This window comes from Cavia porcellus, unplaced genomic scaffold (genome assembly GCF_034190915.1).
Source record: "Cavia porcellus strain 051 isolate PalLab524CR breed Dunkin Hartley unplaced genomic scaffold, mCavPor4.1 scaffold_1, whole genome shotgun sequence".
In the NCBI taxonomy this organism is placed as follows: domain Eukaryota; kingdom Metazoa; phylum Chordata; class Mammalia; order Rodentia; family Caviidae; genus Cavia; species Cavia porcellus.
Genome location: NW_026947484.1, coordinates 166,343,673 through 166,632,030, shown reverse-complemented (window position 1 = coordinate 166,632,030; position 288,358 = coordinate 166,343,673). Strand labels below are relative to the sequence as shown.

The 288,358-nt window shown below is 38.8% G+C and overlaps 1 protein-coding gene across 1 annotated transcript; it reads right to left on the bottom strand.

Annotated features, from left to right (window-relative positions):
* Positions 1-66,109: 66,109 nt before the first annotated feature.
* CUNH1orf87 (chromosome unknown C1orf87 homolog) lies at positions 66,110-248,074 on the bottom strand. Its single transcript, XM_013142761.1, is given in 16 exon segments — positions 66,110-66,178; positions 66,181-66,280; positions 73,493-73,604; positions 73,607-73,697; positions 74,027-74,030; positions 77,170-77,245; positions 82,422-82,486; positions 89,677-89,774; positions 100,046-100,179; positions 103,746-103,834; positions 106,025-106,284; positions 106,859-106,972; positions 108,019-108,062; positions 115,747-115,955; positions 139,336-139,431; positions 247,917-248,074. Coding segments are annotated over 16 exon segments (1,719 nt in total).
* Between the last annotated feature and the right edge of the window lie 40,284 nt (positions 248,075-288,358).

Sequence of the window (288,358 nt, the reverse complement as noted above, 5' to 3'; positions counted from 1 at the left end):
GCATATCTTTGCATAGTGCAGTGATTTCAGACCTCCTGCCTAGTCCAGCACACAGTGTTCATGTACATCCAACCTTTCTCAGTAACTAATCCTCAAGCCATTCCCATCTTCATGAATTAATAGAAACCAAGTTTGGCCCTGGATCGAGGCCTTTGTTCTGGTTAGCCACTGTTCTAGGTAGACTTAGGACCCTTATTAGATCCCCACAACTATAAAGTGCCTCATTGTCTTTATTCTCACCATGGATTGCTTTGGAAGTGGTAGATTGGAATTACTTATTGGAATTCCAGTAACTTTTCCCTGGGATTACAAATGTGGACTCCTCTAGACTGTAACAAGGTCTCAGAGGGATTCCTATATATGCTAAATTTCACTGAGTTTGTGCAAATTTTCTGATGTTATGAGAATCATAAAATGCTTTATCACATTATTTATATACACTTCCTCTTAAGTGGTAGTTCCTGCGTGTTATTTAAAGTAAGTGGAAAAATGGAAGAGTTTGCTACATTTATTGCATACACATGGCTTCCCTCTCATGTGAATACTTTCACAAACTTTAATTCACCCAGTAAAACCAAAATTTCCCATATTGTTCACATACATTCAGATTTTCTCTTCTATGAATTCTTTCAGGTATGTAATGATCCCTATGTATTCAAAGATTGTTCATGTTGCATATAAAGAAAAGCTTTCCCTACATTGTACTTTCATGTCGGTGCAAGTCACTTTTTATTTTCAAATTTAACATCTTTTTAGTTGTTCAATGTCTATGATGATTATTACAGTAACAAAAGGCTTTTCCATACACCTTACATAGTTTCTACATTTTTTGTGTTCTACTTTGTGTGATTCCTTTCATATCTTAGAAAGTAATGTGCTGAAAATATTTCCACAGTGCTTCCACACAAAGGGTTTCTCTCCACTGTAAGTTCTTTCTTGTACTCAACAATTACCTATGTGCTGAAAGCTTTCCCAAACTGCTTATGTACATATGGTTTTTCACCAGGGTGATTTTTTATGTCTCTGACAATAACTGTGTATAGTGAAAGCTTTCCCACATTGCTTAATTAAAAAAATTATTTTAAAGAGATTAAGACAAAACAGGACATAACAAAGCAGATAAGAATAGAACAATGTAAGCAACACAGTATTTTACCTGAAGACAACCCATAATTAACAGTAACATACCACAATGTCTCTTTGTTTGAAATAGTTGAGTATAACTTCATATACAAAAGTATCAAACATAACAAAATAGTATAAAAACATTCAAGAGAATGAGAGTAATACAGGGCATTCAGAACCAAATAACAGAAAACAAACAATGGCTACAGTATTATCTCATTTTCCATAGAAAATTTGTTTATACTTTCACATGCAATACAATCCAATAGAGTACAACATAATAGAGTCAATGGAAACAGAAGAGCAAAAGCAAGGTAGGACTTCAGAGTAAGATGATATTATATCAGTACTGGCTATTATAATGACTTGTTTCCCACAAATTAGCTGTCCTTACCATCACAGATAATAAAATCAAATAAACAAGGACAAACCCATTTACAACTAATGAATGTGATCATTTATAAGGCTTCAAAACAATGTAATGGGGAATCATGATTACCATAAACTCTTATGTACTCTTACCATTTCTTACACTAGGGAACTATATGGTATCTATACATGTGAGTTTGATTTATTTCGTATGTATGGTCTCAAGTTGTGCCCATTTATTAGTAAATAACTTAATGTGATCATTCTTTAAATCTGAGTAGTACTCCACTGTATAAAAATACCACATTTTTTATCCATTCCACAGTGATGGACACTTAGGTTGTTTCCAAATCTGGCTATTACAAATTGTGCTGCTATAAACATGGGTGCACATATATCACTGTGGTATGATATTTTCAGTTCTTCTGGGAATATGCCTACAAGTAGAATAGCTGGGTCGATGGGTAGATGGGACCTCCAATCCCAGCTTTTTGAGGAATCTCCAGACTGACCTCCACAGTGGTTGCACCAGTCTACACTTCCACCAACAGTGCAGGAGAGTTCATTTTTCCTCACAGCCTCTCTAGCATTTGTTGTTGGTAGTTTTCTTGATGCTGGCTATTCTTTCTGGAGTGAAATGGAATCTCAGTGTTGTTTTAATTTGCATTTCTCTAATGACTAATGATGATGAACATTTTTTCATATATTTATTTGCCATTTGTATTTCTTCATCTGAAAATTGTTTATTCATCTCAGATGCCCATTTTTGGTCTGGGTCTTTGAGTTTCAGGGATCTGATTTTTTTTAATTCTTTATATGTTTTAGACAGAAGTCCTTTGTCTGAGGGGCAGTTCACTAAGATGTTTTTCCCAGATTGTGGGTTTTCTTTTCACTATGCTGGAGATTTCTTTTGACATGCAGAAACTTTTTAATAAGACATGATCCCAGTTATTGATTCTGGGAAGTATTTCCCATGTGGTTTGATTCCGGTTCATGAATTCTCTACCTACCCCTATGTCTTCAAGATGTTTACCTATTTTGTCTTCCAATAGATTGTTTCTGTTTTAATATTAAGATCTTTGATCCATTTAGATTTTAGTTTAGTATATGGTAATAGGCATGGGTCTAGTTTTAGTTTTCAGCACATTGCTTATATACACAGAGTTTATCATTAGTGTGATTCTTTTTGTGTATTTGATATTAAGTGTGTGATGAAAGCATTACCACATTGTTTACATGCATAGGGTTTGTCACCACTGTGAGTTCATTCATGTATTTGACAATGACTTTGTTAGCTGAAAGCTATCTCATATTGCTTACACACATAGAGTTTCTCCCTAGTGTGAGTTGTCTTATATATCTGAAAATGACTGTGTTGGCTGAAAGCTTTTCCACATTGCTTACAAATGTAGGGTTTCTCCCCAGTGTAAGTTCGTTCATGATTACTAAATGAGTTTTTCCTAGTGAAGGACTTCCTACAGTGTTTATATACATAAGCATTCCCCCTACTGTGAGCTTTTTTATATTTCTGAACATCATTGTGAGAATGAAAACCTTTTTCACACTGTGTACATATATAGGTATTCACCCTATTGTGATTTCTTTCCTGGATTTGAACACAGCTGGCTGAACTGCAGACTTTAACATCTTACTTATCAGTGTTTTGTCTTCAGCTCAAACAGGGCAGGATATTCATAGAATTTCTCTCCAGGATTTGTCTTTGCATGATTCTCAAAGGACTGGAGTTCAATAGATTTCACAGTCCATTACAGTTAGACACCTTCTGTTCAAATCCATAATACTCATGTGATTTGAGCCTGCTGTTACCTATGACTGGTATGGTTGGTGATGAATAACAAGTCAGGTACTTTCTTTAGAGAAAACTTTCACTTAGTTTTTACCAAGTAGTTTCATGTTCACATTAGTATCAGGAGTCATAAAAACCATTTCTTTGTGTTGATACCATAATTTATATTGACAGCATTTCTCTACCTCTTCACTTCTATCAACGAAAAAAAAAAAAAAACCAAAATAAAAATTCACATTTAGAAGTGTCTTTAGATTAAAAGTTTACCACATGGAGATCAGATTTGATGTCCTTGCAGAACACTTGATGATGAATTTGCCATACACTCTGGATGATAGCTTGGAAACTGCTTTTGTTAAAACAGCATCAATTTGGAAAGTTGTAATTGACATGTTTGCTATTTGCAATGCATAATATTTGATCTCATTTTGAGGAATCACTACTACATTGATATACCATATGTTATTTTTGTACTCTTTTCCACCATGACTCTAACCTTCCACCTTGCACTGAGCCTCTTCAGCCTATACAAAATGCCTCCTATCTTTTTGTAACACCTCTTTCTCAAATTATAATTTTCATTTCTCATACAAAATATAATGTGATTTTGAAATTTCTGTGTCTACCTTACTTAACATAATACTGGCTCTAGGTCCACCCATTTTTTGCAAATGATATAATTTCGTTTTCTTTATAGCCAAAAACATATTCAGTGATGGACATTGAACCCAGGGTTTTATCCCAGAGTCTCATCAATCATTAAGTAGCCCAGACTGAGCATGAACTTGCCTCAACTTCCCAGAGTGCCAGGATTCCAACTATATAGCATCCTATACAGATTATCCCATTTTCTACTCATCTGTGAGTGGACATCTAGGTCCTTTCCAGTTTCCTTTTCATAAATCATGCTCCAAACATGGATATGCATGGATGATGTCATATGATTACCTTAAATTTGAGGTGAATACATCCAGTAAATATAGCTGTATAAAATGGAATTTTATTTTTACTTTTTTGAGGAACTTCTGCACATATTTTCTATAGATGTTATAGTACAATGACATTCTCACCAATCTTGTGGGAAGGTACTTTTTACTATTTTAGAATATAGATGGACTGAATGCTTTGAAGAATTGCTTAAAAACAGCTATGATCAAAACAGAGACATTCATTTGAATTTTGAATACTGTTTGATATAAAGTAGTGTTTTAAAAATCAATGCACATATAATTATATATCTAACACTTGGCTTTCAATTTGAAGATAATTATATATATATACATATATCAATATATGTATAATCAATACTTAAATACAATTTCATATAACTTATAATCTTCAGCATGAAAAATAATTTGTTCTTATATATTGGATAATGTTACTTGCAGCATAATGTCAGTTGTTACTCTCCACATTTCATGTGTTTTGTTATGTCAAGTATTTGTCAGATTCTAGATATTCAAAGTGTATGCATCTTTGGAAAACTTTTGTGAGATTAAAAAACATGTGAACAAGGTCTCATTTGTGTAGTTTGTGTGGTTCTAGTATTGCTAACCTTTGATGAACATTCATCTTATCAATGAAAATTACTTTAGAATTTTCCTGTAATTTTTATATGCATCTTCAATTTGCTGGTCATTCCAGTTTTTCCCTAAAGTATAGCAAAAGAAATATAATGATAAGCCATTCCATTACACAAAAAAATGTTGCATTTCAGTTAGATTTAAGGTGTAGTGTGACCATGCCTGGAAGATTCATTAAAAATTTTCTGTATTCCTGTAAAGGAAACTGTAGTGATAAGCAACACCTTATGCATAAATGATTGCATAAATGAAAAAGTGATATTTTTCTTACCAATAGTTGCCACATTCCTAAATTTTTCCTGTATCACATTTCTGTGTAGCTTCTTTTGGGATGTATCCAGCAAAGACCACTCCTCTATGTTGAGGTCTCACAGTCACGTCCTCAAAGGTCACTGGCTTCTAAATCAACAGAAATATATTTTCAAGAATAAGAGTGAAAATCACAGCATGAAATATCTCAGAGCTACTATTAAAGAGCTGAAATGAGGCTGAGTCCTACAAATGTTTATTCTCTTTAATGTTTTGTTCTGACAGATCATACAAAATATCTGTATTTTCAATGTTTATTTAGGGAATAGATCCATTCTTTCCCTGGTTCTATATAGGAAGCATTGTGAAACTTGAAACTAGTTTCCCATAATTAAACACAAAGCATATATAATTAAACACAAAGTAAAATTCATGAAGGATAATTTAAAATACTAATTTAAAATTAGCTTTTACTGGGGAATGTAACAATATAGTTAGATTAAGGAAGATATTATAGTTCAATGACATGAAATGCTTACCTGTCACAGAGATATAGAAATTTCTAAAGTGTAATGGAAAGAGAAATGTAAAGATGGATGAACAGAATGCCCTGCACATAGCTAGAAGCTAGGGCTGCACACATAGCTTCAGGAAGATGCTGGGATTTGCCAAGTGTCTACTCCCAGTCATACATAGTGGCCCTAGGTAGAGCCTTGGGACTGACCAACTCAGTAAATCACCTCTAGCTGCATGCTAGAGCTTGTACACCCAGTGCAGGGAGAACCACAGGACTCACTGACCAAGCATCCAGCACACAGCTACACACCTATGTGCGCTACTGGAGTCTCAGCACAAGACAACAGAGGTGTAAACCAATAGCCTCTCCTGATTGAAGAAGACAACAACATTCAGGGGGAGAGTTTTGCTGCAGGACTGAAGTGTTTGCTACCCAACCACAGAGACTTGGTGGAGAGAAAGCTTGGAACATAGAGTTGGAGAATGCAGAACTAAAAAGAGATCTCTTAGGGTCCCTTAGAAGGCTTGGAATTAGACCAAAAAATTGACAGAGTCTGCAGTCCATTGAGGAAAAGTAGGTTTGGAGGATGAAATCATCAGGAGAAATGGTCTTGAAAAAGAAGATAGTTACTCTAACTGTATCTCTGAGCTGTGATTTTTACTATTTGTACCTAGGAAAATAATAAAGAATTATAAACTAATATATGGTTGGTTTCCTATCAGTAAAATCATAGTTCTTTGAGTTATGTTTAAGAGATGTCCGTGAGTCAGTTCATTGGATTTGTTAATATCCACCTGTTATTTGATGCCATTGGTGCCACTGAATTTACTACTATAGCCAAGGTAACATATTAGTGTATAACAACTGTTTTTTTTTTCTCTACACTAATACTTATATTTCCTGGATTTAATAAACAAAATATGGATATAAAAACACATAGGATCCTGGAGAAGCAAGTCAACTGAAGACTCCCAAAGTCTCCCAACTCTCCTTAGGTAGTACAAGGAGGCATACACAGAAAAGAAAGCAAATATCAGGAAGCAGAACTTTATAAAAAGTTTATAGAAGAAATGAAGGACCTAGACAAGTTCAAAGAGGAAATAAATAAAAAATGTGTGACATTATCACTCAATATGCCCAAGGTGCATTCAGGGGAAATAAATACAAAATTGGATAAATTGACCAGAATAAATTAAAATATGAATGATCTATGCAAGAAGGATACAGAATCCTCAAAATGATGTCAAGTAGAAATACTTGAAATTAAAAACAGTATCAAATTCATAAGTTTCAGTAATGAGCAATGTGAAGACAAATTGAAATTGAGAACAAAATAGTATACTATGCAGAAGTAATCAAAGATGCCATAAGGAAAGAAAGAAAAAAGAAAGAGAGAGAGAGAGATGGAATTACTAGTATTTACAGAAGTTATGATAGGAAATTACCCAAAACTGAGAAAAGAGTTAAAAATAGAAGCAAACGAGGCATAGAGAATAAAAAAAAGAACCCCCCAAGACCCCCCATAGCTTGGCAAGCTATGGTCACCCTAGAGTGACAACCACCAGCTTCTCCTGAGATCTGGGCCATTTTGGAACTTAGGGCATTGGGAAACCAAGCAACCAGCTCACCCTCTTGGTAAGTGGCTGTTGCTTGGCAAGCTGCGGCTGCCCCAGGGCGAGAACCATCAGCATCTCCTGAGATTTGAGCCATGTTGGAACTTAGGACAGTGGGAAACCAAGCAAGATCACTTCTCTGGTAAGCAGCTATGGTGTGGCAGGCTGCCACTGCCCCAGGGGGAGAACCACCAGCATGACCCGAGATCTGTGCCATGTTGGAACTTTGGGTGCTGGAGAACCGAGCAACCAGCTTGCCTCCCTGGTAATTGGCTGTGGTGTGGCAGGCTGTGGCCACCCTAGAGGAAGAATCATCAGCAACTCCTGAGATCCACACCATGGTGGAACCTAGGGCGCTGGGAAACCAAGCAAGCAGCTTGCCTTCCTGGTAAGTAGCTGTGGCTCAGCAAGCTGCGGCTGGCCCAGGGTGAGAACCACCAGCGTCTCCTGAGATCCACACCATATTGGAACTAAGGGCACTGGGAAATCAAACAACCACCTCACCTCCCTGGTAAGTGGCTGAGGTGTGGCAGGCTGCCGCCACCACAGGAAAAGAACTGCCAGCAACTCCTGAGATCCACACCATGTTGGAACTTAGAGTGCTGAGAAACCAAGCAACCAGCTTGCCTCCCTACTAAGTGGTAGTGGGCCTACTGGTACCTGGACTGAGAGTCAAACATCCCACCTCACACCTCCCCCACCCCACCATTAGCAAATGGGAACCAGAGATCTGAGCATCTCTTGGGAGGTTGACCATATGCAATAGAGCAAATAAGGAGGATTTCCTTTTACCATCTCTTTGAAGGCCAAATATTGGTTTATTCTGATTAATAGTATTGCTCTATTCAATATTCTGTTTTGATAAGTTCTATAATGTTCTGTATTTCATTTTGTTTTGTTATACCTGATTCAAAGAACAACTATTGTGATGATAACAAGATATACTTTGGTATCAATTACTGTTATCCCAGTAACTTGATGTGACGTTCTGTACCAATTTCACTTGACTATCTAAATTGACTTTGTTCCATCTTGTTCTTTTGTATTTTACTACCTTCAAAATAATAAAAATTTTAAAAATAATTAATAATAATATAAAAAAGAAACATATTCTCTTTGTCACCTATTGTTATATTTGTTATCTATAATAATTACATCCAATGTGGAGAACTGATAAACATACACATGTTAAACATTTTTAGTTTCTTTCCCCTGCCCCCTTTCACTTATTCCCTTCCAACCTCCATACTCTCTACCTTTATGTTTCTTAGAACCTCTCTTTTATTTTGCTCTTTAAATCATTCACATATTCACTTTCTCATGTAAGAGAAAATGCTAGCATATTTGATATTCTGTGTCTGATTTATATCGCTTAACATTACTGGTCTCAAAATGCATCCATTTTCCTACACTTAAATTCATTCTTCTTTAGAATTCAGTAGTGTACATATACCACATTTTCTTTATCTGTTGGCCACTTCCATGATTAACTTTTAGAATTTCACTCTAAAGATGTAAGTATCCATGAATGGCTATAATGTCTTTTATTTAGAAGGAGAATTTGCCCAGATGAGATATCTATGTCAAATGGAATTTCTAGTTTCAGTTTTTGAAGCAATCTCTGTACTGATTTCCATAGTTGTTGTGCTAGATTACACTCCCACCAATATTGTAGCATGATTTCTTGTTTGCCAACAACTTCACCAGCTATTTGTGGTTTTTTTATGTTCTTGATGATAGCCATTCTTTCAGGAGTAAGACAAAATCTCAGTGCTGTCTTGATTTGCATTTCCCTAATGGCCAAATATGCTGAGTGTTTTTCCATGGGTTTACTGGCCATTTGTAATACTTTGAGAAGTATTTATTCATTTTATCTGCCTATTTTTTGATTGAGTCTTTTATTTTGGAGATCTAATTCTTTTATTTCTTCATATATTTTAGAAATTAGTCTTCTATCAAAAAAGTAGCTGGCAATATTTTTTTGCCATTTTGTGGGGTGTCTTATCACTGTTGGGTTTTTTTTGTTGTTGTGTAGAAGTTCTTTTATTCGATATAATCTCATTTTGTTGATTCTTTGTATTATTTCTTATGTGATTGAAGTTCTTTTTGTCAAGTCATTTCCTATACCTTTTATCAAGTACTTTACCTATTTTATCTACCAGCAGACTCAGTATTTCTGTTTTGGTCTGATTCATTTTGGTTTGATTACACTACAGAGCATGAGATGTATGGGTTTGATTCATTGTCCTGCTTGTGAATAACAGGTTTTCTTGGTGCCATTTGCTAAAAGGTATATCTTTCTTCTGATACATGTTAGTGATCCATTTTTCAAGATGTATCATATGCTGGTGAAAATATTTTATAAAACTTATTATTTTTGTTTTTGACAACCAGCAAGTTCTATCCCTAGTTAAGTTCTATCCCTCATTAAATGTAGGCACTAGAATTAAAATTGAACAACAAAGAAAAAAAGAATTTGTATGACAGATGATGCTAGGTACAAATATGGGACAAATTCAGAAAAATCTCATTTTAGTTATTTGGGTCCAACTATATAATTGCATATACAATAGAAGAATGAGGGAGGAAAGGAAGGGAAAAGAGGATTTAAAAGAAAATAATTGAAGGAAAAATGGAAATATAACCTTTGTAAATGAGGAGGGGAAGAAGGCTGAAGGAAGGCAGATGAAGGGGACAGAAAGAATGAAGATGTGTTATGTACATGTATAAATCCCCAATGATGAATGTGACAATTATGTACTGCAAACATCTACTAAGTCTACTGTTCAGTAGCTGGAGGCCAGGGAAACAACTAGAAAATAATGTTTCTCTGTGTGAATAAACAGTACTATACATGACAATTGGAGATTTTGCTGAAAGAGAAGAGAAATTTCTATTAATTGGTAAACATAAAACAATCCTTAGGTTAATGGTAAAGTAGGTTAATTTATTTGTCACTGACTTATATGACTTACTAACAATAAATGTTATCATGAAGATACAAAGTTGTAGTATATGTCTTTAATGAAACTGAAGTATGCCCAAAAGATATACTGTGTAGTACTAAAATTTAGTTCTGTCAATATGAATGTGTCCTATAGGACTCCACACTGGTGTTTCCATTATACTATCTCTTAGTTTTCATGTTTAAATTTCATAGAAATTATATCTCGAAGCTTGGGTGCAGGAGTGGGGGTGGGCGAGGCATGAGGGGCGAGGTCTCCCCAGAGCTCGTGGGGCACAGCGGGTACTTGGGTGGCCAGAGAGAGACGGCAGGACGGGACGGGACCAGAGGCAGCCCCTGCGAGTTATACCAGCAAGAGCTGGAGGACCATCTATCTTCTACAAGATAGAAACAAGCAGAGAGGGAAAGGTCCCACATCCTGTAGAAAGCCAAAAGCATCCATCATATGAGAACAGGCAAGAACTTACTGGTCATTTCTGAAGCTTGAGCTAGTGGAAAAACAAGCAGAAAAAAAGATGGAGAAAATGGCGGCTTGCTAGGGGATTGGGCGGAGAGTCTCTCCGGAGAAATCATATTAGAAGCTAGAATATGACAACATGGAGAGGGCCAGACAAATGGATAATGATTCTTATTAACCAAGACAGTGCGGCTGGAGGATTTAAAGTCGTGCTGAGACTGTGAAGGCTGATAACGGGAGGCTGCAAATCCCGCGCCTTTAAATCAACAAACTGACCCATGGACCCAACAGGAAAAGCTGTGTTGGCTTTTGGTGACTGCTGGAAACTGAGACCTGGGACCCCGAGAAGCAGCCAGTACTGCCCCGCTGCACCAGAGGAGATCGTGAAAGGCTCTGGAGCTCCAAAGCTGAACACTGAGCAGATTTCTGACCGTTCTGCACTGTGCCGGGAGTGCACGCTATGCAGATTTCTTACCGTTCCGCGCTGTGCCGGGAGCGCAGGAAAGGTGGGTGGCGTGGTGTGTGGTGGACCCGGGAGGAGGACCTGCCCTGGACCCTGGTGAGTACTGGGGACCCCGCGGCTGCTGGGGTTGGCCAGAGAACATCTTGGAACTGGGCAGTGCCCACCACCACAGGGACATCAATAACAGAGTCTGGTGGCAGACATCTTAGAGTTGGGCAGAACCTACAGCTCGGTGGCATCACTGAGTCCCCCTGTAGGGAGGGCTGGTGGAAGACATCTTGAAATTGGGCAGAGCCTGAGTACGTGCTGGCTTCAGCATCATATAGAGAACTAGTGGGAGACATCTTGGATTTGCTTTGAAAGAGAAGAGATTTGAAAGAGAAGAGAAATTTCTATTAATTGGTAAACATAAAACAATCCTTAGGTTAATGGTAAAGTAGGTTAATTTATTTGTCACTGACTTATATGACTTACTAACAATAAATGTTATCATGAAGATACAAAGTTGTAGTATATGTCTTTAATGAAACTGAAGTATGCCCAAAAGATATACTGTGTAAAGTAGGTTAAGATCTGCTGTTCTGGTCACAGAGAGGTCTGGAAGAGAACAGCTGGGATTTGGGCAGAACCCTGTGCCATAGTGACATTAGTCAGCTGCTTCTGGTACAAAGAGAACCAGCAGGAGCTACTGGGGCTAAACCAAGCCTCTGCTTGGGGCCCAATAAGCAGATACAAAATAGCCACAACTCAGTGACATCCAGAAAGTACAGCCTAATTTGCGTATTGACTGGCGCAGAGGCTGGAGACTAGCCTGTACTGCCCCTGCATCCCAGCCTACCCCAGATAACAGCAAATTGGGGAGGACAGCAAAAACTCAAGTCAGCACTCTTCTGAAAGGCCCTAAGCAATTCGGAGAGGGCCAGAGAACCCCAGGATGGTCTGAAAGAAACCAGAAACATGACAAGAGATAAAAATTAAAAAAAAATCTCCAGCTGCCCAACATGAGAAAATAAGCCCAGGAGAAGTAAACACTGAAGAGAACAAGAATAGTAACCATCCATTGCTTGACACAGCATCAGCGGAAATTAAAAAGTACCTTCATGATCTCATAGATGAATTTAAAGCTGTACTCCTGATCCAAGTGAGGCAAAATATAAAGAGATTAATTAAAGAAATGACAACCCCTGCCCAGAGAACACAGATGGAAGAACTGAGGAAATCAGAAAAGAAAGAGAAACTTCTGAAGAAGAATTTAAACATAACATAGAATACATGAAACAGATCCAAAGAGAATACCAGGAAACTAAAAACTCCATTGAACACTGGCAAAATGCCTTGACAGAAACTAAAGACAGCCTTCTGAAACTTGAAGAGAGATTTATGGCATATGATTGTGAAAGAAAAAGCCTCTTAAAAATAACAAGGAACCAGAAGGAAGCAATTCAAAAACTAGAAGATGACAAAAAGATACATAACTTAAGAATAAAGAATGTGAGTGAGGAAGCAGGAGCAACCAAAAATAAAATACAAAGAATATTCGCAGATATATTAAAGCAAAATTTCCCATGTATAGCAAAAAGAAATGATATCCAGATAAAAGAGGCATACAGAATACCAGCTACCTACAACCAAAACAGATCTACGCCTAGACATATAATAATCAAGATTCCAGAAATCCACCAAAAGAACAGAATATTAAAAGCAGCCAGAGAAAAGATGCAGATTACCTACAATGGGAAAACTATCAAAATAACAGCAGACTTATCAACACAAACTCGTAAGTCAAGAAGGGAGTGGGAAGAAATATTCCAAGTCCTGAAAGAAAATAATATGCAACCGAAGCTCATATACCCATCAAAACTCTCTCTCAAAATTAATGGAGAAATAAGATACTTCCAAGACAAGGAGGAACTGTGGGAGTTCGTGGCCACCAATCCAACACTACAGAGAATGCTGAAGGATATTACAGAGAAAGAGAGGAAGAGATACCAGGATTCCAGCAACAGTGGCAGAGAGGCCTCAGTGAATGGGGCAGACAGTGGAATGAGGGAATAAGGTGGACAAATTATAGCAGAAAAGTGGAGTAGCAGACATGAGGCAGAGACGGTAAGCTATAGTCTTTAGTATAGACAGCTCTGAAACTCTATAAAAAAAGGCAGAGGTCATTGTTAATGGTGTATAAGGATTTAAAAGACACAGTAGTCTTATTGCCATATTTAGTTTGAATTTAATTTGTTCTGGTCTGTCCACTCATGTCAGATTTGAGGGCACAAACATCTTGACCCAAAAATAGCAGGTTATACCATGGTAACTATCCTTACTTCCCTATTAACTTAAACTGAAATCCTGTATTACTTACATTGTCTTACTATGACTGATCTTAATTGAATCTGAATCATAAGACTATGGGTTGGCCTTGGCTGATTTTATTTGAAACTGGTATGCTTGTTAGTATCAACCCTAAAAGTAGAGGCAACTACTCTGAGGATGACAAGATGTAAAGGATATCCATACTGGTATTAATTAGTAACAGCTCTCAAATCCTACAATGCTGTCAAAGTTAAGTTTTTATAAAAATAGGTGATACTATGTTTAACTATAATAAGCCAGTGTTGTGGACAAATCTATTGAAAATAACAAGAGAAAACATAGTAACTACAGAAGATCATCTATATTGTGGTCTTATATGTCTTACCATTGCATGTTTTTCTAGTAAATTGTTTTGCTGTCTTGCTATGACTTGGTTTTCCCTATAATACAGAGAGGATAGATATATATGTAGAAATTCATGCATGGGGTTTTTTTTTAAAATTATTTACGGGAACAGATTATATAATGCAAGATGTAATGAACAGATACTCTGGGGAAGAGATGCTAAGAAACCTGAGGCTAATTTTGTAGCATTATGATATAAATTCTGTCAATACTATTGTTCGCTGATTAGAATGACATTGGACTGGTTTCTTGAGTTCAATTTCAGCATATGTAGAGATGGGGACAGCTATCACAAAGAGAATGAGAGATGTGATGGTAGTTACTATTGTCTTCCCTAATTTGGAACTTGAGGACCTAAAAAGCCTCCAATGATTTGATTAGTTCTATAATATGCAATAAGTATATAAAGTGGGTGAAGATGGGGACAACTATTTGTAAGAAACTAGAGACAGTTAGATAGACAGTGAAGATCTCCAGTGGACTTGCTTTGAAATCTGTATTTCTTTAAATTGTTTTTTTAAATGTTTTGTTCTGTTTTGATATGTTTAACCTTACCCTCTTTGAGATGTAAAACAAATGTGTAGGACTGATAACCATATTACTGAGCTTTTGTTCGATTATAGAGCAGAACGGTTTGTAGTGTCACTTTTTGAATGTCATTCTAAATACTTTAATTCTATAACATGAACAGCTATTTCTAAGATGACAATGTGTAACTTATCAACCAGCAATTTCTTACCATTTGTTTTTCTGTAAGTTTGTATTATTTTTACCCTTTTTAAAATCTCCATGTATTTTTTTGTTTCTTTTTTTTAAATAAAAAAATAAATTATACATCTTGCATCTTAACATTTTTTGCCCCAAGACTGCTTAGGCCAAATGTACATGATGCACATTTACTATTGTCTCAGTTATTTTTCTCTAACACCTAAAATGAAGGAAGGAAAGGTTTATTTAGCTCACATTTGTGAAGGTTTTTAGTCCATAAGCAAGTGATTCTAAGGCAAGGTGGTGTGGCAGAAGGGCAACACTTGAAGGTGACAAGAGATAGCAAAAGTAGCAAAGAGCAAAATAGGGGAAGACCAAGCCTCTTTTCCTTCCTTATATTGTACACAGACTACCACCCCTTCAGATAGGGTCTAGCAAGCACAAAATTTCCCTGCCTTCCTCTTGCACAAGATGAGTATGTTTGCAAAGTAAGGACCCTGGTTCCTTCCTGAGTCTTTTAGTTAAACTTGTAAATTTCTCAAATTGACAAAATATATCAACTGTAACAACTATAGAATGCAAGTTCAAATTCCAGCACAGCAAACATTGAGTCCTGGAGTTTCATGCCCAGTATTTGAAGCAATCTAGTTTTGAGAGCTCCAAAAGGCTTGAGTGACTGACCCCACAGCATTTGTGGTGATTGTAGTTCTCATGGCTTCTCTCTTGGGCTGGCTCTGCCCCCTTCTTTCAGGTTTCATTAGATGATCTACACTCCTTGATTTTCCAAATCCTATGGTCTCCATGGTATCTTTGGCTTCACACTTGTAACTTCACACATTGCCCTCTGAGGGGAGGATCTTTTTGGCCTCCCAGACCTTCTGAAATTGGAATAGAAGTCTTCAACCTCATAACTCTTGCATTCTCTGTGCACTAGGGTCACACATGGTCTGCTTCCAGCTGGGGCAGTATCCAGGCTTCCCTCTCTCTTGGCAGTAGTAGTTGAGTGCCTGGATCATTGAGCACTCTGCATTTAACTCTGAGGAACAAATTTTCTATGCTGCCACCATTCTGAAACAGGGCTCTGTGACTTTTGACTCAAAGCAAATTATTTCTTTTTTTTCAGTTTTAAAGCTGCAAAATTTTGAGACTTGCTGATTTTTGTGATGCCTTTGGGCCATCTTTTATATTCACTTGTTTCTTCTAAACAATCAAAATTTCCTCAGCTTTATCTTTCCAATCTATGGCTTTATTGGAGTTTTCTTTCTGGACAAACTCACAATGTTTTATATCATCCTGCTGGACTCTTTGCTCTTGATTTCTAACATAAATCTGGCTGTTTCCAACAATAGCCATATCACAGCCTCAATATTTAACTGTCTTGAAATTTCATCTGCCAGTTTAATTAGTCCACTCAGGCAAAGTCTCTGGACATGAGCAAAATACAAACAAACTTTCTGCCAAGCCACAACACACATCATTTGGATTTCAGCACCTGATGCCATCCTTCTTGCCATAGAAACATCCCAAGCCTGGTCTTTACCGGTTCTCTAGTCTTCTAAGCTCTGACCAGAATTTCTCATACTGAGCAACCTCAGCATTCTAGGGCTACTTTTTCAGGTGGTGTCTCCAAAACTTTTCCCACAAGTCATTCCCAAAGGCACTTGAACCACATCCTTAACTATAGTCACAGCAACAACCCCACTCTTCTGGTACCAAATTCTCTCTTGGTTACTTTACTCTTGCTGCTGGAACACAATAGCTGACACCCAAAATGAAGGAAGGAAAGGTTTATTTAGCTCACAGTTTATGGAAGTTTCAGTCTATAATCAGCTGACTCTAAAGCAGGGCAGTAGGGCACAGGGGCAACACTTCAAGGCAGCAGCTAGAAAAAGCATCTAGAGCAAAACTGGGATCGAGGTGGACAAGCCGCCTCTTTTCCTCCCTTGTAGTGTAAGGGTGGGTGTAGCACTTATACCACCTCTGTGTCCTCCTCTTGCACAGGCTGTGAATACTTACAAAGTAAGGATCCTGGTTCCTTGTTGAGTCTCTCAGTTAAAATTCTAAACTTCTCAATTTGACACAATGTATCAACCATAACACTCAGTTTCCTGTCAGTCATTTCATTATCAAAGTTTATTCATGGTAGCTCCACTCCCACCAACTCTAATTGAATAATCTACAGGTAATGTAATGCTAAAATCTTTATTTCAGGCCTGAGGCCATGGAGTGATGACCTTATTACTACAGAATACACATGAGAACATCAAATACAGACATACATGGGTGCAAGAAAAAAAGTGATTTAAGACCAGCACTTTCCATTATACTAAGCAGAACTCACTGTGTAACCCAGGTTGGCCAGAACTCGTAGTGATCTTACCGATTCCTAATTGCTGGGCTTATAGGCATGCACAACTATACTGGTATGAGCCAATTTTTGTTGTGTTGTATCAAAAAGGAAACAGAAATGTGTATCTGCTCTAATCCAATTTGACTTGAACACTTACAAAAGAGATGCTAGTAATGGACATGTGAAGGGCCATGTGAGGATATAGCTAGGATTCAGCCATATTCAGGTCAAAGAAAGACGGCTTAAGATGAAATTATATAGGCAATGAGAAAAAATTTTTAAGCCAAATCTTTAATACATTGTCAGAATTAGCAAAACAATATATCCTTGGACTACGTTTTATTATTTCCTCTAAGGTTTTACAATATAAATCTTTGTTTTATTAATGTTGTTATAGTCAGGAATTGTAAGAAAAACTATTCCATACAGGACACATAATTTATAGTATTATTTACAATGGTCACCCAAGGAGTCAAATACAAAGTGCAGGAAATCTGTCCACACATTAAAGACCTAGAAAATCCTGCTGACAACCTGGATCCCATAGGCAATAACCTGCATGAGTTCAGCTGAAGACCTAGAGCCCATGACAATGTCTTCATAAGTCCAAGTGGAGGCCTAGAAATCACAACAATGACTCAAGCAAGACTGTTTCATGGATATGTGCTGGGGAGGGCCCAATAAAACTAGAAAGTGTGTGCCAGTGGGGTGAAGGATCTGTGCCAGCACGGTGAGGTTTCTGAACTGGAACCAGGAATCAACACTCAAAGTAAGAACCAGGCTCCCTCATAAACTACCACAGCCATCCTCAGTGTCAACAAGGTCTCAGGCTCCTCTGAAGATGAGAACAGCCAAGTTCATATCAGGAAATCATCATGACAAACTTCTCCTGGAGATTAAGCAGCACGCCATCTTTCCCTCTGGAGCCTGGAAGGCTCAATAAATGGACCAGAGTTCCCCCAAAGTGAACCACAGCGATTCTCAGCATCAACAAGATCCTGAGCTCCTCTGATAAGAACAGCCAAGTCATGTCAGGAAAGAAGCTCAGCAAGCTCCTCCAGGAGAACAAATGGCAATAGGAGAACCAACAGCACCAGACAACAACTCTTCCTCTCCAGATCTCTTTTTAAGCTGGCAAAAGTCCTTGGGTAGGGCAGCTACATTCAGTATTACTTTGATTCAATGTGGTATTACAAGACCACCAGGTATGAATCCACCACAAGTGTAAATCTTTAATTTACCACAATACCCTTGAAATAGTATTTAACTGATAAAATATTTAAAAATTTCAGTGTAATGTTTCCAATTACTAACCCTATGACTTTGCTCCTACTCAAATCAAACTTGAATCTCAACCCAAATCATAACTAATCCAAATTCTTATAATTGCACCATAGCCCCTGATCCTCACTCTCAAACTTTAAACCTCTAACATTAACCTTCTCCACAAATATATTGCCTGGGCAATATATTTACTATACTCTCAGCACTCAGAAGGCTGCAGCAGGAGGATGTTTGAATTTGAGGCCAACCTGGGCTAGATAGTGAGTTCAAGATCAGACTGAACTCTGATCTCTAAATGAACTTTAAATGCAGTGAGACTCTGTCACATACACTAAAAAGTAAATACATCAATCATGTTGAGTTTATACAACTGAAATTTCTGCTGTGTGGATAATCTTGCTTAGACATCAAGAAGACAAGCCACAACTGGATATTTTCTAAATAAAACACAAATCTGAGAACAAATTTATATTCAAAATACATGAGTAATTTGCAATGTTGATAACTAAGAATTTAACCAAATGGGTAAATATCCAAATAGATACCAGGCCAAGGAAAACATAATGATGTTCAAGGTACAATGTAATAGTGTTCCTGTACACCAACCATGACCCCACTTGGAGAGAAATCAAGAATTCCACTCATTATACACACATACACACACACACACACACACACACACACACACACACAGACACACACAGACACACACACACACCTGGGAACCGGCCAAAGTAAAAATCCTCTATAATACAAACTATGATGGTTTATAAAAAAAGAGATATTGAAGAAAAATCTATAATCTATAAAGATATTGCCCATTTTTGGATAGGTAGAAATGACACTGTCAAAAATTTAACACTCCATAAATGATAGACATATTTAACATAATTTTAATGCAAATATACAAGATGCATTCCTTTAATTTAAAAGGAATCAGCAGACTAGTTTCACAAAAGCACCCCAGAGCAACAAGAACAAAGAATAAGGCACTACAGTCCCAGATTTAAAGTTGTATGACAAAACTGCAGTGATAAAAATATCAAGGTAGAGGAATAAAAACAAACAAGTTGATCAACACAATAGAATTCAGAACCAAGAAACACGAGTGTGGTGGCACATGCCTGTAATCCCAGCACTCAGGAGGCTGAGGCAGGAGGTTTGTTGAGAGTTCAAGGCCAGCCTGAGCTACACAGTAAATTCAAGGCCAGTCTAAACTACATAGTGAGATCCTATCTCAACAAGCTTAAAAAATCAAGAAACAATTCCATGCACTTTTACTCATTTGATTTGGAGCAAAAAAGGCCAAAGAAATACACTGGAGAAAAGGAAGCCTGTTCAACAAATGATGCTAGGAAAATTGGTAATCCCAATGCAGAAGATTAAATCTAGACCCACATCACACAACCTCTGTAATAAAATCAAGTCAAAATGGATCAGAAAACTAGGAAACATTCATGAAGGAAGTAAAGTGGGCCTAAGAGAGAAGCCATAGGGGCTACAACTACCAAAAGTGCCATGGGGTGGGGTTACTCAAGGCTTTTGCAGCTCAAAACCAGATTGCTTCAGATGCTTAGTGTGGAACTCCAGGACTTAATGTTTGCTGGATTTTGGACATCCTTTGGCCTCATTCTTTTGTATCCCCCTGGTTGTACCCTTTGGAATAGCAATGCTTGTTTTTTACAATGGAATATTGGAAGTGTTTAACTTTGTTTTCATTTCTTCATAGACTTATAGCCAAGAGTGTGCCTTAGATCTTGGAGGAGACTTGGGACTTCAACTTTTCAATAATGCCGAAACTGTTGTCAGCTCCTAGAGATGGGCTAAATGCCTTTTGCATAAAGGATGTGCATGAGTCTTTGTGGGGCCAGGGGTAAAATATTATGGTTTGTGTTTAAATGTCTCCCCAAAACCTCATGAGGTCATGGGGGCAGGCCCTTTGAGTCTAACATTTGTGACTGACTCATTGTCTAGCACTGGGATTGGCAGTGTGAGTGCTGCACCCACCCAGCGGTAGGTATCCAGCATACAATATAAGGGAGGGAAGGAGGCATGCTTCTCCCTTTTATTCTACTTTGACCTTTTGCTTTTGTTGTTTCTGGTATCTGCCACAGCCACCATGTTGCCCCCCAGCCATGCTACCTTAACTTGGAGATTATGGACTGAAACCTCCATAAACTGTGAGATAAATAAATGTTTTCTTCCCTCATTTTAGGGTCAGGTATTTTGTCTCAGCAATGAGAGAAATGTAATTAAGACATAAAGTAACAAGTGCCGGTAAGGATGCAGAGATACTGAGACCCTTATACATTTGGCCTGTACTCAAAACATTGAATATAGATTTACTATCCTGCTCAATGTTTCCTCCTAGGAAGCAATCCAGAAGAACAAAGGCACACACTCAGCGAAAATGGATGTGTTCTTTACATCTATCAAGATCATGGTAGTGATGAACTGTCCCATAGTGAGTTCCAGAAAAAAAAATTTGTTTTCAATAGAATTTTTCTCTCAGGGATGGTAGGTGGTGAAGGCGAAATGGGCCTAAGAGTTGCATTGTCCTACAAAAACTGATTTCTTGACAGAGCATTAACCCAACCTAATAGTCAATGATAAAGCTAAAAATACACTAAATACTATGCAAAACATAACTCAAACTCCAACATTAACACTTAGTTATAAACCTTACACTAACATAAAACTAACCATAATACTATCTTAATTCATAAAGCCTAAGCCAAAGCCCAAACTGTAAACTCTAATCCAATACCTAACACAACTCTAACCCTGCCCATTCACCCTAACTTGACCCTGTTTCCTCACTCTAGGGTGTCATCTCTCCATCAGCCTCCCTGTCCACCCTGATCCCTCTCCACATGTCTGGATACCTCCTTACCTGTAGCACCCTGCAGTTCTTCTGATCAGATCTCAGTGAGACCTAGGGTAGTGTTGACAGGAAGATGAGGCCTGGGGTTGTGAAGCCTAAGGTTGGCAAAGCCAGAGGGTGCTCATGCTTTAACCTGCCTCGTGACTGAGTCCCATATGAGGGTGGAGTATAGGGAGCCATTGGAACTGGAGATTGATCACATGTGTGGTGCTAAATCAAGGCCAGCCCTAAAAACACAGAGAGCCCAAAAGAAACCACATAAACAAGCTGTTCCAGCTTGAAGAAGGCAAGGGGTCCAGGCCAGCCAGGCAGACAAGTCGCTAGGTAGCCAGGTTAAAACTGACATCGTCCTCTTGAGAGTATAAATAAATGTGCTACAGTGTTTGAGTAGTTTCTTTTCTCACATCAGGAGAGTAAGGGCTCCATTTGATCCCAGACTTTGTCTTTTCCTTATTTTCTCATCCTCTCACAGTCCTTCAACCCAGGAACCTCAAGAGCTATGTGGGGCATGGGAGCAGAGGCCATGGAAGGAGGCTCCTCATTTGCTGAGGAGAGATGCAGTCTAGCGCTCTGTGGTAACCTCCCCAGGCAGCTATCTGTCTAGAGAGACAAAAACAAGAAGAAAGTAAAAGAATATAATGAAAGGGAAAAAGGAGAAGGCAGAAGAAAAATAAAAAGTGAAGTCCCCCCAAAGAGAAAGTGAGCAAGAGTGAATAAAAGAATGTAAACATTAGAAAGATGGGGGAAAGAGAAGAACAAGAAAATATAAAAGTGAATAACAACAACAACAACAAAAACTTAGCCAGGTGTGATGGCAGACCACAGTAAACCCAGTACTTGCTGAGGCAAAAAGATTGCCATGAATTCAAGGCCAGCTTGGACTACATAGTAAGTTGAAAGCTAGCCTACATAGTGAGTGCCTATCTCAAAAACCAAAACCAAACCAAAACAAACAACAACAACAAAACACCCCATGCATATAGATATAGATATATCAACCAATCAGAAAATTTTATAAAGTCCTAATAAGAAAAACATGATTGTCTCCCTGTGCTGAGATGGTCAGACAGGCAGACAGTAGTGGGCATCCATGCCCTGTGCCAAACTGCACTTTTCCTTATGCTGTGCTCCTCAGAGAAGAGCAGCATTGGACTCACTTATACTTTTCCTCTCTCATATTGCTGATGAGACTGCCAGCTGGAGATGTTTGGAATCAGAGCCGATTAAAGTGAATCAGCCTCTGTGCTCACCAGTACAGGGCAGCATACAATGGGAGTTTATAGAAAGATTCACTCAACATCCTGGGCCATGTTTAACTACACTGCTCCAAAGAGTCTGTAGTGCCATTTGAGAAGTCAACTCAGAGGGCAGGGCAACAAACTATCCCACTGGAGGATATAAAGCAGGTTCCACAGAACCCACTGCCTGTAACTATGGCTTTCTGAGCCAAGTTCCTACATGCAGTCATGTGTGGCTGCTGAATCTCCAAAACCACTTTATCTGACTGCCTGAGCCTCCAGTCTTAGAAGGAAAGCAAATGTTACTCTCACCTATGATATCTTTGACTTGAGTCCCACTACTTTTTGGTGGTTGTGCTTCAATGGCATCATGTTTGTCCCCTAAGAATACATATAAATTCTTATCCTCTTTTTTTCACAAAATATAGTACATTATGCCTGTTTCACATTTTATGTTTTTGTCATTTATCAATATATTTCACACTATTTTAGGTTTCAAAATATTAACATGTATTCATTTTATAGTAAGATCAAAGAGAAATAATGGACCTTAGGAGGAGAGTTGCAATTACATCTTTCACAAAAATGGAAAAGCCCCTTTCAAAAAGTGGGAAGATAGATTATATTTCAAAACTGACATAAAAATTAATATTCCAGGGGGAGGAGCAAAGATGGTGGACAGATAACAACTGGTTACAGAAGCTCCCTGAGATAGTCAACTTAGAATTCAACATAATACAGAGTGGGGAGCCCCAAACAGAGGGAGATGAATTAGAAATTAAGGCGACTTGCTGACCATCTGAGGTCCCACTGTGACTGGCTGACACTGTGACTTGCCGGGGGCTGCCCCTACTTGCCAAGAGGTCTTGCCGCAACTTGCTAGGGGTCCCACTGCAACTTGCCAAGCCATCTAAGGTCTTGCCACTTCATCTCATTGGAGGCACAGTTGAGTTCGGAGGTCAACCAGCCGAATGGAGAGCTGAGTTGACAGGGAGCCTACATCGACCTATATGTGAAGGGTCATCCAGCTAGCATGTTTCAGAAGAATTGTAACCAACAAAGAAAGAAACTGGGGCCTCCTGGAAGAAGCAAAACAGATAGGAAGAGGAAGTAACAGCAAAAAGTCCTCAGGCCCAAACCCTGAGAATACTGACCAGGACAGGTAAATACAAAGGAGAATGAGAACAGCAAACATATAATATCAGACACAGCATCAGTGGACATAAAGAGATATATTTGGGACCTCATAGATGAGTTCAAAAGTGAGATATTTAGCCAAATAAAGCAAGATATAAGAAGATTAATAAAAGAGATATTAAGCACCCCTCAAGCAGACACAGACAGAAAAAGGGAGGAACTCAAGCACAGGAGAGAACCATTTGGTGAAGAATATAAAAAAAATATAGAATACATGAAGCAGATTCAAAGAGATCACCAGGAAATTAAAAACTCTATGGAAAGATGGCAAGTCAGCTTGAAAGAAACTAAGGATAGATTATCCAAACTGGAGGACAATTTTGCAATGTGGGAATATGAAAGGGAAAACTTTTAAAAAGTAACAAGGAAACAAGCAGTAACAATACAAAGGCTAGAAGATGACAAAAGGATCTATAACTTGAGAATAAAGAATGTAAATGAAGAAGCTGGGATACAAACAAAGGAACTACAAAGGTTATTCACAGAAATAATTAAGGAAAACTTCCCAAACATAGGAAAGGGAAATGATATCCTGATATATGAGGCATACAGAACTCCAGCCACCTACAACCAAAACAGAGCTACACCCAGGCATATAATAATCAAGATCCCAGAAATTCAATATAAGAACAGAATATTAAAAGCTGTTAGAGTCAAGAAAAAGATCACCTACAGAGGAAGGCCCATCAGAATAAGGGCAGACTTCTTGACACAAACCATCAAGTCAAGAAGAGCTTGGAGCAAAATATTCCAAGCCCTGAAAGAAAATAACCTCCATCCCAGATTGATATACCATGCTAAACTGCCTCTAGAAATTAATGGAAAAACAAGATGCTTCCAAGACAAAGAGGAACTTGGGAAATTCACAACCACCAATCTAACTCTGCAGAGAATACTCCAGGGCATTTTAGAGAGAGAGAGAAAAGTACTAGGATTCCAGGAACAGTGGCAGAGAGGCCTCAATGAATGGAGCAGAAAACAGAATGAAGATAAGCAGACAACTGATGGCAAAAAAAGAGCATAACAGAATTGAGGCAGAGAAGATTTTATTCAAAACTGATATGATTGATAGTATTAAGTCTGAGAGTATAGACAACTACACTGAAGATGACAAGACTCAATGATACACATTCTGGTTTGATAACTGCCGGTTTTTGAAGTTCTATACTATATACAAAGTTGTGTTTTTATTAATAATGTTATGTACTGACACATTCAATTATACTATGTCTGATGATATTGCCAATTCTATTAGAGATAACAAGAGACAACACAGGAACTATGGTAGAACTCCTTATACAATGGTCTTATATGTCTTTTTCATTTCAGGTGTTTATAGGAGTATGTTTTGTTTTGCCTTGCTTTGTTTTGTTTCTCCCTCTAATATAGAAAGGATAGAAATACATGTTAAGACTCATACATGTGTAGAATCTATAAACAGTTTACTAGAACTGGTCTTATGACACATGATGAAATTAACAGATACTTTGAAGAAAAAGAGACAGTAAAATACCCAGTGCTGATCCTGGAGTGTCATAATGTGAAACACAGCAATGGTATTATTCTTTGTTCAGGGTGATATTAGCCTGCTTGGGTTTATTCAATCTCAACATAATTGAAGAGATGGATAACTGCATGTATGTTTAAGTGTATAGTATTGATAACTGTATTTCTAAGTTTTTGTTAGATAGTTGAACAGAACTGGTTGCAATCTCACTGTTTGAATCCCTACTTTACAAGCTCCAGTTCAGTATCTTGAATAACTATTTGTAAGAAGACAATCTGTAATCTTCAACTAGTGATTTCCTACTGTTTATTTTTTTCTTTGAAATTATGTATTATTTCTACCTGTTTTCTGTTTTGTTTAATCTTTCTTTAAATTAAAAATTTAAAAAAAAGACACTACAGTACCCATGTCTGAACATGAAGTGTCATGATGTGAAATCCAGCGATACTATTATTCTTTGTTCAGAATAATTTAACCTGCTTTAGTTTGCTTAATCTAAACATAAATGAAGCTATGGATAACTGTATGTATGTTTAAGTATATAAGATTGACAACCATATTACTAAGCTTTTGTTGGACAGTTGAACAGAACTGTTTGTGGTCTCACTGTTCGAATTCCCACTTTACATGTTCCATTTTTGTAACTTGAACAACTATTTGTAAAACAACAATATGTAAACATCAACTAGTGATTTCTTACTGTTTATTTTCGTCTCTGAACATATATATTATTTCTACCTATTTTCTGTTTTGTTTAGTCTTTCTTTAAATAAAATTTTAAAAATTGTATTGTAGAACTGTTATTCGGTTGCTAATGAATATGCCCTCTTGCTCTGATTTGTTCCATAAAGAAACTTAGCTTTATACCTATACATAGTCAGCCACTGAATGTCACTCTGATCCTAACCCTAAGCCTTGGAGAGATAGTATCTCTTGTGAGATTATTGGAAGGCAACTTTTCAGATTTGAAATAGCCTCACTGATATATTTGGTGATTTTGGCTTTTTTTGGCATTCTTTCTCTGGGAAACCCTTCAGAATGTGTAGAATACAATTTAACTGTGATATTTATATCTGTGCTCTCATGAAATCAAAACAGTATCTTTGTGGTGGTGTGTGACTGGAGGTCTTACAATTTGAGGACATAGTTTGCCACAGGCTGGGAACTGAAGGAAATCAAAGCCAACAGGCCCTCTCAGCAACTGGTACAGTCTATCACATGGAGGGTGAGCAGCAGGTGAAGGGCTAGTCAGATAAGTGGCAGCTGGGTTCCAGGACCACCAGTGTCCTGAGGCCTGGGCACTGCAGACAGGGCCTGTGAAGTTGTCTTTATTTTGGATGACCCTTCTGGTAAGCAAAATTTTTGCAGAGGTCTTCAGGATCAGATATGTCTGCTAGCCCTGGGTTAGAGGCTCAGGTAGCTGAACTTCTGCAAGTGGTGCAATGATACCTGTCCTTCCGGAGCCTCTGCATGCATCTTTCTAAAGCTCAAGTGTGTGAGGATAGGGTCTCTGCATGTACCTCACCTGGCATCCCCACACTCCAGGATGCACAGGAAGAGAACTGTGCTGGTCTTCAAGCATACAGTCTCATTAGTTCCTGTGAAGGCATTCAGAAAGGGTTCAACTCAAGAAGGGGCAGATCCAAGACCTTTTTATGTATTTTAGCCAATAAGAATGTGTGGGTGGCTTCCCAATTTTCCTGATATCTGCCCACCTCCTTGGTATTAGACATTCTTGTTAGTGAGGTTTTCATCTGGAGTCCTCAGGATCATCGGTACAATGCCTGGGCCTGTAGATTTCCTGGCTTGCTACTTGTTGCCTAACCTACCTAAAGCTACCTCCCACAGTTTTTAAAATCTAAATTATTTTATACACTGTTTCACTTCATGAAGTTCCAGGAAGGCTGTTTTTTGTTTTTTTCATTTGGTGGTTTGATAAAATAATTTCATTGGGTTTATTTCTTTTCTTTTCTTTTTTTTTGAGTGAAACAACACCTTTAGGGTCTTCGATAGCCCTTAGGAAAATAATTATTTTCCTTCCTTCATGGTGGTAATAATTTGTCAGGAAACAATAAGACAGCTTCTTAGAAGAGTTCATCTAATCTAACACTTCTCTTACTTGGTTTTTTTGAAATATGTATGTTTCATTCTTCCTGCACATACTTTGCTTAGGAATAGCATCAGAAACTTCAAAAACTGATCTTAATTTTGAGTACAGTGGTTCATAGGAAGGCAACACACAGGTGACTATATGGCACAGCTTATGTTACGTGAAATGTCCAGAGAGACATCTGAGAGAATGGTGGCTGCTGTTGAGTGTTCATAACCGAAAAGCAGTTGGAAGAAGCTAGCTCTTACCAGGAAGTAGACTTAATGGCATGCTGTAGAATCTGAGTGTGGAGAACAGCTCCCAGGAGTGAAAATCCAGGCCTTGCTTCCTACTGGCCATGATTCCTTTTCCATTTGCATCTACAAATCCACTTATCAAGCATGAGTTGTAGAAACAAAGTAGAAGTCAAAACAAATAGAAACAAAGATACATGTACCTCTAGAAAGAGAAAAAATGGAGGCGAGCAGTGTGGGAGAAGAACATCAAAATGATTGTGCACGCAATGGGAAATATGGTCAGTGGGAATATACTTTCACCATGGCTGCAATGCATTTGGAGACATAGCGAGTGTGATATGCTTAAATCTGTCCTTCCTCTTCTCACAGCTTTACACAATATCCTCTTGCCCTTTCAAAGTTATATTTGCCTTTTCTTACTAGTAAAAAATTTAGAATGATGATGAATGGCTTTCAAAACCAGATATACAAAAGGGAAAGTGTGTTCCAGTAACAGCTCCTTGCTCAGCTCCCTTTGTCTATGAATAGGAGAGAAATGCAGACTGTGTGGCTCCTGTGAAGTCAGGTATGATGTAATTAGATTCAGTCCTTCAGCCTCTCACAGGAAAGTCCAGAAAGCATTGGTTTCATTGCTATGGTAAACTGGTGTTACATGCAGTTCACTGGGCAGATGAGCTGTTATACAAAATGTTTTGATATTTGATTTGTGGATGATAAGTTTTTTGTTACATTTATAGGATTATGTGATATCTGGTGGGCTTTTAGTATGTTACCCTTGGAGTACATTTATCCTGAAAAACCAGAAAGCTAGTCTCTCTCAGTGCATAGGACCTTGTAAATTGCTTTGATTTGAAAGCAATTAGGGCTACATTGATGACCTGATAGGTTATACTTTCCAGTATGTTAAGGCCAATGGAGGCCTGAACTTAGCACAATCCTGTCCATAAAGCCACGAATAACTACCATCCAGTTCTAATTTTGAAAATGGAACATTTCATTGACTATAAGAACCTTTCTTTTTAGATGATAGATACTATATGTGCAAACTGACAACATTTTCACTATAAACTTTTAGCATTTTTTCAATTAGATGATTAACATATAACTTTTTGTTACATGGAGAATGTATATATGACTTGTACATTTCTTCATCGTGAAGAGACATCAGTTAATTTTGAAATTTCAAAACACTGGCACTTCACTTCCTGGGATATTTTAAACAAAGTTACTGGAATATCTGTAGGCAGCAAAGTGCTTAGTCTTGTGGCCAAAAACTCATATTCCCCAGAAGTCAAACCTCTTCACACTGTTTCTTAAAAAAAGTTTCTGTAAATACAACCCCAGGTATTTATCTGTGTCACTGGCTTCATGAGCAATAGTGAGAAGGAGAAGCCCCTTGGAGACACAGTAAGAATTATGGGGCTCAATGAACTATTAATAAACAAATAAACAATTACTGTACAATTGGAGGCATTGACAGGGAGTTCTGGAGTGTAGTGAGGATGTGGCAGAGAAGCAATGAGGCACGAGACTCAGGAGGGCTTTGCAAAAGAGAAAAGCAAATGCCTTGTGCCTGGTGTCCTGCCTCAGTGGTGGGAACAGTGAGGGACAGAGGACTTCTGCAAGTGGGAAGAGGAAAACGCAGTCCCTTCACCTGCTCAATAATCCCAGGAACTTTTGCTTTCTTTGCTGCTAGAGAATCCTTCAGTACTGCCAGGCCATGAGCCCCATGTGGGCAGCCCCATGTAGGGAGCTCCATGCTCTTGGCTTCTCCAGAACTCTGGGTGATGAGTCCACCCATATGAAACTCAGTGTGGTGCCTGTCCAATGTGGCACCAGGACCTATAACAACTGTGTGTCCCTTCAATACTGACTTCTGTACTCTTCTTCCAAGCTCCAAATTGAACTCCCCACTTTTCACATGTACCAGCATTCCCCCAATCAGCTGTCAATACATCATTCTGCATGCCCCTTCAAATTCACCCCTGTCAAACCTGATAAAATCCTGCTGCTTCTTTGTCTGCCTCAGAGTGATCTTACACTCTTCTGAAGCCCTCCTGTGCCTGCAATGAAGGCCTTTTTCTCTTTTTCCTACCTTTGCCTCTCCTGTGCCAAGAAAACTCTATCACTGGGTCTCCCATACCTTCTTATGAAATCTAGGTGGAAGCCTTCCTGACCTCACAACTCTTCTATGCTGTATGCACCTAAAGCCAGCACAATATGATGCCAAGGTATGCCACTGGATGGAGCAGTAGCCAGTCTTCTCTGTTGGCTATAGTGGTGGAGTGTCTGAATTGCAGAACAGTTTGAACTCAGTACCAAGTTACATATTCTCTAGGCCACCATTATTCAGGACATTGTTCCTGGAACTTCTCAAAGCAAACTTTGCAACCTCTAGGTTGCAAAAGGTAGAGTCTATTGTCTCTTGTGATGATCTCAATCCATCTTTTCCATTTTTTCTCAGTACCCAAGTTCTCTTCTGCTCTATCTTCGTAATCTATAGCTTATTGGAGCTTCTTTTCAGGCCAAACTCACATTTTAAATCATTCTGCCAGAATCTTTGCTATTGATTCTCAACACAGAGCTAGCCAAAAGCAACCACACTAGCCATGCCTCTGTCTCATCTTAAAATTCCTTCAACAAAATTAATTAGTCTGCCACCCTAATCTTTATCTCAGGAAAAGTCTCAGGACATGAGCTAAATTCAGACAAATTTTCTGAAAAGGCATAATAATTCTTTCTTGAGTTCAACAGCCAGTGTAAATTTTCATCCCAGCCAAAACTTCTGAATCTGATGCTCTCTGCCTGCAGTTTTATCAACATTCTGTCTTCTGAGCACGGACCATAATCTCCTGTCAAGTACAATTTAAGGCAAACTGGGGCTACTTTTCAGCCAGCATCTCCAGACTTTTCCAGATTTTTCCCACAAGCCAATTTCAAAGCTTCCTGAAACACATAGTCAGATACAGTCATAGTAATGACTCCGCTCCCTGCACCAATATTCTGACTTATTTTTTCTTATTTCTGAGACAAAATACCCAACATATAAAGACAGAAGAATAAAAGTCTATTTTGCCTAACTGCTTTAGTGATTTTAGTCCTTAATGAATTGGCTTCAAGAGAAAGTATCATGGAAGAAGAGCATCACAGAGGAGAAAAATCAGTTCATGGAATGGAAGGTTGAAGGCAGCAAAAGCAGCAGATAGCAAGCATCAAGCAACATCAGCAGCCCTCTATCTGCCCCTTATGTTCTAGGCAGGATACCCACTCTTTGGGCAAGTAGTACTCATACCTGGGAGGGGGGTACCTTAATCCTAGTGCTGTGCCATGAATCAATCCCAGCACCACATCCTTAATCCTATTCTTAACCAATCTCAGCATTGCACAGTCTAGCTCCAGCCACCTCCAAAATGCCACACCTATGGCCACATGAGGCTCTGTGGTGGCATCTAGATACAAACCATAACACCTGGAGAACTGGATACTGAGCACATTGCAATACACTGCTTCTTTCATATTAACAGAAGCGATCAGCCCTTGGTTTCAAGGTAATCACTCTGAGCTCTGACCAGATTGTTCTATCACACACTGATTGCATCACTGAGAACCACACTAACTAAAAAGATCTCCATACTAACAACACAGTCTTTCCACTATAAGCACCCACTTATCTGGGCAGAACAAAAAAACAAAAACCAATAAAAACATGAGTACAAAAGCAACAAAATTCCTTCCCCAAAACAAAGCCTGGGACTAAAAGTGGTAAAGTAGTTCAGTGTGATGGTCCTGTGTTTAATCCCCAGTATGGTCCTCAAATAATAAAATGATTAAGTAAAAGGGCTTATTTAACTATTAATCAATATGACCAATTCTCCCTGCTAGAGTCTCCACTACCTGTGTACAAAATGTATTTTCTTGGCTTGACAACTCATTAAAGCTTGTGATTATTGAAAAATGAATGCCTCTGGATTTGAATTTTTCAATATTTATGAATTTAAACATTTTATTTTAAAGTTCAACAGCGATGTAACTATTTTAAAATATCTACTCACATTCATTTTTCTTTGCAACTAGATCTTTCATTCAATTTTTTCCACTAGGTAGTTGATCCTTTTTTGTTTATATTGCTGTGATATAATATATTAAGAGAGGTTTAGTTACTAGTATTTTCCAAACCTTTTATTTGGTCTTTTATTTTGAATACATTATTGCTATCATGCAAAAATGTTTGTTTTCTAAATGTGGTCAGAATTTTCCCCAGAACATTTTAGTTTGTGTCATGCTTAGAAATAATGTCCCTACAGCAATAGTGTAATTTTCCTACATTTTCTTTGAATTCTCTTGTTTTAATTTGTCTTCTGTGTTTCTGAACATTTGACGTTTTACTAATGTCAAATGATCTAACTCCATTTCTTCCCCTCACCATACTATCCTACTTGTTAACTAATTTATCTTCTTCCTATTGATGTGAAATATTGTCTTCATCAGCAGGTATTCTTTTTCTGCCTTCCAGCTGTTCATTAGTCACCTGTCTACCTATCATATATCTATCAATCTAATTGATCTATTTGCATTTCATTGGTTTTTATCTTGGTATCTACTTTTTTGAAATTATAGACATTAATTTCCTCAAAAAATTTAGTCTTAGTCCTCCTACTCCTCAATTTTTTTTACTTTCCAGTTTTCTTTTAATTCTAAGTTTCACTATAAACTTGGGAGTCATCTTGTCTAACTAATACTAATAAAAATCCTGGTGGTGGTTCACACCTGTAAACCCAGCACTGTAGGAGAGTGAGGCAGAAGAATGGCAAGTCTGAGCTCATTTGGAACTTAGCTACTTAGTAAGTCCCTTTAACAAAATCAAACATTATCAAAGGGAAGTGATCAAAGAGGTAGCTCAGTGTGATTGTCCAGAGTTCAATCCCATACTGAAAAAAAATACCCTGGTGTGAGTTGTTTAGTACCTCCTCTGGATTACTGCAAAAACCTGGTCTTCCTCTTTCTATGAACATTCATGCACATTCCTTTGCAAGATGTCTCAAATTTACTCATGTAGCTATCTGCTGCTGAGTGGATCTCAGCTCTCTTAAAAGTGAAGTCGTAGTTTTCAGAGTGTCCAGAAAGACCCAAGACCTGACTTTTGCATTTTGACTTGCGTAATGCCCTTGGCCTTTTTCAGTCTTCTGCAGTCTCTCTGATTCCCTGGCACCTGCCAAGAACCCTCCTGACTCAGCCTTGCACCTGGTCTGACTACAAAGTTCTTGCCCAAGACATCTGCAGAGCATTCTCCTTACACTCCTTCTGGCCATTGCTCAGAAATTACCTTCTCAATCGCGGCTCTCTCAGCTCTCTGCACAAGCCTCACCTCCTTTCTTGCTTCTGCTTTTTCTCAGAGCACACCACACATTTCTGGCAGCTTTCTCTGTCCCTTTGCCCCTCCCAGCAACACAGGAGGCCAGCATACCCTTGTTTGTTTTGTTCACTGCAACACCCCAGTGACTACCACAGCATAAATACTCCGCAAATCTGTGGGCAGAATCAATACATTAAAACAAAAGGAAAAATTCTTACTCTAAGAAGTCTAGAAGAGAATGAAGCAATCTGAAAGAGAATTTAAGGCCTGACATGCATTTTAAAAGATGACAAAAAGCTTAGATTTCATAATGCAGTTGTTTACTCACAATAGCACAAATACAATTTCTAAATATGGAAATCTAATCTTTGAAATTAATAATGGTAATGTATCTGTTTACTAATTACTAGCAGCCAATGTAATATTTTAAGAGCATTTAAAAAACTAATTTCACCCAAGGAAGGTGAAGTGGGATGCCAAAGCACAGACATGCAAGGTACTGGACCAAGGTTCAACCCCCTTCCCAGGGTGGATGGGCTGCAGAATCTGTAGGTGCCTGCTCCGCCTCCTTTTGTGCATTGTTACAGATTAGAAGTTGATTTTGGCAATCTCAAGGACTGTGTAGTGAAAACTTATGAAGCACACAATACTTTGTCCTAACAACAGGGGACAAAGGACACCTGCGTGCAGGATTTGGAAGCGCAGAGAACTCCGATGGACGCTCTGCACAGAACCAGTTTCCGGATCGGCTGTGTTACGACTGCCCTCGTGTGGTAATAATTTGAAACTACAGGAGCAAGCGGACTTCTGGCTGCAGGGAGAGCTACTTTGTCCCAGGACTGAGAGCATGTAGAAATCTCTCGCAATCAACCAGAAAGCATTCTTTTCTAGATTGATTTTTAAAAAGTTTTTGCATGTCTGTGATACATAATGACTATATTCGTTGTGATCTGGTAAATGTATGCAACACACCTTAAGTCTTTTTTGTTCCTCTTCTCTTCCTCTTCTTCCCCTCTCCCTTATATTGCCTTCCCATCACAAAAGGTCTTATTCCATGTTTCCTATAATCTTCCATTTTGCTCTTCAAATTACTCATACTTAGGTTTCTCATGTAAGAACACCATGTAACATTTAACCTTCGTATCTAGTCTGTCAGGTCTGGCCCTGGGCTTTCCAAAGCATTTCCAAAGAAATATCATGGTGGAGTGACATAGTGATGCTTCCTTCATGTCTGCTTGGAAATAAACCAGAGAAGGAGTCAGGGGCCAATACAGTGTCAAAAAGTCACAACTGCATGGTCCACTGAAAGGGGTCAGAAATGTGCTTTGATAAGCCCCTCAATCACTCCCAAGATGGTCATTTTGACACTTAACCCTGTCTTTGAAAACTCATCTATACTTTTTTGTGCAATCCTTATGCCCTTATCCCTAAGAATCTGAGTTATTTTGGGAGCAATTCAGTGCTTTCTTTGGCTTTGCATTTCTATAAGACTGTGTGTCGCACTAGACAGGTAGTGACCCTTGCTTTCAAATATAGTGGTGCCTATGTTCACAAAAGCTTTTGTTTGCAAGCACAAACATTTGGCAAAACTTGGTTTTTATTAGCAAATTCTGCATCAGGTGACAAACACTACCATGGCCACACAAACACAAAGTGAATGTCTTTTTCCAAAATCATGGAACAAATTAAATTTGTGAGACAATGTACCTCTGTATTCTTAATTAAGTTCTTAGTTTAACCCAAGAATTTAAACAATTTGAAGCACCCAGCTCAGGCACATTATTTCCCAACATTATTATTGTAACACCCTTTTACATGGTTTTCCTGCCTCCATTCTTTGTCTCCTTCAATAATTCTCCAAGTAAATGTGAGAGCATGATGTCCAGAAACAAATATTATTAGGAAATTATTTTATTTGAAGCACTTTGATTGTTGTTTATCATTATTAGAGTGATATTCAAATGTTTTGATTTTGCACATCTATTAGTAAAATCCTTTTCACACAGCATGGATTTGTGTAAGTCTCTCTACTGCCATAGTAAAAAATTATATGAGATAATATAATAAAATATTGTTAGTAACCTAAAAAGAAACATCATACTAATATAATGTTTTGGTAAGAGTACAATGATTGAATATATTTGATGTTTTTGAAGCTTATTGATCCAAGCTGTGCTAGATGTCCACTTTGAGTATTTAATTACAATGGTTATGAAGCAATATTATTATTTAGAGAAAACTTACAAGGGTCTTGTGCAAATTCAAATCCTCTTTGGAAACTGATTTAAAGAACAGGATCCCAGCTCTCCAGATAGTGTTCAGAATCCTCAAGGGCTGATCCACCACATTATTCTTCTATCCTGTCCCTGAGCATGATCACTTGACACATTTAGTCTCATCCTTACGGAAAAACCTCTGGGTCCATTGAAGCAGAAAACTCTTTCATATTTTTATACGTGTGTGTGTGTGTGTGTGTGTGTGTGTGTGTGTGAGAGAGAGAGAGAGAGAGAGAGAGAGAGAGAGAGAGAGAGAGAGAATGTCCTTGACTCCATTTATCCACTAAGGATTTCTAGTCATCTTTTAAAAGTTTGAATGTACATTTGTCTGTGAGCTTTCCCAAATCTCACCCCAGCCCTAGAATCAATTGCTTTGATGTCTAGTGTTTGGATAATATCTTTATATTACCTTCAAATATAGCTCTTGTTCTTGTATGATAGATTTTTGGTTTAATTATCATTTTTTTCTGAAAATCTTGAGGGAACAAACTGCATATCTTTGACACTGTTCCCATTTCATGTCAGGAGTTCAAAAAATGATTGTGGATTGAAAACATGAACACTTGTAACCATTAATAAATTCACCCTAATCTGTGTAGTGGGAGACCTGGATATCCTGTATCTGGACGTCTCCTTGCCATGGACTTCTCTTAATGATCACAGTGTCCAGAAGTTATTCTGCTTCATGCCTTCTGTTTCCTGCCCAGGATTGTTGCTATTGTCTACCCTGTGACTCTCAAGGACAAAGGAACAAACCACTCCACTGAAAACGGAATACTGGATACTGAGGCTTTATTTACCCTATTACTGATCTCTATCGTGTGACCTGACATTCAGGAATGGAGCTGGCATTCCAACAGCACTAAGCAGCAGTCTTGGGCTCCATTGCTCAGAATCCCACTCCCCCGTGGTTTTGGATTATGAGCACACTAAACAGTTCGAGGAGGAGGAGCTGCTGTTCTTCAGTCAGCTGTAGCCCTAAGTAAGCATGGATGTAGAAGTCTCAGAGGTTTCCCTGAAAACTCTCAAGACTATTTGTATTAATGAGACACGCTGGCGGTAGTGGTGGGAATTTCCCAGAGTTCTTGACAACTGGTCGGTCTTGTTCAGGTCCCCGGGCTGTGTCTTCAGTGTTGGCTCCCCTGACATTTGCTTCCTCTGCTTTTGCGATAGGTGTATCAGTTCTTCACATTTGGAGTATATGGAGTCTTTTCTGTTGTGCCACTTAAACTTGGCACCTTTTGTATTAGTAGGGTTTGTAGGGTGAATGAGGTAGTCAAGATGTTTACTGGTTGCAGCAGGTTTCTAAATAATGCCAGAATATGTTGCTTTAGAACAGCAGGCACTTATGGCTCCCAATTCCGTGGATCAGGACTTTGGACAGAGTCTCCAAGGATGTCCATCGGCTGTGTGTGGCCCTGCTGCTGTGGCCCCTGAGATGGGGTGGGAGGGAAGAAGTCTCATTTGATATCTGACGTACTGATTCAGCTGTCACTTGCTCCGTTTTCCTTCTACAACCTCTATCCACGCGGTCCTCACCACTAGAAGTCTAGCTTGCATTTCATTCCTGGTAACAGCCATCTGCAGGGTGAAAGTGGAAGCTTCAAGGCTCCCTGTGGTCTGACTGTGACCCAGCACAGCATCACTTTTACCGTTTTCGCTTTCTGTTGCTCAGAGCCAGGACCTGCAGAACTGACAGAAGGCAGCAGAGTCTTCTTCTTAAAGGGAGAGTGGAACATCACTGCAAAGGGTACGGGAAAGATTGTGGTGGCTGCTTTTGGGAATAATCTCTATATCAGCAAAGTAAACGGAGTATAGAGAAGTTAAATAACTTCTCAGCTTCTAGTAGTAGGGTCAACACTTGTCCTTCAGCTTTCACAATATGCCCCCCCACACACTATATTGTTTTTTACCATTTACATCCAATATCAGGTTCTCCTACTTTACCTTTTTTTTTTTTCCAGTCCTGGGGAACCAGGAAAGCATACACAACCTCATGCTTGCCAGGTGGGCACCTATGCCATTGAACTAAATCCCCAGCCCACAGTATCAGGTTCTCACTGTTTTGTTGTTCTATTTTATTCATTCATTTTTTTAAAAAAACTATAATTTTTCTGTTCATGTGTTTGTGTATCTATTCCTCCATAGCCTTCTAGGTCTGAAACAATGCCACCTTTTTTTCTATTAGTTTGAGTTTAAAATTAATAATCCTCCAATTCAGTCTTCCCTTCAATTTCTCTTAATCTTTTTTTTTTTTTTTGTACTAGGGATTGGACTCATGACCTTGCACTTACCAGGCAAGCGCTTGGGCCACTGAACTAAATCCCTCGTCTTCTCTTAATCTTTTTAATATTGAGGGGAAAATTAAAATCTTAGGCAACAAAAACAAAGTTGTTCTTCATTGTTTTACTATTTTAATGTGTGTAAGTGCTCCTTACCATTTACAAGTTTTTAGAAACACTGTCTTCTTTATGTCTCTATCTCTTGGACTATATGGCACAAGATCTGGTAAATAACAGTGAATAAAAAATGCTACATAAATGGACATGTGAACAAGCCCACAACATTTATGAAAAACCAAACCGAACAGCTCCTGACAACTCTGGGCACCAGGAAATTGAGTCATTAAAAGAAAGACACCAGAGGTCAGGCCTACCTTTTCAAATCCCCTGGACCTTTCTGGCTTCTACCCTTCCTTGCTTTTTTCCTGTTCTTCGACCACCTTGGCTTAGTACAATAGTTTTGGTTCTGCTTCCTGTGTTGATGCTGACATTTTTTATTTTGGTCTTTGTTGTTCATGGAGAAACACTTTGGATCAGATCTTCTCTGTTTCCTTTCTGCTATCCAAACTGTAGTCTTGGCCACTCCATTATTATCACAATAACCAGAGGAACAGGGACTATTTTCTCATCAGTCACCACCAAATACTATGTTTGATAAATATTTTGTGGTTTGAACTGAACAAATATTCTTAACCAGGATCACCTGATCCCTAACAAGACTAGGGCTCAGCCAGACTGAAAGAAGAATAATGAGGTTCCCTGTGGCTGTCCTCATGCCAGGCAATATCAGGAGGGCAGGCCTTCTCAGAAGGGTTTCCTAATAGCAATAAACTGAGGGTTCCCCAAGGAACTAAGTGTAACATGGCCATAAGGAACCCATGCCAGAGGAGCCTACTGGGTGCCAATTCTCTATGCATATGGTATTTTTTCCCTAAAATTCCCTGGAACTGCTTTGCTTATTTAACTTTCCTTAATAACCAGCAGATGGCTTCTGTCTGGGCAATCATCAGCTGGTGCTTAGCAATGGCAGATTCAAGAGGAGGCAAGGGGCTTATTAGAGAGGGAATCCAGATGCTGACATGTCGATGCCAGGTAAAGTTTTCAGGCATCCTCTAACTGGTGTTGGAAGCATGGGGACAGCTGAAAGGAGGTATTTTGAAGACTCCTTCCTGGAAAAGAGTCTGCTATAAGGCAAAACCAGAGGCGGCAATTACAATGGAAATTAGGTGTAACTCAGGATGGAAAATAGCTCTTTTCGGAGTCCTCAGTATTTCACATGATGTTAGGAGAATGGATTCCCAATCAACATACAGTGAACATAAACTGGTACCTGCCACTTACTCATATATTCATCCGTTCAGCATGTGTTTTGGATACTAGGTCCTATCCAATGCACAAAGGCACTGGGGATATAGCAAGGAACAGACCTAGTCCTTCCTGTTTAAAACAAAAGAGTTTATTTACTTGCTACATTTCACTTTATTTGATTTTTATTTTTAATATTTCTGATTAACAAAGTCATAATTGTATTTGTCAGGTACAATGTGTTGTTTTGATGTGGTTTATGTGCATTTATGCAGTTGAATGAATAAATCAGTGGTTCACTAAGCTTTAAAAGGGGCAATCATGTAAGTAATAGATAAAGATGGAAAGGATCTGTACCTGGAAAGAGCAGACATCAGTCTGTGTAGTTCAAAGAGTGTGAGAAATAAGCGTGCACACAGAGTTAGAGAAGACCTAGGAAGGCCCAGGCCATGCCCTTCTTTGCCTTCCCAGCTCACAGGTAGAGTTGATCAACCTTTCTCCTTAGGCTCGCTGTCTGGCAAGTTCCCTGAGTGCATTTTCACTAAGGCTTTCCAGTGGTCTAGTAATGAGCGTGGCAAGCACTGATCATGTATTGAAAGATAACACTGAGCCTCTGTTCTGTGCTAGATTTTATTACAGGCTCTGTACCTCCTGGATAAACTACACAGGCACTATAAAACAGACTACCTCATTTTGGAGAACTAAACTTAGGAAAATAAAAAAGCAAATGGATATGTGATGTTCTTTTGGGTAGGAATGAGGTATGTGAAATACAGGCCAAGAAAGTGGATTAGGCAGCAGTGTATGTGCATGTATATAGCCGTGTGAACACCCAGGAGCTATGTTCACAGGGATAGGCTTTCTGAGGAAGTGGCCCCTGAATGAAGATCTCAGTAGAGGGAGGCAGTAGGCCATGGAAGGTCTTAGAAGAAGTATTTCGTGTATAAGAAGCCTTGTAAAGTGCTTCTGATGAGCTAACATTTGGCAAGTTTGAAAAGTAGCAAGGAGGCCAGAGTATAGGCCAAAGAGGGAATCGGAGGAATTGAGCCTGGGCAGTAGTCACAGTCATTTTGAGTAGAGATTTTTATACTATAAGGAGTGGGGATTTTATTATAGGCATAACAGGAAGATTTTTTCAAATGTAAGGCTGAGAATATTGCCATAATTAATAATTCTGTTCATAAATGTGCTGGCAGTCTTCCTCTGCTCACATGGAAAGATTACACTTTCCAGCCTACTTTTAAGATAAGCATGGCAAAATAAAACTATGAGAAGTGCCATGTGGCATGCATTAATCAAGGCTTTGAGAACTGATATCTTATTTACCACATTCACTTTCTCCCAGTGTGGTATTTGTGGAAGCCTTTATGGTGCTGGCTCTTCCGCCAGCCTGAATCTCCAAGTGACTGTAATCACCTAGCTGATCTAGACGGCATATGTACAGGAAATAAAAAAAAACCTCTAAGCTAAGTACTCAAATATTGGGACCATTTGTTATTGCAGCACAACTAAAGTTATACTAATAAGTACAAAGTTCATTTGATTTACAAGTGAGTTTAATTTGGTTCATTTAATATGGTAGATGATGTCCATGTCTATGTATCTATGAATCTATGTATCTATCTATCTATCATGTCTATCTATCTATCTATCTATCTATCATCTTTCTTTTTCTAAGTAGTTCCCTTTAAATGCCACTAACATGAGTGCAAAGTTATAAAAATGGACAGGAAAGAGACAAGGGCAGATTATAATGGCAAAATATAAAGAAATAAAGAAGACTGAACAAAAGAATCTATGCTTAATGCTTAATTTAAAATAAAATAACCATTCTGAACAGGAAAAATAACTAAGTGAAAGCAAGATATATGATTATGTATACTTAGTCTTTTTAGGGTTGAATTCATGAAAAGCACTGCAAAACAAATCCTAAACTTGGATTAATAGTTTTGGTTTTTGCACAGGTTTGGACAAAGAAACACTTAAAATATTTTAAATGCATAACAGTGTTAGGCTCATGAGAAATATGTCAATATTTTGTGAAAAGTGAAATGAGAGGAGACATGAAAAAACCCTGTGGATAAGGGTTAGAATTAGAACTATCAGTTTAGCCTCTGATTTCCAACATATACATTTTAAAACATTTTTATATGTATGTATGTATGTGTGTGTCTATATGAGTGTAGTGCATAAAAGCCATTAGGCATATTGGTGTATGAATATGTATATGTGCATGTATAAAATATATATTTTTTCTTAAGAAAGAGTTTTCACTTACAACAGAATGTTATGTGCCAAAAGGTATACGTGAGGGAATGATGGACCTAAAAACCATTTCACAATATCACCATAATAAAAACTGGTCCAGGCATGTACCATTAATGAACCAGGACAGAATATCAGAGTGACTAATTCTAAGGGAACTGACCACCAACTTATTTTTACTTGCAAATTAAAAAATAGCAAACATACAGTAGAATTAGGAAAATACTATGAGTAGGTAATAAAAGTCAGGATTCATCAATAAAGGTTAAATACTAGGTCTCTGCTTCTGGTAACAGACAATGACACAACATCATTCATTTAGTAATGAGAGCTACAACACATAAAGTTAATCTATGAATAAATTTAGATAAACTAAAAATGAGAAATTCCCTATAAAAAGTGAAGATGAATTTGGCTATATTCTTTAAAATATTAGTACTTCAAAAGAAAGAAAATCTGGGATATGTTTCAGTGTAAAGCAAGTGAAAGACACATCATATGAAAAAAATAATATGAAGTAATTGAGTGTTTTCTGAAGCATTTTTATCAGACATCCTGACCTCATGCAACTTTAGCTTCATGTGATTTAGAAAAAAAATATATATGCATATGTATATATATCTGCACGCATATATGGGTATATATACACGCATACACACAAGCATAGTATGTGTCTATCTACACATATGTATAAGAAAAGAAAGGATCAATTAAATAGAATGGAGGATTCAAAAACAACCCCAGAAACAATCAGCTATCTGATGTTTGACAAAGGGGCTAAAAACATACACTGGAGCAAAGATAACCTCTTAATCAAATAGTGCTGGGAAAACTGGCTATCAGTATGCAAAAGATTGCACCTAGAACCATATCTCTCCTCTTGATGTGAATTAAAGTCAAAATGGATCAAATGTCTAAATGTTAAAACAGAAAGAGTTAATGTCCTCAATGGTAAAATAGGTAAAACACTGGAAAACATAGACACAGGCCTGGATTTCCTGAACAGAACTTCAGCTGTGCAAGAAATTGCATCAATAATCAACATGTGGGATCGTGTCAAATTTAAAAGCTTCTATACAACAAAGGAAACAGCCCACAGAGGGAAAAGACAATCTCCACAACAGGAAAAAATTTTGTGGGCTGCACATCATACAAAGGACTAATACTTAAGATATATAAAATACTAAACATCTTTGGACATTCTAAAATAAAAGATTCAATAAAAAATGGTGACTAAAATGAATATACATTTCTCAGAAGAAATACAGACAGCCAAAAATATATGAAAAAAATGTTCAATATTGTTGGCTAATAAAGAAACGAGAATGAAAACAATTCTGAGATTCCATATTACTCAAGAAAGAATGGCTACCATCAAGAAATCAGATAGTAACAAATAGGTCAGGCAAGGCTGCAGAGAAAAAAATGAACCCTTCTACATTGTTGGTGGGAATATCAACTAGTACCACCACTATAACTATCCATATGGAGATTCATCAAAAAATTAAAAACAGAAATTTCATTGGACCTAGTTATTCTTTTTCAAAGTATCATCCTGAATAAGTTGAAGATCTCATATTATAGGGCTATATGCCCTATAATATGGGTATATATAGCAACATAACTCATAATAGGTGAATCTTGTAAACGGCCTATATGTCCATCAACAGATAAATAGATAAAAGGAAATGTGGTATTTATACCCAATGGAATACTCTTATGCCTCAAAGAAGAATCATGGGTCATTTGTAGAAAAATGGGTACACTCTGAGACTATAATGTTAAATGAAATGTCAGACACATGAGCTTAAATACAAGTAATTTCTTTTATATAAAAACTCAAAATATAAATACAATAAAGAGAAAAATAAAAAAACAGTAATATTATAAATGGCTGTTAGTTAGAAATATTATTATAGGGAGTCAGACAAAGCTAGGTCCTCAAGAGAATCAGAGCAGAAGCTGAGAACACACATCGAAATTATGGCTAAAAGTGTATCTGTCAAAGCTCAGGCCTCGAGATAAAGATGGACCGACCAGGCCTACATTTCTCCCGGAAGGATGGCTGTAATTGGTATCACCCGGCCCAGTAAGTCCAGAGAGATATCAGTCATCCAGGTGAGTGACCAGAAACTCTGGATCCATTCCTTTCTAAAAATGTTTTTGTTCTTTCCATATACCTTTGCCACATGACCTACTTTCTTATTATATCAAAATTAGAAAAGCTGCTACAGTGGTGATCTTATTGGTTGATTATAGTTTGACTCATGTTACATTCACCTGGTAATATTTTACCAGTCATGATTTTTCTCTGTGAAACATTCTTAGAGAAGTGACCTCTTTGGCAACTTTTATCTCTTGGGAGTTTTCTCTCAATAAATCTTCCCTATGGTTAGCCTCCATTGTTCCTTGGGTTTCATTCTTTGACTTCAGAGGCAATAAATTTGGCATATCTGACATCTAGCAGATTGGGTGTTATATTTCTCCTATATGAAAGGAAAAGGGAGAGAAATCTTTTGCAAAAGGGAAAAGTACCCAGGAAACAAGGGAGGGTGCAGGAGGGAGGAGACGGAATTATTCAAAAAATTAAGACGTGTTATGTGCCTGTACTAACCCCCCACAATGAATCATTACACATAGCAAACACACACTAATAAAAACTTGAAAGGAGAAAAAAGAAGAGAGTCAGAAAGAGAAAGTGAGAGAACAAATATGCAAATGATAAAACTAATGAAAGTGAGTCAAAATGTTAGCAGTAGTTGGAAGTAAGTAAAGAGTATATGTGTGTTATATGTATCATTTTTATCATTCCAACTTTATTATAGGTTTGAAATGATCTTGAAATACAAAGCAAAAAGAAAAAGAAAGTCATGGGGCAGCACACTTAAGTAGATCAGGGCTAGAGATACTATAAGAACATTTACACTGTATGGTGAATTTGAAGTTGTTGTGTGCTCCTGAACATGACAACCAAAAGACATCAAGTAAGAATGGAAATGTAATCAGAGTAGAGTAATGTGCACTGGAGAGAATGACATTTACATGGTCCTATAGTAACAGGCCCTGAAAAACAGAACTGATTTTCCCTTTAGAGAGAAGTGACTTTCTGAGGCCTTGGGCTTTCAGAGTACCCTCTGGCCCAAAAGATATGACAAGGTATATAGCCCTGGCTTCTTTGCACAAGAAAGAGAAGAAAGAGCTGAAAGCTGCCAAGAATGATAAAACAAGTGTGCAGGTCTGCATTATCTCTCTGTGTACCACTTCCCTCTGTTCCTTAGTATTAAGATCCTTGCCCACCTGTAACTGGAGAGATGGTGATTTGAGGCAAATGGGACACTTCTTCTCCTCAGAACTAACTCCGAAGAAATTCTTTCTCCTCAAATATGTGGCTTCCATTATTTGATCGGTGGTGAGCAGGTGAACTGAATCATGTGAACCTAAATGGCAGGTAATAACAATACAATATCTAAATAGTGATGCAGGGTACAACTCGCGATGCAACCCACCTGAGAAATGACAAAGTTGGGATTGAAAACTCAGCATCTCTGAGAGCAACACAGTTGAGCACCATGTTGCCATGTATTTTACAAGTGTAAATGTGCAGCTGTCCAGCAGTCTGGGAAGCTAAGGCAAGAGGACCACAAGTTGGAGCTCAGCCTGGGCAATTTAGTAGTTTAGTGAGACCTTGTCTCAAAATAAAAAATGGCTAGGAATGTAGATCAGTACAGAGACCTGAGTTCAGTCCCAAGTGTTATCAGCTTCTGGGGATTTAGAGTCTCTGCTAGAGATGGTTTCTAGGTTTTTTTTTTTTTTTTACTTGACCAAAGAATTGAATGAAACAAGTGAAACTGTGTCAAAGTTTCACATTTATTAAAAATAGGAAAAATAAAAGGAAAGGTAAGGAAATAAAACAGAGTGCATAGCCAGAACAAGGGCAACCACTTTGCTGGGAGGTCTTGAGTCGCAGCTTCCCTTTGACAGGCACTGGTGGTGTGGGGTTTGAGAACCCAAGCACAATCACTGCGATGTCTTGGCTGATACCCACAAAAGCTCAGCACCTCAGCTCTTCCCTACCTGTCACTCCAGGAGTGGCCTCAGCCAGGCCTGCACCCTCATGTCTTGTGGTATAAGTAAAAATCTTGCAAAACTGTGACTAGTTCTGAGCATTGGGTAGATACATATTCATATTCTGGTTACAAGACAGACTGGAAAATTGAAACCCAGCTTCTGCTTCCGAAGATAGCATGAAGGTTACTCAAATATATAAAATGTATCTAAAGTTCATGGTCGACCACCAACTGGACAAAGCTTTATTTCAGTAGAAATGTCTTTCCTCTGGAAAATAAGAATGAATATTCCATAGTATAAATTTATCTTTTTAAAATGTGTATACTCTTTATTGAGTCCTTCCATTCTGAATGCCATGGGAAACCAACGAAAGGTTTTTAGTGGAGAAATAACTCTTCATGCTATCTATATCAAGAGAATATATTGGAAGAAAAAAATAAAAAATGTGCACTTCCATATATATTATCACACCAACACTTTTGATGATTTTGTTACATTTGCAGTGGTTGTTTATTCTTTGGAAAGTCACAGGTTTTATGTCTCTGATAGTGGTGGTGTGAGTGGTTGAAGGCACGCATTACTGAGATTAAGAAAGTCTATGCTCTTTGGCAAAACTGCTTCCCACACCAGTCATTTTGCTTAACATTATATATCCAAGGTTCCCTTGTTTTTTTCTACCATTTAATATGGCCTTGGCCTCTATCTCCAAATGAGCTACTCTGAGCAGATGCAATTTATGGCTTAGGTTGAGAGCTCCAGATACAAAAGCTTATGTAAGTTTTAAGAGTGAACCGAGATAACTGTGAAAGAAAGCTCTCATTGGAGGATTCACAAAACCACGAACAAATCTCTGGGCTGTGTAATCACAAGGGGCTTATACAAACCTCTTAGAGGAAGTTTATGCTTATGTACACCCAATTTCCTTTTTGGAAGAGGCTGCTCCTTTCCAATAAGTCAGTGTTTACCAGAGCTTGGCAAAGCATGAGCCTGTTGTCTGGAAGATGATGAGGTTTTAAAACTCAACCTATTCTTTAAAGGAGAAAATAGCCCTTAAGCTGCATTAATGTGGCCTGCCACAAGCAGCAGATGTGGGACTCTTTATCAAGGAGCTGGCCAGCACCTTGTTATCTGCTTCCTGCAGATGACGCTTGCCTCTGTGTGTGCCAGGTCTTAGTGTGTATTTGTGAGCAAGGCAACACCATTCAGGCTCTAATTCTGAATGAGATGGAAAATGTATACCGGGAAGCCTCTGGTGCTTGTGGATAAGTCATGGGGCAAAGTTCCTTTCTTGTTCGGGAAACATCAGAAGAAAGGGGCTATACTGGGTGTGGACACGGTATCATTATGTTTTAAATACAAAATATTGGTCCTTTTAATAAAGATTGGAAAATGATTTATTTGTTTGTCTATAAGTCTGAAATCTAATCATTTGTATCTTGAGATCAAGATCAATGACAAATTGCCAAACAATCTCCCAGGAGTCCAGGCTGCAAGTGTCACGTGTGCCAGAATCTTGAGTGGATCACAAAGCTTCTATTGCTGCTACAGTTCCTCTCTCCTCCCCACAACTCGGGATGTGAGCTAGATATGAGCTGGGCCATCCTGCCCTGGGTTCTCCATCTGTAGGTGACAACCTTAAGGAAAACAGATAAATAAGAAATAGCTTATTTGAACAAATTATGGCTCAAGATAAAAAGTTTGTGGCGCCTGATCCTCTTTACTCTGCCAAAAGTTAGTTCAAAAAAGACCTCTAAGGCTTTCAAAGAGATGGGAGTTATTTGCATGGAATCCAATGAAAATATTTAGGATTATTTTATAACAGTTTTCCACCTTATTGCTTTTTGACTCTCACTTGTTATTTTCTATGTCTTGTTTCTTACTTGTCTAGGAACTACCCCATTCCCTGTTTTTTCTCTCTTGAAGTGACTGGGCCCTCCCAGCAGAGGCAGCTGTTGTAGTGCTTGTGAGCTCAGGGCTCAGGGTGGGGAGCAGGGCAGCAGGCTGCTAGCTCTCTCTCCAGAGCATTTCTTCATGCAGAGTCCCATTGCAGCTAAAGACACCCTGGATCTACTTAAGATGCCTTCAGGGTCGTCCTCCTCTCCCAGTCTTGTAGGTGAGAGGACCCAGGTGCTGGGAGGCGTGGGCTCATGCTCTGTAGCAGTGCTCTCCCTCTCCTTCCTGCTGAACCACCACACAACTGTCCCACAAGTGTCTCTCCTGCCATGGGAGGAGACAGGGAGAGAATAGGGGGAGGATAATTGGATAGGAGGAGGCAGATGGGGTGGGGAAACACAGGAGTGCAGTTCTGGTGTGACACAGCACCTCAGGTTCAGCCTAGCACAGGATCACCTCTGATGAGGCCCAGCCTGGGACCCAGCACTGTCCCAGAAGGAAGAGACCCAGTGTGTATGTGGGGCAATCACTGGGTTATGGTTGGAGGAGAAATGTGGTGCCTTCTCTGGGTTCTGGGGGCTATCCTTGGGTCTCTTGTGTGATGAGATGTGAGGAGGCAGTGATGTCCTTTACAGCCGGGGGCTCAGAGATCAGAAGAAAAGTGTTCATCTTAGGGCCCACCAGATGTTTGTTTCTTGTTTTGTTCTGTTTTTTGACAGCTCAGTTAAAAAGAGAATTATAGTGACTACACTCAGGAGGGGTTACCTGAAGTTATCTGTGTCCTTTCTACATCTCCTCCATTCCTTTAACCCACAATCCTGGGAAAAGACTAAGAGTGTTGGGGACCCCCACACTGACACACTGACACCTGAGGCCAGTGCCCTCCTGAATTCCCTCTTGTGTACCCTTCTGTGTCTCTCTCTGTATCTCTTTGCCTCCTACTATGAACCCTTTCAGACCCCCTCTTAAGTCCTGTCCTAGTCCCCTGCCAGGTATCCTCCTGTGTCCCCTCCTGTATCCTCCTGTGTCTTCTCCTGGGTCTCCTCTTGTATCCCCTGTCAGGTCCCTCCTGTGTCCCTTCCTGGGTCCTCATGTCCCTATGGCGTCCCTTCTATGTCCATGAAGCCAGCACATGCATCCTGGCATCATGGGATGCACTTAATTGATTCACAGGTGGTTGGGGAGTCTATAGCCACTGGAGTCCTACCACTGGGAATCCACCATCTGGTCCATGGGTCCACACAGCAGTAGTGCTCCTTCACCCTCCTGTGTCAACACCATAGTTAGCACAGCAGTTACTAAGGCTCCATGGCAGATGTCTAATAGGAGAGCTCCAGAAGTGGTAGCTATGGATCTGCTGTCTGCAGTGGAAAATAGCATCCTCCCTGTATAGTCCCTTCCTCAACAGACCACAGCTTCTCATGCTGTTCCCTCCCCCAAGATCCACAGTGTCTTGGGGACTGATCATGCAATCCTGGCTTCCTACACTGTTATCTCAACTGTTTGTTCCTTCTCTACCATCCCTAACAGCTGCAGCCTCCCAAGCAAACTGTTCATGGTGCCCTTTGTATGGGTATTGGCTTAAGCTGTCCTCTGTCCAGAACCTGTCCTATATTCTGGGGGCAGCCTTGCCGCATGGCACTGGTTCTCCTGCACCACCCCCACCACAATAGCTCTCACTGTCTCAGCAACAGGACCTCTCTGCTTCTCCATTCTAGAGCATACAACATTGTGCTGCAGTTGCCTGTTAACTGCTCATCTTGCTAACAAGATGAAAGTTTCTTTGAGTGTAGAAACCATGACATGTATAAGGAGAGTCTTGACTTTAATTTACATGGAAGATGATACAGAATCACACTTTTATTCTTGGCCATCAGTGTCACATTTGCTTCAAGCACCTCACACTGGTCCTCACAGGAGGAGGCCAGTCCCCTCTCCAGACGATTATTACCATCCACACACAAGGACCTTCCCTACCTTATGCTTTCCCCTGGAAACTTTATGCCCTGCAGATTCTGTCCTTGGATCTGAGGACTCAGCAGTCTTCTCAGATCACCCTCGAAGAAGTACATGCAGTCATTATCCTCCGCATGCTACCTCCCAGCACACACACACACACACACACACACACACACACACACACACCCCTTCACATATCCCTAACTTCCTGACATGCAGCCAAGAGCCCACATTTACTGAGACCTGGGTGTGTACCCCTTCAGCCACCCTGAATGACCTCTCCCAGCTTCACCTTTTAGTAAAATGGGGAGAAACAATCAGACTCCTCAGAGCAATTGTGTGGCTTGAATAAGATGCTGAGAAGAAAATACACAGCTCGGTGCATAGAGTGTGTAAGGGCTCGTGTATGGTTGCTGTTATTGACTCACAAGTCACACATTTGGCAGATGCCACCAGCAAGACCATGCCACTTGTATTGCAGAAAACAGACCAAATATAGGAAAAATGACATCGAGAAGGTTGAGCTGGTGGGCTTCTGACTAGGATTTCTTCAGAAGAGTCAGAGCCCTGCTCAGAGAGGCTTCAAGGATTTTAAAGGGAAAATGAGCAGAGAGGTACAAGGGAAAATTTGGCGCATGTGATTGGAGGGTGGGGTGACATCTTGGGGGCTTGAAGGAGTTTAAACATTTCAGGTTACATCACAAGGCTATCATTTATAAAAAGCATGGGTTATATGAGGAAGAAATGTTCTATTACATTATAAGTTACATTTCAAGGCCATCAGCACTAGTTACACAAAGGCAGTAAAGATGAGAGTTGTACAAAGTGACATTTGAAGTTACATTGTAAAACCACCTGTTAGAGAAGCTTACACAAAGCAAGGAAGGTTCTGTTTCCAGGTTTGTCCAACTCGGCTTGGTCTTGGTGGGCTTTCTGGCTGGCTTCCAATTAAAATTTTAAATTTCCTTTCACTTGTTCCCTGCAACCTGGTTAGGCGTGGCTCCTCTCAGGGACAACTGGGTAAGTCAGGGAACTCACTCCACCTTACCAAGCTCCAGCTTCCTTGTCTGTAAAGTGAGGGTATGACATAACTGGGAGCATTGCATATCTAAATGCCTTCCCGGAAATTTTTATTGGTCCATGTTTGCAGCATGTAATTATCACTTTCTTTATGGGAGCTGGTATGTGTGCATAACACATCTTCGGGTTTTTTTTTTTTTTTAATGTTCCCTTTTCCACTCTACTCTCTCCTTCTATCTCTTAGCCCCTTTCTCATTTTGAGTGTCTTTCTTTTTTTTTATTTAAAGAAAAGGAAACAAAAAAATACATGGAGATTTTAAAAAAAGGTAGAAATAATACAAAATTACAGACAAACAAATGGTAAGAAATTGCTGGTTGATAAGTTACACATTGTCATCTTAGAAATAGCTGTTCAGGTTATAGAATTAAAGTATTTAGAATGACATTCAAAAAGTGACCCTACAAACCATTCTGCTCTATGATCGAACAAAAGCTCAGTAATATGATTATCAGTCCTACACATTTGTTTTACATCTCAAAGAGGGTAATATTAATCATATCAAAACAGAACATTTAAAAAAAACAATTTAAAGAAATACAGATTTCAAAGCAAGTCCACTGGAGATCTTCATTATCTACCTGTCTCTAGTTTCTTACAAATAGTTGTTCCTATCTTCACCCACTTTATATACTTATTGCATATTATAGAACTAATCAAATCATTACAGGATGATGAAGTCTTTTTAGGTCCTCAAGTTCCAAATTAGGGAAGACAATAGTAACTACCATCACATCTCTCATTCTCTTTGTGATAGCTGTCCCCATCTCTACATATGCTGAAGTTGAACTCAAGAAACCAGTCCAATGTCATTCTAATCAGCGAACAATAGATTGTTAGAATTTATATTATAATGCTACAAAATAAGCCTCGGGTTTCTCAGCGTCTCTTCCTCAGAGTATCTGTTCCTTACATCTTGCATTATATAATCTGTTCCCGTAAATGATTTAAAAAAAAAAAACCCATGTGTGAATTTCTACATATATATCTATCCTCTCTGTATTATAGGGAAAACCAAGTCATAGCAAGACAGCAAAACAATTTCCTAGAAAAACATGCAATGGATAAGACATATAAGACTACAATATAAATGATCTTCCATAGCTACTATGTTTTCTCTTGTTATTTTCAATAGATTTGTCCACAACACTGGCTTATTATAGTTAAACATAGTATCACCTATTTTTATAAAAACTTAACTTTGACAGCATTGTAGGATTTGAGAGCTGTTACTAATTAATACCAGTATGGATATCCTTTACATCTTGTCATGCTCAGAGTAGTTTCCTCTACTTTTAGGGTTGATGCTAACAAGCATACCAGTTTCAAATAAAATCAGCCAAGGCCAACCAATAGTCTTATGATTCAGATTCAATTAAGATCAGTCATAGTAAGACAATGCAAGTAATACAGGATTTCAGTTTAAGTTAATAGGAAAGTAAGGATAGTTACCATGGTATAACCTGCTATTTTTGGTTCAAGAGGTCTGTGCCCTCAAATCTGACATGAGTGGACAGACCAGAACAAATTAAATTCAAACTAAATATGGCACTAGGGCTACTGTGTCTTTTAAATCGTTATACACCATTAACAACGACCTCTGCTTTTTTTTAAATATAGTTTCAGAGCTGTCTATACTAAAGACTATAGCTTACTGTCTTTGCCTCATGTCTGCTACTCCACTTTTCTGCTATAATTTGTCCACCTTATTCCCTCATTCCATTGTCTGCCCCGTTCACTGAGGCCTCTCTGCCACTGTTGCTGGAATCCTGGTATCTCTTCCTCTCTTTCTCTGTAATGTCCTTCAGCGCTCTCTGTAGGGTTGGATTGGTGGCCATGAACTCCCACAGTTCCTCCTTGTCTTGAAAGTATCTTATTTCTTCATTAATTTTGAGAGAGAGTTTTGATGGGTATATGAACTTTGGTTGCATACTTTTTTCTTTCAGGACTTGGAATATTTCTCCCCACTCCCTTCTTGACTTAAGAGTTTGTGTTGATAAGTCTGCTGTTATTTTGATAGTTTTCCCATTGTAGGTAATCTGCATCTTTTCTCTGGCTGCTTTTAATATTCTGTTCTTTTGGTGGATTTCTGGAATCTTGATTATTATATGTCTAGGCGTAGATCTGTTTTGGTTGTAGGTAGCTGGTGTTCTGTATGCCTCTTTTATCTGGATATCATTTCTTTTTGCTATACATGGGAAATTTTGCTTTAATATATCTGTGAATATTTTTTGTATTTCATTTTTGGTTGCTCCTGCTTCCTCACTCACATTCTTTATTCTTAGGTTATGCATCTTTTTGTCATCCTCCAGTTTTTGAATTGCTTTTTTCTGGTTCCTTGTTATTTTTAAGAGGCTTTTTCTTTCACGATCATATGCCATAAATCTCTCTTCAAGTTTCAGAAGGCTGTCTTTAGTTTCTGTCAAGGCATTTTGCCAGTGTTCAACGGAGTTTTTAGTTTCCTGATATTCTCTTTGGATCTGTTTCATGTATTCTAAGTTATGTTTAAATTCTTCTTTATAAGTTTCTCTTTCTTTTCTGATTTCCTCAGTTCTTCCATCTGTGTTCTCTTGGGCGGGGCTTGTCATTTCTTTAATTAATCTCTTTATATCTTGCCTCACTTGGATCAGTAGTACAGCTTTAAATTCCTCTATGAGATCATGTAGGTACTTTTTAATTTCGGCTGATGCTGTGTCGAGCAATGGATGGTTACTGTGCTTGTTCTCTTCAGTGTTTACTTCTCCTGGGCTTATTTTCTCATGTTGAGCAGCTGGAGATTTTTTTAAATTTTTATCTCTTGTCATGTTTCTGGTTTCTTTCAGACTGTCCTGGGGTTCTCTGGCCCTCTCCGAATTGCTTAGGGCCTTTCAGAAGCGTGCTGACTTGAGTTTTTTGCTGTCCTCCCCAGTTTACTGTTATCTGGGGTAGGCTGGGATGCAGGGGCAGTACAGGCTAGTCTCTGGCCTCTGTGCCCATTAATCCATAAATTAGGCTGTACTTTCTGGATGTCACTGAGTTGTGACCATTTTGTATCCGCTTATTGGGCCCCAAGCAGAGGCTTGGTTTAGCCCCAGTGGCTCCTGCCAGTTCTCTTTATACCAGAAGCAGCTGACTAATGTAACTATGGCACAGGGTTCTGCCCAAATCCCAGCTGTTCTCTTCCAGACCTCTCTGTGACAGGAGCACCAGAACAGCAGATCTGCCCAAATCCAAGATGGCTCCCACTAGTTCTCTGAATGGAGCTGAAGCCAGCACATAATCAGGCTCTGCCAAATTTCAAGATGTCTTCCACCAGCCCTCCCTACAGGGGGACCTGGTGATGTCACCAGGCTATAGTTTCTGCCCAACACTAAGATGTCTGCTACCAGACTCTGTGTTATTGATTTCCCCGTGGTGGTGGGCACTGTCCAGTTCCAAAATGTTCTCTGGCCAACCCCAGCAGCCGCGGGGTTCCCAGTACTCACCAGAGTCTGGGACAGGTCCTCATTCCGGGTCCACCGCACACCAAGCTGCCCACCTTTCCCGCACTCCTGGCACAGCGCGGAATGGTGCACAGCGTGCGCTCCCGGCACAGCATGAAACGGTCAGATATCTGCGCACCGTTTAGATTTAGAACTCCAGGGCCTTGTATGATCTCCTCTGGTGCAGCGGTGCAGTCCTGGCTGCTACTTGGAGTCCCGGGTCTCAGTTTCCCGCAGTCACCAAAAGCAACACAGCTTTTCCTGCTAGGTCCACGGGTCAGTTTGTTGATTTAAAGGCGCGGGATTTGCAGCCTCCCGTTATCAGCGTTCACGGTCTCAGCACGACTTTAAATCCTCCAGCTGCACTGTCTTGGTTAATAAGAATCGCTATCAATTTGTCTGGCCCTCTCCATGTTGTCATATTCTAGCTTCTAGTATGATTTCTCCGGAGGGACTCTTCGCTCGATCCCCTAGCAAACCGCCATTTTTTTCCGCCCCTTGAGTGTCTTTCAAACAGTAAAGTTCAAAACAACCTGAGCTGACTTTAAAGACCTATTTGAAGACAATATACACAAGGAGAGGCACTTTTGGTTCCTCCTTCACTTTGGAGATGCTGATGTTGAGATTGGTGTGCCTGTGTTATTGCACAGAGACACTGTGCACTTCATACATACCACCCAGAGTTTCTGAGTCAAGCAAAGGGAGAAGTAAAGCAGAGGCATACACACACACATGTATTTGTGTGGTGAGTGGTACAGAGACCATTTTTCCACCAGTAGAAGCTTGACCTTGATCGGACTTATAAAAAGGGATACTTTGCTTTTGAAGTCATTTTCAGTAGTCACAAATAAAAGTAAATAAATTACTAGCTTGTTAATTATGATCTAGAAGAAATCCAATTACTAAAAAGGGTAAGAAAATGGGAAGCAAATGGGAAATGGGTGGGAAACTGGCAACAGCAAGTCTTTGGGTGCTCTCCACTGAGCCCTAGATGATTGGAGGTGGGAATACTGAGGTTCCTGTCACTTTGGTTACACTCGGGGTCTGTCACCTTTTGTATCCCGCTGTACTGTTGAAAATTATAGAATTAAAAACTGTTTCAAGTCTTTCTCAAACTGTAACGTAAACTTCACCACTTGAACTGTCCGAACCTCCTAGAAAGCTGCAGCAGGGGCACCCATCCCCTTTTCATCTTGGTGCTCCCTGGTGTCCATCTGGCTGAAGCTCAGGGTTTGGGAGGCTTGGAGTGGAGAACTGGGCCGCAACTCTGCCATGGGATGGCGCCACTTGCAGCTCTTCAGTGGGATCTGTGTGTCCCCACTCAGGACGCCAGGAGGTCTGGTCTTCAAGCTTCTCCCCAAGTGTGTTATTAGTGCTAGATGTGGGTGTTCTGTTTGTGCAGGTGATGCTTCCTCTTTAGCTGACTGATACCCAGGCCAGAGAGGCACTCAGAGCTGTGAACAAGGCCTCTTGGTACCCGCTACCTGACCTTGACTGGCCTCTCTCCAGCTCAGACTCAATTTCCAGGGAGAACTTCAGTCCCTGGGGGACAGAAGGAGCCCTGTGGAGTCTGGGCTGTGCAGCTACTCTGCCTCTTTTATGTTCTGTGGCCTCAGCCCAGGTTCTCCTGCCAACACCACAGCCTCAGCTCTACAGCGACAACTGGGCACGGAAAATCTGAGCTCAGAAGGCAGCAGCGAGGATGAGATGAGCTAACACTCACAGGTGCCAGGCACAGCTTTCCTTCTTCCTTCATTTCCTTTCCTTTCTTTTTTTTTTTTTGTTAGTTTTTGGTTTTATTTATGGTACTGGGGATGGAATTTAGGGGCTTCACACAGAGCCACATTTCCAGCCTTTCTGGAAAACTTTTAAGACATGGTCTCACAAAGTAGCTAAATTCCCAGCATTTGCAAGTGGTCAGACTTGCAATCGCCCTGCCTCAGTCTCTCAGAGTGCTAAGATTACAGGCATGCAACACTGCAAACATTGCTTCACACTTTAATGAGGAGTTCTTTCACAATTTTTAAAAAATTTAATTGTCATCTAATTTCATGTATTTATAGGGTACAGCCTGATCATTTCAGACAGGCTATACAATTGTGTAACATTAGATCAGGGTAGGTTATTTTACTTTGGAAGCCTTCAGCCTCCTCTCCATCATCTATTTAGACATACGCAATTAACTGCCCTTAACTGTGTTTACCTTACAAGTGCTGCAGGGTCATTCTGCCACATCTGCAACAGGTACCTAACACTGGAGGTACGATTCCTTTCCTGAAGACAGAGGGTGCCCATTTTACCAGTCTCCAGACCTCTCCTAGTGAAGAGCATGGTGACGCAGCTTGGCATACGGATGGAGATTTCCATAGGAATCAGAGGTGCCAAGGCTTCAACTTTCACCCTCATCCATTCAACAGGACCAGCATGTTAAACTGAAAACAGATCCCTTCTCTGCCCAGCCTCAGAGCCCACTGTGGGTAGGACTCTTCGGAGGACAGCACTGACCTCAGGCTGCAACTTGATCTGCCATCCAGGACACAAGTCCTTAGGCACTTGCAGAGCCCACTGTTCCTGGTACCAGCAGCCAGCAGGGTATGGGTCCACCCAGAGGCAGCAGGGGAGCAGTTGAATCCTGATCCTCAAAATTGGGGGGAAAATTCAGCCTCTGGGCTACTCCACACTTTTGTGATGTCCTCTGGAAAACTGTACTCTACCAGGAAGAAGCAGAGGAGAGAGAGGGTAGACAGTAGTACTATGGCCAGGACTTACTAGGATCAACACCCTGGGCTCAGCGTCCTCCACAACATAGGATGGGTGATAATATCAACATGCCATTTGAGATGAGGAAATTTAGTCACAGTGAGGTCTAGAGTCTTCCCCAAGGCTACACAGTTATTGATTGGAAGAGGTGGGATTTGAACCCAATCTGTGTGGCCCCAAAGTTTGAATTCTAGGCGAGGAGAGACAGCTCACATTTACACTTTTGATTTGTCCTCTTCAATCTAAGAGATAAGTGACTGTATTCGTGTGTTGATTACCAGTGCTTCCTAGTAAAGGGAGAGGGATAAAAAGGAAAGAGGAGGAGAGGGGAGGGGAGGATAGGGCAGAAGAAAGGAGAGGAAAGGAATGGGAGAGGGGGGGAAGAAGGAGGAAGAAAGGGAAGGGTAGAGAAGGGGAGGGGAGGGGAGGGAAATGGAAGGGGAGGAGAGGGCAAGGGAGAGGAGAGGAAGAGGGAATGTGCTATCTTCACAGGTGGTGCTCTGGCACTCATCTTGACTGACATTCAGGGTCCTGTGTTCTCTCTGATGAGCCAGTGCCATGGGCAGTAGAAGGTGTGACTCAGGCTGCTCCTTTTCCTGCAGACTCCTTCCTCCTCATGGCCCTCAAATCCTCCAGGCTGGACCCAGGCATGGGAAAACCACATTGCTGTCACTTGATATCTTGGTGCCCTTGATCCCAGGTGCAGTCAGCCTGGAGTAGGGTACTTTTCAGAGGCAAGATTGAAGGACAGCAGACACATAAAAATCATGTTTACCACTGAATGGGAGCCACTCTGGGCCCTGGGTTTATTTTCAGTGAAACAGATATTTTTGGACCATGTGATCCCAAATCTATCTCTGGAGACTGATGTTGTATGGAATAACAAGCATAAGTGATCCCAAAATCTCAGGTGAGTCTTGATGTGGTGGCCAGGGACTTCAGCCTGAAGGAATGGCTCTCTAGTGCATGTTCTTCCTCTCAGCACTGTTGGCTTTGGACTCCATGATTCTGTGCCACAGCCTGCCCTGGGAATGAAGGATATTTACACATATTCTTGGAGGGCTCTGCTTCGACCAGTGATGGAAGCCCTGGAGTTGTGATGAGATGAGAATATAGGGTATCACACTTGCTCATCATGAGAATATAGACCTTAGCCCATCAGAGGGACATCAATAATGAGGTTGATAGAATAATAACAGGTTCTCTAGGATTGTTATGTCCTGACCCATAGCTTAGAATAGCTTTTTCAAATGCATTATTGTTTCAGGATAACAATGTGAATTTGATGTGTGAACCATTTCATAAAATGAAGAAACAGATTTAGTAACTTTAGCAAAGTGACAAACGTTCATGAGCAGGGAGTGGAGACTGCACCTCAAGTGTCTGGGTTGGGTGCTCACATTGTCCACCTTCTTTAAGGTGACATTGAAGATGTGACAGTTAACTGTGGGGTAAATCCTCTGCTGATTGGCTAACTCAGTTCTGGATGTGTCTGGATGGTAGACTTGCTGGAGAAGGAAGACCTGCCTTGAGTGTGGGGGGTCCCAACCAATAGGCTTGTAGCCTGGATGGGATGAAATGGGAATGATGGAAGCATTCTCACTTTTGTTTCTTTGGAGGAGCCTTCATATTCACCATCTCTTTTTGACGTCTTCTCCAGGCTTCCAGCACAGACCCATCAGCTTTCCACTGTAGAACTTCCGGCTTCCTAACAACAGGACCCTAGAATAGCACCAGGTCTTCCACCCTGGCTGGATCTTGCAGCTTTTCCAGCTTACTGGCAGCCCTTAGCATGCTTCCACACCTGGCTCTATAGGTGGCCATGGTAAGTCTATGTTGTAAATTGACAGATATTGTATTCAAGATGTTATCCTGGTGAACTCTTAACTTACAAGAATGGAAAGACTCAGCATGTGGGCTGCAGCTGGTCCAGGCCCTTACACTGCCTGCTCTATAAGAAATGAAGTAAATCAACCAAAGCATTGAGCACTCCATTATTCAGATAGCAATTTTTGTGGCCAGACTCCCTTAATGAAATTATCACTGGATAGACTTAGACACAAGCTACTTACCTTGTTGCACTGAAGTATAGAAGTGAAAATGATATCTTAGGTTTGTGCAGAATGTCACTGTTGGTAGTCTATCCTCCCGTGCCCACTGCATTTTTTCATCATCCTTCTCAATATTCCTGGCTCACCTTTGTGAGATTCATGGAAAAAATCCAAATCATATAAACTATAATCTTTTAGTTGGGGAAAACAAATTCAGACAGAATTTTGTCATTGCCAGTCTGGTAACAAGTCAGGGTCTGGCACACAAGTCTACAGCTCAGTCTGGGTAGGATTCTTTTCTGATTCCTACAAAAATGGTTCTCTTCATCTGTCTTTCACCAAACCGGTGTAAGGTCTTGATAGGGTATCACACTTATTTAATTGGGTAGGTGATGTTCTTTTGTAATATACCATGGTTATTAAAAGAAACCCAATCACAAATTCTTGGCTGTGTAATTTCCAAACATCCCAGTGGTGCTTTGAATCTGTGGTATTGGGGAAAGAACCTGGATTATGAAAGCAGTTCTAACTCCCCTTTACAAAGTTTATAACCTTAAGCAGGTTTTTAACCCTGTTTGACCTTAATTTCCCTCATCTTCCATGAACACAGCTGCGTGTGCCTATTGGATTGCTGCAGGTATGGATGATCCTTTGTAGTGTGGACAGTACCTAGAAGTTGGGCCCAGGCAGTGTAATTCTCTTTTCCATCCTATGAGATGTACATTCCAATCCACTTCCAGGCTCTGAAACTGCCTTACCACATAGAAACTAATAACAGTGGAAAACAATCTGTCTCCCTAGCTCACAGTCCATCTGGGATGAAGCCATTCCTCTTTAAATCAAGACTAATCAACAGGCCTCACGACCCAGCCCTGTCCTGCCATGAGCTTGTAGGAACAGATGGAAAATGGACTAGGCAGATGGAAAACCTTCATTTTCCTTCAGGAATTATTTATTTGTGAAGTTGGAACCACTTGGAATGAATATTTTGAATTAAGAGGATGAAATATTGTTAAGACTCACAACAGGGCTATGGAATTAACTAATGCATGGTGATTACCTAAGTCATTGTGCGCAGGGAGAAGGAACAATAACGGGGTTTTAAAAAATGTTCTGGACATATAAATTATTCACCTATGTGTCAATGACTCCCTTGGAGCTGTTCTGCTGATGGATTCATCCCCACAAACTCTTCTTGAGTTCTCACTGCAAGCTCCATGTTGGTTTCAGGTTGTCATGAGCATGACTATGGTGACATGCATAGCTGCCACGTGAGACCTGCTCCCTGGTAGACTCTATGTACTGCAGTCATGTCTTCTGTCCAGCACTATGTTAATCCTCAGATGAAGAAGATGAAATTCAGCGACATAAAGTTATTCTGCCAAGTGGCACAAGCAGCATGTAACAAGATTTTCTCTGCCTCTGTCCTTGTGTCACTACCCTGTTTCTCAAATGTGCCTGAGCAAGCAGAACTCTCCTCCAGCCACATCATGACATCTATCCTCTGTCTCTGAAGGGCAAGAAGGGGCTCCAAGATCAGGTCCTGCTTTGCACCATTCTCTTCTGGAACATTGTGAGCATGTGTGGAGCCCTAGTTCACAATTCCCAGAGCATAGTGAATTAGAATCCAAGGAGTTTCACTGTCTTCATTTGTTTCAAAATTCATCTATGCCACCAAATGCTTTCCCTCCCCTATCTGGGCAGTAGTTTTTCTTTTGCCAAGTCATGGCTCAGTCAGGGACAAGAAGCTTTCTCTGACAACTTTTGCACTCACACTTCTCTTGCTGGGCTAAGCTGTATGGCCCTCTGCAGTGGCCTCACATCTTAGTTTTCCCTTCTCAACCTGCAATGCCTGCTTGTGCAGCTGACCTTGAGCTCTGTCCTTCTCATCACTCAGTGAGGGGGACTCAGTACAATACTCACCATAGGGGTGCTTCTGTCTGTTGAACTGATGAGTGAATAAATGGAGGGATAGAGATAACAATGATAAACATGGGACATCTCAGACATTTGTTTGGTATGACTGGAGGGTGAGATATCTAGATTGAAACAAGACACTAGTTCCTCATTCAGATTCATAAAAGGGCTGTGAGAAGCCATGGTGTTGGGTAAGTGGCATTGTTAGGGTAAGGAAAATAGAACAAGGAGAGTTTCAGGGGGGAGGGAGCATATATTTTCACTAGAGAGAGAAGCACCCAACAGCTTGGTTTCAGGAAAGGATCAATATTGGAAGGAAGCTGAGATAATCAGTGGTATTTGGGTTCAACCATTACCATAGACTGGGCATATCTTTAGAAATCCACTGGGCAGATTCGTGGTGAAGCTATAACTATTGCATTCTTTTTCTGAGTTTCACCTTATCTTGTGGATATAATTTCCACCTCTGAGGGTGGTGGGTGCCATTAGATGAGATCACAGAACCTATCTACAAGCTGTGATTGATACTGTTGATTCATTTTTCCTTCCCTTAGATTCAGTGACCTTGGTTAAACGTAATAGGAAACAATCCCAAAAGTTGTACACTGTATGACCACAGATAGGATGAAGCTCCTTGCACTCTGCCTCATGACTCTGGGAAGGGGAAGACTTCTGCTGGAAGCTAAATAGCAAGCCAAGGTACACAGGGACTTTCAGAGATGGCAAGGAATGGCCATAAAAGGTTTAACAGAGTCAGGGTACTGCTCTGAGTGCTAGCATCCTCATGAGCAAAGAGTTAACCTTGCATATAACCTATTTTGGCCATGCTGTGTTGCTCTGAGGGCAGAGAGAATACCTTAGCTAAGGGGGCTGTCACACTGGGCTGGTCACAGATCAAGCCCTCCAGGAAGTACAGGTAGTAAGTAATGAGTCCCATATGCTGCTCCCAGAGGAGTCATGTGGATCAGATCTCAGGCTCTAAAAGATCGCACTGTACACTGGATTTTCTCATGTTCGGCTGAAAAAAATAGTAGGTTTTACTAGACAGGGCCTTCTGGACCTCAATTGAGGAAAGTATTGATATGATTATCAGTATGATTACAGTTACAAAAGTGCAGATAAAATAAATTCAATCTGGAAGTAATGGTGTATTCTACTTATTTTATTCCTTCCCTCCCCTCATCTTCCCTCCATGCCTTTTCTCTTTTTTTCCTAAAAACTTGATCTGTGATGCCCAGAAAGGCTAGGTGCAAGGTTCTTATATTCTAATCATCAATCAAACTTTATTTTCTATGACCACAAGAGAGGGTGTAGAGGAAATAAAAGACAAGTTGATTTTAAAAGAGCCAATTGGAGTTGTATGGAGTGGATGAGCTGACAAGTAGTGAGATTCCAACCCTGAAGGTGCCTATGCACAGGTTATGTCTCGGGGATGTTGAGAATGAGCTTTGCTGGTGCAGTCTGACCAGGGTCTGCATCCCAGTGATGTAGAACTGGTCTATATCTTCCTTCCAGAGTGCAGAAACTCAGCAGACCAGTGCCATGTTTTGAGCAGGTTCTCCTGCCAAGGGCCAATTTTGCTGCACTAGACAAGGCTCATGGCCTTAGTGAGAGCTCAGTTTTCTTGGGAGCTTGTCTGGAGCTCACTCCAGCAGTGGCACCTGCTTATGTTCGTCTTTCTATCTGACCATTTATTTTCCCTGGACTTTTGTCCTATCAGGACCCCGCTGCCAGTCAGAATCTACTCATTTTCCAACCTGGAGAGCCTGAAGAGAGACAGGAAAGGAGAGGGAAAGAGACAGAGATTCCTCCATGCTGAGTATGTGTGGAGTTCCAACTCAGCCTTCTCATAGAATCAGGGGAGAGGACCTGGGCCAGGCCAGAGCCATCTTTGTCCCAGCAGTATTATGGCCTCGAATGTCCTGCTGATGCCTGTTGTTGAGCAGGCTTCCCACTTCCTAGCAAATAGACAAACACTGAACCTCCTCCAGGTCACTTTGCCTTTTGCATGGTCCTGAGGCTTACTTTGCAGACAGTTGAGGATCCCTCAGTCTAATGCAGGGGAGGACTCCTGAGACCCAAACTTGGAACCACTTTGTTGCTGAGCAGCCTTGAAACTGGCTGAGAGGATCTCATAGGCAGTGAGAAGAAAGGCATGCATTTGCTCTCTGAGATTTCCTGGCCAGTTCCAACACTGTCAGTTTCTGATCCCAACTAGAATATCATCCCCATCATTGTTCCCCTTAATGAAAGCCCCTGGCCTGTGCTGGCTCTCCCTTGTGCTCTGGAAGGGTGAGTACCTCTCCAAAGCACCTGGAAACCCTTCTCTCCCAGCCCCTGTGGCTCTGATGGAGTTAGGAATACTGGAAGAGAGCAGAGAGCAGCTGGGATTTCAAAGCCTCACTCAACAGGTACTCCCCAGTACCCACTGGTGAAGAGTCAGGCTCTGTGCTGGAGTCACAGAAGAAGGAAGTCTTGGCTCTGGCTGGAGCTCCCTCCAGATCTGCTGCAAAGATAGCCAGGAACCATGGCGAGAACTCTGTGGGTTATGGGTTTCAGTTGTGACTCAAAGTGGCATACAAGTGGCTTCTAATTGTGCTCTATCACTCACTGGTGGTTGGAGCTGAGATAAGTACATACATCACCCCAAGCCTCAGTTTCTCATTTGTATCATGAGCGTAGCAATGTCAACCTGGTTTGTCTGCTGTGAGGAGGAAATATAAATAAGAAAATGAGGATTGGGAATATGAAAGTTAGTCTTCACCTCAGGACAGCACAGTCAGTAGCCATCTGTGGACTTAGAAAGTGTCTGTGCTCGAAAACCCACCTGATGATCTGACCAAGTAGGACACAGCAAAATACCATACAAGAATAAGATATGCTCATAGCTCTGCAGCCCAGGCACAGTGCTGGCAATCTGAAGTATCATCTCAGTTAAAATGAGTGTCCTATCAGACAGGAAGTAGACTGCTCAAGCCCACCCAAATGGGAGTGTCAGCTCACTGGTCAGACCCTATCTACCTCTCCCTGTATCCTCTCCACCCTCAAAATTGAGCCCAGGGAAATCTGGGGCACACAGAATTGATTCAGAGGCTCCCTGCTGCTGGCCTCAAGTCTGCCTCACATCGACACAACCCAAGAAATTTCTGCTAGAAGAGACTGTGAGGCCACAGTCACCAGGTTTGCCTTAAAGACTTCATCAGAAGCCCACAGTGGCACAGCCACAGGGAGTATGCAAAATGCCATGTATCTGAGGAAAAAGGAGAAAAAATAACAGATTTTTCACAAGTAAACTAGGAAATCCCAGCATTGAGGTCTCTATGTGTTTCTGAAGCATAATGGCTTCATAAAATGTTTCTATTTCTGTCCAGTAGTTTGCTCATGAAACTTCTACTGTCACTTGCCACTTTGCTCCCAAGGTTTTCTCTACAACTTTTGTTAAATTTTCATTCTTTCAATGTCAATGCAGAGAAAAATCAGAGTATTTATATTAGCAGTGTCAAAGTCTTATAAATGACCACACACACACACACACACACACACACACACACACACACACACTCTCACTCACTCACACTCATGTTCTTCTTTAAAAACACTAATTACTTGCCTTCCCTGGATAGTACCTGCTTGCCCTGGGGCCCCTCTGTGCCAGTCTTGTCAGGGAAGGTTAGTGACTGATGGGGTCTGAGTCAGAATCTCCACCTCCATTTTTTTGTAGCAATTTACATCACCAACTCCCCTGCCTTGTTGCTTGCTATATAGCCATCTTCACTTTTCCCTGATTGTATTTGGAATTGAGTTCAATATCTGCTCCCCATTGAGCATCTCCATCGCAGAATTCCTGTACTTTCCATGATAGTTCTGAATAAGGTCTGCCTTACTAATTAAACAAGTATCAGAGTATTTTTTCTTAGCACAAAGACAGCTTGGGGTGAAGCAGTAGAGAATTCTAGACAGTAGATGATTTAAAAGAAATTGTCACTTGAAATAGAGAATCAAAATATATTTCAAAATTTGCTTTAGTTGTAATGATAGCCTGGCTTTTCTGTGCTATTCACACAGACCAATGTTTAATTTTTTATGTTTTCTGAATGTTAAGCAACAAAAAAAGGGACACAAAGCAAGGCATATCTACCCAACATGCAAAGAATTGTCCAATGGAATTTTCTCAGTGGGGAGTAGTATACTCTCAAACAAGTACAATGACTTTCATTTTATGGATGTAGATTTTAAGGGAGGTCAAGCACCTTCCCAACCTACCACCTACCAATACAATGCTAGATTATGACTGCTGGGAAGCCAGTTCTTTTTCTGCTCTGTGTGAGTCTAGTGATGATGGTGACTGTGATTGAAGTCATGATCTGGCCATGGGTACCTACCCACCTTGGAGAAGTATTCACCCAGTCAATACTGTAAGAGAACAGATTACACTCCATCTGTACTTATGGCTCCAGGGAAAGTTTGATGCTACACTCCATCTTAAAGGCATCATCTCCCTCTGTGAAACTTGGTAGCACCAAGGCCAAGAACCAGACACTGTACTGGATGCTATACATGTAGAATCCAGCAGAGGCAAGGTAAAATTGTGATTGAGAACCCTGTGGTTAGCCTGACGGCCCCAACTTCGTGTTTCCTCAGACTGCCTCTCCATCCTGCTTGCCTGCAGGGAAGAAGGTACATGGTCTCTTTTGGCCAGAAGATCTCTTTTCTATGGAAAATCATTAACAAATACAACTCAGTAGCTTTCTTACCTTTCATGTCATACAACCTCAATTCCTCATCTGCAAACTGGAGGTTTAAATCCTGTTCCATGAAACTGTCAAAGAGAAATGAAATAAATTATGTCAAGTTCCTGGCACATACTTGTTGCCCAATGAATTAAGTTCTTTGACCTAATATTTTAATTTTCTTTACTTGGGATTTCAGTATCCATGTCTGTTTGCTTAGTCTTCTAACCTAAAAGGCAGTGAGCAGGTCACTATCCTTTCTAGGATGATAGCAGGCAGTCAGTCTGCTTCAAGATGCATTTTATGGACAACTCAAAGCTTATAAAAGCTAAAGTGTTATTTTAGTGAATAGAAATGGTTTTATTTATGAAGTTTTTCTATAGATTTCACGAGCAAGCCTACTATACAAATGGATAAAGGAGGATGTCCAAGGGCTTTCTGATTGCTTTTCCCCTTGACCTAACTCAGTCATCTTGTCTCCCATTCTGATTTGAATACCATAAATGGTGCAGCAGGGGACACCACCTTGTTATTTAAACTCCAGGCTGGTGTTCCTTCAGTAAGCCTGTGGACAACAGTGTGTGTTATGTGTGTGTAACTGTGTTTTCTAACAAGAGCAGAAAGCAAGTTCTAGACAGAGAACTGTGGGAACTGGTAGAAATTTCCCTTGGTCTTCTTGCTCCAAGATAACAGAGGATATTATCTATTCCCAGAATCCTCAGTCTAAAGAATCATTCATCAAAATTTCTACCCAAGACTCTTGGAAATATTCCTGAAGACAGCGTCATATTGTTTAGTTTAGTATGGGTGAGGATATTGAACTCATTCGGAAGGCCTCACTTGGGATTACTCTTGTTCTTAGTATTAAGACAATGTTAATACATTTACTTGTAAGCTTCCTAGAATAGTGACCAGGGAAAGGGGTTACTTTACAAAGTTAAGTGTTTAGTCCTACTGTGCACAAGGTATTTTTTAGGAGTTGAAAATTTCTAGCATAATTTTTACTATATCGATTCATGGGGTTTGCAAAATAAGATAAACAATATGGAAAAATATCAGGTATATCATATTAATAATAAATTTTATTAGAATAAAAGAAAACTGTAAGTAATTGAAATTTTGCCACATCAGAGAAGAAAACCTGGTTTATTTTGCATTTTGAAAGGTCACGAGTGAGATCATAGCCAAAGTCCAAGTACACCTCAGAAGCATCTTGGATAGCTGCAACACCTCAACCTGCCAGGCCTCTACCACCATGCCCAGGCCAGCAAAAAAAATGCATCTGGGAAGGGGAGGGGGCAGAGAAACATCTGTTCTCACCACAGAGACTGGTATCATAGCTCCTTCAAGTACTGCAGTGCTGGCTCCAACCAAAGACTTTCTCCAGAACAGAATCTTCTCCTTGCAAAGCCTGGTTGATTTTCTGAGGGCTCAGTGACAGGTTGTAAATGAGACTGTAGTTGTAAATGAGGCATCTGGCTCTTTCCTTCTCCAGATTTCCTGTGATTGCATAGAATGGGTAGAAGGATTTTTAGAGAGGAAAGAGGAGAGCCGAGAAAAATACATCTTAGCTTGAATGACTTCTAGGTAGACACTAAATACTAATATTGTGAAACTTCAAGACTTTAAAAACCAAGTGACATCTTCAAAATATTTGTGACCCTAAATATATGTCATAGATTTCAGGAATGCCTTTAAGGTGATTTGATGAGAAACAAGAGGAGATAAAGTTTAACAAAATCTGTTGATAAGTTCTAAAACAATTTTATCTTGGGTTTTTTGTTTGTTGGTTTGTTGATTGGAATTTTTATTGGTTTGATTGTTTTGTTATCGTATAACTTTTAAAGCCAAATTTAAAAAGAGGTGAAGTACATGCTAAAAATAATTTCTGAATATTCTAGCTTATTTTTATCTTTCTAAACTACCCAAATATGTTCCTGAACACTCAGAGTTTGAATAGCTCATTTAAATTTATTTTTGGACATTTATTTACTGTGACTCTCTAGCTTGTTCTGTGACTCACAAATTTAAGCATCTGAACCTGTGTAACAAGGCAAGTAATATAGATCTGGTACCAGTGTGTTTCTATGCCAGTGCCAAAATGTTTATGTCAGTATTCTTTCTGCACTTCCGATAGTTGTCAAACGGGTTTAAGTACAGATCACAGCACCGTTAAAGATCAGTAATCCATGCCTGATCTCCTACTTGTGTGCTTACACATGTGTGAATGTAGAGAATTTAGAGAAGTGTGCTGTTACCTCAGGAAGCTTCCCTGACCCCCACTGGGAAGACAACTCATGCAGAAAACTGACTAGAGTGTAATAATAACAATAGTGATTGATACAATTTAATATGTGCCAAGCATTGTTGCAGATTTCTTGCCAGTATTAACTCAGTTAATTAATCCTCACCCTAACCCATTTCATTCCAGGCCTGGGTTTCTCAGTCACTTGTCCAAGATAGTATAAGATAAACCCCTGCACTGTGTCCTGGAAAGAGCGGGAAGAGAGCACCTCAAATCCAGTCATGTTTCCTGTTTCCTTGATTTATGATAATCTATTTCACAGATGCCAGGGAAACACCTTTGATAACACATATAGAAATGAAATAAATGTGTAGGCATTTTTCCTTCTCCTTCCTTCCTCTAAAAATGTAACCACGAGCTTCGGGAATGTGATTGTAACTGGAAGACTTTAACAAAGTTGCATTAACAACTTAAAATACAGATAATCATATTTGTGAAAATCAATAAGTGAAAAGGTATTCAGTATTATGCCTAGTAGCACTAGGCATTCATAAATGCCAAGTATTATTATTGGGTTATGATAAGGGCATGGTTATTATTTAAAGTTCATAAGGACGTTTTTTAATATAAAGAAATGATTAACATATATAGCACTTAATTTATGTTTTAATTAAAAATGATGAGTAATGTTAAAAAGTCCACCTAGGGATCCTCTGTCTTCCAAGCTTTGCCACTGTAGTGGCTTCTTAATGCACCTGCCCCAGCCAGAGCTGAAATGAAAGAAATAAAATGAAGCTCTTTGACATCATTTTATTTTAATATATTCAAAGAATTTTAAAATTTGGCCCTTCCTCACATCTGGGGGGGGTCTGTTTTATTATTATTAATTTTCATTTCTAGTTGAGGAAACAAACTCAAAGACCTTTAGTGACAAGTTTCAACAGAGAGTCTGGACTTGAATATAAATCTTCTGATTTAAAAAACAAAAAACCCTTCATGTTCTACTTAAGAAAGTCTTGAGAGCTGACTGTGTAGGAAAGCAAATAGATCTGGATTTGAATTATGGCTCAACTTGCTCCTGCAGATGACTTTATTTTTGGGCTTGAGCTATCATTGGAGACAAGTGTGCTAACTTTGCAGTACATGATGATTGTGAGATTTCAGTAAGAAGTGGATACTGGGGCTGGGGATTTAGCTCAGCGGCATAAGCGCCTGCCTTGCAAGCAGGCAGTCGTGAGTTCAATCCCTGGTACCGATAAAAAAAAAAAAAAAAAAAAAAGAAGTGGATGCTGAGTGCAGGCCCTGCAGATGATGTTCTGTAAGGCATTTGCCTCCTAGGTAGTATTTTCTACCTAGTTTTTGGTTTAATGGGTGAATTCCAAGTGCAGCATTTGCTCAGACATTTGTCCCAACTACTCTCCTTTCTTTAAAACACATGCCTGGTTGTTCAGTCATTCCTCACCCCTCCCACTCAAGGCTACTTTCTCAAAAGCCCTCATTAGAAAGTAAGCTCGCTCCCCATTCCCGGCTTCACTTGGAGACCTGCTGAGCTCCCCATAGGTGGGCTGGCCCACACTACCAGCCTAGCCCAGCCTGTTTAGCTGCCGCGCCTGGCCATAGGCCTGCAGAGGAGGAGCTGGGCAGATCTGGGGTGCCCTCACTGGCCTCTCTGCGTGTCTGGAGGACTCTGGATATCTGCACCCAGACTGCTGGAGTTCCCTCAGGCTTCCAGGTACAGTGAAGGAGAGAGGTGGGTTTGAGGCTTCCACATCAGCCTCCCCATTCCGGCTTCATTTGGAGACCTGCTGAGCTCCCGATAGGTGGGCTGGCCCACACTACCAGCCTAGCCCAGCCTGTTTAGCTGCCGCGCCTGGCCATTGGTCTGCAGAGGAGGAGCTGGGCAGATTTGGGGTGCCTGCATCGGCCTCTCCATGTGTCTGGAGGACTGTGGATATCTCTGCAACCAGGGAGGGTCCACAGGTTCCTGAAGCACTGCGGCCTGTGGTGAGTACCCTAACCCGGCTGCGATTGAAGAACTGTGGAGCTTCCAAGGGGCAGGTGGGCGCACAGTGTCCCTGAGGCCCAGCTTGTCTGGAACTGTGGAGTTCTGAGCAGGCAGAGGAGGGCCACTGGTTCTGTAGGCCTAATGGCTTGGGGTAGCGCGGCGCCAGAGTCTCAGTAGCTCCAAACATAGAAGGGGATTTTCAACAGATCCTGAGGAAGCTTTCAAATAACACTTGAAACACAGAAATATAGGAAAATGACAAAACGAAAGACCAAATTACAACCTCAAACCTCCAGCCCATCTCAAGAAACCCTAGGAGCGATGTATATAGAAGAAAATATATCCCATCCACCTCATATATCAGACACAATAGCCACTGAAATTGACAAGCAACTCCAGGAAGCTTTAAAGAAATTCAAACTCGAAATAATCTCCCAGATAAAAGAAGAAATGATAAAAGAAATGAAAGAGATTCTAAATATATCTAAAGAAAACACAGATAAAAAATTGGAGGAACTAAACAAAAAGATAGAATCCCTAGACGAGCAATATAAGAAACAAACAGAATACATAATGCAGATGCACAGAGATATACAGGAAATAAAAAACTCCACTGAAAGTTGTAAAAACTGCCTTAATGAAAGTGAAGATAGAATTTCAGACCTTGAAGACAGGATTGCAGCTAGTGAACAGGAAAGGAAAGATCTTTTGAAAATAACAAGGAACCAGGAAACAACAATTCAACAACTGCAAGACGATGCAAAGAAGAATAACATAAGAATGATAGGGATTAATGAAAGAGAGGGAGACAACATGAAGGATGTCAGGAGGATATTTAGAGAAGTAATAGCTGAAAATTTCCCAAGCATGAGATCAGAAACTGATATCAGGATCAGTGAAGCATATAGAACTCCAAACAGTCATAACCAAAATAAAACTACACCCAGACATATAATAATCACCATCCCAGAAATCCAACACAAGAATAGATTATTAAAAGCTGTCAGAGAGAAAAGACTGATCACTTATAAAGGAAAACCTATCAGAATCACAGCAGACTTCTCAGCACAAACGATAAAGTCAAGAAGAGCATGGAGTGAAGTATTTCAGATCCTAAAGCAAAATGATTTCCAACCAAGACTGATATATCCTGCAAAACTATCATTCAAAATAGATGGTGCAATACGATACTTCCATGACAAAGAACAGCTGAAGAACTTCATGAACACCAAACCAACCCTGCAAAAAATATTGAAAGACAGTTTAGATACACAAAGGAAAAAACCACTAAGCAAAGCAAATAATTAAACAGAACCGAAAGATAAAGATGCAACAGCAGAGAGATAACATTCCTACAATTAACCAGCATTTAACAGTAATAACCATTAATGTAAATGGTCTCAATGCACCAATCAAAAGAAACAGACTAGCAGAATGGATCAAGAAAGAAAGTAAGCTCAGCAGGTTCCCAGAAACACTGATTTGATGATGGAGTCTTCCTTTGCTCTGGATGAACACCACCCTGGCCTACATATTTTCTTGCACATAATAAAGAGTAGTGATTCATCTGCAGGCGGGTATGAGTCCTCTACTCTACATCTAGAAAGGGGTCTTAAACCAACAGATTGACTCAGTTAATCACTCTTCCTCATTAACAACAGCGGTGGATGTTCCCAGATCTGGCTAACAAATTCCTTGGCTGTTGATGAATTAAGGGATTTCATGGAAACAGAGAAAACAGGCATAAATAGTGAAGAGGCCATGAGAAAAGTATTTCAGATCTTGTTGGAATCTGGCTCCAAAGTCAACAAAACTGTTTTTCCTCAGAACCATTCAGTTCCTATGAGAAAGATCACAATCTTTGGGGAATCTCTTAGCAACTAACTTTATGATTCATCACCCATTATTACAACTCAGTATTTGTTTCTCAGGAATGTGTTTTTTCTCCACTCAGCTTTTTTTAGTTTTATTTTACTTTGTACTTCATTGCTACTCTAACAGCCCTGGTATGATACGGAGATTCAGGGTTACTTAGATAAACTTTAAATCTCCTGTGCTCCAGAATCTCCCCTAAACATTCCTCTTAATTTTGTTATGGTTTCCTTTGATTGAGTCTTTGGTGGGCTCTGGGTAAAGGAGCTTGCTCCTAGCCCTGGGAATTCACTGTAGGGTCTGTGCCCATACCATAACTACCAACTCCTAATCTTTGCGAAAAACATTTTAAGTCTCAGAATAGCCTGTCCAACTGCCCAAAGTCTTCTTCAGCTCTAGCCATTGTCTCCCTGGAGATTCTCTGGTATCCTATCTCAAGTAGGATGATGAGCTTCCTTTTACCTGTTTTCTCTTTCATTTAACTCTTAAAACTTTTTTTTTAAAAAATGACACATAAGACCTGCCCATATTTATGGGGTACCATGTGGCATTCTAGTAAACGTATATTTTGTGTAATGTTCAAATCAGGGCAAGTGTATCCATCTATCATTTCTTTGTGATGAAAACATTCAGAACCTTTCCTTGTAGTTCTTCTGAGACATGGCGTGCTATCATCGTCTGTCACCTCCCTGCTGTGCAATTGCACACCAGTGGGGTTGTCCTATTGACCTGCAATACAGCACCCATTATCCTTTTCTGGCTCTCATTTGTGCCTTCAATGCAAGACTTTCCTCTATGCTAGGCTTTTCCTTTTGTTTTCTTTTTTTCTTGTTTTCGAGCTCTTGCCTCTCTCTGCATTTTACCTAAACTGAGATTCTCAAGGCCAGAGACTATTTCTGATTTTCCCCTTGGTCCAGCCTCCAACCAAATGCTGAGCTTGTAACAAATTTTTAATAAATAATTTAAAGTTTCATCTAGTTGAATCTTTCACTTGAAATTTTCAGTTTTTTCTTTCTTTCTTAGGTATAATTATTAGAAATCCTTGAGTATTGTGTGGAGGTTTTATTATAATGCTATGGTCTAGCATTATATTGCTTTGGAAGTTTATGACAAATGGAACACAAAGGTAAGAAGACATTGCTGTTGCTACATAGCCACTTCTGGGAGCCAGGAGAGGCACAGAGCTCTTCGCATGGTGGTTTCTGCTGTGTGCCTTGGCACTTCCTCCCTCTTCTCCACTCCTGAGTTTTGAGCCAAGTTCTAGACTTCACTTCCTCTCTCTTGGACACTTGAAATTACATCCCTTCTATTTTTCCTTCTTTGATTTTCCCTATAATTCTAAACATTGACATCAAGGGTCTTTCTAAAGAAATGATCAAATTTCTCTTGTGCTAAGAAACTCAGTGCTAGTCACCATTTTATTTATTTATTTATTTATTTATTTATTTGTCTTTTTCGTTTTTATTGGTACCAGGGATCGAACTCACGACCGCAACTTGCAATGCAGGTGCTTATGCCGCTGAGCTAAATCCCCAGCCTCTAGTCACCATTTTTTAATGAAGTTTCCATCTCCTGGTTTGGCATTTTAAGCCTTCCAATGTGTAGCCTCTCCTGCATCCTCGTTTTTATTATTCAGCACTCTTGAGAATGGCCCTAGATTCTGTTTTAATGGAACTACTTCTTTGAGCTTCATTTAGCCAACCTTGCATCTTTGCTAGAGAAATATTTTGACTCTATTTTTCTGTGTTAAAATTGTCTTAATCTTTAAAGGTCAAGTTAACAGAGCCTTTCTGGACCACCCATAAAGAGATTCTTCTTTTACAAATGCTCACACAGTACACTGTTTATGGCATTTCCCCCTTCTATCTTAGGCTTAGTTATTTATACATATTCATTTAGTTGTTTCTCAAAAATATTGAACAGAATTTTATAGGTGCCAGAGATAAAAAGCAATATACTCTACTGGCTAGACAGTAATAGATCTTCAAATAAAAAGTACAATGTATCACATATGATAATGGATGTTAAAAGACTCTGAGAAGCCAGAAAAAGGCTGGCCTAAATCTGTCTGGAGACTCTCAGAGGAGTGCTTGAATTTCAATGCAGAAGATGTTTAGGCATTAATTAGCCAGATGGACAGGCTTAGGGGTTGGTATAGAGCTAGGAGAATGAGACCGCTCAGATGGAAGCCTTAGTATTAAGAAAGGCAGAGACTCTTGGCAAAGAGTGGAATACGTGAAGAGAATGACAAGAGAGAGTGGTCGGGTGGTCAGGGACTAGATATCTCCCTACCAAGGAGTCTGCATTTCAGCAGTAGTGCGCCCCTACACTATTTTATAAGATTGAGTTGTGGATAGACTTTGATAGCAGTGTGGAAAAATAGAAGGAGAGAAGAAAACATGAGCAACCTACTGGGGATTCCTTGTCTGGTTCATCCTCATATTTTCTGATTCCACTGAGATTAGTGCCACACACATGGCTTAAGTACAAATTATATTATTTGTTCAAGAAATGAAAGAAAATAAAGTGTTCACATTTGCTTAAGACCATTACTAGAAAGGTACATCAGCTTTGGAGTTCCTACTTCACCTGTGCTTGCTCAGATCACACAAGTAAAGGGCATTTTCCAGCTTCCTAAACCTGGCTATCCAGGCCTCCTCACGTTCACTGGACCCATTCTTCATGGCTGAACTCACATGAGGCTGGAGACTGGTCTGATCTTCAAAGTGCACAGAGGATCTTCCAGGGCTGAAGTCTTAGCAGGAGGGTTTTTTGGCTGTAGCACCTCTTCTGGAGTTTTCTACCAAAATAATGTAAGCATCTCACTGACTGTTCATTCACCACTCAGAGCTTCTCCAGTCTTTTGGCCCGAGAGAGACTCATGCCTGAGGATGATTTACTGGAAGATATGGATTTAGACGGCAAAGATGAGTTTGAAATTTTCAGCACCATAAGGCTGTATCTGCAAAGTTTTTCTGATGCAAACATACTGTGGTATAATTTGTTTGTTCATTGATTTATTTATTTATATTGGAAGTTGAACTCAGGACTTTACATTTGCCAGGCAGGCACCGTGCAACTGAAATATGTCCCCAGCCCTGAGGTATTTTTTTAAAGATAAGTCATCACCATACTTTTAAATGTTATGAAAACTTTCATTCAGTTTTAACTTTTGATTTGCACAAAACAGATGACTTTATAACTAAGAATCTTCCTAATGCCAAAAATTCCAATTGTTCTAGTAGGAGTTGAATGAAATGGGGTCTGACAACATTTCTAACTTTTCAGAAACTCTCTCAAGAAAATTTCTCAGGAAAATCTCATAGGTGTGCAGTTACTGACAAAAAAAAGTGACTGAAACAGTAGTGATATTATTTTAGGCTCCTGGGCCTATTTTAAAGAATATTAAAGTTCCTCTAGGATTCTGGTCCTGTTATTTCAATAGAGAAAATTGAGGCACAAAAAGTACAAATGATTACTAAGGTGCCCAAATCTTGGGGTATGCCCAGGACTACTAGCAGGACAGAGGTGATATCTACTTGTAGTGTCTAAAAACATGCCTAGTTTAAAACAAAAAATGTGTTTAAAATAAAACAAGCAAATGACCCCAACAGTGCCAGGGAAGGATCCCTGCCACCTTCTACTGGAGGGAGTGACATCTGCAGTTTGGCCTGCCTGGGTCCACTTCTCCAAGAATGCCGTTCCTGCTGATCCTGTGGCTTCAGGAGAGTATGCCATGTATTCTGCATGGAAGGCAGAATGGGCCATAGCATAATAAAGCTATGTCCTGGAATTTTGGAGCAATGTGTGAGAAAGACAAAAAGAAAGAGGAAAAAATAATTCTACACGAGATACCGAAACTATCAGGCTTTCTGCCTATACACTGGACATAAGAAAAAGCTGCTCTACTGAGAAATGGAGGGGACGTGGCTGCTGGCAGAGAGGAGGAAAGACAGAAGTCCTGGTGATTCTCGAGTCCCTCAGCATTTCTATCTTTGGGTAACATAATATGTTTCTCTGTCCTTCCTACTTTAAGGTAGCAGAGTTGGCTCTGTTCCTTGCAATACAAATAATCCTAATTCACAGCAGAATTATACTTCTCAGATTTGTATATCAGAGGCGGTGAATCTTTTAGAGACTAAGTGCCCAAACTGCGACCCCAAACCCATTTATTTATCACAAAGTGCCATCACTGCAGTTAAACCTGAATGGTGTACAGGTACAAATTCCTTATGAATATGATCATCATGTATATCTAAAATGTGTCAATTAATTTAGCTAGGTTTTTTAAAAGCCAACAAAAAACCTCTGAATCGTCAGCTGCTGGGGTGATGCTGGGGTAACTTGGCTTGTGTGCCAACAGTTGGGCATCTGCATGCCCACTGTGGAACACCTGCCATACGCTCACCACCACTCTTGCCTACTGTCTGTGCTCCACAACCTTCAAATGTTAAATTTTCCCAATTTTGTTCCTTGTCTCCAACTTCTCACATATAAGCACTGAAAAATCCCAAGGTCCTAAAGAATATTAATTGCAGAGAAACCCAAGTTCTCAATTGGCTACAAACATAGATTCAGCTGCTGCAGGGAAAAGTGAAGGATTCTTTCTTTTGAAATAATAGAATGCAGTAAGTATTGCACCTGCTTAGATGACAAAGCAACTGGTAGGGTGTAAGGAATATAAAATAATTCTCCTTTGATAAAATTGATTTTGGAAAGGGTGTAAAGTCATCATATAGAAGAGTAGTGAATATTAAGTTTTTAGAGTTTTACAAATATAATGAAAGTTTTAGGAAATCTGACCAGGTTAATGTATACTTGCACAGATTTTGGTGACTTGTAGAGACATCAAGGTAGCCAGGGATATGAACAACTGAATTTGAATAGATTTTATTTACTCAAATATTTCAACACGTTCTCTGACCACTAAAGACATGGGAGATTGGAGATACAGAGCTGAATTTAACTGAGGGAAGAAAGGAAGGAAAGAATGAAGGAAGGAGAGAAGTTAGAAAGGAAGGAAGGAGCCAACATGCCCCATGTCAGTTTCTGTCCCACGGCATAAGAAGAAAGTCCAGATCCTCATCATGGCAGTAAGAACATTTATGTTCTCAATGCTGCTCATTTTTCAGCTTACTTCCTTTCCATCATACATACGTATCTTTTCTCCAACCAGATAAAAACTGAAAAGATGAATATATTTTTTGCTTTTGTCACTTTACAATACTGTCTGCCACCTTTTCTTTGAGTGTTAGGCTCTTACATCTTCCCATAGTTCCATCTCATGTTCCCGTTCTCATGTGCATCCTGTGACTGCCCAGGCTGGACAACAGGCAATTCTTCATAGCCATTTCACCCATCAAAACACTTACCATTAGATGCTGTATTTCTCAGAGCATGTCCTACCCCAGGGATGGGAAAGTAGGGCATGTGAGACAGTTACTGGTCTGTCTTCCAGGTCTATTTAGTGACTAGCACAGGCTGTAGTAGGTTCTCAAGACATGCTTGATGAATGAATAAGTGAAGGAATAATTTTCTTTGGGACAGTTTTCTGTTTCAATTCTCATTTTTAAAAAAGGTGGGACAATGAAGACTACTTATGCAGGAATGTGAGAAAAGTCAATTATCGTAAAGAGGTGATAAAATCCTCAAAACGAGTGAAATAAAAGAGCAAAGTATGTTTTATAATCTTATTCACAACAGACTTAACACTGAAAGAGTAAAGCATTTGCTGTTTTTTCTTACATGGCAAGATGCTTGCCAAAATTGGTACTGTTTTCTAAAATATTTCAATGTGTGAACCACAGTAAGAGGCTGCCCATCATTTTAAGATGAATTATGTTCTAATCCAAGCATATAAAAAACGACAACAATGGAAAAACAGGCTGTTTTTCAATTCTACAATATCTCCTGGCTAACTGCGGGGAATATTAAAATGTATTTTAACTGATTTCCAGCTCTCTCTCTCTCTTTTCTCTGTTAAATCAGGGACGCCGTTGCATTTTAAAATGTGATTCCTCGAGGGAAGTCATCCTCAGTTTCTGGAAGCTGGATGTCTCCTGAGCAACCTTTATTTTGACGGTAGTTGGTGGATGGGTCACAAGCTTTATCAGGACACCTGCATACTTCTTTGGGGCAGTGGCACACATTACTGAGTGGTGGGAGGGCTAGGATGGGGCTGACACTCTAAGCATCCTCTTCCTCCCTTTTGCACCTGAACAGGACGGAAACTTGACTACCGTGGGCACCCTCCCATGCTCTGCATGCTCCACAAGTTCGGTCTGGTTTTGAGATAATCAGGGACTTCAGGCTCCTCTGGAGAGGCAGGGGCTTCCTTTTCATTCTTCCCTACGCAGGAAAGAAGACATAGAAGGGTCTAGTTTGTTGTCTTCATTTAACAACAGTCTCATCATCAGAGACACATTAATGAACGAAAACCTTGGCTTCTACCTTTGGAGCAGATGCCAATTAAAAAACTCAATCACCAGCATCATAAGGCCACTAGAGCACAATGTGCAGAAAGAAGAAAGCATTTATATTTATATGAAGGCAAGGGCAAGAGTGTAGCTGGTTAAGAGAGGCACCTGGAGGACCTGAGTGGTGAGGAGTCTGCAGCTGGCCTGCACCAGCTGGCTCTGCACAACTCCTGGAGTAGGGAGAATATCTCCAGGGCCCTGCCTCTTAGCAAGCCAGGGGTCTGTTGCCTTCCACATGGACTGAGGCTAGGAGACCTACATGAGCAGAAGTGAAAGCAGCACCATACCCGGGATGTGCTGCCAACCTGGTGTGACCTGCTGCAGGCTGTGGCTTTGTGAATGAGACCCTTGTGCCCTTTTCTGCAGAACAGACTTGGGCATCCACCATGCTGACTGAGACAACCTTCCTTCACCACTCAGCAGTTCCCTCTGACACAGACTTCTTTATGAGATGTGGCCAAAGATACGATGACTGCTTAAAAGCAAAGAATTATATTATACGAAAATAAACTGCTCTTAAACTCCTTCAAATGCTCCCCCTTGCTTCCAGCATACTCCCCGCATCGTCCTTGCCATTTTCTGCAACAGCTCTAGAGTCCTCTTTCCTAAGTGTCTTTGCATTGTTGTGGTTGCCTCAATGTCCTAAATAGACCCAAAAAATTTTCCCGTCACAGTCATTTTAACTTTGAGGAAGAGCTGGAGTCATGTGTTATCAGGTCTGGTTAACAAAATGAATGAGGACACACAACCATGATTTTACAAGCCTGCCCTTCTGCCTTTCTCAGAAAGACATTCAGGAAAAGGAAACTCCAGAACTGCTTCAGAGAGTCACAAGAAGGAGAGGATAAATTACCTGAAGTGAGGAAGATTAATGACAATATGTCTTTTAGTGCAATAATATTTTAACTTCATCATAGTTTTGATTTTCTGTGTATGTTGCCAATTCCCATAATGACCAAACAACATAGACTTCTGGGGTCTTTGGCTTAAACATTTGTTGCATAATTCAAGTACATTATTAATAAATGCATATACATAAATATTATTTCTGAGATGGTTCTTACTGCTTCAATTTAAAAGATTCAATGAATAAAATCTAAACACAGCAGGAAGTGTAACACAGGCCAGACAACCTGGGTTTGAATTCAGGTCACTTTATTAGCTGAATATTGTTGGGCAAGTTACCCAAGTTCTCTGTGCTTCTTTTTTCTTTAATAAAATGGAGATGACACAGGTTCTTCTCAGGAGAAGAAAATGTAAAGGAAATATATGGAACACAGTAGGTGTCTAATAAATGTTAAGTATCAGTGCTATTAGGTAAGGATGTTTTCATATATTCCCATACCAGATATAAAAGCTTTTTGTCCCACAGTTTTTAGCCCTAAACCTGTGAATCTTTATGAATAGCCTTCCTTAGTTTCTTGATGGAGAAGACAGTGTGATTTTACATTCTTCTGTGAGGTCCCATACCCAGCACCAGAATAAGCATTCATCACATTCTTGCCAAAAAAAATGGCTTGTGCCCTTGTTTACTTGGAATTTGGAAAATAGTCTCTAAGTATACAGGTCATTTCTTGACTTCCTTTTCTAGTACTTGAAGAAGAAAATTTTTTCTCTGTATTTTTTTCCTGCTTCTGTACCTTACAGGCAAGCTAAATCGGTGCTTCCAGGCCAGTCTTCTTTGATGTGCTGAAAATTTGTCATGGAAATATGTTGTTACTAAGCTGCACTGGTTCCTGACTATTTTACCCAGCATGGAAAGAACAGCTTTCTGTTTAGTGCTGGAAAAAAGGTTCAAATTGTTCTAAATTAGAAATGGACAGTTAGAGGGCCTTTAGAAGCTTCACATGGCAAAAGGGCAGGAATATAAACATTGGTGTGAGACTGACCTGACTGCTGATTCTGATTCTTTTCTTTACCAGCCATAAGCTTTTAGATAAAATCTTTCCTTTGTAAAATTACAGCACTCTTCAGTAATCTGGCAAGATAAAGAATACTTATAAAAATACCTAATACAAGGGAGATGCTCATTTTGGGGTAATATTTGTTGTTGTGTTATTGTAAGACCTTAAACAAATCTAGTTTCCCTGGAGAAAACACAAATACTAATTGCAATATGTCAGGCATTTTTGTAGGCACTGGTCAATATATTTTCCCTTTGAGAATAAGATCTAAAATATAGACTTTGTGCTGGTCCAGAGTCTTTTTATTCTCTGCACTTTTCAAGGTTCTATTAGGAGAAAAATACATGCTGTTCTACTTGATTTCTTTTAAGGTTCCTTTTTCCTTCCCAATAGCTTACAGCATATTAAAAGGTAATGGTTTGCATATGTAAACACTGTTTGAAAGACCTAAGGCAGAGCTCTTTTTTTTCTTCCTTCTAACTCAGCAGGAAGGATAAATAATAACCATCTGTCTAGTCTGCCAGTTGAAGATTTATACTGGAGGCAATAAGCCAAGCTGGCTCTAGAGATTTCCAGGTGTGGGAAAGGCCAGGTTTTACAGGGCTTCCAGTGTGTCTGGTGGCTAGGCACCAGCTCTCCAGTCTGCCCCACTAACAACTCAAATCTGTGATCTTCAGCACTGGCTGCATGTTACACTCACTGGGAAGCTTTTAAAATGACCAGTGTTCAGGCGTCAGTAAGAAATTCACCCAAAGCCTCTGAAGAAGGGATAGCCAAATAGAATGTTGAGCAGAGGGGAAACAAGGACCAAGACATGACAGTATCTGGGGGAAACCATTAGAGTTGAGTCAGAACAAAGACAGAACCTGGAGCAGGGGTGCTTAGTGCTTCCAGGCAACAGTGGAGAGGAGAGGCCTGCAGAGGTGGAGCCCAAAACCAAGAGGGGAGGTGTCATGAATTGAACCCTCACTGCCAGGCCAAGGGACAGAGGTGCATTTCCATTTTCTGGCTGTCCAGTGTTCATTGCTTCCCAGTAATGCCCCCTTCACTCTTCCCTTTGGTGACAGCAGCCATCCTTTGCTTTGTGGGCAACCCTACCCCGATCCAAGGACATTATGCTTTGGTAGCACTGACCTCCGGTTTCAGCTCCAAACTTGGTCTTCAATTATCTTAGTATCCCAGTCAAAATCTTTGTTCAAAGATAGGCACCAAACTCAACTTGAACCTCTGATAGAAAGGAGATGCTTGCTATTCATGTTGAAAAATTTTCTTCTTGGGGAGAACTTACAGAGGAGTACCATGCAGATGTGACAACCATAGCTACCTTAGCGGCTTTGCTATTATAGAAGGAAGGTCTGCACTAGTCAGGAGATGTCACATGAAGCCTGATGATGATGCCAATGCCAAGTAAGGAAGAGCAGAGAGTCAGGAAGAAAGCAGTTCTTGTTTTTTGCATCTGAATGGCTAGATCAAACAATGCCTATACCCCTTGCTGCTGCCAGACACTTTCAGCTAAACTAAACTGAACTCTCTTTATGGTCTAAATCAACTGAGTTGGATTTTCTGTTGCTTCAGTGTAAGCAGTTCTAACTAGTAATTAGTATAGATATTTTTCCTTAGTAAAAGAAAGACTGACTCTTCCCGCTTTTTTTCTTTTTTCTTTTTTCCGGTACCGGGGATCGAACTCACGACTGCCTGCTTTCAAGGCAGGTGCTTATGCCGCTGAGCTAAATCCCCAGCCCCATCTTCCCACTTTTTTGTGTCTTCTATAGTGATGTAATGTTTTGAAGGGGATTAACCAGCCTTTGAGGTGACCGTTGATGCCTCCAAACTTCTCCATCTATAGCCATGATCCAGCTTTGCCCCTTGCTTACTGCCACTCCATCCTCCTCTCCTTCATTCACAGTCTCCACGATGCGGAGATTCTCATACAGAATCATTCTTTAGTTATGTAAAACACTAGTTCAGACCTTAGATTGCACCAGGTGACAGGGGCCATGCTCACTAGTATATTTTTTTGATGGGAGTTCGGAGTGTTTCTTGGATCTGTGACTTTAAATCTTTCATCAATTTTGGATTTTCTCTTATTTCTTCCAAATATTTCTTCAGTTCTATTTTCTTTCTCCATCCATCGGCAGCTTCTTTTCTCTTCTTTTCCTCTGTCCTTGGAGATAGGGAAGAAGTCCACACAGAGACACTGCAGAAACTGGAGTTACAGAATACCAAGCAGGAGAGGGTTGGCTACTGAAGTTGCAAGAGGCAAGCCCTCAGAGGAGGTGTGACCCAGAAACACCTTGATTTCATCTCCTAGCCCTCAGAGATCTGACACAAGGGTTGCTGTGGTTTTAAACCACCAAGGTGTGATCATTTGTTACAGCAGCCCTGGGAAGCAGATTTTGTTTTAAGTAAGAGAACAAAAACAATGATGCAGAATTTCAAAACAACATAATGGGAGGATAATAATGATTAATATATTGCATACTGTTATCTTCAAATAGTTGCTCAGATTATAAGATATAGGCATGAAAAATGATCAAGCCATGAAAGCACAAACTGTTCTTTTTGATGAACTAATAGAGGATAGTAGTATAATTATCTATCATATAAATATATAGTCTTTCCCCTTCTTTCTTTTCTCCTTTACCTCATTCCAGTTGTTCGTTCCTTTTGATTAATTACTTCTCCTTTCACTTTCACAATATTTATTGGACATTTTGAATGCTATTATTTTTATTCCTTCAGCCTTTTAATACTTGGTACTATTCTTCTATAGTGAATTCTGTCCATTTGAAATACCTAGTAAGGTTTCGGTTTCTCAGTTTGTATGCAGACTGATCTACATGTCCAATTCACACATGCATGCACGCATAGATTTTCAGCACTGTGCATTCTGATTCAACAAGTACTTATTGATAAATCAATAAGTAGTAGATATAGTAAAGAAACTATAAGTGCAGATTAATATCAACTTTGCTCATCAGACATATAAAACTTGCTAATTGGTAAATATTTGTGTTCAAGTCATCTTTATAATTTTGCCCAACAATACATTTTAGAAGTCTTCCTGTGGCAACTCAGTCATGTTACTATACTATTGCATAGTTTTATCAGTTGTTGTACAGAGCTGTGAAAAAAGGTACTCACCTGTGGGTAAGCCAGAAAATAAGTTCAAAGAAGCTCTGCTTAGCAACTCAACAAAATTTTGCAATCTGTGTAAGAGAAGAAATCACAACATTGGTGACCAGTGTGGTTGCCGTGGAAATACATAGAGGAAACTTCCTGCTGGCTGGGGTGATACTAAAGAGTTTTTCAGTGCCTGTATCATTCTGTAACAAGGTAGTAAAAATTGTATAGTAGCTTCACTAGGAAGAACTTTGATATAGGGCAGCAATGGTGAATGTTTAAGAGACTAGGTGCTGAACTGCAACCTAAAACCAATTTATTTATTGCAAAGTGCAAACATTTCAGTTAAACCTGAATACTGAGGTGTTAGTTTAGGGAAAAAAATCTTCTACATTGTATCTTTTGTCTTCAAAGGAAAACATAGTAATTCTCTTGCCATAGGTTTACCAACACAGATAAGAGAATTTTGTGCCTACAAAGTTGCTGCAAGCCTACTGGGCTGGAGGATGGGGCCTACAGGTTGGTTTAGGGTCATATCTCAAGCAGGTATGGTCTAGAGACTAGGAAACTGCAGGGAAGCCTGATTGCTGTCTCAGTGCCCCCAAGCCTTGAAATTGGTGACCAGGCAGGATCAGATGCACCCTGGAAACCAGAAAAAGTAACAATGAACAGCTTCTGTAGTTGCTACTGCTACAGGAAAATAAATGAATCATTTAACTGTTTCTGTACTCTCATCATTCCAGTCCTTCTGCATCTCCAGTTTGTGCAAATAGAAAAGAAATCAATTCTGAAACTTTGGTGTAATGGAGTTTCATAGTCTCTAGATTTCACAAGAATAGAAGAATTGCAGCACAGAAAAGAACAGAAGGGATAAAGGTGCTGCACACAGGTGATGGTGAATTGTCCAAGAAGACATTGCCCTGAGCAGTTTGTCTGCAAGTGATATTCAGGTCATAGGTAGCTGTTAAAGCTTAAAAGTGCTCATCTAAGCTGAAGGAGCTAAAGTCACTCACACTTGCTTGCCTGGCATGGCCCTTGTTGGGACAGTAACCACTCCATTTCCTTTTGGATACAGTGCATTAGGAATGTCCCAGGGGTACCATGTGTGCTGTTCTAGCCAAAGCTGGAATCCACTTTTTCTATTTAGTCTCTGTCTATCACTGTATCTGCCACTTCTTTTCTCCTTCTCTTTTAATCTTTGTCTCTGTCCCAGTGTGTCAGTAATGTTTGTTGTGGTTCTTCATGAAGTTCTATTTTTTCCAATTTTGTGAGTTGTTTTATATAATTTAAGAATATTTCTTTCTGCTCTTCTTAACAAAACCTGGTGGTAAAAACATATGGTTTGTGTCTAGATATTTTCCCATATCTCATGTGATCACAGGTGGGACTTTTCAGATGTGGCTGGATCTAGAATGTGTGGCTCAGCGATTAAGGATATGTGATTACTAAATTAGTCCACTCATTGGTCTGACATATTTCTGAGTGCAGGTAATAGGCCAACCCACCCCAGATGTGAGTGCTACCTGCCCTGAAGGCATGTACCCTGAAGATAATAAAAGGGACAGAAACAGGGCTATAGTGATTGCTTGTAGCTCACTGCTTTCCTGTCTTCTGCCTGTCATGAACTGTTTCTTCTCTTTGATGCCCATCTGCCAGGCCACCCTGCCTTGGAGCCAGCTGACTGTGAACTGAAACCACGAAAAACTGTGAGTGGAACCTTTTCTCTTTCAACCTTGGGTTTTGGTATTTTGTCTTAGCAACAAGAAAAATAACTAAAACACAGCCAACCTGAAAATGGTAAGAATTTTTATCTATGCTTTGGCCATCAGAAGAAATAGAGAAAAAATAAAGAGCATGTTATGAGATCTATGTCCTGATTTTTCTTGCAGTTCTAATGCTGTGCAATTTTACTCTCTTTAAATAAAAATGGTTTGTCAAATATCTGTCAGTTTGTTTTGTCTATACCGCACATAACTTTTCCTGTAGACATGACATCTTAGGAGGTCTAGAATTGTCTACAGTTTGGTGACTAAGTGCCAAGTTCTTAAAGCCAGAGAGCCTGCAATTGATTTCACCTTATCAGTGAGTTTATTTATGAGCTGCATAGGGGCTTTACCCTTTCTGTGCCTCAGTTTCCTCATTTGAAAATCAAGAGTACCATGAAGCATTTGAAAAAATGAAAAGTTAATATTTGTGAAGCACTTAGAAAATTGATTGGAATAAACACTGTATAAGGGTTGGAAACTTTATTAGCATTATCATCATTGTCATTGTTATTATTATTGACAGTAGTAGGATGATGATGATGATGGTGATGATGATGTGGAAAGAAAAGGCCAGGTGTGATTTCTAAAGTGCAGCCATGGGCAGCATTCCACATTTTTAATAGCTCTCTGCCTAACACATTTCCTATTCCCCTTAAAAAGTAATTGCTGAATCAGACACCTTGCATGCTTCCTTTATCTCCACAAATCCTCTGCTTGTTCCTGGGATTAGTAAACCAGTCCTTTTCAGCCTAATTGCACTCCCAGATGTGCATGATAAGCCCTGCTCCTGACTGTGTCAATTGCTCCCATCTATTCACAGAGCTTTCAGGGTGACTTCATTATTTATTCCCCTTTCCAACACAATATGGCCAGTCTGCTGTGTTTTAAACTGTTTGGAGCATTTAACTTGCCAATACAATTTTAGAATATTAGTCTACCTCCTGTTCTCTCACTGACCTCCTTAATTTCCACATATTACAGTCACACAAAAACATTAAATGTAAATTCTGATTTACATGTTTCCAGCCAAGAACAAGGATAATAATTTCTATCTAACACAATCTGAACTCATTTTACATTAGGGTGATTCAGAGTAGAGATTTGAAATCGTAATCAAGTCTTTCTCAAAATCGCCTTACCCTGGCAGTCATTCACTAATGTCTCTGCTAATTGGTAGGCAAATTGCAAAAAACAAAATCTCAATTAAAAAAAAAACTATGTTACAAGGCTTACAAAATTGCTCCTCTTGTCAGCTCTTGCAGCCTGACAGTTTTAAAAGGGAACACAACTCATTCTGTTTGGTTAGATGCGGCTAATCCCACATCACCATAATCCTTCCTGATGTTTTATTGATTCTGAAGGACATTTAATCAGGAAGCATCTCAGCACTAGAATCCTGCTAATTAGCAAGCAGCCACATTCCAAATGGGTTCCCAATTGAACAGTGGATTAATGGACAATATGCACTAAAATAACGATTTGCACATTCAGCTCCTAAAATGTGTGTTTAAATTGCATCTTTAATCTCCTAAGGATATAGGTTTGCATATAAAGTCCTTAACGGGATGACTTTAATTCAACAGAAGAAGCTTTAACCAATGACTGTTTAAGGACAAAGCAGGTTTATCACTAATAAATTCAACTCTTCTTTAGTTCTCATGGCTTTGATATTCTTGAATATTGGAAAGTGAGAAAAATGTATATTTCTCTGATTTTGATAAAACAGTAGAAACTTGAAAATACTGATAAAACTATAAATAGTTTCTCATTTGCTTCATGTTCTCTTGGTCTCATATTACTGATTCCTGTTTTTCTGGACTCAACTTTTAATCAACAAATATTTACTGGCCCTCTACTAGGTACTAGGTATAATGTGATTTTGCTTCCTTGAAGCTGCAGTTTTGTTTTGTTTTGTTCTTTGCTGGACTGTTTTATTTTTTTGATTGATCCCAGGGCCTGCACAGTGAACTAAGTCCCCATCTATTTAATTTTTATTTTGTTTTATTTTATCTTATTTTCTTTATATTGAGACAAGGTTTTCATAAGTTATAAAATTGCTTGGCTGAGCCCAAACTTGCTATCTTTCCAGTCTCCCAGAGTGCTGGGATTACAGGTATGTGGCACCATGCCTGGCTGAAGCTATGTTATTACATGTATACTTAGGATTGTTATGCTTGATTGACAAAATGACTTTGTGACAACATCTATTGCTTGATACAAACATTATTGCTCTAGTTTCTCTTAGAATCATTATGGTGCATCTTTTTCCTTTACTTTTAGCTTGTCTACGTCATTATATTTTAAATAGGTTATTGTAGACAATGTTTAGTTATTTTCTTTCTTTTAAAATAAAATTTGAAAATCTCTGCCTTTTAATTGGTGCCTATGGATTATTTATATTTAATGTACTTGATTTTTCCTACGCAAAATCTATTATCAAACATTGGAATTCCATATCATATTGTAAATCTCAGAGAGTAGTGTTCCTTTTTTCCCCTTCAATACTGGAGTTTGAATCCAGGGCCTTAGCATTGAGCTATATCCCAAGCAATCTGTTTTTTGAAACAGTCTTGTTAAGTCACCAAGCTACACAGGCTGAGTTTTCAGTCCACCTGGGACAGCTTTGCCCAGGGATGGAATTACAGGCATGGTGGCCAGTATAGTTCTTATTTTTACTTTAATTACCTTGCAAGAGTTTTTTAAAGTGAGAAAAAAATATATTTTTACCCATATATTTACTATCCCAGTACTCTTCATGCTTTTTAATAGACTGAGTTATTGTTTGTCTTAGACATGAAGTAATTTTTAAAAAGTATTTCTCGTAGTGTTTATCTATAGGTTATGAATTTGCTCATCTCTTTTATGCATGAAAAATATTCACTTTACATTTCTTTTTAGAAGATGACTATTCTAGATGTAGAATCTATATGATGGTTTTCTTCCTTTAATGCATTAAAAATGTTACTCTACTTTCTTAACCCTGATGTTTTTCCTTTGAGAATCCGTTGCAATTATTACCTTTGTTTTCTAGTATTTTTTTCCTTCTCTATGCGCTTTTCAGGCTTCTTTATCTTTGGTTTAAGTAATTTGATTATAATAAGCCTTTGGATGATTTATTTCATATTTTTGTTTTTAAGATTCATCGAGCTTCATGGGTCCATGTCTTTACAGTTTTCTAGAAATATGGAAAAACTTCAGTGATCATCATTATTTTTCTATCCTTCTGTTCTCTCTTCCTTTTCTGAGACTTTAATTTCTTTGCATTTGGCTGTTGATGTCATCACAAACTTCAGTGATGTTGTGTTGAATTTTTTTCATTTTTTTACAGTTTCATTATGGAGCATGTTTATTTCTGTGTTCCTGTTGTTTTTTCTTCTATGTCTGATATTATTTTTATTAAGACTATTTTTGTCTTAGTGTTTCTTATGATTAACGACTTTTAAAAATAATTTCATATTTACCCCCAAAATTTAAAAATATGACACAGGATTCTCTCATCCTTTCCAGCCAACTTCCCTTTTTCTCACCATCTTACATTAATGTAGTACAATTTAGGGGCCAATGTTATCACATTAGGATAAACCCAAGTCTAGATTTTATTCCAATATCATTGGCTTTTACCTCATGTCCTTTCTTAATTCCATACTCCATCCTGGTTACTGAATTACATTTAATCTTTATGTATCATTAGATTCTTCTTGGCTATGCAGTTTCTCACTTTTTCCTCATTTTTAATGGCCTCCACAGTTTTGAAGATAATTGGCCAGTCATCTCTAATATGAATCATTCTATATTTTTCTCATCATCATCCAGGAATTATTTGCTTTGAGAAAGACAATATCATATCTTTCCTCTGTAGAAATTTCATTTGTATCTTTATTTCTTCAATATCTCCTATTATATTCATGACTCTTTATACTTTTTTAAATACGTGTGGTATATTTGTAATTATTCTTTTAAAGTACTTGTATGCTTATTTTATTAGATGTATTGTTTTTGAGATTATTTCTATTAATTGAGTTTTCACCTAATAATTGATAATACTTCATTCTTTTCATGCCTAGTAATTTTGCATGTATGCTAGATATTGTGACGTGTATGTTGTTGGTTGAGATTTTTAATTCCTTTGAAAATTTGTGAGATTTCTTGTTGGATGTAGTCAGTTTTGCAAACTGACTATCATTAAGTTTTCTTAAGGTGTCTAAGATTTTTGTCTAGGCTAATTTTGATTTTCTGAGGATCCTCTACATACAATGCACATCTGTTTGGAAGCTTTCTTCACTGGCTGATAGAAACACAAGCTATTTCCAGAAATATGTGAAAACTAAGAAAATTTTATCTCTTCCCCTCAAAATTTTTCTTTCTTGGCTTGGATAGTTTCTCCAGATAGATACAATAGCCAGAACTTACATGAAGTCTTAAAAGCATTTCTTGGAAATCACTAGTAAGTCATTTCTAGGGTTTTCTGTTTTCACTGATCCTCTATAGAGTGCATTCTGTCCTCCTTGTGGTCTTCCTGCTCTCCAAACTATGTCTTTATCTCAGAGAGTATTCTGGCCTCTGTTTGGACTCCTTCCTCCTGTGCAGTGAGTTGAGATGATTGTATTGGTTTTCCAAATGTTTCTTCACAGGGTTTGAACATCTGTCTCCAGGCATCCAGAACACACTCTGCAGTCTTCCAAAACAAACCCTTCAGTTTCTTAATACAGACTCACACGGGAGTATGCAGTGAGCTCCAGACCTTTGACCGGCTCCCCTGGCTCCTCTGAGAACAGATGGCCTTTCTGCATTTCTTCATGCCTGACTCACCTTGTAATATATATTCTGTTCCTCTAGTGAACCCTAACTGAAACAGATTTTGGTTTTGTTTCTCTGAGTATTCACTGCTATATAGTGCTTGATAACCATTCACTGAAAACATTGTTCTATATGTTTGTTCTATTTGTTGTTTGTTTAATGTGTAGTGGCAAATTTAGTCCTTCATGGCTAAGAGAATGTTTCCTGGTTGCCAGGAAGGAGATGTTTTCTGGTTTGTCTTTGTGTGACTGAGGAGACACATTGATCTTAATATGAATGAACATTCCTTAACTCAGTCATAAAACTAGTAAAAACATATGTTTGTTTGGTATTGTAATAGAAGATTGAAGGGCTGACAAATTGCCTTTAGTTTCACAAAGGGGTTCCACTAGGTGCGAATGCTCTTGAACATCAGATATTTGTTTCTTACTGTTCTAGACTAGAAAATCTAGGACCAAAATCCAAGTCTACTTTTCCATGAGGGATTTCTTCCTGGCTTTTAGATGGTCACTGCCTTCTTGCTGTATGTTGACATGGAAGAGATACGTATTCTGATGTCTCCTCTTGTAGATGCACTAATTCCATCACAGGGACTTCCGCTCACAACTTCATTGAAATCCAAGTTACCTGATGACGACCTTCCCTGCTATACACTGAGAGTTAGGAATCCATCTTATCAATTTGGGATTAGTCTATCACCAAAAATAACTTACTTTATTTCATCCTTGTAACCCAGATCTTGGTGGTCAAGCAACGTTTCTAGCAGGCTCAAGGACAGATATAATCCATACTTCCCACAGATAGTCATCACCTAAAAATAAGAAAGGATTTGAAGCTTCATTAGAAGGATATTATTATTCAAATTTCCTTCTCATAATCAGACTGTATATGATTTTGGCAAAGAACTAATTCCTGGGAGCACATTCTACCATTATGATATCATTTGAGAAAAAATATCCAGTTGATTATTTATTAATAGCATATTATTTAGTTGACACATCAGTATAATTTATTACTCAGAAAACACTGGGCTTTCAAATGTTGATATATTTTTGTCAGCCCTTGGATGGGTGGTAAAGTCCTAGGAATTATCTATACTTCACCATAGAGGTAAATCACAAGAAATTTTATATCATCTACTTTGATTTACAAGACAATCAAGTTGTATTAGGAGAGTTAAGGTTTTTATTTATGCATTAATGTACATATGAGATAAACAAGACTTACTATTTCCTTAATGTGATAGCTAAAATATTATAAAAGTTGATATTGAAACCTTATACTTAGTATTTATCAGATAAATAAAGTGTCATTGTAATTTCTCAAGTATTTAATATATTCTAGGTCTAGCTGATAAACCAGTTTAGTTCTCACATTGGAAGGTGAATGATGTTTAGATTCAAGTATGCCATATTCCCAGCAAAGTGAGAGTGCATGCTGTGTGTATATGATAATGGTTACAAAGTGAACTCAACTCAAACAAAACTTACTTAACCTTCCTGTGTACAATTATTTCATTTATTAAATGAGACTATAACTTATTAAATTTCAGGATTGTATGAAGATTACATGAAAAAATAAGTACTTAGAATGGAGTCCAGCTTTGATTACACACTCAAATAATAGATTTTGAAATGAAGAAAGGGAGGAAAGTGCAGGAGAAGAATAGAGGAAAAATACAGAGATGAGAAACGGAAGAAACAGAAAGAAAGGCTAGGATAGGAAAGAGGAAGTGTTTACTTTAGTGTTTGAACTAAATAGAAATCAGTAATATTTTCAATTACTTGATATTTAGTCCATTCAAAACTATCAATAGCTACTATTAATATTCTGAGAGGAAATTGAGTACAGTGATGATGATACTATGGGCTGTCCTTTTTACAGTTAGCCCATTCCTACAGAACAAAGTGCTCAGCTGACTGTGAGACTCTCAGGTACAAACTGAGTTTTCCAAGACTTGTTCGCCACCTAGTCTTTATTGGGTCCTCACAGGTCACTCTGTTTCTCTAATCACCTTGGGGCCACAGCTTTGAGGTTGCTCCAACCTGCCAGCCTAAGCTTGCTTTGCTCACTCCTCCCCAAGAAACTCCTTCCCTTATGGTCTCTGCTCCTGATGGTCCCTGATGCTTCCCAGCATGGTATGGAGTCCTCTTCCTCTCAGGATCCCTGACAAACAAAGCAACTTTTCTGTAGCCATTGTCTTCTGATCTGTTGATCTCATCATACCTAAATAACAATGAGCTTTACATTTTATTTTATTTTATTTTATTTTTTTTAATAATTTTTTATTTAAGGAGAAAAGAAAAGAAAGAAAAAAAACAGTGAAGGGGTACAAGTTGTACAGATTTACAGAATAAAAAATGCGCAGTAGGAAATCACTAGTTAATGGATTACATATTGCCATCTTAGAAATAATTGTTCAAGTCACAAAATTAAAGCTTGTAGAGTGGACATTCCAACAATGGTACTGCAAACAGTTCTGTTCAATGATCCAATAAAACTCTGTGATATTATTTTCTATCTTATACATTTAAATATACATGCAGTTATATAGTTTAGAGCACTTTCTTTTCCTCTCTTTTGTACAGTGACTATTACACATTTTGGGTTTCATTGCTCCCACAGTTCTTATTGCTTTTTTTGGAAGAGAGTAAAACCAAATGTGACATAACAGAACAGAATCGGTCAAGTCAAAAGGGTGGACATAATAGATAATATAAAAACATAATACAAGGTGATCAACAATGGTTACCATAATGCCTCCCGCTATTTCTAATAGAATTGCCTATACCATTAGTTGTACTACAATTGAACAAAACCGTAAAGAATAAAACCGACAAAACCAAAACATTGGAGATATTGTAGGTCTTCAAAAGTAGATAAAAGTCAACGAGAATGGGCGTTATAATGAATCTCATTATCTTCTCAGCTGATGCCTAAACTTTCAAACCTGATACTATCCAGCAAAACAGAATAGAGGAACCTCAGTCAAAAACAAGATGGTGAGAGTAATACAGGGCTTCAAATCGAGATAATATAAAGTCAAAGTGGGTTACTATATTATATCCTGCTATATTTTTCCCTTTAATTAAATGGATAAAAATAAAAAAGTAAATAATGGAGTGGAGATTGAGAAAAAAGAGGGCATAACAGCGAAACAGGGCAGATCAAAACATAACCATTTAAGCAGAATAGTGTTTCACCACCAGATAATCCTGACCCAAAAATAGTTACCATATTGACTCCCTCCCTGAAGTCCTTGAGTACAACTTCATATACTGTAGCATTAAGTATATCAAAACAATGTAAATCCATTTAAGAGAATGACAGCGTTATAGAGTATTTAGAATCGACTAACAGAAAATGAACAATGGTCTCTGTATAATCTCCTTGTCTTTAAAAGGTTTTTTCTTATACTATCGTACATAACAAAATTCAATAAGATACAACCTGTTTAGACCATTGGAGACAGAAAAACAAACGCTAGATGAGACTTCAAACCAAGATGGTACTAAATCAGCATTACCTATTAAGATGTCATTTTCTCCAAAAAAAAGCTGTTCCTATCATCCAATCTTCTCTGTCTCATTTCTGTTGAGCTCTTTTTCTGTCAGTAGCTGTCAGTTTGTCTTCTTCACTTTGTTCTCTGCTCCATTCATTGTGGCCTCCCCGCCCCTATTTCTGGGTTCTTTGTATTTTTCTTTTTTTAGAATATCCTGCAATACTTTCTGTAGGGTTGAATTGGTGGTTGCAAATTCCCCCAGTTCCTCTTTATCCTGGAAGCACCTCGTTTTTCCATCAATTTCCAGGGACAGTTGTGCAGGATATCTCAATCTTGGCTGGAGATTATTATCTTTCAAAGCTTGAATTATTTCTCCCCATGCTCTTCGTGATTTGATGGTTTGTGAAGAGAAATCTGCTGTGATTCTGATGGGTATTCCCTTGTAAGTGATCTGTTTCTTGTCTCTTACAGCTTTTAATATTCTGTTCTTGTATTGAATTTCTGGAATTTTTATTATTATATGCCTGGGTGTTTCTGTTAGGGTTGTAGGTAGCTGGGGTCCTGTATGCCTCATACATTTGAGTATCTTTACCTTTTGCTAAATTAGGAAAATTCTCCTGGATTATTTCTGTGAGTAGCTTTTGTAGTTCACTTGTTTGTGTCCCTACTTCTTCTTTTATGTTCTTAATCCTTAAGTTATGGCTCCTCTTATCATCTTCTTGTCTTTGTATTATTGCTGTGTGTTTCTTTGTTATTTTTAAGAAGTTTTTCATTTCATTCTCCCATGTTTCAAGTCTGCCCTCCAATTCAGATAGTCTGTCCTTAGTTTCTTTCAAGCTGTTATGCCAGTCTTGGGTAGACTTCTTAATTTCTTGATAGTCCCTTTGCACCTGCTTCACATACTCAATGCTTTCTCTGTTTTCTCCATCAAGCAATTCTCCCCTCTTTTCCTGTTCTTCCATTCCACCATCTGCTTTTTCCTGGGTGGTGCTTAGCATTTCTCTAACTATTCTGCATACTTCTAGCTTCAGGTCATTGATAACTTCATTCCTGAATTGGTCTATGAGGCTCTCTAAATGGCGCTTAATGTATATTGGTGCAGTGTCCACTATTGCCTGATTCTCAGGATTGGGGGCCGGGGAGCCTTTTTTGTTGCTTCCCTTCCCCATATTTTCTGTTCCTTATAAAATGCAATCCTACACAGGAGGCCCGGCTTCCCTGCCTGTCAGCCACAGCCTGATCAAATTGCGCTGGGTAGGTGTTCCCGCCCACCGCTGCGCACCAGGGAGTTGCGGAGGAGGCAGCCTACGCGGGAGTCGGTCGCTCCTCCGGGCCACCGTCAGGCTCTGGTATCTGGGCTAGGCCAGCCTAGGGGGTCCACGAGCAGCGTCCCTCCGGCCAGGCACCTTTCACCAATCCCGTCCGAGAGGGAAGTGTGCGGCTGCAGCCGCCACCGCGCCCTGCTCTTACAGGACCGCCTGAGCCCAGAAAAAACCTCCGCTGGAGTCAAACTGAGGCAGGGAGCCAGTTCCTCGCTCACCTCGCCACCAGCCAGCCTTCCTCCCTGTCCGTCGCGCTTCCGACTCCGTTTGCAAACTCCCGTTCCCAGAGCTCGGCGGTCGCGTCTCTTCTTGCTGAGCCGCTATGGAGGCAGCCGGCCGCCGGGTGGGGCGGGAAATCCAAACCGCGGTTTCCAATGGCGCAGAGTCGAGCCTCCACACCGAGATTTTTCTGTTCCTATTTTAGCGCCAGGACTGTATTCCAAGTTGGATTCCCTCAGCCCAGTTTGTTCCCGAGTCAGCAGAGCACATCTCCACTGGTTCGTATCTCCTCAGTCCGCATCATTCCTGGCCTCTGAGCCGAGCCTTTAGAGAGCGTTCAGTAGCTGCTGTTGTCTGTCCGCCATGTTCTCTGGTCTCCCGAGCTTTACATTTTAAAAAAGCAACAAGGGCTAGAAATACAGCTCAGTGGTAGAGCACTTGCCTAGCTTCCACATGCCTGTGGGTTCCATTCCTTGTACCATGCAAACAAACAGCAATAACAATGAATCTCCCTGAGTCAAAAACAAACAAACAAACAAACAAACAAAAAAACAACCCAGTAACAAAGAGATTATATTCACTTATCTTCATGGAAGGAAAGACAAAAAATTTGAATTTGAAATTTTGATGTTAAGGAGTAAAATCAGGAAAATTTTAAAAAGAAAACTGAAAGAGTATTTTGAAAGATGAAGAAATGGATATGGCTCACCAGAAGAATAAGGAATCGGGGAAATGCAGTAAAAGCAAGTGTAAGTAATGGATGAACTATAGTAGTGTGCTTGCGGAGATCTATTCTATTGTTGCTTTACATCCTTTTCTTGTATGGCTGAGCTTCCTTCTGAGACAAGTTCCACCCCAAGTTCAAGCTGAGAGCTGGAACTGTGTTCCATTTGTTTATACTTACTTATTTACTTATTTACTACCATTGCCTACCACAGTCTTGAAAATGAAGGAATCATACACATGGATGAATGAAAGGGTGAATGAATGTGTTAAAGCCACTGAAAAGTGGAGGGCATGCTTGAAGTTCAGCAAAACCAAAGGGGTGGTTATTGATCACCCTAAAAAACCCTGAATTATCCTCATGAGTACAGTGTATTAGCACACTTCTAGACATTCACATTAAAAGGTTATTCTAAAAACAAATTCCTTATTTTTGGCAGCAACTGAGTTTTGCTGTCCATTACAATAAACAGCAGATCATAAATAGTGCACCAGGATTGCTGAATGATGGACAGCACTGAAAGATGTGTCCATAGAGGCAGAACAGCAATGTGCACAAGGGCCGGAGAGCCTTGGGGGCTGCTCAAGAGTGTTTTCAAGATCTTCAAACAGGAAGAATCATAGTGATGACTCTCAGTAAGATAACATTTATTTTTCTTCTGTCTGTAAACAAAATGTCTATATTATTCAAAAGTTACACATGAAATGACTATAAATCTTGCTTGAAAGAGCAACAAGTGACAACATCCTCCTTTCCCTCATATCTGTGTTTCACCCCATCACTTCATGTTCTGGCTACCCCTCCCAAGGCTCTTGGAAGTTCCATGGGTTTATGCCTGTTAAAGACTTTCCAGTCCTGCTTACAGATGGTCTCCACAGAATGGGACTACATACTTGTCTAACTCTTCCCTTTTTGATTTTTTGACCACTATAGCTTCTGATGATTATTTTAGCTTCTTTTAGTGCCTTATCTATGTACTTACTCCTTAACAGTGAATCCCTTCTTCCTTTCTCATTTTCCCTTATGTCCTTGAATAATAGCATGACTTCCACTCCTTCTAGAAGAATTTTATACCACTCCGCAACCCCAATCTCTACCCAAATCAACACATTCAAAATTGTACTCATTAGCCCTTTATCTATACCCCAAATTATTCCTTTTCCATTTTCTGTTTCGGAGAATGGTACCAACACCCGACAGTTGCCAATGCCAGAAACTTGGGAGTCATTCTTGATTCCTCCTCATTCATGTCCCATTTTCAATAAGTTACCAAGTTCTATTTTCTACCTCCTAATGTCTCCACCCCTCCTCTTCGTGCCTTCATTTAAGTCTTCATGATCTCTGGCTGGATTATTGTAACAACTTTTGAAAATTATTTCTCTCACACTAGGTTTTCCTACCTACATCCATTCTCCACATTCTGTTGGGATGTTCTTTAAAATTTCAGACTTGGTATCCCTTATTCTTTTGTATTTTCAGTGATCCCTGTGTACCTTCAGGACAAAATTCACCTTCCTTAGAAGACACTTCATACACTGGCTTCTACTTTCTATTCTAGAGTCAACCTGTGTAGGATTTAACAGCAGTTTCCTGAATTAGCTGTAAGCTTCCCATCCAGTGCTATTTCACACTACGCCTTTACCTAGAACATCTTTTTATTCTCTCCTGCCCATCATCCTTGTTCTCATCCTTTGTCAAACTTGCTTGTTCTCTAAGATTCTGTGTTTAGACGTGCTCCTCTGGAGTTTTCAGGTGAGGTTACATTGATGTCTTTCTCTGTATGTAGTCATTGCATTTAGCACAGACTTGTGAGGATGTGGTGCCTTTTCACTAAGTTCCAAACAGTGAAGCTGAAATAAGAGAGCATGCTGTCCTCAGTGTCTATCATGGTGCTAAGAGCATGCTGAGTGATTTTTTTGGTGACAAATGCAAGAATAAACGTGCCATATTAATCAGAAAGATGGCTATTACCTTGGAAGAGGAGAATGATGCAAGATAAGTAAAAATCTTTTGTCTCAAGGAACAGTTTACATATTATCAGGTTCTGACATAGATTCTCAATCTCCCAAATGAGTGTATTGCAAAAGCTTAAATAAATGAGATAAGCAATATGGTTTCAGAGCTCCATGGGGGTCAAAACCCTTCTGCCATGTTCGAGACTCTGAGGGCTAAGACAAAGAGCTTCTCTGGACTGCCCATATTTGTTAAGTCCAAATAAAGAGTGGAGATACTGAGGAAAGCATGAGAAATGAACAAGACCTTGGGAGTCATTTCAAAGACTTCTCCAAGTAGTAAATTGTGCCAATTCAGGAGAACCATCATATCTCCATGATGACATCTATGGTAGGAGTGAGACTTCAGGAGTGAGATGCCCTGTAGCAGCAGCAGTCTCTATCTACTTAATTGATGTTTGAGCCATGTGTCCTCAGCTGTAGCCATATCTTACCTTTTGAAGTATTTCTGGCATCACAGACTACTACAAGTCAAGCGAGGACCAGTGATACATAGAGGTTCGCTTACTATGAATCAGATCTCATCACCAGGCCAGGGGCCTAGGCCTAGGACAGACTCATAGATAAATATAGAAAGCCAATCAGTTAATTTTAAATCCTATTCAAAACCACTTCATTGTGGTCTCCAACAACAGATATAATACAGTTAAACAAGAGAAAGCATGAAAAATTGTAGAAGGAAGCCTGACCATCAAGTTAGTTCTACTAGCATCCTACCTGGAGTCTGGCTGCAAGAATGAAATTCATATTTACAAACCCTGGTCATCTTAGTAACAAGAATATCTCCTGAAGATAATGAGGAAATTGCATGACAATGAGGCAAAGAGTAATTACATGTGAGCAGTCTATGTGCCAGAGACCTTGCAATGGGTGTGAGGGAGTTCAGGTAGCAGTGTGGGAGATGTCTGTGACATGAGGCAGAGTGGGGATTAGTTCCAAAGATCAGGAATATACATTATATGTAAAAGGATTAAACTGAGCTGATTCCTCCAAAACTTCTCAGGCTGTCCAGTCACATGGATCCCACACTTGACTTGGGTAATGGACACAACAGCTAATAAATCCATGTTTGTGAATCCATACTGCTTCAGCAGCCTTACCAAAAGCTATCACACTGAAGATGAGTGTGAGGATCAGGATAAGAGCACCCACACAATAAAGACATTTAACATTTCTATGCTATTGCTTGTAATTGGTTGAAATACCATTGATTTGAGGAACAAGACCCACAGATTATACTTGAGAACAGTGTTCATTTATTTTGGAACCTACAGATGGGCAGTCAACTCTTTAAATGGTAGCTATGCAGTCTGGATTATTTCTTTCTTTTCCCTTGAGAAAGTATAACTTTTGTGGGATAAACACGAAGGTCACTGATTCTCTCTCCTATACTCCAAAGAGAGAAGAGCGACTGGTCAAAACCAAAAACCCTTCATTGTAGAGCCTTTTCATTCTACTCAGAGTGCTATTTCCAGAAGCAAGGAAGTTGGACAAGACTGCTGTAGCTTCCTATATCCAATGTTCCTTTGGGCAGCAATTTGTCTCACATTTGAAGGAAAAAATTCTATTTTGCACACCTCCCAAAACTGCAATACATTTTGAGTGCATTCCAGATGTCTTAAAGATGACAGATGACTCACAAAAGGCTGAAAAACTTCAAGAAAAATGTACCCTATTTTCCTGGATCTGAACCACAAAATTAAGCTTTCAGGGCCAGCTGTAGGGAATGGTCTGGGTCTCCCTGGCAGCCAGGGCTCCATGGGGGCCTTATTTGACCATGGGAATGATCCTGCTCCCTTCAGCTATTCTGAAGTCAGACTCTAACCAGATGGATTTCTTTGGAAAGTAGGAAACTAATACTTATTTAGGGCCTTGTATATTAGGTAGTAAGCTAAGTACTTTCACATATTTATTTCATTTAATTCACCCAGTAAGTAACCTCCAATGGGTAGCTATTTGAATGCAGGTTTTCCAGCTAAAAATATGAGACTCAAAGAGATTAAGTAAATACATTATAATGTTCAAGTTTTCACTGTTCTATTCTATGAATATCTAGGAACATTCAGGCTTTACCAGTGGTATTTTGTATTTTATAGAAAGAACTGCTGCTCTTTAGTCTCTTTCTATAGTTCTGCTGAAAAGTGCACTAAAGACTACTGAAGATGTACAGGCTCTCTTTAGTGAAACATGCTTGCATGTCTAACTTACACTGAACTTCAACACAAACTTTGCATTGCATGACACACTGTGTAAATGCAGCTTTTGTCCTAGAAAAACAACTCACTTGCAGCATGTTGTATACTTGATTCCATACTAAAATTCCCCAACTCTTTCAATTCTAATATCCTCATACATAGATGAGAAGTATATTCCAGTCTTTCTGGCAGGATTCTTTCCCCCTTGTAATTTCTAGTCTTTCTAATCCAATAGAATTCAAACTCTTGTATTGTAAGTGAGTGGGTTCAATGGAAGCTTCTAGATATCTTATATCTAATGCAGTTCCACTTCAGTTTCCACTTCTAGAACAGTCAGGATGGGAGCCAGAACTCTCCTTGCTGTGCCACTGATACACATGGCCCTCATGTGATAAAACTGGCCCTTTTCAGACTCTATTTTATTTCATTTATAACATGGTATAAGAATACAGTACCTACCTAGATTTCATGGCATTTTGTAAAGCATTAACCTTTTTAAGGAAGCCATGTAAGTAAAGTAGTACAATGCTTAGCATAGAGTAAGAATCTAGCTGTGAGGTAGAGATCAGGTATAGTTAATTCAGTTAATTCAGAGAGCAATAGTGACTATTATCATTTCACCTATATCCAGAGTAGTCTTGGTTACAAAAGACCCATGAATCAGTGTGGTCCTGGATCCTCTTCCACAAAACATGTCTGCATAGTTAATTAATGTTCCAAAGCAGTTTGCTAACCTCTATTAGTAATAAATTACATCAGCCCCTGAAATATGGTGTTTCTAAGAGTGAGATACCATATGTAGTTCTCACTAGGAGCTAAGGGAGGGTACGAGAAATGAATTTGGCCTTGAAATAATATTCATTTTCCATTGTGAAACATTATTGGAATATTGTCATATTTTCTAGTAACACAAAACGGCCCAAATGTGGTTCCTGGGCCAGTTCTGCACATTGCATAATTCTTTCTATTATGTTTTTCTTCTGTCACATACTAACACCAAAAAACTGTATAAGGAATCTCCAGTGGAACACAGACGATAGCCATGCCTTATTAGTATAGACCCAGTGTTCTGAAGGAGCCTGAGCCATCTGAAGATTAATTTTGTTACCTTGTGTGGGGGAAGGCAGCCAAAGAATGAATGATTTTCTCTCCAAAAGGTCCAGTTGGGTTTCTCTATGTTGAGTGGGCTTCTGGCTGTCTCTGATAGCACTTTCAGCATCTCCAGCAAGCTCTGGTCAGTGTCTGATGGTCAAGGAGGGGGACTAGATGGAGGGGCAGGGGACAGGCCATGAAAAGACAGGCCACACAAGGCAGCTGCATGTTTTCCTATTGTGTTTCTCCATCTGCTCTCCTCTGTGCACTCCAGAATCTGGCTGCTCAGCCCTAAACTTGGAATCCTGGTTGGGGCTTGTCACAGAGTGAATTACTCCATGGAGTGAGTGCCATCGCCTCACAGAAGGAAATCGTCTGTGTGACTACATGTAGACCACAATTTTTAATCCACTTTTCTAGCTCTTTCTTCCAAGTTGAGGGGAAACAAGTTAAAAAAAAACTGAGTGCACATTGCCTGTTTAATCTTGCTTTTCTAAAAGTCAGATAATTCTAAATGGAAAGTTGAATTTCTACATTATTCATTGTTACAGTAAAGCAAAGCAGCTCCTGCCAGCCACTCTGACCAGGAAATCTGCATGTCAGGAAACCCTTAACCAGGCAGATGTGCCGTATCCCCTTGGCTCTGGTCTGCTAAAGCTTACAAAAATGTTGGCAGCAATCATTTACTCACAGTATGGCATGCACGTGTATATACTACAGGCATTCCTCATTTCCTGACTGAGCCAGGATCCCGTGAGTAGATTGCGAAATCAATTGGTCTCTAAGTGAGAAATCATAGGCAGTACACATTGCAGCATCTCGAACAAAGACATGGTCAAAGGAAACTCCAACTTGGTGACTTTGCTTTTATTTGCATCACTCTTACTTGCAACACTGTGATGTGTAACAGAACATAAAGGTACAGTAATATACTTCACCATACAATCAACAAAATCTACAGTACTATGTAAACAAAGTGTGCTGTACAAAAAAGACAGTGAGGCTCTACAAACAAGATGTATAGGACTGTATAAAAATAATGGGTTGTTAGTCTGAATGGTGGGTCATAAATCCACACTGCTTGTAAGTGTGAACAGTCTTTAAACAGGTCTGCTGTTAAGGAATATGTGTATTAAGATGGTTCATCTAATTGAGGAGCATTATTTTAACTATTACATGAGAAGCGACACAATGATAAACTGTTGCAATCATTTATTCCATGAAACTGATGTCAGATGTTTACTCATTTAACATTTAAATCCGTTGTCCTGCTCTACACTGTCTTAGTTACTTTTTACTCGTCGCTGAGACAAAATACCTGATGCCCAAGTTGAGAAAAGAAAGGTTTATTTCTTACAGTTTTTGGAGGTTTCAGTCCACACTCAGTTGGCTCCAAGGCAGGCAGCATGGCTGGGCTGCAGTTCATGGCGGCTGCCCACAACAAACTCGAACCAGCAAAGAGAGAAACACACCTTCTTCCTGCCATTACATCACATCCTGGCTCCACCCCTATGTGGGTGGAACACTGACACCATCAATCCAAGCACTATACAATGAACCATCACATATAAACAATGCAAACTCATGAGGCCTGGGGGACACAAACATAAACCATGACATACACTTTCAGCTCAATGCCACTTCCCTAGAGCGACAGAGAGAGCTTGGGACATTTCTCCACCTTCAGCCACCTGGATCAGGTTTTTTCTGGGCCACTGTGGCCCTAAAGTAAAGCCTGAAGAATGCAGCACTGCCTATAATGGTGGGAGATAGGAGAGGGGCTAAGTGACCACAGCCACACAGCTACTCCTGGCAGAGGCAGGAGACAAGCCCAGTGCCTGGCAGTAGACACCCTTCTTCCTAACCACTGTGCCGTATCACTTTCTTGGGGAATGTGGAGATCATACTTTGCTTTATCTCTAAATGTATTTCTCTTTTTTAACCAAATAATTTTATGAATTAATTGGATGATAGTATAATTTTATCCTTCATTTTGCATATGTATCATGTTTATTGATTTGTATATGTTCAACTATCATAGCATCCCTGCAGTGAAACCAACTTGTTCATAGTGAATGATATTTTTGATACGCAGTTGAATTCAATTTTATTATAATTAAGCTTATTGGTATAATTTAGATATGTACAATAATAACATGCATCATAGGGAATTTGTACCTGTACATGTATATTTTAGTGCCTCTTTTTTCACATTTCCCTCCCCTCTCTTCACCCTTTTCCCTTCCTTATTCACAAAGCGTTGTTTCCACTTTATTTTTTTGTTTTTTTCTTTTTCCACCCCCAGATCCCCTTTCCTATTAAACAATTACTTTCTTTTTCACAATATATGTGTTTTAGTTCTTATTTACACTTTCAGTTTCTTATACCAGAAAGACAATGCAATATTTATACATATGTGTCAAATTAATTTTACTTAAGAGTATGGTCTCAAGATCCATTAATTTAGATATAAATATCTCAAGTATATCTTTCTTTATGGCTTGGTACTTCACTGTGTGAAAAAAGCACATCTTTTAAATCCATTCCTCAGCTGATGGACATTTGAGTTCTTCCCAAGATTTAACTAATAGATGAGACTACTGAATCTATTACAGACTACTCCAGAAAGAGTAGCTTTTATCAACAAATCAACCAATAACAAATGCTGGTGAGGTTGTGAGAAAAAGGAAACCTTCTCCATTGTTCCCAGTTGCTGGGAGTGTAGACTGGTGTAACCACTGTGGAAATCAGTGTGGAAATACCTTTACAAATTAGAGCTAGAGATTCCATTTGATCCAGCCATTCCTCTTCCTTGATATCTTCCCAAAAGAATTAAAAGCATCATACCACAGTGATAAATGTGCGTCTAGATGTATTTCTCTTCTTTTTTTAGGTTTTTTTTTTTTTTTTTTTTTGGTGTGTTTGCTTGTTTCTTGAGACACAGTCTCATTACGTAGTCCAGGTTGGTCTTGAATTCACTCTGTAGCCCAAGCTGGACTTCAAATTGTGGCAGCTATCCTGCCTTGGTCTTGCGAGTGCTGGGATTACAGGTGTATGCCACAAGACCTGGCTCCTCCAGTCTTTTCAGCTATTTATTTCCCTTGCTAACATGTGAAGGGATTTTTGGTTTCTGTACTTCATAACTTTTGCTTGTGTCTGTGACAAGGGACTTCACTGAATGACCTATTCTGTATTTGCACTGTGTGGATGAACTCTGTACTCATGTACAATAGATTATCAGTTCATAGGGAGGTATTTCATCTCCACACAACAATTGCATAAAAACACATATTTGCAATTGAGAAAGAGATGCCCTGGCTGCAAATAACTTTCTGTGCAGAGAGAGAGAGAGAGAGAGAGAGAGAGAGAGAGAGAGAGAGAGACCATAGGTATGAGCCTTGTTGGTGAGAGGAAACCCATGTTCTCTCTGCACCAGGTGAGACATTATCTTGATGCCCTCAAGTCCCTGGCATCTCCATTGTGTAAGATCTTGGAGGAGTGTTGGCATTTGCAACCTGGAAGATGGCTTTTGCTCATCCTATCATCTTGGACTCTTAGTTTCTAGGCTTTGAGAAGTAAATGTGTGTCCTTTAGAGACAGCTGGGCTGTGATATTTTATTAGGGAAGCCTGTCTGCTTGGACATCTAGAACAATATGTCCACAAAAAGCGAAACAATATCTTTGGGTAGGATCAGTCCAATTGCGAGCATCCATCTAGTTGATGTCTGCAACTGCTCTGCTTTGCTGTAAATCATCAGAAGTTGCACCATGTAAAAACCAGAGTAGCTTTCCATAATTCACCTGAAAATGAAGTGCAAAATAGAATAGCCCCATTTAATTCACACTTATGGTGAATAGGCTGCTAAGATATAATGTAGTTGGAAAACTTTTATCATCAAAAGTTTTTAAAACTTTTTAAAAATACAGTGTTACTATTATTAGCAGTTTTTGCCAAGTAGTCCTCTTATACCCCCTCTTGAGAAAAGGCAAGTTGTACTTCCTGGTTACGCGTGGGTGGGCGAGGATGTGTCCAAGTCTGGCCATGATCTGTGAGAAGAGACCAGTTCCACATTGGGCTCATGTGACACTCTTCCTCTCCCGCCCCTTCTGCCTTTGTCACTGCTCAAAAGCGCTCCAGGGAGTTTGTATCAGTGTGGGTGCTGCAGTGCTAGAGAGGGCTGTGTACAACTTTAAAGAATGTAACTTAAAAACAAAAGAAGAACCCAAAATTTTGTTTTAAGCTCTGAGAATTTGTGTTGCTACTATGGTACAGTTAGCCTAGTCTCCAAGCTCTCTCCTGCCCTCTCACAGTTCTAATACATAGGAGTAATGGAAAATATAGTAATATTTAAATAAATAAACATTTATCACAGTAAACAACGCATTGCCATTAGTCTCTCTCAAAATACACTTTCTTACTTCAAATACACTCATCTGTCATTGTTGCCACTAATTGAAGCAGCTCTGGAGTCCTCTTTTGTAAGACTCTTTAAGAACTATGATCAAAAACAAGGTAAATCTTGCTGTTGCGTGCCATCTAACAAAAAGTCAGGCTTGTTCAAAATGACTTTGAGGCAGCCAGGACTGTACAACTAAAAACCTGCAGAAAAGAAGGCTCTAAAACTGCTTCTGCAAGTATGAAGAACCACAAGATGAGTCTGTTCGAAGGATTGTGAGGGGGATTTGTGGCAATGTGTTTTTTACTGTAGTCTAATTCTATGAATTTAAACACACATTGTGTTTTCAATGAAACTTTGCAATTTTTATATATGACATGCTTATGTTTAGATGTATTCAACAGATTAATTTATATTTTCTAGGGATAAAATTTTACCTTGACCTAGGTGACAAATTTCAGGCAGATGACCAGAGGAATGTCATTTAGTTCTATGAAGGGATTTGGTAGCACTCTGGAGCTTGAGTGAGCAGACAACTGTAGAGAATGGGGCTGAAGTAGAGGAGGGAGGCCAGGTAGGATCTATGATCTAAGCCAGATCTCAGACTAGGAAGCTAGATTACACTGAAGATTCATGTAGGTTGTAAACAAATTGGCGTTGTATTGCTAAAATGTCTCATAATACACAATGAATTCCATTATGCAGTCACAGGAGAGGAGAGAGCCAACACATATTTGAGCACCTACTAAATGCTAGGCATAGAACAGTAATTTTGCATTTGTCATATCACTAAATCCTGAGACAGCACCTGTGAGCAGGGCCATGACTTGGTTTTGCAGCTGAGATCATTAAGGCATGAGAACAATAAGTAGAGAATGTCCCATGTCACTGTGGGGATGGATAAGGATAAGGGACATGGCCTAGGCCTTCTGTCTTAAGGTCTTCTCTGTCTGTAGCCTTGTAGTAAGTGCGTGCCCATCCAAGATTTTCTCCTTGTTATTACTCTTTCCTGGTTTAGACTATTTTTCCCATGGCTTTGTGAATTTGCCTGTATTTGGATCACACTATAGTCCACTTTGAGTGTGAGTTTGATTGCAATGCTCATAGACAGTACCTAAAGACCTGGATTTGTTGTTGGAGAACTTGTCTCAGTCCCAGATCTGCTATTAATTGCTTGGCTAGCCTGAGCCAGTTTTTTGAGAGCCTCTAGCACTCAGTTTCCCAATCAGTAAAATGCTAGTGGTAAATAATATTTCAAAGACCCTATTCCCTCTAACCCTTCCCCATTCTTACACTGGGGCCCTCAAGCTGTATCAGCTTAATGCAGACTCAAGTGGCTCCATCACCCTGAATTTGTCATCATCCACCCAGGGACAGGAGCAGATAATGAAAGGTCTTCCAAGAAAAATCAAACAGAGCTCAAAGCTCTAAATCCAGACTGTTTTGACTAGAAATTTCTATGCATGAATATAAACTTAAGGATCCAAGGTAAAGGTTAACTTTAAGAAGGAAACAACCTTTCAGATCTATGACTCTAGTGGCACATGTAAGAGCCACTAAAGGGAACCATGCTGAGCCCAGCAAGATGTTGCATCATATCAGGAGAGCCACTTCTGGAGAACCTCTGGAAAAGGAATTGGACTCTGGGCAGCTGTAGGGAGATCTCGGGCCTTGGAATGAGGTGGCTCAGTTGGGACATAAAGAGGAATCCTAAAGAGATAGGGTCTAGGGCTTTCATCTCCTCCTGAAGCTGGTCCAACAAGCTGGAACTCAAGGCATGTGACTTGAATTCTCTCCTGACCAGAGTGAGAAGAAAAACATCTTATCTTGTCATTCTTCTTGCCTTCTGAGCAATGTCCTAGCACAGCAGAGGAAGAGTGAACATGGCTCTAATATGAGACAGGTGAAGGCCCAAGGAAGCATCAGAGCATCCACCTGCAGGCCTGGTGGGAACAAGACTGGAGGAAGGACCTGAGAATGAGGGTTTAGCCTGTAGGTACCTTAGTTTACCTTGCCTCAGATCTGTTCTGCCGTAGAAGACAGGAAGCAAATCATCTCAGGGAACACATGAGCTCTTTAATGCCCCATCTGTCCTTTCCAAAATATTATTTCAATCGTAAGAGAATTTAGAATAAAAGACACAGAGACCCATCAGTCTCTTCTTTGCAGACCAAAAAAGAAGCCAAGATCTTGACTAATTGGAAAAACTATGGCCTTTCTGAGCTTGGGCACCTTTGAACAGTTAGGAGCTCAGTTATGATCTGTAGGGTTTGCCTGTGAACACTTCAGGGAAGCTTCCTGAAATGCTGTCTGACATATGCCTCAGACTGTCTTATTATCTGCTCCACACCAAAACATGCAATCAAGACCACAACCTGTTCATCCACAATATAAAATATCCAGTAGCTCTTGGATCTCTCACCTCAGCTTGCCCTCTGTTCCTTGAACCAACCTCTGAGCATCCTCCTGGGGAGGCCATGCATGTAGGACTGGGACTAGTCTCCAGTGGGTACAGAGCTGCAGTAGACTTTTGCCTAATTAGAAATCTTGGAGAGGCAAGAATAGAAAAAGGGAAAGCATGAGGAAACAAACCGGCCCTTAAACACTCCCATTCTAAAAGGGCTTCTGCCCGTGGAGTCATTGGGTCACTGAGTCCCCCATGAAGAAAACATGCATCAACACTGATTTTGGCAGTATACAATTAACACATGTTTGATAAACATGCTAAAAAGTAGTCCCCCATTTTCAAAAAAAGTCTCCTTATTTCATTTTGTCTATTTTTATTTTGTTCCTGATTTATATTCTAGTTTTCTTATATAAGATAAACCATGTGACATCTAAGCTTGTGTGTCTGATTTATTTCACTTAACATTATTGTCTCAAGGTACATCCATTTTCCTACAAATGACTCAAGTTTATCTTTCTTTATGTAGGATAAACTTCTTTATAGCTGAGTAATACTTCCTTTTGAGTGCGTACATTTTCTTTATCAATTTATCTGTTGATGAACAGACATATAGGATGGTTTCAAGATTTAGCTATTATGAATTGTGCTACTATAAATATTGGTATTCATGGATCACTATAAATGATGATGTCTTTATCTCTTTCAAGAAAATATCTAAAAAGGGAATACCAGGGTTAAATGGAATTTCTATTTTTAGTTTTTTGAGAAATTTCTATACTGATTTTCACAGTAGCTTTACTAGTTTGCATTCTCACCAACAATATAGAAGCGTTCATTTTTCCCTCACCCTTGCTAACATTTGTTGTTTTATTTCTTGATATTCATTTTTTTCTGGAGTAAAATGAAATTGCAATAGTTTTAATTTACATTTCTCTGCTAGCCAGAAATGTTGAAGATTTCTCATTCATTTGTTGGCCATTTATGCTTCTTCTGGGAAGTGTCTACTCACTTCAGTCGCTCTTTTTCTTTAATGGATCTTGTATTTTGAGAGGGTTTAAATTTTTGAGTACTTTATATATTCTAGATAGTGATACTTTGTCCAAGGAACAGCTGGTGATTTTTTTTTCTCATTCTGTAGGTTTTTTCCTTGCTTTTCAAAAGTTTTTTAATTTGATAGGATCTTACTTGCTGGTTCTTGGCATTATTTCTTGTGCCATTGGGGTTCTGTTCTGAAAGGCTTATGTACACCTATGTCTTTAGGGGCTTTACCTATTTTATCTTCCGACAGATTATGTTTCTATTAAATATATGTTTCTGTTTAATATTTAGATATTTGATCCATTTTAGTTTAGTGCATGGCAAAATATATGAGTACAGACTCAACCCTTTACATGTGGATATATACTTTCCCTTGTGCCATTTATTTAAATAGATACTTTTCCTGGGCTGGGGATTTAGCTCAGTGGCATAAGCGCCTACCTGACAAGCGCGTGGTTGTGAGTTCGATGCCTGGTGCCAAAAAAAAAAAAAAAAGATACTTTTCCTCCAGTATATGTTGGCTCTTTCATCAAAAATTAAACACCTGAGTGTGTCTGAGTTTTTTCTGCGTATTCTGTTCTGTTCCACTGATCTATATGTCTGTTTTTGTGTGTGTTCCCTGCTGTTTTTTTAATCACTGTAGCTTTGTAACATAACTCAAAATCTGGGATTATGATGCCTATTGCTTTGTTCTCATTGCTCAGGATTGCTTTTGCTTTTCTGGGTCTCTTCTAGCTCCATATGAATTTTAGGATTGTTTTCTCTAGCTCTGTGAGAAATGCTGTTGTTATTTTGATTAGGATTGCATTAAATTGGTGTGTCAATTTTGGCAGTATAGCATTTTGACCATATTAGTCCTGACTACTCACAACAGGCATGTTTTTCATTTTCTGATGTCTTCTTTGATCTCTCTTTTCAAAGTACTGTAGTTTTGGTTGTAGAGGTCTTTTACTTCTTTAGTTATGTTATGTTATTTATTTATTTATTGTTGCGGTTTATATCTAGGTGTCCCCCAAGAGCCTCATGAGCACATGGGTGGGGCCTTTAGAAAGTGATTGAATTATGGGGATGGTGTAAGTAACTGGCTTGTAGGCTGGGGTCCTAGTGAGTGGTTGGTTACTTAGGGCATGGCCTGGAAAGGTGCATCTTCTTCCTCTGCTTTCTCTTCCCTCTGCTTTGTGTCATGGCACTCCTCTGTCATGCCCATCTGCCTTTCTGTTTCTTCTTTGGAGCTGGACTAAAACATTAGCGAAAATAAGCCTTTTGTCTTTTATGCTGCAGGTGTTGGGTGTTGTATTCCAGTGATGAAGAAAGTGACTAAGATGTTTATTATTTCTTGTGTGTCTCCCTCCATGTAATATGATGTGCATGTGGGCCAGGACTGTCTTACAGCTTGCTAACTCCAGCATCAAAACTCCAAAGATCTATTGAAAGACAGATAACTGGGATAGGCCGCTGGTGAATCACTTCAGACTAAGACGCTTGATAGATATAAATCATCCTGAGCTGGGTTGTTGTTTTCCAAAGCAAGGAATGTTCTAAAAGCATCAAAACAATGAAACTGAAAACTCTGATTGAGATCCTTAGTTTCTCACCTTGGTAGTTTCCAGGGCACCTCTCACTGTCTGGTATATAAATTCTCTACTTTGGTTTCCTTGAATTACAATATCCTACTGAGGTAACAAGATAGCCTGAAGAATCTTTGTCACATGTGACTTCCGGGGTACATTTTTATGATATAAACTGTAGATTTCCTCACAACTTGTCAAATATTTATGCACTTCAATTTCAGGGTTTCTGATCATATACATATAATGAAAATTATCACTCTTTTTCTTATTAAATGGACATTTTGAGTCATATAGATGTTTTTCCATATTCTAGATGATAAAGAAAATTATGTTTGTATACATATACTCTCTGTGTAGTTTTACTCTTTTACACATAAATTTTAGATCCACTTGGAATATATCCCTATCTACACCCTCTATGTGTTTGGTATGTGAAGAATAGATACAATTTAAAATTTCTATATACTTATTTAATAGTTCTAATATTGCTGATTAAAAAGTTAATCTTTTCCCTATTCATTCATGGTACAAATGGTATCATAAATAAAATTGTGATTGTGTATACATGATTTATTTCTGGATTTTTCGCTTCAGATTCACTGGTGTTTTATCTGTATGTACAAGGCACTCTATTTTAAAGATAGAAACTTTATGTGTTAACATTTTGTAGTATTATCTTACCCTATACCTCATTCTTAAAGTTTCTTAACTACTGTTGATCTGGCCTTTTTCCAAACTGTTTTGAATCAATCTGGTTAGTTCTAAAGCAAAATGAAAATCTAATACTTCTTTTGTTGGAATTGCATACAGTTTATAAATTATCTCAGAGAAGAGTGACAGCAAAGTAGTGTTAACTATTTCTAGTAAAAATATGTTTTTTTCTTTTTCTCAAAAAGATTGAGACATTTCTTATTAAGCTTATGCCTTGGTGTTATGGATTAAAAACTAGTAGTCAACTTAACACCAGCTGAATTAAATCAACATGGTGCTGAGTGTAGATGGTCCACCTAAGGAAAGTTGCCAGCATGGAGACATGGAGAAGAAGACTGGGTTTTGTGTGTTTCTCTAAGTGTTGCTGTTTTGAGCCATTTGTTCTCCTGGAGGAGCTTGTCATGACTAGCTTCCCCAGTGCCAGTTCGACCATTTTCATTGGAGGATCTCGGGACCTTGTTGGTGAGGGTGGTTGTGGTTCACTTTGAGGGAGCTCTGGTCCTTTGCATCACTTCCTGGACCTGGAGGGGAAGATAATAACCAGGAGAAACTTGTCATGCTGGCTTTCTGGCATATACTTGACTATTCTTATCATCGGAGGAGCTCAGGATTTCTGTGTCTCTGGGGATGGCTGTGGTGCTTTTCAGGGCAACTCTGGTCCTTGTTTTGAGTGTGACTTTCTTGGCTCCAGTGAAGAACCCTCAACCTTCACCCAGCTGGCATAGACTTTCTAGCTTCCACAGCTGACCTTTGGGCCTTCCCAGTGCAGATCCGTAAAAGAGAGTGGTGTGAGTCCTTCTCCTGAGCTCTAGACCTCCAGTTGGACTCATGGGGGCATTGTCATGGGCTCTAGACTTTGATCTGGACTCATACAGGAGATTGCTGTGGAATCCAGGCCCTTGGCTGAATATTCTTTGTCTTTAGTGTTGTGGGAAGATTTCCTGTACTTTCTTGTTTTTCACTGTGGGTGACCATAGTAAACTAATATCATAAATTCTGTGTCCTGATTCTGTTTGCATCACAGCCCCTTACTACAGCACTTAGATTATGATTTATTTGTTCAGTTAATTTAGTCATGAACTTATGTGCTACATTCTCTTCTATTTTACTCTTTGGTCACATGTAAATAGGTATTGAGTTGTGCTATTGATGTGATAACTTTCTGATTGGCTAAATTGCTTATTTTTTTAGTAGCTCTTCTATTTGTTGAGATTTTGGTTATAGAATCTTATCTGAAGATGACTAAACAGTTTATTTTTTCCTTTCAAAGTATTGTAGATATGGTTTCTTTCTTGTTCAACTGTGTCAGTAATATCTTTAAGCTAAAATTAGAAACTAGTCGATTAATGGATACTCAACTTCTAGATTGCAATGGGAAAGCCTCTAGTATCTCCCCATTAAACAAAATATTGACTCTGGGTTAATACACAGAGAGAGGTATTTTGGAAACCAAACAGATCAAGCCATAATTTTTATTTTTGGATCTGTGGAAAGAGACAGGCAATAAAGCAACCTGTTATAATAGCCTGAAAATATCAACTACAGGGTATTTACATGATCATTTTGAAATACATTAGGAAAGGTACTTATCTGAGTATTAGGAATAAGAAAATAATACTTATTACAGCTGATTTCTATGCTGAGAATTTCATATGATTAGAAATTAGTTAAGTAAAGGTAAAGGAAAGAGAATTTTGTAGAAAAGGAATAGCTCAAGCAATGGACAGGAGGCAAAAGGGAACAGAATTCTACTTGTGGGATGGATGGGAAGGTAAGTCAGAGAGTTTGAATTTTATGCTAGCCTATGGAAATTTAACAATGGATCTTGAGTGTTTTAAGCAGAAGTGATGCACCATCAGTGGTTTCAACAAGTTCTTTGTAAGAGAGGCAAGTGCTGTGTGATCTCTGATGTTCTGGTACTGTGCCTAAACACACAGAATGTTTTAGCCTATGAGAGCTTAGTGAGCATAGCACAGGCAAATGTTTAAAATGTACTCCTATAATTTGTTTCAGTCACCATGAGCAGAACCTGTCATGAGGAGCCAACTGGATTTAGAGTAAGAAAAGCATAGAACAAGCCTCAACCAAAGCTACAGTTCAGAGTCAAGCCAGCCAAAGCCAACTGAAAGCAGCAGAAGCTGCCGTGGCTCCCACCCGTGGACCTGAGCATGCTTGATCGTTGTTATGAACTGCTGAGTACTGGACAATTTTTACACAACAGCTGGCCAATATAGAGAAGGAAGTGGAGAGACAGGAAAGGCAGTTTGAAGATCACTAAAATCTCTATGGTGACGGAATGGAGGTCTGATGAGGGTGAGAACAGAAGAGATGAAAGAAGACAGCTGGAAAGACAAGAAGGAGGAATAATTTAAGGGATTCCATGATTGTTTAGCTATCAGAGTTACAAAGAGAAGAGGAAAGTTTCCAAGTTTCTAGATGATATAATTGGAAGAATGGAGGGATCATTCTGAGACACAGACCTCAGAGAAGAGCAGGATGAAAGGCTCTGCTTTGAACATGTTGCATCTGAGCTGTGAATACATGGCCAAATCGGAGGTCCTTGACATCCTTCTATTCATCTACACAATGAGGACAGCACCATGTGTTTCTTGCTATTGTGAGGACTGAGCAACAAAACACAAGCAAAGGGCTTTGGAAAGCACACCCTACTAACCAGCTCCGATAATTATTAAAATGAAAGCACTTGCGCTTTTATTTTCATGCTGCCAGATGTAAAATGCACTCTAATTTTATTTCTGAAACTGTTACGGAGTGTGTTGCTAGCCACACATTCTTTTGAATTTTTCTGAGAGAAGGCAGAGCTAACATTTCTGAGAAACAATATAACTATGAATTTAGAGGAAAAATTGTAGGGCTTATGGGCAGAAGAACCTATCTCTTTTCTTGTGTGAGATTGGAAACACCATGTACACTCTCTCGGCCTTTCATTCTTTATTTGTGAAATGAAAGTTTGCACTTGTTAATTTGTAAGATGTTTCACTGTTATTATGTATTTGAAATGATGGATTCTCTTAATATTTTCAGCTTTCTTTACCTCCTTCCAGGAACTCTTCTAATTTAATCTTTTATTTAGCACTTTCTGGGCCTAACTCTCTAAGCTCTGTCCTTAGCAGCAACTTTTGTTTTGGAGTGAATTTAGCCAGTCCAGACAGTCTGTTAGGTCCCAGGCAGGGAAACTTATTCTCGACCATGTGTGAGTGATAAGAATCTAGAAGGAGTTCAATTGCTTCACTCCTGTGACTGTAGCAGGAGTCTACTTACCACTTACTCAGGTGGTAATGAGGGGCTTTGGCCCAGGCACTGTGGCTGCCATCTGGCAGGTGGTATTATATGCTTGCCTGGAAGACAGAAACAATTAGCCAAAGCCACTCCTCCACTAAGGCCTTCTTGTGTTTGGTGGCTGAACAGTAACCCTGGTGAGCTTCCACAAAATCCTGATGAGTGTAGGAGCGAAAGGCTCCTCATGTATGTCTGGTTCAAAGAGCCAGCAAAAACTCGGATCTTGAGATTCAAGAAATGTCCCTGGGAACACTGTTCCGATCATAAGAGCAGGTGCAAGGTCAATGGAAGAAAAGGGCAAATGGATATAATAGAAGATATATCAAGAAACAAATTGGTTTAAAGATTCATAATGGATTTATTAAATGAGCCATGTAATACTCATCTGAAGGGACAAGCACATTTGGATGATCAGGATCTAGAACCTAGATTTGAGATGTGGCTTTGCCACTTTTCAGTCTTGTAACTTTGGTGAGTCAATTGACTTCTTTGATTTCTCAGTTTCCTGTTCACGAATTGAACAAAATAAGAGTTTCTCCTCAAGTGGTACTTGGGAATAGTAAATTAGCTAATATATGTAAAGACTGGTGTGTAGTAAATGTTAAGCATTAGTTCTGAATATTGCCTCACAGAGCTATGAAAGATGGGCATAGGATGAATAGTTTTCATGCCAAGGAGAGAATTCTTGACATGCAATGAATCAAGAATGTATACATAATTATTTTCATTGTGTATGCATGGGGGAATGCAGAGAAAGAAGTTTTCTTTAGACAGATGTCTTGTATTTTCTTCTCTTGTATATTCTTTCAGTTTTCCAAAATTTTGACATGATAATGTAATATTTTATAATTAGAAAGGTCTATTAGAATTTAAGTAAGCAAAGAGACAGAGTGAAGAAAACCAAAAAGAAAACCTTGGCAAACGTCTTATCTACACACTTATAAATGACTTTAAATTTTCCAAGTTTTAGTTTTATCATCTGTATTACGGTGATAGAAATTACAGTGGTACCCACCTCATAGGGTTAATTACAAAAAGCAAATAGTAAAATTTACCTGAAATGTATGTCAATAATGATATGTTTTAGAACTGCAATAGTGTTACCAAGGTCATCTTTGGAGAGCAACAAAAACATGAGGAAATACATCAATTCCAGAGTCAAAATTAAGGTAAAATTCAGAGGTTTTTGGAAGTCCATATTAGGTTATTTTAACTCTACAGATTTGTTATCTCCTGCTTGAACTGAAGCAAGCCCTAAATTCAAGCAAGCATCAATGATGGGAAAGCAAAATAAATAAATAATCATTAAATAGGGACTAGGAGAGCTGATTTCTGCCTAGTTTGGAGTAAGTCATTTTTATAAGTGGAGGTCAGTGTTCAATTTGATCTTGCCAAGTGTAATCTGAAGTTCACTAATGGGTAACACCTACTCTAAACTCATAATCCTTTGCATGGTTCTTAGGAGCAAAAGATCACAAGTATATAGGCATTTGTTTTCTCATATGACTGAAGATTAGCTAATATTGCAGTGAATTAAAAAGAGCTATTGACATTGCAAAATAAAAATATTTGTGCTAGGGTTGGCTGCAGACTGTCATCAGAACTCTACTAAAATATCTGGCTGTCACTTAGTGCTTGGCAACATTATGCAATTTCCACTCTGTATATCTATTTGATTACAATTTCAGCAATTTTTGGAAATAGTACTTTGTTATCAATGAATCATTAGTTTTGTCTCGGTTTAGATCCAGTTTTCTGTTGCTGTTATACTTGCTTTTAATTAGAAATCACTAATCATTTAAATTTCTCATTATCAAGTAAATTTGTTGTAAATTGTTAACAGAATACAGCAATACATATGTCTATCAGGACAATTTGGGGCTTGTAATTTTCTTACATTTAGGTGTGGCTGCATTTGATTTTGAAAATAAATGATCTCTTCCTGCAGTACAAAACAGACAGAGTCTCCCCCTGTTATAAGCCCGAACTTTGAGAGGTTAGTGATATCCAGTCACTGTATTTATTACTATCAAATTAACTATGGGCAGCATAGGTTGACAAACCCTGTTAGTGGTCCACAAAGATGCAATTGACAAAATGACCTTAAAATTCATTTTCAGTTTTAAAAGTAATTGTTTCTAATTCCTTTTTCACAAAAATATATTGACTTTCATTTGTATATGTGTGTGCTCATGTGAGCCTGTTTTAATCTATATTTTCCTAACAAGTTATCAAGAAGAGCAGTATATTTTATTATTCATTCTACTATCCACATAGGTGTTACTGAGTGTACCTGCTGGGAGTTGCTGGGTGTCTTCTGGTTGCTGGGCATGGTCTGTGTCCTTGCTGCCTTGCTGTTCACTATCACCCAGGAGGTCACTGGTACTCTGGGCAGAGGCCTCAGGACCAGCTGGTGGATCCCTTTTCACATGCCCTACAGTACCTGTCCTGGCTTTCTTCACTGCAGCTGGAGTGCTCGCCTGTAGGTTCTCCTCTTGCCAGCTGAGAAGAAGCAGGTATTTATTTCCTGACTGTCAGGGCAGAGCACCATGTGCTTGGTTTTGCAAAAGGCAGGAGGCGTTGGTGTGACCCTGTGGACCTGGAGTCTCAGCACTGAGCACTGATGGTTATCTGTCATCTGCTGCAGACGGACCATGGTGTTATGTTTTGGGGTTTATTTTGCCTCTACCCTTCCCAGTATTTATAAATGCAGTTGCTCTTTGCTCCAAAACTCTTACTGTAAGTAGTGGACAGTGTGAAAAAGGAGCTCTCAAGTTTTATCACATTCTATTTATAAATCTAACAGGTATTTTTAGCCATAACATCTGATGAAAAAAGAGACTAAAAAAGTTCACCAGGCCCGGCTGTCCTGTCTCCTCACCTCCCTTAAAAGATACCTTTTGTCCTTAGCATGCCTCCAGCTATGTTTAATATTAAATAAAAGAAATACAGAAATTACTGTAGTAATTACATTAAAATATAGATGATAACATTAAACAAAGATCAGCCTCATTTAATAACTAAGATTTATAAATCAAAACAATGTCAAGGCATCATTTCAAATATAGAAAACTTCTTTGAAAATAAGAAACTCAAATGCTAATTGCCACATGGGACATATAATCAATCCCTGAGGTGAGTAACCTCACAAAATATCCTAAATTTCAGGCAGCTGGAATGTTTTTATGACATGAAACAGCTTTAATAATGTGTATCAAGGAAAAGATGCAAAAAAAAAAAAAAGAAACTGAAAATTTGAAACATTTAGTAACATTTTGATGTAGTGACTATTTCTTTTTTTTTTTTTATCGCTATCAGGAATCGAACTCATGACCGCCTGCTTGCAAGGCAGATGCTTATGCCGCTGAGCTAAACCCCCAGCCCCGAGTGACTATTTCTATATTCATGTGGTAGAATACATAAAACCATTAAAATACTGATGAAAATTCTAATTATAGGAATAAATATACAATTATAAAAATAATTGAAATGTTATTTCAGTTATATAACATGTATGTATTTAATGTGTATGAACATTAAGTCTAGAAAAATGTACCCTAGAAGTTAATACTATCTCAGGCTGGTAGACCTTGGGATATTATATTGTACTCTACTATATTATGTTTTTCATATAATATCTCATAATAGTACTCCAAATGTATGAGAAAATATTATTTTATATCAGAACAAATGAATTTCAAAAAAATTACACATCGAACCTATAAGGCACTATACACATTCTAGTTGCAATTATTGATATATTACTTTGAACATAAAATAATTGCTCCCAAGTTGTTGATTCAAATGAGGTCAAACTATAGCCAATGATTAGACTGCATGTATATTGTATAAATAACCGTTTTGTAATGGTGGCATTAGAAAAAAAGAAGGTCTTTAGAAAGTCTCTGATGGATGCCTACACTTACAGGAAAAAACACAGCCTCGCAGGAGGTCAGGAAGAAACTCCCAGGGAGAAGAAAACCAGGAGTCTGGGACTGGCAGTTAAGAGGCTGCTTTGCCACTGACCCCAATTTCAAAGGCTGCTGAGAAAAGGTATTTGGGAAAGGTCTGTTTGCCTTAGGAAGTTGTCAGGAGTCTTGGTAAGCAGAATTTCAATGAGACCATGAGGCTGAGCACCAGACTGAAGAGGGCTAACAAGGGGACAAGAATGCAAACAGGAACATGGTATACAGTGTGGGGTTTAAGCAGGAATTTGTTTCTATTGTTTAAAGATTGTATAGGACATGTTGAAATGCTAATAGTGAGCCCTGCTTGGTGGCTCACACTTGTAATCCCAGTACACAGGGAGACTGAGGCAGGAGGATCCCAAATTGGAGTCCATTCTTGGAAATTAGTGGGGCTCTGCCTCAAAATAAAATATTTAAAGAAGGCTGGTGATGTAGCTCAGTGTCAAGGCTCTGGGTTAATCCTCAGTAGTGAAGAAAACATGCCAATGGTGAAGAGCAGCTGATCTGGGAAAAAGGAGATCATGGCATCAAAGAAACACTGAAGACACTAAGTGACATGTGAGGTTTCTGAGAAGACAGTAGGACTGGAAACAGTAGTATGGAAATGTTGTGGCATTAGTGAATTCAACGACAGATTAGTGTGTTTAGTGATACAGGCATCAGGTTGCTGACATCTTGGGTGTTTTCCTGGTAATATGGTGCAGTCACCTGTTATGTCTCTGTGGGGAAGGTGAGGCAGGAAGTCTGAATCAAGAACAAGAGCTCTGAGCCAGGTGGCAGGAGGCATGAAAGAGAGTTGGTCAGAAAAACATGACACCTGACCTGCTAAGTTGGTGAGCACAGATTTCTGTCCCTCAGCTCAGGAGGGTAGACATTGTCCCTTAGGAATTGCCCAGGTTTGTCCTGGGGATGCAGAGGCTAAAGCCATGGGCCGCACCCAGAATAGAATTTTGCAGAAAACCACAGTGGTGGACAGATGGGAGGACCAGACATGCAACAAAAGTCCTGAGTCAGTATGTGACAAACAAGGCTTTGAAGTGAGAAGAGCTGTTAGTTCCTTGGCCTCAAGAAACTTAAACTTTAGTTGACTGTCTGCAAAGAGTACCAACAATAAAGTTAACAATATATGTAGGATTGATTCAGGAAGTAGGAATATTGGTCATTCTTCTGGGGAACTACAAAGGGCAGAAGGAATTGTGGGAGGCTGTCAGGTGCTGTTCAACTCTATTTTTTGATCTGGATATGCATGCATTCAATGAGTGACAGACTTCTGATATGTGCAGTTTTACATAAATGAAGCTGTGGTTCTCTAAATTGTTAAAAGAATTGTTCTAAAATTTAAGTAAATAACACAAAACATACCATGCAAATAAGTGTCAAATGAATGTAACAAAGAATTAGTACTACTTCAAGTTCATCAGAAAGAGAAATATCTATGGTATGCAATGGCAACAAAAATAATTGCATTACTGAATGTTAAATTACATGAGAATCACAATATGGCCATTTATACCTTAACTTCATTCTCAAATCAACTATCGGAAGGTACTCATATTCACATTATAGGAAGAAGGAATTAAGGTTCGGAAATTCATATGACTTATTTCTACAGGATTTTATGTAACAGACCTGAGACTTAAACCTAAACCTACTTGATGGTTTAATCTCAGATCTTATAGTTAGTAGAGTTGGGGGATTGTGCAGGTGCAATTTGAGAATTTGTGCAGAGCAGGTCTTCAACTAGCAAATGCACAATTCAAAAGCAAAAATGGTCCTACGACAGTTAACCCTTCTTCCTGTCATAATCACCTTTTCAAAACTTTTTCCAGGTCAGTCTGAGGACTGAATTGCTGAGAAGTTTCTGTCTTTTAAAGCAGTCACAGTATACAACAAAAACAAAAATAACCTGTTAAATCTGTTTCGAGAAAAAGTTATATTAAAAAATGCATAGCACTTTAAAAATTACCATGAAAATGACTCTCCAGTTGAGAAACGGCATGTGTCTGTGGTTAGCACAAACAATTTGTCAATACACATTTGTTGTTATCTTTCTCACAGATGTACAGCTCCTTCTTCCAGGTTTGTGTGTGAGTTACCTACACTACAGGAAATAGAAATTTGCCATTTCAAAAGGAAAAGGGGAAATGCCATCAATAGTATCTTGGAAAGGAGACACAGCTGGCTTCCATGTGTGTACTTCTGACTTATTGGCTGCTCTGGGAGCAATGAGAGCTTAGTGTCATCCAGGAACCAGAGCAATTACAGGATCACTGGGGTGCTGACAATAACTGAGGGAAATCGTCCAGTTGTAAATCACTCACACTAGTCTCTTGCTTCAAGGCGGCTCTCTTGTAGAGCTCAGTGTCAGCATGAGGTAGAATCCTTGGTCCAAGGCCATGGATGGTCCATGTTGCTAACCCCATATGACACTACCTTGCCAGCCCTCTCATTTGATATAGATCGTGCACCTGCCAAGGGCACGCATCTCATATGGAGGACACAGGGGACTTAGCAAAAGGTCACCAGATGCCATTCTAAAGGGCTGCCAGCCTTGGCAGCAACTGGGTGCCATAGATCTCCAAATGTGAGTTTACAGGCCCCAGTCCTCTGAGGCATGCAGCCAGAGAGTGCCCCACTGAGAAGGAGGACTGATTCTAGGCTCTGGAAGCCTGTTCTGATTTGGAAACCATAAGAAATCATCAACACAACCAGGATTTTCCTTGTCCCAAAAAAATACCAAATACAATAGGAAAGGGACGAGGATATGACAAAAATCTCACCAAACTTTGCAGTGGAGGTGAAATGGGAAGCCAGCCATAACGTATGCATCAAATGTTATTGTGACAAAGTATGATGGTTTCTCTTTTGCACCATGGATTCTATGGTCAATCATTACCATAGAAATATGGTCACAGAAAGATTTTAAATGTATGTTAATTTAACTTGCAAACCTAGGTCTTAATAATTTCTTTATCATTTTAATTATACCAGATAATATGTTTTAAATGCTTGGTTGTGTCATCCAACCATCACATCAATTCTTTCAAGTTATCCCAACAGTATGCAAAGTAGGTATTGTTGTCACCATTGCACCGGTGAGGAAAGGGCTTATGTAGTTGTCCAAGGTCAACTTTTAACAAACAAAATTGTAGAACTGGCAACCAGATATGTATGAGACCAAAGCCTTTGCTTCACAATCCCATATCCATACTTTACAAACTGCCTCACATTAAACAACAGGATTTTTATTGGTCTTTTAAAAAACTTTAATCAACTTTTCATGAAAGGAATTTGGTTCATCCTTAACCTCATCTTTGCAGAACAGCTGAGGGGGCCATCCAGTCATTCAGTCCTGTGTAATTTTCCAGAGACAAGGACATTATTACATTCCCCAAATCATTCCAAAAGTAGCTCTTTCTTTCCTCATAACACTAACCACAATTTTAACATCAATAATAAAATTTTATTTTTATGACTTCTCCATTGCAATGTTTTACAGAATAAACAAATTTGTTTCTCAAATTTGGCCTGAAAAATTAGTACCCAATTCTGTGGGCATGTTTTTTTAGTATGATGTACTTTTAATTTACAAAAGAATATCTCAATGTGTCTATTCTGCTGTAATCTGTCTTCACTCCATTCAGTTTTGCAGGGATGGAGATAGTTGTTATTACCCACTGTGGGGGATGCATTGAACATCCAATACACCCATTGTATTCAGACTGTATTCTCTTCAAAGAACTCATAGTTATGTCTGGAACCAGATAATTGAACAGAAAATTATAACTGTGATAATTTAAAGATGAGTTTTGTAAAAAGATACATGAAGCCATAAGGAAGGGTCAAAACCATCTACTTAAAGAAGATAGAAATGACTCCATGAAGAAATTAATATACAGTAACAGTTGTTAGATGAAATAAGAGATGGAAAAATATTCCCTCCAGGAGGAGAACCTGCTCACCAGGAAAGAACCTGGTGAGCAGGTTCTTTGAGAAACAGCACCAACTCCTCATGGAAACCCTAGGACTACTAGTACATGATCATGCAGGGTGCTGAATGACAAAACAGATATTTGCGTCACTCTGAACCTATTGAACTGGAACCTCTGAAACAGGAAAACAAACTTATATTCTTAGAAAATATTTCAGGGATGAAGGTGTAGCTCAGTAGTAGAGTGAATATTTAGCAAGCACTAGAACTTGGATTCAGTGCCCAGTACCACAAAAAACAATAGCACACACTTAGAAAGTATCTCAAATAGTACCTATGTACACTGAAGTTTGAGAAACAATAGTATAGAGAATAAAAAAGGAAGGCATTTTCCAGAATTGTACTGATTTTATTCATAATTTCAGGGAATATTCTACACTGTTCACAGCTATGGACTTTATGCTCAACAGACTTGATTTTGAATCTCATCCCCAAATATAATTATACTTATTTGGATTATAATTAATATAATCATATAATTGTGTAACATCTGAAAACGTATTTCCCATCTTTGATTTATAGCTTTTATCTATGAGATCAGAAAATTATATATATATATATATATATATATATATATATATATATATAAAGATAATATATATAAAGCATAAAATACTGATTACCCATCCTGGTCCTTGGTGAGCCCTCTGTGAATGGTAAGTGTATGATGTTAGTTGTATGCTAAAGTTTGACTCATTACAAATACCTTACTTATCCTCAGGTGCAGCAGAAATGCTCTTTCCTATAACTCCCAAGCTTTTTTTATGGATAGGCAAAACCAAAGTTGAGAAGAACAAAGTGTTGTGGTAGAGGAGTACTAAGAAAAGGCTGGCTCGCTTGCAGGAGAACATGGCAGATAGATAGCAGCAGCTACGAGGCTCTCTGAGATACCCCACTTAGAGTCCAGGAATGGTGTGGTGCGAGGAGTCCTAAGCAGGGGGAGATGTACTATGCCAACCCAGGAATGAACTAAGCTAAGAGAAATCAACTGGAAATGCAATTCCAGTGCTATAACAGGAGCAGATAAGGTCTCAGCATGGAAGCTGGAGCCCGCGCTGCTGGAAGCTGTGATTTGAATTTCCTGCTGCCGATGCTGTGGATGCTGTGTCTGAATTGGCACAGCAGGGAGAGAGATGCGTGAAAATTCTAAGAGTGGGAACCGGCAAACAGAGTTGAGAGTGGGACTGGCAGGGAGCTCTGCATCAACCTGTGGTGAGTGAGCAGAACGGGGACCCTTCCATAGAGTAGGAGGCTTCAGCAAAGGACATACTGGGACCGGGCTGACTTGCCAGAACAGGACACTGCAGTGACTTTAGTTGCATATTCCCCTCTCAAGTGGGATTGGTGGGGAGTGCCTGGCCTGGGTGACGCTGCTGACTAAGACCCAGTAAGCTAGCCCAGGTCCCAGCGCCTGGAGGTGCACCCTAACAGTGAAGCCTTTGGTAGGTTGACCTGGAGGAGCGGGCCCAGCAGAGGCTGCCCAGGTCTGTGTCTCCCTACTACACTGCAGTGGATGGGAACACCTAGCCAGCGCAATTCAAACAAACTGTAACAGACAAAGAGAAAAAAAAACTGGGCCTCCTATACTTACTTGTATGGAAGGAACAAAAAGTATGGGAAGAGGAAGCAACAAGAAAGGGTCCTCAGCCCCCAATTCTGAGTACACTGATCCAGGAAAGGTGAATGCAAAGGAGAATGAGGAAAGAAAACATACAATATCAGACACGGTACCAATAGACATAAAGCAATATCTCCAGAGCCTCATAGATGAGTTCAAAAGCAAAGCATTTAACGAAATAAAGCAAGATATAAGTAGAATAGTTAGAGAAATGCTAAGCACCACCCAAGAAAAAACAGATGGTGGAATGGAAAAACAGAAAAAAAGGGGAGAATTGTTTGATGGAGAAAATAGAGAAAACATAGAATACATGAAACAGGTTCAAAGAGATTACCAGGAAACTAAAAACTCTATCAAAAGCTGGCATAACAGCTTGAAAGAAACTAAGGATAGATTATCTGAACTGGAGGGTGGATTTGTAATGTGGAAGCATGAAATGAAAAACTTCTTAAAAATAACAAGAAAACAAACAGCAATAATACAAAGGCTAGAAGATGATAAGAGGATTTATAACTTAAGAATTAAGAACAAGTAAAAGAAGAAGTAGGGACACAAACAAATGGACTATAAAAGCTATTCACAGAAACAATCCAAGAGAATTTCCCTAATTTAGCAAAAGGTAAAGATACTCATATGTATGAGGTATACAGAATCCCAGCCACCTACAACCCAAACAGAGCTACACGCAGGCATATAATAATCAAAATTACAGAAATCCAATATAAGAACAGAATGTTAAAAGCCATCAGAGAAAAGAAACAGACCACTTACAAGGGAACACCCATCAGAATTACAGCAGATTTCTTGGCACAAACCATCAAATTACGAAGAGCATGGGGGGAAATAATTCAAGCTTTGAAAGATAATAACCTGCAGCCAAGATTGATATATCCTGCACAACTGTCCCTAGAAATTGACAGAAAACCAAGGTGCTTCCAGGATAAAGAGGAACTAGAGGAATTTGCAACCACCGATTCAACTTTACAGAGAATATTGCAGGATATTCTAAAAAAAGGAAAATACCAAGATCCCAGAAACAGTGGCAGAGAGGCCACAATGAATGGAGCAGAAAGCAAAATGAAGAAGACAAACTGACAACAAACGGCAGAAAAAGATCTCAACAGAAATGAGGCAGAGAAGATTGGATGGTAGGAACAGCTATTTTGGAGAAAACAAGACATCATAATAGCTAGGGCTGATTTAATATCATCTTGTTTTGAAGTCCCATCAAGCTTTTATTCTTCTGTTTCCATCGGTCCTAACAGGTTGTATCTTACTGGATTTTATTATGTGTGATAATATAAGCAAAAACTTTTGTAGACAAGGAGATTATACAAAAACCATTGTTCATTTTCTGATAGTTGGTTCTAAATACCCTGTAATACTGTCATTCTCTTGAATGGTTTTACATTGTCTTGATATGTTTGGTGCTACAGTATATGAAGTTATACTCAAAGATTTTAAGGAAAGAGACACTATGCTAACTACTTTTGTGTCAGGATATCTTGTGGTGAAACACTATTTTGCTTAAATGGTTATGCTTTGACATGCACTGTTTTGTTTTATGCCCTCTTTTATCTCAATCTCCTTTTTTAATTATTTACTTTTTTATTTTTATCTTAATTAAGAGAAAAATAAAAAAATATCAGGATACATTATAGTAACCCACTTTGATTTCCTATTAACTTGATTTGAAACCCTGTATTGCCCTCACCATCTTGTTTTGACTGATTTTCCTCTATTCTGTTATGCTAGATAGTACCAAGTTTGAAAGTATAGGCAACAACTATGAAGACAATAGGATCCATTGTGACGCCCATTCTGGTTGACTATTATCTTCTTTTGAAGTCCTATAATGTCTCCAGTGTTTTGGTTTTATTTTTTACTCTTTTGTTCAATTTTATTATAACTGGTGATATAGGCAATTCTTTTTAAGATAACAAGAGGCATTATGGTAACCATTGTTGATCACCTTGTATTTTATTTTTACATTATGTAAAGTATAGGCAACAACTGTGAAGACAATAAGATTCATTATGACACCCATTCTGGTTGACTATTATCTTCTTTTAAAGTCCTGTAATGTCTCCAATGTTTTGGTTTTATTCTTTACTGTTTTGTTCAATTTAATTGTAACTGATGATATAGGCAATTCTTTTTAAGATAACAGGAGGCAGTATGGTAACCACTGCTGATCACCTTATATTTTGTTTTTACATTATCTATTATGTCCATTCTTTTGATTTGACTGACTCTGTTCTGTTATGTCACATTTGGTTTTACTCTCTTCAAAAAAAAAGTAGTAAGAACTGTGGGAGTAATAAAACCCAAAATGTGTAATTGTCATTGTACAAAAGAGAGGAAAAGAAAGTGCTCTAAAGGATATAACTGCATATATATTTAAGTGTATAAGATAGATAGCCATACTACTGAGTTTTTTGGATCATTGAACAAAACTGTTTACAGTTTCACTATTTGAAAGTTCACTTTATATGCTTTAATTTTGTAACTTGAACAACTGTTTCTAAGATAACAATATGTAATCTATTAACTAGTGATTCCTTATTGTTTATTCTTCCTGAAATTCTGTATAATTTGTACCCTTTTCTGTTTTTTTTCTTTTTCTCCTTAAATAAAATTTAAAAAAGAAAAGGTTGGCTCAGAGCTCTTGTTAATTCAGACTTGCTGCTTCTCCTTTCTTTCAGAGACCTAAAAGAAACAAATAGTGAATTATTCTGGTTACTTTTTAAACTAATAACAGTAAATATAAATTCTAAATTTCCTCATTTTAAAAAAGCAAAAGTTAGTATTAAAATCAGCACTTGTGAATCAGGATTCCTAATTTTACAATAAAATCCCAAAAACTGTAGCATCACAGTATCCAACAGGCATTATTCTCAGGAATTTCCCAACCAACCATGTAGCTTCTAGGTCTTTGAGACAAATTCTACTGATCTAAAATTCAGTAACTTTTGTACTTGAATTCTATCCTATTTGCTTTCTAAACAAAGCAACTCTGGAACTGCATGACCCCATCATCAATAAGCTTAGTGCTTATAGGCACAGTTTCTTATCCAGAATATTGTATGAAATTCTCCCTCTGCACAACCTCTGAATGCATATTCCTGTTCTTTGGAAATGGCAACATACTTCTATGCTATTTTGTCCATTGGGGTTGAACTAGGGGATACATATAGCAATCATGGATTAAAAATTGTAAAAATCATGAATTAAAACTTGTAGCAATCATGGATTAAAATTGAACTATACAAATGTAAACCTATGTTATCTCAAAACTGTAATGGGCTAAATTAAATGTGGCAAAGTATTACAACTTTTCTTTATTAAAATTTCCATACACATATACAGGAACTTTTATTTTAACTTTTATTATCTTCCCAAAGGAAGATTATAAAACTTTGAAATTTAAAAAAAAAACCTTTCCCACTTGGCAATACAATGCAGATATCTTTGTGCATCAACAATTGTGTGTGATTCTTTTAGGGGACAGGGGCAGAATATTATGTCTTGTGTCTAGATGTTCCTCCAAAGACTCATGTGGTCATTGGTGAGGCTTTTTCAGACGTGGCTGGATCTAGTGTGTGTGATGCTGGGATTAGAGTTGTGTAATTACTAAAGCAGTCCACTGATTGGCTTGGCATAGTTCTGAGTGCAGATAATGGGGAGGCCCATCCTGAGTGTGAATACCACCTGCTTTAATAATGTGTAGCCTGGATAGAGTATAAGGGACAAAAAGAGGGCATCTGTGGCCACTTGCTGCTTTGTTATTTTCTTGCTTTTCGCCTTGCTGCTTATCATGTACTGTTCCTCCTGTGCCATGCCACCTTGCCTTGAAAGCAGCCAACTATGAACTGAAACATCCATAATTGTGAACTACAAACCCTTCCTCCTTTAACTTTAGGTGTCAGATGTTCTTTCTCAGCAATGAGAAAAAGTAACTAAGACACTACTCTATGGGATATGTTCTTTTCACTCTTAGGTTCTCATCATCATTCCTCACCCCAGAAACTGAACAATGGGGTCTCTGGCCATTGCTCCCATCTCCTTTGATTCTGGGTGTCTTGGCCAATGATTTGACCAATGCGCAGCCCTGGAAGGGGATGGTTCCAATTCAACATAGCTGGCTGTACTACCTGTATCTCTTGATCAAAGGCTACACCTGTTCACAAGGTGCTGTGAGCTGCAGAATGCAGTTTCATTGCGTTTCAGTCACATTCTTCTCTCTTTAGCTTTTTCAGATAAGGCCAAGTAATAATATGCTAGACCTTGAATCTGGCAACATATCTCATAGTTCTCTTAATGTCAACCTGCATCTTTGTAATTTGACACTTCCTTAGATCATACTACTAGATGTGTAATCTGTTTCTTACTGGGATCCAAACTTACGTATTCTTATGTAAATCTTTGGAACAGATTCATTGCATCCACTTATAATTGATTCTATAGTATTGAATTATAGATATGAATTTTATGTCAAAATATGTATATTTCTAAGGCTTTTGACAATTGTACTTAGAAAAACCAGTACAATGTGAATATTCTCTTCCTAAATCCTACCAATGCATAGTATTCCCATTGTAAAAACATCAACAAACCATCAACAAACAACTGGGTGAATAATATGTGATATCTGTTCATATGCAATCCTACTTGACTAGAAAGGATAAATTTGAGGCCTTTGTAGGAAAATAAATGCATCTGGAAAAATATAGTGTTTACTAAAGTAAACCAGACACACAAGCAGCTTAAATATCATATAGTATCTACCATTTGAGTAAGACAAAGTACAAACAAAAAATGCAATAATAGATAACTAAGAGGAGATAAGGGCATGAATCTTTCACAAATGGGAAGGGTCTAAGAAATCACAGTCAAGAGATGAAGAGGTAGGGGAGGAGAAATAAGTAGAATAAAACTATGCTACATACAAGAACCTAATAACCTCAGTGAATGTAAACATTATAAGTTATAAACATGAGATAAGATTCATAATATCTTCAAGAACAAAAATAAGGAAAGAGAATTAGAGGAAAAGGAAGGGAAGGAGAAGGGGACTAAAGAAAAATACCCAGCCATAGTATATACTTCCCTAAATGGCTGTAAACTGCATGCACTATAAGCAAGTACTAACAAAAAGTAATGTAAATCATTGTCATTTTACAACTCAGCAAAAGATTTTTTTTTCAAAAAATTCTACTTTGATTTGTAAAAATAATACCTTGTTTGCTTATGCTTCTTTTATTATCATGCAGGTCAAATTCTCCTCTGTATCTGTTGTTCAATTTCATTTCTTCTCTTGTGTACTATCTGTGTAGGTCTATTGTATTTTTGAAATTAGTCTGCTCATATTTTTTCTATTGCTTTGTAAGAGCTCTTTACATGTTAAGAATTTTAATTTTTCTATCATAGACATTGTAAATCATATTTTGTTTTTTACTTTGACTGTTTTCAAATACAGAATTTAAAATGGTAGCATAACAAATTTTACCTCAAAGTCTCAATGTTTATTTCTCACAGTGCTCTAGAATGAGCATAAAAGCAAACAAAAATAACAAAAAAGCTATCAGGTAGTTAGTGAAGAAGTAGTTTAATGCAGTGGAAAGAATGGAGAAGTATCATTTGAAATACTACTTCATCATTTTGAACTTTTTAAAATGGAGATAATAACATCAGAACTGATATTGTTGCTTCATTTTAAGGAGAGATTGAATTCATGGATACAAAGATATTATGTAAGTATACAGTGTGAAAAGCAAAAAAATATAAGGTATTCTGATTAAGTATTTCTTAAAATTAATGAGTCTTGGATGCTTATTTCTTGTGTTTTAGAGTCTGATTATATGTAATAGTTGTTCCCTTTAATGAGATACAGTATCATACTTCTGCATATGTGCATTAAATGCACTATCTTGAATTTTTATGTTTCCCCACTCTCATTAGTGTCATTCATCACGGGGGATTGGTACATATACCCAGGATATCTTGATTCTTTTCACTTCACTTTCCACACTCATCTCTCCCCATTGCTAGACTTTTGTTCTTGACTGTTTAAAACACAAAGTTACCCAGTTTGTTTAAGAACTGTAATTGATCATTGCTACATCCTTTGCCTGGGCTACATACCAGCACCCTACATGGTCTCTTTTCACTCTTGTCACTACTAGTTTATCTCTCACTGAGAACATGGAATCACCCTTTAGAAAGGGTAAATATGCTATTTTCTCTACTGCACTTAGTTTTCCAGGAGTTTCGCATTCTAAGTAGAGTACAATCTAAAGTTCCTACCCTGACACATATGGCCTCTTCCTAAGGCTCACAGGACTCTTTGGCCCCATACTTTTTATGGGGAAATCTTGTATTTAAAAAAAAACTATTTGCATTTCACACCGTCTATTTAGGTGCCATCTGTCCATGGCAGCTGCTGGGAAAGCCAGATGCCAAGATTCAGAGCACTCGTGACTGTGGGAGGCTGTAGTCTCTTCTTCTGAAACAGAGGAGAAGTACCCACCATTCCTGTGAGAAGTTCGTGCCTAATGAGCCATACCTCCTGGAGCACAGAGTGGGCTGGTCAGAGCCAGCTCACTGCTAGCCAACCTTTGATTGTTCTTGTGGGTAGCACTGTTTCCATGGCTCCCCATAGTTTCAGTTCAAATGTCATCTGCTCATACTTGTCTCCCAGGAATTCCCTTTGTGATTCCATGTACCATGAAATTTTTTTCTCCTTTTCTCGATTGCAGTCTTCATTCAAATGACAGTTGTTTATCTGGCTGTTTTGTGTCACCTGTCCCTAGAACTTTAGGGACACTACCATGCACCTAATGGCTTGGAACTCAGTATACATGCATCAGTGTTTATGAAAAGGAAGCTGACAGAATTCCATGTATGCATGAATATTTAAAACTGTTAACATTAACCCTTTATCATTTAAGACAAATCACAGAGAATTTACTATTTGAATTACTTTGAGTGATTAAAATAATACCACACTATGTGTTCCAGGAAAAATCCTGTAGGAAAACATTAGAGATTTCTTGATTATAAACACCACGGTAAGCTATCACAATTACTCATTATCCCTCCCTATAAAGACTTGCAGTCGGCTTCTGTCATGGTTACTTTTCTCTCATTGCTGAGACACAATATGTAATGCCCAAAATGAAGGAGAGAAGGGTGTATTTCTTACAGTTTTTGGAGGTTTAAGTCCATATGCAGCTGGCTCCAAGGCAGGGTGGTATGGCTGCCAGAGACAAGAGCAGAAAGGGTAAAAGAGGAAGCCACACTTCCTTCCTTCCTTTATATTGTATGTTTCACGCTGGGTGGGTGAAGCACTCATATCATCAATCCAAGTGTTGGACAAAAAACCAATCACAAATGTTAGATTCAGCTGCCTCCATGACTGCATGAGGTTGGGGAGCCACCCACACACAAACCATAACAGCCTTCTACTGTGCTAATAATGCTCCACCCATTGCAGTGCAACTGTGGAATGTAGGAAGAACCTGGGATACTAGTTCCAGGAATGATTAAGCCAACTTTATTGATTGTAAGCCTCTCACAGCAATTCCTTGAAATGGATATGCTTCTCTTCTCTTTAAGTCAATGATCATATTCTCTAAATGTCATCCTGGGCCACAGTTCAGACTGTGGATCTAAACTAATAAAACTTGAATCTGCCCTTGCTGCCTATTGTTGTTTTGATGGGTCCTTGATGATTGAGAGTTCTGAGTATCCCTGATACACACTATGCTCAAATACAGACAGAACACACATTTTAATGTGTGTGCACTGATGTCAAGACACGACTTAGTGTGTATTTCTATTGATTTGACCTTGTTGGTTTTAATCAGCATCCTGCAACCTATATGTTTATTATGTGAATCTGTGTGTCTTCTTTGATTGTGGATTTAAAAATTTTGACTAAGAGCATTGTCACAAAAGCAGAACACAAAAATCCTTTCCCATCTCCAGCAGATTGCATTTACAGTAGTTTTTCAGTCTCTACCAGTTGGCACGTGCCATAATTTCACAGTGGATCCTTAACTTATGAACTTAATTCATTCCCAAAGGCTGGTTGTAAGTAAAACTGTCAATTAGTGGATCCTTAACTTATGAACTTAATTCATTCCCAAAGGCTGGTTGTAAGTAAAACTGTCAATTGAAGACTCAGGCTTCTCTATATGTCGTTCAAAGTCTCTCTCCTGTACACAGGCGGATCTCAGTGACCCAGGATTTCTCAATTAATACCATACATAAAAATATGTTGTAATGTTCTTTCCAGAATTCTTTAAGGGTTAAACATGCATCTGAGGTCATCTAAAGCACAAGTAGCTGGCATTCAATTTATAACTCAAGACTTTGCTGGTAAGTTAAAATTAAAATTCTGGTCATAACTCAAGTTATTCATAAGTCAGATCAATTGTAACTGAAAAGTCCACTGTAACATTTGTTACAGTTAGTTAGGTTCCCTATAAACTTGTGCTGGATTCTAGTCACTGTGTGAGGCACCAGCAAAAATTAATCTGAGTGTGGTTTTGAGAGGTAGTCCTTTGGAAGGTGTTTTTGGTTCTCAAGGTCATCATAGAGCCCCATAATCAAATTCTGGTGGCTTTATTAGTTTATGTGCACACACACACACACACACACACACATACACACACACACACACACAGAGGCACACACATGCAAATACCCTGCAGCCTCGGGACTCTGCTCTGCAGCAGGAAGACCATCGCCAGATATGGGCCCCTTAAATTTGAGCTTCTAGAACCATGATCCATAATAAATCTTTTACTTAATAACTTTTCTATTGTGTGAGATTATATTCATAGCAACAGAAAATTATCTACTGTAAGATTTCACCTACCTTAATAGTGTTCCATCTCCAACTCTCTATTTTATTTCTGGATTTTGTGAGAATCACTAACTGACATTGAAATCAACAAATACTATATCTTTATTACTCCTTTTGTTTATCATGCCATTGGTTAAAAGAATGGGCACAATCTGTCATCATGTTTTGTTAACATGCACTAATCTTTGGTGATCATCATCTTGATGTTTTGTTTTCACAGATAATTAATTCTTTGGTCTACAATTTTGCCAGGCGTTGTCCACCAGGCTCTAGTTCTGTTGTTTTATTCTTCACTTTTTCCACATTTTAGAAATAAGAAAATGTGTCTCCTGTCACTTGGCCTATCCTCCTTCAATGAGCTACCAAGGTCACTTACTCAACACTATTACAGAGCAGTGTCTGCCTTCTGTTCTATCAGCTTGGAACTTTAGACTTGGCTTTATTTAAAGCACCTGAGTACTGTCTTTCTAACCTAAATCATGCTCTAATTGATTAATAGGCTTTCAACAAGTGTGAGATACATCTTATATGCTGATGACATGGCTGTGCTCATGGATATTATAGCCAGATGAGGGACAGGAATGCAAGGGTCAAGTCCCATGGAGATGATAGGGCTCCTTGTGGCAACTGGTGAAGCAGGAGCTGCATCTGTATTTAGGATTGTAATCTGTCAGTATTTGAAAATAGGGCTTCCAGAAGGGAATGTGCCAAGGAGTCCCCTGGGAATTTGATCAAAGGCAAATTCTGAACTAAGATAACTGGAGAGGCACTAAAGTTCTGTTTGCAACAAGACTCCAGGTGTGAAGAACACATTAAGGAACAGGCTCAGGGGGATTTTAGAACAAGGACACTGGAGGCAAGGAAATGGTTTGGAAGAGTGTGGTAGTGATCTGCAAGGAGAAAAAGCACAAGTCCGAGACATACATGTACTTCTTGGAGCCTGCAGATTGATTTTATTTGTGAAAAATAGAACTATAGACCGATCTCCCTAATGAACACAGATGCAAAAATCCTCAATAAAATATTGCCAAAGAGGATGCAGCAAATCATCAAGAAGATTATACACCATGACCAAGTGGGATTCATCCCAGGAATGAAAGGATGGTTCAACTTACGTAATCCACCATATCAATAAAGCCAAAAGTAAGAATCACATGATCATTTCTATAGATGCATAAAAAGCCTTCGATAAGGTCCAACATTTATTCATGATAAGAACTTTACAGAAAATTGGAATAGATGGTCTTTACCTCAATATAATAAAGGCCATTTATGACAAACCAACAGCCAGCATCATACTAAATGGCCAAAAATTGAAAGCCTGTACTTTAAAATCAGGCACAAGACAAGGATGTCCTTTATCACCACTCCTATTTAATATAGTACTGGAAGCAATTAGGCAAGAGAGAGAAATAAAAGGGGTAAAGATAGGAAAAGAAGAAGTTAAGTTATCATTGTTTGCAGATGACATGATACTCTACATAGAAGACCCCCTAAACTGCATTGAAAGACTCTTAGATACAATAAATGAATTCAGTAATGTGGCTGGATACAAAATCAATAATCAGAAATCAATAGCATTCCTATACACGAACAACAAAATCACAGAGAGGGAAATAAGAGAAACTGCACTCTTCACATTAGCAAGCAAAAAAATGAAATATTTAGAAATTACTCTTACAAAAGAAGTGAAAGATTTATACAGTGAAAATTATAATACACTGAAAAAAGAAATTGAAGATGATCTCAGAAAATGGAAAGACATCCCTTGCTCATGGATAGGAAGAACAAACATTGTGAAAATGGCCATTCTCCCAAAACTGTTACACAGATTCAATGCAATCTCAATAAAAATACCATCAACATACCTCATCTAGATCTAGAGAAATCACTCCTAAATTTCATCTGGAACCAGAAGAGACCTAGAATAGCAAAGGCAATTCTAAGCAGCAAAGACAAAGCAGGAGGCATCACAATCCCTGACTTGAAGTTATACTACAAAGCAACAGTAGTAAAATCAACATGGTATTGGAATCAAAACAGAGCCGAAGATCAATGGAATAGATTAGAAGATACAACCACAACTACAAACACACTCAATCACCTTATCTTTGATAAAGGAGCCAAGCAGGTTCCCTGGAAGAATGAGAGTCTCTTTAATAAATGGTGCTGGAAAAACTGGTTCTCCATTTGCCGAAAACTAAAGCTAGACCCATGTCTATCACCATGTACTAAATTAAAATCTAAATGGGTCAAAGATCTGAATATTAAAACAGAAACACTAAATCTATTGGAAGACAAATTGGGTAGAAACCTTGAAGACATAGGAGTAGGTAGAGAATTCATGAACAGGACTCAAATCGCACGGGAAATACTTCCCAGAATCAATAGCTGGGACCACTTCTTATTAAGAAGTTTCTGCATGTCAAAAGAAATCTCCAGCATAGTAAAAGGAAAACCCACAAACTGGGAAAAGATTTTAGTGAACTCTCTCTCAGACAAGGGACTCTTGTCTAAAACATATAAAGAATTAAAAAAAACTCAGACCCCCAAAATTCAAAGATCCAATCCAAAAATGGGCATCTGAGATGAATACACACTTCTCAGATGAAGAAATGCAAATGGCAAATAAATACATGAAAAAATGTTCATCATCATTAGTCATTAGAGAAATGCAAATTAAAATGACACTGAGATATCATCTCACTCCTGAAAGAATGGCCAGGATCAAGAAAACCAACAACAACAAATGCTGGAGAGGCTGTGGGTAAAAAGGAACTCTCCTACACTGTTGGTGGGAGTGTAGACTGGTGCAGCCTTTGTGGAGGTCAGTCTGGAGATTTCTCAAAAAGCTGCGATTGGAAGTCCCATTTATTCCAGCTATTCCACTTCTAGGCATATTCCCAGAAGAACTGAAAGCATCATACCACAGTGATATATGTGCACCTATGTTTATAGCAGCACAATTTGTAATCACCAGATCTTGGAAACAACCCAAGTGTCCATCAACTGAGGAATGGATAAAAAAGTTGTGGTATTTCTATACAATGGAGTATTATTCAGCTATAAGGAAGGATCACATTGAGATATTTATCAATAAATGGGCGCAGCTTGAGACCATACTCATAAGTGAAATAAATCAATCCCGCATGTATGAATACTGAATAGTTTCCCTAATGTAAGTAATGATTCAAAGATATAAAAATATGTGGTAATCATGATTCCCCATTAGGTGGCCTTGAAGCCTTATAAAGTTTTCACTTATTAATTGGAAAGGCTTTATTCTGGGCTTCTTGATATGGAAATACTTGAAGCTATAGTATATGAAGTTTTATTCAAATATTTCAAGGAAAAAGACAGACACTATGGTATCTACTATTAAGTCAGGTTATTTGGTGGTGAACCACTAGTTTGCTGAAACAGTCATGCTTTGACCTGTATTGTTATATTGTTATGTCCTGTTTTATCTCAATCTCTGCCTTATTCATTAAAAAATTATTTAGTTTTTTTTATGTTTTTTTTAATTAAGGGGAAAAATTAAAAAAATTAGCAGGGTATATAATAGTAACTTTTTTGATTTCCTATTAACTTGTTTTGAAGTCCTGTAATACTCCCACTATCTTGTTTTGACTGATTAGACTCTGTTCCATTCTGTATGATAGTATCAAGTTTGAGGGTATAGGCAACTACTTTGAAGGCAGTAAGATTCACTAAGATGCCCATTCTGGTTTGACTATTGTCTCCTTTGGAAGTCCTGTAATGTTTACAATGCTTAAGTTTTATTGGTCTTGTTCTCTACTGTTTTGTTCAACTTTATAATATATAATGAGATAGACAATTCTTTTTAAGGAAACAAGAGACATTGTTGATAACCATTGTTGATGACCTTGTACTCTGTTTTACATCATGTGCTATGTCTATCCTTGGTTTGACTGACAGCTTTGTTTTGCCATATTTGACTTTATTCCACCACCCCCCCAAAAAGTAATAAGAACTAAGGAGTAATAAAAGCCAAAATGTGTAAATTTTGTTGTTAAAAAAGAGAGGGAAAAAAAGAGTTCTAAATGATACAACAGCAAGTGTGTTTAGGGGTGTTAAATAGCTGACCATATTAATGTTTTTGGTTGGATCACTGAACACAACTGTTTGCAGTCTCACTGTTTGAGTGTCCACTTTGTATGCTTTGATACTGTGATTTGAGCAACTATCTCTAAGATGATAATATGTAATCTATTAACCGATGATTTCATACTGTTTTTTTTTTTGTAGTTCTGTATTACTTGTACCCTTACACTGCTTTGTTTTGTTTTGTTTTTTCTCTTTTTCCTTTTAAATAAAATTTAAAAAAAAAGAAAAATAGATGTTGAGCATTTTCCTTACATAAGTTAGCAGTTGTACAGGATTGGGGGAGGAAAAGCCCTGGGCTCATCTCTCAGTTCTTCATCCGTGGCCTGGACCCTTCAATGGCTTCAAGGCCATCGAAGCTGCATTTATCTCATCTCATCTGTAAGATGAAAGGTTTGATATTATAGGATGATTGTTTCCTCACCAAAATTCCTTTGTTGGAGTCATAAACTGTGTACCCCAGAAAATAATGTTATCTGTAAATAGAATTGCTGCAGACATGATGAGTTGAGATTAGGTCCTACAGTAGTGTGTGTATGTGAGATCTAGTCCAAAGGATTGATGTCCTCATAAAAAGGGAGAATTTAAACATAGATGCAGACACAGGGAAAAAGTCACATGAAATTTAGCATTATGATGCCACACGCCAAGAAGTGGCAAGAGCAAGAAGAAAGATTGAGATAGATAACAGACCCTGGCTCTCTCAGAGAGAAGGGCATGTTGGTGCATTCTGAATCTCCAGGCTGCATGTGAGACAATAGCTGCTGTTCAAGGCTACTTAGTATGGAACCTTGTCACACAGCTCTAGCAAGCCCTAACATTATTATGTAAATCTTCAGGTTTGACATAGGAACTCAACCAAACTTGGTACCAGAAAATTTTTGCTTTTCTAGCTGTTACTGATTTGACATTGTCTTTTAATTCATATTTTCCTTTAAGCAACTTTTCTCTCAGTCTTCACCTTTGGTATTTACTAGTGATTTTTACTAATGATTTCAACTAATTCAACACAAAGACAACACCTTTTCAGGAACAGGCTTAGGGCGTAAGGACTTTGGAAGAGACATTTTGAAACATAATAGTGATAGTTCTCTCCTTACATCAGCAACAAAAAACCTGACAATTATTTATTTTTGAACCATGGAAGATTATTTTGGCAAAACCTGGTAATTGTCCTCTGTCATCTCAGCAACAGTAGCATCTAGGTCTTAGGAAACAAACAAAAACACCTGTCTTCACACTTTTAAAAATATTATTTTTACAGAGATGGAAAGTGTCTTTCATTTCACAACTAATTTGCTGATTTAATCTATTTCCTGTTTCCTGAAGTTCGAAATATAGAGGGACAAAAGGCAGGAAGGGCATTTTTCAGAAAGATGAAGGGAATGCCCTCTCCCCTCTTTCCTTTTAGAAATATATTGAGCTAGATCTCCTAGAAAAAATTGAGGGCTTTTGACCAGAGTGAGACAAAGCAGACAACTTTAAGGAAGGAACAGTAGCAGTAGAGTTGTAACATTGTTTTCCAGGTAGAGGGAAATTCGAGCCTGGAGTCTAAATGAAGCATATTTACTTTGCTCTAAACTAAGCCTATTTAGTCTCCTTGCTGGCCACTCACATCCTCTGTGTCTTAGTTTCTTTATTGTCAAATCCGATCACTTATATTTTGGTCATAGAATACACAGGCAATGGAAAGCATGTCATAGGAATCCATTTGGCTTTCAGTAAATGTTTGATAGCCATAAAAGGACAGGCTGCTTTAGCTACTGAGCATACCGCCCATCACAGGCACTGGAAAGGCACTCTGCGTGCTTTTACTCATTTAACCTTCACTCCTCATTTAACAGTCTTACTAGTGAGGTGCTGTTCTATTGCTATACTACAGATGTTCAACCAGAGACCAGAGATGCTAACCCACTTTCTCAGATCCAGAGACCAGGAAGAAAGAGCACCAGGGTCCAGATTCAGCTCAGCTATGCAGGTCCTCAAGTGCCAGCATTAGCAGCTGCCTTGCTGCCACTTTCTTGATGACACCACTGACACTGGGGTGTCTCTGCGGTGACCATCGTGGCTGGGAAGAATGGAGCAGTTGGTGTTTCTACTTCCTCTGTGGAGCTGGCACTGTGGAACTGTGCTGTTTGTGTTCAGGGCAGAGATTCAGGTGATCTGGAGTGGGCCCCTTGACCCTAACATTCAAGGGTTCTCTGGGCGATTTTGAGGACAGCTGGGTTTTGTAACTGAAAGGATTTTGCCCTGGATGGGAAGCTGCAGCGGTGGGAGGTTGGCAGGCAGAACCAAGAGGCTCTATCTTGAGGTCACCTTCCCGTCCCTGGGCAATTTACCTGTGGAGCGAAATGAATTCCAATGGGCTACCTGTGCATCAGTAATGCCCCATAGGCACCACCCCATACCTAAGCTACATGTATGCCCCACACCACGTGTCGGGCAGAGAGAATGCCAGACCCCGGAGGTCATGGAGTCTCTTTCCACATTCTTAAAATAAAAGCCACTTTTATTTCATACTTCTTACCTTTCTAGCTGCGCCAAAAATTCTGTCAGTAACCACTGCTTTCTCTATCTATGTTTAATGATGTAGTATCTTTTCTGTGTTCTACTTATCTAGTCTGTAGGTTTCTGACACAGAGAAAAGAGCTGAGAAAATAATCCTAGGAGGGAAAGACTAGTTGCTACTTAAAGAATGCCTTCTGTAGGAAAGGCAGGTCTGGTGCAAGAAAGACCTGTGAATTATCAAAATATAAGAAAGAACTTGTCGTTCCTTTCTTTGCTCAGCATCTGATGAACTTTAGAAATATGTGACCTTTCTTAAATGTGTCTGTTATGAGGTTGGAAGGGAAGAGGGCACACTAGCTTCACTTGGTGAAATCCCTGCTTAGAGGAGTATTGATTGGGAGTAACAATAAGTAAGAATTTCACAACTTGTGATTCATTAATAATCCTCCTTCAATTTAAAAATGACTAACTCCCCCCAAATTACTGCATGTGGTCGATTACAAACCTGATGAAGAGAAACAACAATATTCCATTTACAAATGTCATAAGGCTGGTATTTCCCATCTATTTGGAAAATTGGCCCAAGAAATTAAGGAGCATGGGGAATTATAAAGATGAAAAAATACCCAGAAAACAGTGCATATGAAAATTGCAATGCTGTTTTCCTTCTATTGTTACATCTTAATGACTTAATTTTCTATGGATAGTATATTTAAAATGTCAATTATTGGGTTAAAACAAGCAATTTTCTTGCCATCTAAGAAAGACAGATACTGTATTTTTCAGAAAAAAACCCTCACTTCTTTGGCTTCTCTACAAAGTAGTGAAAGTGTCCACTTCCAATGATTTTCACTGTGCTTTCAGGCATTGCATCTGATCCATGAGCATCTTCTGACCTGGGGATATGATTCTTTGCAAAGTCCCTTCAGATCTGTACAGGTGGAATAAACAAACAACTCCTTTTGTTTTTCCACTTATCTACTGCCACCTCCTTGTCAATAACAAGAATAACAATACCAGAACTGCTGCCTTTCCTAGGAAGGAGCCAAAGCAAATCCCTCTGACCCCCAAGTTAGAGGCACCGGGAAAACAGGCATTGCACAAATGTCACTGTGATGTCTGTGCTGTTTTCTAAAAAGCAGAAGATGAAATTCTCATGTGAAAACTGCAACAGTCTTATCCTCAAAGAGGAGAAACTGAGACTGAAATAGTTTGGCACTATTAAAATAACTAGTTAAAACAATTAGGGATTTAAACTTCAATTTAGTTGCTTCATCACAACTTATTATTCCTTGTCTTGTTCACAATCTAAGTAACTAATTCTAACTGCATTTCTGGGCATTTATTTACTTAAAGGGGTTCAGTGCCATAGAAAATGTGTATTAAATACATTTACATGCTTTTCTCCGGTTAACCAATTTAACTTGAGCAAGCCAGGAATCTAACAAGCAGGAGTGCAATCATGCCAACTCATACCTATATTGTCTCACTTAACATCTCTAGAAAAGCTGTAAGAGGTTCAAAGTTGCTACCATCACTCTTCTTTTATAGTCAAGGTAACATCACTATGTAACTCATTCAAGGCAACATCAATTGTGCATTAATTAGGAGAGCTAATTAGGAGAAGTACGCCAGAGTCAGACAGTAGAATCCATGCTCTGTGCTGAGGTGCCTTTCCCATCCTGAAATTTGGGCAGTCCAGTTCTGTTCTGAGGGTGGAAGGTGAATGCGAGGCATGGTGCTTGAAAGAGTACTATACGGAGGGAATGGGGCTTACGTTCATTGTCTGCTGCAGGTGCAGTTGATCTGAGACTCAAGCAGAGACCCTTGTCAGATGAGTGCAGGGATGTAGAGAGGTATGGTAACCAGGGGGTGCTGCAAGTCTGGCCTCAGATGACCATTCTCATTAGATCCTTGAAGTCTCTAACCCACATACCATGCTGGCATTACAGATTGAGAAACCAAGGCCCAGAGAATGTGTGTTGTTGCACAGGGTCACACAGCATCAGGGCCCAGGGCTGTCCAGGGGCCTGGCTGGCAGCTACACAAGGGCTCCCTCTTTGCAAGACCAATTTCTCCTGGTGGAAGGCCAGCTCTCACCTAACCTGCAGCCTCTTGGACCTTGTGTAGACAGTTCCGACCCAGAATCAGTTGTGCCAAGTCCCTTCCCTCCCAGAAGGGGCTCCCAGCACTGGGACTTCCCAGGTCAGAGCAGGTTCAGGTGGTATGGGATTGCCTTCTGCAGCCTGAGCGGGGACCAGGAACAGCCAGGATGGCCTGCAATCATAGCTGTCACTAAAGCAGGTGGGGCAATGTCCTCCCTAACGGGAGGGTGCAGGCTGGGGCAGGATCACAGTGGGATATGGGGAGATTCAGGCGTGTAGGGTTACAGAAGGGCAGGAGGTACAGGCAAGTGTGAGCGGTGCGGATCCAGTGTCAGCCAGCGCTGGTTAGCTTCCTGGAGGACTGGAGCTGTTCTGGGAGCCAGGCATACCTGGGGCTCACATGACCCCTGGGCTTTATTCTTTCCATGAAATTTAGACACAACCAACTTTCTTAGCTTTCAGGTTCTAATTCCTGTTTCTTGATTGGCTGGTTTTGGGTAAATCCCTTCTTTTCCCTGAGATTCAGTTTCCTCAACTATAAAGGGAGGCAGAATACCACAAGATCCTAAATGTGAATTGGTGACAAAATTAAACAAGAATCTAAGGTTAATAAGAGCACTGGGTGCCATCTTGGTGCCAGAGCCCTCATCTGAGTCACCTTGCAAGTTAACATGTGTCAATAAAATAATTTGATTTCTGCTTTAAAGAACAAGGAAAATGAGGCTGGGCTGTTGAGATGCTACCAGAGGCTTATGGCAGCAAGCAGCAGAGCTAGGATTCTAGGGTAGATCTATATGTTCCAGATGCATGGGGAGTTTCCATGACATTAGAAATGGTGGCGCTGTGGGCAAAGCTTTTTCCAGCTGACTCTGTAGTGTTGTTCCAGGGGATCTGAGTCCAGCATTGTCCCTGCCCCTGCCCTCTAGTGGTGGTGAGTTTTGTAGTTTCCTGCACCCTCTACCAGCATCTACAGCCAGAGAGATACACAAAGCTGCCCTGGGCTCACTGTCCATAGGGTGGAAAAAGACTCCTTCTGCTATGTACAGAGCTACAAGGCACAAAGGCGAGAGGCAGCCATCCTACTCCTCAGGGCTGTAAGACTAATTTATGCAGGGCCTAGCCTTGCCTCAACCCCTCCTCCAATCACGTGTTGAGGGGTTCAGCCACAGTGGAGAAGGTCCATGGTGTCAAGACCTCCTACCTTCTGTCCTGATCTCTCATGATTTCTCCACTCAGCCTGACCTACTCCTGACCTGACTGCCTTCATCTCCCTGCCTCGGCTTTGCTCACTCACTCTTTCTTGCATCTGCAATACCCTTTTGCTTCTGTTTTGTATCAGCCTGCTTATTTGTGCTCTCAGTTCTGTCTCAGAAGATGGAGAGGGTACCCTAGGGATCAAACACCTCTAGCTCAAGTTCTGCTCTGGGTGTTCATATGATCTTGGTCAAGTTGATTTGCATTTTTGTGCTTTAGTCTCCTCTTTTACCCAATGTGGATTATTAATAATGAAGATTGAGCTATAGAAATCAAGCATGTATGACAATGCCTGATACATGAGAAAAATAAATGTTTGCTGTTATCATTATCTGTCAAGAAGCAAACTAGATTTCAGATACTGAGTATGATTTCTTCATCCTCTGTACAATTTGTGGTTTTCTCTTAGGGAACCTGCCTGTTTTGCCAAGAAGGTGGCTATGTGCTTAGTTTGGCTATCATGCCTTCCGAGGTCAAGCTTGTGGGAAGCTGAATAATGGTCCCCAAGATGTCCTTGTCCTACTCCCTGAGCCTAGGAATGCCACCTTTCAGGAACACTAACTTTTAAAATGTGAGTTAACTAAGTATTGTGAGATTGGGGACTACCCTGGATTATCACAAGTGTCCTTCTAAGAGAGGTAGTGGAAGGAAGGGTGTGCATGCTTTGATGAAGAAGTAAAAAACTAAAGAATGCAGAGATCTCCAAAATCTAGGAGAGGCAAGGAAATGGATTCTCTTCTGGAGTCTCCATAAAGAACCGCTCCTGTTGATCTTCTGGATGCAGCCCGGTGAAATTGTTTTGGGACACGTGGATACCAGAAGTGTAACAGTCACCAAATGTGTGTCAGTCCTTTATAACAATGCTATGGAAGAGTAAAGTTGCACTATTCTGGACTCTTATTTCTTCCACTTTTCTTAAATATTCAGAACTATAGCTAGACTAAAGTAAGGACTCTATTTCTTTTAACTAAATAAATGAAGGAGAACAGAACAAAAATCAAACTTCATAGCTTCTTTCTGGAAAGAGTATTCAGTGGTGCTTGGTCACCATGGTGAATTTTCTTTGTGTATTTCTGGGAGTGGAGCCCTTTCTTTCTGCTCCAAGGGGTCTCTGTGAGGGCTGCCAGCCCTTCATTCCACTCACCTGTGACTTAAGAAGACTGGTTCTTATCATGAGCCACATGCAGACACTAGAGGAAAGCAAGGTCCTCTTTCTGCTGGTCAAGCCCATGAGGACTGGTGTTGAGATTCTGGCAAATCTCTGCACCCATGCTTTCTGTCTTTCTCTCAGAGGAGAGGGAGAGGCCAACCAGCTGACCAAGGTGGGCAGAGTGGAAACAGCCAGCATGGGAAGGACAGGAAAACAAGGAGACTAGTCCCCCATGACTGGAATTTGACCCTACAACACTCAGCTACAGAAACAGTTCATTTCCCTCTCTCTGAAAACATTTGAGGTGTACCTGCTTGATCTTTACTGGGAACCTGAGTCATACAGAGACTTAAACTTGTTCAAGTTTACATATGAGACACAGCTAATTGACTGACACTTTGAGTTTCACTGTAAACTTTGTGATGAATTTTAAAAGAAAGAATATCGATTTTCATTAACTCAGTTATTTGAGTAGACTACCTTCGACTTTATCTTGGATTTCCAGGTCTCACAAATGTTAACTTGAATCAGTGACATTGAAAAAGACCATTGGACAGTTCTATCAGTCTGATGATAGTCAGGAAACACTCAATATATTTTTAGACCAAAATGAATCTCTGCTCTGCCACTTCCAAACAGATTACCTTGAAAATGTAATTGAATTTTTCTATCTATAAAGTGGAGACCAATAGTTCTTTCCCTATAAGATTTAATCAAGGTTGGAGGTCAGGTACTCAGAGTCCCTAACAAATAGTAGGCTCATAATGAATTTTTGCTTACAGCAAAAGCAGCTAACATCTAGTGGATATTTATTATATGTCACACACTGCTAAGAACTTCCTTTCAACATCCTATGTAATCCTCAAAACAGCTTCATGTAGTAAAAAGGTTCATGTAGTAAAACTACAACTTTTTAGTTGCAACCCCATTTTAGATGAGGAATCAGACTTAGGAAAGGTACTGTGCTCTGGGAAAAGTAGCTGGGAAGATCCAGAATGTAATAGAACATGACCTTTGCAGCCCAAAATACACAATTCATCTGTGAATGCTGGTTACCCATTGTCACTGCAATTATTATGAACATTCACACTTTATTGATGCTGTTTTAAGACTCCAAAGTTCTCTTCCAGTGTTCAGTCTATGATAGAAGTTGTAAGAAGGAGCCTTTCCCGGAATTTTCATTTCACACTCTGCTTTATGAAATGACATAACCAAGAAACATCCCTCTGGTGGTTTATATTAAACAAGGCCAAACAAAAAGCTTTGCAATAAATGTCCCTGTAAGATTAAATACTGTGGTTAAAACTGCCTTCCTTGGACTCAACAGCTTTAGATTACGAGTCACCAGAGAAAAATTCCACAGAAACATTTCCATCCACTAAAGTCAGTGCTTTCTCTTTTCTCCCAAAGAAAGATGAATAACTGCAATAAGGGGACCCTAGCTACTTCCTTCTAAAACTGCATGACTTTACATTTACCATCAGAGAAAGAAAGAGAGCAAAGAATAGACTCCAGTGTTTTGTTTTTGTCCACATAAGTCAAAGTAGAACGAGTTTATAAGCAGAAAGGAATAAAGAGTTATTCCTTTGAACAGTTTAATGACAGATTAAAAATGAGGCATTCTATAGTGAAGCCCCTGTCTGGATAGAAGGTATTCTCATACTGCTGTAAGGCATCATTGTGAAGAACAGTAGGGTATGCACTGGGTTCCTCCTCCAAGAGACAGGCAAGACTCAAGTTGACCTTTGCAAAAAATATGTGATGCAGGTGAACAGACAAGTGAGTACAGATTGGATTAAGGCCAGAATACAAACATGGCCAAGCTCCTCTCCAATTTAAAACACTCCAATGGCTCTGGGAAAACAACACTGGGTATTGTACAAGACCATGCATATTCATCAGATGAACCAACTTCATACTCTGTGGTAGTTTTTCCTAGGACTTCCATTCCAAGCTGTCATAAATGGGTAAATAAAATACAAAAATGTTTGTTTCACCATTCTGGGTGCTGGAAACCTCAAATCAGGTGTTGGCAGGGTGGACTCCTTCAGAGAATGTTGAGAGAGAATCTATTTCAAGGCTTTGAAGTTTGCCAGAAATTTTAGTGCTACTCATTGTGACAGTTCATCCTGGTGGGTTACCTTCATTGGATCAGGAAACACCTAGGTTAGTAGAGCACACTACTACTGGTGTGTCTGGAAGTGATAAAGGGTGGCCCTGGGTACAATGCCTGGTTCCTCACCCTTCCTTTCTGGGACCCTTCACCTACCCTGTCTCCAGCCTCCACAAACTAAGTAGTTTTGGTCCAATGCACACTTCTGCTATGATGCTCCTGCCTTGAAGCTAGTCAAGAGTAGGCTGAATTCCCCCAAATGTGAGCCAAATAAGACCTTTTCTCCCATAAACTGTGCATACCAGGAGCTGCATCAAGCAATAGGAAAGGTGAATGGTAAACTTGCCTTGCACATCTTTAACTTCATACTCACATGAAGCTCTCCCGTGCAGGTCTGTGACAAAATTTCTTGGATTTTTTTAAAACAGGGAATCAAACTCAGGACTTGAGCTTACCATGCAAGCACTGTGCTGCTGAGCTATATCCCTGGCCTCATTTCCTGGATTTTTTAAAGTTTTATTTCCTTATTAAAGTATGTTTGCAGTACATAATGATTACATTCATCACAGGAGTTGACATCATGTCTTAACTCTTTTTCTATCCCTTTCCTTTCCTCTCTGTCCCTTGTTTCTTCATCTCTTGGTCCCTTTCCCTTTTGAAAAAGATCCATCTCCCTATTTCCTATTATTTATCTTTTATTTTTCTCTTTATTTATAATTTTGATTTCTCTTACAAGGGAAAACACGTGACATTTAGGCTTATGTGTCTGATTTATTTCACTTAATATTATGGTCTCAAGGAATCCATTTTTCCTGCAAGTGACTCAAGTTTACCTTTCTTTATGGCAGAGTAGTACTCCATTGTACACCAATACCACATTTTCTTTATCTATTCATCTCTTGATGGTCATATGGACTGCTTCCAAGATTTAACTATTACGAATTGAACTGTGATAAATATAGTGTATCAGTTAGGGTTTACTAGAGAAACAGAAATAACATAAGATATACAAATGCATAAGAAATTATAAGATTGTCTTACAATGGTCAGCCACAAAGTTGGATGAGGGAGCATGCAGAGGATGTCTGCACACTGCAGGTTGAAGGGTCCAGCCCAAGGGCTGGAGCTTACTGCAGTATCCCGTGCAAGTCTGCATCAGGAGCTCAATGAGTCTGTGATGGAAAACTGAAGTGTCTATGATGATGAAGGCTGAAAAATCCTAGAAAGAAGCCAAACAGTCTGTTCCAGAAGCCAGGAAACATTGTCCAAACTGAAGGTGAGGACTGGAGCTCCCTGGAAGAAGTAGTAATCAATCCCTCCTCATTTGCCTTTTATTGTATGCATACTGTTCCACTAGGGTGGATGTAGCACTCACATCATCTACTTGCCCTCCTCCTGCACAGGATGAGGATGTTACAATCTAGGGACCCTGGACCCCTGCTGAATCACTTACATTTCTAACCTCAGATTGACATAATGAACAATATCCTAGAATGGCAATGGCTTATCTTCTATACCTCAGGAGGTAGAGCTGCTGAATCCCTTGGTTAAGCTTCTAGGCTTCTCAAGTTGACACACAGTGACACAATCACTGTAAAATGATGTCTTTAACTCTTTCAGAAAGATACCTAGAAAGAGAATAACTGAGTTGAATGGAATTTCCATTTTTGGTCTTTTGAGGAATTTGCATAGTAGTTTCCATAATAGCTGCACCAGTTCACATAAAAATTTTCAACATCTCTGACTCTTGAAGAAATGAAAATTAAAACAATAGTGAGATTACTCCAGACAGAATGGTTAACAGCAAGAAATCAAGTAATAATGAATGTTGGAGAGGTTACAGGGAAAATGAACCCTTCTACATTGTAGGTGAGAATGTGAACTTGTATAACCAAATTTTTGGTTTTTATACATGATATTCTAGTAACACCTCCTCTGAACTCTGCTACCATTCTATTTCTATATAAAGGTGCATTAAGATGCTGAGGATTAGTGATAGGACTATAGTATGTAAATATTGGTAGCACAAAATTCAACCTTTAACAGGATCCAAAGTCTGGCTTGCTCTTAGAATGGTGTTACTTCCAGTAAGCTAACTTGTCTTTCTGTGACTTTGTTTCTTCATGGATAACATCAGTATGTACCATAGCATGAGAATAAAATGAGTTAAGAGGTATTCAGAAGAATGTTCGACACATGCAAGAATTTGCTGCTATCAGCATTTATATCTTTAGCATGCTTTATTGTTTTCCCTTGTGACGCCTCCAACTTCCCCTGCTACTCTTCTACTCTTTTTCTCATTAACTGCATCTGTATTCACCTGCAGAGTCCCTTAAACTGTCCTTGTTGAGTCCTCAGTGCCTTTGCAGCATCTCTTTGTCATTTGCCTGAAAAACAACAAGCTTTCTTGTGGACCTCCTTCTGTCCTGGACCATGAGCTCAAGTGTCATCCAATTTGTGAAGCTGTCTATCACATAGTGTTACCAGTCAGGTGTCCATCTCTCAATAAACCAGCAGTTTAATTGGACACATGATATCAACAGTAATTATTTGTTTAATATATTTCTCCTTGCCCATTTACTTCTGCTGATGATAAATAGTATGTCATATTCTCCACAGAGGCAGCTAGTCTAAGTGCAGTGCTGGTACTAGTATGTGATCACAAAGGCATGTTGAGTGCATAAAAGAAAATAAACACAGTGGGTGGATTGTTATAGTATGTAATGATGTCCATAAGTAAGCACAGTGTAACAAAGAACAGCAGCTACTCTTTGAGTTTTGCTCTGTGCTAGCTACTGGGTAAGGTATTTTACTTGTGATACCTCATTTATTTCAGTAATGATCCCACAAGGGATATATTATGTTTTACTGTTTTACTGATGAGAAACTATTATCAAAGTGCTGGATTATCCAGGATCCTTTTGGTAATACCAAAGTCCCCATGAGAGTCAGATAGCAACAATGGCATTTCTCATGGGATTCAAGTGCAGTAATGAGCAGGTTTCTGGAAGAGTCAGGGACCATGAAAGAGAATTTTCTCTTTCCGACCCTGTCTTGGCATTTGTCCGCACATCAGCCTAATTTATTCTTCCTTCTGGTATGAATTGATGTCTTTGATACCTCAGGTCATGGGAAAGAAAGTCACCAATCATAGTTCATGAGTTTGTATCATTTCCATTCAAGGGTCCAGGAAAACCTAGAACTTCTTAGTCTCATGAGCTAGGGAAGAAGTTATGATGGCCTGGTTTGGGCCAGGGGGCAGCTGCAGAAAATCAACAACTGCATCGGAAGAAGGGAGAACAAAAGAATAGTGTACAAGACTATCGATCAGAGCCCTGAGTCAGAAGGTTATAAGGTACAGAAATCTATTATAATTAACCCGGCAGGGTGTTGAATGCCTTGCCTGAAATTGTACAGAAAATATGTGATATAGCAGCACTTCTGATTCACATCTGCTGGACTTAAAGCATTTTATTTCCTTCTTGAAGTATTATGTTATTAAACTCTCAAGTATTCTGTTCTAATTTGCTTTGTTTTGTTTTATTCTCTTTAAAATAGAAAACAATTTAAAATGACCTAAAATAAAATGCTACATAGTGCCTGCAGAGCAGAAGTTGTAATCACAGAAGGACAGTCTGGTCACGTTTGCCATTAGCTTGCTGTGTCCTACACTGGAAGGAACAGCACTTGTTTTGAATCTGGCATCCATCACTAGTGCCACAGTGTTGTATTGTGAACTGTTCCACTCCTTGGGCCCAGCCCACCCCTGTCTCCCAGAGTGATTGGCTTTCAGAGCTGGACTCTTTGGGAGGAGATTAGCTCGTGGGGCTTCTGGGCTCATAGCAGGATTAGTGTCCTTACAAAAGAGGTTTCAGAGTGCCTGTGCATCCCTTTCACCGTGTGGGGTCCCAAGAAGACAGACATCTGTGCGCCCAGAAATGGGCCCCAACACAGAACAGGTGCTAGCTCAGTCTCAAACTTGAGAATAAATTTCCATCTTTTATAAACCAGCTTCTCTGTGGCATTTTTGCTGTAGCAGCCTCAGTGGAATAAGGCACACACAATGTTAAGGTTGAAAGTGACATCAGGTCTGACCATTATTCTACAAGCCAGATGGGAAATGAGTATTCTTTGTAACATTCTGGCCCAGTGATGGGGCAGACTCAGGGAATTTCTGGGAAGAGAAGAAGAGCATTGGCTCTGCAGCCAGAAGGACTGAACTCAAATCTCATTCTTCTACTTTGTACCTTCACGTCCAAGGGCAGTGGGCTTAGTAATTAGCTTTGGTACCTCACTCTGTAAAGAGAAATGAAGAAAAGGCTCATCCTGTTCTTAAAGTCATACTTGCCATTCATGCACAATTATAGGCAATCCTTTAAGAGTTTTATATTCTTCAACACAGTTACATCACAATACAGATACTGCTTTCAGGGGAGGAAACTGAAGCAGAGAAGTCAATGCCTCATCAGTGCTGCAGCTTGTTAGTGGTGGATCTGAGATCTAGACATGTGAAGCCTGGCTGCAGAGCTTATGAATCCCCCACCATCTGAAGACTCCCCTTGCCATTGGTGGTGCCAGCAAGTGACACAACACATGGGAAGCACAGTGCCCAGGTCCCGGCGCACTCTGTGTCCTTAGTAAGTGCCCTGGCTGCTGTCTCTTTGCTCTTCCAGGCTTACCACAGCCTCAGTGGCAGCAACTCCCAAATTGCTGAATTCTCCTGGGAATAGAGGGCACTCCATCATTTTCCTGAAGCTGGAAGGTGTCCTGAACACAGCCCTCTTGTAAGGGAATAATAAAGTGACATCTCTACCATCTTGGTGCTACCATCTTGGTAGCACCCTGGGCACCTAAATTCATTTTCACAATGAAAGTTACCAGATTTGTATCACTGAAGGATCGGTGCTCATCACATATTTATTGAGCATAAGTTTAAGGCATTATGGGGAGTTGGGAATACAATGATAAATTGGATTTAAGCACCTTTCTCAAGATAACCAACAGGAAAGATAAAAGTTTCAAAATAAACATTATACAAGATATAAAGTCACAAGAGATAAGGATAAATCAATACAAAGTTTATTAAAGCCTGTCTGTTCAACCTATCCAAAATACTGGTATAGTTACCCCTGTTACTCCCTATCACATCGAGTTCTGTTTTCTCATGTTTGATTTTGATCCATATAGCCTTCTTCTGGCTAATTATATTTCCCATAAAGAGCCTCTCGGTGGACCCTATCTCTTGATCCATTCTGCCTGCAATTCTTTCTTTTTTCCCTTAAGTTAGTATATATAGGCCATCTACATTAGAAATTATATCCAACCTTCTCTGCCTCATTACTGTTGAGCTCTTTTTCTGTCATTAGTTGCTAGATTGTCTTCTTCATTTCACTTTCTCCATTCATTGTGGCCTCTCTGCCACTGTTTCTGGGATCTTGAACTTTTCTCTTTTAGAATGTCCTGCAGCATTCTCTGTAGAGTTTAATGGTGGTTGCAAATTCCCCTAGTTCCTCTTTATCCTGGAAGCACCTTGTTTCTCCATTAATTTCTAGGGACATTTGTGCAGGATATACCAATCTTGGCTGGAGGTTATTGTCTTTCAAAGCTTGAATTATTTTGCCCCACACTCTTTGTGATTGATGGTTTGTGCTGAGAAGTCTGCTGTAATTCTGATGAGTGTTCCCTTGGAAGTGATCTATTTCTTGTCTCTGACAGCTTTTAATATTCTGTTCTTGTACTGAATTTCTGGAATTTTGATTATTGTATGCCTGGGTGTAGCTCTGTTTGGATTACAGGTGACTGGAGTTCTGTATGCCTCATACATATGAGCATCTTTACCTTTTCCTATATTTGAGAAGTTCTCCTTGATTATTTCTGTGAATAGTCTTTGCAGTTCATTTGTTAGTATCCCTGCTTCTTCCTTTACATTCTTAATTCTTAAGTTATAGTTCCTCTTATCATCTTCTAGCCTTTGTATTGTTACTGCTTGTTTCCTTGTTAATTTTCTATTAACTCAATCAGGATCCATGTATGACTTATACTGTTGTATCATGACTGATTTTAGTTAAATCTGACTTGTTTGATTGCTGCTTATTGTTGACAGATTTTATTCAAAACTGTAAGGTTGATGGTATGAAGTTGAGGAGTATAGACAACTATACTGAAAATGCCAATGATCCACTACAATATCCATTCTGATTTGATTACTACCTTTTCCTTGTAGCTCTATATTATCTACAAAGTTGTATTTCTGTTAATCCTGTTATGTACTGATATGTTCAATTATACTTTATCTGATGATATAGTCAATTCTGTTGATGATAACAAGAAACAACACAGTGATGATGGTAGAACTCCTTATACAGCAGATTTATATGTCTTTTTAGTTTTATATGTCTATAGGAAAAAGTTTAGGTCTGTCCTGCTTTGTTATGTTTCTCCCTCTAATATTGAAAGGATAGAAATACATGTTAAGACTCATGCTTACTTAAAACCTATAAACAGTTTATGAGAACTGATCTGATCACACATGATGTAATGTACAAAAACTTTGAAGGAAAGAAAGTGGCACTGCAGTACCCAATCCTGATTCTGGAGTGTTATAATGTGAAATCTAGAAATATTATTAATCTGTGTTCAGAAGGATTTTAATCTAATAAGTTTAGTTAGGTCTCAATATAAATGAAGAGATGGATAAATGTGGACATGTCTAAGTGTATAGGATTGATAGCCATAATACTTAGTTTTTGTTGGATAATTGAACAAAACTCTTTGCAGTCTCCCTGGTTGAGTTCCCATTTTTATGTTCCACTTGTGTATCTTGAACAATTATTAATAGGGGACAATGTGTATACATTAGCTAGTGATTTATTACTGTCTATTTCTTTTCTTTGAAAGTATGTACTACTATTTCTGCCTGTTTTCTATTTCATTTTGTCTTTCTTTAAATAAAAAAAAAAGAAATACAAAAGTTTAAGGTGAAGAAGTTCCTTCAGAATGGGGAAGACTATGAAGGCTGGCATAAGGGTTGACCTTTCAAAGTCAACAGCTGAGATGCAAAAAGCAAGAGACCACATGGTAAGCACAGGGAATAACATAAGGAAAGACAGGAAAAGAAATTATGAGGTGTTGAGCTTTACTTTGTAGTCTGAAGAAAGGTAGAAGAAACTGGAAAGCAGTTTGGGCTAGACCTTACAGGACTTGAGTACCAATTGAAAATGCAGTCATTGTTTTTCATTAGAACCCAGATGCGTGTGTGTTACTTTATAGTCAGAATAAAATCATCTCTGTGGTGGCCAGAAGAGCCCATGCCATGTGAGGAAATGCAAACAGACAGCACCTAAGTCTGGGAGGTCAAGAAAACAAAAGTTTAGTGTTCCTTCACACAATGCTTTGCAATGGTTTAGGCAAATCTCCATGACAATTGTCACCTAGATACCGAAACTCCATGGCATCTCTCAAACACACTTCCCAATGCCCTTGGCAGGAGAAGAAAGTGCTAGTGTCCGGAGATCCCACCTGGAATGAGATGCTGTCACTGCTTGTAGCCCACTAGTCAGCACAGGGGATTGGGCCAGACCAAATGGGCTGGAGAAGGGGGGCCTCAGCCTGTGAGACTGAGAGGAGAAGTAGATAAAGGTGCCTGTGTGGTGTCTACCACACCCACGCTTACAGAAAAGTCATCGTGATTCTGAACAAGTTTGTATTTACAAACAAAATATAGATATGTAAGATTTCTAATATGCTGTTAACAAGATTTTCCCCATCTGTTATATTTAACACTTTTAAGTGGAGAAAATGTTGTTTATGGCTTATCAGCCCACAGTACATATGAAAGAAAGACACCTACTTATTTCTGTAATCTGCTGTTATTATCTCAGAGTAGCATGAATCAGTGTGCTCACAGCTGACAAGCACTCATTTGGCTTCAGTTACAAGCTGCAGCCTAATTTGTTGGACACAGCTCCTGTCAGAACATGACAAGAAAGGAGCTCAGAGGATGCATGTTGGGAGCCGCAGCCCCGAGCCCGGTCGCCTCACTTGGCGGACGTGAGGCCTGTAGTAAAGAGTAAAGCCTGAGGTAGATTACCCCTCCCATCGAGCACGTTAGTTTCCTGCTTACCGCGTAAGCAACCCGCTCAACAATATAGTCTGCCTGGCAACTGATGATGTTAGCCAATCAGCTTGCCTTGCTTACTTTAACATGATTGGACACTGTATCCGTATATATACTGGTGCCACCCCTGGGGGGGAAGAAGAAGCCCGGAAGTAGAAGCCCAGAAGGAGCCGCGGAGAGCGGACCGGTAGAGGCTTCGGAGCGAAGCCCGGAAGGAGCCGCGGGGAGCGGACCAGAGGAGGCTTCGGCTGGGAGCGATCCCAGGGCAGGCTGTACGGAGAAGGAAAATAAAAGAAAAGGTTGTCCACTGCCAGACTTTGTCGTGTGTCCTTCCTGCCGGCCGGGAGCGGACATCGACATTTGGGGGCCCGCCCGGGGACTGATCACCCCCGAGACGTGACAGCGGACAACGCTCCAGTACAGAGCTGCGAGACAGGTGAGTTGGGGATAAGCCTGGGCTCTGGGTGGCGCGCACCTACAGGGCTTTTAGACTCCCCTCAGGCTCACGCGTAAGTGGCGGATTCCTTGGGCCTCACGCGGTGAGTAACATATTAAAAGATGGGAAACATGCTAGGTAGCAACACTAAGAGCGAGGGTGGTTGTGGAGAAAGCTCTCAAGAGCTTACAAAAGTACGCAGGGTATTTGAGCAGGCCCAGTCGGGGAGCTCCCGAGAGGGGCCCGTCAAGGGGAACAAAGTTGCTAAGGAGAAGGACGGGGCTCTAGCCTCGGAGTCGTCTGACTCCGAGGACGAGGGAAAGTTGAATGGCAAGGAGGCCAAAGAGACCAGCTGTCAGGAGCCTAAGTCGCTCGATAAGGAGTCGCAGGGTTCTTTCCCAGTAATTCAGGGTACCACAGAGCCATTTGTTGACTTTGTGGCCCGAATGCAAGATGCTGCCGATAAGATATTTTCTGATCCGGGAGTGGCTCGACCGCTGGTAAGGCAGCTGATTTTTGAGCAATGTACAAAGGAGTGCAAGGCAGCGATAGCTCCTCATAAGAACAAGGACCTCAACGCCTGGATTAGGATATGTAGAGAGATAGGGGGGCCGCTCTCCAACTCGGGAGTGGCTGCTCTCCTGGCCGCGGCTGTACAGCAGAGGGGACCTCGCGGGTTAGAAGGGGAATGTAAGGCTAAAGGGTGTTTTGCCTGCGGGGAGCCAGGACACATTAAACGTCATTGCCCAAACAATGCAGATGCTAGGCCTCGTCCTAGGAATGAAAAACCATATGTTTGTGGGCGATGCAAGAGGGGATCACACAAAGCTGAGGAGTGTAGGTCGGTCTTTGATGCTCAGGGCAACCGTATTTGTGGACGAGATGTTAGAGGGCCAAAAAACGGCCAGAGGGGGCCCCCTTCACAGGCGGGCCCCCGCCCCAGAGACAGGACAGCTCAGGGTGGCAGCCTTCAACAAGGGCCACCCCTGGGTCAGCAGGTGTGGACCTCAGTGTCGCCTCCAGACTTATACAGAAGGTCACCATTAGGACGGATGGCGTTAGGACCCTAAATGACATGCAAAAGCTATTGGGAGACATTAATTGGATTAGGCCATATTTACATATACCAAATTCAGATCTCAAACCCCTGTTCGACCTTCTGAAGGGAGACCCAGATATAGCCTCCCACAGGAGGCTCACTCCTGAGGCAAGAGCTGCCTTACAGAGAGTGGAAAAAGCCTTAGGTGGGGCTACCTTACACAGAATTGAACCAGGGCGACCCTTTGATGTCTGTTTGCTACAGACTAGTCTACAGCCCACAGCGGTGATTTGGCAGAAAGGACCACTACTGTGGATACACCCTAAGGTCTCACCTGCAAAAGTCATAGAGCATTACCCGGAGGCAGTCGCTTCATTGGCCCTTGAAGCGCATGATAGAGCTGTCCAACATTTTGGCTCAGGACCACAAGCCATCCGAGTACCCTATACCGCCAGCCAGATCAAGACCCTGGCTGCCTGCATAGATACATGGGCCATTCTGAGATGTGTTTTCCATGGGGATATAAACAATCAATACCCTAAAGACCCTATCTTGTCATTTGTCACTCAGCACCCTATAATTTTTCCAAAGGTTACTGCCTCTGAGCCATTAGTCCCAGCAACTACAATATACACAGATGGCTCCAAGACGGGGATAGGCGCCTATGTGATCCTAGGCAAGCCCCCGGTTACCATACAATTTGAACCTGATCAGCCTCAGGTGGTGGAACTGCAGATCGTTAAAATGATTCTTGAACGGTTCTCAGAAGCCATTAACATTGTCTCCGATTCTAGGTATGTGGTCAATGCTATGCAAGTGCTTGAGACTGCCGGTTTAATTAGATCCACTTCCACAGTGGCTGGGCTGTTCCTGTCTATCCAGACATTGCTTCAGAACAGACACCATAAGGTCTTCACCACCCACATAAGAGCACATACATCCCTGCCAGGGCCTATGGCACAGGGGAATGCGGCTGCTGATACTGCCACTCGCCCGTTATGGATTTTTACCTTACTAACACCAATCGAGCGAGCCCGTGCCTTCCATGATAAGTTTCATGTCAATGCCAGGACACTAGCAAACCATTTCCATGTTTCCAGAGCAGATGCACGAGATATCATGCGACTATGTGACTCCTGTGCCACATACAAACCTGCCATACCGATGGGAGTAAACCCTCGAGGTTTGATCCCTGGTGATGTTTGGCAGATGGACATCACACATATACAGGAGTTTGGGACTCTTAAATATGTTCATGTTTCCACAGACACCTGTTCTCACGTCATATTCGCAACAGCAGAAACAGGTGAAAAAGTGTCTAATGTGATCAATCATTGCCTGGCGGCTTGGGCCGCATGGGGCAAACCAAAAATATTAAAAACTGATAATGGACCAGCCTATATAGGCAAAGCCTTCAATGAGTTCTGCAAAATGATGGAGGTTCAATTAAAACATGGTATCCCATACAATCCCCAAGGTCAAGGAATCATTGAGAGGGCTCATAGAAGCCTCAAAGAAATTTTACAAAAACAAAAAGGGGGAGTAGGCCAAGGCCTGGCCCCAAAGGCACGATTATCCATGGCACTATTCACACACAATTTTTTAAATTTAAATAATGATAATTGCTCCCCAGCCGTGGAGCACTGCAACCCTTCCCCCAACCATAAAGGGTGGGTGGAGTGGAAAGATGTCCTGACAGGACAATGGATAGGCCCGGATCCAGTGGTCAGCTGGAACCGAGGCGCAGTTTGTGTTTTCCCACAGGAATCGGGACGAGAACCACTGTGGGTACCGGAGAGACTGACACGGGCGACAAAGCCCTCGACTGAAGATCAGACCTGCCCTACCGGAGATCCATCACAGACCAACCAACAAGATGAATAGAAATAGCGGTAGCCCGAAATGGACAAGAAGATCCTCAGGCATATGCATGGCTCGCTCGCCTAGCCTACGACCGAGTCTAGGGACGGTGAGCTTCCCACACTCCTCCTCTAAAAAATTATGACATAGCTGGGTAGGAGAGTCAATGACGGGTAAGAGCGTACTCCCCCGGTGCGACTCAACCTAAGCCAGGCCCTACCCCATCCTGCACGTAAGCCGCTGGACTGTTAGATGCTGCCCAGGTCTAAATTTCTCTCCGAGGGGATTTCTTTACGGAGAGGAAATGAGTGCAAGCTTGTGTGCATCCAGGTTCCGTCCAGTTTGTGCCTGGCCCTAGAAAAAGGACGAGGGCCTCAGGGCCTTGGCGGACCATGGGACGGCCGACCAGGGTCTAAGCCAAGGACCTACGGTGGGCCTACACATAGGGCATAAGCCTCTGCACCCAGTCCAGGAAGGGCTACGATGCGCACATTCATAAAAAATAAAAAAGGGGGAGATGTTGGGAGCCGCAGCCCCGAGCCCGGTCGCCTCACTTGGCGGACGTGAGGCCTGTAGTAAAGAGTAAAGCCTGAGGTAGATTACCCCTCCCATCGAGCACGTTAGTTTCCTGCTTACCGCGTAAGCAACCCGCTCAACAATATAGTCTGCCTGGCAACTGATGATGTTAGCCAATCAGCTTGCCTTGCTTACTTTAACATGATTGGACACTGTATCCGTATATATACTGGTGCCACCCCTGGGGGGGAAGAAGAAGCCCGGAAGTAGAAGCCCAGAAGGAGCCGCGGAGAGCGGACCGGTAGAGGCTTCGGAGCGAAGCCCGGAAGGAGCCGCGGGGAGCGGACCAGAGGAGGCTTCGGCTGGGAGCGATCCCAGGGCAGGCTGTACGGAGAAGGAAAATAAAAGAAAAGGTTGTCCACTGCCAGACTTTGTCGTGTGTCCTTCCTGCCGGCCGGGAGCGGACATCGACAGATGCACATGTATATGGTGCACACACAAGCTTCCTGCATAGGAGATATTGTGCATAGCTCAACATACTTTGCTTGACATGGGCTGGAATAAACAGCTAGTATAGCTGAATCAAAAATTACCAAGCTCTAGAGTCAGGAAAGAATTAGAATCCTGACTCTGTGGACTAATTTCCCTGTGACGTTTCTCCATTTTAATGACATAGGTAATGAGTCATTGCAAAATGTGTTAATAATAATAGCTAACATGAATTAACAGACTGGTTTATGTACACTTTACATGTGAATTTCCTGATAGCTTGCTTACTTTTCATTCTTTTCTTCTCTTTCCCTTCTATCTATGTATCTATCTATCATCTGTCAATCTATAATCTATCATCTATCATCTATCTCTCTATCTATGTCAATCACCAACATTCATATGTAGTGGGTAGGCTGTTCCACTATGAGTCTAAAGTGAAATTTAGGAATATCCAACAAACTGAACTGGTGGGAATATGTTTATGGTTTTACTCTAGGGGTAAAGAAGATCCACTGTAGAAGATTAAGTGTATTTTGCAAGTAATCTAGGATTAAGCCTCAAATAGGATGACAATTGCAGCATTTAGTTGAAGTGTAGATATCCAGCCAGGTGGAGCCCTCTGTGTATAACTAGATGGAGATGAAAAAGGAAACATCACAACACAGGGACACAAGCAACACTTGTCTGGTGAAAGGTAATTGTGCATTATGCAAAAAGAGGAAGCGAAGGTCCTTCCTTCCATGAGGCAAGAGGCCCAGTACACATCAGCACTGTGAGGATCACAGGGGAGCAACTCCATGTGGCCTCTCAGAGATTGGATGTTTGGAGCACTCCAGACCATGGTATCTTTGGCAGAATACCCTCAGCCAAGACCAAGGAAAGATTATGCTGTCTTCCCTCATATCCTTATCAGGAAGAAACTTCATGAAAGAGCAATATTCGTGTGTCAGTGAGAATGCTTGGGAAATCTACTGGGTTGTTTTGAAATATTTGAGGTGAAATACATTTCAACATTAGACCCAACCATTATAACTCAGTTATGAAGGCTCTCAGAAAAAAAATATTGATTAAAGAATGAAAGATGAATAATTACCTCAGTTGTCAAGTGGGGGCCAGGCATTTCAGTGGAGGCAGCATTAGTGCTCTAGAAAAACTGTCTCACCATGCTAAACCTGCTCAGAACACTTCAGGATGCTTAGCTGCCCTCATCTCTGCGAACTACATGCAAGAAACACACACACACACACGTCTGACTGCAGGAGTTCCCTGTCCTGAGGCAACAACCCCCAGCTCCTGGGACTCAGAATTTCCATGCAGCCTCATAGTCATTGTTCCTGTGAGTCCCCTACAGCTTCTGCATGATAAAACCCTCCCTCTTCCAGTGTGCTTAACACCTCTGGCCTCCTTGGCTCAGTGTTCTTGGAATTTCCTAGAAAGAAGCTCCACTCCACAATGAAGTGCCCCTATCCTGGTTAGTGTGTCTACATCCTCTTGAAACTGCTCTTGGATTTCCAACATCACTTATGCTTTGGTCCCTGCTGTATGCAAATGGAAGCTTTTCCCTATCAGATCCCAACTGGCAGGTACTTTGCAACTGATAGAGTTGTGGAGTAAAAGAAGGATTCAAACTGTCACCTATGGAGTACTGGACATTCAATATCAGGGCTCTTACACAAATAGACTTATGATCTCTCCTACCTCCTTCAAACTGAGACTAGACATTGAAAGTGGGAATGGTTGAGTGCACAGCAAAGGCCAGTATGTGTCCTCCTAGGCCAGGAGCATGCTGATCACATGACAGCAAGTCGTGTGGAAGGTGTGTGTCCCAGCCCATTTCTTCCTGGTCAAACCCACCAAGAGCATTAACTGCACCTCTTCTGGGGACAATAGAAAAGGGTTAGATTTTTTTTTCCTTCCATTTCTTAAAGGCTCAATATAGATTAAAAAGAAAAATAATTACCCCTTGTAATACTTTATGTATTATTTCATGAATCATTATATTTAGTTATTTTCCCAAGTCCTACAGCCTTGGATAATTAAGTACCTTGCTTAGGACACCCTGCTATTTAACAAATGACAAACCTGGGACTTGAAGCTCGATTTACCTCATTCTCAAATCTGTGTGTGTGCGTGTGCACGCATATCACACATCTATATGTATATTTATTTACAGCCTCATAAAATGTAAATGCATGTATGTATTTCATTACATTTAGATATGAATATGGGTGCCTGTGTATGTGCTTAGTTATCCAATTGTAGTTCTTAGTTCTCAATCATGTTTAGTTGAGACCTCTTGAGATTGGGCCTTCAGGCAGCTTCATGCCACAGACTAGTCAAAGGGCACCAGTTGCTTGTACACCATAAAGTACATACTTTATGGATTATGCATGTCTTTATTAATTCATTAATACAATTAATTGTGTTAATTTCCCAGGGATGCAATAAGCAATGTAGCTTCCACAGTAGGAATGTGTTCCTTCTAAGATCTGTATCTAGAAGTCCAGGATAAGATTTTGTATTTTCTCCTGAGGGATCCCTTGGCCTGCAGGCAAGTAGGTGCCTTATCATTGCCCTCACTGTATTCCCTCTGTGTGTTCCATCCCTGGTATTTCTTTGTGTGCACTGTCTTCTTCTAGAAGAACACCAGATATATTGGATCAGGGCCCATCCTATGGCTTTTTATTAACATAGTCACCTCTCCTGAGGTCCTTTCTCCAAGTATAGTCATTTCTGAGGTGCTGGGGTTTGAACATCAATATGTACAATTTTGGTGGAGAAAATTCAGCCCTTAACAAATACAATGAAGTTAAAAATATCAGAAATACTGAAGTAGGACTTAAAACAAGCTTTCCCAGCCTTGATCAACAACTCTCCTTCCTCCCTTGTAGCTTTAACTTCTTGTACTGGTACAAATCAGATTTAGCAGCTGTCCTGTAAACAGAGTTTATGTCATTTTATTCTTGCAAGATTCATAAGGCTCTGTCTCAGTCAAGGTTAAGTTATAGTTGCTCTTGATTGCTTTGTCTAGCTTCTGTACCTCGCTCCCTACCCCAGTTTCTAAAGACCAAGTCCTTCGGCAGAATGTACAAAATCTAGAACCTTTCCTCTAGACTCACTCAGTCATTCAGGACATCATAATGTCAACCTAAGCCAGCCTGCACCTAAAACCCAACCAACCTTCCTGTTTCCCAGTCGGTTTCTAGATCTCTTGGATTCAGCAACACCACCGCCTTGGGAGTAAGTGAGGTAGAACACAGTAGTTAACAGGAACCTTAGAATGTTTTACCAAATCTACTTTTTGGAGAGGCAAGATGAAGCCCAGAGAAAAAATCACTCATGGTCTCATGAGTAGAATGGTGTTATTTGGTTATTACATTACATTACATTATGTGGAAGACCATTGGTATTATGAACCATAATTCATGTGTAGGACCTTGGGAATTCTGGTGGGAATAGAGTGTTTGTGTGTGTGTGTGTGTGTGTGTGTGTGTAAATGCACACTTAGATGGTGAAAGGAAGATGAATCAAGTGGGAAAAGAAATGCCTTTCAATGTCATTTATTTGTGTCTTACATACACTTACAAATTGAAACACTTTTGCTTCCTGAAACTCCAGTAACAAATTGCAGATTCTAAACTAGACCACTAGGTGGCAGTAAAAAGAAATGTCTGCAAAGAGCAGAAATTCCTTCAGAATTATAGTTAAGTTTTATAGACCAAGGCAACTGCAGTGGTAAAACATTATGGTGTATCAATTGGCATATTTGCTGATCAAATCTTTATAAGGTTTGAATAGTCTCGTAAATACTGGGCTCTGTAGTTTGGCCTATTCATGCTTCATGCTTCTGTTTAAGACATTTTGGAGGGATAGGAACCCAGCAAATGGTAGCGATATCAAAGCAATATGCCACTACCAATGTGTTTTGCTGTGATTGAGGAAAATATATATCCTATAATTAGAAACACTACCCAAACAAGTAGAATCTGCTGTGTTCAGAGCTGAGCTCATTGCCCACACAAAGCACAGCCCAGGCTGGAGTTAACCAGAAATCATGCAGAATTGCTACTTCATTTTGTGAGTTTCAATTTCTCATGAATCTCCTTATGCAGGGATCTTTTTCATTCTTTCATAAATAGTTCTTGGCTGATGAAAAATATCAGGCTTTCTGATAAGTACATGAAATATGAGGGTCTTCCTTCAAAATATCAAAACAGGACTACCATCAAAATACTGGTCTTACACAGCTGATGGAAAGGCTGAACTGATGATGTCCATGTGCATTGAACACTGGGGAAACTGAAGCCTCAATGTGAAGTGACTTACCCACAGACACACGACCAGGGAGTGGGCTGCCCATACTGTGAGATGGGCTTCCCACAGAGCCTGGCATGGAGTGTGGAACCAGTCACTCTTTGGAACTCACTCAAAAATGCTTAATGCCCAGAATGTGTGGCATAGCTAATCTTCCTCCTGATTTTGATATGTACACTGTTTCAGGAAAGGAACAAACCAGAACTCCTTGAAAAGATGACTCCTCATTATGTGGTGGCTGTTGTTTCATACTGCTCTACAAGGATCGCAGCACTTTTCAATCTAAGCACAATTCTGCGCTGGAGACATGTTTCATCTGCAAACTGGTGTAGTCAAGTCATTGGCTCTGCCTGACCACCATGATGTGGGCAGCTGTCCTCAATCATACGCTTCCTGCTTTGGAGCCAGCTTAATGTGGGCTGAAACTGTGAGACAAAATAAACTCCCTCTTTTAAGTTTGAGGTTTGGGTGTTGTGTCTCAGCCTGTGACTCCTAGAGCATCAGCAGACCTGAGTGATAGAACCTGGCACTCTGAACTTTCCCTGGTGGAGAACTCTTCTCTATGCATTTCATGTTGTATTCTATACAATTGGGAAGAAAGGTAAGAACTCATTTTCATGTTGCTGAAGTAATTCAGCATATTTCAAGCTTTTATGAGGTCTGAACTTTCCATTGGTTCTGTTTACACTGAAAAATGCATTCATTTGGCAGCTTCCTGGGTCTCTATGAACAGATGCTGACTTGTGGCATTAGCTGCTTTACAGATCCCTTGGTCCTCCTGAGTTGGGCTACTACAGAATTTCAGGAGCTGGGTGTAAGATTTTGTAAGCCATGTGTTTGCATGTCAAATGCATCCTTAGTGCTCCCTCTTCTTGATGATTTTCTGTCTAAGATACCTTGCTGTGCATTTATCAAGGACATGCATCATTTTCAATTTGAAGACAATGAATCAAGTAAGAGAAAGGCAAGCACTCAAATTCTTTGAAAAATATGTTAGAAGCAGTTTAAAAATGAGAATATTTGTTCTTGGTGTATAGCAAGCAGAGTATTTTACAAAATCAATAACGAGAACAACAACTAATGGTGATAATATCTTCTCAGACTTATAGGGATCTTTAAGAGTAAAATGATGTAAGTGATGGGAAACACTTTGAAAAATAAAAGTCCTCTGCAGCACAAGACATTATGATTATTATATGATTGTCTTTAAGCAAGGCTAAAAGCAAGCCTCGGTCTCCTTCAAGACAAGATGTCATCATTGATAAATCACGTGTATAATTTCCAGTGTATTAGGGTACCTTCACATCTCCAGCTCTGGTTTTACAGTCTGTCCGTTGGATAGCTCATGGGCGAGGCCAAGGGCAACATAAACATCTCAGGGTGTTTATTCTCTCCTCTTTGACATGTGGATCAATATAATTAATAATGACTGCTATCTGCAGAGCAATGCTAAACTCAGTTATGAAGCATCTTGTGTTTATCATTTTATTTAACTTTTCAAACACCCCTGTTAAGTGCTTTATTTTATGGATGAGGAAAATGCAGCACAGAGACATACAAGTCACATTGCTCAAGTTTGGTGAGAATCTGTAGAAATTCACACATCTTAGTTTTGGGTACACTAAAGGGAGAGCACATAGATTTAGACTCCCTATCATGTGTTTATCTGCCTCTTTACTTGGATAATCTCCTTCCTCCAGAACAGCTACAGATTTCTGATAGAGTGAAAATCCCACATGTAAGACCAAGGGTAGGAATAGGGCCAGTCCCTGTCAATCACAATCTGGTTCCATTGATTAAATCAGAGGGTGATTATGGATGGCAACCTGAGCCTTGAGAATGTACAGTATTTGTATCACGCTTTAGTGGAGGGAAGGTGTTGAGACATAGGAAGCCTCAAACACATAGTCTTATAGCAAAGCATGGAGCCATCAAAGTTCCCAGAGGCAAGAGATGGTTAAGGCTCAGAAAATATCCTCATGCCAGCAACTCCTGACCCTAGAGCCTCCCCACTTTGGCCAGGTAGTGGTCAATAAATAACATTTTACCACCGGAGTTAGAATTGGAAAAAATCAGAGGTAAAGTTTTGGTGTCTGCAAATAAAAAGTTTCTGATTCATTTGACGTGTGACAAAGTGTGCTTGTTTGTGTTATCCTCAGTTCTCACAACAACCTGAGAGTGGTTATCCTTGGGAATGGCTCTTTCTAATAAAAACAAAGAAGACCTCATTGCACTCTTGATAGTCTCACTCAGTTTGAGACTCCATGGACCTGCTTTGTACATCACTCCTGCAAGACACAGAAAGTGTAACCAGACCTAAAGTTCATGATAATGAACTTTGATTTTACTGTACAACAAAAGTAGATAATAATGTTAGTAAATTCTCTTTATTTATTCTGCATCAGTCAAAGAAAGTATTCTTGACAAATAGTTTTCCAAACTGTTTATTAAAGCATATTCATATGAGTGCCCAGTTTATTTTAGTTATCTTAATTTGAATCTAAAACACATTTTTACATGTTCATGCTTCTTTGCAACAGAACTCTAATCACAATTGTACTTGCTGCTTGACATGTGCAATATAGTTTCCCTTGTCAGACAGCATACTTTATTGTGTTCCTAACTTGAATATCTTTTCAATTAGATTATAAAGTCCAGGAGCGTGTGTGGCATGCTGTTACAGTAATAGCAATGATAATGATAGTAATGATTATCCTGTATGAATTTCTAGGTCTTAGTCTAGGACTTGGCATCAAATGGATGATAACAAAGGTCCAATTAATAAATACATATATAAATGGACTTGAATAACTGTGAAACAACTCTAAATGATAATACAATACAATTATTAATATGTTAGAATCTATTGCAGGAAACAGTGTTGGCCCTTCATTTGGCCCCAGCATATAGAGCTTTCTGGGTTCAGTCTGCTTTTCAGAGTCTCTCAGGCCACTCCTTGTTTCTCTTGGTTCCAGGTGTTAACAGCTTTGTAACTGTGGACCCAGGGGTCACTGTGAACCGAACTCAGCTTTCCAGCATCTAATAGACTATGATGCTGTACCTCAGTAATGTGTGATCCTGAAGATAACCTTTAACATCTGGGAATGTAACAAACTACTCCATAAATGTGTGATGAGTATTAATTGAGACAAAGCTATACAATCATCCAGTAAGTGAACTAACCTAGTTTTAAAGAGCTTCTCAAAGAGTAGGGAGCTGACCATGAAAGTAAAGAATCATGAGTGAAGACTAAAGTGCTGCCACTGTGCGGGGGATGCCTGGGAAAGACTATGCCTGTGGAAGGGCTTTTTGAATCACTGATAGTGCAGGCTTCAGGCAAGCACTTGCCAGTTTGGTAATGAGGCTTTTCTCAGTAATGGAAAGAAGTGCAACTGGTCTTGGGAGTAGGGAAGTATTTTTCTTGATGAGTTGTTCTCAGCACACATATGCACATGATTTTAGAGCCCACCATCTATACTTGCAAGTGCAAATGCCCAGACATTTTCCCTGAAAACCCCTAATCCAAAGGGCCCTTCAGGAAATCGAGCCACCTCTATATCTGATTGCTTTGTGTTTCCTTTCCCCATTGACTTTGTCACTGTTCATCAAAGAGAAAAAAAAGAAAATTTGGGAAGTAGTCTTTCTCTTTATTTAGTCTTTGGAACCAAAATAAATAGCTATCTACAGACTACTGTGCCTGTTATAGAAAGTAGCAGTTAAGAACATGGTCTGAATTGACTTAATTCAAGTCCTTGCCTTGGGTGCTGTGACTTTGCCCAAAGTTATCTAGCCCCAGGAAGCCTTACTATACTCACCTATATAACAGTCATAAAATGCCCATGTAGCAAGATAAAAGAACAGTCCAGAACCTGGTACTTGAGGTCCTGGATTGCTGCAACTGCACATATCTGTGGATGTGTGAGTCCAGTAGCTGGCAGGGTGGAGGCTGTCCAAGGTACAACAGCCTATCTTTCCTTCCCACCTTTCCTCGCACACTGCCTTCTCTTTTTCTGTCTTTACCAAACATGTTTTGATCATCTACCAAGATCTCTCTGTTGAACAATTGAAATTGGTAGACAAAATACTTTTATGTATATTCATATTTTATATTTATATATTTTAATTTTACAAAGAATATATTATTTATTTTGTTTTATTTCAATTCAGAAATTCACAAATCAAAGTGATTGATGAAGATGTAAAGTACAAGTACCTCTGTGACTAATACCATCATCAAAGTAAAGGCCCTTGTCTACACTCCCCCATGCCTCACCCTGCGCTGAGATTCGTGGTTTTTTGAGTTCTAATAACCTAGTCTGGCTTTGCCAGCGTTGAGCTATATTTAATGGAATCATATATTGTGTTCACTCCTGTGTGTGACTTCTTTCACTCAGTTATGCTTGTGAGATTTATCTCATGTTGTTCATGTAGTGAGTTTATTTTTTTTTTCACTCTACTGTTTTGGAGGGCATAGAATTATTTCAGTTTAGAGGTACTATAAATTCTTGTGCTTTTTTTTCATGCCAGAACAAAAACGAATCATATTTCTGTTGGCTCTGTACCTAGAACCCAAGCTGCTGTGGTCTAGAGTTTGTGCATCTGCTCTTGCAGCTTGGCTTTTCACTCTCTAAATGCTATCTATGGTGCATTCTATTAATTCTGACATTCTAACATATTTTGAGTATTGATTTGTGACCTGTTTAATAAATTTCTATTACTTACCTTAAAATCATATTTTGCTTTTGTCTAGATGCCTTAAAATCTCCTGCACTTTAAAATTGTGATCTTCATTCTTTGAAAATCGGTTTTTGATTTTTATTTCTGGGGAGGAATCAAGATTCCTTTTCCTTTTGTTGGAACAATTTTCATTGAACCAGTAGCATTTGCAAAGATTATATTTCCTAATATTACTATGCAGAGACAGCTGTGAAAATCAAGTAGGTATAATTTTGAATTCTCTCCTAATATCACACATCAAACCTTCAAGATCTTAATTAATTAAACAAGTCTTGTTAGCTTGTAGGTGAATATCCTAGTACTGTCTTTTTCATGATCATCTTAGTTATTCTCAGTCTTTTATTATTTCCACAAAATTTTATAATCAACTGATCATTTTCCACAAAAAGAATAAATAGTGTATTTGGGGATATTGCGGAATGAGATAGTATTGAATCAGTAGGACCATTTGGGGAAGAACTGACATTTTTACAGTGGGAAAGCAAGCAGGAGCTTGGATGAACATAGCTGCCCATTTATTTCAGTTATCTTTAATTTCTCTGTAAATATTTTTCATTATTTTTTCCTAAGTACTTCATGCCTTTGATGGTATTGAAAATGGTATTATTTTTTAAATGTTTATTTTCCATTTGCTGTTGCTGTATTTATAATTATTTTACATTAATCTTGCTAATGTCAAGTACTAGATCTATTGGTATATTCTTTTGGTTTGTCTATTGTATGCAATCATGATATCTGTTAGTAAGATATCTTAAATTCTTCCATAATAATTCTTCTGCTTTTAGCTTCTCTTACCTCTTTTACTAGACAAGTCCTCAGAACAATATTGAATAGAAATGGAACTATTAAGCAGCTCTTATCTCACAATCGCAGGGAGGAGGTTTCCAGTATTCAACTTTTATAGTACAGTATTGAATAGATTTTCAAAATAGTGTTTACCCAGTTAAGTTTACTCTATTCCAACCTTGCCAGAAGTTTTCAGAATAAAGGGCTTTGAATTTTATAAAATGCTTCTGTCAATTAAGATTACCATATGATTTTATTCTTTATTCTGTTCATCTAGAAATTCATAAACTGAACTTTGAGAACTAAACCAATTAGGAATTGTTATTTCTGGAATAAACTCTACTTGGACTTGGTACAACATCACCTTTACACAATTGTGGATTGGACTTACCAGTTTTTTCTTTATAATTTTTAACATTTTTGAGAGCGAGAGCTCACATTTTCCTTTTATTCTTTCTAAATATCCTTGTCTGGTTATGGCTGGCCTCAAGGTTATGCTGGCTTCACAAAGTTATGTTCTTTTCTATTTCTATTTGTAGAAGGTTGATGAGACTTCCTTCTTACACTGGTTAGAAAACTAACCAGTGAAACTATTTGAACCTGAGATTTCTCTGGCAGAAACGTAACTTTCTCTGACAGAGACTTAACTTTTCAAACAGATATAGATCTTTATAATTTCCTACTTATTCTTTTGTCAATTTGAACTTTTTTAAAAAAGAAATTTGGCAATTTAATTTGTTTGCTTATTTTCATAGTAATATTTATAATAGCTTCTAGCATCCTTTTTAAGATGATCAGTAGGGTGTGTTGTGATGTGGTCATTTTCATCCTTCATTATTGTCTTTCCCTCCTGCCCTGATCATTCAGTCTTGCTAGATGCTTATTCATTTTATTATTGAATAATCGCTTTTGCTAGGTTCATGTTCACTGTTGTGTTTTTGCTTTATTATTTCCTGATCATTAAACCTCCATTTTTTCTTTTCTTTTGGTTAATTATTTAGATGATTGAGTCATGGCTTAATAAAAGTTTTTTCTAAGATTTGCACTTAAGCTTGACAATGCCACCAGGCCTTTTCAGTAGCAGCCTAAAACTGTGTATTACAGGTCAGTAAAAAATAGTATCAAATTTTCATTGTAATTGATTCTTTGACTCAAGGGCTACTTAGAGATATTTTGCATAATCTCCAGTCCTAGGAATTTTTATGGCCTAGCATATGGCTGAAGTTGATAAATACCTTGCACACTTGAAAAGGAATGTGTGTTCTGTTACTGCTGCTTTCACTGGCAGCAGTACTTGTTAGTTATTTCCACGTATGATTTGTTATTCAAATCCTCTGTTTTCTTATTGATATTTCTGTCACAAATATATCAGTAATTCAGAGAGGCATGTTAATACTTCCAATCATGTTTATAGATTTATTTCTCCTTTTATTTGTCAATTCACATTTCATATTTTTAAAGCTGTGCAGGGATCCAGATAACCTGGCAGCCATCCTGGGTGTCACTGCACTTTCCCCAGCAGGTGACCTGACAGGATAGAGTCCTTTTTGTTTGTTTATTTTTTCATTAAATGTAGGAAAATTAATTGGAGGATAGGAATGAAGAATAGGAATAGCTCCTGAGAGACGGAGTCTTACGGTAGGTAGCAAAATGGTTCATGTTACACCCTACAGTTTCTTAGCTGATATTTGACTGTCGGACACTTGAACTGGGAGTGAATATTAAACTACGGGGCAAAAGCCCTCAGGTTCTGCAAGGAGTGAATGGATGAATGACAAGAAGTTCAGGCCAGTGAATCATGTGTGTCTGGCCATTGTTCTTCCCCTTTCTCCAAGAAATATATCTTGCCTGGAGAAAGCTCCCTGCCCAAACTGCTTTTCTTCTGTCCATTTCTCTTATACTGATCTTCTAGATGAAAGCCAGCGAGTTCTTAGCTTTGGTGTTTCTCCTAACGAGTCTCCCTAATTCTGGATGCTCTTGATTGATAAAGCCCCTCTGCACCTTTCAGTAACTTAACTAAATCTCACCTCTGAGTAATCTTTCATTCTCTACACTGCTGCTAGGGATGTAGCTCAGTGGAACAGTGCTTGCCTGGTAAGCGCGAGGTCATGAGTTGGAGTGTCAGCATAAAAAGCCCCAAACAAACAAACAAACAAACAAAAACCCACCACACTGCTGAAGTTACACACTGTTAGGTAAAGCCTCGGTACATTCAAGTTAGCCATCACCCACCTTTGTCTACCTAAGCCTCTTCCTCCTACCTCAGGAAATCGTGCTGCTCTTCCGCAGCCTTAGGCGACTCTGTCTATAAGGGCCTAGTGAACAAAGATCTTAGTGATACTATTTTTTCCTTTCTTCAGTCCCTTGGCATCTTCTACCCTTGACTACTGGTTCTTACCCATCAGGATTTTGGGAAATGGTGTGCAAATGGCTTTATATTAATTAATAAGTACAATATATTTTATTTTTTCTTATGAAATAATTCTTTTTATTTCTATTACTATGTTTGTCTTAAAGCATGCATCGTTTCCTGCTAGCATTGTTACATTAGTTTTTTCTTTTCCTTTCTGTTGTTTGTATGGTATATATTTTTTGATTGTGGCTGAAGCATCCTGCCAAGTCCCATTGAAGTCTCTGGCTCCTCCTCTCTGCCCGACAAACCCATCTTGGTGGACTGGTGGGGCAGCATAAAGAGTCAGGGAGTTAGAAGGCCTCCAGTCACCTCTGTCCTGTGCTTGGAGTTTAGGACCTGAGACTCACTTCCTCAGTGCTCAGTAGAGAGTGGTGACCCAGGCCTGTACTGACTCTCAGCTGCCAGAGCAGGGTTCAGTTACAATGGCCCCCGGTCAGAGCTGTTTATCAGTGCTTCCTGTCTCCCTTCATTTCCAGATCTCATTTTCCCACTGCTCTGCATATGGCCCCTGAATCACCACATGCCCAAGGATTTGAGCTTCAGTTCTTCTGTTGGCAGCCTTGGATGCCATCTTTATATTTATAGTCTTAATCTTTACATTTAAGGGGCATGCCTGACAGGTAGCATATTGTTTTGTCCCTTTTATCTGATCTGACAATCTTTATTTTTAATTAAAGTAGTCCATTTATAGTTAATAGGTCTATTGATGTTTGTATATTTTTCTCTACCATATATATTGTTTTGTTATTTTGCTTCTGTTTTGTTAAATGTTCTTCTTTCATGATTTAAATGGAAATTATAGCAAACATCCTTAATCAATTATAGTTCAGTATAAGTTAGATTTTTACAACTTCCCAGACTTTGTTAGCATTTAAAACAATTCTGCCTTCTGTGTTCTCACAATGTTTTGTTGTTTATGTTAAGCAATACATTGCAAACATTTTAGAATTCACTAGCTATTATTGCTGTTGGTAGAGATAATATTCATTTAACTTTTTTCCTTACATTTTTATTTCATTGTCTGGAATGATTTTCTTGTCTGAGGAACTCTTTTTAGCATTTCTCTCAGCATAGTTCCATTGACAACAAAATTTTTAGGGATTCCTTTGCTTGTGTGGGAATATTTGCATTTGTTCATTTTGATTTACTTTGTTTTGTTTTTTCTTTATATAATAATGTTGAGGAGTAATTCCAATATGTTCTGGAACACAAATCTTAAGAGTACATTTGGTGAGTTTTTACATTTGCTGCCCATGCTCAAAATGCTCCCTGTACCCCTGCAGCACCAAGTGAGCTGTGCTTCCACCTCAAGCCAGGTCTTTTTGTTCTCAGCCTTCCTAAAAATGGAATCATACATATGTACTTTTGTGTTTCTGACTACTTTCACTCACCTGTTGGTCTGTGGATTTTGTCCATAATTTTTGAGTAGTAATAGTTTATTTTTCTCTTGAGATATGCACTATTCCATTGTATGACTATTCTATAATTTATTTCTCTTCTATTATTGACAGACATAGGTTGTTCTGTAGTTTTATAGGATTAAAAATGACGTTGGGATACACATTATTATGCATGTTCTTGGTAGAATATACAGTTATTTCTGCTGATGCAAAAGATAGCTTTCAGTTTTCTTGAATAATTTTTACTGATTTAATATTAGGGGAAGTATATAGTTACTTCCTATTAGTTCCTTAAAGATAGGAGATCCACCTCTGCCTGCTGGCCACAGCCATCAAAAGGCTCCTTCCTACAGTCAGTAAGAGTGGGCAGAGAGAACCAGCTGGACCCACCTCCATCTGCCAGGATGCTGACAGTAGAAGACTTGCTTCATGTGGGCAGCCAGTGGGAACAGCAACACGCAGCCAGGTAATCCCTATGCACCCCACCCACTGGCCACCATTGGAGGTCTTTGCTCCCTTCAGTCAGCCATCACCCACTGGAAGAATCAGACAAACACACCTACCACCATTGCAGGAGTCCCAGTGTAGACACATAGGCTGAGAGAAGCAGCTCCACCTCCACGTACCCCTGCTGATCAGGGACCTGCATAGCTGCACAGGTCTGGAGAAGCCCACCCCACACCCTGCTACTTCCCTGTAAATCTGGAGTAGAGGAACCCAGGTACTTGTTCCATTCCCCTGCATTGCAGAGGGGCTGCCAACATGGGAAGAACCCAGGAGAATATTAGGAGGAAAGAGTAAAAGGCAGTCTCAGACTTCCAGCCCACACAGAACAAGTCTGGGAGATACAGACATGGAAGAAAATGGAAGTCACACACCTGAAATCCCTGATAGGATAGCAACTGAAGTGGGACTGTAAAAACAATCAATATCAGAAATAATGCCTCAGGTAAAAGAAGAAATCACAAACATAATGGAATAATTTTTCAGCATACCTAAAGAAGACATAGATAAAATAGAGGAACATAGGAAAATTATGGAAATCTTGAATGAACAATATAGAAAGGAATTACAATGCATGATACAGCTTCATAGAGATGTCCAGAAAATTAAAAAGTCAAAAGAAAGCAGGCAAAACCACTTGAAAGAGACTGAAGACAAACTTTCAGACTTTGAAGACAGGTTTGCAGCTAGCAATTATGAAAGGAAAGATCTTTTAAAAATAACAACAAATCGGGAAATAATAATTCAGTGGCTATAAGATGATGCAAATAAACATAACTTAAGACTGACAGGTATCAGTGAAGAAGCAAGGGTCAACACAAATGAAATTAAAAGACTATTTACATAAGTAATAGCAGAAAAATTTCCAAATATGAGGAAGGGATGTGGCATACAGAGAAGTAAGGCATATAGAACCCCAACTAGCCATACTCAAAGTAAGTCTACACCCAGACACATAATAATCAAGATCCCAGAACAGAATATTAAAAGCTTTTAGAGAAAAGAAACAGATAACCTATAAGGAAAATCAATCAGAATCATGGCAGTCTTGTCAACACAAAGCATCAATTCAAGATGAGTTTGGAGTGAAGTGTTTCAAATCCTGAAAGAAAACAGCTTCCAACCCAGATTGATGTGCCCTGCAAAACTATCTTTCAACATTGATGGAAAAATAAGATACTTCCATGATAAAGAATAATTGAAAGAATTTCTGACTACCAAACCAACCCTACAGAGAGTGCTGAAGGATATTCTACAGAGAGATAGAGATGACTATGGTTCCAGGAACAGCAGCAGAGGAGGATCACCAAACAAGGTAAGCAGTTGAATGATGGGGAAAAGTAGAGGGCCAACAGCAGGAGGATAGCATGACAGAGACAAACCAATGTATGCTGGTTGTAACCATTATGTAGATAGCCTCAGTTCACTAGTAAAAACAAACACAGGGAGAGTGAATCAAGAAAAAAGATCCATCAATATACTGTATTAAGAAACACATTTAACTCAAAAGGAAATTCATAGACTGAAAAAAATCAAAGGTGAGAAAACAATTGTTCCATGTGACAGGAGACCAGAAAAAAAGCAAGGGTAACTTGCCCATCAACTGCAGGATGGATAAGAAAGATAAGGTATTTTCATACAATGGAAAACTACCCAGCTATAAAGTAGAATAATCTTGAGGCTTTTGTAGGTAAATTGATGCAACTGGAGAACATGTTCATGGGAGAAACAGATTGAAATCATAGGGGTGAACCATCGCATAAAAAACAGATGGAGTTAATCGGTTCCAAAGATCACAATAGATATTATAGTGACAGTGAAAGGGGAAAGTGGTAACTATTATTGATTTCTTATTGTTTTGTCTTAAACTCTTGCATTGTTTTCACAATTTTGTTAGTTTGGCTTTGTCTTTCTTATTTTGTTAGATTTTACTGTCTGATGATATGGGCAGCTATTTTGAGCATAATAGGATGTATCATGGTAATCATAGTTGGTTTTCTATTACCTTGTTTTGAAGTTTTATAATGCTTTCATTCATTTGTTTAATTGATTTTATCCTGTCTTGTTTTATTTGGCTTTATTATTTTTGATGATATGAACAGCTATTTTGAAAAAATGAGACATTATGGTAGCCATTGCTGATTTCCTATAATGTCTTGAAGTCCTATAATGCTTTTATTCTTTTGTTTTGATTGATTCTCTTCTTTTGAATTTTATTTGATTTTATTCTGTGTGATAGTATGGACAAGTGTTTTGAAAAAATGAGATATTATAGTAACCACTGTTCATTTCTTGTTATCTGGTTTTGAAGTCCTGTAATGCTTTCATTCTTTTGATTGGATTTATACTATTTTGTTATGTTTGATATCATTGCATGTAAAAGTATGGACAACTATTTCAAAGAAAACAAGAGGCATTATAGTAGCCATTCTTGATATCCTGTTGTTTTGTTTTGAAGTCCTATGTTGCTTGCATTGATATGTGCTGATTTGCATTGTTCCACTTTGTTCTCTTTAAAATAAAAAAATTTAAGTATAAAGATAATATCCCTACTTTTTAATAGAAGTTTTATTTTTTTTCACCTGTTAGTAGATTACATATTATCATCTTGAAAATAGTTGCTCAAATCACAGTATCAAAGAATACAAGGTGGACATTCAAACAGGGAGACTGCAAACAACTGGGTTCAATGATCCAAAAACATTGATATAGTCAGCTATTTAACACCCCTAAACACACTTGCTGTTATATCCGTTAGAGCTCTTTTTCTTTTTTTTTTTCTTTTTTTTTCCCTCTCTTTTTTACAACAAAATTCAGAAATTTATGTTGGAAATCCCAAACTTTTTAATCTTTTTAAAGCAAATGTTTATCTTTGGCTGGTGGTAAAATTGTTTTATTTTTGGACGTTAGTAGTTTTACAATAATTTGCCTAGCTGTGGTTTTCATTATAGATATCTTGTTTTATTTTCTTCTTGATATCTTTATATATAATATTACATATGATGTTTAATCATCTATTAAATCTCTCATGATATTTTCTATTTTCCATCATTTTGCCTTTCTTTATTTTATTTTGAATAATTTCTATTACTTAATTACTGTTATTCTATATTGAATTCTTAATTTGGATTATTGTTTGTCTCCATTGTAGAATTTTATTTGATGTTCACAAGTTCTTGTTATCTTATTACGTTATCTTATTTTCTACCTGTTTAATGCATATACCCACAGTTATTCTGAAAACTATGCCTGATGACTCCAGAAACCAAATTATCTCTGGTTTCTTTTCTGTTATTTGTTTTTCCCTCCTTGTAGTTGTGATATGTACAGATATTTAACAAAATGTTGGACATTGGGCCTAAAAATTAATAGAATCTCTAAGTGATGTCTTTTTCCTCCAGAGTGAGTTCATCATATATGTCAAATGAAAACAGAGAACAGATCACTTTAGTATAGTCTAGATCTGAGATGATTTGGGGGTGCTTTAAAATTTGATAGGCTTCCGCTTGCCTCTGGTTCATCCTATATTTCTAGCCCTGCAAGAAAATTACTTATTTTATTCTTACCTTATGTTCTTTGAATACTGTAAGTAAAAACAAAAACAAAATACAACAATAAAAACATAGCTAAAACATAATAATTCTATCATCAGAGATAGAGTAGATTCTTGGCTGATTTATAGAATCTTTCTAACATCAATCTAGCTTAACTTCTCTGAAATTCTCTTGACTTTAAAATATCCCATGACTGTTGAAGTTCTGGTATCACATGTAGCCAGCACTATTGAAGCAGGAAAGTGTCTTGAAAATGCTATGCTTACGAATGAATAATTCTGAGACAGAGAAGATTGGATGATAGGAACAGCTTTTTTTGGAGAAAATGACATCTTAATAGGTAATGCTGATTTAGTACCATCTTGTTTTGAAGTCTCATCTAGCTTTTGTTCTTCTGTCTCCAATGGTCTAAACAGGTTGTATCTTATTGGATTTTACTATGTACGATAGTATAAGAAAAAACCTTTTAAAGACAAGGAGATTATACAGAGACCATTGTTCATTTTCTGTTAGTCGATTCTAAATACTCTATAATGCTGTTATTCTCTTAAATGGATTTACATTGTTTTGATATACTTAATGCTACAGTATATGAAGTTGTACTCAAGGACTTCAGGGAGGGAGTCAATATGGTAACTATTTTTGGGTCAGGATTAGCTGGTGGTGAAACACTATTCTGCTTAAATGGTTATGTTTTGATCTGCCCTGTTTCGCTGTTATGCCCTCTTTTTTTCTCAATCTCCACTCCATTATTTACTTTTTTATTTTTACCCATTTAATTACAGGGAAAAATATAGCAGGATATAATATAGTAACCCACTTTGACTTTCTATTATCTCGATTTGAAGCCCTGTATTACTCTCACCATCTTGTTTTTGACTGAGGTTCCTATATTCTGTTTTGCTGGATAGTATCAGGTTCGAAAGTTTAGGCATCAGCTGAGAAGATAATGAGATTCATTATAACGCCCATTCTCGTTGACTTTTATCTACTTTTGAAGACCTACAATGTCTCCAATGCTTTGGTTTTGTCGGTTTTATTCTTTACGGTTTTGTTCAATTGTATTACAACTAATGATATAGGCAATTCTATTAGAAATAGCGGGAGGCATTAGGGTAACCATTGTTGATCACCTTGTATTATGTTTTTATATTATCTATTATGTCCACCCTTTTGACTTGACCGATTCTGTTCTGTTATGTCACATTTGGTTTTACTCTCTTCCAAAAAAGCAACAAGAACCGTGGGAGCAATGAAACCCAAAATGTGTAATAGTCACTGTACAAAAGAGAGGAAAAGAAAGTGCTCTAAACTATATAACTGCATGTATATTTAAAAGTATAAGATAGAAAATGATATCACAGAGTTTTATTGGATCATTGAACAGAACTGTTTGCAGTATCATTGGTGGAATGTCCACTCTACAAGCTTTAATTTTGTGACTTGAACAATTATTTCTAAGATGGCAATATGTAATCCATTAACTAGTGATTTCCTACTGCGCATTTTTTTATTCTGTAAATCTGTATAACTTGTACCCCTTCACTGTTTTTTTTCTTTCTTTTCTTTTCTCCTTAAATAAAAATTTAAAAAAAAAAAGAATGAATAATTCCTTACTAGAGATATCCTTCCCTCAAAGCCTGTACCTCATATGTTGCTTTACCCAGAGTTTTGTCACATGCCCATTCCTAAACCACATTCTGCAAAGGGAAATGGAAGGACAGTCTTTGGCTTGCCAGGTCATGATTATCCACTTAGGTTTGGAAAGGGATTTTTATTTGAGCATAAAGTTAGGGAGAGAAGGAACAACTAAGAAAAATAAATAGATACTTGTCATGTAGGTAGATAATCTCATATAGCAATTACATGAGATATATTGCAGTCATCTATTTAGTTTTAGTTATGAGAATTCTGTGATTTGGAGAGTTTAAATAGCCAGCTCAAGGTCAAGTATTCAGTGGAGATCTCTGTTCAAATATCCACTGATATCTGTTCAAATATGCTTTGATTCCAAATCCTGGGATTTTCCCTTGATCCGGTAGTACTCTAGCTGGAAGGACTTTCCTCCTTTATTTCCCATGCTTCTCCTAACCTTAACAGAAGCATCAAGAATGATCAGGATGAGGATGCTGTATGGAGAGTGTTAATCACTCACAGATCTAGGATTACCTAAAGTATGAACTCATTATCCATGTGGCCATTCTCAATTGGTAATGGGCATAAGCCACCCAGGGCCTAAGGAAAATAAGGTGTATCTATGCAAGCTGAAAACACAAAGGAACAATTAGAATATTCACTCCCATTAGCAAATATGATTTGTGTCCATTCTCTCTGCCATTCATAATTGTGAATTTTATTCCATTTAAAATATTCTCTCTCAGCTTCAGCTGAATGATTTTCAAAGAATCTGTCTCTTTGAAAAATTCCTCTAAGTGATGGGTTAGCTAGATTAGGAACACATAAGCCATTTCCATTACTCCCTCCCAGTGGAGGTGGGGAGACAAGGAGTGTGCAGCCTACGGAGTAGAGGGTCAGGCCTATGACAGAGCAGAGCAGAGGAATCACCACACTGCAGCCCCCAGAGAGACATTCACAACTTAGGGTCAGAGAAACAGCACTTTATGTGCCTTTGTAGAATCAACTCAGTACTTTTTTTTATAAGAAACAAACCTTGCATCTATGATCCTGTGCCCATTAGTAGGTCAAGGTAAGAGCAAAGTAGAGAGGCTTAATTTACTTGTAAAACATTTTGTATAAATTCTTTATTCCCTTGTGTAAAGCTCTTGTTCTGTTGGCCTTAACATGTGCAAACAGAGATGACATTCTCACAGTCCTATTGTGCCCCAAGACCATTCTTCTTGCAACAAGATGTCCCCTAGGCCAGGTGTCAAGAAGACTCAGAAAGTCTGCATCAGCCAAGCATGTATTTTCACCCCACTGAACTACTTTACAATCTGTAATTGCTAACCTCACAACTTTGAAAGTTTACCTTAACATTTGTAGGAAGCAGATGGTTTCCATATATTGCCAAACCTGTTGTTACCAAAGCCTTTTCTAAGAATCATTTTCTAACACAGTCACTAGCATAATTAACCTTTCTGTGGATAAAATAAACAAGAAAATGATCACCAATCTGCAAGAAAACCAAATATGCTATTCAAGACTTTGCCTCAGAGCAAGCTCCAGGACAAACACAAAGCCACCCACAGCATGATGGATGGTTCATTTTTGGTATGTTTTCTGGTGGTCACCATTCTATCTCATTCCCCACTCCATGGTCCACCTCTCTTTCTAGTTGTGTGTTCCTGCATTCCCATTCTATCCTCAGCCATTAGTCTGGCTGAGTCCTGATATTTTTTTTGAACAGAGAAGTTTCCACACATGAAGTTTTTAGGGTGCATTTGACATCCTTACTTCATGTTTGAGGGCCAAGCACCACTGCTCACCTGCTTTTAGACTCTGTCAGTCTTCATCTACCTTTTCTTCTGTCCTTGTGAATTTCCTCTTTACTCACCACTCTCCTAATCTTCAGACCATCTTCTTTTCTTTCCCTTCAGACTGTCTTCCAGATTTCTTTCTCTGTTTGGTTTACTCTCCACTCTTTTTTGACAGTTTTTTTAAACTTTTGTTCTGAAAGAATTATAGAATCACAGAAACTCTCTGCTTTGTCTCTGTCTTTGACTCTCTGTATCTCTGACTCTCTCTCCTATGTCTCTGTCTCTCTCACTCTGTGTGTATCACACACACACACACACACACACACACACACACACACACGCACGCACGCATATGAGTACAGAGGATCTGTATGTAGTTCCTATTTTGGAAACATCTTGCAAAGCTATACTGCCAGCATCCAAAACAAGAAACTGACCATTGTGTGATACATAGAACTTACCCAGGTTTCACCACTTTACCACACTCATTTGTGTGTGAGTGTGTGTTCTCTTGAGTTTAAAGGGGAACAATTTTCAGTCTTCTGCTGGAGTTAGAATGGCTGAGGTTCACATTCAATAAACATTCAAAAAGGTTGGTATAAGGCACTGTCAGATACCTCAGAGAAACTTGTTCAGTTGATATTTACATCAATCTTTTAAAGAGGTTATATTATTCATAATATCCCTGAGGAATTCATAATGGCTTCAAAGAGATTAAGTGATGGTCCCAAGGTCATTGAGTTGATGGCATTACTCTGAGCCTGGTAGTCACTGTTCTGATCCTGCGACTGGTATGTAGACCATCACAAGTGCTGCACTGTCTTCACCTGACAGCCTGGAGTGTACCTGAGATTTATCGGGTCTTCTCTGCCTCCCAGTTCACAGGCTACTCTCATTCCAGGTCCCTGTACTCTTCGGTCTGAATTCTGGTGTCTCACTGTGGGTCAGAATATACAATGGACTGTGATACTATTTTCACTGTGCCTTAAGTATTGGTAGCAGTTTCTGAAACTTCCACATACCCAACTGGTGGATCTTAAGTAGAAAGCAGGCATGGTGCTCTTCCAATCTGCAATTGAGGTGACTGAGACTCTGAAATAATGAAACCAGAAAGTCAATCAAAGTGGGAACCCAGACTAAAACTCAAGTCTTGATTTTCAGTGAAAAAGCTCCTCGTTATTTCACACCCTTCCATTGTAGGATAATCTCTCTTTCAGAAAGATAAGTTCCATAGACTGTGTGCCTACTGTGTTCATGGACTTTGATAAGCTTCTCACAGAAGTCCTATCATCATCATCACCATCACCACCACCATCATCACCACCATCATAGTCATCATTAATTTTTCCCATTCTATAGATGAAGACATTGGCTAGGAAAAGATGAATGACTTAGCATAAGGAACAGCTAGCAAAGAGTCAGCTCAGAATTGGAATCTAAGGCTCATGCCCAATCTAAAATATACTACAATTTTTGTTTCAATAGAAATACTTATTTATCTCATTGTCCCTCCAGACCAAGATAGAACAATTTGAGTTGTGTGATACCCATTAGATATAGTGAATTGTGTATTAAAACTTCAAAGTATTTATAATAATTAAAAGTGGCTTCTTAGTTCTTTCTTTCTGCTAGGTCAGCACAACTGGCCATGGTTACAAAGTCACCAGACTTGTCCTGTGTGGTTTGCCACACTGCCTCTCATGGCCCTGCCTAGCTCTGTGGGCACAGGGGATACTGGTGACTCTTTAGTGAATCAGGGAACGCTATTTGAAGTTCATATCCTTAGTGTAAGTTGATGTATCTCCTGTGAATTTGTGGCAGTCTGAAAGACAAAACTTACTCTTACTTACTTTGAATTTTTATGAGCTAGAGACTGGTTTAATCAATAGAATGTGAGACTGACCACACAGCTTTCAAAGTTATGAAAATCATACACCTCTACCTTAATCCCAAGAACTCCATCTGTTGGAACTCTCTTGGACCACCATTTTGCTAGAGGCCTTTTGGGGGTGTTCTGATCAAAAGTTCCAGTGGAGTTCAGCCTTCTCTACCTACAAGGGAAGCTGTCCTCATTATCCAAAATGAACTCACTTGCAGTTAATATCATGAAGTACTCTTACTGATATTTGGATGGAAGAGGAACATAGTCTACCTCTGATGAAATACTATACTTATTGTCAAATGACGAGATGCAATGGTTTGTTTTTTTTTTTAAATAATCTTGGTTCTAAGCTACCAAGTTTTGAGCTAGTTTCTTTCTATCAGTAAATTAGAGAGTATTTAAGCCCTGTGCCTAAGTGGAAGCATATGTAAAAATAGAATATTATATTGTGGATAGAGTGAATGTTTACAAAACTATGGTAAAAAATATAGCAAATGTTTACATTAAGGAACATTTATTGCAATAAGAGACACATTGCCATTAGTTTCCTCTCAATATACTTCTCCTTGCTTGGAACTCACTTATCCCTTTATTTTTGGCACTTTCTCAAATAGTTCTGGAAAACCTCTTTCAAGATTGTCTTTACCAGATATGATAAAAAAATATGTGAATGCTGTTTCTGAGTGCCATCCAATGGACAGACAGTCTTGTAAAAACATGTTACTGGGTCCTCATCTACCATACTCACTGGATCTAGCACTGAGGAACTTTGGGCTCCTACCCAAAGTCAAATGATCATGAAATGGAAACATTTAGATTTGATTCAGGACATCAAGATTCTTAGGACAGTGCAATTAAAGACTTCCAGGATTGCTTCAGAAAGTGGAAAGAATGATGGGGTGAGTTTGAAGTGAGAGGGAATATTTTGAGAGAGATTAATATCAATGTGTCTTTTAATAAATTTTATACATATGCCATATTTTCTGACCACAGCTTTTGGGTCCTGACTTCTTCACACTTACATAGGAGGTACAAATGAAAATAGCAGGTACAAATGAAAGAATGGATTTAACCACATATCCTACCCTACCAAGTATTATCTGGATAAGATCACCATAAAGTCCAGAATGCTGACAGCCTCTTGAGAGTCTCCAAGTCATCTTTCCAAAGGAACTCAAAACTGCCATTCAAATGAAAAGAAGAGATAGTTTAAATTATGTCAACAATGTTCTTGTTAGGGTTTAATTAGCTACCCATCTTAGTAACATTTTCTTAGAGAACCATATCCTTTTCAGACACAGTAGCTCTGCTGCAGTCATGGGGGACTCAGAGCAAGACTGAAATCAAATCTGCAACTTCCAGTTACACTGAAAATTTTAAACCATCAGAACGAGGGTTTGCTTGGAAATTCAGCAAAGCAGATTTTGCTAGACAATGAATTAATGTTGGGAAGAGAAATCAGATCATTCTGTAGGAATGAATATAAAGAAACAGGCAGAGAGCTTTTGTTATGGCTTCAGTTTTCTGCCAAAGCTCCATGCCGTCACAGAGGAAGCTGAATCTAGTGTTTGTGATTAGTTCATGATCTAGTGCTGGGATTGGCAGTGTGAGATCTGCACCCACCAGGGGCAGAGCTGTCATATAATATAAGGGAGGGAAGTAGGTGTGCTTTTCCCCTTTTTTGTCCTTTTTTGCTCTTCTTGATTGCAGCTGCTATGAACAGCTGCCTCTCAGCAATGCCAGCTGAGTATGGACTGAAACTTCCAAAAACTGTAAGATAAATATACCCTTCCTTTCCTAACTCTAGGCATCAGGTATTTTGTTTCAGCAACAAGAAAAAAGTAACCAAGACAGAACTTGGTACTGGAAGTGGGGCTGTTGCTGTTACTGAACCTGACTATGTGGTTCAAGACCTTTGGGAATGGCTTGTAGAAAGGGTTTGGAAAGGTTTGAAGATGTCACCTGAAAGAGTAGACCTAAAATAGTTTAGGCTGTTTTGCTTGGGAGACTCTTCTCAGAGCTCAGGAGACTATAAGGCTGATAGCCTGCTGATAAAGACTAGGTTCAGGGGATTCCTGCTGAGAAGGATTGCATTTGTTGTTGGACTCCAGATGATGTGTGTTATGGCTTGGCAGAAAGTTTGTCTCCATTTTTCTCATGTTCAGAGACTTTGCCCGAGATTGAGATTAAGAGTGATGACCTGATTAAAATGCAGAAGAATGCCATTTCAAGGCAATCAAATGTTGAGGCAGTGGCATGGCTATTGTTGGGTGCTTTAAGCCAGAAGTATGTTGCAAATCAAGAGCAAAGAGCTCAGTAGGATGATTTAAAATATTGTGTTTGGCCAGAAGGAAAGCTCCAGTAAAGCTGTGGATTGTAAAGACAGAGCTGAGATTTCCACTGCTGAAAAAGAGCAGGAAAATGAAAAGACATCCTGGGGGCATCATGGGAAGTGATAGGTCTTCACCATTTGCAGCCTCAATGTTTGAAGAAGAAAGCTATAGAGAGCCATGTTCTGGAATGGTGGTAGCCACATCAGGTTCAAGAATGGAGGTGACATAGAAAATCTGTCCCTCACAATCAAGTTTACAGTGCTCAGTGATTGAGATACTTAAGCCCTACAGCCAAGAGAGGAGAGCATGGCTACTGTTTGAACTGGCAGCAGACCTCAGCATTATGTGCATGGTGCTGATTTTAGTTGCATACAGAATTCACAATTTCTGAGGTTGAAAAAGTTTCCACCCCAATTTCAGAGGGCCTGGGAGGTGAGGAATTGTGCCCCAGGGAGGGCAATATGTGAAGTTGTGTGAAGCCAAAGGTTCAATGGAGACTTCAGAACTTTGAAAAAGCCAGGACATGGATCAGCTAAGAAAACCTGCAATGGGTGACGAGTGGGTCCAGCAGAGGCATGGAACTCTTCTTCACCTGGTGGCCAGGCTCCGGCTCCCTGTAGGACTAGTCCATGGGAGGCAGGGAATCCCACCCCAGTCTAGCGAACTCTTTTCTTCGCCTGGGGACCAGGCCCGGACTTCCTGTCGAGATCAGTGAGTAAGGAGGGGGCAGGGAATTCCGTCCCAGCCTGGCTGACCTCTCTCCCTCACTTGGAACAACACTTGAAGCTGGAAAATATAGGAAAATGACAAAACAAAAGACCAAAATGCAGTCTCAAACATCGAGCCCATCCCAAGAAAGCCTAGGAGCCATGTGAAGAAAATACATGCCACATAACTGAAATACCTGAAATAATAGTAACTGAAATAAAGAAGCAACTCTGGGAAGCCTTAAAGGAATTCAAACTAGAAATAATCTCTTAGGTAAAAGAAGAAATGATAAAAGAAATGAAGGAAATGCTGAACATATCTAAAGGAAACACAGTTAAAAAATTGGAGGAGATAAAGAAAAAGATAGAATCTCTGGATGAACAATATAAGAAACAAACAATATATAAAGCAAATGCAAAGAGATATACAAAAACTCCAGCGAAAACTGTAAAAACCGCCTCAGTGAATGTGAAGATAGAATCTCAGACCTCAAAGACAAGATTGCACCCAGTGAACAGGAAAGGAAAGATCTTTTAAAAATAACAAGAAATCAGGAAATAACAATTCAACACCTGCAAGATGACACAAAGAGGAACAACATAATGTTAATAAGGATAAATGAAAAAGAAGGGAACAATGTAAAGGATGTCAAGAGAATATTTAGAGAAGTAATAGCTGAAAATTTCCCAAACATGAGATTGGAAACTGATACCAAGATCAATATAGCATATAGAACTCCAAATACACATAACCAAAATAAAACTACATCCAGACACATGATAATGGCCATCCCAGAAATTGAACAAAAGAATAGAATATTAAAAGCTGTCAGAGATAAAAGACAGATCACCTATAAAGGAAAACCTATCAGAATCACAGCAGACTTCTCAGCACAAACAATAAAGTCAAGAAGAGCATAGAGTGAAGTATTTCAGATCCTAAAGGAAAATGATTTCCAACCTAGACTGATATACCCTGAAAAACTGCCCTTCAAAATGGTCGGAGAAATAAGATACTTCCATGATAAAGAACAGCTGAAAAACTACACGATCACCAAGCCAACCCTGCAAAGAATACTGAAAGACAGCCTAGATACATTAGGAAAAAACCACTAAACAAAGCAGACAAACAGAACTGAAAGATAAAGATGCAACAGCAGAAAGATAACATGTCAACAATAAACCAATATATAACAGTTATAACCTTTAATGTAAATGGTGTCAATGCACCAATTAAAAGAAACAGACTAGCAGAATGGGTCAAGAAACAAAATCCAACCATATGTTGTCTACAAGAAACCCATCTAACCCAAAAGGATACTCACAGACTGAAAGTCAAAGGATGGAAAACAATACTTCATGCAACAGGAACCCCCCCCAAAAGGCAGGGGTGGCTATTCTGTTTGCAGACAATATGAACTTCAAGCCAGTAAGGATCAGAAGGGATAAAGAAGGTCACTACATATTGGCTAGGGGAAAACTCCAAGAGGAAGAGATAACTATCTTAAATATATATGCACCAAATTCCAGAGCACCCAGTTATATAAAACAAGTACTAACAGAAATGAAAAACCAAGTTAACAATAACACAGTTCTAACAGGAGATCTTAACACACCATTGACAACAATGGACAGATCAACTAGACAGAAAATCAGCAATGAAATAAAAGAACTGAATCGCACCTGTGAACAAATAGACTTAATAGACATATACACAGTATTCCACCCAACAAGGACAGAATACACATTCTTCTCAGCAGTGCATGGGTCATTTTCTAAAATTGACCATATATTAATTCACAAAACATATCTAAATAAATGCAAAAGGGTTGAAATCATCCCTTGCATGCTTTCAGACCATAGTGCAATGAAATTACAAATTAATGATAAAAGATACTACAAAATTTCCACAAACACATGGAAACTGAATAACACACTCTTGAGTAATCAGTAGGTCACAGAGGAAATTAAGGAAGAAATTAAACACTACCTACAAGAAAATGAAAACAGAAATACAACTTATGGGAATCTGTGGGATGCAATGAAAGCTGTCCTCAGAGGAAAATTTATTGCACTGAGTTCCCACATCAGGAAAACAGAATGAATACAAATAAATAACCTGATGATACACCTCAAACAGCTAGAAAAAGAAGAGCAAGTCAAGCCCAAAGCCAAAAGAAGAGAAGAAATTATAAAAATCAGAGCAGAAATCAACGCAACAGAGACTAAGAAAACAATCCAAAGAATCAACGAATCGAAAAGTTGGTTCTTTGAAAGAATAAATACAATTGATAAGCCCCTAGCCAACCTTATTTAAAAAAGGGAAGAAAAAGCTCAAATTCATGCAATAAGGAATGAAAAAGGAGAAATCACTACAGACCCTACAGAAATACAGAAAATCATCAACACCTATTTTGAAAACCTCTACTCTCAAAGGTTTGATAACACAGAGGAAATGGACAGATTCCTAGAAGCATATGAAGTACCAAAGCTAGATCATGAAGATGTAAAACTACTGAATAACCCAATTTCTATTAATGAAATTGAAAACGTTATTAAATCCTTATCTACAAAGAAGAGCCCAGGCCCAGACGGATTCACTGCAGAATTTACAAGAAATACAAAGAAGACCTAGTGCCAATACTCCTCAAACTCTTCAATGAAATTGAAAGGGAAGCAATCCTTCCTAAATCTTTCCTAGAAGCAAATATTACTCTAGTACCAAAACCTGAAAAGGACCCAACTGAAAAAGAGAACTATAGACCAATCTCCCCAATGAACACAGATGCAAAAATCCTCAATAAAATATTGGCAAATAGGATGCAGCAAATTATCAAGAAGATTATACACCATGACCAAGTGGGATTCATCCCAGGCATGAAAGGATGGTTCAATATACGTAAATCAACAAATGTAATACACCATATCAATAGAGCCAAAAGTAAGAACCACATGATCATTTCTATAGATGCAGGAAAAGCTTTTGATAAGGTCCAACATTCATTCATGATAAGAACCTTGCAGAAAATTGGAATAGGTGGTCTTTACCTCAATAAAATAAAGGCCATCTATGACAAACCAACAGCCAGTATCATAGTAAATGGCCAAAAATTGAAGGCCTTTACTTTAAAATCAGGCACAAGACAAGGATGTCCCTTATCACCACTCCTATTTAATATAGTGCTGGAAATACAAGCCAAAGCAATTAGACAAGAGAGAAATAAAAGGCATAAAGATAGAAAAGGAGAAGTTAAACTATCATTATTTGCAGATGACATGATATTCTATATAGAAGATCCCCAAAACTCCATTGAAAGACTGCTAGATATAATAAATAAATTCAGTAATGTAGCTGGATATAAAATCAATACTCAAAAATAAATAGCATTCCTATACATTAACAACAAAGTCACAGAGAGAGAAATAAGAGAAGCCACACCCTTCACACTAGCAACCAAAAAATGAAATATCTAGGAATTACTCTCACGAAAGAAGTGAAAGACCTGTACAAGGAAAATTATAATACACTGCAAAATGAAATTGAAGATGATCTCAGAAAATGGAAAGACATCCCTTGCTCATGGATAGGAAGAATAAATATTGTGAAAATGGCCATTCTCCCAAAACTTTTATACAGATTCAATGCAATCCCGATAAAAAATACCATCAACATACCTTATAGAACTCGAGAAATCACTCCTAAAATTCATCTGGAGCGAGAAGAGACCTCGAATAGCAAGCACAGTTCTAAGCAGCAAAGGCAAGGCAGGAGCTATCACAATCCCTGACTTGAAGTTATACTACAAAGCCACCGGAGTAAAGTCAACATGGTACTGGAACCAAAACAGAGCTGAAGATCAGTGGAATAGATTAGAAGATACAACCACAACTACAAACACACTCAACCACCTTATCTTCGATAAAGGGGCCGAACATGTTCACTGGGAGAACGACAGTCTCTTTAATAAATGGTGCTGGAAAAACTGGCTCTCTATATGCCAAAAACTAAAACTAGACCCATGCCTATCACCATGTACTAAAATAAAATCTAAATGGATCAAAGATCTAAATATTAAGACAGAAACACTAAATCTATTGGAAGACAAATTGGGTAAAAACCTTGAAGATATAGAAGTAGGTAGAGAATTCATGAACAGGACTCAAACTGCACGGGAAATACTTCCCAGAATCAATAACTGGGATCATCTCTTATTAAAAAGTTTCTGCATGTTAAAAGAAATCTCCAGCATAGAGAAAAGAAAACCCACAAACTGGGAAAAAATCTTAGTGACCTGCCCCTCAGACAAACGACTTCTGTCTAAAACATATAAAGAATTAAAAAAAATCAGACCCCCAAAATTCAAAGACCCAATCCAAAATTGGGCATCTGAGATGAATAAACAATTCTCTGATGAAGAAAGACAAATGGCAAATAAATATATGAAAAAATGTTCATCATCACTAGTTATTAGAGAAATGCAAATTAAAACCACACTGAGATTTCATCTCACTCCTGAAAGAATGGCCAAGATCAAGAAAACCACCAACAACAAATGCTGGAGAGGCTGTGGAGAAAAAGGAACTCTCCTGCACTGTTGGTGGGAATGTAGACTAGTGCAGCCATTGTGGAGGTCAGTCTGGAGATTTCTCAGAAAACTGGGACAGAAAGCCCCATTTGACCCAGCTCTTCCACTTCTAAGCATATTCCCAGAAGAACTAAAAACATCATACCACAGTGATATATGTGCACCCATGTTTATAAGAGCACAATTTGTAATAGCCAGATCTTGGAAACAACCTAAGTGTCCATCAATTGAAGAATGGATAAAAAAGTCGTCGTATTTTTATACAATGGAGTACTACTCAGCTATAAAGAATGATCACATTGAGACATTTATAAATAAATGGATGCAGCTTGAGACCATACTCATAAGTGAAATAAATCAAACTCACATATATAAATACCGAATAGTTTCCCTAGTGTAAGAAATGATAAGAATACATAAAAGTATGTGGGTATCATGATTCCCAATCATATTGGTTTGAAGCCATATAATGTTTTCACTCATTAACTGCAATGGTTTTAATCTGGGTTGTTTGATTTTAGTATCTATGATAGTACAAATAGCTATTTTGTAGAAAACAACACAACATAAAAGCTAGTGCTGTTTTCGTATCATCTTGTTTTGAAGTCCCATCAAGCTGTAGTACATCTGTTTCCACTGGTTTTAACATGTTGTATCTTACTATATTTCACTATGTGATATAGTATAAACAAAATCCTTTATAGGAAAAGAGATAATAAAGAAACTATTGTTCATTTTCTATTAGCTGGTTCTAAATACCGTGTAATTCTTGCATTCTCTTGAATGGCTTCACACTGTCTTGATATGCTTGATGTTTTAGCATACGAAGTTACACTCAAATAATTCAAGGAAAGAGGCACTATGGCGACTACTATTATGTTAGATTATCTGGTGGTGAAACACAATGATGCTTGAATGGTTCAGTTCTGCACTGCATTGTTCTGTTACAATGTCCTCTCTTATCTCAATCTCCCCCCCTTTTTTAAATTAATCTATTTTCTCTCATTTTTTTAATTAAGGGAAAACTAAATTAAAAATAGTGGGACAGATTATAGTACTTCCTTGGTTTTCCTATTAACCTGATTTGAACCCCAGTATTGCTCTCCCCATCTTGTTCTCTCTGATTATTCTATATTCTATTTTGTTTGATAGTATCAAGTTTGAGGGTATAGGCAACCACTTTGAAGGCAATAAGATATACTATGATGCCCATTATGGTTTGACTATTATCCTTTTTTTGAATTCCTGCAAGGTCTTCAGTGTAGGTTTTATTGGTCTTGTTCTGTACTGTTTTGATCAATTCTATTATACCTGATGATATAGACAACTCAATTTAAAAACAGCAAGAGGCACAATGGTAACCACTTTTGAACACCTGGTATTCTATTTTTGCATCATATGCTATGCCCACCCTTCTGTTCTAACTGACTCTGTTTTGCTTAGTCACATTTGGTTTTATTCTCTTCAAAAAAAGTAATAAGAACCGTGGGAGTACTAGAACCCAAAAAGTCTAATTGTTATTGTAAAAAAGAGAGGAAAGGAAGGTGGACTAAGGGATAGAACCACAGGTACGTTCGAGTGTATAGGATGGAAAACTATATTACTGAGCTTTTGTTGGATCATTGAATGGAACTGTCTCCAATTTCACTGTATGAATGTCCAATTTATATGCTTTAATTTTGTAATTTGGACAACTGTTTCTGGAAAGATAATATGTAACCCATTAACTGGTGATTTCTTATTGTATATTTTTTTTCTTGAAATACTGTATTATTTGTACCCTTTTAGTGCTTTGTTTTTTTTAATGTCTTTTCTTTTTTTCTCTTTAAATAAAAAAAGAAAAGAAAACATGCAATGAGGAGCAAAGCCAGCCCAAGAGAGAAATCACACCAGAAGTGCTCTGGACATGTAGTCACACAAGCCCTTTGGAGCTCACAATTTGCTACATATTGCCTCAGATGCTGCACATGGAACTACAGGACTCAATGTTTGCCCTGCTGGATTTTGGACTTGCTTTTGTCCCAATCCTTTGTGCCTTGCTGTTTGTAACTTTTGGAATGGAAAAGTTTATCTTGTACCTTTGCATGTTGGAAGTGTTTAGCTATGTTTTCATTTGTACAGGGGTATGTAGCTAAGGTTTGCCTTCGATCTCAGAGGAGACTTGGGACTTAAACTTTCTAGCAATATTGAAACTGTTGGGACTTTGGCAACTTTTACAGATGGACTAAATGTCTTTTATATAAAGGATGTTCATGAGTCTTTGAGGGACCAGATGTGGAATACTATGGCTTGTTTAAGTGTCCCTCCAAACCCTCACACAGTCATGGAGGCAGCTGAATCTAGTTTTGTGATTGGTTCATGGTCTACCAATGGGATTGGCAGTGTGAGTGGTGTACCCACCCAGGGGTGGAGCTGGTATACAATATAAGGGAGGGAAGTAAGTGCATTTTTTCCCCCTTTTTGCCCTTTTCGCTCTTTTGTTTGTGGCCACTATGAATGGCTGCCCCTCAGCCATGCCACTTTTCCTTGCAGCCAGCTGAGTATGGACTGAAAGCTTCAAAAACCATAAAATAAATACATTTTTCTTTCTCTAATTTTGGGCCCCAGGTATTTTGTCTCAGCAATGAGAAAAATGTAATGGAGACAGCTTTGAACAAATTTGCTCACAGAAGTAAGGAAACAATTTTGTTTTATTTATTTTTAGCAAATTTCTTGAAAGCACTTTAATTGTGGTGGCTAGCTGTAAATAACACAATCTGGTCCAGAATTTTTCCTTTGTCCCTTCATGTCTTTTGGTGGCTGTTGCACAACTCTTAATTCCCCAATTTCAGCTCCCATATCATCTCCTCATCCTAAAACCTTCAAATTAGTTTTCTCTGCAATAGATTGTATGGTTCCCTGTATTTACTGTGCTCATACAGTGAAAATTCTTGACTTGTTCTCCATCCTTATAACAGAAATAAAAGTTTTGTTTCTATGTGATCAAAACTTTTCCTCTTTGTAAATTTTTATTACATGAATTCTCATAGCATATATTCTTTTGAATTGGCTTCTTTTGAGTTACCTCCTCAAATGTACTCACAATGTATAGATATTGCATCTTTTATGACCAGATGAAGGGTACATTTTTCTGAAATATAAGCACGTCTACATTCTTTTCACGTCCTCTGCCTCCCCCTCCTTCCATCTCCTGGCCCCTGGAATTGAATATAAATTGTGTGTTTGTCAGAGATGTCAAGACCTATCTTATCAGTCCACTAAGCATGTTCTGCTATCAGGTAATACTTTGGTTGTCATGCGAAAGTCCTGAGGCGCAGGGGCAGGGGCTGGATATTTCTGCAGACTAACAAGAACATCTCAAGAGAAGGCATCCCATCCAACCCAGAGACAGAAAGGCTTCAAGGAGTCAGTGCGGGATGGGAGTGGCAGCTCTGGGTGGGCTATGAGATTCAGATTGACACTGACACTGTGGGGTCCCTTGGGAAGTCAGATGCCCTCCCCCAGACAGCAGGGAGCAAACTGCCAGGCAAAAGCAGCCCCGACTCACAACAAAAGCTGTCAGGCTCTGATTCACAGCAAATGTCAGGCTCCAGACACCAACTGCTAATGTGTTAGAAAACGCTGATTATGGATTACTGGAGCCGGAGCTGCCTGTAAACTTTGTTTCCATTATTTAAGAAACTCAGAGTGAGCCCATTCTAATTTCATCAGCATTTATGTTTTTCTTAAAGGTTTAAGTCTGTGAAATTCAGCATTTATGAAATTTAGATGAGAACATATTTATAATAAATACATTATAAAAGGAGAAAATAATGAATATAAGCATCAATAGTAGATCATATTACTGCACTAATTTTGGAACTGATTTGTATGATATACATAAAAATTACCCTAAACTGGGTAAGTTCCAATGGAAAAAATTTGATTTATATTCTGTTAATTGATGTATTCAAACCTGGTGGGACATTTTAATGCATAAAATAAAAGTCCCACCAAATATTGGTTTAGTGGAAGTAAACCAAAAAGTAAAATAAGAATATAAATATGTAAGCAAGAAGAGTCATATAACTCTTATGGTTGGACAAATAATTGGACTGTGCAACTCCTAGAAGAACGTGAAAATTAAGTTATATTTGGTTAAATGGCTCATCCTGTCAAAAAGGAGAAAGGGTTTATGGTGGATTAACAACTGGTAGTCAACTTGTAACACCAGCTGTACTGAATCAGTGCAGTGCTGAGTGTGGACGCCCATCTGAGAATTGTTGCCAAGAGAAACGGGAGAACTGGAAAGCAAGAGCTTAGTTTTGTTGTTTGGTGTTGTTGGTTCTCCTGTTGCTGTGTGAGCTCTCCTGGAGGAGCTTGCTGAGCTTCTTTCCTGATATGAACTTGGCTGTTCTCATCATCAAAGAAGCTCAGGGTCTTGTTGCTGAGAATGGCTGTGGTTTACTTTGGGGGAGCTCTGATCCTTTGAGCATGGCTCCTGGTTCCAGAGGGGAAGATGTTGCTGTTCAAACTCCAGGAGAAACTTGCAATGCTAGCTTTCTGATACAAATTTGGCTGTTCATGTTGGAGGAGCTCAGCATCTCATTGGCAGAGAGGATGGCTGTGGTATTTTTAAGGGGAGCCCTGGTCCTTATTTTGAGCATTGTTTCCTGGCTCCAGTGCAGCTCCCTCAGCCTTGTGGCACAAATCCTTCATCACACTGGCACAGACTTTCTACCCTCCACTGACCTTTGGACCTTCCTAGCATAGATCTGGGAAACACACTTGCATGAATCATTGTCATGGGCTTTAGACCCCTAATTGGATTGGTGGGAAGCATCATAGGTGCAAGGTCTTCAGTTGAATTCATGCAGGTTACTGCCAGGCCCTCAGCTGATCTTTAAATGTGTGGACAGATTTCCTGCATTTTCTTTGTATTTCACTCCTTGGATGACCATTATAAAGAATACTATAAATTATGTGTCCTGTATTATGTTGTTCTTCTTGTAACCCCTGATTACAACAGGGTACCAATGCATTTATGAAAATTAAGCTTCCTTCAGGCCATGCTAGAAGAAACTTAACGTAAGGAGCAGTGCACTAGGAATATTTTAGGGTCATTTTCACAGGATTTATCAGTGAAAATTGAAAGCTGAGCCTTATCTTTTTTGTTATTTTATTGGTACATTTTAGAAGTACAAAGTAATTGCATTCAACATAGAGAATCCCTTCAACTTCTCTTCCCCTCCTTACTTACAAAAGATTTGTTTCCACTATACCCTTGCATTTTAACACAGCAGATAATCATGGAATGGATTTATGTAAGAGCCCTTCTGTTTTAAGAATAAGTGAGAAGCCACACAAGGAAGTAATGTGTGTGATTGCCCAGGTATGCCCAGTCCCACTGCATCTGAAGAAATCTTGCTTCTCAAAAATAGAAATTGTTTCCCATTTGGTTTTTTAATTATTGTCTTCCTAGTTTGCTCATTCAGAAGCATTTGTAAATCACCTTTTACTTCACTTACTGTGATAAATTCTGGGGTAGAAGTAACCCTGTATACAGGAGGCACTAAGCTGGTTCTAGGACAGAGTAAGTCAACTGGTGATACACAGCTTTCTAACATGGTCCCCAAGGTGTTGAGAACATAGAAGGTGACATCAAAGCCACAGGAGCTTCCTGGTTGAGGAGACAGTGCACTTGATTATTAAAAGTCCTTTGGAGTGGCTGGAGAGGACAAAGAGGATCAGCACTCTAGGCCCAGGAATTTTACATGAGCAGGAAGACAGAGCCACTTCCTGGGATCAGGGAGAAAGGAAGACAGAAGTTAGGCAGAAAGGAGGTAATGGTGGGCCATTGGGCCAAGAAGCTTAAACTATGTCCTGAAAGCTGTGCACAGCCATGACCATCGGTAGCATGGGTCTCGATAACTGCAGGGAACATTTCACTTAGTAACTAAAGGCTTCATTTTGGTAATTTTATTTCTGCTCCTTTAATAACAAGAGGTAGTTGTTACTTCTATTTCTGCTGGATAGGCAGGAAATACTTCCTCTTTGGTACATCAAGAGAGCACAGCAGTTTTCAGGCCAATCTTTATCTCTTTGAGAAAATAAAAGTTTCAGAGAGAGCAAGTTTCTTGACCAAGGACCCACAGCAACTGAGTAGCACACCTAGGATCCTGATATTATTGGGGAAAGACGATAGGGTGGTAAAGAGGACAGAGATCCTAGTCAAGAGACATGAGTTTAAATTCCAACTCTGAAATAATTTTGTAGGCTTGAGAAAGTCGTGTGTCCTCTAGGCCTTCTGTCCCCTCCTTATGACATAGAGTTAGTAATGATTGCCCCACAGTGGACTTGATGTTGAAGGTTGGAAAAGGCTCATTTCCTTGGGCTCTCAGGTGGGCTGTGGTTAACAGTACTTATTGGTTCTGCAACATAAACAGCCTGCATTCTAATTTGAGGTAGTCCTGAGGGGCAGCGTCCATGTCATGTCCCTCTCTTTATCCACCCCTCTGCCTGCTGGACCCAAGCTCCAGTGATACAGTGGTCAGGGTGTCACCTCAATTGGCTTTGGGTCCACCAGAGGGTTAACAGGGGACACAACAGGGTGAGTCTGGGGGGTCAAAAAGGCCTGGCTTCGGGGTCCGTGTCATCCCCTCCTCTCTGGCACTGCTCCCCTGCTTGTCTTCCCAGCTGACATGAACCAAGCAGTTTTGTTTCTCTATTCCCTTCCACCGTGATGTCTGTGCCTTGGAGCCAGCTCACTGTGGCCGGAAGCCATGAGCAGATTAAGTCTCTCTCCCTCAGGTGTTGGGTATTGGGTGCTTTGTCTAGTGAGAAGAAAGCTGACTTCTACAACTGGTCAAGGTCATCTGGTCTGCGGAGAGTTCCTGAATGGTAGCAGACCTGTGTGTGTTACTGGAATTAGGAGCATGTGTTTCTCATTGAAAACTCTGGGTAAGAGCATTTCAAAACTTAATGCAACCAGAATCTGCCAGTGAATTCACAGACGGAGGCCTGAAATCATCCAGAACCTGAACACCAGTCACTAATGAATTACTGAAAGCGCCCTGTCATGGAGGATGGAGGCTGCAGCCTCAATCAGGATAAAGGAACAGATTTTTGATGCTAACTTTTCTTAAAATCAGCCCACCCAAATGAAGGCATTATAAAGTTAAACATGAATAACAGCTCCATCAATCAAATCTTTTGCTTTCATAGTTGAGTAAGTTTTTTTTTTTTTTTCTTCCCTTTATAACCAAAACTGAAAGGGCAGTTCAGTTCTCACTTATTCTCAATTAGAGGGAAAAGAGCCTTTTCTTGACCTCTTTTTCTTCATCTCCATTGATAACCCACCCATGTTAATGTTATGCCTCATTATTCACATTACTAGAACTGACAGTTATTGAGGGCAGGCGGGGGTTGGAGGTTAGGACAAGATGGTATTAGGCCTTTTATTGGAAGAACTCATCAGACTTGGAAAGACACACCAGAGCACTGCAGCATTCCCAGGCAGGAATTGCAATGACCTGTTCTCCCCTGTGGACATGAAGACACATATTTAGCAAAGAGTAAGTTTCCTTTACCTGAGAGAAAGGCTAGTCAAAGGAGAATTGGGGAACCCTGATGTGCAGCTCCAGGAGGGATCCCAGGTCCAAGAAAAGATCATTCCCTTTTGAGAAACTGAAACTGCATTGTAATAAAAATGAAGTCATTGTGGAAGAGATCTGCTTCCCACAGTATGCTACCAAGATGGGCTGGTTGTGGCAAATGAAGGACATGTGGTTTATTGCATCTCACAAAGCCCAAAGAATACAATAATACACTTGCAATTGCCAGTTATGTTCAGCCTCATGCTGCGATTCTGCCTATGATGCCCAGAAAACCCAATAGGATAGTGACAATTTTCTAGCTAACACTACCCTATTTAAGGAATGCCAAAGTGTAGGTGAATTCTCTCAACAAGATCATTTCTTTTTTATATGGAGGACCTGAGGAACTCTAATCCAGGGCCTTTCTGTTATACCTCAAGAATTGTCTGCTACATGTTGTATTTGAGTTTCTAAAGTTATGAAGGTTGTTAAGGAATGGTCTGTATAACCAGTTTTTCTAGATTGCAGTACCAGACTCTTTTACATTGCATCTTAGAAGAATCCCTTAACTAATGTAGCTTTAATAATGAGTTTGAGGGATGAGGATAGAGAGAGAATCTAACATTTTCTGTATGGTCAATGGCTTCTTTCATCACACTTGAGGATTTTCATATCATCTGGCATAATCTAAAAAGATCCTGTACAATGGGTGTCATGTTTCCTCTACAGGTGAAGAAATTGAGGTTCAAAGATGTTGATTTGATTAAGGTGCCAAAGCTACTGTTACAGGCAACTGAGTTAGTTAGAAATATTATAGGCAGTCAATCAGGGCTAGGTCCTGGAAGGAGCCAGTGCAGAAGGCCAGAGTTGAGGAACAATGAAGGTTAAGAAAGATATACTTATTGTTGAAACTCTAGGGGAGACAAGTACCTCCTGCTGTGGGCCAGGCCTCAAGACAAAAAGATAAATAAACACATCCATATTCTAAGGGTTGGTATTCTAAATAGTTCTCCATCACTCTGAGGAAGTCAGGAGTTATCATCCCAATCTTCTACAGGAAGAGTCACTGCTGTTAAGCATGCCCCCTTGCTCCGTGCCTGCCTCCCCATTTGTTCCTGATTTAATTAATTTTACCTGAGCAATTACTGTGTAATCATAGTTCTGTCCCACCTTATGCCCACTTTGTGAGCTCTCTTTTTCCTTACTTTGAACCCGTTTCACCTCATGATTTTACTCTATAAAAGTCCCTAGAAATGACACAGTCCCTGGCAATCTGCTCAGGACTCCTTTTATGTCTCTCAGAGAGAAAGTTTCTTTCTCTCAATAAATATATTCTTTCTTAATCTTCATTGTTCCAAAAATTCATTCTTCAATTTTAAAGAACACAAATTCGTATCAGAGATCTAGTAGGTTAGGAGTTTGATTCCCTTATATTACTACTGCTGTGGAACTGGAGTTAGCTCCAAGGTTGGGTCTCGAGTTTCTGCAACTATTAGTTAAAGTGTAGGCAGTACAAAATTATGAAATCATACGTTCTCATAAGTTGGAATTGAAATTAAAGGTACAAATTTGTACCTTGGGTACAATACAAGGGTTTTTCTACAAAATTTCTGACAGAGGTTCATCAGTTTCTACTCAAATACCTCATGAAGTGCTTATTAACTCATAAGGTATTTAATTCTTGTAGATATATGCTATAAAATGGCTTCAATATTTGATTTATTTTATCTTCATAATTCATATTACTTGGATCTTTCCATTTTGCATTCTCTACTCAATCATCCATTTATTGATCCAAAACTTCATTGAAAACCTACTACATGCAAGGTGTTATATTCTAAGGATATAATAAAAAAATATCATTAGTAATATCTTTGTGGGGCTGATATTATTTATTTGAATGTAATTCACATATGGGAAATGGAAGAGGAGAGTGTTAGTAAGGATATATAGAATTTTAAAAACTGGCCAAGCTTTAAAATGTAGTTTATTCAACTATATCTGTAATAAAATATTTATGTGGAAGTCCACTGACATACCTTCCAAGGATCACTTAGAAAATAAAATATGGGGAGTTTTTTTTCTCTGAGAAAGCAATAAAAAGTATATTTGGAGGTTCTAAATGGCTCCTCTGAGAACACACTGAATTAGAGCAGATGACATAAAGGAATCTCTGGTTCTCTTGCAGTCTACAAATTCCACCAGAGGCAAAGTTTTCGACTATGCACACACTGACACCTGGGCTGCTGAGAGCAGGTCTGGGTCTCATCTTCAGAAGCAACAGCATCCTTACCTGGTGATCAGTGCTCTCACCAGGGAAACTATGCCTCCTAAGGATAGGAAGCAGGCCTGGAGAAGACCAGAGGGAGACTTTGGGAGATACGTTAGCACAGAATACTGCACGGTCACAGGCCTTTCCCAAGTTTTCTTGGGAAAAGTAATTCTCTCCATTGTGCCCTAAGAAGATTTACTATTCCTGTGTCATAGGTGAGGTAGACCAACACCCTTGGAGAATAAGCTTTCCATTCAAGTTCAGAGTTCACCGATAGAGGGGTGGAATACCCACCTTTGCTTTTGTCTTTGACTCTCACTTCATTACACCATTCTGTCCTCACATTCCTACAAAGGCAACTGACAGATGCATTAAAATTCTGAATTGAAATTCAGAAGGAGACAGGTTGAGGTTAGAGAAACTTAAGTTTTAAGGCCTTTCATTTGCAAAAACCAATTCAAGGTCCCAGGAGGAGGCTTAACAAGATTACTGCATATTTTTGTAAGTTTTGCAACAGCAAGATACTAGTATAATCTTTCCTAAAACACAGTTTCTGAAATTGTAAAACCCATTTATATCATAAAACTTGTGTTAAAGCTTTCTTTAGAAAACAATAAATCATTCAATAAATATTTCCTAAAAGTATCTCACCTATGCTAAGATGGTTCTAGTGTTGGAATACAGCAATCAGCAAAATAGAACAGTGAGTCCTGACCTAATGGAATTTGTGGCCTAGAGAGGAGGTAGGCTGTTGGGGTTCCAATAGATAAGACATGCCACTTATTCTGATGAATTGGGGACATTTTAATAAATGGACTACTTACAAAGCTGTGGTTAGTTTAGGTACTTGAGGGCAATGGAGAGAGTGTTTACCAACATTCAGAGACAAAACAGAGACAATTTCTTCACTGGCCAAACCTAGCAGGAACTTAGAAGGTCAGCCTCTTCACACAGTTCCTATAGATCAGGCCCCTTGGATCATGAGATGCAGAATGGTGGAGGGTGGATCTAGAAGAGGAACAGATACATTCAACATATCACTGCAACATTCAACACTTAGAACTCCAGGGAGGATGCATCTGGGGGAAAGAGTTGCCTAAAGTAGAATGCTGATTCTGGGGTTGATCTTGCTGCAGCAGACTAGAAACAATAGTAGCAGCAAGAGAAAATGCTGAAAACATTCTCTGTTGTCCACATAAGCATAAAGATTTTACCTTCTGATATCATGCAAGTTCTCTCCTTTGAACTATATTCTAAATGACTTAAAACTGGCCTTTTGCCAACTTTAAGCCATTTTAATCTAATGTATAAAGAGTTAAGCTGCCTGAGGGACTCTTTCATACATTCCTATGTTTTATATATTAGCCTATGCAGTGAGGGTAAAATGAGGTTGAGAAACACAAATTACTTAGTTAAAATTTACATTCATTGGCAAAACTTCTTGGTGACCCCTGGATTCTGTCTCAAACTGGACACTTGCTAAAGGTTCATTGGGCCTGGGAGGCAGATATGAAAGACACAAGCATTGACTCATTCTCACTTCTTCCTTAAAATATTCTTAGGCAGAAAGGCTATTCCCAAAGAGAAGGATCATGGAATGACCTATTAATGAAAATGACCTGACTTGTTCTCTGGAGAGACCTGTTTCCAACCTCTCAAGAAACTGAGATTAGCTATGCAAATGAGCTCTTCCAGAGTTACTGAAATGCACCCAAAGTAAGCTTGGAAGAGTTCACCAATTTCAACAAAGTTGACAGCTATTTTCTTGATACTCAGGCATTAACCATGATTAAATATCTAACAAAGAAGTCTAATCTTTTTAGAGAAAACGAGATACCTATGACTGTCAGGGAAATCTAGACCTCAAATTACTTTGGATTAAAGGAACTTTAAACTGTAAAGTGAACTTAAAAATTCTTCTCCTAACAGATGAGAAAAGTGTGACCTAGCAAAGGAAAGTAATCAAGTGGCCCAGAGCTGGGATTAATGCCCTTGGTGTCCTTTCTGCTCCCAGAGTGCCTTCATGCTGATTCTTGTGGATACAGACAAGGCACAGAAGTTTGAGTGTCTGAAGGCTACTGACTTTTTGGGAGACAGAATAGTGATCACTTCTCTGGTAGACAGAATAAAATCCCATGTTAAATGGTTCAGTTGGAACCAGGTGGAGGCAGGAGGGTTGAGAATTTGAGGCCACTCTGTGCTACATAGGAAGCCTGAAGACTTCAGAACTACAGAGTAAGACTTTGTCTTTAAAAAATCAATTGGAGGTAAAGTGAGGGTGAAAGGAACAATAGAAGGAATGCAATTTTTTGTTCATGTCTTTCTACACTAAAAATAATACAGCTTAGCCTATACAATTTCCTTTGATGTCTTCATGTTGCTAACTACATGGAACATGGAAAGGAGAAAAGCTTACTTCTGAGATAGTCTAAAGTTTGTGCAAATGCTCTTACTTCAAAATACTTTAAGAAATGTAATCATTGGATCATACTTTATACTCTAGATTAAACAAGAAATGAGTACAGGGAACCTGGGCTCTGGTGCTTACTGGACAACATTAAAAGCCACTCAGAAAACCTAATGTTTTACTCCTTCCTTTGAACAGGGACAGAAACTTGAGAGATGTCTGTGGTTGGCTTTCTGGATGCTAACTTTACATAAAACAAGAAAATCTGATTGTGTACATTTTAACTGCCATTATTTTAGTTGAGTGGGGCTGGTCTTTCTGAGTTGGCCTGAGCTGGCCTGTGCTCCTTGATTACAAAGACACAGTGACTCAGCTGGCTATTAACATGCCTGGCATCAAAGATTAGGGCCTCGTGTCAAGCATTACCTGGGAGGGGAGCTCTAAAATTCTTTCACTGATAACTGAAAACTTATTGCTCCTTACATCTTTGTGGATTTTATTGGCCATTCTCCATTCCCATGAAGTTCTTTAAGAACCTCCTTAATCATTCAGTTCTTCCAAAAGTCAACAGCTCTATCCATTTGGTTGGTGGAGACAAACTCAGTATGGGTCAAACATATTTAATCCTTGTGCTTTAATTGTTGGGGCTTAATGCAGTTTTCTGCCCATATCCAGCTCTATCTCTTAATAGAGACTGCAGGATTCAGAGTTCAGACTTACATGTCTATGGCTACTTTTTATGGATTGAGGTATATTAATAAAAGAGTGAGGAGGAGACTGGAAAAAATGGCAGCTTGATAGGAAGCTGGATAGAGACCTCTGCAGGGAAAAGAGCTCAGATGCTAGAATTTGACAACATGGAGAGGGCCAGACAATTGGAGAATGATTCTTATTAAGCCAGGAGGAAACTGAAGGGAAAAATAAAATTAGGAAGAGGAAGGAAAAGCACAGGGGGAGGGCTGAAGCCTGACATGCTGACTGAGAACCCGTTCTGCACTGTGCTGGGTGGGCCCTGGAGTTGGATGATCCAAAGTCACGCTGAAGCCGCAGCTGCCGATAATGGGAGTGGATGAGTCCCAGGCCCTTGACAGAAGGACGTGATGCAGTGTGAAGTGGAGTCAAGGTGGAGAGCTTTATTGGCTCTCACTGCATACTGGAAATTGGGTCCTGGGACCCCATGGGGCAGTCGGAGCCACCTGGCTGCACTGGAGGAAGCCACAGAGAGGACTATGCAACTGGGCGCCATAGCTGGGTGCCACCCAGTTTTCTAAAGGGGCATAATGCTGATCTAGATGTGGAAAAACCACATCTAGAATCTACCTCTGTGGAGGAAGGGAAAACATGAATGGAGGGCTGGAACCCTACACGCTCAATGAGAACGGCCTGTGCTATGCTGAAAGTGCTGTGGAGTCAGGCGATTCAAGGACAAGCTGAAGCCATGGCCACCAATAATAGCAATTGTTGAGTCCCGAGCCCTTGGCAGGAGGATGCAGCACAGCATGGACTGTAGCCAAGATAGAGAACTGCATTGATTCCCGGTGAGTGTTGGGGACTGGGTCCCGTGGCTGCTGCCGCTGGTGGGAGGACATCTTGGAGTTGGGCAGAGCCCGGTGCTTCAGCGACATCAGGCAGCTGCCCCTGGTGCAGAAAGGACTGGTGGGCTCTGCTGCAGCTGAGCTATGCCTCTGGCTGTGACCCACTAGCCAGGGACAAAAAGGTCACAACTCTGTGACGTCCACAAGGTATAGCCTAAGTCCCTGAAGGAATTGCGGGTAGAATGGCTCAGACACTAGAGGCTAGCCTGCACCATTCCTGCATCCCTGCGTGTACCTCACATAACAGCAAATTTGGGTAGGTAGCAAAACCTCAGTCAGCATGCTTCGGAAAGACCCTAAACAATACAGAGAGGGCCAGAGATCCCCAGGACATACCTGTCTGAAAGAAACCAGAAACATGACAAGAGATAGAAAAAAAAAAAAAAAAAAAAAAAAAAAAAAAAAAAAAAAAAAAACCTCCAGCCACTGACCCTGGGAAAATAAGCCCAGGAGAGGTAAATACAGACGAGAACCAGTGCAGTGATCATGCAATATTATACACAACATCAGTGGACATAAAGAAATAATTTGCGACCTCATAGATGAATTTAAAACTGTACTTCTGATCCAAGGGAGGCAATATATAAAAAGATTAATTAAAGAAATGATAAACCCTTCCCAAGAGAACACAGATGGAAGAATGGAGGAACTCAGAAAAGGAAGAGAAACCTTTGATAAAGAATATAAACAAAATCTAGAATACATCAAACAGATTCAAAGAGATTACCAGGAAACTAAAAACTCCATTGAAATCTGGCAAAATGCCTTGACAAAAACTAAAGTTAGCCTTTTGAAACTTGAAGAGAGATTTATGATGTGTGATCCTGAAAGAAAAGATCTCTTAAAAACAACAAGGAAGAAACAATCAAAGGCTAGAAGATGACAAGAAGATTTATAACTTAAGAATAAAAAATGTGAGTGAAGAAGCAGGAGTAAATGCAAATGAACTACAAAGACTATTCACAGATATAATTAAGGAGAACTTCCCAAGCATAGGAAAAAGAAATAATATCCACATAAATGAGGCATACAGAACTCCAGCCACCTACAACCAAAATAGGTCTATGCCCAGACATATAATAATCAAGATTCCAGAAATCCACCACAAGAACAGAATATTAAAAGCAGCCAGAGAAAAGAAGCAGATCACCTACAAAGGACAAGTCATCAAAATAATGATAGACTTATCAACATAACTTTCAAATTGATAACAGCCTGGGGGGAAATAGTCCAAGCCCTGAAAGAAAGTAACTTCCAACCAAGACTGATGTACCTGGAAAAACTCTCTCTCAAAATTAATGGAAAAACAAGATATTTACAAGACAAGGAGGAACTGTGGGAGTTCATGGCCAGCAACTCAATCCTACAAAAAATACTGAAGGACATTCCAGAGAAAGAAAGGAAAAAAAATACCAGGATTCCAGTAACAGTGGTAGAGAGGCTTCAATGAATGGGACAGATAGTGGAATGAAGGAGTAAAGTGGACAAGTAATAGTAGAAGAATAGAATAGCAGAGATGAGACAGAGATGGGAAGCTATAATCTTTCATATAGATAGCAGAGTAGATTAGGAGGCAGGATCCATCGAGATGCTCTGAATAGGAAATACACTCAACCTGAAAGAGGATTAATAAACTGAGAGTCAAAGATGAGTAAACAATGTGACAGGAAACTGGAGAGAAATGGGGACAATTTTTCCAGCAGCTGCAGATAGGTTGGAAAGTTATGACACTTTGTGCAGTGTAGAACTACACAGCTGGAAGGAAGGAAAACCTTTGTGGCTTTAGTAAGTAAAGGAGTACAGCTCAAGATTAAGCTCCGGGGTAGAAAGGTTCAGCAACACTCAGACAGATAACAGGTGACCCCTTAGTCTGAAAACTAAAGAAGCTAATGGTATCCAAAATATACAAAGCATCCTGAGAAGAAGAAAGGTGAAGAATTGCCTTAAAAAAGGAAGGCAGAGGACATTGTTAAAAGTGTATCAGGATTTAAAAGCCACAGTACTCTTATCATTTTGTTTAGTTTGATTATATTTTTTCTGGTCTGTCTACTCATATGAGATTTGAAGGCACAGACAGCTAACCGAAAAATGGCAGGTTATACCACAGTAACTATCCTTAATTTACTATTAACTTAAACTGAAACCCTGTATTACTTACATTGTCTTACTATGAGTGATCTTATTTGAAGCTGGCTTGTTAGACCACTATTTTGCCTTGACTGATTTTATTCAAATTTGGTATGCTTGATAGTATCAAGTCTAAAAGTAGAGGCAACTACTCTGAACATGACAAAATATAAAAAACATCTATTCCAGTTTTGATTATTAACTGCTTTCAAGTCCTACAATGTCTGCAAAGTTGAGTTTTTATAAAGATAGCTATATAATGCTATGCTTAACTATATAATGCCTGATGATGTGGACAATCCTATTGAAAAAAACAAGAGAAAGCATAGTAACTACTATAGATCACCTAATATTGTGGTCTTATATGTCTTTTCCATTTCATGTTTTTCTAGGAATTGGTTTTGTTGCCTTGTTTTGATCTGTTTTTCCCTAAAAAATACAGAAGGGATAGATATACATGTAGAGATTCACACAAGGGAAGAATTTCTAAACAATTTATAGGAACATATTACATAATACACCAAGTAATGAACAGATACTCTGAAGAAGAGACACTAAGAAACCTAATGCTATTTATGTAGCATTATGATATAAAATGTAGCAACACTATTATTCACTGTTCAGAGTGATATTAGTCTAGTCTTTTATGTTCAATTTCAGCATAGGTAAAGATAAAGACAGCTACTATGAAGAGAATGAGAGACATCATGGTAGCCATTATTGATTTCCCCAAAATCAGGTCTTGAAGACCTAGGAAGCCTTCATCATCCTACTTGATTAGTTCTATAATGCCTAATATATATTCAATGTGTGTGAAGATGGGGACAACTATCTGGAAGAAAACTAGAGACAATAAGATAGACAGTGAAGATCCCCAGTAGAGTTGCTTTGAAATCTGTGTTTCTTTAAATTGTTTCATAATGAACTGTTCTGTTCTGTATTGTCATGTTTAGTCTTACCCTTTTTAAGGTAAAAAACAAGTGTGTAGGACTGATAACCATATTACTAAGTTTTTGTTGGATCATTGAGCAGAACTGTTTGCAAAGTCATTATTTAAATGTCACTTGTATGCTTTAATTTTGTAACTTGAACAACTCTTTCTAAGACAACTATATGTAACTTATCAATTAGTGATTTCTTACTGCTTATTTTTCTGAAATTCTGTATTATTTCTACCCCTTTTTCTTTTTTATTTCTTTAAATAAAAAATAAAAGAGTGAGGAAAAGAAATACTATTCAAATATACCCATGGCATGGGAAATATTAACCTAGTGTGTGATTTGTCAACTAAGACTAAAAATAAGCAACGTGGTATTTGTTGTTTTACTCATGTGTAAGAAATATTAATAAACCTTAGGAATCTGTGAGTGTTGACAGGAACAACATTCTGGATGACTTAAGGTATTCTAAATGAAATTTGGCTATGCCCAACTTGTGTGCTAGGCTAATAATTGTAGGGCTCAACCTTTAGTTGTAGTTTTGTGTAGTTTTTAAGGTTTGCATTCACTATTCTTAGGAAGTTTTATGAGAAAAATTAGGAAGACTTACCGAATAGTGCCTAATACATATAATTTTACTTGATATATTGTGGTATCAAATGAGGTGAATCAAGAGAAATTGGAAATGGGCTATTAAAAGAACTTCAGGTTTTTTTGGATTGTTGGATTTTCTAATTGTACCATTCAGTAAACAATAATTGAATGCTTGCCAAGAGCCCACACCCTTGCAGAATACACAATCCTGGGGCCTTTGTGTAACACTGGAAGAATGACATAAAGTGCATATCCTCAGAGTATAGTGCCCTCTCATTAGACTCTTAGGTGAAACTGTAGCATCTAGCATGGGCAGAAGTTACAGCAGAGAGAAGCCATCCCTGGTTAGTCCTTTCTTCTGTGTTGCATCAGATGTGTGCTTGGTGTTTGGAAGAGTGTTAGTAACATAACCTACTGCTCTAACAAATACCCATACTGACCAACTTACAGAAAGAAAAGGTTTCATTTGGCTTATGGTTTTTCAAAGCTTCAGTCTGTGACTAGATGGGCCCACTGTTGGTCCTCCCTTGGTAGTGGTGTTACATGTCAGGGGCACAAGAAGGGCAACACTAGTCACTTCCTTGCTGGGAAGAGAGGATGAAAGAGAGACAAATCAGGTTTAGAGTCACCCACAGTGATCTGATTTCCTACCCAAAGTTTACACTCCAGGTACAAGACTTTAACACAAGGCCTTGGAAAAAAATATTAGCTTCAAGCTATAGCAAAACATTAAACAAATAGCATGGTTCAAACAATAATACTTTGTAAAGTGTATATGATTATCTTCATGCCAGTGCTATTCAGTGGTAGTGAAGATGAAACTTGTTTTAGTAGACTTATATAAAATATCTGTGGCTTTTATTTCTTGATTTCTAAAGTAATTCTGTGAGTCAGAGGGTGATCTTTCCTGATGTGGGTAGCACCACTCACATGGACAAGGGCTGGGAAGAACCAAAGGCTGAGCACAGGCCAACTCCAGCCTTCTTTCCTGTAGCCAGGAGACACTCTGCTCCTGCCCCAGGACTGCAGCCTTTGGATTCTGCAACTTGTGTCCTTGGCCTCCTCAAGGTTCTAAAGTCATTAGCTCAGACTGGGCTACACCATTGGCTTCCCTGATTTTCAGCCCTTTAGGCTTGGGCTGAACTATGCTATGGCATCTGTGCCCCAGCTGCAGAAGGCCTTGTAGTTCTGTGGGCTCCTTTCCTTGATAAACTCTCCCTATCTCTCTTTGTCTCTCTCCTGAAGAGAAGACCTCCAGGATTTGCCTAATGTGGATACACCAGCATGACAGGGAGAAGTGTCAGAATGTATGGAACACTGCCTCCTATTTAGAGCCACAGAGAAGCTGATGCAGGGACTCCCCTACCATGCTGGAGATGTAGCTCTGTTTTCTTGATGTAGCCTGTGCTCCTGTTTTGCATAGGTGGGAAAGAAGGCAGGTATATGGTTAAGCATGGGCTCAATCTAAGAAGCTCTCCTTTCACCAGTGTTCTAATCACTGTCACTGAAAATGTCAAGACTAGGACACAGCTGCTCAGAGAGGCCAGGCCACCACTAGGCAGATCACTTGATATCAAAATCCATTCTTTTCACCTTGGAGTAAGGTGCATTTGGTGACTTACCAGAGCTGATGCACACTTCAGATAAAGGTTCCTGGAGAGCTTTTCTAAAGCTTACAGGTCTTCCCTGTTAGGGTGATTCCCATAGGAAATTGCTTCTGACAGACGACCCTTTGAGCCACTGTGGCTGTGGGCTTAGTGTTCTTGCCGAGTCACCCAGAAACTGCCCAACAGTGAGGGTGGGACTGGGAGAGCCAGCACAGGTTCAGGCCAGGTCCAGCACCAGACACTGCTCACAGGGTGGAACAGGGTCCCTCCAGATAAGAGGTCAAAGGTAAAAGTGACCCACTGCTCCAATCCATGTGTTCATCCCCTCATCTCAGAACCTGCTACAGGACAGAACCCAGCTCTGTGATAGGAAGGAAGGAGTCTTGCTAAACTCAAGGCTGTGTTTGGATCTCATTTCTCTGGGCTCATCACATGTTAGTATAGCTAAGAGTGAGGAAAAACATTGCTGCACTGGCCACAGGAAGACCCTGTCATCTATCTACAGTAGCAGGTTTGGACTAGTAGAAACCACTGGGCTTTTCTGTACACTTCCATGCCTGGAAATGGATGCTTTTCAGAAGCTATAACAAACTCACTGAATAAATGAATGGTCACTAAACACTCCCTTAAGCTTAGGGATTAAAGTGACATGATAGGCAAAGGTGAGGGGAATCGGAAATAGTCAGTGAATGCAAATTGGTAGTGCCCTCTTGACAGGTTGTGGCAATGGGATGTAACTTGTTTTACAAATTTTCTTACTGTGGTCTTCTAGGAGCTCATGATTGGCCACCTCATTAGAATTTCATCAAAAAAAATGGAGATTCATAGATAAGAGAGAAAAAATTGATCTGAATGCCCAAGCAGCTGTTGGTTTCAAACAGCTGGCACTCAAAGTGTCTTTGGCTTCATCCATTCCTATGTGAACGTCCCAATCCATCCTCCTGGCTTTGTTGTTTTCACTAAAATCTTGTAACTCCATCAGACAGAAGTACTGGCTAGTATATTATTCAACTCATTAACTTGTAAATATACAACTTTGGTCTTAAGGGAGACTTAGAAATAAAATACAACAGGAGAACTATCACCCTGATTTGAGTAGTGTCAAGTCATTACATATTTATTAACTAGTTATTACATGTCAGATATCAAGTCATAAAAATATTCAACAAGGCATAGAGTATTCACAAAAATAAGAGCTGGTTAAAAAAAAATAGCAATTTAAGCGACAGAGATCCACAGTCAGTTCGGAGTTGAGAACAAAATACTATGGAAATTCTCAGGTCTCAGGAAAGGCTACTAAAGAGCGGACCTTGGGAACAGCAGCATTGTAAATTTTCATTTAATTGTGGATTTGAGACAATTCTGGGCTAGATGGGAACTTCTCCTGCTAATATGCTGTTGGTGTCACATGATGGGAACTGGTGTCACCAGGAGTGTAGAGGGTCCCTTGAGGTCTTCCAGTAAGAAGACCCAATTTTGTGTGCTTCTTCGCAGCTGTTTGCTAAAACCAGTGAGGCACAGCTACCTGGGGTCTAAACAAAGGCTCTGCACTCCGGGAGAGAAGTGTCCTGGGCTCCCAAGGGTAGGACCTTTACAAGCTTGGTTTCCAACACAGTCAGCACAAGGCCTGCTATGTGGGCAGCAGCACAGAGCCTTCCTGCTTGTTATGGTTGATACACTGTGTCAACTTGAATGTAGAAGTTTAACTGAGAGACTCAGCAGGGAGCCAGGATCATCCTTACTTTGCAGACATCCTCATCCTTTTGCAAGAGAGACACAGGGATTTTGTGAATGCTATATCTGCCATGGATGGGGTGGGGGTACATGTACAGTATAAGAGAGGATAAGAGGCTTGCTCATTCCCTTTTGCTTCGGCTGCTGCCTTGAAGTGCTGCTCCTGTGCCGCGCCACCCTGCCTTGCAGCCAGCTGATTATGGCTTGAAACCTCCAAAAACTGTAAACTAAATAAATCTTTCCTTCCTTAATTTTGGGTGTTGGGCATTTTATCTGAGCAACAAGAGAAAAGTAATCAAGACAGTAGTAATCAAGACAGTTCTCATAGCATAGAGGTCATGTGATACCCCAGAACACAAAATAACAGCAAGAAGTAGACCATTAAATGCATCTTTCAAAAAGGTTAAAAAATAATTTTCAATATTATTAAATTTTAATTTCTAGATAGACCTACTAATGACTTTCATTTTTCCCTATTTTCATCTTCATATACAGTGGAAAACTGACTAGTGCCAGCGCTTGTGCTGGAAAGATAGGAAGCCTGAGGGTAACAAGAAAGGATCAAGGAGGGACCCTGCTGTGAAGCTGGGTGGTACTGGTGGGACAGACACAAGACCTTGTTTTTAGGTTATGATATCGTGGCAGCCAGACTCTGAAGAATCACCTTTGACAATCCTAGCCAGGCATACCTAAGTAGAAATATACCCACACTCATGTTGTACTGTGTGGCAAAAGGAAGAATACTTGGGTGCATCCAATGTAATCCCACATACATGTGAAAAGCAGTTCATTCTGGCTGATACCAGGACAAGTTGGAGATCAACAGCAGAAAAGTTAATGCACAGTTGATGGTCTGAAGCTGAAGGAGTACATGTGACAAGGAGAGTGCATGGGTTAGAAGATCAGCAGCCCCAAATAACAGCTAGGAAACTGAACTCAGTCCTACAGTGCCAAAGACTAGCTTGCTGCTAATAACAGGAGAGACTTGTGTGAAGGCCCTGAGTTCCAGGTAAAAATGTGTGTGCTGAAGCTTTCATTTCAGCCTCCGTGGGACCCAGCAGTGCAGTACCTGATTTCTAATGCGTGGATCTATGCGGTAAAATGAGTGTCATGCTAAATTGCTACATTTGAGGTCTTTTACGTAAATCAACAAGAGGAAACCAATGCAATGCAATGTATATGGGCGGCCGGAAACTGCAGGTTGACCCTCAACCATGCGTTCATTCTGCATTCAGTTTTCTATTTCCTAGATGACCTTAGGCCTAACTTCTCCAAATACTATATTTGTTTCTTTACATATAAAACAGGAAATAGTAATATCTACTTAACTCTTAGGACAGCTGCCTTGCTTAAATGAAATGCTTCTTATATAACACCTGGCATAGAGCATGTATTTAAATTGGTAGCTATTTTTCATTTGTTAAATTTTATCAGGGTTTCTTTTTTATTGACCAATCTCGTGCCGCATTTTATTGAATAAAACAAGTGAGTTGCAGGATACTACCGCAACTTAAATTATTCAAATTATAAGCTTAAATTATTCAAATTATGCAAAATAAGTCTGCTTATATAATAAAGTCTAAATGGAAATACAGGAATAAGGAATCCCAAATTAAAGTTTGTGCTTAACCTCAGTGCAAGACAAGAGGTTAGATTGGAGAGTATGACATAAAGATCTGGTCTTGTCTTGGGATGGGAAGGTAGTCTTCTATCTGTGACATTTTCCAAATAATATCTGAATATTTGAAATACTTAGTAATACCAGTCATGCATATATGTTCCTTTGCACAAAAAGAAATAGTCACCGAACAACAAGAATGTTAAACAATTTTTAATTAAGTTTATTGGTACAATTTATATATGCATAATGATCACATTCATCATAGGTAATTTGTACCTGTACAAGCTGTATCTTAGTTCCTTTTTTTTCCCATTCCCCTCCCCACTCATCAACCTCCCATCCCTTCCTTATTTACAAAGCATTTTATCTTTTTTATCATTTTTTAAAGATTTCCTTTACATCCCCACCCCATCACCCTTTCCTTTTAAACAAATACTTTCTACTTCACAATATCTTATTGGTTCTTATTTACACTTTTGGTTTCTCACATCAGAGAGACAATGTGATATTTACACATGTCATATATATTTACACATGTGTCTGATACATATTTAATTTAAGAGTATAGTCTCAAAGTCCATCCATTATAAATGTCTCAAGTTTATCCTTGTTTGTGCCTGAGTAGTACTCCATTGAAAGAACACATCTTGTTAATTGATTCATTGGTTGACGGGCATTTGGGCTTTTCCAAGATTTAGCTATTATAAACTGTGCTGCTATGAACATGGGTGCATATATTTCACTATGGCATGATGCTTTTAATTCTTTTAGCAAGATACCAAGAAGGGAAATAGCAGGGCCAAATGGAACCTCTGGTCCTAGTTTTTTGAAGAATCTCCACACTATGGTTGCATACTCCTACCAGCCATGAAGGGTTCCTTTATTTCCCTCTGTTCTGCTAGCATTTGTTATTGGTTAATTTGTTTATAATAGTCTCTCTTTCTGGAGTAAGATAGAATCTTGAAATTAATTTAATTTGCATCTGTTGAATGATCAGAGATGTTGAACATTTTTTCATGTATTTGTTTGCCCTTTGTACTTCTTCTGAAAAGTGTCTATTAATTTCAGATGCCCATTTTTGGGTTGGGTCTTTAAATTTGGAGGCATCTGGTTTTCTTTAATTCTTTATGTGTTCTAGATATTAGTTTTTTGTCTGAAGAACAACTAGCTAATTTTTATTCTACTTTATGGGCTTCCTTTTCACTGTTAATGATTTCTTTTGCTGTGCAAAAGCTTTTTAATAAAATGAGCTCTCAGTTGTTGATTCTTTATGGTATTTCCTTGCAGTCAGGGTTTTGTTTGTGAAATCTTTGCCTGAGTCTTCAAGAATTCTACCTACTCTCTCTCTCAGCAGATTTAATGTTTCTGTATTAATATGTAAATCTTTGATCTATTTTGATTTTAGTTTAGTGTTTGGTAATATACATGGATCTAGTTTTAGTTTTCAGCATGTAGGAAGCCAGTTTCCCCAGCATATTTATTAAAGAGACTATCTTTCTTCCAGTAAATGTGTTTGGACCCTTTATCAAAGATAAGACGGCTGAGTGTGTTTAAAGTTGGTTCTACTTCTTCTAATCTTTTCCATCAATCTTCAAGTCTGTTTTTTTGGCAGTACCATATTGCTTTTAATGTAGTAGCTTGTAGTATAATTTAAAGTCAGGGATTGTGATGCCCTATCCTTTGCTTTTGTTCCCCAGACTTGTTTTTGCTATTCTAGGTGGTTTCTGGTTCCAAATTAATTTTCAAAGTGTTTTCGCTAGTTCTGTGAGGTATGCTAATGGTATTTTAATTAGGATTGCATTAAATCTGTATAACAATTTTGAGAGTGTGACCATTTTTACTATATTGGTTCTTTCTACCCCAGAGGAAGGAATACCTTCCATTTTCTGATATCCTCTTTGATCTTCTTTTTCAGACTGTAGTTTTCCTTTGTTAGATTGATTCTTAAGTGCTTCATTTTTTTATGCTATTTTGAAAGGTGTGGTTTTTCTAATTTCTCTCACAGTGAATTTGTTATTTGTGTACAGGAATGCTATTGATTTTTGAGTTTGACTTTGTATCCAGCTATGTGACTGAATCTGATTGTTAAATCTAGAAATCTTTTGGTAGAGTTTTCAGGTCTTCTATGTAGATCATGTCTGCAAATAAAGATAATTTAAATTCTTCCTTTCCTGTCCTTATTTATTTCCTCCTCTTGTCTAATTGTTCCAGCTAATGTTTCCAGAACTGTATTGAATAGGAATGGTGATAGTGGACATTCTTGTTCTTGATTTTAGAGAGAAAGCTTTCAGTTTTTGACTATTTAGTACGATGTTAGTTATTGGTTTGTCATAGATGGCTTTTTATCAGATTGAGATAAAGACTATCTAAGGAACACTAAATTTTGTGAGAATTTTGGGGTAATTACTATGTTTCTATTTGTACCTATGCATATTTCCTGAAACTTTCTTCCATAATAGGCATTATTATCCAAAACAATGTCACGGAGGTGTTTGCAATTAAATGAGTATTTCTTCAGGACAGAGGCAAGGGAAGTGGTGTACATCATGACAGCAAGTCACACGGGGCTGGGCTGCGTGACACAGACTCTTCTCCCCAGCTGATCTGCTTGTGTGGAAGCGAGCATACTCTGTGAGCATTGCCTTTCCATCCGATATTATCAGCCTCCAAACCTGGAGGCTACAGCTCTTGGAACCCTAATTCCTTTAGTTTCTGTTGCTTTCAAAGCTCTTGAAAGTTTCTGACAAGATAATTCATTAAATGCTTTTCATATTTTTTGATCATTACAGTGGAAGTGTTAGTATATGATGACTCCATAATTTCATATACAGTAAGTTTTGTCATAGCAATCTTATGGAGTGCAAAAGATATGTTTCTTACTTACTTACATCTCACTAACCTTTATCCAGTTTGCTGTTAATAATTTGTATAAATCAATGTGAATATTCATGATGTCTGTTCTTTTATTTGGTCACTGAAAAAATGTGAGCACATACTTCATGTAAATCACTGTGCTAGTGCCAATATACAGTCCTGAACTCAGCTCTCTGAGACCCCTCCATTGGGGAACTGACTCTGATGGAGAAACAGACACTTGTATGTTGAAGTCTTAACTTTTACTACCTAAGAATGCAATTACCTTTGAAGACAGATTAGAAAAGAGGAAATCAGATTAAAATGAACTGGGGTCCTCTGAGTAGAGAATGTCAGAACACACACAGGGGAAGGACCAGTGAAGATGCAGGGAGGAGATATCCAGCCATCAATGAGCACAGAAATGTACACTAAAAGAAATTGCCCTGCTAATACATTGATCTGAGAAGTGCAGCCAAAAAGAATAAGATGTGGAATATATGTCAGTTTTTAAATTTCTCTGGAAAAAAATAAAGTGTGTTAAGGTGACAGTACGTACTAGATGACATGTGGTTGGTAATTTTAAATAAATTGGTTAAAGAAACTTCAGCCAGAAGGCATTTTTTGTAGAAGACTTAAAGAATGTGAACTGATACTTGAAACCACCTTTGGGATATGTGATAGAGGAATGTTCCAGGCATATTAAACTAGAAATTGCAAATCAAGAGGTTAGCAAGCTTGAAGAAGACCACGGCAGAGGCGATAGTAGAGTTAGGAAGGAATACACCCAGGAGGGGACATGGAAAGCTCTGGTAGTGTATGGTGTAAATCTCACATGGCTTTTTAAAGCAATTGACACTGAAAACCCTTGGAGATCTTTGAATACAGAACTGACATTATTTAACTTGCTTTCTAAATGGCTCTTTTTGATATACTGTTAAGACTAAGCTATAGGGAAGCAAGAATGGAAGTGAGAAGATGACAGGATAGTGGTACAATTCAGGACAAATGGGGGAATTGCTTTGATCGTGGCAGTGACGGGGGTTGTTGAGAATGGTCAGATTTTGAATTTGCTTTGAAGGTGGACTGGAACAGATTCGCTAGTGAATAAAATGTAAGTCAAGAGAATAGCAAATCAAAGATTAATTTTAATTTATTTTTGGCTATGAGTATGTGAAAAGACAAGCCTTTAAATTTACAGATACGGTGAAGGAAGATCAGGAGTGAGGAATACTTGTTGAGATTAAAGGCCAGTTCAAGCTGGTTAACTGTGAAGTATTTACAAAACAACTCCTACTGTGAAATCAAGTAGGAGTTGGATAAACAAGCTGCAGCTTAATGTACCTTACAGAGCAGTCAGCTAAAAAAGGAGGGAAGCACAGGCTATATCAAAGGCTGCTGGTGGGGCACTTATGGCATAGATAAGGCGTATTTGTTTGACTTAGCAATCTTAGGATCATAAGTGCTCTTTATTATTATTATTATTATTATTATTATTATTATTATTATTTAAAGAAAGACAAAACAAAATAGAAAACCAGTAGAAATAGTACATACTTTCAAAGAAAAGAAAAAAACAGTAATAAATCACTAGTTGATGTATACATATTGTCCCCCCCCAAATAGTTGTTCAAGATAAAAAGTGGAACATATAAATGGGAATTCAACCAGGGAGACTGCAAACAGTTCTGTTCAACTATCCAACAAAAACTAAGTAATAGGGCTATCAGTCCTATACACTTAGACATGTATGCATTTATCCATACCTTCATTTATGTTGAGACTTAACTAAACTTATTAGATTAAAATCCTTCTGAACAAGGATTAATAATATTGCTGGATTTCACATCATAACACTCTAGAATCAACACTGGGTACTGCAGTGCCCCTTTCTTTCCTTCAGAGTATTTGTTCATTTCATCATGTGTCATAAAATCAGTTCTCATAAACTGTTTATAGGTTTTACGCAAGCATGAGTCTTGACCAGGACAGTTTCAATGGAGTTGGGCTTTAGCTCTTACTTGGTTAGAATGGATTCAAGAAAACACAGGAGGAAGAAGTTAGAAATGGGTGAATGGTTCTTCAGAAAAGTGTGTTTGTTTGAATCCTCAGATAAGCAGGTTCCAAGATGAAATTAAATATTCAAAGATTTTGTTAAGGAATAAATATATCTGTGCTATAGAGAATGAGGAGAGAGCTCCACAGAACTGCCATGCAAGTCTGACCCTGCATGAAGACACCAGCTGGAGGAGGAACAGACATACCAGCATCTGCAGGACATTACTGCAAAGCTGGAGTCCAAGCTGGCCTTCAGGAGTCCCATATTCCCCACAGATGAGCTGCCTCATACCCTTGCTGCGGACCACAGCTAGGAGCAATCTGTAGTCTGAAGGCAGAGATGGATTGCAGGACACAGCTCTAGAATTTTGGTCATTACATTCCCTGTCCTTGTACATCTGCCAGATACATTGTAATAGCTAACACAAAAACTGTTTCTGTGAAATAAGAAAGGGAATTATTATGGTAAGTCAAAGAAAATGTGTTCTCTGTGAGATGGGAATTTTCCATCATGTTTGCATGATGATGACGTGGATGATAGATGGAATGCAGGGTGGAAATACTGTAACTAAGTCCTTGAGCAGGTGGCAGGACAAGGAAGCTGGTGTTAGAATGGAGTTAGGGAACACACAGCTCATGTGTCACAACAGAAGCTCAGAGGAAGCGAGTAGACAAGTCTGGGTATAGGAGCTTGTGAAAGGAAGAAAGATTCCTCCTTTTTTCTCAGGGAAACGATAAGAAATGTCTCAGACTGGGCAGAAATGCAGGAGTAGGTGGTGTGATTTGAAGAAAGAAGACGAAGAACAGTAGTAGGAGACAGGGGGGGAGTAACATTAGCATGATTTCTGGATGCTTTAAAGCTCTACTTAAATGTTCTGAGCTTGAATTTAAATTGAAACCAATTGGCAGGGTTTTGGTTTCACTGCCTCATGTTGCTCTGTGAGTTTTGAAGAGTAAGTGTATCTGACAGATTGGTATTAAATTTTAAAGTTACCATTTAAGTTATGTTTGATAAGAAGTCCTCAATACTTCAGTTATGCTGTGGTCAGAGAATATGGTCTGTATGGTGAGAGTTCTTTGGAATTCTATAGTGACCAAGAACGTTATTGCTCATTTTGGGTGTGCCTGTGCTTAATTAGAATATGAACTCCCGGATATTGGGGCAGTTCTGTGTATATGTGTCACTAGTTCAAACGTGTGAGTTGTGTTGTCCAAATTTTCTATATCCTTATTATTTTGTTTTAAATTTTGCACAGAAAATTTAGTTAAATATTCTAACAAGTCTAATGGATGAGATTTACCCATTTTTTACCTCGTTTCACTTTCTATTTTGCCTTGTTTTGTAGTCATTTTTCTTAAGTTTAAGTACATTCAAAATCTCTAAAATTCTTGGTGAATTAAAATGTTTACTATTATGCGGTGATTATTTCTATGTTTTAAAAATTTCTTAGACTTCATATTAATTTTAGTTAATTTTAATATCACAAATTAAATTGCTTTTGAATAGTATTTGCCTGAGAAAATCTATTCCTTCTTTTTCATTACAAACCTTCAGTGTCTTTATGCTTTACAAGTATCACTTTTAAATAATAAATAGTATTTTTTAAAATTCTGTTTTTAGTTAAAAAATTTAACATATTCATATTTGGTATATAGTTACTAATATATTTATATTTATTTTTAGTGTCTTTTCATGCTTTCTATTTTTTAGTAATAACTTTTCTTTTTCTTTGCCTTTATTTATTGGCCCCTTTGGGGTGAATTTTTCTTTTTTTATATTATTTTCCTATTTCTATAAATGTTGAACTGATTCACTCTGTTTCCATCAATTTCTTAGTCAACCTTGTTATTTAAGTGTTTGTATTTAACAAGTTCTAAATGGTAGTGAATTTATTTACCACCCTCTGAATAATACAAACAGTATAAAATATCCTTTTATTGAGTGTATCATGGTGGTATATTTATACAGTTTTGCCTAAAAAGATATTTGTCCTTTCATCTTACAATACAGTTTATGGGTAAACAACTCTAAAATTATTGTTACTTTCTCTTGGCACCCTAACTATGTATTTTCCTACTGATTTTTATTTTCTGCTGTGGAGTTGAGAAGTCAAGGATCATTCTAATTATTCTAATTAAATACTTATTGATTATATAATAATAATTATAATTATTGTTCTTGTTTGCATATGGGTTAACGCTTCTTGACCTGCCTTTACAGTTGATTTTGTCAATGGTGTTATGTGATATTTGCTATGATATGCCCAGGTGTAGACTTGTTTCATTTCTCCACCTTATGATCTACTGGACTCCTATCATCAGGTTGAAAAATTCCTCATGACTGTCTCATCAAAAACCTCCATTCTCCAGAAGGGAGGTTATTCTCTAAGTCAGTCAGTCATTCTTTAGCTGTTTTATCTGATTCTTAAGTTATCTAATTACCTAAATTCTAATTTTAATTATTATATATTTCATATATGGGATTATAATATTCTTTCTTCAGTTTTCTCAATTCTTTTTAGCTACCATAATTACTTGAGTGGTACTTAAAGACTTCTTTTTCTTTAAACACATTGTGAGTTTAAGTTGATAAAGCATAATGTGAATACTTGCTCCATGGGTAATGTGCTATTATTGTCTGTTTGCTGGAGGTGTTTGCTGCTGACTCACACTGGTTTTACTTTGTGATCTGTGTGCCTTGTGTGATTTGTGAATTTTGTAGTGAAATGACCTTATCTTTGGGCATTCTGGATAATGGATTAAGGGAACATTTTACAAGACAGAAATTGTATTTGCTTATTGTAGACATCTTACTGTGCTCTTAGCTCAAACATTAAATTAAGTTCTTAAGTTAGAAATTTAACAACTGCATGTTGTTGGTGTAGGCAACAGCTTACACGGGATATATTTTTTTGTGGCTGAGAAAGAGTTAACTTTCCATATAGTGCCCCTTCCTTCCTTCCTTTCTTCCTTCCTTCCTTCCTTCCTTCCTTCCTTCCTTCCTTCCTTCCTTCCTTCTTTTCTTCCCTCTTACATCTGTCCTCTTCTTCCTCCTCCTCCTCCTTCACTGTGTTTTTAGTAAAAATGCAGAGCTCTCAGTTGGGTGTGGGTCTCCATTTATACTTCACACTTTGCACTCACCCTACTTCTTGTGATTACCCCAAGTGTATTATAGGTTGTAACAGATATTTGTGTGTATAAATATACAAAATGCAGCTGTCTTTTTACAATATTTACCTTTTTAAATTTAAAAGTATGCTTTATAGCTCATCGTTGAGAATTTTATTTGCAGTCTTATGATCTCAGTTGTTACAAACACCTTTTTCTTATTTTATTAATTTTTTCTAAGATGATTTACTGTGACCAGATTGATAAGATTTCCAGTGCACCATATTTACAAAGTGAAATAATATTTTTCATCTTGAATCTACTTGAGCATATTTTGCAAGGGTATAGTAACTATAAAGTGTTAGAGTTTTAGAAACGTTATTTGAAATAATTTCCCTGTAACTTTTATTTATTTATTTATTTTGGAACAGGGGATTGAACTCACAACCTTGTGCTTGCCAGGCAGGCACTTTGACCGCTGAGCTCAATCTCCAGCCTTTGTAACTTTTATGTTCCTAATTTTCTAATTAGTTCATTCCTAATTTTATATGCTGTGTTTTCTCCCATTTATTTTTCGTTTTTCAAGGTGAATTAATGGCTGATTTATTTCTTCAAATGAATTTTTCTTGGCTTTATTCAGCAATTATACCATTTAATGTAGTTCATAAGTCTTACTTAACCATATTTTACATATATTGTTCATAATTAACTTAAATGCTGTGAATTCTCTCCTCTATTAATTGGTTTGTTAAATTTCAGTTTTATGTGGTGAAACAAAAACAAAACTAATAATTAGTGAAGATTAGGTTGCACCAGAGCCCTTCATGTATTATGACTCCTTCGAAGAAAAGGAGAAGGATAAAGAGAAAGGGGACAGCCGTGTGACAAGGGAAGCTATCACATCAATGTAACGGGCACATGACAGGGTAGTAAGATGAACTAGTCTATGGTGGGCTCTACTATCACAGAAGCCCCTGCAATGGTATTTAACGTTTTGTTTTCCAGGAGACAAGAAGCTGCAGCTCAAAGGGAAAAAGTTTCTACTGGAAGTTGAAACCAGGGTTTTCTATTTCTCCCAGTTGTCACTATCACTTCCTGTCTAATGGATGTCAAAGGCATAAGTTAGAGAAGGATAAAGTGACCTAGGGATAGCAATTAAAGAATTCTTCCTGGGCCCTGACGGTGGGAGCTAAGGAAACATTAGGCAGCAGGTAATATTGCAGAACAGTTATGAATCATAAACAGAAATTTTCCAAGTGAATGGGAAAGGAGAGAGCATGCCAGGCTAAGATGACAATGTGAGTCAAAGGTATGTAAGCATCTGTTTCTTAAAGAAATGAGTGAAAAATTTCCATCTTTTTACTTCTAGACTCAAAATTGATGCTTAATAAAGGCTTGTTAGGTGCACTTCCATTCTCTTTGCTCCATGTAGAAGACAAGCTACTCACTTCTCCAATATCATACACTTTGTCCTTAGTAACAAATCCATACTTTTATTGGAGGCAGCTTGCATTGTAGATTGAATCACTGTGGGACTTTTGCAAGACATGGTCAGACAGAAGCTCGATTTTCCTTTGCTGTTGATATTCAGGTTCAATTCCTGCTGGGGGTCAGTTATGTCTTGGACCTACAATGGAGCTGAGAATGGAGAGTGACACTGGCCTGAATTGAATGGAAGAGGAATCTGGGTCCCCGAGGACAGTGTGAGGTCACTATACCAGTTCCAGATCCCTATTTTAAAATGCATACTTGAGAGAGATAAATTTCCCCCTTGTTTAGGCTGCTGATGTCTCTTTCCTGCTGCTAGCTCCCCAGGACATTCCTAAGCACTGTATCCCCATTTGGCGCCTACTCCAGGAGTCTGCAGGACATATCTGGGGTACTTACAAACATTTGTGGCCAGAAATTACTATCTGGAGAGTGTACTGAGATTCTGAAAGGGTTTTCCAACTTGAGCTTAATTTCCAAGGTGAATTTCAATGACAGTCTTACAATGACTGTTCATCTGGAGGAATTCCAGAAGACTTCCAGAGCAAAAAAGTGGCTTCTGTGGCTGCTGATACTGCTGTGTTTTAGTGGAAACTGAAAGGCTGGGATGATGACCTTTCAAGAAGAACAAATGTTATTAAATAATAGATTTGAGTCCCTTTCTACTTGCTGCAGTTGAGAGCAAAAGGATGAAAAGGGAATCCTATTCTTCTATTAATAGCTCCTCAGTCAGTCTCATGCTGACAAAGCAGAGAGCAACTGTAAAATTAACAAAATTGCCTGCAAATTAGCCTCTTGCTAAGTCATAAAAGAGAAAAGGAATTAAGGAGAATTCTATTAGTGGAGTCAAGGATAGGAAAACCAAGAATGATAGAGCACAACTACCCAGAAAACTGATACTAGCTTTAAGGGAGACCATTACCAAGGTTCTAAAGAGCTGCTGAGAGCAGTGACTAAAGGAGGTGTTAATTTATAGCCACTGGATCAGTGGCTTTTCTTAATGGCTCCTTGGAGCAAATCTATCAGCGCCTGGAGGAGCATTAGGGTTAAGTTCATATTAATAAATACTGCCCCACACACCACATGTGAGAAGTGGCCTAAGCTGCTTTACAATGGCAATGCAGTCAGTGAGAAGAGTTCAACTTGAGAAGTAGATGATTTGACTTGAATTTAATTCTGCTCCTTCACCAGTCTTGGGAAAGTCTTCACACGAGTCTTTTTAAATGTTACTTTCATGGATTTACTTTTAAAGGCAGATATATCATACCATTATAAATGGAAAAACAATTTTACTTATCATGAACAGGTGGCATAGCAAGAATAAGTAAATAAAAACAAAATGATATTAAATCTCGCTATGGAGACTAGTGTTGGGATGCTGTATGCCTGAGGCATATTTTCTCTTTTGAAATGAAGGGTGGTAAAGAGAGGAAAGGAAAGTGCTCTAAAGGATATAACTGCATGTATATTTAAGTGTGTAAGACAGATAACCATATTACTGAGTTTTTGTTGGATCATTAAACAGAACTGTTTGCAGTCTCACTGTTTGAATGTCCACTTTGTATGTTTTGTAAGTTGAACAACTATTTCTAAGATGACAATATGTAATCTATTAAGTAGTGATTTCTTACTGTTTATTTTTTTGAAATTCTGTATTACTTGTACCCTTTTTCTGTTTTTTTTTCTTTTTCTCTTTAAATAAAATTTAAAAAAAAGAAATGAAGGGTGGTAGTGCCCACTCAGCAACACAGACACTAAAATAAAGATCAGCCAGTATTAGAGAGGTGCTAAGATAGAGAGCATCTTTCTCCTTGGTATAATGGAAAGACAATCAATATCTTTATGATGTGCTTCATGGCTATGCCTTTCCTCACACCTCCCCATCTTCACACTTGGGAAGCTCTTTTCATGACCATGGTGCTAGTGGAAACTTCAGCTCTGAGACAGTACATGCTTCTCTTGCACACCATCTCCTCCAGGGAAACATTTTCCTATATGGCAAAGGGAAAGGAGATGGAGGAAAATCAATGCTCTTGCACCCTGTGATAACCTCCTATGTGACCCTTTTTCATATGGCCTATGGAATGTCATATTTGAAGATAATGACAATTTCTGTTAAAAAATATAAAATTCTTTCTTGTGGATGCAATTAATTACCAGTTTCTAAGCTTGTAATTGAAGCCCTTGAGCTGGGGATATAGTTCAGTGACACAATGCCTGCCTGGAATTGAAAGCCTTGCAAAATTTTATTACCAGCATTATATTTAGGCATTACTGAATATAAATAATCAATGGTCATTTTTCTTATGTGTTCCCAAAATCTCCTGCCCCTGCCTCCTTGCTATTGATAAACTGTCCCCTAAATTTACAGAATCTCCTCTTAGTCCCTGAATGTATCCTAATGTAACAATGGTGAGCAGAGAGGTATAAGCCTGGAAAAATAACAGTAAGGGAACTGCAGTGTACAGAGGTTTAGATGTCTATTGGATATGGAAACATAGAATCTCCAAGATATGTTTGGGGGGAATCATTTAAAAATGAAACATTTTGACATCCTGAGCAATGAGGCCTTCTGGGAGACAGTGAGTTCATACTCTGTGCCCTTCCATTTCATCTCCAAGGGTGAGGCTAGTTGGAAGACAGTGAGTCTGAGTTCTGATCTGGACCTCATCCATTGCATCATGGAGGGTGGGCAGCCTGGAAGACACTGAGTTCGTGTTCTGTGCTCCTACATTATTCACCGCTCTCAAACAGTAGGGTCAGCTGGAAGAGTGTAAGAGCTATGGGAACCCCAAGACATAGGACAACATCCTGGTACACAGATGCACACACAATTTTGGGAGGCAAAGTAATCAGTGAGGCCAGTAATGCAGAAGCATCTGAAGCAGCAGCAAGGAGACACAAACAGCAGTTAGAGAACTCCACTGACAGAAGACCAGTCCCAGCCCTAACATCCCAAAGTCAAGATCGGCTCCACACCCAGCACATCTCTGCGATGTAACATGGACATTGTCACAGAACAGTATACACCAGAAGCAGGTAGGTTCTTGGGATAGCTATAAAAAACCAACTATATCTTAGGATATCCCTAACAACAAATGTTTCCTTTTCTCCTTGAGAGAGACCTCAGTGCTATATATCATGGGATGCTAGTGGGCATCAGCATAGAAGACAAAAGATAAAAAAGAAGGTGGAAATTGGTGGAAGTAGATTGTGGCCCCAGATCCTTAGCCCACCCAGGACAGCCCTGGAAGTCAACAACAAGGATGAAATTGAAAGTTACACACTGGAACTTTCTGAAATGATAACAGCAAAAGTGAAAAACAAGTAGAAAAGACTGTAGAGAAAATGATTTCTCAGGTACAAAAAGAAATGTTGCTTAAAATCAAAGATAACAGAGATGACACAAATAAAAGAATAGATGAGCTTAGAAAAAGATGGAAACAAAACATGCCCAACATGGAAGAGAAATGAAATGACCCATGAAACAGATCCAGAGATCCGGGAGATTAAAGCCTCCATTGAAAGTATACGCAACAGATTGAACAAAGGAAAAGATAGAATTTCAGATCTCAAGGGCAGAATTGTAGCTACTGATATGAAAAGACAGTTATCTCAAAAATAGCAAGATACCATGAAAAATCAACCCAACAGCTACAAGACAAAGCAAAGATGAATTACACAAGATTGATTGGAGTCAATAAGAAAATTAGAGATAGCACAAATGCCATAACAATCATAATACATATGCACCTAATACAGGAGCACTCAACTATATATGACAGTTATCGGTAGACAGGGAGAATCAAATAAGCAATAACACAGTTGCATCATAAAACCTCAGTACCTCACTGTCACAGAAAGATGAACTAGACAGAAAATCAACAAAGAAACATCAGGGCTAAACCAAACCTGTGAACAAATGGAGTTAATAGGAAAAAATCACACCCTGAGGCCACATGCCAGAGGTCAGGAGAGATGCAGCAAGTCCAAAATCAGCCAAGGGAACAAGCCACAAGACCACACCACCATTAGGGGACCATCGGTGAACCACCACCCTGTGCCTCTCCACCACTCCAGGAACCCTGGATTAGAGGAACCCAGGTTCAGTCTAGTACACCAAGGGACTGGCAATCAGTGCAGGAAACATCTGGGGTGTAGCAAAGGCTGATTAGGTGGAACACAGGGAAATGTCAAGACAAAGTATCAGAATTCAATCTCACATCTCCAGCCCACACAGAACAAGTTCAGGATATATAGGCAGTAGAAATTAGAATTCACACACCTGAAATTTCTGAAAAGACACCAATTGCTGTAAAGAAGCAACTTAGTTCTTGTATCATTTGGTTAATTTTACATGCTTATATCTGATGGTCTGAACAACTATTTTGAAGATAACAAGAGGCATTATGATAACCATTGTTAATTTCCTATTATCTTGTTTTGAAGTCCTGTATCATTTTCATCGTTTTGTTTGGTTTTATTCTGTTTTGTTTTGTTTCATTTTGTTATGTCTGGGAGTGTGGGCAGCTATTTTGAAGGTAACAAGATATATTATGATAGCCATTGTTGATTTCCTATTATCTTGTTTGAAGTCATGCTTACATTGTTTTGTTTTGATTGAATTTCTTCTATTTTATTTTGTTTGGTTTTATTGTCTTTAAAATATGTTATGGTTAATACATTATGTCAACTTGAGAAGTTTAGAAGTTTGAGAGATTCAGCAGGGAGCCAAGGTTCTTACTTTGTAAATATCCTCATCCCCTGCAAAGAAGGACAAGGAGATTTTGTGAGTGCTACATGTGCCCTGAAGGGTAGGGGTGGCTTGTGTACAATATAAGCCAGGAGAAGAGGTTTGTTTTCTTCCCTTTTTATTTTGGCTGCTTTTTCTCTGGCTGCTGTCTTGAAGTACTGCCCCAGTGCCATGCCATCCTGCGTTCGAGCTAGCTGATTATAGACTAAACCTTCAAAAACTTCAAACTAAGCTAAATAAATATTTTCTTCCTCCATTTTGGGTGTTGAGTTTTTGTCCTAGCAATGAGAGAAAAGTAACTGAGACAAAATAAAAGGCAAAAAAAAAAATGTTTTTAGAGCAGCACAAGAAACTTGTAAGCATATTTGGGATACAGGAGGCCAAAAGTTGTAGAGAAAGAAGTTTAGGTCCCAAACTTACTCAACATGAGAGAGAACAGAATCAAAGAAAACTGAGGAATTGGCAACCTCATACCCAAGAATGAACGCTTGGAAAAGCTCACGCAAAGTGATGACTTTCTACAAATGGAATGGAATTAGCAGGGCAACTTTGTAGGAAAAATTTACCACTAAGTAGCTAAAAAGTCAAGCCCTCCCTGGAATTGTGCCACCTGATATGTAATACTAGGAAAGTTGACCATTATTGCTTGTGCAGAGTTACAGAATATTTAAGATTAAGGACAACCCAGCTTCTACCTTATGCTGCCACAGGAAGAGGTCTACTCTCTTCACTGTAGTGGCAGAGGATAAATTTCTCAATGAAAGAGAAAATTCCATTTTCAAAAACCTTTAAGTCTCAGAAAACTCTCTTCTAAACAGAATACCTCCCTGTCTATCTCACTACAATATGGTGCCAGTTTAACCTTGAATGTTCCTGTGTACTTGACTCCCTTTCCAATAACTATATAGTTATGAATATTTTTCTTAAACCAAAATATTAAGCAGTTCAGCCCCATTTCATAGAATAGGATTTGAAAGCCTTTTATTTTCTCCATGGGTTCTCTTTTGGGTACACCAACATCTTTTTGTGATATCCAAAATTGTAAGTGTCATCTCAGCTACAGTTTGGTCAAGGAAACGGTTTGTTTGGTTTTGTTTCATTTCGTTTTGAGACAGAGTCTTCCTATATAGCCCAGAATCAAACTTGCAATGGTCCTAACTTACTTTTTTTCCTTTTGCTTTTTTTGAGGTAACATTTTAGTATGTGATCCAGACTGGCCTGGAATTCACTATGTAGCCCAGACTGACCTCAAACTCATGACGATCTTTCAGCCTCAGCCTCCCAAGTACTGGGTTTATAGGCATGTAGTACCACAATTGGCTCGGAAAAAATGCTGAAAAGTTCATTCCAGGAAGTAGGTTTCTTTAAATCCAGCCAAGTTGCTGACTGAGATTTATTGAGTACTTATTATATGTAGGCAATTTCTTGAGAGTTTAAAATGCATCGGATTATTTAATCTTTATAATAACCTCATGAGATAGGAATTATTAATATTCCATTTCGCAGATTGACAATTGGAAGCCAAGATGGACTAAGTAATTTTCCCAAGGTCACTGAGTTAACATGTTACTGACTCAGGGTTCAAACTCAGATTTTTTAGATTTAGAATTCAAGATTTTAAGAGCTTCATTTTACCTTCCTCAATATGTGCTATGTTTTCATTTGTTTCACTTCTATCAGATACTTGTGCAGGTGAGATTTTTGAACCAAGCCTGATTATAGATATGGGTACAAAGGCTCTTGTAAATGGAGCAGAAATTAATGGCTTTCATTTTGCAGATGAGAAAAATGATACACAGGTTAAGAAGTATTTACTACTAAGCACCAGGCACAACACTATCAGTGGGAGACAACTACAAAATGAGAGTTTTATGAAAATGCACAGTCTATTTCTGGATTCATAGTTCAATGCTATTGCCTAATACTGCAGCACTGTCATCTAGCAAAATTCCTCGGAATCGCTCTAGAAGATGGAGTTTACTACTTTGGTCCAAATAAGAGGAACACAAACCATGTTCAGGAAAAGGACGATGTCCTCTTTTTAAGAGCTCTGGAGGTAATAATAGGCTCAGGTGAGGAAACAATAATATTTACTTTGAAGAGGAAAACCTCTTACTCTCCTCATGAATCCCAGATATTTTTAGAATAATGTACCCCCCTGCAAATGTGTCATTCTCTTAACATGTGCTCAAAGTGTCACTTAGAGCACTGCACAGGATGCCAGCCAGGGAAACTCAGATTCCTCCTCTGCCATCTGCCAACTCCACCATCCAGATGTGTCCAGTGGCTCTACCTAGGCTCTCATTAGGAGAAGGCCAGAGCCTCCTTAGACAGAGGAAGAGTCCAAAAGTTTCCTATAAAGCCTTGTTCACACTGAGTCCATAGCAGTTGTTGGTGTGATTGTGTCTTGAGGGAAACTTGGACCTACTTCTCAAAGGCAATAAAAAGCAGTGAGTTTGTTCCTTTGTGTTGTCTAACAAGGAACCATCTATGCAAAGCACAGGGGTTGTGTCATCTACAGATTAAGAGGGAACGGATCACAGATTCTCTGTCCTTCCTTCCCCAGAGCTAAAAGCCTCAGCCCCTAAAAGAGAGCATCCTAAAAGAGAGCATGTTATCCTTTCTAAATTGACTGAGAATACCTGCTTTCACCTAATGTTGGTTACATAAAAGTAAAATAAAATAAAGAAACAGGAGAGCAAAGACTAACAGTCTTTCCCATTAAATATAATTGTATGTTCCTAGAGCCACACACACTGTTTCATTTTTAATATACTTTAAACATGAAACTACTTTTACAAAAATTCATTTTGAAAGAGTTGAACATATTGCTGGGAAAAACCAGTAGTTCTGATTGTCATTATGAATGACATGATGCTGTCTCATTAACCCCTCAGCGATGCCTCATTGATAGAAGTCTGTGTGGGGCAGTTGCAATCCAAATAGTCAGGCCACAAATTCACTGCTGGATACAAATTCATTGCCAGAAAGTTCCAGAATGTCTCAGAAAGACGTAAAATCAGAAAAGCCTTCATCCCCTTCCAGCCATAGAGACATGATGTCCCCAAGGAAATATGATTCTTCTTGACATTGCTGTTCTGTCCACAGCTGGGAAATGGTCCTAAACACATAGACTCACTCTGAGACCACTGTGACCCCTTCCTCCTCAGCTGTGCTGTAGAGATCCAGATTGCTGGCATCTCCCACCAATCAGATGTGCATAAACAAAGGCCGGCAAAAGGCAAGGAGTGAGACATGGAGGTTTTATGCCTTATTAATTGGACATTGCTATTTGAACTCTTAAAGATTCCAAATGGCTTTGGCATGTAGTCAGAACCATAAAACAAATGGACTCAAGAAGTAAAAAGAAATACTCTGAGCCAGACCATTTCCTGTTTCTCCCTAGAATTGCAAGCTAAGTCTGGTACAGAATTTCAAATCTCAGTTGAGTGCTCGGCTGTCCTTCAAATGCTGTTGCACTGTAACTGAGACTCTTCTAGCTCTGGCCTTTACTGGAGATGATGGTATGAATAAGTAACCTCCTTTATTTTAATCAGGGTAAAGAATTTGTCCACCAAAATAAAACTTCATTTGAGTTTTTCCTTCTTTTTTGTGGCTAGTATTTTGTCTAGAAAAAGTACCTACTCTTCCTTCCAAGTCTTTCCTGTAATCATCCAATGAGAAAATCACCCCACTCAGGCAGGAAGATTCTGTTTCTGGGAAAAAAGCAGGAGGCTAGAAAAGCTCTTTCCTGCTAGTCTGCACTTCCTTAAGAATGAGTGCACTCAGAAGAAGCAATGTGTGTTCCCATTGCATGGACCAGGAAACTGAGGCTTAAATAGCTTAAACCACATGTCAAGGTTCACAGTGAGGACTCTGAAACTGAAAACTGCATCCACACACACTCAGCACTCTGACAGCTTCTATCAAAGGTGTCTGGAGCAGTTCATGCAGGTAGGAGTGCAGACTGGCCTGGCACCTCTTCCTCACCAGGTTCCTCTTGAAAGCAGTGACCTCAAGGTCCTCTCTGGCATCTGTGTGGCCTTTCAAATGGTCTCCTTGTCTTTGGCTGTTTTTGGTGACCAATATGCTTTTTCCCCAAACAAAACCCAGCCTTGGATCCAGCACTCTGATGTCCTGTGCTGGCACCTGGTGAGAAGCATATGTGCCCACCTCTTCATTCTTTCATTAATTGAAGCTATGATTCTGTGCTAACAGCAGAGCGTGAGTTTGGGTTCACTCAGGGCTGGTTCCAATGAGGTCATCCTCCTCTTTGGTAGGTCACTCCAAACACACCCACTAACCTTGGTCTCTCTCTACAAAATGGGTGAAAATGTGCTTCTCCCGGGTTTATTGTTGGCGGACATGCACTGTGGTACACTAATCCTGGAGTCCAGCACTGATCCATCATGTAAGCAAGAGCAGCTATCATTCAGGGAGACATCTGAAATTAAATGGCCACAGTGTGTACCTGAGGGTTGATAAATGAAGTTAACAATCCAGAGAAAATGTGAGACAGTGAGAGGATGGTGGCTAGACTCCCCTCACGATGCTGAAGTCCCCTCCTGTCCTGAGGTAGGAATATTCCTTGCACTGCAATTTTTCATGTCATGCAAGTTTCAATCAATATAATTGATTTAATGATTAATTTATTGTGTTCCTCAGTAAAAGCCCAGCATCGACTTCTTAAAATGGAATATATTGTACTTTGGCCAAAGCAAACTAATTGGCAGCAATCATTTAAGAGGAAGAATAAAACATTCTACACACACACAAAATAAAGAAAAATAATGAAGAAATACACATATATTATTTTTAAAATGCAGAAATGGAAGGTGGGGTCTCAGTGTGAGTGCTTCCTTCCTTGCCACACTTGAAGGAGAATAATCTGGCCAGATGTACACAGCTGCACACCCAGTCACTGGGAACCCTCACATCCCACACTCACCGAGACCTTGTATTGCTTTTCCTCATGCCCGTGGGTAGGTTTGGGAATAGCTCTGATAGTTTTCAGCCCATGCTTTGTTTTCTCTCTTATCATATAATCAATGAGGCTTCCATGTTTTCATTGGCCTTGAGCACTGAACCAATGTCTCCCTGTGTCCTTGAAGTGCAGTTTTAGTCATGCATGTTTTGCACTCTTTTGTTTCTGGGCCTGTAGTTCTGTTTCTATCACTGTTTTTCTTTGCTTCATCTCATGACCAAACTTAAAATGGATTATCTAATGGAAAATTTCAATGCAACTTTTAAATTACCTGTAGTTGGACCAAATTAAGGATATAAAGTAACAAATATGTCACAGAAAAAATTTTAAAAGCCATGATTTCCAGTTCTCCTGAATCTCCAGCAGCTTTATAGTTTTTCAATTGCAGGCAGCCGAGTCTCTGTGTAGAGATGCTGCCAGCTCTGTGCTCCTTCTTTCTGGGCTGCGCTGTTACTCAGCACCTTCCTGAGGACTTCTATGCCTGGGACAGCTGGAGGGGGTGACTGGGGAGGCATGGGAGGTGGCCACATGGTGTCAGTCTTGCCATGCAGGTGGGAGGCCTCAGGCACCGACTAGAATAGTCAGAAAGGCTCTGGCTCCAAAGGACCTCTCAGCTAAGCGGCACCCAGAATGCAGGGTAGGTGCTCTGTGCCTTATGCTGTGTGCTCTCCCAGCTGCGTGTGCTGTGTCCATCAGAGCTGTGGAAGGAGCAGTGACTGTCAAGGACCCTTTCTTCCAGGCCTTCTGGCTGAGCTCCTCCACCTACCACTAGCTGAGAGCAAGGGTCTGGACAAGATGGGGGCTACAGAGCTGTGACCTGAGTTTCACCTGGTCCTTGGTACCCTGTGCCCACACCCTAACTAGTTTACTAACGTGATCTCAAATAGGTTTGTTCCTCAGTTGCCTCATCTCAAAACAGAATTTACAAACCCTATTTGAGAGACATGCTCTTACATTGGGTTTGACTTGGAGAGCGCAGCTGTAGCAGGTACTCAATAATGGAAAGCCATAAAATATAAGTGGGAATTGCTGCTGTTTTAAGTTTGAAACAAGCCTTGTGAGTTTCTCCTGAATACAATACAGCCAGGCTGAAATCTAAGAGGGTGACGGGAGAGGGTGGTGGTGGAAAATGGAGAAAAGAGAGATGAGGAGCTGGAAGGTGAGGTGGTACTCAGGCCACAGGACCCAGGACATCACCTGAGGGAGCTGCTGCACCCAAACCCTAGTGTCTCCTTCCTGCGTGACGATGAATCACACACAATATGAAGTAAGGCCAGCTTTTCCCCTCTCCAAGGACTAGGCTACCACTCACTCTCTGACATCATGTATACACAGGTCTCATGTTTCCAGCACTGCTACATACCAGACCAAGGATCCCAGGCTTTGGAGTCCAGTGCAGGTGAAACTTTCCATGCCAAATGAGCAGCTGTGCGAGCTTGAGCTCCATGTTCATCATTTGTCAAAGAGATGATAGTGATACTTCACTGTCAGTATTTTGTCTTAGGGTTAAACAGGACAACATGGGGAAGCACTGCAAACACAGCAGGCATGGAGTCTCTACAACTGGCCCATCTTCTTCACAGAGGCCCACAGTTCTGTCCAGAGGGTGCAGGATGTCACCTCTCTAGAGCTGGGTATTGCCCCAGCACAGACAGAGTTGTTTCAAGTCTGGGAAGAGGGAGGCATCTGTGGGATAAGTACACATTGTTCCTGAATGTAGCAGTGCATGGCTTGGGAAGAACTTGTGCAAAGATGTGGAAGTTCCTTTTCCTGGTTGAACCACGCTCAAACAAGTAACTTGCTTCTCGGCTCATCCTGCTCCCTGCTGTCCACTAACACTGTCAACTTTCAGATCTGGCCTTCTTTCCAAAAGCTTCACTCAGTGGGCTACTGAGATACTGTCCTTCCACGTGGCTCACCATTCTTCCTGGGGCCCTACATGCCTGCCCCAGTGTCTCTGAACATGGACATGTGCTCTGAGCTATGGATTTCTGCCACTCCAAATCCAGGCCCTTGGGACTCAGCTGTCCCTTGGGTGACCTTATGATCTGCTGTCATAGCAGAATCCTGGAAGGTGATGGCAAACAGTGGACTACAAATGTATCTTCTCTTTTAGAAGGGGAAACTGAGGCCTAGAAGAACATGTTCTTTCTTGTCCACATAAAGCTAGACACACCTCACAAGCCACATATTCAGCAGCAAGGCTGAAGGTTGTGGTCCTGAGGGTAGTTCTTACACAGAGAGACATGACTAAGCACAGTCCCTCTCACAAACCATATGAAGACTGAAAAAAATGTTAAACAAACTCAGCACACAGGATCCTTCACTGATTCAAATACCTGTGACACAATTTAAACTCTCAGGTATTAAAATATCCGGGCCTTCAGCTCTAATGATGATTTATAGAAGCATAGTTCTCTAAAGTTAAGAAATAACTAAAGTAAAACCATATGGGTGTCCTATATGCTAACCATGTCTGCCAGTATTTTTCAGGGTGATTATGGAGCATGAGTCCCTGGGGGGTACTCCGTTAGGGGGCAAAGCTTTGGAAAGCTGAATTATGCTCATTTCCTCTGTATCTCTTAATGGTCCACAATGAAAATTAGCAGAAAAAGTCTGGTTTCAAAGTTTGTACTCCAGATCACAACTGACCCTAAAATTTATAATACACTAGTATGTATGAAGTATTTATTTATGAATACTGTGACACTAAGTACTTCATTAATTTTCAGATTTAATCTTTGCAATAATCTGGTGACATAGGCACTGTTTTTAATCATTTTGTATTGAGGAAACAGGACTTAGACAGGTAAAAGAGTTTGCCTCACCTCACACAGTCAATGCACTGTATATGGTTGATATTTTTTAATAATACACCAAGTGCCCTTATTCTGAACTTTGCTAAGCGTTCTCTATGCCTGGAGTTTCATTGTAGCTATTCCTAGCTAGACATTTCTTTCTCTTATCTCTTAAGATCTAGTGTCAGCTGGACAAAGTATCCACCCTCTTTCCTCACTACCATCTTTAGTCTGTCCTGTTTTGAAAGTGCCTGGTGCTGTGTCTTCTCCTCCAGTAACTTACAAGGTCCTTACAAGCAGGTGGATTGTCTTTGGATATCAGTTCCCACCCACAGTGCTTGTCTTATGAGGTCACATTGGTTAAAATTCCTCTTGTTGAACAGAATTGAACCCAGTTGTCTATAACTTCAGAGTTCCAAAACGTTCCCATTATACCACAGTGTATCTCATTCCAGCTATGAAAGCTCAATGACATTTTGAACCAAATAACCATTGGGCCTACTTTTGCTCCCATGGTATTGAGTGATTCTGTAGAGATTACAAGGAGTGAATTTGGAAACAGAATGAGCACCTAAACTCAAATTTATATTACAGCAAAGACTGCATCAGCAATCTAAATATAAATCCTTAACTAGAAGGCTGGGAACAAAGAAAGCTCAGGATAAACATCGGCTATTATTTAACCTTGTACAATTTCAGAGTGAGTTCTGTCACTGTCAATAATACTTTTGTTCTCATGACACCTTGAGTAAAAGATTAGGTTACAGCATTTTTGTTGATGAGTGCTTCCACTGGGCAGGTCTAACTTGAAATTAAGATTGCAACTAGAAGCCAGTTAGAAGCCATGAGGGAGGCCAGGCACGGACAGGTATAGTTCTGTCAGGGTGGACTCTGCCATCTTCAGTGGAGACAGCACTGGCAACAGCTGTCCCTGAAGTGAAATTGATTGTCCTTCTCCTCTTCCTATGGATCATGCCAGTGACTATCCACACATTCGGAAAATAGGACTCTGAAGCTTATGCTTGCCTACATTCCTTACAATTATTTACAAGAAAGATTCAAAGGCCTTATTGTGTGTGCTCTCTGTGTTATTTTTGACTATAACCTAGCAAGCAGATTGCTTGTCAAGTCCATGGCCACAGCTTCTAACCCTGCCTCTCTGTTTGGTTATCAGGTATGCACTGATTTCTTGTCATTCTCACCCTAGTCTCTGTCCATTCACACTCATTCTGAAGCAATCCCTCCTTTGGAACTTCTGCTCCTCCCCAGGCTAACGAGCTACTGGAAGCACCCCACTCCTGGTCATCCTACTGTTGTCCATAGTTAGCTGTCCACCTTTCTTTAACAAGGATGCGTAAAGAACCCTTTGCCAGAGGAACAAAGGAATCAAAATGACCACTGACGTGGGGAGCTTTCTCTCCAGAGTTCAATTTTGGGCTGAATGTATTTTTTACTGGGGAGTTCATAAGACTTAGGAACTCAGTACGCTCAGGTAGGTACCATGGTAGAATGAATGCATAAGTTACTTGGGACAGACTCTGAGCTCAGCTTGACAGTTCTCTCCTGCTGTTTACGTCTAATTCCCTTATCCACCTAGGTCTGTTCTACCTCCCCAGACTAAGGAGGGAGCAGATAAAAATCCTAACAGGAGTCAACTGGCTCCATGTGACTGACACATTTCTTGTCATGTTTTCTCATGAGGCAGAGGTGACACAGCAGTGACCTGGGATTGTCCTACTCCAGGGAACTGCATGGTGCCAGGTCTGTTCCGGCTTTTCCATAGGACTGAGAGCTTAGCGTGTAGCTTCCCCAGAGACCAGGAGCACAGCTGTTCTTTCCCAGATGCATGCCAAGCTTGGTGTCTGACAGTGGAACTGCCAAGATTGTTATCTCTGGCTCCACTTCTACTCGTGCCACTGAATAGGAATGACCTCAGGTGACTTAATACAAGCTGTGATGTGTCTCAGTTTTTCCATGCATATAGTGAGGATAAGGATGGCACATTCCCTGCACTTAGGGATGGTGCAGTGTGTGTAGAAAATGTGTGCCTGCCACATGGCGGGCACTGAACAACTACTGCTTATAACTGTCCTTATTTTTATCAGAACACCATAGGCAGTGAAAAAATAAGCTGTGAGTGGTGAGTGTCAGTACTCTGTGCAGGAAAAGCCCCATGGAGGGCAGAATGCACCTCCTTTCTTTAACACAGACATCATTTTATGTAGCATCTCATCCAGTCCTGGAGGGAATGTTCTTTTTACATCTCCTGCACAGCAAACAATACTCTGGACAGAGGACAGAGTGTTATTGATGGGACATCATACCTCACTAGTCAGAGCTTGGAATTCTGCAATTTTCTTTCTGTGTAGGTCTCCTTTGATGATGGTGATCATTTTTCACTTCAGGTACTAATGTTAAATTGAAAACTGTATCTGTTTACCTCTAACATTTCAGATATTTTGGCCACCATTTAGCAAAATCCATTTGTTTCATTACACTTTGAAAAGGGGCCAAGTGATCTAGTTAATATATCTGAATTTTAGTTCTGAGAATTGGAAACAAAAATTGCTGTTTGAATGTCCAGCTGTTTCAACAGTCCCAAGTAGAGGGATGTGGGAGCGTATGCAAGAGAAGAAGCACTGAGAACTCACTGGGGTGTGGGTAGGGGTGGGTAAATTTAGCTGGGTTATTTCATCCAGGCTCCCCATTCTCTGTTACCCTAACAGCTGCTTCAGAGCCATTATCATGTCTTCATGGCCATTATCATGTCATTTTAAACTAGGAAATGGAAACAAAATCCCATAGACCTGAAGAGGATTCCAGGGTCCAAGGCCAGGGCCAGGTCTTTCTGGTGCAGGACTCTGCTTTGTGAAGCGCTGCAATGACCTCCATGATGACCTTGCAGACTAGGGGCTCAGTTGGTGCTTAGAGTGTATACAACAGGTAGATGCTAGGAAAGTCCCTGCACAGCAAATGTGGCCAAAAGCCACACTCTGTGGAGACTGGGCTCAGGGTACTTGGGAGGTGGGAGGGGTTTCCTGCTTTGGTTTCAGGGTCTGAAGGCAGGAAGTACCACTAAGTCCAACAAGTGCTGACTGAACCCACAGACACTGCTAAAAGAAAAAGAAGCATTGCAGATGCCTCCCTTGGCCTCATTTGCTGAGCTGACAAGTTAATTACTCAGCTATCAGGAGATAACTTGGTAACGTAACATGTGTAACTGTGTAATTACCAGGGGTTCCAGTAGTCACTGTGTAATTATCAAGTAGTTTTCATGAAACAACACGTGTTTGCTTGTAAATATACAATTAAGCGATGTTGCTACCATTAACCGTGAAACAAAGCCAGCATCTGGCACTTAAGGTGCCAGCTGTGGTCCCTTCAATTAAACTTTTCTTTAATAGGACTAACTTTCCAAAGGGCATCAAGTCACAGAAACCCATGGAAGCATGTCTGATAGTGCTGATAGTGCTATCATTTGCCTAAAATGACACCTTTCTATTTCCCTATCATACATTAAAAGTCTCATTTGCCAAGGTCAAACTCAGATGTGCGTTTTTCTGGCATTTTGAAGACTCCTTTAAAAAACCTACATTCTGCCCCCTCAGCTCCCCAGACTCCTTTGTAACTGTGTATGACCTTGAGCACATTTTACCTTGCTTGCTTCCCATCACTCAGCCAGGCCACAAATATTTTTCAAGTCTTTACTTTGTTACAGATCCTGTGGGTGCAATGGGAACACAGATGTCCATCCACAAAGTTGAACTGGCCACAAACTCTGTAGTTAGAGGGAAATACGTTTATATGCAAATGATAGCAGGTGATAAATCTTTCAGAGATACAAAATCCAGGGTCATGGATGTTGATTCTCTCACTAGTTACTGTAGGGCAGTAGCTCTAATCCTTATGTCCTCACTTATTGAATAATTCTTTAGTTCTGTGCTGTTTGCCACTCTGTGAGCTCTAGATTTTATAAGAAACAAGAAACACACTGTGTCTGCTTGTGTGGACCCTGCACTTACCACCCACTTCCTGCGTATTAGCTTATAGCATCAGTTCACAGTCGATATAAATACCTTAATAGGCTCATCTTCATCCTGTCCAGGAGTGGCTGATGATACTTGTTATGAATACTTTCACAGAACATAGACATTACTACTGGTTCCACAGGTATTGCCTTGATTTGAAACTTAGGTTTATAATTTGCTAATGTATGTCCTTAATAGTTCCGTATTTCTTTTTTATTTAAGATTAAAAAGACACAGAAAAGAAAAACAAAAAGCAACACAAACAACAAGAAGAAACCAAATACAGTAACAGTATAGGTTTACAAAACAAGATGGTAGGAATTTGACAATGTTTGTAATATTGCATATTGTTATTTTCAAATGGGTTGCTTAGATTAACAATTATAGACATGTAAATTTGATCTAAACGTATGAGTACTGACTGATCTTTTACAATAACTAATACAATTAGGAGAATAATCAGTTTAGCTATCATACATACATACAAAATATGTCTTTTTCTTTTTCTCTTCTTTCTTTCCTCCTTTCCCTTATTCTAATTACTTTCTTCTTTGAACATTTCCCACTTCTTATATTTAAAAGTTTAAAGAAAATTTAGAAAATGCATAAAAATACAAATATCAAAATAGCTATACAAAATTCTTCCATTCTAAAGTGAATACTTTATGTTTTCCCTGTTGAGCAGTAGCAAACAAGAATTTTTCTACATTATTAAAAATCATCTCAATTTTTAACAACTGTAGTTTATTTCATAACAGATATACTATATTTGGTAGATATTTCATTAAAGCCCGGACATATCATTCATTGATCACTATATGTATGTGTATATGCGTATGTATATATACATGTATTAATTTAATAACTATTTTTTAAGTAGAGTATATTTTGGCTACTAGAAATATAGTAAAAATTAAAACAGAGAAGAACTCATGAAGAATTTATATTCTGGGAGACAGAAAATTAATAATGGTGTACCTGTTGGCAGATGATGTGAGGTAAAAGAAGGTTGAGAAACTAGTCAGAGGAGAATGTAATTGAGAAGTCACTCATAGGAGACCCTTGACAAAGAATGTTCACCAGGCATGAGTCTGGGGTGCAGAGGAAATGGCAGTGCAAAGGCCTCTGTCCAGGCTGTGCCGGGTTTGCTGAAGAACTACATGAGGCCAGTGTGGCTGAAGGAGCCCATGAGGGCGGGACACCAAGGAGCAGCAGAAACAGAACGAGGGTTGCAAGGGACCTGGAGTCTGGGCCACTGCCATCTCTGGGCCCAATTAGGAGCTGAATGCTGGCACTGAGAGAACACATCGGAAGTTGCGTTCAAAAAATACTATAGGAGGAAGAGTCCAGTGAGGAGATCACGGCCAAGGTGCAGCACCATTGTTCAGACCTCCTACAATTTCTCCATTCTGCTTCACTTTGCCACTATCTCTGCCCCACCCCACCGTCATTCCTTCTCTGGATTACTTTTTAGGCCTCTCTGTATTTCCTGTGTTCCTGCTGCTGTTGCTGCTCGTGCTGCTGGTGCTGCTGGTGCTAGAAAAACCTTTTAAATGCAAACCCAAATGTCTTATTGCTCCCCTGCTAAAAGGGCTTCCCTACATTTCCAGCCCATCCCATATAAACTTACCGAGGTCTTCACTTGCTCTGAACACTCTACATGCATTCATTCTCCTTCTGCCTACTAGTAAGTTTCTATCCACCATAACAGCTTTGACTATGTTGGGACACCTTTTACTATTCTGTTGTAAGGGACAATGCTAGTCATATCATTCATCCCCTGGGAGTCCTTTTGTCAATTACTAGCATCTTCTTTTGTCGCCTTCAATCTGTCTAGCACCTCCAGCTCCTTTGTAGAGGACTCCTCACAGATTTTGCAGCTACTTTGCAGGTGAAGTTTATGAATTTAGACTCTCCACCTCTGTTCCCAGGGAGCCCTAACCAATTACCTTAAGTAAAAAAGCAAAAGGACAGAAACTTTGCCATAGATCAGGAAAACTCTGAGCCAAGCCCGTGAACCAGAATCTCCTGGCTGAAATTAACTTACACTTAGGCTTGCCTTTCTCTCTTCTCTGCATCACTCCCTAAGCTTACATAGCTTTTCACAGTGGGTTACTTGTTTAGAAATTGTGTCCCAGGGTTACTGTCTTGGGACCTTGCCTAAGATGCGTTGGTAACTATACTTATTGTTTGGGTCACAAATCAAAAATTATCTCTTGGGAGTCACTGACTATTCAAAGTTCTCTGGTACCACAAATGATGAGACCACTTCCTCTGTACCATGTCCCAATAAAACTGTATGTATACTGTATCAGTAAGAATTGTTGACATAAGCCACCTATGGAATATGTATTTGACTTATCATTGTGCATTCTCTGTAGTTGACAGAGTAGCACAAGAGCCATCAATAAGGTTGTACTGAATGATGAACAAAGATGAGATACTGTATGTGTAACAAAATTGAAATAACTATGGATAAAAATTTACATTATTTAAACCATTCTCACTGTGAACTTTCTACATAACACTGGCATGAAATAGAAATTTTCACATCCTCTTATCCAGAGTAGACACTTGGTAAATATTTGTGAAATGAATTAATGTGCTGGATCTTTGATTTACAAATCAATTTTATCGTGGAAAATCACAATCTAGTTGGAGGAAATATAACGTAGGTATGGAAAAACAACAATAACAAAATAAACTCAGGATTTGTTGACTTATATCCCGGAGATTATGTAGTTGGTCTCAAAGTTACCTTAACAAGGAGAAGAGCTTATTCTTTTTTTAATTTCAACCAGATGGGATATTGCCAGTATGATTTGAATATATTTGACTGAAATCAAGGTAACTGTAAGAAGCTAAGGCTCATTATAGCTCAACCATTTTCTCTGCCTTCACTCTTCTGAGATTTTCCCGTGGCACCATCTCCTTTCACAACTGCTTAGAATTGAAAACAGTTGAAATTTCATGATTTTATGACCGGTGTGCTTGTAGAAGGAACAGGGATGTCCTCAATTTGACAAACTGAGACTCAGATTCCATACATATATTGTAGAGTATTCTGATTGCTGAAAGTTCATAAACTAAAATCAGCAGCTTTAATTGCAAGATAAAGATGTTCTACAGAGATAAATTTTTAATTTAGAATTTCTCTAAATTCTCCTCACTTTCTAAAGTCATAAGAATGAGATTTTATTCTATATGAACAACAGTATTTTGGAGTGAATTTCTCTTTGGAAGCTCCAATTCCAAACAATTTTGGTTGCATTTTTGAATGAATGGATTTACACTTTTACTGTACTGAGATAAAAATAAACTGAGCCTAAACTGTTATGCTACATGTAAATTCCAAGCCAACTCATACTGACATTCTTCTTTTGCAATGTTAAATGCTATGTTAAGGAAACAAGTTTTTTTTTTCCCCAGCTAAATAATTAGCAGTTCATTTGATTTGTGCTTTATTGTGAACTCTTTGGCTTAACTTAGGTTTTAACAATGCATATTGTAACCATATCAACCAAAAGTTATCCAGCACATGACAGAGGTAGCAAGCACATCATTATTCTAGCTTACACATAAAACAGAAACACTAATAACAGCTTCATAAACTACATACATGGATCAATTCCACTCTGCTCTTATATTTAGCCACTACCTCATTAGCACATCTGACCCCAGCCTTGGGAACCTTGGGAGCATTTGCTATATCCCTCAGGATTCTGGATGGATTTCTGCAAAGCGCTACGGCTCAAGGGCTGGCAGCATGGACGCTGAAGCCAAGTATCACACTCTCAGCCATTCCCTGAGTTCAACTTGTTTAGCCTTCACTCCTTGCTGAGTCCTTGGGAAAGTCACCTACATTTCCTCATCTGAAAGATGAAGTAACAGTAATAACCACAAAGCCTTTTATATAAGAAATAAGTAAAATTAACATAAGTAAAGTGGTTTCTATAAAAAAAATTTGAAATACTTATGCCACCATTTTATTGACATTTATGCAAATATCAAGAAATTCCTTAATGTCTTTGAGCTCTAATTTCCCTATCTATGAAACAGACAGTGGCAAAGCCTATCTGGTGTGCTCTGTGATGATTAAATGGGATAATAGTTCTAGGAAAAAATTCCCTTACTAACCACAACATATAGTGTTCTATATATTAAGCACTGAAAAATACTGTATGAAGATGGAGAGAATTGAATGAAAGAATAATTACTTTCCATGCCAGCCTCAGGTCATGTTAATTGATTTATTGCACAGAAGTTATTGAGTATTTTCTGGGTGCCAGCTAGATCTTACAGAATGTTGAGCTAACCACTGAAGACTATCATGGAAGTCATCAGTCTGATATAAGAGATCAGCATTAGTAAAATAATTTACCATTGTGATGTTGCTATGAACTCTACACAAGCAAAAACTGTCATTACCAGATCCATTAGGTACATTTCTCTCACTTTATAGACGTGAAAGACAGTGCCTGGAAACTGTGAGTGGACCAAGTCTGAGCACCAATTTTGGGGACCAAAGTCCCAAATTTGAATGTTGTAGATGAGGTAGATCCATAACAACTCATTTAATCTTGCAGGTTTGAGTTAAATTCTGTTCTTCAGGTCAAAGTATATGACTTAGTAACAGGATAGGGAAAAATGACCCCAAATAAAATCATCATAGTTTCTAATTGTCAACTATACGTCTACATATCAAGCACTTAATATTTACTACTTTATTTAATCCAAGTAAGTACTATTACAAATTAAAGTTCAAAGTGATTTCATGTGACTTGGTTCAAAGTCACGTGGCCAGAAAGTGAACCAAGTACCATCTGCTTGATGGTAACATCCATGTACTTTCTAACACCACAAACTGTTTCCATTTGGGACTAATTTGGGCTCATATCTTGGTCTTGGAGTGTGCAACCTTGTAGATCTTCAGGTTTCAGAATCTGCTTCTGAATTTCTGGCTGATAAAAACTGTGCTTACTTGAATATATACTACTGCTTTCTCCCCTTGGGCACATTACCTACTTTTATTCCCTCATATAAGACACATCCTTGACATTTTAGGATAAAGAGAAAATAGAAAAAAAAAGATTAAGACACAAGAGTATAACAGGAAGAAATCGGGAAGTGAATACAAGATCTTTGTGATGTTCTTTTTTTTTTTTTTGGTCTTTTTCGTTTTTACCGGTACCAGGGATCGAATTCACGACTGCCTGCTTCCAAGGCAGGCGCTTATGCCACTGAGCTAAATCCCCAGCCCCTTTTGTGATGTTCTTAAAGTCTTCATTTTTGTAGACAACTTCAAAGCAGTAAGCAATGTGAAATATTTTTGAAGGAAACCTCCAATACAACATTATACATCAATATCTTTTTGAAAAGCTGAGAAGCCCCTATATCTAGAAGGATACCTGGGAACTGGGAACACTGTGTGTCAGAAATTTGCGTGGATCACTTTCCCTTGAAAGACTGAAAAAAAAGCAAAGGACAACCTTTCTTCTGAGGAGAGTTACAATTCAACTAGATAAAAGGGATAGAGACAAGTAAGGTATCCATTTGTTGGGTTGTGGGCCAAGCAGTATGCTAAACTTTTGCATGCATTTTCATTAACTTTATTTTCTCAATAAACCCTTATATTCTCATTTAACAGATGAGAAAGCATAGAGACGGGAAGGGGTGCACCTGGGATTCCAATTCACATTTCAGTGACTGTTGAGACTTTTCTCTATTGGATGGCATTCAGTAAATGCTTGGTTACCAGGAAAGGAAAGAAGGAAGGGAGGAAGGTCGGTTATTTGATTCTCTTGCAAGTTATATTTTGTTTGTACCTAGGTCTGTGGTTTTATTTTTTGCCTTAAATTTCACATTGATCAGCTGCACCACTTGAAAACACAGATTTAAAACACTCCTAGAATGTTTGACTTATTCAGTGACTTCATCATTAAAAGGACACTAGGGAGGGAAGCAAGAGTAGAGTTTTCCATGATTCATTACTGCGTGCAAACTGCCTTCTCCCCCATCCCTCTCTTGAAATATCACCACCCGTTCAGTTTTATGCTATCACAGTAGCAATAAAGCAGCTCTCTGCAAGATGCATGGAAAATCCATCATTCTTTCTTAAGGTAGAGGATTTTAAAATACAAGGCCAACAGTAAGAGGTATCTTTTGATACTTGCAGTACAGAGGAAAAATACATAATATTTTTGCACATTTTATACATAAACATTTCAAACACTCATGTCAACTTTTGAAAAGATTATGATAGAATTTGGTCTCCCCATTAGATTGATTAGTTCAAGAACAGAAAACAAGGGCAAACCTCCAAATTAACCCCAAATAAAACTCAGAAACAATGGTCACTGCAATTGTTTTAAACGATAAGCACCTGGAATCTGAGAGCATTGCATCTACATAAGAAAGATTAGGGTTGAAATTAAACAATAAAAGCTTTTATAATCATCTGCATGCTTATTATTGTGTAGTATAGTAATGAAGCTTACCTGGTAAATCATCTAAAGCAGCAAATTAATTACTACTAGGTGTGATCTCTTTACTCAAGCATTTCTGGAGTCAGTTGAAGAAGGACATTACCTTAGGAAGAGGGCCCAAGGCAAAGGAGATGAGGTGGCATCCACTTTCCTGGTGTTTTCTTCCTGCTGGGTAGAGTCCATTTCCATCCTTGACTTTAGTGCATGCTTTGTCTCATTTCTTAAGAAGAATCAGAGTTTTTATATGAAAGTGCCCCAAGCAAGAGATGCCTGTTTCTGAGGGTAAGTGGAATGGCACTGGTCATGGTGTACAAGCATTAATGTGCACTACACTTGTCTGGAAGGCTTTAGAACATAGACTGATGGCCCTAAACTGCAGAATGTCAGATTGAGCCAGTCTGGGTTAGGGCTCAAGCTTTCATGTATGTTATGGATTAAGAACTGGTGGCCAACTTAATGCCAGCTGGATTACATCAGCATGGCACTGAGCATAGATGCTTCACCTGAGGAAAGTTGCCAGCATAAATAGAGAGGTGGAGAAGGAGGGCATCAAGGCATTAATGCACTGTTGGCATTGAGGCATTGGAGCATTGAGGCACTGAGGCATTGTGGGTTCTCTTACAAGTTGCTGTTTGAGTCATTGATTTTCCTGGAGAAGCTTTGGTCCTCACATCAAGCATTGCTTCCTGGTTCCGGAAGGGAAGACGTGTGCTGCTTGGTCTCCAGCTTGTCATGCTGGCTTCCTGGAAGGTACTCGACCTGGAAGGCGCTTGTCATCGGAGGAGCTTGGGGCCTCCTTGTCACTGAGGACGACTGTGGTGCCTTTCAGGACAGCCCTGGTCTTTGCTGTGAGTGTGACTTCTCGGCTCCAGCGTAGAACTCCCATCCCACCAGCACGGCTCCTTCACCCTGCTGAAATGGACTTTCTGGCTTCCACCGCTGACCTTTGGGCATGACCTTCCAGTCATGGATTCATAAAAGAGACTGGTGTGAGTCCTTCCTGTGGGCTCTGGACCTCCAGCTGGACTCATGGGAGGCATTGTCATGAGCTCTGGGTTTTCATCTGGACTCCTGTGGGACATTGCTGTAGGATTTAGGCCCTTGACTAAATATTCTATGCCTTTGGTGTCGCGGATAGATTTCCTGCATTTTCTTGTGTTAACTCTTGGTGACCACACTAAAATAATATTATATTCCACGTTCTGATTCTAGTTGTTCTCTGTACAACCCCTGACTACAACAATGTATATAGTAACTTCTCACAAAATGCTGACACTGGCAACCCCAGTTTGGAAACACCAATGCAAAGTTAGATTGGATTTCTACCCTGGTTCTTTATTTGCATGACCTTGAAAAATTTCTTTACTCCCTTTGCACTTCAATTTCTCTTACTATAAAACCTCCCAACACAAAGCATCACTGCATGGATTCATTGCAATAATGCGTATGAATTTCTCATCACTGTGGGGGCTGATAAGCATTTTGTAAAAAGTAGATAATTTTTAATAGTACTGTAATTTATTGTTTGCCTCTGCTAAACAAAAGAATTTGTTTTAAGCACTAACAGCTTCAGTGAATGACACAGACTAGAAAGTATCAAGCCAGGTTTGGTAACAAACACGATTTATATTTAGGTCATAGTGATCACTTGATGCTATGTAGGCTGTGTAGGAGTCATCTGAGAGACAGACTAAGGCAGATTCAGTAGATACACTCTGGAATTTGGATTTCTAAAGCTCTCCTCCAGACTGTTCTGGAGTGATTTCCTAAGAGGCACTTGTGTGAGACATCAGCTTGCTTTCATGACATGCGGCTTCTAAGCAATTCTTTCAGTGTTAGTTGTTCAGAATCTTCTGGGCGAGCCTACACCCTAGACCACCTAGATCAGAATCCCTGGGTGTATTCTGCCAATGATTTATTTACTTTTGCTTTGATTTTGTGTTTATTTACATTTTTATTTTTAAAAATGTTCCCTAGTTAATTATTATATGCAGCCAAATTTGAGAATCTAAAGGAAGGAGACAGTCATTGGTATCTTAGTCATTTTTCTTGTTGCTGAGATACAATGCTCAACAACTACAACTTAAAGGAAGAGAGACTTATTTTCATTCACAGGCACAGTCCATGGTGGGCTAGCTCCCAGGTAGGATGGCACAGCAGAGGGGCCGGCTGAGGAGAGCTACTTACATCATGGGGGCCAAGAAGTAGAGATCAAGGGATGAGAGAGGGAGGGAGAAGAAGCCTTCTGGGTCAAACCCCTATGATCTGCCTTTTCCAAAAAAAGTCCCACAGTTTTCCCCCATGATCCAATTACCTACCAAAAGCCCAACCTATGAGCACATGAGGCCTTTTGGGGCCATTCTCAATCTAAACCATAAACTGGATAAAGGTGAACTGGTAAAAAGTAAGTTTTAAATGTTGAACACCATTGTGTTAGGCAGTCCTGACACTGGTGTTAGGGACCATTAGACAGGATTACAAGGCTGCCAGTCATCCCCGTGAATGCACTAGATGTTAAGAGGTGGGAAAAGGCACTGAAAGAATAGCTCCCAAATTAAGTTATGTGAATCTTTATTGCGGAAGTCTTTGCCACCTTTGTAACTAAAATGACATGCTGTTTCATGTTTGCTGATCACACCTCCTTCATTGCAAAATACAAGCAAAGTTTCATTCTGTTTTCCCGCAATGGGGCAAATACAGTTGTTCCTTCTTTGCCACAGGGTACATGTTTCAAGACTCCCAGTGTGGATTAGTGTCCAACCCTACATATGCTATATAAATATATAGCCTATAAATACAAACTTGTGATAAAGTTTAACCTGTAAATTAGGTACATAAAGAGATTAAAAATAATAACAAGTAATAGTGTGTCTATATCAGTAGATCATAATGAAAGTTATAGGACATGCCTCCTGAAATATCTTACTGTACTATGCTGACTGTAGTTGGAGCAACCAAAACTACAGAAAATATAACTATAGATAAAGAAGAACTGTAATGTTGTGCTAAGAATTTTTATGTGTACTCTAGCTAGAGTCTTAGCAATCATTAGTGCGAGACAAATATTACCTTCCTCACTTTGCAGATGAAGCTTAAACACCGGCAGAGGGTAGCTGGCTTCCAGCACCAGAGTAGTAAAATGTGAGGTTACAACTGGACCCATGGATCCACTTTGTAACAACAACTCCTTTACAATGGCCTCAATGTTCATTTCTTAAGTCTGTCTTACATATGTGCAAAATGTTTTACAAATAGATGGGATTAAGCTGAATGCTGATATAAGAGATAAGAAAGACTCCTTCTTGACCGTAGCAGGGAATCAAGTTTTTCCTCTGTCTCCAAAGCAGTTTTAGAAACATTAGCACAAAAGTACCTTGGTAGCTTTGCTGTGTGTCTGAGAGCTTACTTCCTAAGCTCTTTGACTGCCTCAAAGTTTTCCATAATCTCCTCACCATTTACAATATTGGATATGAAAGTAAAAAGTTTTATTGAACAATAAAAAAGCTCTAATAAAATAAAGACAGTAAATCTTTCAAGTAGGAGTGGTGAGGACTTCCATGGGAGCCAAGAGAATGGGCCGAGAGGGGAGCCCAGGTCCAGCTTTGGGATACTGTAAGTTTTATCTTTAACAGAAATAATAGAAAACTTGCAGCTATGGATCTACAAACGAGACATGAAATATTGTCTGTGAGGAACACTTCAAAGCATGTGTAAAATAAGCCTCAAGATTTCTTCTTCAGTGTGCTCTGCATGATGCTGAATGCTCAGGGCTCCCTGAAGTCACTGCATAGAGAAGTTGATGAGGGAATGGGTAGCCAACAGACTTAAATGAACCTCCACAAACACTTGGCATAAACTTACCTATCACAGACAATGGAACTGCTTTCAGAGGATTTTTAGAGTCCCTTCAGTCTAGAGGCATTTTCCTTAATAATGCATCTTAAAAAATAAGATGTTTACCAGTGATGGCTAATTCTTTGAAGCTCTAATCATTTTAGCTATATAGCCTGTTCAGGGTGATTATTTCTATGCATTATCCGTCATGCTAAGAAATGATAGCTCAGGGACAAGGAGGCTTTTGAAGCAAATGCTTTAAGACAGTGTTTTAGTTCGCCAGCACTAGCCAATGTTAATTAAATTATATAAACAATGACTCATAGTATAAATACAGTACAGAGAGGCTGGACAAAAAAAACTCAATAACTTTACAACTATTTATTCTTCCAAAATAAAATAAAGAGAGAAACTTTACTCTTTCAGGCATGTGGAAGTGAATCAGTTTTTTTAAAGGATAAAAGAAATGTGTGGGTAAGACACTAATATTCTACTTCAGCAGGGAGAAAACAGTTTTAAAATAAATTGTTTCTCCTGTATATGGTCCACTGATTTTTAGAAATCAAGAAAAAGTTGTGGCTGGACCATGCACTGAAAACCAAATGTGAGAAAGAACTCAAGGGGCTGACGGGGAGGCAGTCTGTGCATGCAGTGGGACTTAGACCTCAGGCCTGGGAGTTAAGTCAACAGGAGAAGAATGGAGTGAAGTTACAGATGAGGAAGAAGTCACTGAGACCCGTTCCATGCTGTGCTGGGTGCACTGTGGAAATGGATGATTCAAGGCCACACCGAAGCCGAGACTGCTGATAACAGGAGTTGGTGAGTCCCAGGTCCTTGGTGGGAGGACGCAGCGCAGTGTGGAGTGGAGCCAAGGTAGAGAGCTTTATTGGCTCTCGATGAGTGCTGGAGATTGGGTTCTGCAGCGTGGGAGGCTGACTGGAAGACATCTTGGAGTAGGGCAGAGCCTGGCACCGCAGTGGCATCAGTCAGCCGCACGTGGCCCAGAGAGGATTGGTGGGAGCAGCTTGGGCTGAAACACGCTGCTGGTTGGGAACCAATAGCCAGGGGCAAAATGTGACATCCACCACAGCACAGTGTAAAGTGCTGAAGGCAGTCGCAGGTTGACTGCTTCAGAGGGGAGGGGCCAACCTGCAATGTCCCTGCGTTCCACCTCAGATATCAGCAAACAAGAGAGCAGGAAGCCACCAGCCAGCACACTTTAGAAAAACTGTAAGTAACAGATCCAAAGAGACTACCAAGAAACTAAAAACTCCATTGAAAGCTGGCAAAATGCCTTGACAGAAACAAAGGTTAGCCTTTTGAAACTTGAAGAGAGATTTACAAAGTGTGATTGTGAAAGAAAAGACCTGTTAAAAGTAACAAGGAACCAAGAAATAACAATTCAAAGACTAGAAGATGACAAACGTAGGCAAAGAAGCAGGAATAACCTCAAACAAATTACAAAGACTATTCACAGAAATAATTAAGGAAAATTTCCCAAGCATAGGAAAAAGAAATGATATTCAGATAAATGAGGCATACAGAACTCCAGCCACCTACAACCAAAATAGATCTACACCTAGACATATAATAATCAAGATTCCAGGAATCCACCACAAGAACAGAATATTAAAAGCGGCCAGAGAAAAGAAGCAAGAAGATCACCTACAAAGAATCATCAAAATAATGACAGACTTATCAACACAAACTATTAAATTGAGAACATCCTGGGGGGAAACAGTCCAAGCCCTGAAAAAAAATAACCTCCAACCAAGATTAATGTACCCTGAAAATCTCTCTTTCAAAATTAATGGACAAACAAGATGTTTCCAAGACAAAGAGGAACTGTGGGAGTTCATGGCCACCAACCCAACCCTACAGAAAATACTGAAGAATATTCTAGAGAGAGAGAGAGAAAAAAATAACAGGATTCCAGCAACAGTGGCAGAGAGGCCTCAATGAACAAGGAGGACAGAGGAACGAAGTAGAAAAATGGACAAATAATAGCAGAAAAATAGAATAGCAGAGTTGAGGCAGAGAAGGTGGGCTATAATTTTTAACATAGATAGCCTAGATACACTAACAAAAAGAAACACAAGCAGAGTAGATTAGGAGGCAGGATTCATTGAGATGCTCTGAATAGGAAATATACTCAACCTGAAAGAAGGTTAATAAACTGAAAGTCAAAGATGAGAAAATGAAGCTCTAAGTGACAGGGAACCAGAGAGAAATAGGGACAACTCATCCAGCAGCTGCAGATAGGTTGGACAGTTATGATACTTTTGTGCAGTGTAGAACTACAAAGATAGAAGGAAGGAAAACCTTGTGGCTTTAGTAAGTAAAAGAGTAAAGCTCAAGATCAAGCTCAGGGGTAAAAAGGTTTAGCACCACTCAGATAACAGGTTGCCCCCTTAATCTAAAAACTAAAGGAGTTAGTAGAACCCAAAATATACAAAGCATCCTGAGAATGGTAAAGATTAGGAATTGCGTAAAAAAGGAAAGCAGAGGACACTGTTAATAGTGTATCAGGATTTAAAAACCATAGTAATCTTATTGCTCTGCTTAGTTTGATTATATTTTGTTCCGGTCAGTCTACTCATACTAGATTTGAGGGCATAGATAGCTATCCCCAAAATAGCAAGTTATACCACAGTAACTATCGTTAATTTCCTGTTAACTTAAACTGAAGTCCTATATTATTTACATTGTCTTACTACGACTGATCTTATTTGAAGCTGATTTGTTAAACCTTTGTTTTGCCTTGACTCATCTTATTCAAATTTGGTATGCTTGCTAATTTTGAGTATAAGTGTAGAGGTAACCACTCTGAAGATGACAAGATGTAATAACATAGCCATTCCGGTTTGATTATTAACTGCTTTTGAAGTCCTACAATGTCTCCAAAGTTGTGTTTTTATTAAAATAGCTATGTAATGCTATGTCCAATTATTATGTCTGATGATGTGGACAACTCTATTGAAAATAACAAGAGAAAGCATAGTAACTACTATAGATCAACTAATAATGTGGTTTTATATGTCTTTTTCATGTTTTTCTAGGAATTTGTTTTTTTGTCTTGTTATGATCTATTTTGCCCTATAATGCAGAAAGGATAGATATACATGTAGAGATTCACATATGGAGAGAATTTCTAAGCAGTTTACAGGAACAGATTATATAATGCACAATGTAACGAACAGATACTCTGAAGAAGAAGAGACACTAAGAAACCCAGTGCTAATTCTGTAACATCATGATATAAAATCTAGCAAAACTATTATTCACTGTTCAGAGTGATATTAGTCTAGTCTCTTATGTTCAATTTTAGCATACGTAAAGGACAGCTACTATGAAGAGAATGAGGGACATTATGGCAGTCACTGTTGATTTCCCCAATGTCAGATCTTGAAGACCTAAAAAGCCTTCATCACCCTGTTATGATCAGATTAATTCTATAATGTTCAGTATGTATTCACTGTGTGTGAAGATGGGGACAACTATTTGGAAGAAAACTAGAGACAATAAGATAGACAGTGAAGATTTCCAGTGGACTTGCTTTGAAATCAGTGTTTCTTAAAATTGTTTCCTTATGTTCTGTTTTGTTCTGTTTTGGTATGTTTAATCTTACCCTTTTAAAGATATGGGCAATTCTTTTGAAGATAGCAAGAAGCATTATAGTAGCCATTATTGATAAGCTTGAATTTTGTTTTTGCATCACATATCATGTCTATTCTTGTTTTAACTGACTACATTTTGCTTTGTCACATTTGGTTTTATTCTCTTCAAACAAAGTAATAAGAACCGTAGGAGTAATAAAATCTAAAGTATGTAATTGTTATTATAAAAAAGAGAGAAAAAAAGTGCTCTAAAGGATATAACTGCATGTATGTTTAAGTGTGTAAAACAGGTAACCATAGTACTAAGTTTTTGTTGGATCATTGAACAGAACTGTTTGCAATCTCACTGTTTAAATGTCTACTTTGTATGCTTTAATTTTGTAACTTGAACAGCGACTTCTAAGATGACAATATGTAATCTATCAACTAGTGATTTCTTAGTATCTGTTCTTTTGAAATTCTGTATTACTTCTACTCTTTTTTCTGTTTTGCTTTTTTTCTCTTTAAATAAAATCCTTTATAATTAAAAAAAGAATACTAAAAACAGGTAAAAGAAGAAATGAAAAACACAATAAAAGAATTGCTAAGCATCTCTTAAGAAGACATAGATGAAAGAGTAAAGACACATAAGAAAATGCAAGAAATCATGGTTGAACAATATAAGAGAAATTTATAATTCATGAAACAGATTCAAAGAGATATTCATGAAATTAAAAACTCCATTCATTGAAAGCTGGCAAAACTGCTTGAAAGAAACTGAAAACAGACTTGCAGACCTTGAAGATGGGTGTGCAGCTTGCAATCATGAAAAGAAAGATCTCTTAAAAATAACAAGGAATCAAGAATTAATAATTCAATGACTTCAAGACAATACAAAGCAAAATAATTTAAAAGTAATAGGTGTCAGTGAAAAGCAGGAATCAACACAAATGATATTAAAATTCTATTTACAGAAGTAATAGTGGAAAACTTCTCAAACATAGGGAAAAGATGTGATATACATATAAGTGAGGCATATATAGCTTCAGCTAGCTATAAACAAAATAAATCTACATATAATAATCAAGATTCCAGAAATTCAACACAAGAATAGAATATTAAAAGCTGTTAGAGAAAAGAAACAGATCACTTATAAAGAAAACCCATCAGAATCATGACAGACTTCTCAACACAAACCACCATATCAAGAAGAGCTTGGAGTGAAGTATTTTAAGTCCTGAAAGAAAACAACTTCCAACTGAAATTCATGTACCTGCAAAATTTTCAAAATTAATGGAGAAACAAGATACTTCCATGACAAACAACAACTGAAGGAATTCATGACCATCAAACCAACCCTTCCAAGGAATACTGAAGTACATTATAAAGCCAGATAAAAAAAGACTATGGTTCCAGGAATAGCGACAGAGGGGGATTATTGAGCAAGGCAGACAGTTGAATGTGGGGGAAGCAGAATAGACAGCCAATAGCAGGAAAATAGCATACAGAAACGAGCCAGAGCATGTTGGCCATAACCATTAATGTAGATAGCCTCAGTTAACCAATAAGAAGAAACACAGGCAGAGTGGATCAGGAGACAAGATCCATCACGATGCTTTACTCAAGAAACATGTTTAACTCAAACATAGACTAAAAGACAAAGGAGAGAAAACACTGCTGTATGTGACAGGGAATCAGAAAAAAAATAGAGATAGCTTGCCTATCAATTTCAGAATGGATAAGAAAAATATGGCATTTCCATACAATGGAAAACTACTCAGGCATAAAGAAAGATAACTTCAAGGCTCTTGTAGGTAAATGGATACAACTTGAGATCATGCTAATGGGGGAAATGGTTCAGAGTCATGTGGGTGAGCAAGTATTAAAACCTAAAGGAGTTAGTGAAATCCAGAATGCACAACAGATGTTGTAAAAGTGAAAGGGAAGGAGACATTAGAGGGGGAAAGCAGTGGTCATTATTAATCTATGTCCTGTTTTGAAACCCTGTATTGTTTTCATTGTTCTGTTTAGATTTATTTTATTCTGTTTTTTGTTTGATTTTACCATATTTGATGGTGTAGACAGCTATTTTAAAAATAACAAAATGTATTATAGTAGCCATTATTGTTTCTTATTATCTTGTTTCAAAGCCCTGCATTGCTTTGTTTTCTTTTGATTGATTTTATTCTATTTTGTTTTGTTTGATTTTATTATGCCTGATGATATAAACAGCTACTCTGAAGATAACAAGATGCACTATAGTAGACACTATGGTATTCCTATTGTCTTGTTTGAAGTCCCGTATTGCTTTCACTGTTTTGTTTGATTGGTTTTGTTCTGTTCTGTTTTATTTGATTTTATTATTTCTGATGATACGTGGAGTTATTTAAAGATAACAAGAGGTTATTATGGTAGCCATTATTAACTTCCTTTTATCTTGTTTTGAAGCCTTGTATGATGTTCATTGTTTTGTTTTGATTGGCTAGTCTATTTTGTTTTGTTTGATTTTATTATGTCTGATGGTATAAACAGCTAGTTTGAAGATAACAAGATGTGTTATGGTAGACACTGTTGTATTCCTATTGTCTTGTTTTGAAGTCATGTTTTGCTTTCATTGTTTTGTTTTGATTGGTTTTATTATGTTCTGTTTTGTTTTATTTCATTGTTCCTGATGGTATAGGAAGTTATTTTGAAGATAGCAAGAGGCATCATGATAGCCATTGGTGGTTTCCTTTTGTCTTGTTTTGAAGTCTTGTATAACATTCATTGTTTTGTTTTGATTGTCTCTATTCTGTTTTGTTTCTGTTGGTTTTATTCTCTTCAAAATAAAGAAAGTTAAAAACTCTTTTAGCTCTATGCTTATCTTCCTAAGAGTTATGCTGCCATGACGCATTTGTCTCTGATGGGATCTACTTCTCAGAGCAGCAGACAAGAATGGACAGTTCTTTCCCTGGGATTGGAGATACATTTTTAAAGGGAGTCCTTAGGAGTCAGAGGACCCTGCTCAAGTCCGTAGCCTTTCTCAGATTGAGAAACCAAGTCATTGAAGTAGGATTTTTACTTGTACTAGTACAGTTGCCAATATTTATCTAATACACATTATATTTTTCAGTGTAACTGCCAATCTTTCCTTAGTATACAACCTTCTTTCCTGATGGGAGATTGAGAAGTTTCAGAAATTTACATTAAAAGCAGTACTGTTCAGGCATGGTGGCACACCCCTGTGACCCCAGTACTCGTGAGGCTGAGGCAGGAAGATTGCTGTAACTTCAAAGCCAGCCTATGCTACACAGTGAGTTTAATGTCAGTCTGAACTTCAGAGTGAAACTCTGTCTCAAAAAGACCAAATAAATAAATAATAAAAACAGTCTCTCAGTCCTTTAGTTTATTGTAAAGTCAACAACTTAGAAATACTGAGCTTTGGAATGGTAAATGAACCATTATAAAAAGGAAAGCTGGATGTGGTGATACACATATATAATCCCAACATTCTGAGAGACTGAGGTAGGAGGATCACAAATTCAAGTCTACTTTCAGTAACAGCATTTTAGAGAGATACTGTCTCAAAAAATTTAAAAGGCCTGGGGCTGTAGTTCAGTGTGATGGTCTTGGGTTCAAACCCCAGTAGTGGCAGAGGTAGGGACTTCTTAGTCACTCTTGTCTACCACTGATTTCATTTGTATTTTAACCATGAAGGTTAGAGTCACAGGAAGAAGTAGCAGCCTGCTAAGTTAGCTGTAACCTTTAGTGTGAACATGCATGTTAACCTAGAAGATGCAGTCTAAGTAACTCACATGCTCTGTGAACTTTCACCTTCCTATAGCCATGGAGCCTGAATGGTGTGGGCTGGTGCCTCACAATGAGAGATGTCCCAGGAAACAGAGGCTGGCCCAGCATGCCAAGTGGGACCACTATAGGACCCAGCTGCAGCCACCAATTAGGACAGTGGTCTCAAGGTTGTGTTTTCTGCTAAAGATGAAAAATACTTTCTAAAGTGAGTGAAAGTCAGAAGCTGGTCAGGGTTTAAGAGCAAACTAACTTTTCTTGTTATTTTGACCCTCATGAAGTGAATGGTGTCCACACATGTTGGAGGAAGACATCTGCTTTCTCAGACAAACAGTGTAAACACAAGCCTCCTCTGGAAATTCCAGAGATGCAGCTCAGCAGGTGTCTAGCTGACACACAGCATTTACTGACCCACTTCAACATGAGTTCCGTCTGGATGCTGGAGATCAGAGAGATTAAGGACAGTTTCATATCTCTCATTCTTATTTCCACTGACACAGACCTCTAGATTCAAAAGTAAGTTTTGTCTTTTGAGTAGGAAAGAAGTAAACACCAGACAAATGGCACCCAAATGCCTGCAGACCACACTGTGACCATCTGAGTTTACAGGGAGAGATACTACCACTGGTTGCAGCAGTTTTGGAAGTCAGAGCATTTTTGTCAAAATCTAGCAGCCTCAATCATTAGTGACCCAGGCTCATACCTGGGAGGCAGGGATGGGGGCAAAGGCAGGAACACTCTGTAGCTTACATAGGCCTGCTGGAGAGCTCAATGCCAAACACTAAACTGGAGCAATGTTCCTGATAAAACTGTGCTACACAGCTCATGCCCAAACCAGGCCTCACTCAACTCCATCAGCTCCTTCCTACCTCCTACCTCTTCACCAGAGAACAGTATCTGAAAGTTCAGTCAAGTATTTTTCTCTATAACTAAGAGAGACAACTCTTAGTTGGAAGTTCTCAGTTTGTTTAAGATTCCAATATTAAATGAAGCAAATGCCATTTAGATTTTAGCTAGGCATTGGCTGACTTTTTGAGGTCATCTTAATAACACACAGAAATATGCCTTAGTCATCCTAAAATGATTGAATTATTTACTTAAATTAAAAGACTTTTAACTACTCTCACAATAGATTGGGAGACAGATGGGAAAAGACCCTGATATTAGAGGGTCATGTTGTACCAATCTGTTTAATGACAGGAGAGCAGGATCAAAATATGCATGAAATCTAAAAGATGTTTATCAAATGGAGAGATGGCCCAACACAGAAAATAATAACAATTTTGATAAACAAACTAGGTACAAAGAGTTTAGATCACTGGTCTGAATCTAGCATGCTGAATGAAAAATAGGAAAGTCTTTATATCCACACAAGCACACACACACTACTGCATATATATACATACAGGATGGAGAGTAAGAATCATATGATATGTTAAAACACATAAAGCAAGTTGTACTGATTTTTGCTATATTCCTACACTCTGAGCTTAATTTATTTCTCACATAAAATAAATTATTTCAACTTGCCTTTCTAATTCTTGGGAGACTAGTTCTTTCTGAGGCAATAATGGGGTGAATGAAGGGTTTTGAATTCCTATGTGTAGTAATCGACTGCACAGCAATAAAAAAAGAGAGACAACTCTTAGTTGACAGTTCTGTTATTGAATGTGGAATTACCATCATTTTTTCCTTGATACTAGGATTACACTGTAGATGTTTGTCTCAGATGTATTTTTAAGTGTTTTAGGATTTCCCAGATCTGGCTCTGTTACTGATTTTTAATCTGATTATGCTATGATTAGAAAGATGCTGTATATAATTTCCATGTGGAGCCATGGACTGAGGCTTATTTTACAGCCTAGTATATGATCCATGGGATCTAGTCTGGTGAATGTTTCCTGTGCGCTTGAAAACAATGTGTATTCTGCATTGGACACAATGTTTTATAAATAACAGTTAGGTCACAGTGTCATTGAGGATGTCTGTGTTATTACTGATTTCATGTCTACTTGACCTACCAATTATTTAGGGAAAGTGTCACAATCTCCAGTTACCATATGGATGTGCTGATTTATCATCTGGGATCTCAGTTTGTGCTACATGCCTGTTGTTAGAGATGCTACTTCTCTTCCTGAGTTGCCGGTTCATTTATAATTATGAAATATTTCTCTTCATATCTGGTAGTACTCCTTGTTCTAAAGCTTATCTGTTTGATAGTACTGTGACCCATATACCCATTTTTTACAATATTTCCATGATATGTCTTGATTGCCTTTTTATTCTTGATCTGTCTTTTTATATCTTATACTTCTAGATCACACAGAAGAGTTTTGCTTTTGTATTTAAGCTACTACCCATTTCCATATAAGGCAAATATTTGTATAGTTTCATTTATGTTTACCATCTTCTTATTTATTTTCTGCTGTTCCACTTTTTAAATGTTACCTTTTTTCTTTCTTAAACAAGTGTTAGAAGACATTCTTAATTTGTTCTCTCATGTGTAAGTTTCTCTTTCCATCTGCTTTTGAGATTTCTTAACCACTGATTTTCAGTACTAGAATTTCTATATATCTTGGTATTTTTTATTGTTGATTATACTACTTTCTATTTTAAAGTTTTTTGATATATGGTTTTAGAGAAATTACTTGAAATCTTAACCATTGTTTTCCAATGATTTCAGACTTTCCCATTTCCTTTCCCAGAATTTTAATTAAATATACATTAGCATGCTTACTATTGTCTCTTACCTCACTGTGGCTTTAATTATTAATTGTATGATAGATGAATTGTTAATCACTTTTATTTTTAGGGTGTTTTGTTTATGCTTTAGTTGGGTAAAGTCTAAGATTACAAATATAGATTCTTTGCTTTTTTTTTTCAGTTAATCACACCTAGTGATTTCTTTTTCAAATTTAGATTTGCAACTCTTTAAGTCTAGGGATTTTTAGATATATATTCTCTATATTGTGTTCAAGTTTTCTTTTAAATTATGTTAATAACAGCTGTTCTGAAGTCTGTACCTGCCAATTTCATCAGTTCTCACAATTCTGGGTCTGTTTCCATGACTAATTTTTCCCTCTTTCTTACGGGTCATATTTTCCTTCTTCTTTATATGCATTATAATTTTTATTGGATGCTGAATCTGTGTGTATAACATGAAGTGAGGGCATTTTGTTGTCATGCTTTAAAAAGGTTGTGAAATCTGGGTTTAGTTAGCTCATTGAGCTCCTTGTAGACCAGTGTGGTTCTTCTGAGGATTGCTTTCAAGAATCATTAATGATGACCTAAGGTAGCTTTGATTTCAGGCTTATTTACAACTTCCTGAGGAGACCTGGCCCTTCAGAGGCCTATGTGAGGTCTAAACCCAGTTTATCTTGCAGATTTGTGGTCATTGTTCCTTTCCATCCTAGTTATTCTTTGCTTGCCTCATGTTTCTCGCACCGTGCACATACAGCTTCACACCCAGACAGACTCAGGGAATGCATATGGATTCTCTGCACCCCTCCTCTGCATGCCTGCTTTTCTTCTGTTGCTTTCTCTTGAAAATGACATATGACTCAGTCTCACAAACCATTTTCTGTCTCCTTCTTTTAGAGAAACTAGTACTCTGTTGGGCTCCCCTTTTCTGAAGTTTGATCCAGAGAATGCCTCCAAACAGAAATCTTGGAGTGCAGAATTTACTTTTCTGTTATCTTACCTCAAAGGTCACACTTTTATCCCTTGTGGTTCTGAGCATCAAAATCAGGATTTTTACACTAAGCTACATCCTTGGTCCTCTTGAATTTTTTTTTAACTTGAGTTAGGGTCTCACTAAATTACCGAGGATGGGCTTGAACTTGTGATCCTTTTGCCATAGCCCCCAGACTGCTTGGATTACAGGTGTGCTGCAACATACCTGGCTAAAGATCACACTTTTGTGTTAATCCATTACTTCATGTCAGGAACAGCTGTTTACACAGATTGTATAGTTTTAAAATCCTATGCTATAAAGGGCAAGTTGGCTGTCAGCTACTCATTATGGATGGAAAAAAAGTTTGATGTGTGAATTTACATCTCTAGATGTAAATTTTTGAATGTTCAGTTTTCCCAGAACAAGTAAATGTTTTTTTTTTTTTTTTAAATTACTCTACAGGTCTTTTGGTTTCCAATCCAGCATATGTGGATCTGGGAGTTGCCATTTAAGTAAAAAAGGTGAAAAATCAACTCTTTATAGACCCAGAGAAACTGGACACAGGAAAACCACTCCCTGCCTCTGAGTCAGGTAGACTGACAGGCAAATGCAGACTTTTGGGGTGTGGGCCATGAACCACAAGCACATGATTCCATAAAAACCAGTACCAAGGGAGGTAAAGAACTAAAACTGATGACCTGCTGAAGGTTCAGCATTAGCAGGTACACTGGTAAAGTTCAGGGGCTGTTGTCATTGAGGAACCTCACTCTTTTGTGAAATTTACATATAAAAGCTTGACCAGCTTTCCCATAGTGAGTACCAGGAAAATTCACTTGCACTTCTGGGAGAAAGAAGAAAAGGAAGTATTTGGAAATATGCCAGAACATTCTGTTCATGTTAACAAAGTTGACTCTCTGGAGACATCTTTTGTCCATAACCTAACCTCCCAGGGTTTTGTCAGAACTTATACGCCCAGAAAGTGGAACTGAGGGGCCCGGGAAACACAAATGAGTTCACTGTCCTATGCACACATAGACTAAACAACACTTTCCTTCATCTACAGTCAACTCTTGCATTACTCCAGCCTAACTATAGACAGAAGTTTCTTGTACCAGTACGTCACATCCAGCTAGAAGTGAAAAATTACAAGACACACAAGACACACTGCAGGGCAAAGAGCATGACCTGCAAAGATAGTAAGCATCAGATTCAGACAGGTATGGTAGGAATTCTAGAATTAACAAACTGGGGATTTTAAGAAACTACAGTGCAGACTTAAGAATTCTCATGAATAAAGTGGACAGCATCTATAGAGATAGGGTAGAGAGATGAAATTTAAAAAGAATAAAAAAGGTAGACATAAAGATGCTACAACAGAAGTAAAGAATACCTTTGATGGAATTATGAGTAGATGATACATAATTGAGAAAAGAATCTTGGAGCTTAATAACAATTCAATAGAAACCATCAAAATTGAAAAACAAACATTTAAGTTTGAAAATACTCTAAAATACATAAGAAATGTAGGGGAACTACAAAAGGCATATGTAATGGGCATATCAGAAGAAGAAATAGACATGAAGCATTAGAAATATTAGAATGTAAACAAAGCAATATATGTAGCAACATTCAGGCCAGGATGGTCTGTACATATGACAGTGGCCTCATAAGGTTATAATGGACCTGCAATGTTCCTTTCTCCTAGTAACTCATAGCTGTCATTATACTGTAGTACAATGCACTCATATTACATATGTGTTTGTAAACAAAACTATGTGTTGCCTGTCCTGTAAAAGTACAGCACATATAATTATGCACTAGAAAGAATGCTTGATAATGATAATAAATAACAAGGCTACTTGTTTATGAAGATGCTATACTTTTATCATTTTCTTAACTATACTTCTATTTATAAAGAATTCCACTGTAAAGCCATCTGCTGGGTTACATCTCCAAAATCTCATTGATATCAGGTTTTCCACCACCTGAACTGAATTAAGAGGCTACATGGAATAACATACCTCTATGTTGGCATATGTAAGTAAGTACATCCTACAACATTCACCTTATAAAATTCCTCCACAATGTCCTCAGCATTGAATAATACACATCTTTATTTGAAATAATAATGACTGAAATTTTTCTCAAATATCATTGTACACCAGAGCAGATACTGAGGAAGCCAAGAGAATACCAAGTAAGACCAATGACCAAGAAATTATTCCTAATCATATAATTTTCAAACTACTAGAAATAAAGACAAAGAAAAGTCCTGAAGAAGCCCAGGGAGAGCAAATCTTTAGCTATGGGAGTAAAAGTAAGACTTACTGTTGATTTTTAAAAGACCATAGAAGAAAATGAGGGAAATATGAAAATGCCAAGAAAAAAAATTCTACCAAACTGAAATTCTGTCCCATGTGAAATCATCCTTCAAAAGAAAAAAAATGTTTTCAGATATACAATGATTGAAGAAATCCATTAATAATAGACTTGTTTTGCAAGAAAAGTTAAAAAACCCTTTAGAGAGAAAGAAAATTGTGAATGTCAGAAATTAAGGTCTATCTAAAAAAGAACAAGAAAAGTAAAACAGGGCCCTGGCCTAGCAACCCCCAAGTTGCCCCCAGCTGCATGCTTTTCACCTCGGGAGCTGAAAGGGCAGCACAGCGATTTCCATTCCAGAGGGAAGCTTTGTTGTGTCACTTCCAGACTGGAAGGGCCCCGTCCAGCATCCCACATCATCAGAGGACACACCAAAGGGTCCCTCGGGGCTTATTTAGGCCCCGCACAGTGACCCCTAGTAGCCCACAGCCACTTACATTCCAACTTGTGAGCTGAAATGGCAGCACAGCAGTTTCAATACCATGGGAAAGCTTTGGTGTTCGGCTCTGGGACTGGTGGGGCCCTATCCGATAACCCCAAGTAGCTGGAAGCCACCTGGTAAGGTCTGTCTAAGAATCTCCATTCAACTCAGGAAACTTGCTGCAATAGGGATAGATTTTCTCAATCCAAGAAACAGCTGAGACCTTACCTTTGGTTTCCCTAAGGGAATATAGGAAAATGACAAACAAAAGAACAAAATGCAATCTCAAACCTCCAGCCCATCCCAAGCAAGCCTAGGAGACATTGGCCATAGAAGAAAATGTAAGTCATACACCTGAAACTCCTGAAATGATAGCAAGTGAAGTAAGGAAACAACTCCAGAAAGCTATAAAACATCTCAAATCAGATATCATCTCCCAGGTAAAAGAAGAAATGACAAATGTAATGAAAGAAATGCTGAACACATCTAAAGAAGACATAGTTAGAAAATTAGAGGAACAATGCAAAAAGATGGAAACCTTGAATGAACAATATAAGAAACAAATAGAATGCATGAAACAGATTCAGAGATTTACAAGAAATCAAAAATTCCATCAGATGTTGGCAAAACCACCTCAATGAAAGTGATAGACTCAAAGAACATAGACTTTCAGATCTTGAAGACAAGATTGCAGCTAGTGAGGAGGAAAGGAAAGATCTTTTAAAAATAACAAGGAATCAGGAAATAACAATTCAACAGCTGCAAGATGATGCAAAGAAAAGCAATATAAGATTATAGGGATAAATGAAAAATAAGAGGACAACACAAATGATATCAAGAGGCTATTTACAGAAGTAATAGCTGAAAATTTACCAAACATGAGAATGGAAACTGGGATATAGATAAGTGAAGCATATAGAACTCCAAATAGCCATAACCAAAATAAAACTACACCCAGGCATATAATAATCAACATCCCAGAAATCCAGCATACAAACAGAATATTAAAAGGTGCTAGAGAGAATAGACAGATCACCTATAAAGGAAGCCTATCAGAGTCACAGCAGACTTCTCAGCACAAACAATGAAGTCAAGAAGAGCATGAAGTGAAGTATTTTACATCCTAAAGGAAAATGACTTCCAACCCAGAATGATGTATCCTGAAAAACTGTCCTTTAAAATTGATGGAGAAATAAGATACTTCCATGACAAAGAACAACTGAAGAACTTCATGACCACAATACTAACCCTACAAAGAATACTGAAAGACATTCTAGATAGACATAGGAAAAAACCACTAAGCAAGGCAAATAATTAAACAAAAGGGAAAGATAATCAACAGCAGAAAGATAACATGTCAAAAATAAACATATATATATATATATATATATATATATATATATATATATATATGTTATAACCATTAATATAAATGATCTCAATTCACCAATTAAAAGAAACAGACTGGCAGAATGGATCAAGAAACAACATCCAACCATATGCTGTATACAAGAAACCCATCTACCCCAAAAGGCAACTCATAGACTAAAAGTCAAAGGATGGAAAACAATACTTCATGTACCAGGAACCCCCCAAAAAGCAGGGGTAGGTATTCTGTTTGCAGAAAATGTGAACTTCAAACCAAGAATGTTTGAAAGAGATAAAGAAGGTCACTACATACTAGTTAGGGAAAAACTTCAGGAGGAAGAGATAACAATCTTAAATATATATGCACCAAATTTGGCCACACTCAGCTATACAAAACAAATACTAACAGAAATGAAAAATAAAATAAGCAATAAAACAATTATAGTGGGAGACCTTAACACCTCTTTGACACAAAGAGACAGGTCAACTAGGCAGAAAATCATCAAAGAAATAGCAGAACTGAATCACACCTGTGAACAAATGGACTTGGTGGATGTATACAATGTTCCACCCAACATCAGAATATACATTCTTCTCAGCAGCACATGGGATATTCTTTAAACAGATCACCTACCAACCCACAGAACATACTTAAGTAAATGTGAAAGAATTGAAATTATCCCATACATGTTATCAGATCATAACACTCTGAAACTAGAGATTAATGACAAAACAAACTACAAGATCCCCACAAACACATAAAAATTCAATAATACACTCATGAGCAATCAGTAGGTCACAGAGGAAATTAAAGAAGAAATTAAACAATATCTACAAACAAATGAAAATACAAATACAACTTACTGAAACCTGTGGATGCAATGAAAACAGCCTTCAGAGGAAAATTTATTACAGTGAATTCCCACATCAGGAAAACAGAACAAACACAAACAACCTGATGCTACATAACAAATATCTAGAAAAAGAAGAGCAAGTCAAGCCCAAAGCCAAAGAAGGGAGGAAATCATAAAGATAAGAGCAAAAATCAATGCAATAGAGACTAAAAAAACAATTCAAAGAATCAATGAATTGAAGAGTTGGTTCTTTGAAAGAATAAATAAAATTGATAAATCCCTAGCCAAACTTATTTTAAAAAGGAAAGAAAAAACTCAAATTCATGCAATAAGAAATGAAAAAAGTGAAGCCACTACAGACCTTGTGGAAATACAAAAGATCATCAATAGCTATTTCAAAAACTACTCTCATAGGCTTAATAACACAGAATAAATGGACAGATTCCCAGAAACATATAAATTACCAAAGCTGGATAAAAAAGATGTAAAGCTGCTGAATGACCCAATTTCACTTAATGAAATTCAAAAATAATTAAAACCTTACCAGCAAAGAAAAGCCCAGGTCCAGATGGGTTCACCGCAGAATTTTACAAGAAATTGTAGATTTTAAAGAAGACTTAATGCTGACACTCTTCAAACTCTTCAATGAAATTGGAAGGGAAGCAACTTTTCCTAACTCATTCCTGGAAGCCAGTATTACTCTAATACCAAAACCAGAGAAAGATCCAACTAAAAACAGAGAAATACAGGCCAATCTCCCTAATGAACATATATGCAAAAATTCTCCATAAAATATTGGCAAACAGCAGCAAATCATCAAGAAGATTATACACCATGACCAAATGAGATTCATCCCAGGAATTCAGGGATAGTTCAACATATGCAAATCAATAAATGTAATCTACCATATCAATAAAGCCAAAAAGCCACATGATTATTTCTGTAGATGCAGAAACAGCTTTTGATAAGATCCAACACTCATTCATGGTAAGAACCTTACAGAAAAGTGGAATAGATGGTCTTTACTTCAATCTGATAAAAACCATCTATGACAAATCAATGGCCAGCATCATATTACTTGCCCCAAAACTGAAAGCCTTTACTCTAAAATCAGGAACAAGACAAGGATGTCCATTATCACCACTCCTATTCGATATAGTGTTGGAACAACTAGCCAGAGCAATTAGAAAAGAAAGAGAAATAAAAGGAATAGGGATAGGAAAAGAAGAAGTTAAATTATTATTATTTGCAAATGACATGATGCTCTACATAAAAACTCCCAAACCTTTATTGAAAGACTCCTAGGTATAATAACCTAATTCAGTAATGTAGCTGGGTACAAAATCAACACTCAAAAATCAATAGCATTCCTATACATAAACAACAAACTCAGAAATAAGAGAAGCCACACCCTTCACAATAGCATCTTAAAAAATTAAATCCTTAGGAATCAATCTAACAAAAGAAGTAAAAGATCTATACAGGGGAAATTATAATACCCTGAAAAAGAAATTTAAGAGGATCTCAGAGAAATGGAAAGATATTCCTTGTTCATGGATAGGAAAAATAAATATGTTGAAAATAGCCATTCTCCCAAAATTGTTATACAGATTTAATGCAATCCCAATCAAAACATCACTAGCATACCTCACAGATCTAGAGAAATCACTCCTAAAATTCATCTGAAACCAGAAAAGACCTAGAATAGCAAAGACAAATCTGATCAACAAAGCCAAGGCAGGAGGCATCACAATACCTCACTTGAAGTTTTACTACAAAGCTACTGTAATAAAATCAGTGTGATACTGGAATAAAAATAGACTTTAAGATCAATGGAATAGATTAGAAGAAACAACTACAACTACAAACACACTCAGCCACCTTATCATTGAAAAAGGGGCCAAACACATTCACTGGAAGAAAGATAGTCTCTTTAATAAATGATACTGGAAAAACTGGCTCTCCATATGCTGAAAACTAAAACTAGACTCATTCCTATCACTATGTACTAAACTAAATTCAAAATGATCAAAGATCTAAATATTAAAACAGAAACATTATATCTGCTGGAAGACAAAATAGGTAGAAATTTTGATGATATAGGGGTAGGTAGAGAATTCATGAAAAAAATCAAACTGCACAAGAACTACTTCCCAGAATCAATAATTGGGATTTCATCTTATCAAAAAGTTTTTGCGTGTCAAAATAAATCTCCAACAGAGTAAAAAGGAAACCTACCAATTAGGAAAAAAATCTTATAAAACTGTCCCTCAGACAAAGGACTTCTGTCTAGAACATATAAAGAATTAAAAAAATCAGACCCCAAAATTCAAAGACCCAATCCAGAAATGGGCATCTGTTATGAATACACAGTTCTCAAATAAAGAAATACAAATGGCAAATAAATACATGAAAAAATGTTCAGCATCATTGATCATTAGAAAAATGCAAATTAAAACCACACTGAAATTCCATCTCACTCTGTAAAGAATGGCCATGATAAAAAAAAAATAACTACCAACAACAAATACTGGAGAGGCTGCAGGGAAAAAAGAACTCTTCTGCACTATTGGTGGGAGTGTCGACTGGTGCAGCCACTGTGGAGGTCAATTTGGAGGTTCCTCAAAAAGCTGGAATTGGAAGTCCCACTTCATCCAGCTATTCCACTTCTGGGCATATTTCCAGAAGAACTGAAAACATCATATTACAGTGATATATGTTCACACATTTTTATAGCAGCACAATTTGTAATAGCCAAGATCTTGGAAACAACCTAAATGCCTATCAACTGAGAAATGGCTAAAAAAGATGTGGTATTTTTATACAATGGAGTACTACTCAGCTATAAGAATGATCATATTGACATATTTATAAGTAAATGAATACAAATTGATACCATACTCATAAGTGAAATAAATCAAACTCACATGTGTAAATATCATATTGTCTCCCTAGTGTAAGAAATGGCAAGAGTACATAAGATACCAAATTCTCAGTAAATGGAATAGGAAAGAATCTGCTCAAAGGGGAAAAAAATAACATCTCAAGGCAAAGAAAGAAAAAGAAAAATGAAGGGAAAAGAAAAGATATCTAAATTTGTTTTTAAAAATTTTATTTAAAAAGAAAAAAAAAACCAAAAAGGGTACAAGTAATACAGAATTTCAAAAAAATAAACAATAAGAAATCACTAGTTAATAGATTACATATTGTCATCTTAGAAATAGTTGTTCAAGTTACAAAATTAAAGCATACAAAGTGGACATTCAAGCAGTGAGACTGCAAACAGTTCTGTTCAATGATCCAACAAAATCTCGGTGATATGGTTATCTATGTTTTACGCTTAAATATACATGTAGTTATATCCTTTAAAGCACTTTCTTTTCCTCTCTTTTTTACAATAACAGTCACACATTTTGGGTTTTATTACTCCCACAGTTGTTATTACTTTTTTTAAGAGAATAAAACCAAATGTGACATAATAAAATAGAGTCAGTCAAATCAAAAGGATGGACATAGTACATGATGTAAAAACAGAATGCAAGGTGATCAACAATGGTTACCATAATGCCTCTTGCTATCTTAAAAAGAATTGCCTATATCATCAGTTATAATGAAATTGAACAAAACAGTACAGAACAAACCCATAAAACCGAAACATTAGAGACATTACAGGACTTCAAAAGAAGATAATAGTCAAATCAGAATGGGCATCATAGTGAATCTTATTGCCTTCAAAGTAGTTGCCTATACCCTCAAACTTGATACTATCAAGCAAAGCAGAATAGAGTAAAATCAGTCAAAACAAGATGGTGAGAGCAACACGGGGCTTCAAATCAAGTTAATAGGAAATCAAAGTGGTTACTATAATATATCCTGCAATTTTTTAAATTTATTTTTCCCTCAATTAAAAAATAAAAATAAAAAAATTAATAATAAAGGAGATTGAGATAAAATAGGATATAACAACACATCAGCACAGGTCAGAACATAACAATTCAAGCAACATAGTAATTTAAGCAACCACAAGATATTCTGACATAACAGTAGTTACCATAGTGTCTCTTTCCTTAAAATATATTGAGTATAACTTCTTATAATTTTTAAAAATAAGGTTGGCTAGGGGCTTATCAATTTTATTTATTCTTTCAAAGAACCAACTTTGATTCATTGAGTCTTTGGATTGTTTTCTTAGTCTCTAATGCATTAATTTCTGCTCTGATTTTTATAATTTCCTCCCTTCTTTTGGCTTTGGGCTTGACTTGTTCTTCTTTTTCTGGATGTTTGAGGTGTAATATCAGGTTTTTTATTTGTATTCATTCTGTTTCTGGATATAGGAACTCAGTGCAATAAATTTTCCTCTGAGGACAACTTTCATTGCATACCACAGATTCTGGTAAGTTGTATTTGTATTTTTGTTTGCTTGTAGGTATTGTTTAGTTTCTTCTTTAATTTCCCCTGTGATCCACTTATTACTCAAGAGTATATTATTCAGTTTCTATGTGTTTGTGGGATTTTTGCAGTGTCTTTTATCATTAGTTTCTAGTTTCCTGGCACTATGATCTGATAACATGCATGGGATAATTTCAAATCTTTTGCATTTATTTAAATATGTTCTGTGGGCTAGTATATGGTCTATTTTAGAGAATGTCCCATGTACTGCTGAGAAGAATGTGTATTCTGATGTTGTTGGATGGAACATTCTATATATGTCTATCAAGTCCATTTGTTCACAGGTGTCATTCAATTCTGTTATTTCTTTGCTGATTTTCTGTCTGGTTGATATGTCACTTGGTGTCAATGGTGTGTTAATGTCTTCTGTTACAATTGTGTTATTGCTAATTTGGTTTTTCATTTCTATTAATACTTGCCTTATATTACTAGGTGCTCTGGAATTTGGTGCATATATATTTAAGATGGTAATCTCTTCCTCTTGAAGTTTTCCCCTAACCAGTATGTAGTGACCTTCTTTATTTCTTCTGATCATTATTGGTTTAAAGTTCACATTTTCTGCAAACAGAATAGCTATCCCCCTTTTTGGGGGGAGGTTCCTGTTGCATGAAGTATTGTTTTCCATCCTTTGACTTTCAGTCTATGAGTATCCTCTTGGGTTAGATAGGTTTCTTGTAAACAACATATGGTTGGATTTTGTTTCTTGACCCATTCTTCTAGTCTGTTTCTTTTAATTGGTGCATTGAGACCATTTACATTAATGATTACAACTGTTATATGTTAGTTTACTGTTGACATGTTATCTTTCTGCTGTTGCATCTTTATCTTTCCATTCTGTTTAATTTTCTGCTTTGTTTAGTGTTTTTTTTTTTCATAAGTGTATCTAAACTTCTTTCAGTGTTCTGTGCAGGGTTGGCTTGGTGATCATGAAGCTCTTCAGCTGTTCTTTATCATGGAAGTATCTTATTTCTCCATTCATTTTGAAGGACAATTTTTCAGCGTACATCAGTCTAGGTTGGAAATCATTTTCCTTTAGGATCTGAAATACTTCACTCCATGCTCTTCTTGACTTCATTGTTTGTGCTGAGAAGTCTGCTGTAATTCTGATAGATTTTCCATTATAAGTGATCTGTCTTTTCTCTCTGACAGCTTTTAATATTCTATTCTTATGTTGGATTTCTGGGATGGTGATTATTATATGTCAGGGTATAGTTTTATTTTGGTTATGGCTATTTGGATTTCTATATGCTTCACTGATCCTGTTGTCAGTTTTCATTCTCATGTTTGGGAAATTTTCAGTTATTACTTCTCTAAATATCCTCTTGACATCCTTTATGTTGTCTCCTTCTTTTTCATTTATCCCTATCAATCTTACATTGCTTTTCTTTGCATCATCTTGCAGCTGTTGAATTGTTAATTCCTGCTTCCTAGTTATTTTAAAAATATCTTTCCTTTCCTGCTCACTAGCTGCAATCTTGTCTTCAAGGTCTGAAATTCTATCTTCACATTCATTGAGGCAGTTTTTACAACTTTCAATGGAATTTTCGATTTCCTGTATTTCCCTGTGCATCTGCATCATGTATTCTGTTTGTTTCTTATATTGTTCATCCAGGGATTCTATCTTTTTGTTTAGTTCCTCCAATTTTTTTAACTTCTTTAGATATGTTCAGCATGTCTTTCATTTCTTTTATCATTTCTTCTTTTACCTGGGAGATTATTTCTAGTTTCAATTCCTTTAAAGCTTCCTGGAGTTGCTTCTTTATTTCAGTTGCTATTATGTCCAATATTTCAGATGTATGGCATATGTTTTCTTCCATGTACTTAGCTTTTAAGGTTTCTTGGGATGGGCTGGAGGCTTGAGATTGTATTTTGGTCTTTTGTTTTCTCATTTTCCTTTACTTCTGTGTTTCAAGTGTTATTCCAAGGTTCCCCCTGGGCCTGTTGGAAATCCTCTTCTATGCTCTCAGCTCCTGGGACTCTGGCCACCCAGTTCCCTGGATTGAGAGAGGGTTACTGGTGGTGGGCCAGGCAGGCCCAAGCCCTGCTGAGCTGGGTCAGTGCAGCAGGAAGCCGTGAAATTCCCTGGCTGGCGGGAGCAAGGACCTTAAACTCCCTCTCAGGGCTCAACATGGTGTGGGGATACTCACCCCAAGCTGCCCAGCCTCCAGAATTGAAGGTGGCAGGGAGACCCAAATCCCTGAGGCTGGCCAAGCCTGGCAGGAAGCCAGAAGTTGGTGCAGGCAGACCCAAGCCCTGCTGAGCTGGTTCAGTGCAGCAGGAAGTTGTGAAGTTCTAGAAGAAAAATTTTTGACAAAATGCAATACCACTAATAGTAAAAACCCTCAATAAGTTGGAGGGAAGCTTCTTTACCTTAATAGAGAGTATTTAAAGAAACTTACATCAACCTCATACTTACAAATGAGACCCTGAAAGCTTTCTACTAAGATTAGAGACAAATCAAGTGTATCTCTTCTCATCAGTCTTTTCAACATCATATTGGAGATCCTGGCTCATTCAGTAAGACAAGAAAAAGAGATGGCACATGGCTTGGGAGAAGAAATAAAATTACCAATCTTCACAAATAATGTGGTCATCTATGAGGAAAATCCAAAAGAATTGACAAAAGTACTGATACTCATAAAATATTATACCAGAGTCTCAGAATAAAGGGATCCCATAATTTTCCTATATACTAGAATTAACAAGTAGAACTAGAAATTAAGAACAAAATATCACTAATATCAGCACCTCAGCAATGAAATCCTTTTTAGATATAAATTTAACAAAATTTGTACAAAAGCTATGGAGGAAACCCACACAACTTTGATGAAAGAAATCAATTAAGAACTCAATAAATTATGAGATACTCTGTGTTCATGGATAAAAAGATTCAATATTGTCAAGATGTTAGTTATTCCCAATTTGATTTACATATTTGACGCAATCTCAGTCAAGTTTCTGGCAATTTGTCTTGTAAATAATGACCAAATGATTTTAAAATTTATATGAAGAAGAAACAGAATAGCCAAGACAATATTAGAGAATTAAAAAGCCAAAAGACTGACATTACTTAACTATAAGACTTGCAATTAATTTCCATAATCAAGATGATATGGTATTGATGAAAGAATAGACAAATTAATGAATGGAACCGAACAGAGAGGCAAAAAAAGAGACTTCCATGAATGTCCACTGGCAAAAGCAACACAGTAAAGAAGAGAAGGAGCAGTGTGGGCAGAGGTGCTGAGGTGAAGGGGAGGACCTTGGCAGCATAGTAGGAAAGCAATAGGGAAAGAAGCTGCAGAATTCAGGATTGGCTCATGTTTAAAGCTTTGTCCCCATAAGGGTCCCATGGGGAGGTGGCAGGGTTTGAAGAGGTAGGCATCTTGGGAAGCTCCAGGTCATGGGGATTCTCTCAAGAGAACTATAGGACTCTGGTATCTTCAGCCTCTGGAGGACAGCTCCCTCTGCCACACACTCCTGTCACAGTGCTGTAGCCATGCATAGCCATCAAGAAAGGGGTAGCTGACCACAGCAAACTTCTTTAAGTTCATTTTCATGAGTTTTGTTACAGCAACACAAAGCTGAATCACCCAAGGATGGGAGAGGAGAGGTGACAGAGTTTGGGCCATAGAGCCCAAATATGTCAGTCCAAAGAACTGGGAGAGGAGACTCAGCCCCCTCCATGCTCTCTACTCTCTCTATCTCCAATAACAGCAGGCCTGGCTTCCCTCTCCTGGCCTGACTTCTTTCTCTGAGAAATACCCTTATCCAACCCACTTCTATCTGATTACCCACAATTTTGCATCTAGTCTTGGGGGTCATTTCTCCCACTAACATCATACAGAAGCTCATTAATAAACAAGGAAAGAAGACTAAGAAATATCTAACCCCAGCCCTAATCCTTGACACTTTCTTTGCTCAGTCTGTAAAAATATTTCAACAAAGAGACAAACATTCAAGGCATGGTTCTAAAGAAGGTTGATCAGCTAAATATGAGTTCAGATCTTTAATCCCAGGCATGAAGGAAATAGTCTGCATTAGAGCTCAGATATTATATCATGTATGAAAGTGAACAAAACCAAAAAAAACACATTCTAAGGGTAAAAATATTAATAGAATCAGAAATAGAGTTTTACAATACATCACAGCAATAATATTACTGCTCCAGAGAAAATCATATACACATACATCTATAGCTATATGCACAAGATGCCAAAGGCAAATCACAGTGAATAGAAAACTCCTGCTCTTTTATTTTTTCTCCCTTCCCTTCCCTTCCCTTCCCTTCTGGTCCCTTCTCTTCTCTTCCATTCTCTTCTCTTTTCTTCTTTCTTTTATTTTTGAGACAAGGTCTTTCTATGTAGTCCAGACTGACCTCAAACTCCAGTGATCCTCCTGCTTCAGCCTCCTGAGTAGAAGCGATTATGAATTTACTTCTGGTTGACAAGAGACACAGCTAAGAAGAATGTAGACGTTCACTAACATTGCCAAGCTCAATGCATTTCTAACATATAAAAAAGTAAAAAACACATATGCGTTAGGCAACTAGTAAGCTCTACAATTTATCCTCCCCCAAAAGATGAGAAACTCTTGATATTATCATCTATTCTAATCTGTGTTACGATGAGTGTTTTATGTTTGCATTATTAATTCCTCTTTTTATTACTCTTACTGTGGTTCTTTTTCCTTACAGTCAATTCTTGTTTGTATTTACTAGCGTGTTTGGGGATTTTTTTCTTTATACTTTTGTTTCTATTATCTCTCTTAATACATTGCCAGCAGTTATTTAAATGAGGTTATCTAGATGGCAAGAATTTATAGCTTCACATTTCTGAAAATATCTGTTTTGCTCCCAGTATTGGATGACTGTTTAGCTAATGTTATGGACTAAATGTGTCTCTTTCAAATTAAAGTGTGAAGCCCTAATCCCCAATCTGAGCCTACTTGGAATAGGGCTTTGCAACGGAAAATCGCTGCTGGGCTCGAAGCAAAGAGACACCAGCAAGACTCACAGAGCAAGACTGGGTGAGCGCCAGGGAGAAGCCGGCGTGTGGGAACCACGGGAAGACACCTTGAAGAAACTGAGCTGCTGCACGGGATCCTAGACTTGCAACCTCCAGAACGCCTAGAGAGCTGGCCTCTCTTGTTTAAAGCCTCCAGTGGCTGGGTATTTTGCACTGGCTGTTCTAGCAGACTGATGCAGTTATGCATAGAAATCCGAGTTTTGACTGTTTTTCCTTAGCACTTAATCTGCTATCTTCTACTATCTGTTACTACTTGTAGAAAATATTTTTTGTTATTGTAGAGGCAGTCTGCCTTCTCTCTTTGGTAGAATTTATTACTTCTTTTAAACAAAATCTTTAACTGCAGAATAGTTTTAGTCTTACAGAAAAGTCACTTAGCCAGTTTTCTCTAATGAAAAAGCGATCTCCACAGCAGGGCCTAGTGGCACACACCTCTCCTCCCAGCACAGGCCAGGCTGAGGCAGGAAGTTCCCTGCAAGTTCCAGGCCATTCTGGGCTACCTATTAAGTTCAAGGCCAGACTACACTATACAAAGTGAGACGTCTCAATAAATGAATAAATAATAAAAAATAAATAAAAAACTATTTCTTTCTTAATATATTTGAATGTAATTAAAATATTTATTTTAGGGTTCATTTCAATTTATGTTATTTTTTCCAGATTTTTGGGTTAGAATTCTTCCCACTTAAGTCAGCTGATTCTCTCCAGTGATATAGTTCCTCGTATTCTTTATCATTTTTATAAACCTTAAACTATTTTTACACTGGGAATTGTCATGCTTGGTTTTCCCAGTTGTGTATATACAATTATGGGATGGATTTCCACCTGTTTTTACCCAGTCATATGGGTTTTCTTAGTTTTATACTCTTCTCACATTATTTAACAGATGAAATTTTGCCTAGCATGAACTACACAGATTGGGATTTTTTTAGTTCCCATATTACATAGACTTAGAGTTATGAAAATGAGTAAATGATTCATTTTTCACTCACAGATCAAAGGAGGTGATAAGTTTGTAACACCTGGACAAGTAAGTGGGGTTTTTCATGAATAAGCTCTCATGCAGGATGACAGCATATACGGGAAAGAAACTCCCAACCTACTAGATGTCCAATACAAGTTCCCATTCTCTAAAATCTAAAAATGAATTTTAGGAACAATGGAGGTTGAGAGTAGAACATATTTATTGAGAGAAAGAACGCTTCTGTCTGAGACAAAGACAAAAGGGGTCCTGAGTGAGTTGCCGAGGACCTTGTCTTTTCTAGGGATTTTATAGAGCAAAACCCCAAGGTCAGGAGGACCCAAGGGGAACAATGGGAAATCACAAGGTGGGCAGGAGGTGGGACAGAACTATGGTCAAGCGATAAGATTACAAGTATACTTTTTCAGGTAAAATTGATCGTATCAGGAACAAATAGGGAATGAGTCACATAACAAGCAGTAAACAGGGTCTTTTCCTGTAGAGGGTTCAATTAGTGGCTCCTTCTGGCTTCCTCAGGGTGATACCCAGCGCTGTTACCTATTTAGAAAATCAGCCCCTCATGTTTATCCTTAGGAAGTATGTGGGTGCATTTGTTTTATCTTTTGTCTTGGGGTCTGGCCCACAGTAGGAGATGTCTGTCTCCTCCACAGTTGCAAGGTATCTGGTCTTCTGCACTGGCTCCTTCAAGGGCCTGGCCCTCTCTGACTGCCTGTAATATTTCTATCTAACTTAACTCTATCTACCTATAACAGGTACACCTACAACTGGCTGCCTAATTGCTGGACAAACATTTTTTGAATAATTTCTAAGCAATTGTCTTGATTCATTCCTTATCCCTCATTTCATTTAGAGCTTGACTATCGTATCTACTAAGTTTTTGTGTTTTCTCATCTATGTTCTCACTTTATTCTACAGATCAGTTCTAAGCTCTTATCTTCCTGAGTATAGTTTCAGCTCCTCTTTACAACTAATTCCCATCTTTTCCATCAGGAGTGATGCTATATCCAGCCATTTCTAATAGTTGCCAATCTAATATATGACCCTAGATCTTTTCTGAACACTCTCCCTTTCATTAATCCTTTAGTGATCCACATTGCATTCATGATTTATACTCAAATATCTACATTTAAAACCACATAAATCAGGAGGAAAACTTCATTTATATTCAAACAGAATGAGATGCAGAGCACAAAACAATATTCTAATTTCACTAATGTGGAAAGGTTAAAGCTTTTTGGAACCCTTGCTTAGGGATGCAAGTGAAAACAGTATGGATTAACATCTAGGGTTCACTTGGAAGTGAAAGCACCCACTGCATTTTAAACAGAAGTGCTTCGACAACTGAATTAGGGGCTTATAAGCCTGTTGCAGAGGGAAGCGTGCAGGACTGACACTTCCAGACACACAGTTGGTCTTACCCAGAGCTATTACCTTTCTTATCAAGGTGGAAGAGCTTCAGTTTCCATCAGGCCAACCACAGGTTGCAGGATACCAATACTTCATCTTGATGCAAGCTTCTGAGAGCTGCCATAGCACCTGCTGACTCCAGAAATATATCAGTTAAGCTATGGTCTAGGAGTGGGGATACTGCTGCTTGAACTGTTAGTTCTTCTCATGCTGTGCTTGTTAGTCCCATCGTGTGGTATCAGAAGACTTGAGTTTGGATCTTGTGGGCCTCTTATATATTGACCATGGAAATATGATACTATTGTTTTGCATCTCTCAGTTGCAGTTTCTTCATTTATAAAATGTAGATGATAAAATTCATAGGTTTGCTGAGATAAGGAATAAGTTCAGTATCTGATGGATGCATAATTGATACACTCAAATATCAGCTGCTTTCTAAATCTGACTCTGTCTTCAGCTTGCTCTGTGACTGATTGAGGGAATCAGTTTGCATGTGGTTATATGAATTTCCTAACCTGAAAAATGTGACCGGTGATACGCTTCTTGCTCCTTCCACAGGATTATTGCAAGAATCTAGAGAGTTGGAATGTAAAAATACAAAGCACATGGATCACTGGGTAATGTGACGTCTTTCACAGGTTGATTACACTGTTGTAATGGATTTAAACAACTAGCTCCTTCTGAATAGTCAAATCCTTTAAAAAATAATTTGGTATTTGCCTTTATTCCAATATATCAAGCCAGTCAAAATTATTAATGAATATGTATATATGAGTTTGTATCTAGTAAGACAAATAGCAAAGTAGTAAGAAGATGGTATTTTTGAAGAAGACTTAAAGGTATGCACATTATGCAGCCTATAAGATGATTTATGATGGATCTTCAAGCATGGAGGTGGGCCTTGCTTCCAGAAAACTCAATATCTGAATCCTAATGTTTACAAAACCCAGATGAGAGGATAATCAATCACTCCACAAGAGGATCCCTCATTTCCCAAACAGTTTCTCTTTTATACAGGGAATATTCCAAATAGGAATCAATCAAGTTTATAAAATGTAATTTGCCCAAAGTGTTTGGGAAAAAGGAGATCCATCTGTCTAAATGTCTCCTACACTAAGAGTGGTCACCATCTGTTTTCTAAACCTCACAGGGAAGCAAATAAAAGATAAGGTTGAAAAATGTAAGATTTAGGTTGATCTAATGAAGAACTTGGTGTCTATGCCCAATTGTTAATCATAAACTCTGATGAATGGAGGCAATTCATGAAAAAAATACTTTCAAAGCTAGACGATCTCTATTTTTCTGCAAGCAGATAGGTAAGAATGCACCTATGTAAAGATCGAGGTGGTTTTGATGACCTTTAAGCCTTGCAATTTCTAAGAGGCCAAGCCTTTCAGGAGTGCAAATAGTATTCAGAGGTATTTGTTAGAAGAATTAGAAGAGATCTTGCCATATGGAATAAATTTGCAATTTGAGATCGTAAGTAGAAGATAGAGTAAATATAGAAGCAGTTGAAAGAATAGAAAACTTATCTATAGCAATACACTTTCTGAAGTATAGGATGCTTGTTTTGCTAAATTGAGTAGGAAACCTGGAGAGAATATACTATTATGTAATGACCTTCCTGGAGATCTTCACAACTTGTCCTCTTCATGTTTAGCACAATCTGAATAATATATAGAGAGGTATAGAGACAAAAAAGAAGAAGAAAAATGCTATAGTATATTTCATAAATGTATAATCACTCAATTAAAAATTGGCTTTGTCCAGATCTTTGCTGATTTTGTTTAGTTTAAGGAGTTGTTTAAAATAATTGATTTTTTTTCCTAAAAAGCATACCCTTAACCCTATTAGCATTATTTCTACTAAATATTCAAATACTAGCTCTTCCAAGGAAAAAATAAATTAAAGCTCTGATTTGGATAGCACTTGTCAATTTCTCGGGTGTAAATTCTTTCACTATAAAAAGTTTCGGACTCCTGACAGGACGGCAGCAGGATGCCCATAGCCAGCTTTAGTGAGCTCCCACACAGCTATATTTTCCTTATGCCACTTGCCATAAGGAAGTGTGTATGGAAGGCCCATACCTGTCTTATCTTCTCTACTCCATTGTAAACCAACATCTCTGGTTCCTCTGGATGCTTTGATTCTTCATCCAGGTCATTTTTATCATGCACTCAATGAATCCCCTTGAAGAGAAAGATTGAATAACTGAGTGGGGAGATTTCAGAATTCTACACTGAAATCCACTGATAAAGAGTAAAATTGACTTTCTTAACAGATTTTACATTTCAGTAGTTTTAGAACAATGTAGATGCTACTTAGTCAACTCTATTCTTTCTTATTGTAGAAGCATGGAGCTGTCCAGATAAGTGTCCCTCCACAGACCATTTACCCAAAACCTGCTGTTTTTTTTGGAGTTTATTTATTGACAGAGGAGATGGGAACCAATTCCATCAACAATCTTGTGGAAGTCTGCCCTTGATTCAGGTTTGAGACTATCCTCCACAGTGAGAGACTCTGGGGCTTTTCCTAACACATATCAGACTGGGAGGTTTACATTTGAGGAATCTCCTGGAGTTCTTTAACAAAATTCAAGAGAATCAGAGAAAAACTACCCAAACCTAGACATCATTGCCCTGCTGAATTAACTAATTCCAAACTGCCTGCCCCTAACTTTTGTTGTAAGAGACAGTAAATCCATATTGTTTAAACTGCAATTAATTAGGTATTCCATTATGTGCAGCCTAGCGGCCTCATATCTAATCCACTGTGTTATAAATTCTGCAAGCTGCTTTAATGCTCCTCAGGAAATACAAACTTGCCACTGGCTGGTTTCCACTCACCATTTCATCCTATTCCTATCACTGAAGGTCCTCTAAATAGGCCATCAGGTTTCTTATCTTTTCTCAAATCTTTTTTTTAAGAATATGCAGCCTAATGTTTCTCAAACCTCCATTTCTTCTCTGGCCACTTTGAAAATTCATGTTAACTCTTTAAGATGCATCTTTTTATCCCACTCCATCAAAATGACTTCCTGTAATCTATGATAATTAGTTATTCCATAATCTGCTGTATGCTGTGCCATAAGTACACTGCTGTTGTACTTAAGTAATTATCTGTCCTGTTTGTTTTTGTCTCCACGTGTTTGTGAATACCCACATATTTTTTTTTGCCTGATATCTAGTGTATAGTTTGGTGCCTAAAACATAGAAAATGCTCTGCACATGTCAGTAGATTAAATTGAATGGAAATTCACTTATATACACATACACAATGTATTTAATTGATTTTATAGTTCTACTCAAGAATTTTAATCTTCTTGACTTTAGGAAAATCTATGAGAGTTTATATCATATTCTCTCTTGTGACATTAAAACTCTTTTGCTGCAATAAAGGGTTACTTCCTATCCACTGGCTGCTACACACACGGGACTGAATACTTATTGGATTTTATATTTCTGTTTCCTTTTCTTTCTGGAGAAGACTCCACAGCACATCACCTCCCAAACCTTCCCCCACAGTGGCTTGATTCCAGGAGAACTTCTACTGTGTGGATACAGGGAAGATTTAACACACTTTATCATCACTGTTATTTGCAGCAGACCTTCTCAGTTTAAAGCTTTTTAGGAGGAGCTATGGAGGTCAAAAGCCCAAAGCTATTGGATGAAAAGAGTTTAGTTTCACGTTCTCTGTAGGAGAACAGGCTTAGACACCAGGGCAGCTGCTTTCAGCAGATACCAGTTTGGAGACCTCCGAGGCTGCAAGATCACATAGTCTCAGGTAGCAGGTGTTTGGCGATGAATGGTATAGACCCCAACAGTGTCAGACTCTCAGAGTGTGATACCACCTTGCATGAAGAACAACAGTGAGGACAGAGATGGAAGCAGGAAAAAGGTTCAGGGTAAATTAAATGATAAATAAATTTAAAATATGATGCTTTTAACATCCCCAATTTTCTTACTATAATAGTAATATAAGGATTGAGTGCAGTACTTGTGAGCCCTTATTATCTTTTTGCTTCAAGTTAGCCTGAAAATGCCCTGGAGGATATAAATACCAGGCTGAGATTTTCACCTTCAAGACATGATGTACACATTCCTATTCCTTTCAAACTTCCTAAAAATTCTTTTCTGTATCTTCTTATCCACAAGGCACAAGGAAAAGCAAATACAAAAACCCAGAATTGTGTGAAATGAGAGTGGGGGATGGAAAAGAATTATATTTACAGTGGATCAACTACATGCTTGACATTTGACATGCATTGTCTTACTTAATTTTCAAATACTCTGAAGTGCAGCTATTTGTTATTCGACACCAGGTGAGAGGTCTGAGGCACAGGATGATAAAAGAGCTTGCAGAGTCATTCACCAAGAGAGGGTTGGTGATAAATTCCTATCACAGACTGGTGATGGAGTCTTCTATTACAAAAAGAAAAATGAAAACCAAAACAGAAAGAACACACTTCTGTCCTGCAGTACAGAGTCTAAATTTCAGAGCAAGGGTTTAGTGAAATGTTCTCTGGAATAAAAGGAGCCAGGCTTGCAGAATATTGGACTTGACTCAGCATTCTAGCATCTTATATCATTCCCAAGATTTCACTTCTGACTGATTCACTGTGTGTGGGTCTAATAGTCCTACAAAGTGATTGTGCATTGATTCTTCAGAAAAGCAGATACTAATTTCCTCCATTGCAAAATGTGAATGCATGTACTTTGTGTAATGTTAACAAAGAAATACAGTAAAATTAAATTTGCTTCAGATATGGAATCCTAACCATCTCATCCTGATTTTAAACTAATTCAAGCATAGTCACAATGGTCCTGAAAGGTGACTTTAAAGACACAATGCCATAACTTACTTAAAAACAATTTGAAAAATTAGGGAGACCTACACATAGAGTAGTAATAACTCTCTTTGTCAAGCAAATTCTATAATTCTAAAAGAGCAGACAGCTCTCAGTTCAATAGGTCCATATATAAAATACTGAACCCCTCCCAAGTGACTAAGAAATGAACATGTAAAAGAATTTTATGCAATTATGTTCAGGGAATACTAAACCTTAATTAATGTATTGGTGATTTCAATAATAAAATGCCCAATGTTGTCTAAGAACAAATGGAAAGCACTAAACCAATGGTTAGATTTATGGCTGAATAAATCAAGGACACTGTCAGATTCACTAAGGAAATTTCCCCACCTATACATGTCCTTGGTTTTAGAGACTCCCTCCCACAATGCCAGACATTCTCTCAATGCTGCCCTGGACTCATGAATTGTGACTATTGCAATACATTTAAATTATAGATGGGGCATTTTCCAGGGAGCTATGTGCCCACAGAGTGATCAGAGGTGCAGAGCTTCCTGGTTCAGTTAACGTAGTCACTTGTATGCATCCATGCACATGCTGAGGGATAGAAGCCTGGGAATGGGGTGGGAAACAGGCTCGGGATGGAGGTCAGTGGAGGAGAGAAGCAGCTGCACAGAAACATAGGAAAAACAAAGAGCCAAAAAAGCGGGGGGGGGGGGGATTTTTTCTTATGATTATATTTAACGTGTTAAACAGATTCTGGCAATTTCCTGATGGCTCCAAAGAAGACTGAGCTGATTTTCACAGAGAGTGTTCCAGCTTTGAATACTGTACCTCGTGTATTGAATCACATCTGCTACAGAGAGGAAGCAATGAATAATTAACTCAGCCTCCACATTACCACCATAGATTATAGTCATCGTGACTGCCGGGCTACCGTGCACAACATAAACCTTTTAGAAACCTTGGTTACTCACTTTCCTTTTAAATTTGTCTTGCTATCACTTTACCACTTTAAAGGGTAAATCTCTCTCTAGTTTTAATTAAAGCATTTAAAATAATTTACAATGAAATTGCATGTGTTCGGGTCTGTCAGAATTGATTCTTTAATAACATGCCATCCCCTTCTTCATTGCCCTGAAATCTGTTAAAATTACCACTAATCTAATTGGGAACAAAGTTGTCAAATGCGTGCAGCTCTGACAGTTTGTCTTTCTGCAAACTACCGACAGATTGCAAGTTACGCATGTGTTGAGCAGATGGGTAAGTTAAAAGGAACACCCTCCCAAAAAAAGCAATTTATTAAATCACCTGGAACCAGCAGCTCTGGTCCAAAAATAGTGAGAATGAAATATAGCAGGAGCTGGGAATGCTGGCACTAGAATATAGCAGAAGGTACCAGTTACAAAACAAGATAAACATTTGGAGATGCCTCAGCTGTGTTACAGAATAATGAGGAGTTATTTAACCCGATGTAGATTACCAGCCAAAATTAATTTAGGGTGCAGCTTTTTTGGAAAATCATTTGCAAAGTGATTGCTTTAACCCTTTGCTGTCTTCTCATCACAGAAAAACGGCACATTTTGCTCTTGTTATTCTCACAAGCAAAAACACACATTCACACACATAAAGGTACCTGTACTTTTGCACACACTGCACACTGGCATACATTTACATAGACATCCATAATTTAGTGACTATAAATACACATATCTGTACACTTACATACTAACATATGTATATACGCATGACACACATTATCTAGTATACATGCATACAACCCTAAAATACATAAGTACATATGTATCAATCAATATATATCTACTTCTTACCACTTGCTTCTCATGGTACTCATGAGCAATCATCTACAGCAAAGCTCTGAGCAAACCACACATGTCTTAGAGATGGTGAAGAGCTGATGAAACGTGGAGAGGGGAGAGTGGAAGAAGAGACATGAAGTCCAACTGCTCTTTCCAGAGGGCTCTGCAGCTGCTCTTTATGCTCAGAACATTTGACAGCTTTTCCTTGAAGATCTAGGGGAGGACTTATGAATCTTAAGGCCCAACAAGTAAAGAAGACAGATTTTAACTGGTATCTGTCTCATGTAACCTGGATCCATCAAAAATCATCAATTCTGATTTTAAAGAGCAATAAATCATATTAAAGATTGATATTGATATTGATAATAGTAGATCTTGACAGGCCCAGAGGCCTAGAAAATTATTTTTTTTTTCTGTTCCTGCAACAGGTCAAAACAATTCTTTCAAGAAGACCCTCTTGCTGGATACTTAAAAGATCAGCAAGGAAAAGCCAAAAACCTAAGAGCTTTTCTAGGCAATGCCACTCACTTTCATAGTTTCATAGTGCAAACTTGTCTCTCTGGCCTTGATCATTTTCCTTTGGGGTCAGAGTTCGATATTCAAATGCTTATAGCAGATCTCCACAGTAACATTCCTTAGGCTTTCCAAATTTCTTTGTTTTCCCACTAACATTTTCCCTTTATTTGCAAGGTTAATTATTTACATCACTTGACACTATATCTTCCAAGCTACACATATGGGGAAATTCTTTGTTACTTACCAGCCATTCCAGTCACCAAATCCCACCAATTTCAACATGCAGAACAAAGGGTTCTGTAAATCTATTCTTTCCGTTATAGTCTAATACAGCATATAGCATTGCCTGTGAGGCTGTCCACTTAGCTCTTGTTTCCTAGAGCTTCAATCTCCTCTGAACCATTTTCCATAATTGCTAGGTGACTAATCTAAAACCCAGGTCACTTTCCTGATCGCTGATCATCTCTCTTCTGTTGTGTTGACTTCATCTACACCTTCCGACAGAAGTTGCTACAGGTTCTCCTAGGTCCTTTCTCTTTTGTCTCTTAAACCCAGGTGGCATTTGTCACTCCTCTTTTACTAACCCTAAGTGGCTTCACTAGACCGTGTCAATTTCCCTTTAATGCTGATGATAGGTTTGTATGAAGTCTGCTCATGATGCTGCTTTCCCGATTCCAGCACTGCTAGTGTCGTGTGTTCTCTCCTGAGGTCCCTATTGCCAACAGCAAGAAACTTCAAGTTCCTACCACAATGAGGAAATCCTTTTCAAATCCAGTCCATTATGGCTGCAGAGTAACTCAAGCAGCATGCACAAATCCTGTTTACAGCATCCCAAACAAACAAACAAACAAACCTGGCCCTGTCATGTTCTTGGCTTATCTGGCCCTCATCTCCAGGACCTCAATAGCTTAGTTCTTGCAAACTAACTCCTGTCTCAACCTCCTCTGCCTGTACTTTTGCAGAAAATGCCCGTTGGTGCCAGTCCCAGATAGTTCTAACCTCTGTTTACTCTCTCTCTGGTTATCAGTTATTTTCCTAAATAAAGGATGCAATGGACGCATTGCTTTCTCCTAAAAGACCTCCAGGCATTTTTGATCACTGTATCTTGACCATGGTCAAGATATTTCATAAATTCACAATGAGTTTTACCTATTAGAGGCTCTGGGAGACTGTTCACTAAGGTATTAGAACACCTAAAATAATCCAAATTCTTCTCTTTTTTCCGTCTCCTTTCTGTCTCTTCTATTTTTTCTTCTTTTTCTGTGCTTTCAGAGCCAGTATTTGTGCATGCTGAGAAAGTGCTCTACCACTGAGCCACACTTTCAGTCACTCTTCTCATTCTTTCTTTCTTTAAAAATAGTATACTGATCACCCCACTTAATCCTGACAGAGACTGTGTAAGGTAAATCCCCACATTAGGCCCATTTTGAACCTGAAGGAAGGATTTAGCGATATTAAATATCCTACTCCCAAGACAGAACAGCTCTTAAGTGAAGGTGTCAAGGTTTCAAGGCAGAGTTCCACTGGTCTGTACCTTTATATTAATCCTAACAGCAGGAATTGTTGATGCTGGCGTATCACGTATACAAGCAATATAGTGATAATTACAGAAAATTTTATGAAAGACAAAGATCTAGCAAGAACATTTTAATTTAACAGGTTAAATGAAGTATTCTGCCTGCAAGCCAGGACTAAATTCAGGAACCTTCATTATAGTATTCAAGATACCACAAATTAATATTTGTTCAATTGTTCAGTTTTCAAGATGGCAATCACTATACTTTGGAAGCAAAAGAAGTCTTGAGATTCCAAAAATAAATATTAGAGAAAGTAAAAGGTAGTGCAGTGGGTAGTGAGAAGGGGAGATTCTCAGCAGATTAGATTAGTAGTGTAATCCTCAATGCATTGATAGATGTTTTGGGCATATAGAATCATTTACCTGTTGTTTATCAACACGAGCAATACAAAAGTGTTGTGTGAACAGAAATACAATATGCAGTTATAAGATTTTATTATCCTTATTGTTATGCAGATGAATTCTATATCCAAGCTTCTTTATTATATCTTCCCACTCACACATGGAATCCTAAATGGATACTACACAAGGAACATGTTAGGATCATCACAGAAACTTCTTAAGAATACACAAATCTGTAGTTGATAGCAGAGGATTCTGATTCAGTAGTTCTAGATAATCATTAGTTTTCATAGATTAAAAAATCTCTACAGATGCATCTGACATCTGCTCCTCTATTATGTGGGTTGATCTATGCTGTGAAGTAGCAAAAATAAACATCAAAATCTCAGTGGATCAACAATTTAAGTTTATCTTTTGCTAGTGCCACTGAGACACAGGGGTCAGCAAGAAGACTGGTCATCTTGAGCCAGGTATTCACACTGACCGACTGGTGCTGTCCTGCAGTGACCCTAACAACAGAGAAGCAGTGAGACAAGCCCATGCCCTGGAGTCTGGGCTTTGTCCTGCAAGTTTTCCTCCCACATTCCCTGGCCCAAGCAAGTCACAGGGTAGCATTTAGCTACACAGAATAGGAGACTGAAGTGAGGGAGAACTGGAATTGTTTGTGAACTGTTCTAGCAGCTGCCAACACCTCTGATTGAAAAAATGAAGGAAGTCACCGAGAAATAAAGTATAATTAAGAAATCTGCAGCTAGGTAGGTGAATTACCATGGTTTCCTGACTGCACAACTCATTTCTCTAAATGTTCAAGCTAGCCTACTTCTGCTTCACATTCTTCCCTTCTTCCTATTGTCAGAAAATTTCAAAATAAGAAAAATTCCTCCCCTTAACAATAATTTAGGGTTTGTGATTTATTTGATGGCAGTTTTAAGTAAGATGTTTTTAACCCCTCTTAGAAATAGTCCACTTTCAAGATTTATTACAACTTTCTTTCCCTGGTTAATTAAAATAATTTCTTAGGAAATGACTCATGGCTATTCACACTAAGAATAAAATTAGTTATATTGCCCTCTTTGTTATAAGATGAGTGTAAATAACTTTTAAGGCAATTTTTCTAAAATCAAAAAAGCGTGTAATGGTCCCCCATTCAGCAACATTATGTAAAATAGCAGACTCGGGGAGCAGTAAATCCAGATGCTGTCCTATTATTTCATAGAACAAGGCAGAAATTTATGTTGTTTTATTATTAAACCAAGTTCTATCAATTGAATTTCTTTGTGAAAATGCTCTATTTTTGAAGGGTTTGAATACCATTAAAATTTTTTTCGTAGAGTAAAACCTGTTGTACAGTTTCTTTGCCCACTGGAGAGATATAAAACCATTATATTTAAGTATCATAATAGCTAACATATGCTATTTCTTAGAAATGACACCACCATCTGGATTAAAGTCTACTGATGATTTCATACAATACTCCAGCTTTCTTCATGTAGAGAGGCCAAACTGTTCTGACTTTAACTACTCTGTTGTGCTAATGAAAAATAATAAAAGGTTACAGTCTTGTTTGACTTCCTTGCTGGAGATCACCTACTGCTTTATTAATAAATTATATAATTATAGTACCTAGGAATGTAAAAGGCAAGCCAGATGCCTGTTTAAAATGTGATTTGTGGCCCAAAACACCTCCTGACATTCTGTATTTCTCCCCAAGCAAATCATGATGTCTTCCTGGTTGATCGAAACACTGCTTTCAGCCCAAATGCATCACCTGGCATCCAAGTCTTGGCTGCTCTCTTTCATTGTGTAACTGTATCTCCCTGAGCCTTAATACTTTCAACTCTGAAATGAGAACACCATATTAAGTTTATTAGGATGTTTAAGGATCATGACTGCAAAATCTTTAACAAAATACCTCTTAGAAGTATAACAGAAAATTATAGTCATTATTAATTTTTCCTCCTCCTGATTGTCTTTATTTCCTTCCTGTTTGGCACACAGAGAGCCAAACGGGTTTAAAAGAAAGACAGGATACAGATTTAGAAGGAATCAGAGTGGAAATAGAAGCGAAGATGATGTGGCACATGTACGCCTGTTAGAACAGCTCCCTGATGTGGTGCCCCTCCAGGCCTGTGCACACCACAGTATTGTCATTGTGCTGCTGTAACCCACCCTATGTCCAGCTTTTTAAAAAGATCATTGGTGAACTCTCACTGGTATAAGCAGTTTAATCTGTCTGACTCACTGAAATCCTTAAATACATGAATGAATAGGATGGGGAGGCTGTGCCTGCAGAGGGTGGAGGAAGGGCTTCCCACCTGACTGCCTCCTAGGCCCCTGGGACATTGTCACGCACACAGCAGACCCTCTGGGCCAACCCATCTGATGGCTGTATGGGGACAGGCCTCAGGGATAATTGATGGGCTCAGTCTGACCAGGCACAGGTGGCCCGGAGACAGCATACAGCAGCTTCTCGGGTTTGCCAGTGCCATCTGTTGCCACAAGAACATCTGTCGTCAAGGTCACCCTGTCACCCTCTGTTAAAGTTACAGGTTTGGTGAGTAGGATAATGTCACCTAAGAAGAGGGGTATGTATGTAAAGGGCTAGAAAAGAAGAGCAAGGGAGATCAATGTACGAAAAACAAAGGAAATCATCCTTTCTGAAGTTTAGAAAGATGAATAAGAACTAATAAGAAAAATTCAGAAGCAAAGGCATTTTATTTTAAAGGAGAATCTCCCTGTAAAAGATTTGCCAGAAGATTATTGTAATTGTTCTCCCAGCTAAAATGTTAGCTGACTTCATGGAGGAAGAATATTTTTACCAGAGGCAAGACACATATTTTTAAGAGAAATAGCATATGCTATTATAGTGAGATGTACTTGTAGAGATAAGCACTTTCCCCTCTGGTAGTTAACTTTACATATTGATTTTTGCTGTACTTCTTATGTGTAAATGCATTTGATTAAGCATTGTGTATGTGTGCGCACGCATTTATGTGTGCACATGCATGTCCACTCCAAGTAGGTGAAGAAAAGTAGCAGAATGGAAAAGGGTACTGCATTTACCAAAGTGTTTAACTAGCCTTTGTGCTTGCTCTGCTGCCAGGGTGAATGACCATTTGTTAATAAAGAACAATTAAGTTAATAGACTCCAAAAAGCTGATGGACAAAGTCCTGCAATGAAGCAAATGCAATATTGGATTTTCTGAACAGTGAATGTCACATGCGGTCAGCCTTGCAGCACCAAGGGCTCATTGCCTCTCTCCTCTCCCCACGTTTGCTGCCGATGCTTTTTTAAAGCAATTTCACCCAGTGGCAAAGAAACATCATCCCCATCTGTTTCAGAAGTATTACTTTACTTATTGTAACAATATTGCTGGAACTGTAGATTTTCAGAGACTTGATGATAATTATTGAATGATGGGATGAGAAGAGGGGATAATCTGCTGGGTTTCATAAAATGCATTCACATCTGCCCCATCAAACTGAAAGGGAAGTGAATGAGGACAATATGGCTTCTCAGCAGGATAGCAGGCTGGGGATGGAGTATACAAAAAAGGAGAACACTTCCTGTTTTATCTGTACCTGTAGCCTGGTGACCAAACACCATGAAGAACATTAACATGGGGCTCTTGAAAAGAAACATGTTTATAGACACCTGCAGTTTTAGTGTTCTTGAATGTATGTTGCATGTGTGGTATTCAGTTGCTCCCTAACTAGGCTGATTCAAATTTTGAGAGTAGAAAAAGGTTGATTGACAATAGTAGCCAAGGGTGGGTCTACCTCTCCTCTGACATTTAGTGGGGACCATCAGAAGGGCATCTTTTCCATCATCTTTTTCCAATCCTATTGTGAGTCTAAGATAAGTAACATAGATAAAAATAAAAAATGTAATTCAAAAATAAAAGAATCATAAACATTGGTATCCATGGTCTAGACTTCAAAATTATACAGGACCCAATACTTGAATCCATATCTCAATGGAACAAAGGATTTTTTCAATTATTTGGCTTTGCATGGTTCACGAAAATTAATTTTCTTTAGAGTTCAGTTTAAGTTTTATTGATGCCAATGTGTTTTACTGTTATTATATTATTCTCAAGGTGACTCTTCCCTAAATTATGATATAGTTGATAAACAGCTAAGTGTGAACTGATACCTGGCTATGTGTTCCTAGGAAAGTCACTTAACTTCTAGGAATTCTGCCACAAACCACTCAACCAAATTT